At 34.4% G+C, this 288,358-nt stretch overlaps 2 protein-coding genes and 1 long non-coding RNA gene across 4 annotated transcripts in view; all 3 read left to right on the top strand.

Annotated features, from left to right (window-relative positions):
* LOC128999151 (uncharacterized) overlaps positions 1–703 on the top strand; it is a 7,862-nt gene extending 7,159 nt beyond the window's left edge. Inside the window, exon 2 of the long non-coding RNA XR_008491240.1 lies at positions 1–703. This exon is cut by the window's left edge and continues 132 nt beyond it. This is a non-coding gene — a long non-coding RNA (uncharacterized LOC128999151).
* A 5,762-nt stretch (positions 704–6,465) lies between these two features.
* Positions 6,466–63,425, top strand: LOC128997801 (peptidyl-prolyl cis-trans isomerase G). 2 transcript variants are annotated; one of them, XM_054423513.1, is made up of 11 exons: positions 6,466–6,637; positions 27,450–27,855; positions 30,953–30,982; positions 33,134–33,270; positions 37,213–37,318; positions 47,050–47,166; positions 48,258–48,390; positions 54,097–54,192; positions 54,660–54,781; positions 55,749–55,896; positions 58,315–63,425. In XM_054423513.1, the coding sequence occupies exons 2-11, from the start codon at positions 27,467–27,469 to the stop codon at positions 59,467–59,469; spliced, it is 2,433 nt and encodes an 810-aa protein (XP_054279488.1). In that variant the 5' UTR covers positions 6,466–6,637; positions 27,450–27,466; the 3' UTR covers positions 59,470–63,425. The 2 variants fall into 2 exon arrangements, with proteins under 2 accessions (XP_054279488.1, XP_054279489.1); XM_054423514.1 differs by having other exon boundaries at positions 6,619–6,637; positions 27,454–27,855.
* Positions 63,426–79,647: 16,222 nt separating this feature from the next.
* Positions 79,648–225,158, top strand: LOC128998127 (protogenin B-like). The gene is made up of 20 exons (XM_054424126.1): positions 79,648–79,974; positions 172,486–172,679; positions 175,071–175,182; positions 202,710–202,854; positions 204,569–204,637; positions 205,916–206,130; positions 207,025–207,164; positions 208,087–208,249; positions 208,830–209,087; positions 212,007–212,180; positions 212,842–213,033; positions 213,866–214,047; positions 215,401–215,533; positions 216,219–216,504; positions 218,382–218,512; positions 220,267–220,454; positions 220,946–221,126; positions 221,770–221,960; positions 222,773–222,889; positions 223,488–225,158. The coding sequence occupies exons 1-20, from the start codon at positions 79,908–79,910 to the stop codon at positions 223,695–223,697; spliced, it is 3,348 nt and encodes a 1,115-aa protein (XP_054280101.1). The 5' UTR covers positions 79,648–79,907; the 3' UTR covers positions 223,698–225,158.
* The last annotated feature ends 63,200 nt before the right edge of the window (positions 225,159–288,358 follow it).

The following is a 288,358-nucleotide window of genomic DNA, read 5'->3' as shown; positions in this document are numbered from 1 at the left end:
TTTTACAATCTCACTTATCAATCGACACGTACTCTAGACTTAGTGGTCCTAGATTAGCTTTCTTTATTCAGTAACGTATACAAAGATTTATTCTGTCCAGTAGACTAGAAAGGCGAGCTCATCTTTAGATCAAAATTCGCTTAGGGAAAGTCTATTGTCGAGAATAATTTTTTACGTATTTTTAACAAACTGTAAATTTATTTAGTGCCTCTGTAAAGCTTAGTGGATTGAGCACTTTTAAATTACCACTTTACCGTAGGAGAACGTAGCCGTAGGGCGTAGGGCGTAGAGCGCAGACGCAGGGTGGCGCTCGAGTGACCTGTCAGTTCCAGGGTCGGTCTCTCGAGTGCAGGGGTGGGGCTCAACCGGGAAAGTTAAGGGAAGACTTTCCCGGTTGGCAGTGGTCGGTCGCGTACCCGAGCTCAAGCCAAGCTGATCTGTGAGATATTATTTCTCGGCACGGTTTTACGGTAGTTTTGCTTCGTAGAAGTTCGTTTCGTGCCAATTTTCACATTTTAAAGTCTTCCTTCTTCAGTTTAGCACAAGAGGGTGTTAGTATCCGGCACATTAAAGTTAGAGATTGTAGTTTATTTATCATATTTAATCGTGTATTTCCGATTTTCGCTGTGTTCAGCGACATGTACCTATTGTACTTTAATTATTCTCCTACCAGCGTACTTGATTATAAAGTTTACCTTCTTTACTGAGAGTTTCATTTCCCTAAGTATTCCGAGAGTGAAGAGAATGATAAATTGAATTGCTTGCATCACTTGTGTTTATTTATTTCTCCTTTTATACCAAATTAGTTGATAATATTTTTGATAGAACATTGCAATATTCATTAAATATATATTTTTTTATATAATCAATAATCAAGTAGATCTGAAAATATATTCGAAGAGGTAAGAAATAAGGTTGAATGTTATCTAGTCCATTACGGTACCTCTAACTAGACATGGTCGCTGCTTTCTGTTCACTATGTCAAGATGAAACTGCAACACACGTAGATCATTTGTAGATATAAACCGCTTGAACAGAGGGAATAAGGTTTGTACAGTACCCCAGACATAAAGCCATCAAATTTCTCAAAATACTTCTTGAAATCGAAAATGGAAGATGGTATCAGCTAGTCATGTGATGGCAGCGGAGAAAGAGTGAAGTTATAAAATATGCAGATGGAAGCATGGGTGGTGTTAAAAAATGAAGATGTAAGGAAATCTTTATTTTCCAATAATAAAAAAAAAAACTGATAATGTTTAAAAATTATTAGTTGCCATATGGTGTTAAATTGATTTTAAAAAAGGTGGATCTAGACAACTATTTACCCTTAGGGAAATAGGAAATAACAGTACCCCTAGGAGAGGGCTATGAGAGCTCCAGCAGGCCTTTGGAGGGAGGGGGTAATGTAACAAAATAAAAACAGTATACATGGTGAAGATTGAATTTTACTCAACATTATGCCTTCAGATTTGCCCACAATACAAATTTAGGTCAGCAGGTCAGCAATTAACTTCCACTTGCTTCGTACCACGTGTAGTAATAGTGCGTTGTCCAAGGCGCATCCGTTGCCTTCGTCGCAGAGCGATGATCTCTGGGTGTCGATCACTTCAAGTCCTGTTGTTCCAAACACGTCTATTCAGATCAACAGTTGGTTGCTGACTGTGTTTAGTGATCTCATTATGAATGGGAAGAGCAAGTGTTGGAAATTCTGTGGCATATAGATGGAAGATGAGGAAATTCTGGTCCTAGTTATTGAACCTCTATTGTGTACGCATAGTGTTTTACCAAGAGAAGTGAGGAAAGGATATTTTTAAATACTTATCCAAACCTCTTGAACGCGGACGATAGGCTGTTAAGTGAATTTTCTAGACTTAGAAAAAACAGTTTCAGTTCGTTTGCGACTTGCTACAAGAGGATATTTCAAAACATCCATGCAATCGCACTCCATGTCCAATAACAAAAGAAGTAAAGTTAGGTATTACACTAAGGTACTGTATGGATTTTTTTTATATATTTAAAGGTGTGAACCTAAATAATTCTAATTAAAAAAAAAAACATATGTTTAAGTTTGTTTTAAAAAAAAAATTAATTTAAATTAAAGCCTCGTATGTAGTTTTCTCCAAACAGTGAAAATAACCTTGAAAGCACAGGAGAACACAAACACAACACTGCAATAATCGCTGACCATTATAGCGATCCTGTCTGCTCCCAAAGCAGTGCCCCATGTCAAACGTTCAGCGTCTCAAGCGTCAGACGCTTCTTGGACCATTGAAATCAAGCTTAGTAGTCACTGAGCGTCCATCGCCACTGTCTATTTCTCAGCGCTAGACGCAACAGACGCATTCTTGGACAACAGACCAATCTGGTTGACCAGTTTTTAAATGTTTGTTTTGTATGTGTTTCATCTCAATTTCCATTTTTTTTTTTTTTTTTTTTTTGTATTGTTTTATACTTCTGACAAACTCAATCATGCCAAATTTTTAAGCGCCATAGCTGACATTCTGACCAGATGATGTGCTTAATTTGCAGCACGAGATAGCTGTATTTGTTTAAAAACTACCTGGGATCGTTTCGATCGAGGTTTTGTTATGAGGTCCCAGTTGCGTAACCACCAACATGTGTGTGTGTCCACAACAACTAAAGTAAAGTATGAATGAAATTTCGTACAAACGCCTAAACGTCATGATCAGACTATGGGAACGTGATTTTATGTGTGGTAGGCCTTTTCTATTTTTACATACCGGTACAAAAAAACATTTAGCAAATTCTTTCCTAACCACAAATTATTTTAGTAGCTTCTACAAGAACACGGCCTCCCGACTTGGCTTCGGACGCTATTGTAAGTAACTGGTAGCATGTATGGTTCACCCCATACAAAAAATCCCTACCCTCTCCCTTCTACTGTTGGAGCCCAAGTAGCAAAAACTGTTGGCAAATTGTTGGCCCTCCCATTTCTGTGTATGGTTGGCCAACAGTGTTTTGGCACTAAGTCTTACGGTTGGTCAACCAACCAGTTTTTAACATAGAACAAACCATTGGGGCCAAAATATAAAAACACAAAATAATACAGATTTTGAATGAAAAGTAGATTTATCAAATGAGTTATCTTTTATAAACGGGCAGACTTTATATAACCACTGCCCGCCAGCACTAGGAAAAAAGGGGGGCGCTGCTCTTGGCCCAGGGCTCCACTGACCCTTAACACGGCCTTGAGTTGAGTAGGGCCTATATTGATTAAATGTTCATAAAAACAAATTTTGGATAAAATTAGAATAAAAATGTCTTGCCCAGCTGGGTCACGAACTTGATTACTTCGATTTATGAGACTCTTACCTTGCCTCTGAGCTATCTGTGATTGTAGATAATATGTGTTTTCGAGTGATTAAAGAGGAGCCGACAATTGCAATGGCCGCAATACTTTATATATATTTTTGATTCTATGATTCGGTTTATCAAGTAGTTGAATTGTTTTTCTAGGAATTGGAGAGGATACTGTTATTTGAATATAGATTATAAATTGTAATAATTAATTAGTCTTTTCGCTTAAACTGTTCAACTATAAAAAATTTTATCAAATAAGTTAAAGAATATTAATTTAAAAAAAATATTTGCATTATTATATGTTGAGTAGGTTTTCTACTAGTGTATCTACAGTGTTAGCAAAACGGGAGTGCCGATGGAGACCTGTGGGGGTGCGTGCGTTTGAAGGGACTTGACCTGGTCTCCATCGGCACTCCCGTTTTGCTAATACTATAGCATCACAACTATCACAATTTCATCTGACTATATTTATTATAGATCAAAATTTCTCCAAAATCGTCTTATATTCTGCTGACATAGCATTTTATTTTCTTATTAAATAAATCAATTTGTTTTAAAATGTGTTTTAGAATGTTCTATACTTAAATCCAACAATTCTCTCCTTTGTTGGGCCAACGAATACAAGATCCCGTTGGGCCAACTTTGGCAAGGCGTTAAAATTTCCACCCACCATTTTCAAACCGTGCCGACCATTTCCCAACGTTGGGACAATGTGTGCTACACTTGGCGAGGAAGTAGACCTTTAGAGAGAAACTCAACATCATCTCCAATTGCAGTGGAAAGAAGAGTGTATATGGCGTTTTTGTAGTGAACCAAATGTGTCACCAGCCCTACAGCGTCCAAGTCGGGATGTCATGTAAAAGTAGACATTCCATCTCCATGTTATAGTTGTAGCCAGGTTTTTAATCAAATTTGTCTTAGTTGATGTGAGCCACCTGCAGATTGCGCTGATCTAAATTACTGATTTCTGCCGATTACAGATGGGTAAACCAAGACAAACTGATGGAATGACTGATTATGAGCTATAGCAACTGTTGTGACCCAGCAACTATGTCAGTAACAAAAAATAAGGTACAAAATAGAGTTTTAGACACTAGCGCAATCTGTGACTGGCTCACACAATTACTTTCTTTTTTAGTAAAAGATTGACGACAGCTGATCCATATAGATGGGATGTCTTCTTCTGTAACCAATAGTAAATGCCATGATCCGAACCCACGACATAGCTGCTTTGGGCCCGAATGACGCTACCGACTCACCTAAACACATGACACTGTGAGAGATCAGAAGAAACAGAGCCTATTTAGGAAGCTGTCTAGACTTAAAATCACAAAATAATCAATTTAACTTTCAAACTTGTTATCTAAAGATAGTCAATATCAAAGTTCTATAGAAGAGAAATAAACAGTCTCCTAGATAGATTTATCTACCAATGGACAACCAGAGAGACCCAACCTCTAGAAATTCCCAATCCAAACTACGATGTGAGGGGGGGGGGTGACCAGATCCGAAAAGACTTTCAGGAGAAGATGGGGATATCAATTGACCAAGCAGCAGACAGGCAAAAGTGGAGGCAACTTGATGGCTGGCTAAAAACCTTTAAGTTGTGCTTTTAACCGTCCACAGCAGCAGTGTGTTTACCACATTTTTTACAGCAGAAACCAAAGTCCTTTCGATCCTTTTTCTCATTTTCTACCAGACGCATCATATTAATACAACTAATGTAATTTACCACAAGAAATTCAGAACTTCTTTTTTAAAACATTCCAACAACAAATAAGTAAAGAAAGCTAAGCTAGGTCTAATCAAACAGCTAAGTGAAGTGCTCTTGCTCTACAAAGTGGTTTAAAAAGAAATTGTATTATTTTTTACATTTTAGGGTCAATAGCCCCCCTCCCCCCATAACACCCCAGTTCCCAAATGTGTGCCAGTTCGTGAACTCGTTCAATAAATGTAGGCTTACACTTTTACAGAATTTGATCACTCTGGTAAATAGATGGCAGGTTGATTATATTTTGTAAGTGTAGCCTAAGATGAGTTTTACTTTTTTCTGACTTAATGTAATTGTTTTGTTATTTATTTAGCTGTACAATTCAATTTTTGCTTAATTTAACGTGGAAACAGACACATATACAAATATGCAGTAAGTTATGTATGAATTTGAATGGTTGGTGATTTTGGCCCCTTCCGCACCTCAAAATGGAAAAGTAAATCGGTCCCTGGTCCAGGTCTTACCATGAGCCCTACGGTAATTTAGCTTATTCCCTATGTTATGCAAAGTTGCTAAAAGGTAATCAAAAGAGTCGTAGCATCAGTTCTTCAATAAATCATGTAAAATAGCACATTACAAATACAGAACAAAAGGGGGGACCAATTAACTGTACAATACCGTTAAATGTTGAATAACTTCCTGCTAATGCACTATTGACTGTAAGTACACTGGTGCTCATGGTCATGGTACATAATACTACAAATAGACATCCCTTTGAAGTGAACCGGATTGACTACCATTTACTTTAGGTACTGCACTGCAAGTGCAAGTGGACATCCCGTTGACTTGAAGCAAATGTACCATTGGCCATTGACTGCAAGTAGATATATCATTTGCGTGAAACACATGAAGCATTGACTTTAGAAAAGTATTGGATTGCTTGCTCTGATCAATATTGCATCAGGACAACTGAATTGTACACCCAACGTATATAAACATATCGATAGTTTGTGACGAAAACTACCGTATGTCTAGACAGCTAAATGTTACTAATTTGGCCAACCCTTGTTGGATATCCCCCATTCCCATTATAACGAAGTTGACTACGGCTGTCAGTGGACTAGTGAAGTTAGTTGTAACAGAAAAAAAAAACGCATAGGATTATTTTAGAAATTTTGATTCTTATTTTACGAGTGCTGTCAGTGAAATTAAGTAATAGTGCGACTAAAGTTTAAAAAACAGATTAGAACTTGATGCATCGAATTCCCATCTCTCCTCCTCCTGCTATTTTGGTTGACTGGTCGCTGTAATTACGAACTTGACTTGTGTAGTATAGTGAAATTAAAGTGAAGTGAAGTTGTAACGGAACAACGGAACGGAACGAGAACGACAACGACAACGAAAAAACTGTGAGCCTCAGCCTACCTACCTACCTAGTGTGTGTACTGTGTAGTGATCAGCGAAGGAATGTTTTCGTCATTTTGATTGATTCTAATAATCTTACCACTTACCAGCCCAGTTCGTAAAATTAAGTAATAATGCGACTAAAATTTGTGGGAACCGATTAGAACTTGATACATCGAAGTTCGAAGTAACCTGAATAGGGTGAGTAGGCCTAGTCAACTATCTGTAAGTTAATGCTCTCTTTAGCTTAACTTGTTCGGAATGTTTAGGATCGCACATCCATAAATTGTGGCCGGGGAGTGGACTAGAGGTTACAATAAGTTTCACTCATCGTAAATGAGAATGTCTTGTAATTCATCTAATATAACAAACTTAGCGTACTCCATCTGATATCAGTAGCCTAAGTAAGCTTATGAAAGGACAATGTTAAAAGCTTCAGTCCTGAAGGTGGTAATTTTGTTTGCTTCAACTAGCCTAGGACTAAGACTAGGACATGCTGTGAAGTTACCGGTATTAGGTCTACCCCCCCCCCCCCCCCCACCCCATTACATATGTCATTTTACATTTAACTTAAATCAACAGTTAACTTCAAGAGATAGGCCTAGCTTAGCCTTAGAGTAATTTAGACTAGGCCTAGGCTCTGGAAAAACAATCAAGGCCTAAGCCTATAAATTTTTGGTTAAAATCTTGTGTTTACTTAGGCTGACCCCTGTGTTTCATAGGGCAAACCAGGAATGTGACCTTGAGAATCACAACCGACCGGACATAACCCTAGGACTGCCTTCCCCTGTACACACAGTGGTTTCTTGTGTGTGGTTGGGACATTTTTTTCAAACGCTTAAGTTAATATTCAACTTGCGCAATGAAAATCATCCAGAAGAGTAAAAACTTAATAATTTTGATACCGTTTGAAAAAGTAGATTCTCAACTTTTAACCCTCTCTCTGGGTCATAGAAAAGCTCCTTAAGTTAAATATCACACGAATTTCAGAAATTTTGCAGGGTTCATTTACTTACAATTTTTAAAACCTATTAACTTAGGCCTATTAGGAATAAATATGAACTAAAAAGGCCTAGGCCTATTGTATATCATTTTGTTTACCAAATTTAGGAGGCATAACTTATAAATTTATAATTATAATAACACTAACCTGGTAGGCCTACTAAAAATATTTCAGCATAGAAATCCTAAGTTGTGTATAGGCCTAAATGATTTTCATTTGTCACCACTTCAACCCACTTCACAAAGAAAAAGTGTCTAATATATAGCCAAACTTTAGAAAATAAAATAAAAACATACAATGTTTTATGGTCTAATTCTAAAAATATTAACACTAAGTTCCGGTTAGGCTATATGTACAAAAATCTTACGATACCGGTACGTTGATCACAGGCAACAACACAGAACTAAGATAACCTTACTAACCTACATTGCCGGTCTGACAGCTGAATACATAGCAAATCCACTGCTACCTAAATAATAAAAACATTCGCCAACATACGAAGTGGTACTATAAGAAAGCTTATGATTTCTACTTTAAAATAGTGAAAAATCATCCCGAAATTATTAAAATTATGCAAACGGTAAGCATTTGAGTGAGCGCTTGCTAAATGCGTTGGAAAACCGATGTGCAACAGAGGGTTAATTTAATGTCCAAACGAACCTCGTAGCACTAACAGATCAAAAAGTTATAATAACTGCTATTTATAATAAGAACAATATTTAGCGTGTGTAACATTTTCGAGTCATTCGGCGAAATCTCGTGAAACACGTTATCTTGAAAAAAATCTAAAAGTCTTAACTTAGTTTTGGCCTAAACAGGAAGTGGTTGGTATACCATTGGAATGAGCTTGATTTGTTCTTTATTTTTGTATAGAGAACTGTGTCATACGATGTAGGAAGTCTGAAAAATATTTTTTTGAAATCAGCTGTTTTGTCAATTGGCAATTTTGCCCAAAGCGCTGTTTAAATGGTAGCCTAGTTTCTAAATCACGAATAAATATGTCGATAATTGACATTCCTAGAGTAATGAGAGTCATACCTAAGTTATTTGAAGCTAAGAATACTGTACATTCTTCCTCATGTAATGGTGAAGTTCATTTATGAGATTCAGGTGGCATTTTTTGTAACTGGAAAAAACAAGCGTTGTTTCGACATTTATGTTCTGCTCGCCACCATTGAAGTACAGTTATTAGTGCGGCCAACATTATTATCTGTTAATTTATTATCAAAGGTTAGTGTTTTAGTTCAAACAAAGTGTATACCGTAGGCCTAATTTAGTCATGTGTTGTGTGAGTTACTAGTAGGCCTGCTATTTATCCATATCACGACGGATAGGCCTATTATTTATGTGCAAATTTTGTGTTATGGTATTGAAATAGTGATTGTTTACACGGTTAGGCCTAATCTACAATGGTAGCCTTTTGCAAAGGATTAGGCTACTAATTTGGGGGTCCCTTTCATTTGATATTTTTCTAAATCATCTTATTTTTCTGAACAAAAAGAGTATGCATTAGATAGGGTTATCATTATGGTTTGGACACATAAAACAGTTTAACACGTTCGCTACTGCAATAGTACGAAATTTTTCATTCACGTGGACCAGCGACGCACATATGCGTCGGCCGGGTTCCACCCATAGACTGCCGTCGCATATATGCATCGCAAATATGTGACATTACAAAAGGTTATTAATAATACAAAAAAACAAGAATATATTATTTACAAACACGATTGTAGCGTATTACAATGTACATGATCACTGTTTTACAGGTTTTCGCCCGTGGTCTGTGTGTACTGTTATCCAAGTGACAGCCGGTCTATGTGTAAGATTCAAATTGATACCTGGGTCTGTGGCAATGACCGCGGCGTCGCATAAAGTGTTAAAGTAACCTCTGCTCATGTTGCTCAACATGTAGCTAGGCCTAGTTTCAAATTTAGGTTGAAAAATCTGCAGGCCTAACTTAGGTGTGTCTCACGCTACAAATACTTCTGGAACCTTTATTTTATATATTTTCTTGTTCAGAAATAAACTTATATTCCATATACATGTGACAACATTTATCATAGTTCAGTAGGGTAAAGTATAAAAATAAGATCCAACTTTGAAAAAGTAATAAATAGGCCTAGGCTACTTGTTTTCAGTGAAACTCAAATATTGCTTTTCAAGTCATAAAACAGTCATTACTTTGTACAAATGGCATTATTCTTAATAAATGAAATGATTATTCTTAATGGTGAGTCGGTGGCTCAGTTGGTAGCGTCACGGACTTTGGGCCCAAGGCAGAAGTGTTGTGGGTTCGGATCCTGGTCACTGCCACAAACTTTTATCAGTACAGTTCATCTTTGTACTGTACCGGCTCACCCCTTGCTTTGCTGGATACGTTCCACGCACAGATCTGTAGTCTATGTGGACGGGCAAATGCAAGGTTAAAAGAGGCCGCCAACACCTCGACAAACTCTTGGAAAATCATTGTGGTGTGAGTAGCCTCCGGATTGCGAATAATAACTATGATAGTGGTTTAAATACCTTATTCTTGCAATCCGATTGTTGTCTTCACAACTAGTTTCAACCTGCTAGGAGGTCATCATCAGGTGAGTTCAAGGATGAAATTACTTCATATGAAGGTCGTCAGTAACAGTTTTTTTACATTCACACAAACACACGACGAATAAACACATAGTGCGCACACATATACGGCCGATAAAAACATCGAACTCGACAAGCGGACCCGTGTTGAGAATGCGGAAGTTGCGTCTAGACTGTAGAGTAAACAGCTGGTCAAGCATCACGCGCATTTTCTTATCTTGGAAAATAAAGATAAGGCATCATCCTAGGACCCCACAGCCTCCGTTACCCATCCACTGTTGAGCTCTGAAGTCAATGGGCATGGGGCCCAGATTTTTTAACTTTAACCACAGTTCCCAACAAAGGTCGGTCTGATACCAACTGCTTAAACCTTCTACAATCTTCTGTACAGACCCTGCAGCTATCATCCTAGAACCCCACGGCCTCCGTTACGCATCCACTGTTGAGCTTAGAAGTCAATGAAGGTAAAATCCTCTTATATTGTCACCTCCACAAACTCTTGGAAAATATGGATTAGGCATCATTCTAAGGTTACCCGTCTACTGTTGAGCTCTGAAGTCCATGGGCATGGGGCCCAGATTGTTTAACGTTAACCTCAGTTCCCAACAAAGGTCGGTCTGATACCAACTGCTTAAACCTTCTAAAATCTTCTGTACAGTCCCTGCAGCTATCATCCTAGAACCCCACAGCCTCCGTTACCCATCCACTGTTGAGCTTGGAAGTCAATGGGCATGGGGCCCAGATTGTTTAACGTTAACCTCAGTTCCCAAAAAAGGTCGGTCTGATACCAACTGCTTAAACCCTCTACAATCTTCTGTACAGTCCCTGCAGCTATTATCCCAGGACCCCACAGCCTCCGTTATGCATCCACTGTTGAGCTCTGAAGTCCATGGGCTTGGGGCCCAGATTTTTTAACGTTAACCACAGTTCCCAACAAAGGTCGGTCTGATACCAACTGCTTAAACCCTCTACAATCATCTGTACAGTCCCTGCGGCTATCATCCTAGAACCCCACAGCCTCCGTTACGCATCCACTGTTGAGCTCTGAAGTCCATGGGCATGGGGCCCAGATTTTTTAACGTTAACCACAGTTCCCAACAAAGGTCGGTCTGATACCAACTGCTTAAACCTTCTACAATCTTCTGTACAGTCCCTGCAGCTATTATCCCAGGACCCCACAGCCTCCGTTATGCATCCACTGTTGAGCTCTGAAGTCCATGGGCATGGGGCCCAGATTTTTTAACGTTAACCACAGTTCCCAACAAAGGTCGGTCTGATACTAACTGCTTAAACCCTCTACAATCTTCTGTACAGTCCCTGCGGCTATCATCCTAGAACCCCACAGCCTCGGTTACGCATCCACTGTTGAGCTCTGAAGTCCATGGGCATGGGGCCCAGATTTTTTAACGTTAACCACAGTTCCCAACAAAGGTCGTTCTGACACCAACTGCTTAAACCCTCTACAATCTTCTGTACAGTCCCTGCGGCTATCATCCTAGAACCCCACAGCCTCCGTTACGCATCCACTGTTGAGCTCTGAAGTCCATGGGCATGGGGCACAGATTTTTTAACGTTAACCACAGTTCCCAACAAAGGTCGGTCTGATACCAACTGCTTAAACCCTCTACAATCTTCTGTACAGTCCCTGCAGCTATTATCCCAGGACCCCACAGCCTCCGTTATGCATCCACTGTTGAGCTCTGAAGTCCATGGGCATGGGGCCCAGATTTTTTAACGTTAACCACAGTTCCCAACAAAGGTCGGTCTGACACCAACTGCTTAAACCCTCTACAATCTTCTGTACAGTCCCTGCGGCTATCATCCTAGAACCCCACAGCCTCCGTTACGCATCCACTGTTGAGCTCTGAAGTCCATGGGCATGGGGCCCAGATTTTTTAACGTTAACCACAGTTCCCAACAAAGGCCGGTCTGATACCAACTGCTTAAACCTTCTACAATCTTCTGTACAGTCCCTGCAGCTATTATCCCAGGACCTTACAGCCTCCGTTATGCATCCACTGTTGAGCTCTGAAGTCCATGGGCATGGGGCCCAGATTTTTTAACGTTAACCACAGTTCCCAACAATGGTCGGTCTGATACCAACTGCTTAAACCTTCTACAATCTTCTGTACAGTCCCTGCAGCTATTATCCCAGGACCCCACAGCCTCCGTTATGCATCCACTGTTGAGCTCTGAAGTCCATGGGCATGGGGCCCAGATTTTTGAACGTTAACCACAGTTCCCAACAAAGGTCGGTCTGACACCAACTGCTTAAACCCTCTACAATCTTCTGTACAGTCCCTGCGGTTATCATCCTAGAACCCCACAGCCTCCGTTACGCATCCACTGTTGAGCTCTGAAGTCCATGGGCATGGGGCCCAGATTTTTTAACGTTAACCACAGTTCCCAACAAAGGTCGGTCTGATACCAACTGCTTAAACCTTCTACAATCTTTTGTACAGTCCCTGTAGCTATTATCCCAGGACCCCACAGCCTCCGTTATGCATCCACTGTTGAGCTCTGAAGTCCATGGGCATGGGGCCCAGATTTTTTAACGTTAACCACAGTTCCCAACAAAGGTCGGTCTGATACCAACTGCTTAAACCTTCTACAATCTTCTGTACAGTCCCTGCAGCTATTATTCCAGGACCCCACAGCCTCCGTTATGCATCCACTGTTGAGCTCTAAAATCCATGGGCATGGGGCCCAGATTTTTTAACGTTAACCACAGTTCCCAACAATGGTCGGTCTGATACCAACTGCTTAAACCTTCTACAATCTTCTGTACAGTCCCTGCAGCTATTATCCCAGGACCCCACAGCCTCCGTTATGCATCCACTGTTGAGCTCTGAAGTCCATGGGCATGGGGCCCAGATTTTTTAACGTTAACCACAGTTCCCAACAAAGGTCGGTCTGATACCAACTGCTTAAACCCTCTACAATCTTCTGTACAGTCCCTGCAGCTATTATCCCAGGACCCCACAGCCTCCGTTATGCATCCACTGTTGAGCTCTGAAGTCCATGGGCATGGGGCCCAGATTTTTTAACGTTAACCACAGTTCCCAACAAAGGTCGGTCTGATACCAACTGCTTAAACCTTCTACAATCTTCTGTACAGTCCCTGCAGCTATTATCCCAGGACCCCACAGCCTCCGTTATGCATCCACTGTTGAGCTCTGAAGTCCATGGGCATGGGGCCCAGATTTTTTAACATTAACCACAGTTCCCAACAAAGGTCGGTCTGATACCAACTGCTTAAACCCTCTACAATCTTCTGTACAGTCCCTGCAGCTATTATCCCAGGACCCCACAGCCTCCCTTATGCATCCACTGTTGAGCTCTGAAGTCCATGGGCATGGGGCCCATATTTTGTAACGTTAACCACAGTTCCCAACAAAGGTCGGTCTGATACCAACTGCTTAAACCCTCTACAATCTTCTGTACAGTCCCTGCGGCTATCATCCTAGAACCCCACAGCCTCCGTTACGCATCCACTGTTGAGCTCTAAAGTCCATGGGCATGGGGCCCAGATTTTTTAACGTTAACCACAGTTCCCAACAATGGTCGGTCTGATACCAACTGCTTAAACCTTCTACAATCTTCTGTACAGTCCCTGCAGCTATTATCCCAGGACCCCACAGCCTCCGTTATGCATCCACTGTTGAGCTCTGAAGTCCATGGGCATGGGGCCCAGATTTTTGAACGTTAACCACAGTTCCCAACAAAGGTCGGTCTGACACCAACTGCTTAAACCCTCTACAATCTTCTGTACAGTCCCTGCGGTTATCATCCTAGAACCCCACAGCCTCCGTTACGCATCCACTGTTGAGCTCTGAAGTCCATGGGCATGGGGCCCAGATTTTTTAACATTAACCACAGTTCCCAACAAAGGTCGGTCTGATACCAACTGCTTAAACCTTCTACAATCTTTTGTACAGTCCCTGTAGCTATTATCCCAGGACCCCACAGCCTCCGTTATGCATCCACTGTTGAGCTCTGAAGTCCATGGGCATGGGGCCCAGATTTTTTAACGTTAACCACAGTTCCCAACAAAGGTCGGTCTGATACCAACTGCTTAAACCTTCTACAATCTTCTGTACAGTCCCTGCAGCTATTATTCCAGGACCCCACAGCCTCCGTTATGCATCCACTGTTGAGCTCTAAAATCCATGGGCATGGGGCCCAGATTTTTTAACGTTAACCACAGTTCCCAACAAAGGTCGGTCTGATACCAACTGCTTAAACCTTCTACAATCTTCTGTACAGTCCCTGCAGCTATTATCCCAGGACCCCACAGCCTCCGTTATGCATCCACTGTTGAGCTCTGAAGTCCATGGGCATGGGGTCCAGATTTTTTAACGTTAACCACAGTTCCCAACAAAGGTCGGTCTGATACCAACTGCTTAAACCCCCTACAATCTTCTGTACAGTCCCTGCGGCTATCATCCTAGAACCCCACAGCCTCGGTTACGCATCCACTGTTGAGCTCTGAAGTCCATGGGCATGGGGCCCAGATTTTTTAACGTTAACCACAGTTCCCAACAAAGGTCGGTCTGATACCAACTGCTTAAACCTTCTACAATCTTCTGTACAGTCCCTGCAGCTATTATCCCAGGACCCCACAGCCTCCGTTATGCATCCACTGTTGAGCTCTGAAGTCCATGGGCATGGGGCCCAGATTTTTTAACGTTAACCACAGTTCCCAACAAAGGTCGGTCTGATACCAACTGCTTAAACCCTCTACAATCTTCTGTACAGTCCCTGCGGCTATCATCCTAGAACCCCACAGCCTCCGTTACGCATCCACTGTTGAGCTCTGAAGTCCATGGGCATGGGGCCCAGATTTTTTAACGTTAACCACAGTTCCCAACAAAGGTCGGTCTGATACCAACTGCTTAAACCTTCTACAATCTTCTGTACAGTCCCTGCAGCTATTATCCCAGGACCCCACAGCCTCCGTTATGCATCCACTGTTGAGCTCTGAAGTCCATGGGCATGGGGCCCAGATTTTTTAACGTTAACCACAGTTCCCAACAAAGGTCGGTCTGATACTAACTGCTTAAACCCTCTACAATCTTCTGTACAGTCCCTGCGGCTATCATCCTAGAACCCCACAGCCTCGGTTACGCATCCACTGTTGAGCTCTGAAGTCCATGGGCATGGGGCCCAGATTTTTTAACGTTAACCACAGTTCCCAACAAAGGTCGTTCTGACACCAACTGCTTAAACCCTCTACAATCTTCTGTACAGTCCCTGCGGCTATCATCCTAGAACCCCACAGCCTCCGTTACGCATCCACTGTTGAGCTCTGAAGTCCATGGGCATGGGGCACAGATTTTTTAACGTTAACCACAGTTCCCAACAAAGGTCGGTCTGATACCAACTGCTTAAACCCTCTACAATCTTCTGTACAGTCCCTGCAGCTATTATCCCAGGACCCCACAGCCTCCGTTATGCATCCACTGTTGAGCTCTGAAGTCCATGGGCATGGGGCCCAGATTTTTTAACGTTAACCACAGTTCCCAACAAAGGTCGGTCTGACACCAACTGCTTAAACCCTCTACAATCTTCTGTACAGTCCCTGCGGCTATCATCCTAGAACCCCACAGCCTCCGTTACGCATCCACTGTTGAGCTCTGAAGTCCATGGGCATGGGGCCCAGATTTTTTAACGTTAACCACAGTTCCCAACAAAGGTCGGTCTGATACCAACTGCTTAAACCTTCTACAATCTTCTGTACAGTCCCTGCAGCTATTATCCCAGGACCTTACAGCCTCCGTTATGCATCCACTGTTGAGCTCTGAAGTCCATGGGCATGGGGCCCAGATTTTTTAACGTTAACCACAGTTCCCAACAATGGTCGGTCTGATACCAACTGCTTAAACCTTCTACAATCTTCTGTACAGTCCCTGCAGCTATTATCCCAGGACCCCACAGCCTCCGTTATGCATCCACTGTTGAGCTCTGAAGTCCATGGGCATGGGGCCCAGATTTTTGAACGTTAACCACAGTTCCCAACAAAGGTCGGTCTGACACCAACTGCTTAAACCCTCTACAATCTTCTGTACAGTCCCTGCGGTTATCATCCTAGAACCCCACAGCCTCCGTTACGCATCCACTGTTGAGCTCTGAAGTCCATGGGCATGGGGCCCAGATTTTTTAACGTTAACCACAGTTCCCAACAAAGGTCGGTCTGATACCAACTGCTTAAACCTTCTACAATCTTTTGTACAGTCCCTGTAGCTATTATCCCAGGACCCCACAGCCTCCGTTATGCATCCACTGTTGAGCTCTGAAGTCCATGGGCATGGGGCCCAGATTTTTTAACGTTAACCACAGTTCCCAACAAAGGTCGGTCTGATACCAACTGCTTAAACCTTCTACAATCTTCTGTACAGTCCCTGCAGCTATTATTCCAGGACCCCACAGCCTCCGTTATGCATCCACTGTTGAGCTCTAAAATCCATGGGCATGGGGCCCAGATTTTTTAACGTTAACCACAGTTCCCAACAAAGGTCGGTCTGATACCAACTGCTTAAACCTTCTACAATCTTCTGTACAGTCCCTGCAGCTATTATCCCAGGACCCCACAGCCTCCGTTATGCATCCACTGTTGAGCTCTGAAGTCCATGGGCATGGGGTCCAGATTTTTTAACGTTAACCACAGTTCCCAACAAAGGTCGGTCTGATACCAACTGCTTAAACCCCCTACAATCTTCTGTACAGTCCCTGCGGCTATCATCCTAAAACCCCACAGCCTCGGTTACGCATCCACTGTTGAGCTCTGAAGTCCATGGGCATGGGGCCCAGATTTTTTAACGTTAACCACAGTTCCCAACAAAGGTCGGTCTGATACCAACTGCTTAAACCTTCTACAATCTTCTGTACAGTCCCTGCAGCTATTATCCCAGGACCCCACAGCCTCCGTTATGCATCCACTGTTGAGCTCTGAAGTCCATGGGCATGGGGCCCAGATTTTTTAACGTTAACCACAGTTCCCAACAAAGGTCGGTCTGATACCAACTGCTTAAACCCTCTACAATCTTCTGTACAGTCCCTGCGGCTATCATCCTAGAACCCCACAGCCTCCGTTACGCATCCACTGTTGAGCTCTGAAGTCCATGGGCATGGGGCCCAGATTTTTTAACGTTAACCACAGTTCCCAACAAAGGTCGGTCTGATACCAACTGCTTAAACCTTCTACAATCTTCTGTACAGTCCCTGCAGCTATTATCCCAGGACCCCACAGCCTCCGTTATGCATACACTGTTGAGCTCTGAAGTCCATGGGCATGGGGCCCAGATTTTTTAACGTTAACCACAGTTCCCAACAAAGGTCGGTCTGATACTAACTGCTTAAACCCTCTACAATCTTCTGTACAGTCCCTGCGGCTATCATCCTAGAACCCCACAGCCTCGGTTACGCATCCACTGTTGAGCTCTGAAGTCCATGGGCATGGGGCCCAGATTTTTTAACGTTAACCACAGTTCCCAACAAAGGTCGTTCTGACACCAACTGCTTAAACCCTCTACAATCTTCTGTACAGTCCCTGCGGCTATCATCCTAGAACCCCACAGCCTCCGTTACGCATCCACTGTTGAGCTCTGAAGTCCATGGGCATGGGGCACAGATTTTTTAACGTTAACCACAGTTCCCAACAAAGGTCGGTCTGATACCAACTGCTTAAACCCTCTACAATCTTCTGTACAGTCCCTGCAGCTATTATCCCAGGACCCCACAGCCTCCGTTATGCATCCACTGTTGAGCTCTGAAGTCCATGGGCATGGGGCCCAGATTTTTTAACGTTAACCACAGTTCCCAACAAAGGTCGGTCTGACACCAACTGCTTAAACCCTCTACAATCTTCTGTACAGTCCCCTGCGGCTATCATCCTAGAACCCCACAGCCTCCGTTACGCATCCACTGTTGAGCTCTGAAGTCCATGGGCATGGGGCCCAGATTTTTTAACGTTAACCACAGTTCCCAACAAAGGTCGGTCTGATACCAACTGCTTAAACCTTCTACAATCTTCTGTACAGTCCCTGCAGCTATTATCCCAGGACCTTACAGCCTCCGTTATGCATCCACTGTTGAGCTCTGAAGTCCATGGGCATGGGGCCCAGATTTTTTAACGTTAACCACAGTTCCCAACAAAGGTCGGTCTGATACTAACTGCTTAAACCCTCTACAATCTTCTGTACAGTCCCTGCGGCTATCATCCTAGAACCCCACAGCCTCCGTTACGCATCCACTGTTGAGCTCTGAAGTCCATGGGCATGGGGCCCAGATTTTTTAACGTTAACCACAGTTCCCAACAAAGGTCGGTCTGACACCAACTGCTTAAACCCTCTACAATCTTCTGTACAGTCCCTGCGGCTATCATCCTAGAACCCCACAGCCTCCGTTACGCATCCACTGTTGAGCTCTGAAGTCCATGGGCATGGGGCACAGATTTTTTAACGTTAACCACAGTTCCCAACAAAGGTCGGTCTGATACCAACTACTTAAACCTTCTACAATCTTCTGTACAGTCCCTGCAGCTATTATCCCAGGACCCCACAGCCTCCGTTATGCATCCACTGTTGAGCTCTGAAGTCCATGGGCATGGGGCCCAGATTTTTTAACGTTAACCACAGTTCCCAACAAAGGTCGGTCTGATACCAACTGCTTAAACCTTCTACAATCTTCTGTACAGTCCCTGCAGCTATTATCCCAGGACCCCACAGCCTCCGTTATGCATCCACTGTTGAGCTCTGAAGTCCATGGGCATGGGGCCCAGATTTTTTAACGTTAACTACAGTTCCCAGCAAAGGTCGGTCTGATACCAACTGCTTAAACCCTCTACAATCTTCTGTACAGTCCCTGCAGCTATTATCCCAGGACCCCACAGCCTTCGTTATGCATCCACTGTTGAGCTCTGAAGTCCATGGGCATGGGGCCCAGATTTTTTAACGTTAACCACAGTTCCCAACAAAGGTCGGTCTGATACCAACTGCTTAAACCTTCTACAATCTTCTGTACAGTCCCTGCAGCTATTATCCCAGGACCCCACAGCCTCCGTTATTAATCCACTGTTGAGCTCTGAAGTCCATGGGCATGGGGCCCAGATTTTTTAACGTTAACCACAGTTCCCAACAAAGGTCGGTCTGATACCAACTGCTTATACCCTCTACAATCTTCTGTACAGTCCCTGCAGCTATTATCCCAAGACCCCACAGCCTCCGTTATGCATCCACTGTTGAGCTCTGAAGTCCATGGGCATGGGGCCCAGATTTTTTAACGTTAACCACAGTTCCCAACAAAGGTCGGTCTGACACCAACTGCTTAAACCCTCTACAATCTTCTGTACAGTCCCTGCGGCTATCATCCTAGAACCCCACAGCCTCCGTTACGCATCCACTGTTGAGCTCTGAAGTCCATGGGCATGGGGCCCAGATTTTTTAACGTTAACCACAGTTCCCAACAAAGGTCGGTCTGATACCAACTGCTTAAACCTTCTACAATCTTCTGTACAGTCCCTGCAGCTATTATCCCAGGACCCCACAGCCTCCGTTATGCATCCACTGTTGAGCTCTGAAGTCCATGGGCATGGGGCCCAGATTTTTTAACGTTAACCACAGTTCCCAACAAAGGTCGGTCTGATACCAACTGCTTATACCCTCTACAATCTTCTGTACAGTCCCTGCAGCTATTATCCCAAGACCCCACAGCCTCCGTTATGCATCCACTGTTGAGCTCTGAAGTCCATGGGCATGGGGCCCAGATTTTTTAACATTAACCACAGTTCCCAACAAAGGTCGGTCTGACACCAACTGCTTAAACCCTCTACAATCTTCTGTACAGTCCCTGCGGCTATCATCCTAGAACCCCACAGCTTCCGTTACGCATCCACTGTTGAGCTCTGAAGTCCATGGGCATGGGGCCCAGATTTTTTAACGTTAACCATAGTTCCCAACAAAGGTCGGTCTGATACCAACTGCTTAAACCTTCTACAATCTTCTGTACAGTCCCTGCAGCTATTATCCCAAGACCCCACAGCCTCCGTTATGCATCCACTGTTGAGCTCTGAAGTCCATGGGCATGGGGCCCAGATTTTTTAACGTTAACCACAGTTCCCAACAAAGGTCGGTCTGATACCAACTGCTTAAACCTTCTACAATCTTCTGTACAGTCCCTGCAGCTATTATCCCAGGACCCCACAGCCTCCGTTATGCATCCACTGTTGAGCTCTAAAATCCATGGGCATGGGGCCCAGATTTTTTAACGTTAACCACAGTTCCCAACAAAGGTCGGTCTGATACCAACTGCTTAAACCTTCTACAATCTTCTGTACAGTCCCTGCAGCTATTATCCCAGGACCCCACAGCCTCCGTTATGCATCCACTGTTGAGCTCTGAAGTCCATGGGCATGGGGTCCAGATTTTTTAACGTTAACCACAGTTCCCAACAAAGGTCGGTCTGATACCAACTGCTTAAACCCCCTACAATCTTCTGTACAGTCCCTGCGGCTATCATCCTAGAACCCCACAGCCTCGGTTACGCATCCACTGTTGAGCTCTGAAGTCCATGGGCATGGGGCCCAGATTTTTTAACGTTAACCACAGTTCCCAACAAAGGTCGGTCTGATACCAACTGCTTAAACCTTCTACAATCTTCTGTACAGTCCCTGCAGCTATTATCCCAGGACCCCACAGCCTCCGTTATGCATCCACTGTTGAGCTCTGAAGTCCATGGGCATGGGGCCCAGATTTTTTAACGTTAACCACAGTTCCCAACAAAGGTCGGTCTGATACCAACTGCTTAAACCCTCTACAATCTTCTGTACAGTCCCTGCGGCTATCATCCTAGAACCCCACAGCCTCCGTTACGCATCCACTGTTGAGCTCTGAAGTCCATGGGCATGGGGCCCAGATTTTTTAACGTTAACCACAGTTCCCAACAAAGGTCGGTCTGATACCAACTGCTTAAACCTTCTACAATCTTCTGTACAGTCCCTGCAGCTATTATCCCAGGACCCCACAGCCTCCGTTATGCATCCACTGTTGAGCTCTGAAGTCCATGGGCATGGGGCCCAGATTTTTTAACGTTAACCACAGTTCCCAACAAAGGTCGGTCTGATACTAACTGCTTAAACCCTCTACAATCTTCTGTACAGTCCCTGCGGCTATCATCCTAGAACCCCACAGCCTCGGTTACGCATCCACTGTTGAGCTCTGAAGTCCATGGGCATGGGGCCCAGATTTTTTAACGTTAACCACAGTTCCCAACAAAGGTCGTTCTGACACCAACTGCTTAAACCCTCTACAATCTTCTGTACAGTCCCTGCGGCTATCATCCTAGAACCCCACAGCCTCCGTTACGCATCCACTGTTGAGCTCTGAAGTCCATGGGCATGGGGCACAGATTTTTTAACGTAAACCACAGTTCCCAACAAAGGTCGGTCTGATACCAACTGCTTAAACCCTCTACAATCTTCTGTACAGTCCCTGCAGCTATTATCCCAGGACCCCACAGCCTCCGTTATGCATCCACTGTTGAGCTCTGAAGTCCATGGGCATGGGGCCCAGATTTTTTAACGTTAACCACAGTTCCCAACAAATTTCGGTCTGACACCAACTGCTTAAACCCTCTACAATCTTCTGTACAGTCCCTGCGGCTATCATCCTAGAACCCCACAGCCTCCGTTACGCATCCACTGTTGAGCTCTGAAGTCCATGGGCATGGGGCCCAGATTTTTTAACGTTAACCACAGTTCCCAACAAAGGTCGGTCTGATACCAACTGCTTAAACCTTCTACAATCTTCTGTACAGTCCCTGCAGCTATTATCCCAGGACCTTACAGCCTCCGTTATGCATCCACTGTTGAGCTCTGAAGTCCATGGGCATGGGGCCCAGATTTTTTAACGTTAACCACAGTTCCCAACAATGGTCGGTCTGATACCAACTGCTTAAACCTTCTACAATCTTCTGTACAGTCCCTGCAGCTATTATCCCAGGACCCCACAGCCTCCGTTATGCATCCACTGTTGAGCTCTGAAGTCCATGGGCATGGGGCCCAGATTTTTGAACGTTAACCACAGTTCCCAACAAAGGTCGGTCTGACACCAACTGCTTAAACCCTCTACAATCTTCTGTACAGTCCCTGCGGTTATCATCCTAGAACCCCACAGCCTCGGTTACGCATCCACTGTTGAGCTCTGAAGTCCATGGGCATGGGGCCCAGATTTTTTAACGTTAACCACAGTTCCCAACAAAGGTCGGTCTGATACCAACTGCTTAAACCTTCTACAATCTTCTGTACAGTCCCTGCAGCTATTATCCCAGGACCCCACAGCCTCCGTTATGCATCCACTGTTGAGCTCTGAAGTCCATGGGCATGGGGCCCAGATTTTTTAACGTTAACCACAGTTCCCAACAAAGGTCGGTCTGATACCAACTGCTTAAACCCTCTACAATCTTCTGTACAGTCCCTGCGGCTATCATCCTAGAACCCCACAGCCTCCGTTACGCATCCACTGTTGAGCTCTGAAGTCCATGGGCATGGGGCCCAGATTTTTTAACGTTAACCACAGTTCCCAACAAAGGTCGGTCTGATACCAACTGCTTAAACCTTCTACAATCTTCTGTACAGTCCCTGCAGCTATTATCCCAGGACCCCACAGCCTCCGTTATGCATACACTGTTGAGCTCTGAAGTCCATGGGCATGGGGCCCAGATTTTTTAACGTTAACCACAGTTCCCAACAAAGGTCGGTCTGATACTAACTGCTTAAACCCTCTACAATCTTCTGTACAGTCCCTGCGGCTATCATCCTAGAACCCCACAGCCTCGGTTACGCATCCACTGTTGAGCTCTGAAGTCCATGGGCATGGGGCCCAGATTTTTTAACGTTAACCACAGTTCCCAACAAAGGTCGTTCTGACACCAACTGCTTAAACCCTCTACAATCTTCTGTACAGTCCCTGCGGCTATCATCCTAGAACCCCACAGCCTCCGTTACGCATCCACTGTTGAGCTCTGAAGTCCATGGGCATGGGGCACAGATTTTTTAACGTTAACCACAGTTCCCAACAAAGGTCGGTCTGATACCAACTGCTTAAACCCTCTACAATCTTCTGTACAGTCCCTGCAGCTATTATCCCAGGACCCCACAGCCTCCGTTATGCATCCACTGTTGAGCTCTGAAGTCCATGGGCATGGGGCCCAGATTTTTTAACGTTAACCACAGTTCCCAACAAAGGTCGGTCTGACACCAACTGCTTAAACCCTCTACAATCTTCTGTACAGTCCCCTGCGGCTATCATCCTAGAACCCCACAGCCTCCGTTACGCATCCACTGTTGAGCTCTGAAGTCCATGGGCATGGGGCCCAGATTTTTTAACGTTAACCACAGTTCCCAACAAAGGTCGGTCTGATACCAACTGCTTAAACCTTCTACAATCTTCTGTACAGTCCCTGCAGCTATTATCCCAGGACCTTACAGCCTCCGTTATGCATCCACTGTTGAGCTCTGAAGTCCATGGGCATGGGGCCCAGATTTTTTAACGTTAACCACAGTTCCCAACAAAGGTCGGTCTGATACTAACTGCTTAAACCCTCTACAATCTTCTGTACAGTCCCTGCGGCTATCATCCTAAAACCCCACAGCCTCCGTTACGCATCCACTGTTGAGCTCTGAAGTCCATGGGCATGGGGCCCAGATTTTTTAACGTTAACCACAGTTCCCAACAAAGGTCGGTCTGACACCAACTGCTTAAACCCTCTACAATCTTCTTTACAGTCCCTGCGGCTATCATCCTAGAACCCCACAGCCTCCGTTACGCATCCACTGTTGAGCTCTGAAGTCCATGGGCATGGGGCACAGATTTTTTAACGTTAACCACAGTTCCCAACAAAGGTCGGTCTGATACCAACTACTTAAACCTTCTACAATCTTCTGTACAGTCCCTGCAGCTATTATCCCAGGACCCCACAGCCTCCGTTATGCATCCACTGTTGAGCTCTGAAGTCCATGGGCATGGGGCCCAGATTTTTTAACGTTAACCACAGTTCCCAACAAAGGTCGGTCTGATACCAACTGCTTAAACCTTCTACAATCTTCTGTACAGTCCCTGCAGCTATTATCCCAGGACCCCACAGCCTCCGTTATGCATCCACTGTTGAGCTCTGAAGTCCATGGGCATGGGGCCCAGATTTTTTAACGTTAACTACAGTTCCCAGCAAAGGTCGGTCTGATACCAACTGCTTAAACCCTCTACAATCTTCTGTACAGTCCCTGCAGCTATTATCCCAGGACCCCACAGCCTTCGTTATGCATCCACTGTTGAGCTCTGAAGTCCATGGGCATGGGGCCCAGATTTTTTAACGTTAACCACAGTTCCCAACAAAGGTCGGTCTGATACCAACTGCTTAAACCTTCTACAATCTTCTGTACAGTCCCTGCAGCTATTATCCCAGGACCCCACAGCCTCCGTTATTAATCCACTGTTGAGCTCTGAAGTCCATGGGCATGGGGCCCAGATTTTTTAACGTTAACCACAGTTCCCAACAAAGGTCGGTCTGATACCAACTGCTTATACCCTCTACAATCTTCTGTACAGTCCCTGCAGCTATTATCCCAAGACCCCACAGCCTCCGTTATGCATCCACTGTTGAGCTCTGAAGTCCATGGGCATGGGGCCCAGATTTTTTAACGTTAACCACAGTTCCCAACAAAGGTCGGTCTGACACCAACTGCTTAAACCCTCTACAATCTTCTGTACAGTTCCCTGCGGCTATCATCCTAGAACCCCACAGCCTCCGTTACGCATCCACTGTTGAGCTCTGAAGTCCATGGGCATGGGGCCCAGATTTTTTAACGTTAACCACAGTTCCCAACAAAGGTCGGTCTGATACCAACTGCTTAAACCTTCTACAATCTTCTGTACAGTCCCTGCAGCTATTATCCCAGGACCTTACAGCCTCCGTTATGCATCCACTGTTGAGCTCTGAAGTCCATGGGCATGGGGCCCAGATTTTTTAACGTTAACCACAGTTCCCAACAAAGGTCGGTCTGATACTAACTGCTTAAACCCTCTACAATCTTCTGTACAGTCCCTGCGGCTATCATCCTAGAACCCCACAGCCTCCGTTACGCATCCACTGTTGAGCTCTGAAGTCCATGGGCATGGGGCCCAGATTTTTTAACGTTAACCACAGTTCCCAACAAAGGTCGGTCTGACACCAACTGCTTAAACCCTCTACAATCTTCTGTACAGTCCCTGCGGCTATCATCCTAGAACCCCACAGCCTCCGTTACGCATCCACTGTTGAGCTCTGAAGTCCATGGGCATGGGGCACAGATTTTTTAACGTTAACCACAGTTCCCAACAAAGGTCGGTCTGACACCAACTGCTTAAACCCTCTACAATCTTCTGTACAGTCCCTGCGGCTATCATCCTAGAACCCCACAGCCTCCGTTACGCATCCACTGTTGAGCTCTGAAGTCCATGGGCATGGGGCCCAGATTTTTTAACGTTAACCACAGTTCCCAACAAAGGTCGGTCTGATACCAACTGCTTAAACCTTCTACAATCTTCTGTACAGTCCCTGCAGCTATTATCCCAGGACCCCACAGCCTCCGTTATGCATCCACTGTTGAGCTCTGAAGTCCATGGGCATGGGGCCCAGATTTTTTAACGTTAACCACAGTTCCCAACAAAGGTCGGTCTGATACCAACTGCTTATACCCTCTACAATCTTCTGTACAGTCCCTGCAGCTATTATCCCAAGACCCCACAGCCTCCGTTATGCATCCACTGTTGAGCTCTGAAGTCCATGGGCATGGGGCCCAGATTTTTTAACGTTAACCATAGTTCCCAACAAAGGTCGGTCTGATACCAACTGCTTAAACCTTCTACAATCTTCTGTACAGTCCCTGCAGCTATTATCCCAGGACCCCACAGCCTCCGTTATGCATCCACTGTTGAGCTCTGAAGTCCATGGGCATGGGGCCCAGATTTTTTAACGTTAACCACAGTTCCCAACAAAGGTCGGTCTGATACCAACTGCTTAAACCTTCTACAATCTTCTGTACAGTCCCTGCAGCTATTATCCCAGGACCCCACAGCCTCCGTTATGCATCCACTGTTGAGCTTAGAAGTCAATAGGCATGGGGCCCAGATTATAGTTGAAATTATTCAGGTAGTTTTGCAAAGGAGGGTGCATGCCTCTTCCTTGAGGGTAGAATCCTCTTATATTCCTTGGCCACCAATTTTGAATGATCACGAGCCTACTGAACGTCTTTTATCTTTAGAGGAGCTCAAGTCTCGGGGCAGAGAACTATATGTCTCGAGGCAGCAAACTTTTTGCGTCGAGGGGCTGTTTGTGGGGATTTCACACAACTCCTGTTTTGCCTCTTTTGACTAGTAGTGTTGAAATACATATGACATTAGTTAAAAGATATCAAATGAAATAACCTAATAAGATTTGGTAATGAAATCATAGAAAGAATTCTCACATCGAAGGTTTTAGTGGAATTTACCATTTGGCATTTGGTTTTTTTACATAGGACTGTAGTTATCTTGAGTACCCTAACTAATAGGGTTGCCATATGGTTATTTGCAAAAAATGGGAGATTTTAGCTGTCGGCCCCCCCCCCTCCAGTAAATAAAAGTGCACGGGCTAGCAAAATCGTATACCTACACAGCACAAATATAATAACAGAAACAGCATGGCTCATACAAAAAAAAAAAAAACAAAAAAAATGGAACCGTCAAAAACCGTCCAAACCAGTTGTTACGGCTATTAGTAGGCCTATTGACATTGGGGCCAGTGACGTCATTTGTTTCCGTTTATTAATCCATGCTTTTTATGTTCAATATTCGCGCTACAATGTCAATATACAAATATGGTACGCGAAAGCATAAAATTTGCATCTTGCTTGTCACATCCCACTAAAAATAACGAATAACATAAACAAAACTCTTTGTCTGCTTACTTGGTTCGGCTTTGGTAGTGAACACGGATACTTTCGGACTTCGGACTGGCCAGCAGACGCGATTTAAAGGACTGGGAGCAATGAAACAGACGATAAACTAAGGACGTTGCTGGCCAAAGTGAAACTAACAAGGAATAAAACAAAGTTAGTAGGGTACAAGAGTTGCATTTTTCAGTCATTGCATAACAATATTTGCAAACACAAATGTTTATTTTATTCCAAAAGTGCTGTTCAACAATGTTATTTTAATAGAGAGTAAAAAAGAGGAGATCTCACTATTTGCAGAAATCCCCCGGAGCTAAATTTTGATCGTCGAAGTCCGGTTATCTCCGGGGATATGGCAACCCTACTAACTAAGTGGTAGGCCTATTTATATTTTATCACTATGGATTAATTAGGTGGTAGCTATAAATTTAGTTATAATAACACCGCTATTTTATTTTCAGCTAGGCACACTTCAAACATGGGCGAAGGAAAAGAAATTAAGAATGTGCGTCCTCGCTGCTTCTTCGACATTGAAGTCGGAGAAATCCACATTGGAAGGATTATATTCGAGATGTATTCAGATTTATGCCCAAAAACTTGCGAAAACTTCATCTCGCTGTGTAACGGGGACAAAGGTTTGGGTAGCACAACCGGAAAACCTCTACATTACAAGGGAACTGTCTTCCATAGAGTGGTCAAGGACTTCATGATTCAGGGTGGTGACTTTACGGCAATGAACGGCTCAGGGGGTGAGTCCATCTACGGTGGAATGTTTGAAGATGAAAACCTCACCCTCAAACATGACAAACCCTTGTTGCTTTCAATGGCAAACAGGGGAAAAAACACGAATGGATCACAGTTTTTCATGTAAGTCATTTTACCATTAGTCTCATTATTGTAGCTTACTGCTTTTTAATAAATTTCAGTTAAACTGGTAGGATAAACAGAATACAACAATTATAAAAGTTGATGTATTTTATAAAAAAATCAAGGCAGATAATACTTGAAACAGTTGAAATATTCATAACTGCTCTAATGGTAGGCTACCCTACTGTAACTACTTCACTGATAAGTTTTATCATAGGCCAATTGTCATATAGAACATTTATTTTTATTTTACTGTTAGTTAACAATACATTTTTTATTTAATCGACTGAATAGAAAATAGTGCAGTGCTAATTAATTTAATTTAATCAGGAAGGACTAGCTGGTTACTGCTATTGTGCCTTATAGTTGCAAGTAAGTTTGTCTCTTGAAAGCAAGATCAGTAATTGAGTAACAAACTTGGTTCATAACATCATTCTCTTACATCCTTCAAAATTGTTATAGCGTGATGACATTTTGGAGTGAAGACAAACTATAATAATGTAGTGTTGATTGATAGTACAGCCCCTGGTCACTGGGTAGAGAACTACAGTCATCCCCTCCACCATGTCCAGCGCCAGCATAAGCACTATGCGAGATTGGGAGAGCAATGATATAATACTTGTTTCTTCAAATCTTGGCACAGCCTGTTTGCAATCTTTCTCCATAATATGGAGATGTTTCTTTGTTCAGATCAGCTTAAGATCACATTTTCTTATCTTACCGTTATCTCGCACAAGGTTATGGTATTGTAGGGCTTGTTTGCTTTATGTAGCACAGGAAATCGTTTCTCATCTTGTAGGTTAACTGTGAGGCTTGGGTTTTGGTAGGAATTTAGTATTTTACTATCCTCGAAATCCCCGTTTAAAAAATGTATCAAAGATATAGGTTCCGGATCGATTCTGCAGTCAGCTCTTTATGACCTAATTAAAAAGACGGTGTGTTTTTGTCAGGTTTTCATGCAATCAGTTCCTTGCATTGTCGAAGTAATGTTTCTTTTCGATGTTGAGTTTGTCATCCATATCCACCTGACCTGGTGCTTTGTTGGGATATAGCTTCCTGAATTCAACATTTGAAGGCCAATGCTTCAATGTTAACATTGTTTTGTTTTTGTATTTTTTTTTAAAGAGCAGTCATTCCTAACTGCTTTAATGGTAATGTAGGGTTTTGTAACTAGGCCTACTTAATGTATAAGTTTTTTACTAAAATCCTACTAGAACAAGGAGTACTAAAATTACCCAAATCTTTAGCTTTTCGACGTCCTTGTTTTATAAATATTCACTATATTTAGACTATTTTGAGTTTAGACGTTTCTATTGATTATGAAGAAATCATCCATCCATGTAATATTTTCAAATTGTTGGGTGGATATTACCTTCCTTTGTAATTGTCGACTGCTTTGTTTTTATTTATTGTATAAAATAACCTCTTGTACACCTACAAGAGTTGTTGTTTCTAAGCCTTTCAACACTCAACAAAACAAAAGTGTTTAATATATGTATGACCCACTGACCCCCTGAATTTTACTTTCAAGTTGAGTTGGGACCCTGTTATAATTTTAACTTCTATTTTACCTGTAACTGTTGCATCGTGTTTTAGGCATCGATTTGAAACATTTTGTCATATTTTGGAAATCTCTTTTTATACTAGAGGCTAAGTTAAAGGCCCTTAGGTTGGTTCATCTACTTTTAAATATTTAAGATCTAAAGTAGAATTCAAACAATCGGAGTTGCTTGAAGAACGAATTTTAAGAACTACAGTAATATGAATCGTTAAGGAAGGCAGAAGCCATTATCGCGGCAAAATCCTGAACATCTCCTGCGGTAGTGTAGTCATGACCATCGCTTCCCACAGTCATAGAAACATCATCCTCGTCTCCTAAAGCTCAAGGCAAACTTTAAATATGACCTGCGATTGTGTAGACATCATCGTCGTCTCCCACGATCTTGAACATATTCCACAGTCTACATCATAATCGTCTCCCGCGATCACAGAAAATCATAATCTTCTTCCGCTTTCGTGTCAAAAGTGTGAATTTTTTGTCATGAAATCTTTGCAAACTCGTTGTGATTGCTACGGTAAAAGCTCCACTTGGCTCTGCCTATTTTCTATGAAATACCCCACAGTCGGTAAAAATCCAACCACCCAAATTTTCAACTATCCGAATATGATTTGGTCCCAACCAATTCGGATAGTTAGAGTTCTCGTTCTCATATACAACAATAAATCCAACAATAGTTTTTTTGTGTATATGCAACAACAACAAAAATGTTAATGTATTTTATTGAGTTTATGCTCTAGGTGTTTTGAGACGAAAAAGGTTTGAATTCTCCAAACCTATGATTTACCTGTCCACATGGGCCCTAGGCCTGTGCATGGAACCTAACAAGCAAAGCCTGTGGTGAGCTAATACACAATGGACAGTAAATTCAGTGGCGACATTGAGGATTATTTATCTACTACATGAACATTTTGTTATTCTAATGATTTTTTTTATGGCCAGTTACTCTCCTTGAACAGAAACACAGAAAACTAATTGTTCCTTTTGACATTCTAATTTTTTTTTTTAGGAAATGATTATATTGTAACAGGGCAATTCCATACACACGTAAAAATCTAATAATCCAAATGTGATAGTATAGTTACTTAGCTAAAAAATGTTGAACAAAATTTTATAGTTTCTTAGCAAAAAAAATGTTGAACAAAATTTTATAGTTTCTTAGCTAAAAAATGTTGAACAAAATTTTACCATGGCCCATTTTACTAGTGCAAATAAGAGATCAATTAAAAGGATTCAGTAAGCATTTACCTGTCAAAACTAGGTTACGTATTCTCTGTTTAATACTATCTACAATTTAGATGATTCACAATTAACATTTGGATTGCACGTTTTCTGTGTCGGTTAATTTCAATTTACAATGAGATCATTCATGACACAAACTAACATTTGAATCTTCACAAATTTTAAACTACTTGGTGGACAATCTTTGTCCAAATAGAGGTTAAATCCGTCTGTTTTTTGCATAGTATCTGTGAGACAAGAGGGGCTGTGTTACGCCACTGCCGCTCGTTCTCTCACTTCACATGTTTTCTGTTGTAGAACTACGCAGCCCGCCCCCCATCTTGACGGGTAAGTGTTTCAAATAATTTTTATTTATGTTTTACAAAGAAAACAGGGTGTCTGTGTATTTTTTTATACAACCAAAATTACAAGTATGCGTAAGACATTTATGCCAAAAAAGCCCATATGTTGGTATCCCTGTTTTCTTTGCTTCATTATCAATCAGCTGATTTACATTGTTGCATCTATGAGGTTTAGTTTTAATGGGAATTTATTGTGAATAGACCCAACATGAGGTTTTCGCAACTCCAACGAGTATGCAAATACTCTCACTTTACTTTAATACTTTTCGATGAAATGGCAACCATACAAAGTAGGTATTTTAAGCCAAGTATAAATGGAGATGAGTGGCGCGATCTTGTAGTCTTGTTAGTAACTAAGGCCGACATTCCTTAGACACAGCTGTTAATTAATATCCCATACAACTAATGGCAACTAAGGGACCTACAGTTTATTGTGGAATCCGAACCACATTTTTGCCTCGTGGTGTATACGAATTGGTCTAATTATCAGGATAGTACTGCGGATAGTTGTAGTACTCACTAGTGCGGACTATGCCAAGATAGGTTAGAAATAATGTTTACATCATGTGATTTAAGTAGCCTTCCTAAAAAATCAACTATTCTTTTCACTGTCAAAAAAATGAGGAAATAAAAAAAACGTACAAACTAAGCGTAGACATACAATACATACTCTATTTGACCTTGCGAAAACACCGCGTTGAGTCTTATTTACAATAAATTCTCGATAACGCTAAGCCTCATAGATATCTATGCAACAATACATATAAGCTAATCGGTAATGAAGTGGAGGAAAAAAGGATACCAACATGGCTGGATTTGCGTTGAAAAGTGTCTCACAGTAGTTGTAATTATTAGTTTGGTGTTTAAAAAGAAACAGAACCTTTAAATAATAAGATTTAAAAAAATTCATTAAATTCAATATGTAGAGCTAAAATAACCATTTAGTATATCAGATTGAAAGATAGGGCATTTGCCAGGAATTATTAAGGAAATTGACAGGAAAGCAGGCTTGACTTTTTTAAGTTGAAAGAGACACATAAAGTTCACTCCAGTGAAAATTTCTACTTTTGTGTGGTCTATGTTATGTGTCTCTATCGGCTTATTTAAAGGTAAGCCTGCTTTCATGTCAATTTCCATTTAGTATATCAATTATTGAGATATTTAAGCGCTAAATATAGTACAGGGTGTTTCAAAAAGAATCTACCGATTTCGTAGGTTTATAATTTGAAAACTAATAAGCATACATGAGGTTAATTTTATATTACAGTAATGGGTAGCCTAAATAATAAAGTTTTTTTTAAATACCATTTACAGGTGCTCATATGGTCCCCTTTAGATGCACAGCATATGTGCAACTTGTAATAAAAATTTACTTAGGTAGAAAAATGTTGTCAAAACAATTGAAAATTTGAAAACAAATGCCAATTTTTGAAAGTAGGGAATTTTTCTGGGGTGAAGGGGTGCGATTTTCGGAAAACGCCTAAGAGTGTCTTGTAGAAAATTTAATTCATGATTGTGAAAATTCTTTCAAATCTTTGATAGCTCTTACCGTGTTTAAAAGTTAGTTGGCTCTAGTTATAGCCGTTTACAAAAACATGTTTTTCGTTTTCCCATTTCGGATTTTTGGGGGCTTAAAATTTAGAAATGGGACTTTTGGATATTTTCTGTGAAACTAAAGAACTTCCTCTTCCTAACAGTATATTGTTCGATAAAATCGAATTCATAGATGAGTAGCTATGATTTTTCAAAATCGGATGATTCTTTTTGAAACGCACTGTTATGTACATTGTATCCCACGGAGGATAAATTATTTTGTAGTTTTCCTGGATATATAAATATTTTGGCAACATTTTGCAAATTTGCATATTTACATATTGCAAAAATGTTATTCTTTCAACTTTTGAAAAACTTTTCCTGTGGGAGTAGGCCTAAACCTAATGTTTCTAGGTAAATTTGTAAGATGGTTAAGGAAATATTTGAGTACAAATCCAATCATGCAAGTTTAAACTAGCTGTCTGCAGGTTTGCTGTGGCAGGGGTATGTTTCTCTCTATTGATTAGCCTAAAAAATTCCACTGCTGTTTGGAAAAAATATATGTAAATAACCAAGTGAATCATGTTGAATTTTCTTTGTCCAGAGTTCATGTCGTGTTCGGGCACGTGGTGGACGGAGGTGCTGTGGTGAGTCATATAGAGAACTTACCAGTCGACCGAAACTCTCGACCTCTACAGGACGCCAAGGTCCTCAACTGCGGGCAACTGTTCCTGAAGAAAGGTAGGCTTCAGAATAGTGGTGGGCGCTATATAACGTACGGTAATAGGATAAATAACACTATTACTGAAGATTCACCTATTATATTGGTAACAGGTTACTGAGAATACCCTATTATTTTTTTACGTTTAGAACATGTCTGAACCGTTAGAACGAGCTAGTGAAATAACGCTGACCGTATAATCCTATTAAATAATAGCGAGCGCTTGGTAACAATTACTGAGAATTATATTATTTTTGTTACAGGTGTCTAAACTGGTAGGTCAGAACAAGTGAAATAACGCTGTATTACCTTGGTAACAGGTTACTGAGAATACCCTATTATTTTTGTAACGTTTAGAACAAGTCTGAACTGTTAGAACGAGCTAGTGAAATAACGCTGACCGTATAATCCTATTAAATAATAGCGAGCGCTTGGTAACAATTACTGAAAATTAGAGGTGTGCGATGCATCGAAAATGCATCGAAATTTCGATTCGATTCGATTCGATGCATCGAATCGCGATTCGATTCAGTGGTGGTCAAAAAACGATTCGATTCACGAGGGAGTCAGTATCCATATACGAAAAACGCCTGCAGAAAGTCAATGCAATACCCGCAATACAGGAGCGCGTTGCTGTTGCGTTTCCTTTACGAAGGCGTTCTTATTTAATACATTCTTTGCATTAAATATAGCTTTAATTGTTTTATATTTTTTTGTTTTGACATTGCAAATGATTAGAGGTTTTGTTTTTTGTCTTGATGTAAGCAGTGTGTGAAATATTTTACTACTGTGAACCTAGCCAAAACAAGGTAGGTTACTCCAAAATCATTTTAAAAATAAGTCTGAAAAATTGTTACTTAATACTTAACTAGTAAGATCAATGTTATAGACTGATACATTTGGTATTTTTGTTAGGTGTCTGCCGGTCCCCGTCCCCGAATTTTTGTTGGGGCAAAAGAAAAAAAAGAATAATTTATTTCCAAAGAAACACTCTTATATTATTATATCTATTACAGAGGAATTAAAATGTTCAAATGAGAATTAAAAATTAAGTTGGCTCACGACCTTTAAGAATAAAGACACAACAGAGCAATTGCCGCACTGCCACTAGCCAGAGCCAGGTCTAGTCGTCTACTGATAAGAGTAACAAGACAAAAGCCGTGACGCAACACTAACAGTGCAAAGAAAACAAAGTCAAAAGAATAGAAAGACTATTTATCCAGACATACTAGTATAATCATGTATTGTTCATTCAATACCTAATTAAAAATATATTTTAATATTTTACATAATAAATTATAAACAAAAGAAATATCTGATATAGTGAACAGATCTGTATCTTGGTTAGGTAGAGTTAAAAAAATATATTTCTAAGATCCAATACAATATTTACAACTCACAAATTACATTGAATTAATTTCTTTGAAAATAATCTCTAACAGTTTTGTGTTTTTGAATAAAGAAATATATTTCTTTGTCTCTACTTCCTTGTTTCATCAAATGCATTTTATCAGCAATTGAAGCAACTGGGTAGCAACCGGGTGGTGTAAGAGGGGAGGGGGAGGGTCTATGACCTTGAATTCACACATCGTTGCCCGGGCCTGGCTGGTGAGACTGATTCATTGTTTTTGTTGACATTACTACCCTTCCTTAAGAGAAAAAGGCCCTGCTGTTCCAAAAACATTGAGGGTAGTTTAAAAACATTGACCTGTGTTGCTAAGGGCACTAGAAGATAGGATTTAACTTTCTTGTCTCTTGATTTAATATTATTTTAATCTTCTATATATTATTTAAGAGTTACTTTTTGGGTACCTAATTAGTTGTGATATTGTTTAGCTTCATTTTATGGATTTTTAATTCTTTTCATTCATTAGCTATCAAAATCAGTTGTTTTAGGATTTTAATCTCTTGCAGTACCGGTAGGTCTATACTACTGTATGACATGATATGCATTTTTTAGTCCTTATTAATTATACCATAAACAATGTTTGTATGTTATTTACTGTTTTTGAGTTTTATAGGAAATTAGTTTACACAATATCTTTTCTTCAATGAGTTCTCCACTTGACATGTTGCTTCTAGCCTATTACTATTTTAGGCCCTATAAAAATAATGCCTATGTAAAGCTGTAGGCCTACTGATGCCAATAATAATTCTTTATTTATGATGATGTAACAAATAATGTAAGTGTGAGGTTATTATACTAAGGAGGTTAGGAGGCAGGGAATGAATGATACATATTGCATGGTGGAAACATATTATTTTTATTTTCTTCTTGCTTGCAGTCCTGAAGCCGGTCCACAGGCCCTAAACTTGTGATATGTAAATTTATTTCTTAATGGTCTTTTTATATTAAGTTCCATTCAAATTTGTTGTAATTTAGCTACCGGTACCTATTTAGTTATTTAAACAGTTATTAAAATGAGAATGAATGTCTTGATTAAAAAAATATTTTCTTCTTTCTTGCAGTTGAGCCAATTCCAAGTAAAAATTATGAAATAGGCAAGTAAAGCAGCTCACTGGTATTTCCAGCAGTTATTCTAATACATATGATTGAAAATAAATATTTTTTCACCTAAAATTCATATGTTAAGTATGAATAGGCCTAATACCACATCAACAAAAATTTGTATTACACAAATGTGATAAATTTTAATTATTGTTAATCCACTCAATTGACAATTATGAATAGAAAAATACCATATTGCTTCGAATCGAGTTGCATCGAATCGAATCGAAAATCTTTTGAATCGAATCGTTGCTTCGAATCGAAAATTTTTTGCTGCTTCGCACACCCCTACTGAAAATCATATTATTTTTGTAATGGTGTCTAAACTGGTAGGTCCGAACAAGTGAAATAATGCTGGAAGGGGAAATACTTGATGACAAAAATAATAGTGTTATTTCACCTAATACCAAAGAACGTTCCTGACAAATGAAAAGTAACGTTATTTCCCATCTCTACTTCATAAGACAAATTGTTCCATGTTTTCAACAGTTATCGATTTCCACAGCACAGACTCTCTCTTTTATACACCAAAAACAAGGTTATCAAAATGTTAAATGAATACTGTAGCCAAAAAGAACCACCAACACTGTAAAAAACTTGCTCTTTACAACTACTCGTTATTAATAAAAAAATGCATACATTAAATTTGAAGATTTTTATCCTGACGTTTAAACGGACAAGAAATATTTTGAAAGCTGACATCATCGTAGACCTAATGATGGTGTTCATTAATCTTATAATAATTTATTATCTTAGTTCTTGTTTTTTATAAGTGATAACTTTTACTATATGTAAACTGTAATTATCTTTATTGTGTATTTTATTAATTTTAGTTTACTTATTAAAATTACAACATTTCTATATTTGTACCTTTCAAAATATAATGAGCGAATAAAGTATTTGATTTTGAAAAGATTCATTGTAGAATGTAACAGGCGTTTAGAATAAAATAAAAAATCTATGTACATATTAAAAACCCCCTTCTTTTTCTATATTGCTACATAAAAACTAAATTTATTGTATAATTCCATGAATATCAAGCCCAAACACTAAATATTTATATCAAATGGAATTATATGGTTTATAGAATTGATATGAACATTTTTGTGACTGCTAGATTAGTTAAGCTAAATAAATATTGTCAGGTATAATTTTGAGACAAAGTCAAAAGCATCAATAGATTTTATCACATAAGGTAAATAACAAACAAATGATGGTCAAAGTTTTGTGTGACTCACGTGGCAGGTCAATGGTCCGTCCTAATCCCTACCGTCTGTGTGTGTGTGTGGGTGTGTAAGGTTTCGACCCTTAGACCAGCCACACTCGCTGAGCAAATAGAGTATAAAGTTTTAGTTATCTTACAAACCCATAAAACAATTTAAGATATGATATAATATCTGTTTTAAAACATCCAATGGACATTAAATCTTCAATAAATATTAAATGCTTTCAGCTAAGAAGTCCAAAAGGAGTGTATCTTCCTCTAGCGATGAGGAGAAGAAGAAAAAGAAGAAGCGAAAGAAGTCAAAGAAAAAGAAGACTGAGAAAAAAGACAAAAAGTATGTAATTTAAAAACCCATTCTGTTCTATACATTTTATATTTTAACTAGCAACAGAGCCCCTTGTGGTTAAATACAATGGTCTCTAGTAAAATAATGGTTATGAAATCCATACACCACTTTACTCGAACTTATATTAATGGTACAGATTAAGCACATAACATTAGTATCACACACCTAACATAAGGAACACTCTTTAAACACAGATCTAAATTGTTTACAACGTTTAATAAAAAAATCAATTAAATAACAATATAACAATTAGCTGTTAAATTATTAACACATGTTTCGTATGATTAGATTATGCATACTGGTAAACCAATTATTGCCATTATACAAATTATTCTTTTTTTTCGAGTTGGGTTAGTTCTTCTACCTGACCTATTTTCATAATTTTGGCCTTAAACTAAAGTTATGGACGTACCACAGATTTGCCATCAAGCATCGGCATTAGTTTTGACATTATTTCGAGTTATGCACAAACTGCCTCCCTGTACATTTCTTATGGGAGTTGAATTTGTTTTTTTTTAGTTAGTTTGGCTCTTCTACCCGACCAAATTTCATAATTTTGCTCTTAAAATAAAGCTATGCAAGCACATATTTGTCATCAAGCATCATCATTAATATTTATCTAATGTATTACTCGACAAAAAAATATAAATTTTATTTATTTTTATTTTTTACTTCAATTTAAGATGTATTACAGCAATTCCAATTACATTACCCTATAATTAATTAATTATATTATTTATATTAATTAATTAATTAATTATTTAATACTACTTACTACTATTTACTATTTTTACTATTTTTATTATTATTTACTATTTTTATTATTTATACTATATTTACTATTTACTATTAATTAATTATTTATATGTTTTGGTCTAAAAACCTTTAAGCTATGGTTCCACAGACTGCGGAATCTCCGCCATGCGGTGAGATTTTTTCCGCTGCGGAATTACAACGACACTGGTTTAATGGAGTTCCCATGTGTACGGTTCCACTGACGTGAGTTTCCGCATCCCAAATTTTCGGTTCCGCATGGCGGACAAATCATACTGGTCTGAGAGCAGTGGCAGTGCGGATTCCGCCAGCGGAGAAGAGCCATAAATTATTGTGACCGTGCAGTTTCATTATGTCTTGTGCTATTTCATTAAATAAATAACAAAAATACTAAATGTTGATACATACCTTAATGTTACCGCTAGTATAATCTCGGCATTCAAAAGATGTTCGTCTCGATTAGTAGCGTTGGTGGGTAAGTCATCTTTGATGAGATTAACCAAAAAGAAAAATTGGTCTTTTGACACACGGAATTACCGCTTAAACATTGTTTCATTGTCTACCAAATGTTTACGAACGAGTATGTTGTAAGCTCCTTCACTGTCCCGAATCTTAAATATATCACTTTAATCAGTAGCTATGACTTGACACCAATAAAAGATCGAAAACATCATCATGAATATCATCATACAGCATCAAAGCCACGAGGGCTTTCATCATCAATACTTGTTGTTTTTATCCATACTTGTTGCTAGATTGGACACAACTGAATTTCCGGAACGTTATTTCCGCAGTCAGTGGAACCACCCCTCCAGAACCTTGAGTTAAATGCCAGCTTCTATTTGAATTGTTGATTATTAAGATCGGACGTACCTACAGCTGGCTTAATCACCAACAACCTAAATTGTTAAAAAAATAGAGTTATTTATCATTGATTTATAGTCAAACGATCTTGCTTGACAACCTTAACAGTAACTGTTGACTTTGATGGGTTTCACCCAGTCAATCTTAAAAAAATCAAACTTTCATAATTATTTGCAAATTTACACGAATTAGGCTTTCCAATGATGATTATTAATAAAATTGGTTCAGTAAAACCGTAGATTTAATGGTACAAAGTTTAACAACATCTTTAATTCAGTATTTTCTCACCACTATAAATTGGGAGGTTGTTTAACGTTTTTGCAAGGTGATATTCTGATAGAGAATAAAATTGCCTACAAATTTGTGACGGTGCAATTTGGTCCTGGGACAAAATTGCACTGTCGGCCTCAGATAGCTAATCTAATTGAGTATGTCCAGGGTTAGTAGTAATAATCGTCGAAGTACTAGTCGTTTCGATCGGTTTGGTCGTTTTCGATATCTCACCAGTACTTGTAGCACTAATCGCGGTGCTCGATGTAGCTTTAAGAGATATTTTTACTCTTATCCGCAATAGTTTTACCCGGAGTAATTACGTAATATACGGGCCAAAGAAGGTAAGACCAAACGTTTAAGAATAATCGTAAAACTCACATTTTCGGTGTTTAATGTTCTTATTCACTGAAAACACTTCGTTCAGGCGCCAGCCAAAAATGGCAAAAATTAACGATCGATAACTATATAATTACCAAGTCCATGTTTGCAGCGCCATTTGTGACGGTGCAATTTCCTCCTGGGACAAAATTGTACTGTCGGCCTCGGATAGCTAATCTAATTGAGTATGTCCAGAGTTAGTGGTAATAATAATAGTATTTAGTTTTAAAATATGGGCTCAGATATGGTCGTTAAAGCATCAGCTTGCAGTAAATGATACATTCATCACAGCCCGGGTTAGGCCTTAATTTAAACAATTTAGTAATTTGGACTACTTGGCGTTAATTCCATGAGTGAAGCACTGGTCGTAACTAACTAAAATCTTAACTTCGAAAATAAGACAAATCTCTACTTAATGGATATACCGTGTTTCACTTTTGGAATTAAAACCAACGATGCTTACAATAAACCGAATTGATTGTCGCAGGTCTACGAGCTATTTCGCCCTGGCCTAACACATAATATTCGACGATGCCAGAGTTATTTCACCAGTGGCTAATTACCGGGCTATTCCGCCCTCGACCTACGGTTTCACGATGTATATGCGCGGATCCAAGAGCTATTCCGCCCTTGGCCTATCACCTAGTGTTCGACGTTACCAGAGTTGTTTCACCACTGGTTTATTTACCGGGCTATTCCGCCCTTGACCTATAGTCTCGCAATATACGCGGGTCCGAGAGCTATTCCGCCCCCGGCCTAGCCCTAGTATTCGACGCTACCAGGGTTATTCCACCACTGGCTTATTACCGGGCTATTCCGCCCTCGACCTAAGGTTTTGCGATGTACTCCACTCCACTTACCAGGGAGAGATGTTGCTAGCTATTTGTCCTGTGCTCAAGTGACTGTGCCCTGTCCTGCGCCGTATTTATAGGGGTCGTGATGCTAGCGCAGTACATGGCCGCTCGGAGAACTAATGACCTTGTGCGGGACATTTGAAATCGTCTGAACGCTCGTTTTCTGATCTCCAAAATATTTACCGTTACAAATTACTATTATGTATTTCTTGAAAATACTCAATAAAGGCAGCCTAAAATTGGCTACAAATATAAACTTGGGGAAAAGGCGTTTTAAATGTATTATTGTTTTTTTTCACCTCAAACATGTAATAAAATCAAAACTTTCATAATTATTTGCAAATATACACGACTTAGGCTTTCTAACTACCTATTAAGTAACAACATCGGTCTGGTAGAAGTCTAGATTTAGTTGTACAAAGTTAAAGAAAAATATATCTAATTCAATATTTTCTCACCACTATAAATTTGGAGGTCACTTAGCTCATTGCCAATTACTTTTAAATGGAGGGGAAATTGACCAAAGTGGATGTGATATTCTTAATACATTTACTACAAATAACTACGAAGAATTTCTTAAAAATACTTAATAAAGGCAGCCAATTATTATTTTCTACAATTAGAATCTTGGAATCAGAAACTTAAAAAAGCAGTTTTTAATTTATTTTTTTTATTTTTTATTTTTTTCACAACTATTTAATTAAATCACACTCATAATTATTTGCAAATCTACATAAATTAGACTTTCCAATGACCCATTAATTAACAAAATCGGTCTTTTATAAGTCTAGATTTAGTTTACAAAGTTTAACAAAAATATTCCTAACTCAGTATTTTCTCATTACTATAAATTCGGAGGCTACTTAGCTTTTTTGCAAATAACTTTTAAAATGTGAGGAAATCGATGAAAGAGGAAGGTGATATTCTGAAAGAGAATCAAATTTCCTACAAATTAATACCATGCACTTCTTTGAAATACTCAAAAAAGGCAACCAAAAGACGCACCCAAATAAAATGTGTGAAAAAAACCGTTTTCAATGTATTTCTTATGATAAACATGTTTTTTTACCATAATTCATAACAAAAACAAACTTTCATAATTATTTGCAAATCTACATGAATTAAGCTTTCCAACGACCCATTAATTAATGAATCGGTCCAGTAGAACTCTAGATTTAATTGTACAAAGGTTTTTAAAACTGAATTATGTATAAGTAGATAGGTATTGAAAGTAGAATAGCCTCATCTATTATTTTGTTGTTTGACTTGTGTTATTGAAGTTCAATTAATACACTGGTACGTATTCGGTCACGGGGTGTGGCGTCATCAGAGTTACACAAAAGCGATAAAGATACATTGTGTACTATTTACAATGTTTGTCAGTCAGTGTTGTTTTTTGATACCACTTATCTATAACTTATTCACGTGGGGCTGATAAGTCTAAAGTGATTGGTGATGTGAAAAGACATCAGTCACTGACAAACATCGTACATAGTAGGACGTACAGGTCTTTTTCTTAAGAGGGCCACCACTATTTAAACTGGATCAACCACAATTTAGGTTAGGTGATTTTTCAGTTTTTGTGATGATTTTTGTTCAGTAAACAAAAAAAGTGTGGGTAAAGCTAGAAAATAACCTAACTCAAATTGTGGTTAATCCACAGTTTAAAAAGTGGTGGCCCTCTTCTGGAATAGACCCTGAGTAGCTCTATAACTTTAGTGCAACTCTGAAGACGCCAATCCCTGTGGCGAAATACATAGCAGTGTATTAATTGAACTTCACTAACGCAAGGTAAACAACAAAATAAAGGTAACTTAACTATAAAACTCCTAAAATGGGGTAAAACTATTAACTTAGAACATCCTCTTAAATAACAAGATTTTATAGTGATTGTATGAAAAACTGCACAAATATTAACCTGTTTCCGGGTAATGCATTTGAAAATGGTTGATTGTTAGCTACGCCTACATTTATTTTTTACAAATAAGTAATTTACGGCCCAATACTTGTGGGAAATTCAATAAATTCACTTTTCTTTGTAAGTTGAACTGCATGGTATTAACATTTTCCTCTTTAGAAAATTGTATTGTTAATTTAAAGTTCTTTTAGCTCAACAGTATTTAAATACATTTAATTTTTTGTAATTTTAAAATCTACAGCCAAATGGTTGGGAATCTGAAAAATGTATACAGACCTTTTTTATGAGTTGATCACATTGGCAAAGTGAAATGTCTGTAAAAACTCACTTTGTATAGACATATTTAGCCTCTGGATCAAATTTTTTCAAATAAAAAGGCTGTATAGCGGTTGTACCTATTACCCTTAGGCCTATTAGTGACTTGTCATTTCTGCTGAATATATTACTTTGTCAATGCTTGTGTAGCCTGAAAGACAATACTGTATATTCATTATTCTTATTCTCGTACCATCTGTGATCCGGTTTTTTCAGTCAGCCAAGGTTTCCAGCCTAAGGGTTCAATTTTGAGGTTTCTACCAAGTTAAATACCCTCTTCATTAGGGGTGTGCAAAAAACTTTTGATTCGATTCAAAAGGTTTTCGATTTGAATCGATGCAACTTGATTCTAAGCAATACGGCATTTTTCTATTCATACTTGTCAATGGAGTGAAGTAACAATAGACTAATTAAAATTTACCACTTTTGTGTAATGACAATTTTTGTTGATGTGGTACTAGGCCTATTCATACATATGACATACATGAATATTAGGTGAAAAAAATATTTATTTTCAATCATATATTAGAAGAACTTGTATCGCTGGAAATGTCAGTGAGCTGCTTTACTTGCCTATTTCATAATTTTCATTTGCCGAATCATATTGTTAAGCATGTTACCTATTTTATAATATTTGTTTTACAAATAAAGATATGTTTTGGTATAAAAAAAACATTTGTAAGATATTGATAAAATAAGAGGATAGAATCAGACCTACAAACTATATACATAGCAGACAAAAAAAACCAATTTATCAGTCTAAAACATCAATTACTAGTTAAGTATCTAAATAATCTCAATAAAAAGTTTGCCATTTGTTAATTTACAGTGCAAGAAATTCACAAAATTATCCTTAATAATAAAATATGCAAATCATAAAGTAATACTGTAAATGAATACTAGCTCAAATTTTATCCGTATTTGCATCTTAGTTTTTCTTATTAAACGTAAACACACTACGGTAAACAACACACATTCAATAAATAGATTGACAAATTATAAGAATTTCAATAAAAAGTTTGCCATTTTTGTTAATTTACAATGCAAGAAATTCACATTACATTACATTACAAATCATAAAGAATAATACTTTAAATTAATACTAGCTCAAATTTTATCCGTATTTGCATCTTAGTTTTTCTTATTAAACGTAAACACACTACGGTAAACGACTCAAAGGAACCACTTAACTTAATTAAATATTAGCTCAAACCGTATAGCTCAGTCTACTGGATCTCCGAGTTTAGTGGTATATTTGTCACTGGAGGCTATTTGTTGCAACGCTTTTGGAGAGGATCTTAACATGGCATAAAAGTGCTGACAACTCAAATTCAAGTTGATTTTTGTCTGTAGAATCAATTTCAAAACACTGACTGAAAGCTGAGTTTTTTCAGATGTCCATACTTTTGTCATTGAGGAAAATACTCTTTCATATGACGCATTGCTTCCTGGGAGAGTGAACACATATTTTGCAATTTTACTTGCGTATTCACAGTTTATTGAGTTATCTTTAAAGTGCGTGAAGATTTTAGACCATCTTGAATCTGTTTCAACTTGTTCTTCGTTCCAATTAGCAACATTGCTTTCCACATATTTCAACACACACCCAATTTCATTGAATGCTTTAGTATCACAATCTGGTGGAAAATACTTATTCTTAATTAAAAAGTCAACTGACGGTTGGATGTCCTCCCACTTTGGAATGTTCTTCAACGACCCATTGAAATATCTCCAAGTTTTGAAAATGGACAGTCCATTGATCTAAATACTGTAGTGATGTCTCGTAAAACAAAACAAAGGTGTTAGTGATACTTTGTTTTTCTTCTTCTGAGCAACATTTTGTCATCAAATTACGAACTATGTGTGGAACAAATTTGTTCACGGCCTTCTGTTTGAGATTTTCCTTCAAGTTTTTTTACTTGAACAGGTCCCTCGATTGCTGATTGTCACCTTCTTCATTTGAAACAGTTTGTTGAAACGTAGCTGCTTGACTATGTATGAAATAAAGCCATACTTCTGAATGTGGGTTTCCAAAAAACTTCCTCAGGATCTCAGGACATTTCGGCTGGTTATGAAAGTACTCTTTGGCACAAAAAGCTTCAAAATTCTTTCAACTGCTGGGATTGAAGCAAGCCAGCGAGTCTTGCTGTATCGCTGTATCCCAACATTTTGTTGTACTCAATATCGACCGAATCACATATTTCTTTGAAAGCTTCCTCCCTTACTGTGCACAGATAGAAAAATGAATACACTTTAACGACAATAACCTCTACATCTACTGGCAAACAATCTGATTCACTTAGTATGGTGCTGTGCACTATATGTGCTGCACATCCAATGCCTACAATATCTCTGCTAAAAAACCTTTTAGTTTGAAATACACATTTTCTTTCCCCTTTCTAGCTGCACCACCAAAATTTGTATTAGTGTTATCTCCACTGAATGAAATTACTTTTTGTGTTAATTGATGTTCTTGCAGCACGTCCTTCAAATAATTGACAATATCTTATGTTTCTCCGGGGAGAGTTCACAAATCTAAAACCTTTACTTTGATGCCGCTAAATTTATCAAAATAGCGTACTACAACGGGAAACATTTTTTGTGAACCATGATTGGATGAGTAACTATAGCCTGCGTCTTGGTCTTAGCACAGTGGAACTTTGGTTCAAAACAAGTATTTATTACCTTGGAGGTGCAGTCGTTGGAGCGGAAGCTGTGGTTCTCACGCACGGTGTGGTAGGCCCGGCACCCTCAGCCGCTGAGACGTCCAGGTCTTTTTTTTTCGGGACGTTGCTTTTGAAAAATGAAGATATAGTTTTGCTCGAGCACGCAGCATTGTCAGAATCAACATGTTTGTTTGACTTAAAGTGTTTTAATATCATTAGCTCCTCCACGAGCAATGCTAAACTCAGTACGACACTTCTCACAGACTACACCACTTTTGTTTGTCTCAAACTTAAGTTTAATAAACATATATTTCGCTTGTAACTCACTATTAAATGTGCATTTCCGTTTGGGCATTATCTAATGCATAATTGAACAGTACAATAATAAACAAACTTTCTTCGCACCGAATGTTATCTAAAAGTTAGAGGTTAAGGTACTGTAAACAACTTAACAGTTTAGTTTACTGACAACCTGTGTCTTTAGAGGCCGTAGTAGCCTACAGCGCTTCAACACTCGCGTGGAAATAAATTGTACTAATGCCGATCATTGACGAGTACAGTATAGTTGTATAGTCGAGTTCACGCGATCGATGAACGATGACGTGCTCATTGTACAGTTAACCAAATAAGTTAATAGGTTGCTTTCCTTTATTTTTCATTAAAATTACTAACTAGTATTCTTACACGAACTAAACATTAGTGTGGAAAGGCTAAATTTCATATTCCATATAATATTTAAAACGCCTGACCTCCAAGGCGGGGCATTTAGGCATTCTCCGGCCGATTGTGGGGACAGAGGGACAACTTGCTGTAAAGCGGGACTGCCCCGCCGAAAGCGCTTGAAAAAGCGTATGGCCAACATGTTAGTCATAGGCTACTGCTGCGCTGTTTCAGGACATAAGAATGTCAATAAAAACATTAGATAACGCATGAAAAAGTATACAATTACAGTAGCCTACTTATAGCATAACAACAGTCATAAAAAAACACTAATAAAGATGACATAAGAACATCGCTTATTCTCTCTCTTTGTTCTTCTATTCTTTCTTGAGTTTCTCTTCATCCACCCATTCAACAAGTTGCCATGGTTACTAATCGCCCAATCACAGGCTACTTAAGTTGTCATGATTACCAAATACCCAATCACAAAATGTTGAGACACAGCAAGCGTACAGCAGATAGATGTGTCATGTGTAGGTCTAAGGAGCAGACGATTGTCATTGCAAACGGATAGCTTGACCTTGAAGCTTTGATCGACTTTACTTTGTTTTGCTTCCATTTCATTTTTGTCTAATGAACTGTGATTTTTCAAAAACAATAATGTGGGAGCCTACTTAATATTAATAATGGGCAGAAAAGGACCAAGCGAGGAGTCGGACCATTGGAGGTCGGATTAACGAGGTTCTACTGTAGTCACAGTTGGCAACTCTGAAGATCACCTAATTTAGGTTTTGACCTTTAACCCTGAAATTTCTCTTCAATCTACACATGGAAGAAGCTTTATATTAGGATTAAATATGAATGTTATGTTTTGCAACCTTTTATTGTGCATCTATGACCTGATATTATATCAGGTAATCTAGCTGAACTCTATTATCTATTTTCGATAAATTCTTAACTAGCTACTTGGCTTTTTTTAGAACTATACGATCATTACTCATTACTCAATGTTAACAGGAAAGCTTCATCGTCAGACGAATCCGAAGAAGATGAGAAACCTGATATTGAGTTACACCCTCTAGCGACTGTGTCTAAAATCAACCCTGAAGAAATACCAGATGTTCCACCCAATAGGCAAGTTGAATCATCATTAGATTATCGTTATTTATTATTTGTATTATTAAATTTATCCCTCGGAGTAGATGAGTTGTTGTAGTGCTCACCGGGAAATCAAATGTCACCTTTTTGATTCGGAGACAAGTTTTAAATTTAAATATTTTTCCATCCAACTAGAATATTTTTTAATGTCTTTGCAAATGTGGTTTGTTGTATCAATGAAACACATTTTTTTGACACCAAAATTCTAAATGTATGAACTGTGCCAGGTAAAGATCCATCCATTAAAGACTCTTTCTGCAGTCCCCAGGTGCAAATCCTGCCAATCACCATACTGTGCTTAACAGTTTTAAAAACATTGCCTCAAGCCTCTTAACTCTTTCACCTCTCCTGTTGGCTGTGAGCCGACATTGGCCGTTTTGCTACTCTTTCACATTACGGATAAAAAAAGATTTTTTTTTTTATTTTATTTTTTATTGTTATCATTAGTAGGCTTGGAGTTAAAATACAGGTAGGCTTAATGATCTGCATAATAAATTAAACCTGTGGTGGCGGAGCCCTAAAATGATAGGCGAAAGTGTTAAGGCTGATTTACATGATACCAGTTGGTGTTCCCGTTCCAGTCACTGAATGACAGTGACTAGCAACGTGTAAATGGGCCATTTAAGGCTATGCAGGATGTCTTCCGGGCATGGAGTTACAGACGTCTCTGAAAAATAACAGATTTTCATTTTAAGATTTCAAAAGTTACGGAAAATCGATCCTAACTAAAATATAGTTTCCCAAACCTGTCTTTTGTTTGCACCTTACTGCAGGGAATGATTAAATTATTCAGGATCAAAGAGCGAACATATTTTGGGAGGAGGCAACCAGCTCAAAATTGTTATGGCACAAAATATTGTATGCCTGATTATATCATGTTCAAGTCTCTGAAAAATACTGTTTTATCGCTAACAAAGATTGTGCATTTTAACATTATCCCTACTCATAGTCACTGAAATTTAATTTGAACAGAACAGGGTAGACACCCGCTATGGTATCTGAGGTTTAGCACATGAAATATGATTACATTACATTAAAATTGTAATAAATTTAATCTATTGTTACAGATTTCTTTTCCGAGGCGCTAAAGAGAATGATAATGATGCCAAGGGGAAAAGGGAGGAACTAAAGCGCAAGAAAAAGTCTAGGATTAGAGGAGTTACAAAGAGCGGACGAGTTATAAAAGGAAGAGGTGTCTTTGTATGTATTAAGGTTTTTTTAATTATCAATCACATACTTGTATGTTTAGCTGCTGTAAAAGGCAAGTGACTTAATCTTTTAATACCATAAAACACTGCCTGACTTATTTTAAGTTCTCAAGCAATCAAACTTTTATACTTTCCTTTCTTTAAGAACTCAATTGATTCACTTTTTTTTATTTAGTCTAAACATCATCCCTTCATTGTTTGGAATTGGCATCAAAGAGACAATTTATACCCACTCTAATAAAGTAACACCAGCAAAAGGAAAATAGTTTACTTTTATCCATTTTTGGCATGTTGCAATTACTTGTTGATAATTGAGAAAAGTTGTTAGTCCAGTTTAAAAAGGTTTAACCTCCGAAACAATCCAAAAGTTTTGAAATTTTGCACACTTATTTCTTCGATAGTTCAACACGGGCTGAGCTATTTTGTCAAGTTATATTTTATGGTTACTACAGTAGACTCTCTCTTATCCGGAGACCTTCCAACCGGACTACACTCGGCGGAAATGACATCTCTTTAACCAGACAATTTTTATCAGCACATTGGTTTAACTGGACTAGATCGGCAAGAAGTGGACGGTACTGAAACGACTGTTCTCGTGGGAAATATTTGAGACCAGTGTCTAAATACAATGCTCTTCTTAATTTAAGTCGAATATCACAGTAAACAGTACGTTTTAACGAGTTTTTGGGGACGTCGGTTTAACAGGAAAACCTGTTATCCGGACTGGCCTCGGTCCCGAGGAGTCCGGATCTACTGTATTGTGATGTAAGCTGACTTGAACATTAATTTATCATTTATTGTTGACTTGAGACTTAACTAATGAACCGTGAAATTGTTAAGCTTTTTAGTATTTACTAAATTTGGGTGATTTCTATTTAAGGCTTGTGTTTTTACTTTCCTGTATATTAATTAGCTTCATTTTCTCTCTATAGTTTGACATTTCGATAGTTCGGCATCCGTTAAGTCCACAAAGTGTTGACTATCGAGGTTCTACTGTACCAAAAGTCCCCATTGATATGAGACGAGCGCTAGCGGCAATTAGCGAAAACAGGGCACTGTTTTTGGTTTTTGGCTAAAATTTTGAGAACCGTTGATCGGAGTTAAAAGTGGCTGGATACCAAATACAAGATCATTAAATTTGCAACAAAAATGACATTTGCACTTTTATTTGATTCCTAATGGTTACCGAGTTATCGGGCTTTAAAATATGGTGTTTTTTCTCAAACTGTCGCATGTTGGATCAACCGTGGTTTTAAGTTATCCAATAAATATCACGAAGGAGGTAGCCCCATCGATTGAAATTTGGTTCTCTCAAGATACAAAAGATTTCATTGATTGGCACATTGTGCACATCGTCATTGATAGGCCACTTGAATTTGAGTTCATGGATTTTTTTTCTAAGAATTTGACGGTCACACTTTTCGCACTCTTCACTTGTCTTCGCACTGTCTTCACTTCTTCACTTGTCTTTATGGACAAAATTTGCCCACAAAATGTTTTGTTTCGTCGTTATTTGTATATGGGATGACTACCCACTGGCTTTGGCAGAGACTGTTCAAATCTAGTGGTAGAGGAGATGTTTTCATCAACGGGAGATTCTTCACCTTCTAGGGTTTGTACTCTTAAATCTTCTACGACGTCGTCGTCTTCTTCAGATGCGTTACGGGATCTTCTCTTTTTTTTCGCCTTCAATTCATTCTTTTCTTACTTTCTGTCTACCTTGCCGCAATCGTTTCCTTTCTTCCTTCTCCTTCTCGGTTCTTATCTACTTCTTTTTTCTAGTAAAAATTTTTCAACTCTTCTGATATCGCTGCACTGGGAAATGTGAGTTTTTTCTTTATTGTGGTCGATTTTGGGGGTTTCTGCTCTGGCCAGTAAAGCTCGTCTTTAAATGGTGTCGTAATTTTTGCCTTTATATTTTGCTGGGTCAAGGCCGGTGTTTTGGGTGAGAATTGATTCGGTGTTTCCAGGGGGATCATTATGGAGTTTTGGTCACACTGCGAGTTAGGGGTCCGTGGGAAATTGGCAGGTGGCGAGCTTAGGTTTAATAGAAATGATTGATTAGATATGTTGGATAGGTTTAATGATAGTGGAGAGGGATAATCAGTCGGGGAAGAGGTTGTGGGATCAAGGAGTGGCCATGATGGTTGGGGGCTTAGATACAAATCAGGGTTTGTTGATTGTCCTAAAAAAGTGGGTTTTTGGATGTAGGATTTATTTTTTCTGTGTACTTGCTTTGGACTGTAATTACTGGCACTTCCAGTTCGATAAGGAAGCTTATATCTTCATCCACAATAAAGTCAACAGCCACTTCCAACCCTTCGGCAATTACATATGCCTCTACCGCTTCTTCTTCTACAACTTCTACACCATGTGGATTCACCTCAGATCGTCTCTCTTCATTGGGCATCCTATCAAGTCCTTCTTTGTAGAGGGAGACTTCTTTTTTTATGTCCAGCCACACTCCCTGGAGAGATTTGTCTTCCACTTTGATGTCATTTTCTTGGAATGTCTTTAGTCTCTCCTTCCCAATTTTGCCCCCAATATATGTCAGGTGGCTACGCAACCTTAGCCATTGGCTTTGACTGTATGGTTTTGGTTGTATGCCACTATGGTTGTTCTTCACAAGCTTCTTGAAGTCGATTTCATCAGTATTAAGAGTTAAAAGGCCAGTAGTGGTGAAGCCACTGGTTATAGCTTCTTTAAGACATTTGTCTAATAGAGGAGCAAATTCTTTTTTGATCGTTGATGCGCCTGTCTCCAATCGCCATTGCTCTACAGTCTTTTTCCACGTCTTGAGTCGATGGAAGACAGACACGTCCATCGGCTGGAGAATATGAGTCGAGTTAGGGTAGAGAGAAATTAACTCAATCCTATTCTATGAGCAGAACTTGCTCAGATGAAGGGTAAGGTGGGAGGTGTGTCCATCTAAGAACAGGACGACAGGTCTGGGAATTTGATTTGCCAGCAACCAAGGGTGGAAGATATTGGTGACAAATTAAAAAAATGTCATTCAGCCATTTTCTGATTTACCGATTCCCCAGGTGCTTGGTACCTGCTGGACAATACTTGATGGGACTCTTTCGTATGAATATACGATCATTGGTGGTGCTAAAAGTCATTTGCTGTGAAAAGTACTGTGAGGCATACCTTTTCGTCATTTCCCGTGATTGTGTATACCAGCTTCTAATCTTTCCTGACATATACTTTTTTGCCTTTAGGGCATAGAAAGAAGTCAGTTTCATCTGTGAACACCCTCCTGGGGTCATCAAAGATAGTCATTAGATTCTTACCTTCTAGGTATTTTTTTATTTCGGAAAACCATTTCCTGATGTGTCCCTCTGTGACATTTGCCATGGTGGTTGTGAGGGCTTGTGACACTCTGGCTGAAATTTCAGGATGTCTTTGTGTGAATAGAGCCAACCATTTATCTCCAGGGGTGCTCTCGGAAAAGGGATTTTTGATTCAAATTTTCATCAATTTCTGGACGCTGGTGAGAAGCTGGTCTTTGCTGATAAGGAAACCAGCGTGTTCAATCGTGATCACCCAGTCGACGATAGTCTGCTCTTCTTCGGGAGTCAAAATAGACGGACGTCAAAAAGTGGCATACTTTCCACTGATCTTATCTTTCAAAGTCTGCCTGGGAATGCAGAACTGCTTTGAAGCAGCAGACTCTGTCATACCATCTTCCACTGCTGCGAAGCGGCTTCTAAAGTCTCCTGGGAGTAAGCTCTTCTGGACGCTTTCGGAGTAGGCATTCTATAAAAAAAGAAACACAACTTTAAAAACAGTGACATAATAAAGTGTTCATGATAGTCTTGAACACGCAGTTATATAGATTTGAATAAAAACCTATCAATAAACTCACTTACACATTTAAGACGTATTTTTAGCTCTAAACAACAATATTTAAATATATTCAAAGTTTAGTTACAAATCAACCGAACCACACAACACAATTAAGGTTTGTTAGGTGCACATTTGGTCGAATTCTAGTATTCGTGGTCAAATCAAAAACTCCGTAAAATCATCACGGAGTTTAGCAGAAGCATTGAACTATTAGTTCCCAGTTAAAAGATCTTATTGTGATTTTAAAAATGCTTGTAAAGAGGTAAATATTTTGGATATATATATTTGAGGGGTTTACTAAAGTCCGTACAAAGCAGAAAAGTACTTGGAATATAATATAGAGCCCTATAGGTGCCCATAAAAAATCTCAATGTCACAGCATTTTTAGCAGTTTTGCAGACACTTACAAAAATCGCTCTAACAAATTTATATAATAACCTACTCTTATAACACTATATATATAATGAAAATAGATCAAATAGACTATCTTTAAACATAAAAATTACTACCTTTCTGGTAGGTTCAGTAGGTGTAGGCTATATGTTAAAAAAACAACAAAAGAGCAGACAGTAAAGGTACATTGAATTCAAGCTTAGAATCTGCTTTTTCTGTTGACACAAAAATCAATCCAGTTCAGTACAACTGGAGTTCATTCAGAGCGAGTTGTGTAGCGTCTGCAACATCGTACACTAGCGGACCAGCTAAAGTCGTCGGAATTCCGACGATTGACACTCGAACGGTTTTAAAACATCTTTTTAGTAAGAAGTCTTCAACAGGTAGGCCTAGTTCTGTAAACCTACTATCTTGGAACGTTTTTTACCAAAGTTTAATTGAAAACTAGTGTACAGACTTAAGCCAACACATCAAGATGAATAATAAGTGTAGATTTCACTCCGACACTGTTAATATTTGTAAATTTAACTATTTCCAACACAATTAAAACATTTGTGTTAAAATATAAACTCTGTGAATTTGTACGTGAATTTTTCATGGAGTTTAGCAGAAGCATTGGTCAATTCATTCACGGACCCTAACATGATCAAAAACACTTGTAAAAATGTTAAATCTGTTGGAAAAATATATTTTGAAGGGGTTACTAAAGTCCATACTAAGCGAGAAAGTACTTGGAATAAAATTATAGGGCCGCGATTCAAACATTATTTTAGTATGAAGTCTTCATCACGTAGTTCCGGTAACATTGTTATTTTGGACCGGTTTTACCAAAATGTAATAGAAAACTTACTTACGGACTTTAGCCAACACATCTAGATGAATAATAAGTTTAGATTTCACTCCGACACTGTTAATATTTGTAAATTCAACTATTTCTAACACAATTGAAACACTCGTGTTAAAAGTTAAACTCTGGGAATTCGTCACAGAGTTTAGATTGATATTTCTGCTAAATAACGTGATCCTAATTTAACCTTTACTAAATTGAAAAATCAACTAATTGAATACAGAAGAACTAAATACTAATATAACTCTACGAAATAACACCAAAAATTATTCATACAGCTGTCTTACGTATTGAATTAAATCCTATTTTGCTTTCCTGAATCACTATCTTGAAACTTGAAACTCAACAGACGTTAAGAAATTGGTGACATTCAAAATGGTCACGATTTCAGACGCTACTGTCACAGACTACTTGGTGCCGGTTACGACCGAACCATAGAGTAACAAACTCAAAGACACATAGAGCAAGCTATCGTTTCTCTATGTCTTGAACCTTCAGTCGTCTGCTAATTTTATACGTTTAAAGCGGGGAATCACGGTATTTGAGCGAGTCACGACATTTGGCAATTTACCTTATGTGTAACAAGTAGTACAAGCCATTCTTTTTCAGCGCTACCGAACTCCGTCTAGAAGCAGAAGCAGGAGCGTCACTCCCCCACATTGGCGTCAAGCCCAAAAACGGACCATAAAACTGACAGAGTACGAGGTGTGTGCGAACATTTTCTCAAATTATGTTTAAAAGAACATTAGTTTAATCAACACCTGTTTTTTCTCCATCTCACCATTAAGCAGGTGATAGTATATATTACTATTTAAGCAAAAGGGATATTTAAATATCAGATATAATTAATTGTTTCCCGGCATTTCCTCTTCAGTTATTTCAAAAATTGCTGAAGTAATCTACCTGTCTATAGTAATATGATTTTTGGCAAGTCTTTATTTAAAATCCAGGTTTCAGCTCCAAATAATGAGTATTATTGTTTTTCGCAATTCTTCTACATTATTTATTTCAGACATATTTGTTATTTCCTTTTTTATTTCGTAATTATTTGTTGTTTTATTTTATTTTTTTTAATTTGTTGCCTAAGACACATATCTCAAATTAAAAGTTTATCAGAGTTCATGTTAAGTTAGAACAGTCACTTCTGTTTGCTAATAACTTGTGTGATTTAGAAAAAGGAGGGTGAAAAGAAGCAAAAGGATGAAGAAATCAAAAGACGCGAAGAAGCTAGAAAGGTGAGACATGGAGAGAAATTCAACTCAAGACCTCGTGAAAAAACACCAGAGCAAGAGAGGTAATAATCTTTATCATAATTTTTTGTGTATTGCGAACTTCAAATGAGTAAATAGCATCAGTTTTTAATTGTTAGTTAAGTCAGTACTTGTTCCGGGCCAAAAATGCACCAGGACCATCACTGCTAAAATAGTCATAATTCTTTAAAAATAAGTTGTAAACATTGCTATTTTTATATAACATTTATGACGTGTAAATAATTGGTTACATGCAAGGATCTGTCTAATTTTGGAATTGATGAGTGTATTTGTGATTGAAACCGACGATCATTTGGGAGTTAACAATTAAAAAGGAAATCGGTCCTAAGTTTTCTGTGGGGTCTAGTTTTACCATCAGGAGGTTTTGTCTGTTTAAGAACATTGTTACTTAAGTTGTAGATTACATTATTTCAGATTAGGCCTACCTACTCAACCGTAAATGAACGATGAATTTTGCGGGTAAACCTTAATAGGACCATACAAAGCCATTTAAGGATTCTGCAAAACTTGTTCATGATTGATTCATTACTGATTTTCAAATCTTTGATCATCGTGGTGAAATCGAGATCACCTACTTCAGGGGTCTCCAACCTTTTTTATACAAGGGCCGCATATGAAATTTTGGAGTAAAGGCAGGCCAGACTGTTAATATTTCAGTGCAGAAAGGTAGCCCCCTTTCAAATAACCAAAACGAGTTAGTTTTCTCATTAATAGCTCAGCAGTTACATTTTACATTTTCTTCCCAATAAAAACAAGTATTGACCTACCTCACATAATATATTTTATGGGTACATAGTGTTTCTCATATATTTATAGTTTGACAAACCTTAAGTATGCTCAGCATGATTATTCAAATTCTAAAAACAAAGTTAATATTTTGTTTACAGTATATTTTTATGATATTATATTTACGTAATGGTAGTTTTACTAGTTTTTAAGCAGGGCTGATGAGAACACCCTACATTACTACAATGTTTATGCTTTCCGCAGTGCTGGCCACACCCCGCAGCACACTCCCCCGGCCAGGCATGGTTCCGAGGATACTATCAGCCAACCCAACGGACAGTCATCCCCCGTACACCCCCTCGATCTCAACGCACTCGACTATGAGAGTGGTGGATCATCCCCTGTGTCTCCAGTAAGATTTACAATTATCTCATCAGAAAGTAAATTTCTATACAGGGTAGTTCAAAAATAATTGTGCAGAACTAAATAGATGGATTTTTTTGGGTTGTCTTCATTTAACACAGCTGTTAATGCTAACAATGGAATGAGGGAGTTCATAAATTTCTTGATTCGGTTCATCTCGGCAATTTGATTATTGTATCGGGCTTAGTTAGTAAATCCCTACTTTAAAGCAAGTAGTTGTAACTGCATATTGTACTTTGGGACTTGTCCAGTTCGTGCAATATCCAACTAGAAACACCTTATTTGCTTAGTTAGTAGTAGCACAGAAAACATACTACTATAACCCAGAATGCCAACCGCATGGTAAAAAGCATTAAGTGTTTTGAGAGAGCTTTGCCTGTCAATCGTAGGCAGCGCCACCAGTGTTGCCATGCACTCAGCATAGCAACGCTGGTGGCGCTGCCTACGATTGACAGGCAAAGCTCTCTCAAAACACTTAATGCTTTTTACCATGCGGTTGGCATTCTGCGTTATAGTAGTATGTTTTCTGTGGCAATTTGATGATCAAGTCTGTCAAAGATAGCCTAGTCTAGTTGCCAAGACAAAACATAACAAAAAAAAAAAATATATAAAAAATCTTACTAACCCTTTGAGTGCTAGGCCAATAATTTGTATTTTGTAAGACTTTTTTGTTTGCCTTTCAATTCCATTACCTGTTGTTGAATTGTAACTGTAATAATTCACTATTTTATTAATCAGGATAATTCAGAATAATAAGACAATAACAAATATATAACAAAGAGAAGTCTTGGTATTTGCAGTAAAGAATTAAATAAAACTCTGCTTTTGTTGTAAATTTCCAAGTTTCCTTATAAATTGTAATGTTTTGATAGCATATTTTGAAACCAAAATCTCATAAAATCAAAAGACATATAGTTTACAATGTAATATTGAATTTAGCCTTGATTTAGTTTGATAAAGTTATTATAATACAGCCTTTTTAGGAAAAAATAACTTGTTGCAGTAAAGCCTCAGTAACACCATTTATGACCACTGTTGTGGTTCAGCTGAAAAATATTGTCTAAATAGTCCGGGACTAACTAGTGCTTCTATCTAGTAACACATTGAATTACTAGCTGTAGCGCCATCTGTTAGCAATCGTTTACGTCAGCTTAAATACCGCTTTTTACTCCACAGTCTCGAAGCACAGATAGCCGAGGTGGCTAGGGCGGGTGTCACTTGGCCAGTGGCATTTGTCTGCTCGGGATCAAATCCTGTCCTGTGTGGCAAACAATTGGTGACCTGTGTGTTTGTAGCGATATACTCCAAACTACAACCACTGGGGCATAGTGAGGTGTTCATAATCCTTGGTTTAGACATACACCTCGAAGTCATCGGATTGGGCGAATCTTTTAGCTAAGTGGTTGTTAGTGTATCCTATGAACATGCAGGTCACCAATAACCGTTTTGCTACTTTTTGTTCAAATAACCTTCCTCTCTATTCCTTAGAGATTTTAGTAAACAACGCTATATCGTTGCATAGCACTCAAAGGATTAACATGCTTTCCCATTGTTGAACACCCTGTATTTAGAGGTGTGTTAGCCTGAGATTATGATAAACCTTTTTTCTACATTGAACTTGCTGAAAGTGATATAATAATTTGATTTGTCACAAAATATTCATTTGAAAATACAGTTAGAAATATCATGTAGAGTTCAATATAATTTGTTATTACTTGAAATGATGGTGAAGCCCTGATGAAGTTCAAAATGAAAATGTCACCTCACTTTGATTTTCAAAACATTATTTCTGATATAGGTGTGGCCATGATAGGCTAAAAATATATATAAACTTTCCAATTATTTATAGAGTCTTTATGATCTGACCTAAACCCGCTGCAGCAAAGTTAAATAAGTGAAAAGAATAACACGGACAATAATATAAAGTAAGCAAGTTTTAAAGTAAATAATAATGTTTGTCCGTGTTCAAATACATCCATTGGTTAAGTTTGTCATTAAGACACCGATTTTTTTGTGTTAAATGCATCATCACAAAAATAACCTACAATGATAAAATTCACCATAATTAAGAAACCTGCTATACAACGTGTGGTGACAGTAGGTAAGGGGAAAAGTAACAATGTTCATAGAATTTATATTCACAGACACTGATTGTAGGCTCTGTTCAGAAACTTGTTTTGATCATTAGTAGTGAGAAAGTTACTTAGCAACTCAATAGTGACAAAGGTTATCAGCATTTTTATATGGTTTGACACTTTTCATTATGATTTTACGATCAATTATTGCCTACACATTGCAGTTTCATTGTACCGATAAAAAACATAAATCAAAGGGGTGATGAGTTCCTTTCTAAAAAAATTTTAAAAATCCCATGAACAACTTATTTACTTACCTTCCCTTTTTTTAGGTTAAATCCCGAAATGAAGCAATAAGAAGTAGAGTTGAGATCCGACGCCGTCATGATGATACTCCTAAAAAAAAGTTGATGAACAATGGTGTAAGTAGTGATGAAACTCCTCAGAAAATTATCAAAAAGGATAGAGAGGAAGAAACAAAACCTCGCAAACAAAATGATGTGGAACCTTCTCCTCCCACAACAGAAGATGAGAGTGAAGAAGAAAGTGATGTTGGCAGTAGGCCTAAGGGTAAAAATATTGAGGAAAAGAAGGACAAGGTGTTAAAGGAGAAGAAAATAAATGAAATTAAAGATAAAATTAAACTCCTCGATTCAATAAAAGGTGAGCGAGAAAAAGAAAAGCAGAAATCCACTGATAAAGTCAAAGCTGACAAAGATCACTTGAAAGAAGACGAGAAGAAAGATAGAGATTTAAAAGATAAACGTAAAGATAAAAGATCCAGATCTCGACAGCGAGATAGTAGATCAAGAGATAGAAGAACACGGATCAAGTCCAGGTCTAGATCAAGGCAAAGGCGTGACTCTAGAAGTAGAAAGCGAAGATCTTCATCTGGTAGAAGAAATAGGACTTCTTCACGTAGGAGGGATGGATCTTCATCTCGCAGAAGAAATGGATCTTCATCTCGTAGGAGAGATAGATCTTCATCTCGTAGGAGAGATAGATCTTCATCTCGTAGGAGAGATAGATCTTCATCTGGTAGAGGATATCGTAGAAGGGATGGGTCTCGCTCAAGGAGGGGAAGATCTAGGTCCCGAGACAGACATGAAAGGTCCAAAGATAGACGTTCTCGTGAGCAACGTAAAGATTCCCGATCTTCTCGAGATAGAAAAGACACATCCGAAAGATCTTCACGTCGTGCTAATTCTAAAGAAAAGAGAAAACGCAGAGACTCTTCTTCCTCTTCTGACTCCTCAAGCCCAGAGAAAAAACCTGTTTCAAAAAAGTCGGAATCCAAGTCTCCTCAAAGAGATAGCCAATCAAACCGTGGCAACGAGGCTAAGAGAATTTTAACGGAAAAGTTAGATGAGTTGAGAAAAATTCGAGAAGCAAAGGGAAAAGAAAGAAGATCAAGTTCTTCGTCTTCGTCGAGCTCATTGAACTCAAGTAGTTCCAGTAAAAATAGCAAGAGGAAACACCGCCGATAACTTTGTGATGTATAAAACTAAAATTTAGTAACGTTTGTTTTTTGTTTATTTTCAATTTTTATAACTAGAATAATATGTATTAGTAGGTATGTATTTGTAAACCATCTCTTCTCTAAACTGTTTAATGTAATTGTCGATATTTTGATAAAACTTGTATGTTTAAGAACTTCAGGAGAAGAAAATAGGTGTATGTAAAACCCATTTTTTAGATATATATGCATTACAACTAATATACTAGTTACACCTTTAAAGGGGTTCTTTTACGTCTTTTTCCATATGCTTTTTATTTTGTATTAATGTAAACTTTTATATGGATTTCTATATACAAACAAAAATGTATTTTCAATATAAGTATTTCAATGTAAAATTCAGAATAAAACAGTTATTATATAAAACATTTGTTAACACTGTGTCTCTATTAACTATAGTTTATTTTCTTGTACTTTGTAAGTTGCCTATAAGCTTAAATTTATTTTAGTGGGACATGGATATTTGCAAAAACAAAGGTATAATAATACTGAGTTAATATTTAGTATATATGTATTTCCAGTAATTTTTGTCATTATCTTTCCATTCAGTTGTTTGTTCAAAAATGGTTCTTTTAGGTTAAATGCAATTTGTGTAATAAACTCTATTATAAAATGGAATTGATTTTGTATTTGTTTATTATTAATTTGATTTGATTTATTACCATTTCTTTCGCATAACTTAAGTTTAAATGTTTTTTATAGAACACAAGTTCAACATTAATTTCAACTTGTTAGTCCTACAAGGTAAATTACAAGTTTTAATCTGCTATGAACTGTTTGATTTAATCTGAATCCATGTGTTTTTAACGTAGTTATTATTGTGTATTTGTTCATTTTGCACGCTTTGATCGTCTTTCTACTCACTTAATTTGCTTTGCGACAGAGTATCTATTTGCTACATTATTAGTAAGAACGATAAGATCAGCTGTAGAGAGTCTAGCACTGATCAAGGGAATTGACATATGTCTGCGTTCTGTCATCAGGTATTTCGAACCATATTGTATCACTTATCACTTATCATGAACTTCGTCCCTCTATCAGCTTCTTGAAGGTATCAACATCAACTCCAACCTTCTTTTTGTTTCATAAACATACTCTTTCTAGACTCGTTTTTCACCGTTCAGTCGCCTATTCATTACAAAGAGTCGGTCAATGATTGCCAGGACTATTCCTTTTGTTCTGTGACATCACTTTCATCAGCTGGAAGTTAGATCGCATGTTGTCAGTTAGCCCAGTGGTGCAATCCCTTCCTCGGTTCTTTGATACCAACAACAGCTGGTTCTTCACCTATTTCAACATCGTACATCTTGTGGTAGTAGTTGTTTGCTCATACAAACTAGATTCTTGTTGTCTATTTTTGTCAAATGTAGTATCAAGCCCCTGATCCCAGTTGACATCTGTGATTGTGTATGTCTTGTTGTTATACCCTGTCAAGACTATCATACCCAAAACAACTCCAGTGAACTCTTGTGGGTTGTTCTGGACTATAGAACAATACACGTCCCAACAAGTTTCAGTCCTCATGACTTCTTGTTCATGGTGTATCGTTGTTATGTATCCTGGCCAGATTTCCAAGGCACACTTTGGCACGTTTGTCTTGGCAATTGGATTGTACAAATCCCTGTTGATTAGGTTCAGACTCAACATTGCATAACACAACACTTCCGTGCCAAAATGTTGAAGAACTTTAAGTAATCGGCATCTTTACTATGGAATTCTCCAACTAGTTTGATGACAACTGATTCTTGAGTACTATCTTTTTTTCTGGGGCAATATTTAATCTCGTCAGATTTTTATCAAGTACCCTACTGGAATACATTACTGTACCATAGAAAATGTCAACCGATATTCTATTGTTGCATCCTCTACCAAACTTTCTCTTTCAAATGTAAGGTCAATGTTGGGTTTTGAAACATCTTTGAATCTATGAACTGGTACAAACACAAGTTTGGCTTGTTGAAAAAGCTAAAATAATTAGTCTGCAACCTGATTGGTTGTTCAGTGAGGACTTTTTTACATCTCAAAGTTTCTGGGTGGGTTTTATAAAATGCAAACTTTTGGTTTTTTTATTAATTATCTACTTACCTAAAAATTGCCGTGCAAAAGTATTCTGGAATGAACAAATGCATAATAATAAATATTATGAAACACGCAACTAATTTTGGATTCAAATAAGGTGATTATCTGGAATGTCACATTGTTCAAGTCCAACAGTGCTCAAATCACACTGTTATAACCTAAAAGAACCTGTGAGGCACCAAATTTGTTTTATTCCAGAACAACCCACAAGACTACAGAGCCAAGTTCACTAGAACTGTCATGGGTATGATAGTCTTGACAGGATACAATAACAAGACGTACACAATCACGGATGTTAACTGGGATCAAGGACCTGAGTCTACACTTCACAAGAATGGGGTGCAAGTATCTTGTTTGTATGAGCTACTACTTCCGCGATATCTACAATGTTCAAACACGTGAAGAACTGAGGAAGGGATTGCACCACTGGACCAACTGACAACATGAGGTCCAACTCCCAGCTGATGAAAGTGATGTCACTCAACTCCATCCTGGCAACCATTCAAGAGTTGCAAGATTGGAATGTAAATCTTAGAGATCACTTCGTAGAGATTCCTTGCAGAGTTTTACCATTGGAAGACGTTGTAACAGTACCCTGAGGGGAAAAGTGGACCAAATCCTATGTTTATGATACAACAAGGAGGTTGGAGTCGTCATAGTTCCTTTTCATACCCTTCATGACGGCCAAACATTTGTTGATACCTTCAAGAAGCTGCAGAGGGATGAAGTTCATGATGACTGATGCAATATGGTTCGAAATACCTGATGACCGAACACAGACATATGTCAATTCCCTTGATCAGTGCTAGACTTTCCACAGCTGATCTTCCTGTTCTTACTAATGGTAGAGCAGATAATGGCAGACTCTGCCATAAAAAAAATCTTTGGTGGACAGCACAGTACCAAAAAACATCTTGAGGTGTGATGAGCATCGCGACCAATGTGGCAATTCAGATCAACTGGAAAATAGGAAGAAAGCATGTCAGATCCGTGATTGTGTTTTCCTTGTCTGAGATGATGCCAACTGATAAATAATTATGTTGATTTGTTATGTTTCTTGATGCAAACAATAAAGATTGGGGTTCATTAACACACCCTTTTTACCAGTTGATCTTTCACAATATTCTGACCTATATTTGATTTTTCAATTTAAATTCATTTCGGAATAAAAAAAAATTATAAAAACATTTGATCATACTGTATCTATATATTTTTAGTTTATTTTATTATACTTTGTAAGTTTTAAAGCTTAAATTTATTTTAGTGGGACATGATCTTTGCAAAATTGTAAACAAAAATATTATTTTGTTTATATTTCGAGTAATTTTTGTCACTTGTTATCCTTCCATTCAGTTTTATATAAAAAAAAATTGTTCTTTTAGGTTACATGCAATTTGTGTCATAAACCCAATTGTGGAATGGAGTTGTTTTTATGTTTGTTCAATAAAATGCTTTTTATACAATACCATTTCAATATGAATTTCTAACTCTTGAATTTGCAAATAATTCAATTAAATTCATCTTGATATTGTAACTAGGTATACAAGTTGTAATCTGTAATAGGCAGCGTGACTAATCCTCTTTTCTGAAACCAAAATATGTTATGTGTTGAATTGTAACATTTTTATTATTGTGCATTTGTTTATTTTGTTGTACTTGTTCCTTGTAACATTTTTAGAACAACAACAAAAATGCACAAGTTTACAACAACCAATTTTTAGTGATTTTGGTACTTGTTAGTTATATTTATTTAGTTTCCGCATTTAAATGGTTATTTTTAATTTTATTGATATTGAAATTGTGTCTCAAATTGTAGGAAAATAAAGTGTTGATATTAATTGAGGTGAATTACTTGTATTAATTTGTTGCCGACATGTTAACCTTGAAAATGTTTAGAGCTAATTTGTTTTTGCCACTGATCAATTTTCACAGAAAAAGACTTGTCACTAAAAACTATTTTCCACTAAAACTAAATATACTTATTTCAATTTGGATAGTTTTTAGAACAAATAAAGAATTAGCAAACTCTTCGTATAAATTTGTTGTAAGAAAAGATTTGACAGAGCCCTTCCTTTAATGAACATTTTAAATGACACATACTTTCTCTTATTAGCTTGTTAAAAATCAAAGATGGACAATATAATGGATAAGCGGTGAGGGTTGCTATTTTAAGGGTAAAACCACAAAAAATGCAAAGCTCCCGAACAGTATTTCCTACACAGTTGGGGGCTGTAACACTTTGCTAATCGTTAAAAAGACCATAAGATACTAAATTTTATTAAAAATTTAGCTGTTTATGTGAAGTCACTATTAAAAACAGCAAAAAAGTTTCCTGTGTGATGGTACAGCGAGCTTGTTATTGATTCAAGAGTTTTTGTTGGAATTTGAAAATAAGTGAGTTTGGTGAGTCGGTGGCTCAGTTGGTAGCGTCACGGACTTCGGGCCCAAGGCAGCGTCGTGGGTTCGGATCCTGGTCACTGCCACTAAAATTTATCAGTACAGTTCACCTTCGTACTATACCGAACCCCTTGCTTTGCTGGATACGTTCCACGCACAGATCTGTAGTCTATGTGGAGGGGCAAATGCCAGATTAAAAGAGGCCAAATTGAAAGATTTTATTTCGTGCAAATTCATAGCTTAAAAGTTAATGACTGTCATGATTTTTTTTTTTCTTCATAAAAAGTGGCCTAGTTCATATGTTTCACAAGGTCTACTCATAGTAATTGAGATTTTGTTTTGAATTTCAAGCACAGTACCGTAAAAACTTGAATCGAACAAAAAAAGTGCAACCTTAATAACCTCTTAAAGCATCCACATTGGCAAAGATGCCCTAAACTTTTTACATAATAATCCCAATAAAGTAAATGAAACAATTAAAATCCAAGAGGCTGTACATGTCAGGATAGCTTCCAAATGTCATGTTTGGTAAAATTTTCTTTTCATTCCAGAAGCATATCGGATAAAACAAATGTTAAAAACTGTGATTATCTTTTCTTTAACATTTGCATCAATACTTGATAGAACTGTAAACTCCATTTTGCTGGTCTACCACAGTTTTACATATTTTTGGTAGAAACTACAATTATTTATTTAAGGGTAAAAGGATTTTTTTGTCAGAAAAAATCTCATGAGGATTTGTATTTAAGGAAAGCGGTGAACATACATATTTTGATGTGCCATACGGTTTGTCTGTAGCCTAGTGGTTAGCGTCTCAGTCATCAGTGCAAGAGGGACTGGGTTCAATCGAGGTTGTAGCCTAAAAAATTTGAGGAAATCGCATTCCTTTAAAAACTTTTGTGATTTCTTGGTCAAAAATGCCAGTGGCATAGACACAATCAGAATATACTTAAGTTCCATGATTTCACAATATTTTGGGGTTCAAAACCTGACCATGTTAGGGCAAGACAGTGTTTGATCATGACAATTTTTACCACACAAAATTCAGAGATTAAAAAACAAATAACAACTATAAAACTATATAGCAGTACTATCAGTAAACAGTGAGTTCAATTTCCGTAATAAACAAACATGAAAAAAGTAGCGCTAATTATACATATTGTAGTAGGGAGCATGAATAAGAGCCCTCGAGATAACAATTAAAAACCAGCATCCAATCACTGGGGTAATAATGATCATTCCAAAGGTTGAAGTTGAATGTTATGAAATGCAGTTGTTTGTGATACACAATATTGCATACATAAATACCATAACCAACTCATCTTCAATTAATTGCCAATTAAATGTACAATTAATTAATATGACCTACCTAATACATTTTGATATACAAATTTTTTCCTCTAAATGTATTCAGTAAAAAATTTTATCTTTTAAAACCTCAACAGATGGAATCTTTTTTAAACTATTAAATTTTCCTTTAAGGAAGTAGTTATTGTCTGGGTAGCTGAGAGTTATAGTGCTCACCTCCATATCTGACAGTTGCTGGTTCGATCCCATCTGGGCAAAACATAAGATCAGCTAAAGTTCCTAAAGGAAAATTGAATAGTGTAAAAAACATCCAAAAATATATTATTCATCTGTAGTTTTAAAGTTGTACCGTATTATAACCCAAAATATCGGAAATTCATATTCTCTCCCCAAATATTTAAGATTACCAAATCAAAAAATCAATTTTCATTTTGTTTTGTTATCGGATTTTATTATTCTTTTCCTTCACGACACAAGTCTTTAGAGCTTTTTCACCAGCATAATAGCCACAGTTTAATCTCTCGACCTTTAGATATGACTTCAAAACAATTCAATGAATATTTCTAACATTAGTGAATTACTCATTTGAACTACTTGACCCATTTGCTGCAATTTCGTGATATGATTTATCTAAGTCTATAATTGCAGTCGCTACATTAGCTATTTTCTTTTTATCTTGCATTATTGTGAACATTTATCTTGCAAAAATCATGAGACAAGCAGTTTTCATAGAAAGATTTAGTATTGTCTATAGTGAGCTGGGGAAAGGGCCGTGAAAATTTGTTGTGATGAACACGCTTAAGTCTGTGACCAATTTAATCATTCGGATGGTTTTCATCAACAGCACAGTAGCTATTAACGCTACTTCAGGTAAATATTACTATTGGACTGTGCATGTTAGTAAACAATATTGGAGTAGAGTATACCTGGAGATGCAGACTTTGTTACCCACTATTGCTTTTAATTTAAAATAGTTTTTAAAGTTTTATGATATTTAACAGCATTTTGTATGAAAGGGACATTATTTTGTTCTTAATTTTCAACATATTTATACAGAAGTACATTATACACAATTTGAACAGTCATTAATTACTTAAATCCACTTAGTTAGATTCTATAAAACTCCTAAAAATGTTTTACAAATTTACTAATTCTATTATTAAAACTAATACATAAATCTTGGGTTTTACTACATTTAAAACCAGTTAGCTTTACACCCGTCTTCGATTAGCTATTTGCTTTGTATGTAATTACTGTTGAATTTAGCAAGTTCTCCCTTTGGATTTGTATTGCTAAATCATCTGCAAATAGATAAGGCTTAACATTGAGGAAAAACAATAGTGAAAACTAGATGTCTGTAACTCAACCGAGAATACAAAATGATGGTAGTGTATTTAACTTAAGAGGGTATTCAAACATTTTAAATTTTCGTAAATAGATTTTTGAAGAGTTTTCAAATTATCGCCATGTTGTAGGGAAGATTTTTGTATAGAAGCGCGAGTTCCATTTTTAATAGACGGACATGAATTTTTGTAATTTTGATAATTATTCTGCCATAAGCCAAATATATTTTTTTACTCCAGTTTTCACTGATATTTTTGTTTCGTAAAGAGCTTTGAGATACCCCATTTTGGGGTCCTAGACGAAATCGCCCTTAGAACCAAAAAGTGCATTTGTAGGCTATTTATAGTTGTGTAGAGTTAGGTTTTCTTAGTATAACCTGTAGACAAGTTAATAGGGACTGGGGTATCCATAATTTTGCCTAATCCTGTATATTTGAATTTGAAAGATTTTGTTTTTGGCCTTTGCGTACAAAACAATAAATTGGTCCAGGGTCTAACAGACTATATAGTCTGTGGTCTAGGTCTTACCTTGAAGACCTACAGTAATAGCTTACTTCCTGCACTGTATGGAAAATTTGCTATAAAGGGGATTATATATAACTATTTTAGTTGATTGCTATTATAGAAAGTTATGAAATGAAAGTAAATGGTTTATTTGCCATTGATCATTTACATGAGATAGACATTGTCGTAGAATTAAATTAATCAAAACAGGTTGTCATAAATCTATAAGTTACAGCTAGAACCTAATATAATAATTAGGGTATATTATTAGGGTTATAATTTGAATTAAAACAAATTTTTACAAGGAAATTAAATTCAAATTATGAAACAAAAATATGTGGAGTCTTAATTGTTCTACTGTAGTTTCTATTTAATTGAGTTGTTCAGCCTGTATATTTAAACAGACTTTTATCCTCAGTCTTAGAAAGTAAGATTTATGCAAATAAGTTTTTTACAAAACATTTTAATCACAAATTACAGCAAAATTCACACAGAAACTTGTCTCCTTAAAGCTGCATCACTGGTATTTGAAGAAATCTTGGTTTTACTCCCTATTTCAATCAAGCTAAGTATGTTAAACAGAATGGAAGTACAGTAGTTCCTCATTATCTGGTCTCCCATTATACACACTTTGTTTATTCCAAACCATTGGCCAAAAGTTCATAAGTATTTCATGCAGTTAAGCAGAATATTCACCTCTGTTAACTACAGTTGGACCTGAAATAGTTACAAAATTCCTTAATACAGGTTTGCTGCGGCGGGGGTGTTAAAAAACTACCCTGTTTGTCTCGACAATTTGATAGTAAAACTGAACTTGGTTAACGATTTGTTATTAAACAATTAAACTTAAAAAAATGAAATTGTAATTAATTTATGACTTCATAGAATAAACAAATGAATCATAGGTTCGAAAAATTATTGTTTATAATCTGAAACCCCCATAATAGGTTGCTATAAAAGTCAATTTTTAATTAAAAACTTAATAGTTCCTTCGAGTTAGTTGTGTGAAGTAAAATTATATAATTTTTTGTAATTTAGGTTTACTTGATAATATACCAAACTCCAGTAGGCCTGTTTGCATGGGCGCCCACAAGGGGGTGCACTTCCCCCCCCCCTGGATAAAAAAATAAGGAATAAATGTAATACCCATAAATTTTTAAATCACTTTTATGAATCAAAAGTGGGTTTTAAGAAATTTATAATAGTACGTTCATAATGGTCATTGCTAAAAAATATTTTAAATTTATATTTAATTAAAATAAGAAGTTGACTCAGAAAAGTGCCAGAAAAAGGGTTTACACACTATATTTTCAGAAACTTTCTTCAGACCCCCCCCCCCCCACCAGATGTTCGTTAGAACTATATATTGCACCCCCCTGTTTCAAATCCTGCGGTGCCCATGTCTGTTTGAATCAATAAGTTATATAAGTTGTTTTAAAAATCCCTCTTCAGTTTTTCCCAATAGTTCAACTATCTTAAAGTATCGAGAATTGCAAAAAGCTTTAGTCCGGCTTACGAACGTTAGGCCTAACTTCCATCTCACTTAAATACAACGCCAAATGATCAAAATTAAATAAAAAAATTCCATCTAACATAAGTAACTAAAACAGTTAATTTAGAGTTAACTAAAGCATAGTAAAAAAAAAGAAATAGATCCAAAGTTAATGAATTATTCTAGTTAACAGATTGCCCGAAACCCACTAATATGATCTTTAAATTACGATTCGGAAATATTACAGGACCGATCGATAGATAAAAAGCCGATAAGTTATAAAAACCTTCGCCCAAACTATGAACGGCGTTTTCACAGCAATGTAAATAATAAAGCTATAAAATGTTTTAATGAAAATAATATCTTTTGTGAATTAAAACTTACTGATTTCCCAATTACAAATTATTGATAAAACATATTCAATTATACAATGCATTTAATTTTAGAGAAATGTACGAATATTATATCAGAAACGGTACAGATAATGAACACAAACAAACTATTCTCCAAAAGTATACATGTTTCTATAATTATTTAAATGAAACTATTAAAAAACGTCAAAAAATATGTATTCGGGCCAGTGACGTAATTTGTTTATGTCTACGATCCATACTGTTCCTGTTCTATTATCCGTGAGGATACAGTATGGTTTGTTATATCACAACAGTGCAGTGAAGTTACCATCTGTGGTTGAAAGTTAATAAATTTACAGCTGATGGGGCCAAAAGTAGTGAATTTTTGGTCCTGCTTGAACAACAATACTTTTTTTATCGTATGACTTTACTAAATAACTCAAAACATCTGAATCAAAATTCATAAGTGGTTAAAACTTAATAAATTAACAGCTGATCGAGTGGTATAAAATAATACAGTACTGATTTTACCCTGTAAAAAACTTGGTTTGATTAAATCACGTGTTTGAGACAACTGAAAATATCGTAGTTAGGTAAAATTTGTTTTAACTTATTTACCGATTCACCATGTTTACATAAATCATAATACGTTATTGTTGAATATGCTAAGGGTAAAAATAGGCATATGCACAAAACAACAAGAATATGGAATTATAAACAAGATAATACAACAAAAATTACACTTTACTGTAATTTTAATTTGGAAAATTGGTTTTTATTGAATATACATACTATAATTTGAATTACATTTTTCTGATTTTCAAATTTAGCTTGGACGTATAAAACGACTTTAGAAAATTTAATATTTTTTGTATATAATTTAAAATTGGTATTGTAACAAAATATAACAATATAACAACATATGAGAAACTGAACAATGACATACTTGACTTAATAAATAATTTAATAATTTAACAATAAACAATGAAACACTTAACAATAATATATATGATCTTGAATAAACATTAAATATCCTTAAGAATCAATTGAGCTTATATACAGAATCCAAAATTTACACTTTAATACAGCCGTTAGGTCACAACGAAAACGTCTATTAGAATTTGTTTTACCTGTATCATAAGTACCCTTTATAAACGTCTTTTCCCTTTTCAGTCTAAGATATATCCCTAAATCTCAAATTGACCTCTTGCAAAATCCCCAAAATAGCTTTGGGTGGCCTTCGTAGTATAAAGCGCATTGATTTGATTCAGAAAACAAACCAATAAAGTGAAAAGTCACAACAGGATGTTGTGCGTCAGGTTTGCCAAAACTCAAACAATCAGCTGTTGTTTGACACTCTGGTCAAAATGACATCACTTCCTTGATATCAGGGGTCTGGGAAGAAATATGGATTGCTTCGAGGAATAATTAAAATCAAACAATTTGAGAGTTCATTGTGTTAGCGGAAGAAACAACTCAGAATAAAAAAAAAACGTCGAGCGCTCGATAAATTATGTTTTATTGGCCTTCGAATTCGAGCAGTTACTACATCTTCAGGTTCAAATTTCAATTAGAGCAGATACAGGGTGTTTCTAAATTGTCTGGCCATATTTTATGGACTTGTTTGCTTTTTTTTGAGCTAAGACAAACATAAAATGCCGTATATGGGTCTAGAATGCCTAGGTTTCTGTTTGTGAATTATTATATATCATGGGTGTTTTAAAAGATTTAATGTTCAAAATTAGTATATAGGCCTAAGTGTAGTTTGAAAGGTACAAAGAGCTAAACTAAAATTCGTTCCAATATCTTAAGCCGCTTTAATTATGATTAAGTTAAGTATTGCTATTTTACAGAAGAGTATGGTAGTCCTATTAAATTGCTTAACCGAATGTAGAAATGAACTGACCACTCGGTTGTTTGTCATCGGATTTTAACAAACAAGGTCTCATTTTATTTGGATTTAAATTCTCCATAGTTTTGATCGTGAAAATAATTCTCGAATATTTGCGGTTTTCGTTAAATTTGGCATTAAAGATTTTAAATGACTCTAGGCGGTCATTTAAAATCTTTAATGCCAAATTTAACGAAAACCATAAATATTAGAGAATTATTTTCAGGATCAAAACTATAGAGAATTTAAATCCAAATAAAATGAGACCTTGTTTGTTAAAATCCGATGACAAACAACCGAGTGGTCAGTTTATTTCTACATTCGGTTAAGCAATTTAATAGGACTACCATACTCTTCTGTAAAATAGCAATACTAAACTTAATTAAGAGCAGTTATGTAGTCCTATTAAATTGAATGTAAAATTAAATGAATGTTAAATTGAATGTAGAGATAAACTGATAACTCGGTTGTTTGTTATCCGATTTAAACAAATGGAATTAAAGTATATTTTTTCTATATTTTTTTATACTAAAACAGTTTTCATGATATTTGCAGTTTTCATGAAATTTGGCATAAAAGATTTAAATGACCCCCATATTGAAATGGCTTAAGATTATTGGAACGAAATTTGTTTAAGCTCTTTTTACCTTCTAAACTACACATTTATACCAATTTAGAAAATTATATCTTGAAAAATTTCCAAGATAAAAATCACAAACAGACCGACAAACAGAAATCTATACATTTTAGACCCATACTTATATGGCATTTTATGTTTGTTAGCCCAAGGAACAAGGCCACTAAATATGACCAGACAACTTGGAAACACCCTGTATATATTGCCTATTGTATTTATTTTATGCTTGTAGTAGAACATAGCTTCTTAATTAGCGTCTATACACTTAACCTCATAGATAACTATGCAACAATGCATATCAGCTGATCGGCAAAGGGATACCAACATAAGCTTGTTTAACCATTAAAATGTGCCTGACAGTACTTTTAACTTGGGTTGTGTAAAAACACCCTCCCTATATATGCAATCATTAAAATGTTATAGCACAATTGTAGGTTAAATCGAATCAATTTATTTCAGGAATAAAACAATACAACAATACATCAACACCCTCTGAAAATAGTCCCTTCAAATCAAAGCTTTGAGTCGAGATCAATCGAAAATTGTTGAATGAAAAAGGTATTTCGAAATATTTACTCGCCTTTAATAGCACCATCATGTACAAAGATAATCTTGCAGTTATTGAAAGGAAGTATATTAAATTGCAGTGCGTACAGCGTAATAATAATGGTTTCCCCGTTTCATCCCTTTTCCAGTCGTGCCACTTTGACAGATGTTTACAATCGAAGTGTCATTTTAATGCTTATGTTTTATTTTAGCTCAAGCGAACTGACGAATGTTGGCTAAAAAGGTAATATAATCATTTAGCACGTTGTCACTTAACATTTGATTTATTCTGAGTGCTTTCAATGATTCAGTGGTGCTGACCAAATTCATTTATAACGGTTTAAATGTTAGTTGTAATAAAACAGCTGATACCTCAGTTGGTGTTTAACCAGAATTACAGCTGATACTTGAGTTGAATGTTTAACAACAGTCAGATTGTAAAAAAGTGACGAAACAGTTTTTTTCCTACAGTTACCTGACAAAGCAGGTTTCCTTGCACTGATAGGACGCAAAGTAGACAATTGCTGCTTTTATTTACTTTTTGCCGCACTCATTTTACTTTGCCGCACTCCAGTATTCCAAACACAAAACAGCGTGCTTTTAAGGCACGTACGTAGTCCGTGTACGCTTGAAAATAGTTGGCAACACTTAAAAAAACTACTACTACGATCAGCTGATGTAGCGTTTCACAGCCTTTGAGTATTGATACTAAACCTGTTGTTTAGTGTTAACATTCTCTTTTCTTTCAACACTTGGCCATAAAGTAACCTAAAATGTGTTGTTTAGTGTTTGAAAGACTAATTGTTCATATGTTTTTTATTAAATGTAGGAAAAATATAATGTGTAACGAGTGCGCAAAGTGCCACTTCGCGCACACGTTACACAAATAACTATTGAAAACTGTTTTCAAATAGGCTAGACTGTTTATAATTTGTGACCTGATTGAGATAAAAAGATCACTATTTATGCTGTGAACCTAAAATTAACAAATTATATTTCTAAATTAGAGTTTTTTCACATAATAACCGTCTTAAACAAATGTAATCTATAAAAAGTAAAATCGTATTGCATTCGGTTCCCCTTGGAATCAAGTTTTGACCCTATTTAAATGCGTAATTTTGCGCACACGTCTTCTCCTTCTTATTCTTTAGAATATTGCGATTTTTAATTACAGTTACTTTATTTGGTATGTGTGTTTGTTAATAATACAGTTTTTAATATTTAATTAATGGTTGTGTTGTGGGTTCGATCCCCGGCATATCTAAAAAATGGGAAAGGGTTTGAACCGCTTCGCTTAGATACGTTTGTTGTCATTTCTTACCGAGTTTAATGGGTAACTCAGAAATTTTCATTTAAACCGGGCACGATAGTTTTTACCTATAAAAATTACCATAAAGGCACGATCTCATTTGCAGAGCTAACATTTAATTTCGAGTCTTGCTAAAACCAAAAGTTTGGAACATTGTACAAAATTTACTAACCGTATGTGCTGAAAGTGTGTTTATGTGGAGGGTGCGGGATTGTACGTAAAAAAGACGTAAATGTAGCTAAGTAAGATGCAACATGGAATTTTACTGCTCAAGTTGGCAAGCCAGGATTTTATGTGACTACCAATACCCTTTAACCTAACCATGACGCACCTTCGGAAATCAATAACAATGTTATTGAAACTGTGCAAATCTGTTAAATGTTGAATCTTTAATTGGTTAAGTGTTGCTTACTTCCCAATAGCTTACCCTATATTAATTAACATTACTACACTAATTAATATAATACACAATTACTTAACAATAACGTAATTGCGTTCATTTTCCTTGTATTAAAATCCAAAATATTGGGAAAATGATTTCCTTTAACAAAGATAATTTCTAAGCACTTATTCGATGAAGATTTGGACAATGTACTAGAAGGGCCATCAAGGTGCAATAATTTATTTGCGTTATGTTTATAACCTTTGAGATTACTGTCACACCTTTAAAGATTCCTAAAACTTCCACTGGTTATTTATTGAAATTCTCCCAAAATATTATTCTTGAAATCAGTAAGCAGTTGGCTGTTTAATATCAAGTACAGTGCAAACATTATTTCAGATTTGGAGAAAAGCTCCATTTTTCTACAGTTACAGATTTCAAAACAAAATTTAGGTTAGGTAAGCATTAGGGGCTCCATAATTTAAAAATGTAATAAATGAAGAAATAACAAATTACACAATAAAATATTTCTATATCTCAATTTTCTACTTGTACTATATAGGTACTCTATATAGTTGGTATTATGTTTTTATTTGACAAGGTTATCGTAATTGATGAAATTTAATGGTAATTAATGTACTTGACTTGATTACTTGGTTGTTCCTTAAAAAATCAAATTCTGAAAAACTACGACAGTAAAAAATCCAATATATTTTACTTAATTTCTTTAGAGGAAAAATAGCACTCAGTAGCCATTGTAATATGCGTAATACTCTACAGGGTGTTCCAAAGAAGACTTAACAACTTGACAGCTGGTAAAGTTATCACCATCCAACTTACAGACAGGATTTTGGCAACTAAACGTACTATAATACTATTTTCCATTCTTTATTTATGTAACGGAAATTGTATATTGTTTAACTTTACAAATTATCCATCAAATGGTCCACACCTTGCTTTGCTATTGTGTATTGTCGAACAGCTGTTTTCTAGATTTAAATAGTAGTTTATTTGACTGTTTCTTCTATCATAATTTCGCAATGTTAAACAATTAAACAAATTACTAACCTAACTACAACAATGCAACAATCGACAACTTTATAAATGAAACTAAATGAGTTTGTCATAAACAGCTGATGTACTTGACAACAGCTGATTTATTTTGCTCTAAAGATGCAAAGGACTTTAGCACCGCAACGCATCGATTAAAAACAGCCATTTTCACTGCAGCATGACGAAATAGTACATTTCATCACAAGAGCTTATGTGATCCTTTTCGAAACGATCTCAAGTTTAAGCGAAGCCGATGCTGGAAATGAGTGAGGGTTGAAAATACACATTTTGCCAGTGTGCGGAACAAAATTTTACGTCATACTGCGCCATTATGCTAACTAAATCACTAAACGATAATTAATTGTGTTATTGTGTATATTGTTAACCTTTACCAAGTACCTTCCAAAGTCGTTTCCTTCTTTTTCTGCTATTGTATACAAACAGATGTTTCTATTGTTGAGAAGCACGTATTACTCCACCTACAGCATACTAAATTAACATTTGAAAAGTTTGTCGGAATATCGAAAAAATGTGAATGTCGATATTATTGTATAGAAACATACAATGCGTCACTAATGAGCACAAAAATAATTTGACAACGACACAAAAGTATTTTTACCAATCAGAACAATTTTTATAATCATCGGACGAATTGTAAGTGGAAACTGTACCTTTTCTGGTTCAATGCTTTTAAACGGAGATTCTCTACAAGTTCAAGTACATATAGCACGACAACCACTAAACATACCATACCGATTTTTTGCACATTCAATTATCTTTATGTTTAACCACTTTTTAAAGAAATATATCAACATGAAAATTATTTTCAACCATTTAAAAAAATACAAATTTTTATGCGATATAAAAAAAATACTTTTTAATTAAAAATGTATTACTAATCAATATATGATTGGTTCAATGTACTCACCAAGTACCCAGACTAATGCATGCAAAATTTTAAGTCTCTGTATTACAGTTTTTAAACTATGTGTACCTAAAGGTAAAAAAACTTTCGGAAAAGCACACTTATAGCTTTGCAGCACACACTTAAATCCATAAAAATAGTGCGGCTGAAACCTCGGTAGAGTTAGCTTTGTTTATTTATTGTTATCATAAGAAGCTTTCCAATATTATAAGTATTATATATTTTCTTAATCAGGAAGAAACGTAGATTAATTTTAGATGAAAAACAATAATTGCATTTTTTTAGGCATAAAAGGTTGAGCATTATTGAGTTTTTGAGCATAAAAGGTAAAGTCAGAAAATGTATAGCTGATTCCCCAGCTGATTCTTTTTCACTCTAGAAATAAAAATAAACCACTTTTGTTCCATTGTATTGAAAATTGAATAAAGTTTATGATGTAATGTGACTAAAATACATTTTATTGCCAGTTTCCAAGCTAGGCTGTGAAATATGGAATCCCTTTCATAATTACACACTGCTAAATATCAAGTCCTACACTGGTAAGACTGTAGAGCAACAAAGAACAATGCATTGTTTGTTGCACCTTGCCTGTGACCAATCGGCGCGCGTTTTAATGCCGTCACAGCTGATTATTTAAATGTTTGCGCCGTTAGTGTCCAGCTGTTAATGTGTAATAACTACTTAATGTTTTAACCGAAGATTCTATGAAAACTATGTTTGTGGAATGGACCACAGCTAGACTAGTGATTAGAGAGACTTCGGTCTTGGGGGTGAAGGTTCGAATCCTGCCATTGACAAATTGATTTGTGATAATACCATGGAGGTTTGGATCTCACCTTAAGTAGTTACTATATTTATCAGGTGAAACCTTTCTTTGTCGATAAAACTCCCATAAAAACCACACGACTGCAAAAATAGCTTCAAAACATATGTTCTGTATGTTTTAAACTCTAGGGGATGTATGGGTTCAAATCCTGTCTTTCACCAATTACTTTCATAAATAATGCAATGACCTAATGGTTCAGAACCCAATTGAACCTGTGGTACTTTAAATTTAAAACGCGAAGTCCAATAAAACAGCTTTATTTTGCTAATTAATTAATTGCATTAAAACATATTTAAATGATAATTTTCAAAATTATAGTATAATATATTTTAAAATTGTATTAATGAGAAATACTTTACAAATTTGCATATAAAGTTATTGAAAACCATGGTGTAAAAACGTTGGACCTTTAAGAAACCCCTAAAATGTTACGTACAATAAATAAATAGCAATAAAATAATAATAACGGTTTATTAATAGTAATTCATATTTGCAGTTAGAACCAATTTCATCCATAGATATAAACTTACCAAAATTAAATATAAATAAAATATTTTATAAATATATATTATATAATTTAAAACACTACAATTTTATTAAAATTATTTTGACCGTGGTCACTCATTCACAATATAATTTACCCGTATGCCAACACACATAATTTTGATTTTGGATCTAGGAAAATGGGGAATACAGAAATTGATTCAGGATATACCTAGAAATATATATACGTGAGGTACGGGGACAATGAATAAGTCATACACAAGTTAACTATTGTACAAGTTTTACTATAAAAAGTGAACCCCCAAACCCTCTTACCTTTACCATACTATAGGATCGGGTTGGTTCCCAAACCCATTCAAATACGTGTCGATTAACACGTTTTATGCAAATTTAATGAAAACCAGAGCTTTTGTACAGTAATGGTTTTGAAATATATTTTACCAATATCTTCTCAAATGCAACTGTCAGAGATTAAAACCTATATCCAACATGAATGATCATTATACAGGGTGTTTCGAAACTGTCCCCCGAAATTCCGTGGGCATGATCTTTAAGTCGAAACAAACCAAAAATATCATATAAACATATGTCCTATCTCGCTTCGTTTTCAGTCTGTCAGTGTGTTTGTATTTTTGACGTAGCATCCCATTAATTTGAAACGACTTAAAGATCGAACTTCAGGGAATTTAAATGTTTCAAAACTTAATAACTCAAGAACCATATGATTTATAAAATACCCCCGCCGCAGCAAACCTGCCGTCTAAGCGAATTTCCATTTGGCCGAATTGATTTTCAATTGATCTATTTAAATAACATTAGGTTTAACGAGTACCTAGGTTTGCTGCTACAAGGAAACTAATAAAGTAGTGTGTTTTTAGTAAAATATTGATAGCTTACTATAAAATAAATAAATTGGCCAAGTTTGATCAAAATATATCCATAAACAAGCAAACTACAACATTTTACAATATTCTCCATAAGAATAACATGGGAATTTTAAATTTACAATTTTTTTAGTTTTCTCCGTAACCAATAACCGTACAAAAACACTTTGATATACTGAATTGTTTGTTTTTTTAAGCTCTTTAAGAAGGTTCAGAGAAAAATTGGGAAATTTTGTGTTTTGAGGGTAAAAAGTGAGAAAAACCAATTTTTACCCAATAAAACCCCCCATAAAACCCTGTTCCCATGGTCCGATCTAGCTGGATCGCGAACTCATTCAAGTTTATCCCGCCTTACACCTTCAAACCAAATTTCATCAAAATCGGATAAAAATTACTCAAGTTATCGTGTTCACGGACACATATATATATAAATCTATATATATATATACCTATATATATATATATATATACATATATAAAAATTTGAACGAATGGTGTTTTTGGCCTCTGGGGACATTAAAATGAAAAAGTAGATCGGTCCCGGGCCTAAGTCTTACCATGAGACCTACGGTAATAGCTACTTCCCTATAGGGAAATTCGCTAAAAGGTTGCAAAAAAACAAAAAGAATGGAAATGTAATTCCCTTTACAGTAATATACAATTTGTATAGGGTCATAACAAAAATAACGGGGAAATTTCATTTTCAAAATGGTAATACCTGCTAATTGATTGAATTTGCCTAAATCTTTTGCTTTAACTTCAGACAATTTAATTTTTCTCCCTTATTTGTGTTATGACCCTATACAAATCGTACATTTATATAAAAGGAATTAAATTTTCATCCTTTTTGCCACTTGTAACCTTTTTATGTATCATATGGTTTTTTAGTTATTGGAAAAATGAAAATTACCACCATTTTGAGATTATACAAAGTAGAAACTTGATGCTTTGGAATAGTTCCTATTAGTCATCATACACGTACCAAGCTTGAAGCTGGTACCTAAAGTAGTTCCAAAGTAATGGGAAGTCATGTAAAAAATACACACACAGTGACAGACGGAAAACGAAGCGAGATAGGGCATATGTTTATATGATATTTTTTGTTAGTTTTGACCTAAGGAACACGACAACGGAGTTTTGGGAAAGAGTTTCTAAACACCCTTATATTTTCGTACTGTATCAGGAGTCTGCTGCTAAGGTCTGGGTTAGAATCCTGCTAATTACCAATCCTAATTTACCATATGGCAATACCGTAAACCAATGATTTATATCCCTCCAACCTAAAGGAAAAAAATGTGTTAGGAAAGATCTGTCTCTTTATAGGAGATCTCTCTCCATGAAAGATCTATATTTTTACCCATTAATAATTTAAAGCAAATATTAGTTCAGTTTTGCTCCATTACGTAAAATAATTAACCACATATGGGTACGTGTATTATTAATTTGGGTAGTTATATTGTTTGTTCAATAAATCACAACTAATCGTAAACTTAGTAACTATTTTTGATTGCTTAAGTGCCACAGCAACGACCTTTACACAATCATTAAAGAACTGCAATGGCAATGAATGACCTTTTCACAATCATTCGAGATAACTTTGATTTCATTAGTGTATTGCTGGTAAATTTCCTCATCAATGAAGGAGTTCCAACTCGTTGACAGTTGACGATAAAGTTGTCAATGGAATGACTAAGCACTGGTACTTCGTAGCGGTAGAGTAGTACGTACGCTGTGCTGCCAATTTACCGTCAACGCGCCGTGTGTTGTTAACTTAACTTTGATATGTTGCGAACGTTCAAACTTGGCGCGCCAGCTGTGAGGAGGAGGGGGAATGAATGAGATGTCTGCTAGCGCTCCCAGCGGCCTGCGCTGCAGTCGTGCGCGGCAACTTCTAGTGGCAGTGGTGGAGTGTTCATTTTATGTGGCGTATTTCGACCGTGTTCCTATCATAATTGTGTCCAAATGTGTGTGAATTTATGGCGGCGCGAGTGTTACTGCTCAGCGTTTGGTTTGCAGTAGTTCTGTTGACCGGAAGCAGCAAAGGTAAGTGACGATAATTATTTTAATAGTTCCTAGATTAATAAACACCATGTTAAGAAATGTGCTTTTCCACATTCAATCAATATGGCCGCGCGATTCTTATAGTTCTTCGAACGTTTGACGTTGTTTTTTTCCTAGTTTGCGCTTCGCCTGTGGTTTTGAAGATGGATTTTGAATTATAAATTCGAGAATAAGTATTTTGTAAGTCGGTTTTATCCATCCGGTCGTTCGTAAAGGCTGTCAGAGCCGAAACACGACACTTTAAAAGTTGAAGGTTTTGTTGACAGTTGACAATAATACGTCGCCACCTTGGCCTAGGTCTAACAATGTACATTGTTTTGTTTACGTTGTAACGTAGTGAACGAGTATAACCTATAATAGTTACGGTGGTCCACAGGGGTCGCTTCTGGGAGTAAAACTTTTGTTTTCGTACACGACTGCCGTGGAATGTGACAAGCCAAACAAAATAACAGGTCTACTTAGTCCTTGACCCTCGCTTATGAAAGTTTGAGAAAAGGAGCCTCGTTCCAACGAGCTCGTGATATTTCACTTCCCAATGAAATCGTTTATTGTTGGGAAGTAAGTGTTGTGTTTGTTTATTTGTTATATTTGACATTACAAACATAAAAACAACAATGTTAAGTTAGTCTTCTTTCCAATAAGCTAGATAGCTCATTTAGTTAGTTTAAAAGTAGTTTTTAACATAATTATAGCATTCATTAAAACTCATTAAGTTATTGGAACGAATTAACGTTTTCTTTAATAGCCTATTAAATACCGGTAGTCTTATTTATGTTAAATGAACATTAAAATAGTTATTCACCCATTTAAACAGGTAATCAAAGTTAGTTGACAAGTTTTTGTAACTTCAACTTACAGTAGTTATTGATCATAATAATGACAGTAGGGTCATGCTTATCACTTAGTCGTTAGTTAGTTGTACACATGCTTGCTTAACTTAGTCATGTTTGCTAAGCTCAAAGATAACAGCTTATTTTCAGTTGTGATGAAGTTTAACTAAAGTCTACCAACATAATATACCTTAAAACTAAATAATGAATTGTCAGTAAGTAATCTTGGTAGGATCTTTACTTACTTAATTAATTTATTTAATCCAGCCACAGAGTATGCCTATATTCAAATTCAATTAAATTGTAACTAAGAATCTCTCTGTTTTACTTCACTGTGTTCTATGTATAAACTATGTAGTCTGTATGTAGTTTACAAAAACCCTATAGGCTACTTAAATCACAAATAATAATAAACATAAATTTCTTTAGTAAAGAAGGATTACATTAGAATGTGAAAGCGTTACAAAACTAGGAGTGTAGGTTGAATTCAACTAAACTTTTCCTTATGTACCTTAAATTACAAGGCTTATTGCTTACAACGTTAGGCCTAATGACACAGTAGGATAAAATTATATATTATTTAGGCTAGTCCATAGTTTTTACAGGGTCTGCCTGGAGTTTTAGTTAGTGGTGGTAAATATCGTTCGTGAATCACCATAAAAGCTTTGGGCTTGTTTAGGACCTTGAAATAAATAACCACAATAGTTTGTCTTTAATATACCGTAGTTGTAGATTTGGTGAAACCTCAATAACAAGTCACCCTTGATAACAATATGTAATTTTCAAACTAAACCCTTTCTTGTTACTGAAAACCTCGATAAGAAGTCTACCTTGATAGCAAGTCTTTTGACAATCCCCGCTAGTTACTTGTTATTGAGGTTATGTAATTATGGTTTTTATTGATAGTATGCACTTTTATCGATTACAGCAGTTATTAACTTTTAAGCTTAACAGATTTTATGGTACCAAAACCGGAAGTAAATGTAACTTAAAGTATTTCTTAAACACCCTCTCAGTACCGGTAACGATTTTATAAAAAAGAACGGCGAATGTTTTAGTGTAACCATGTTAGGTAATTTTTTACATTTTTGAAGTTCGTATTTTGAAACTTTGAAGCATTTAAATACGTCACATTGATCACATGTTACTTTTTGCTGTCATTCAAACCCCAGCTGTTATTGAAGGGGGGGAGCGGTTTACGGTCGACTATTTACTCATGAATCTCTTGCATTTGTTGCACGTTGTAGTACCGAGCTCTCGACTTAGTACTTTTGTTATTTGAATTATTAAACGTTCAGCGAATTTCGTACGGAGTGAATTTAACGATGGTACGGTAAGAATGAACAACCGGGCCCGTCAAAGGTTTAATGACCTGTTTTCGATTTTGAGCTGTCGTTAAAAAACTTTGCTCGCACAGTAACTGATGGAATTTGCTTTTTTGTAAGAGTACTTTAAATTTAGTGTTTATGTCATCGCTTGAATAAACAATTTTTGTTTTGTCTGTTACCTACTATTATATCGGTTTACTTTCGTAATTATAGATAGTGTTTTATGGTCCGAGCTCTTAAAATAAACTATGAGTCCATATACATATCAAAGTATACATTTTTTTACAAGATTTAAGTGTGTAAAAAGTCGTGTTTGGGATTTACCAAAACACTTATATCGTGTAGCTAAAGACTATTTCGTATTAGATCAAATAACAAAAAAATAATTCATTTAGCTTATTCTAAACGTAATACTACATAAGCCAAACTAGCTTGTTTGTGTGGAATCAGTATAGATTTTCTAGTTAATAGTTATAATAACTATTGCAATTAGCATAGTTAAAATACACGAAAGATAAATAGGACGAATGGAGAGTACAGAGGAGTTTTGTGTCACAAGCCTAGGAAATATAAAAATTCACACTTAAAATGATCTAATAGGTACCTTTATTTACTTACTTGAATCTAGATGTTGTACTCAGCTTCAATAGGAATTATGCTTTTGAAAAAAACTGTAGGGTTAAATTTAAATGGAATTTGTTTGCTTCGACATATTTTATGCATGTAAATCATTGTTAAAATATCGATTTTACCGTAAATAAATAGTTAAGTCAAAATCATCAGATTATTGCAGAACTATTTTGTCACATAATATTGTTACACTTACATTCACAAAAATATCATATTCGATTAACATCATATGGATATTTAGTAATCTATTTGAAATACGATCATAATATGATGTTGAAAACCTGCTTGAACCCAATACAGTTTCTGTAATGCAACCCGGAGTAGTGACACACTGTTTACGACAAAACGAGCTTATGTTGGTATCCCTGTTTTCTTTACTTCATTGCCGATCAGCTGATGCATTGTTGTATAGCTATCTTAGTGTTACTATTGGGAATTTATTGTAAATAAGACTCAACGTGGTGTTAACGCAAACTAAATATGTTTTTGACAAGTCTATAAATAGTTGATTAGGTACTGGAAACACACCTTGAAACGTAATTTCAAACCTTACTTGGCATAAAATTACTGTATTTACGTTTAACCTATTTTCTACAATACATACTCTTTGAGCTTGGGAAATCACTAAGAAAATTCCATATAACTGAAAAATTTTAAATCCCCATTTACCTAGGCTGCTAATTCTTATGGAGGATAAGTAAACTGTTGTAGTTTGCTTGTTTATGAATTTATCCAGATCAAATTTGGCTAATATTATAATTTCATCCTTAGCTAATAACATGCCACTAAACAAACATAATATTACTTTCACTGTATCTGCAAGCCTTAGGTACTAGTTTATCCTTACGTTAAAATATGAAATGAATATCTCTACTTAATGAATTATCTAAGTCAAAATCCAATCAGGCAAATTGAAAATCGTTTAGTCTCAAGGTTTGCTGCGGTGAGGGTATTGTTTTACGGTTTTGAAAGTGCATTATTGGATAGCTGAGTAATCAGTATGTCGCCGGTTCGATCCTGGGAAAAGTCAAAAAATTAAAATAGTTCAAAACTGGACCCAGCTGTTCTTATTTCATGATCCTGACTAATAAAGTCAGCTAATCTTAGTCAGTGAGAAAGCTTCAATTTCATTAAATTCTCTTCACCAACTCATATTCTAAAACAAACACCTCTGCGGTGTAAAAATATCTCTAAATTTACCTTCGTATAACAGCAAATACAAATTGTTTATTGATAAACAACAATTTGGATAGTATTGTAAATAGTCAAAACAGAATATTGTATTTGAACAGCAAATGGTTACGCAACTAATGTAGGCTGTTCAAATAACATACGCCTTTATACTCAATGCATTACGTAATAGATGCAACTCCAAAAAATCCTTTCATCTCCAAATGGGTTCCAAAATAAAGTGGTTGGTTTTTACAAGGGTATAATTAAACCTTCTTGCTTACCTTTCTTTGATCTTATGTTAAAATAGCGTTAGTCTAAATTTGTACATTTTTATTCGTTTCGATTTGTGAATTTTTTAGAAGATATATGTAGATTTTAGAATTTTCAATCGTGACTGTTTGATAAATAAATTTTAGATGGATAAAGGTAACTTATCAACTTATTGTAATGTTAACCCCATGTTATTCATTTTTCTGCAGCCAATATTATCAATTTACGTACTTTTCTGGTATTTTCGTAGCATACGGGATGTGATTGGTTATATTATTTTAACATCGAAGCACGTAAGTGCTATTTTGTTATTTGTTTTGAAAATGTTATTCAAACCGCTGATTAAAAAATAACTGAAAAAACATGTGCATCTATAAAGCTAATAAGGCTCACGAACTTTTGAGAAAACCGTAAGTAAGTCGTACACCTATCAAGAACCGCATACTTGAATGAAAGGTGATGTGTTAATTCCCTGAAAAATATCATTAAAATATCATGAATGTCAATTAAAAGGCTGTATCCTCATTTAAAATATTATATAAATACACAATATATTTATTATATTTTATATAATATATTTATGATTACGTAATAATGTAAAGGAATATAAATTCAAATTGTATGAATATGTTAGTTAGTCATTCAGTGCATATAAGTAATTAATGCATCCTAATAATTCAATTCAAATTAAATTAAAAAAACTCTTTTGATGATTGTGTAATGTTACGCAAAGATAAATAATTAAACGTATAATCTTGTATAAACTGGTATAAAATATGTTTTTTTTTGTATATTATTACGTAAATAATAAAATAAAACAAGTCATTTAACATATTGGTCACATTATTCTAATTTTTAGCATTTTCTATGTTAGGTCTATATACTTTACATGTACAATCCCATAGCAATGAATAATGATTTAAATGAATTACTCAAAACTAATTACCCTGCACTGAACTTGTATTGTAGTTAGATAATACAATCCAACTATGATCTATATAAATTTCATTATATAACGTTGTATATTATTATGTAATGCATAATATTTTGAGTAAATTGTTAGAAACGAATTAACATATTTAAATTTTTGGGATTAATCCTTTAAGGACAAAATCATCTTGTAAATCACGTTAAAATAAATTAAATAAATCTAAAACTTAAGAACATAAAACATAAAAACAAGCGATTCATGGATTCATATCATGGAATTATTGTTGTCTTTTTAATAGAATAAGTTGAATAGGTTAGTTTTAGTTTTAGAAAGGGTGTAATTGATATAATGAAATAATGACTTTATTCCCCAAATACAAGTTTTTTACATCACAAATCAAATTCACCTTGGAACTATGTTGTCACAGTCTCCAGTATTTGTGACAACATGTAATTGTATAATAATTTTGCCTGTACCATGCACTGCATAAAAGAAGAAACATTACAACTATTTTAAATAATAAAATTTAAAATTTTTCGTTCAATATTTACACTTTTACAATAAACTTAAAAATACGCCGATTTATGCCAATTTAGAGAAGAAAATTATTTTTATTGAATTTTTTGTGATAAACATTCATTGGAAACATCGAAACGATTGCTTAACAATCGAATGAATACAGAATATTTTGATAGTTAAATTACATGGTTTAAAACACTTAAACAGATTGTTAAAGTTTGACCCTAAAAGTACTTAACTTTTTAACATCATCTGAATATAACCCATTAATTGTTTTCATAAACTGTTAATTAAAAGACGAACCTTCAATAATAATACACTAGTTTCATTTCAGAAAACCTTTCTGAATTATTTTCTGCCTCTTATTATTAATTCACACTTATCGATTCATTCTTGTTTCAACGTTTGCATAACTTAGTAGCCACTATGGTCTATTCTTTGACAGGTGACAAAGAAAGTTAAAGTAAGTTTTCTATCTAGTTATCATGTGCCGTGTAAAAGGATTTAGAAAACCCCAACTGCTTTAAAAGCTGTACTAGGCTTTACTGCATTGCATTTAAAAAATTTTTTGAAGGTTTCGAATATAGTTGTGAATAAATTTGTTCACTCTTTTCAGTGTTTCCAACTTATTTAGCTAAGATTTATTTCGTTTTACACTCAAAGATATTCATTTTCTGAGTGTTTCCCTCGCCTGATGTCATTCATCTCAGGTTTCGGTGTAGAGGTTGACGGGCTCGATCCTTGGCATTGACAAAAAATGTATTTCGACTGATTTCCCATTAGTTTTATCTTTCCAGGCTATGTGTCATTCCTCTAGTGAAGGGATTAAAGGATATATACCGCGTCTACTCCTAAAAACGGCTAATTTAGCTTTTGTGACCAGATCTATTAAAATTGTAGAATTTCTACCGTCTTAAGATACAATTTTAACATCGCCTCTTCAAGAACAAAACATGGAAAATAACCAAATTCTTGAACGACTCTTCCCACTCATGTTAAAGATTACACCTAAAATAGTATTTTCAACTTGAATTTCCTAATTGACTTAGGTTTCAACTGGCGTACTTTGCGCAATGATTAAGTTATGTTTGAAAGTAGATCCGTAGTTTTGCAATGCCTAGGTGAGGTTGCGAGTTTCTAGGCGTTATTGAGAACTACTTTCTCCCGTGCGTGGGGTCGGTCGCACCTTCATACTAGACCACCTTAGCACCACTGGGCTAGTGGTTCGGAATCCACGTATTCGTATTTTGATAAATAATTACAGGAAAAGCATTGTATGATCATTTAAGTGAAATTCCTTTCATGCGTGTGTCCGTGAGCGCGATAGCTCGAGTAATTTTGGTCAGATTTTGATGAAATTTGGTATGAATGTGTAGAGCTGGATAAACTTCAATGAGCTCGCGGACCAACAAGAGTGATTATAATGTTTGATGTTTCAAAACTTTTTTTTTCATATTTCTTAAAACTCGGAAGTGCCAAATTTTCATTACAGCCATCGTGTAGAGCTTAAAAACAGTTTTGTATATCAAAGCATTGTCGTACAGTGAAATGTTACGGAGAAAATTAAAAATAAACTGTAAATTTAAATTCCCATGCTAATCTAGTGGATAAAAATAAACTGTTGTAAATTGCTTGATTATGGATAAAATTTGATCAAATTTGACAAATTTATTTATTTCTCCGTACAAGTTACTACTGTATTGCACTTTTATAAAAAATTCATATTTTTTCTTCCTCGTAGCAGCAAACCTAAGTACTTGTTGAATCTAATGTGTTATATGAATAAGAATAAACATGTTTTGTTTATGGAAATATTTAAACAAATATTCAATCAGACAAATTGAAATTCGCTTAGTCTACAGGTTAGCTGCGTCAGGGGTATTTCATCTTACAAAAGATATTGAGTGCGGCTTATCTAGTAGTTAGAGCTCGGAACCTCCTTAAGGACTTAGCTCAAATCCCCCAATTAGGAATTACATTTGGCTTTCAGAAAATTCCGTGACCAGCAGGTTCGGTTCTCCCATCGAGAAAACTATTAAAATATACTTAGTTAAGGTGGTAACTTATATCCTTCCAAGCGAGGATAAATTTCTCTCTCTTCTGTGTATGAGAACTCTATCCATTACAAGCCATAATATGTAAATACAACAAAATAAAACGCTAGTAGAAATCATAACCTAAAAAACTACATAACAATTATATTAAACATGATACGTTTTAAATTCCTGTTTATATTGTTTTAATGTTTTGAGTTGTCTTAAGTTTAGTCTTTTCTAAGTTAAGTTAAATTTTGTAAACACTAAACTAAATAAAAAATAAATAATAAAAAGTATATAGCATAGGAAGAGAAAAATAAAGTGGAGAGAGAAATTTCCAGCTATGGGGACATAGGAGGCTGGGTTTTCTTTTTTCCTTCCTTTTTTTAATACCATATTTTTGCAAAATTGATTAGGTACTCCATTGTTATCTGTAAATGCATATTTCAATATTTTATGTGAAATAACTTGTCTAGGCAGTATTATTCGTGTGTGTATGTTATATTATAATTTCTGAGTTCATGTGTCATGGAAATCAATGGTAAATTGTCATGGATAGTCATGGAAAGTAATGACAAATTTTCTCTGGACACCCTGTATTGTTACTTAAAATGATTTGCTATAAATATAGTCACGTAAAGTATACATACTGATTGTAAATGTTTTAGTAGTATTTCCTACGATCATATGGAACAAAGTTTAGCCAAACTTGAAATATCAATGTAAAATTAATTTAAAATTTTGATTAAAAGTTTAATATTGCTTAACATTAAGCCTATCCATACTACACACTTTTAAACTATATCAAATGCAAAGGTTACTATTAAGAGAATTGTGTCAATTTAGTTAAATTAAATTTTAATCATTACACAATGAGAATACATACCTTTCTACTCTACCGCAATAAATAAGGGAAAACTAATATGTAGTCTATAAATGCAGTAGTAATATCAGTATTTATAGTTAATACCCATACCGAACTACCAATCCGTTTTCATCCAAAGTATATTTTATCGCTAGATTTTATGTGGTTCTCTATGTTTACTTCGATATCGTCGTACGATAACTTTATTTTCCTTAGCTGTGCATTTCCATTACTATCATATTTTACTGTGTTGCATTTATTGCAATGTACCGGTTAGCGATATATAAACTATTTACTCACAAGTTACATATATGATCGGGTACAAAATCATTAGTGATGCAGAACGACATTAAGAACACACAGGGTGATTGGTACTCAGTGTGACAAAATTTTTTTGGTGTAAGTACAAAGTAAATGCAGTGTGATGATGCATATAAAAGGTTCCAAGTCTAAAAAATTAGCTTCCCAAAGAATTATCTTTTTTTTTCAAAAATAACTATGTTTTTAAACTTAATACAGCTATTTCTCAATTACCTGTGTATGGATTTGAGTAGATAATGTCATTTTCGTGTTCTACATTAAATTTTGAATAAGGATAATGGAATAAGGATGAATTACGGGGATCAGTTGTAATAACTCCATTGTAAATAGATTCAAAGATAAAAATTAAGATGTTTGATAAAAATTTGGAAAACATTGGTCTATTGCATTTGTTCACACCCTGTATACAAGAAAGTGTCGGAATATGTTAAAAACTGCGCCATTTTATAAGCTTACCAACGATATGCTACACCATTGAGCTTTGTGTCTGCTTATGTACGCTTTAGTGGTTTGAAGACTACAAAGCATGGTGTCTTTAACATTTACAACATAGAAAGTCGGCATGTATTAAGCAAAAGTTGTGTTTTTGTTTCAGCTTGAACAGTAAAAACAGTAAAAAAGTTCCCTGTTTTCTGGTATTCAAACCACTAAAACAAAAATATATATATATAAACCTCAATAGTGTAGCATATGGTTGGAAAGCTTATAAAATGGCGCAGTTTTTAACATATTCCGACACTTTCTTGTATACAGAGTGTGAAAACTGCAATAGACCATTTTTTTTTATCAAACATCTTAATTTTTATCTTTGAATGTATTTACAATGGTGTTTTTACAACTGATCCTCTGTCATATTATATTATTCTTATTCAAAATTTAATGTAGAACACGAAAATGACATTATCTACTCAAATCCATATACAGGTATTTGAGAAATCGCTGAATTTTGGGAAGCTAATTTTTAGAGTTGGACCTTTTATATTCATCATCACACTTCATTTACTTTGTGCTTACACGACAAAAACTTTGTCACACTGAGTACCAATCACCCTGTATACGGCAAGTTTATGCTGTTCTTATGATTATTTGCAGCATTGTACTTTAGTGATTAATAATAAACCATAAATCATCTGAAGACGGTCAAATCCCATCTGTCGATGTCGGAAACCCTGTTTATGTATCAATGATCATTGAAACATTACCGCAACAATGCATTTAACAACTTAAAAAATCGTACGCTACCAACCAATACAGCTACCGAAATAGAAATTAAGTGGTATTAAATCAACTTATAACTTTACGTTTTCCCTTGAATTGTTGTAAAATTTAGTTGAAGTGCTGAAACTTTTTTTACGGTGCTTAGGTAAATTCGGGTAACTTAATTCAATTTGTCACATCTTTTGGTGACTTAAATGGTGACAGTAGCAGGTGTTCCTCCATTCAACTGTGTGTGGTCATATTTCCCGGAATCTTATCAGCTGTTACTTCCGAACACCCGGGAAAGTGATGTCGCGCCAAATCTGTAGTGGCACGTGTGTTTAAACGGCTCATTGTACAGCTATATCGCACTGAGCTCATCAAACAGCTGTCAAACACCTGTAAAACACCTGTTAAACACCTGTTCCAAGTCTGACACCAGTGGAACAGAACTAGCTTCTGGGAACGGTGTTCTGCGAAATACATCGACAGCTGTTTTAAGGGTTGTTGCGAAAAATATATGGTTATTTTAACTAATTGAAGCAAATTAAATTGTTAATAGAATCTGAGACTGTCTTAGATAATTTTGGTTAGGTGCGAATAAGTTGAAAAATAAGTGCTTAAAGCTGTTTTCTGTTAAATTTGGGTCAATAGTTTTGCTCAATTTTGGTGTAACGTTTAGTTATTTTACTTTACATATTATAATAATTGGTTGTAGGGTGTGAAACGGGGTTTCTTCATATTAAATGCGTTTTGTTTAAATTGGTACAATAATAATAATACGTTAATTTATATTATGTGAATAGCAAAATTGTGTGGAAATGCTTCCATCCAGCTGTTTATAGTTAAATTTTGGTCCTGTATCAATAAATTTATGTCAATAGTTTCACTCAATGTTGGTGTAACGTTAAATAGTTTTTACTCTCCCTACTTATTATAATGTAATTGGTTGTAGGAAAGTGAATCCCTATTCATAAATGGATTGGTTTAGTTTAAATTGGTATAATATAATAAACATTATAATATTAAGTACGGTAATTAATATTATTTGAGTAGAAAATTTGTTGGGAACGATTCCATCTAAACTACTGAAAATGGCTTCTTTCTTCGTTAGAAGACGACGAATTTCCTAAATTAATTTTTACGTTGAAGATCAGTTTAGCTGTCAAACTTTTTTACAATGTTACGTTAAACATAGATATTATTTTCTTCTTTCTTTTACTAACTATTCTGTCTTATTGCTCTAGTAAGCGATCTACATTTTTTTCGACTTAATGAAAATATTTAACTATCAACGTATTAATAAAAAAAAGTTATATCAACGAAATTTAATGAAGGATTCAAAAGAATGATGATTTTTAGTACAGAACCGATCAATTTTAAAATAAATGTATTTTGTAAAACTTAATCTCTATATGTGTTATTGTTTCCCCTGAATCAAAGTTAAAGTATTTTTTTTTTTATATTCTTCAAGAACCGATCCCGTACCTTAAAAGTACGCATAAACAAAATTTGAATACTTCTGCAGAAATATTAACATAATTACTTACACGTACTTTCTAAGTAATATTTGTAATTTAGATTGTTTAAAAACATAACTTTAGAGCTTTGCTCTCCATGTTCACAGAAAATACTGTTTATTTGCACCGATTTATTCACATATTCTGTCTACACAAACGCTGTTGAATCAAATTTAAATATAGTCATCTGGCAAACATTTAATTACAAAGTTAAATATACTTGCAAGTCGAAAGCTTCGCTAACACGATATTCACACACATCTTTGTGTTATAATTAAATTCACGGCCACTAATTAAAATATAATTAGTTTGTCTCTGTCGTTGTCAAGTTTCAGTCATTTGTAAGTTACTTTGTAATTTATTTATTACATTTTCATGATATCCAGGACTTTGGTTGGGTAGGGGTGAGTTTTCAAGTAAATATTAGTTGGTAATGTTTGAAATTGTGGTGATTCAAATGTTTAGCTATTAAATTAATTGTTTGCAAATCAGTTCTTTAGTGAGAAGTCGTATGGCTATGGTGGAGGGAGATCTTAATTTCAGGGAAACTTCTCCTTGCGTTGGTCCCCACTTATTAACGAAGTCCCATATAGGGGAAAACTGTTACGGTAGGTAATGGCAAGACCCGGACCCGGGACCGATTTACTTTTTTGTTTTGATGTCCACAGAGGCCAAATACACCATCCGTTTCAAATTTCATATTTATTAGCAAGATAACTCGAGTATTAATGGTCCGATTTCGATTAAATTTGGTACAAATGGTTAAACTTAAGTTCATTCGAACGAATATAATCGAACCATGGTAACGGGGTTTCATGGGATAACAAAAGGTTTTCTAATTTTAGTATCTCGAAACATAACATTTTTATTTTTCTTTATATACGATTTTGTAGAGTTAAATAATTTAGTATATTGAAGCGGCATTATATTTTGGAAAAATCCAAAAACCTGTTAAATATAAAATTCTCACGTCAATATTTACGAATGTATTTAGATAAAATTTGACTAATTTATTTATTTCATATTTAACATCAAAATCTTAATAAAAACACAGCTCTGTGTGTACTCATTCGGCCTATTGTTTTTTTTAAATAGGAAATAAATCTGTCATTTTAAGGATATATTTTAGTGAAAACTCAGATACATCAGACAAATAGAAATTCGCTTAGTACACAGGTTTGCTGCGGTGGGTGTATTTAAGATGTTAACGTACAGTATTTTGTGGGATCCGATCCACGGGGGTACGGCACTACTGTCTCACATAGCTAAACTTAATTGACGTTTGGTGAGATTTGTACCCGGGACTCCATGACAGAAGCCATGCGCTTTCACTATTTGAGCCAAAGGATTATGAAACACGTTTTGCACGTCTTAAAGCTGAATGGTATATTTTGTCGCGTAAACTTTCGATTTGTCACACCGTTTAGTAGAAATTCTGTATAGGTTATATTTAAGATTTATGAAAAAATAGAACTTTCAAAACAAATCCTTGAACAACCTTAGGCCTATATATGTGATTGTAGGCCTAAGTACATTAAAATATCCATTAAAACTCTTCATTTTTTAGAGAATTACCCTATAGTGAAGTAGCTATTTCCGTGGTTATCATGGTAAGACCTGGACCCGGGATGGATTTACTTTTTCGTCTTGAGGTCCCCAGAGGCCAAAAACGCCATTCGTTGAAAATTGTTGTTGTTGTTCGTTGAAATTTTTGTTGTTGTTGTTCTTTGTTCATCAAATTTGGAAAATATATTCATATCTTACTAAAAACTATTAACATTTTACAACAAACACTTTTTTACCCTCTTTGTTGCAGCAAACCTAAGTACTCGTTATTATTAATTCGTAATTAATTCTATTTACATAGGTAATAAACGTAATATTTTTAAGGAGACATTTTTTGTGTACATCCAATCAGGCAAATGGAAATTCGCTCTGCAGGTTTGCTGCGGCGGGGGTATTTACAATATGTATTTATCATCACTGTAGGATTCCAAGTTCAAATCGAGTTAATGTATATTACACAATCAGCTACAGTTTCGTGACACACCCTGTTTAATGTTCTACGTAGGTTTGCTGCAGCGAGTGTTTGTTATAAAGGGGAGATTTTCCCGGTTCAGTTTATGTATCAGTTTAATTGGAATTCTCTTCGTCGTCAAAGGCGCTACTGCTTGTGCACCTACCGCACGAGAAATTGCCATTCCAATATTATCTTACGATCCTTTACAGTCTGGTGCGTCTAAAAATACTTTGACATTTTGTATCGAGATTTCTTAGCTTTGATCAACAAGGTATATTTAATAACTTCCGCAGCAAATCTGTAGACTAAGAGAATTTCCATCTTCTATTTTAATTTTTACTAAAATATTTACCTACGACCGTTTTTTAAAGTAGCCATTTCACTTCAGTTCTTAGAATTGAAAAGTTTCACTTAACATCTGTTTACTTTCATAACAGCATGGTTTCATTTCATAACAGCATAGTTTTTCTCATAACAACACGGGTAACGGACCAATGAGGTTCAAGGATTCAGAGAAAAGAAGTAAAATTGTAATGCTTCGAACGTCAACTTATCAGCTGATCAGCTGATCAGTTGACAATTTTAATTGTTGATCCGACTTGTTCCTGTTGATACTCGCGTATTCTTAACCTAAGTTGGTGGAAGTTAAAGGAAGTTAGATTAATCTGATTTAAACATGTCAGTTAGTGAAAGTGAAGTTGACGAGATGGAAATGAGAGCACAAACTGTTTGTGCTAATCTTTTGCCACCAAAATCGAAACAAAGGTATGAAACTACATACCAGCAACTAATTGTTTCACTATATTATTCAGTTGTCCAAACAAATATACAATATTTCCGTAATTGTACCTGATACAGCATTTATGGTAAGAATGCTACTAGCAGAAACTATTCCCTGAAAAAGTAACGTATTAATGGTATTATTTAACGAAGTTTTACAAACACGCAATTACATGAAATCAGCTGATTATACAATAATTCGTTGCATTAATTTCATTGGCAATGACAATAAACGAAAACATAACCTCTCTCAGAAGTTATGAGTAGTGATTGTTAGTAATTAAAAACTAGATTGTTAGTAATTAAAAAACGGCGTAGGTAAAGTAGTGTACACAACTCGCGTTAATAGTCTTTACAACACTCGTATGCTACTATTTCTTTATTTATGTTAGATTTATTATTAATTTAAATAACATTAGGTGCAGCAAGTACTTAGGTTTGCTGCTAAAGAGAAGGAAATTTGAAACTGTAACTATTAGACGTACAAAAACAATGTACTAAACTATTTAGTTTTTAAGCACAAAATGGGTTGGAAAGAAAATACAAATTTAATTTTATGATGGTAAAAAAGAAACACTATTTCCAGCCCAGAAAATCCCGCTCACATAATCTAAACTACCGGGTACCATAAGTACAAAATATATTGGAGAGATATTGCAAAATATTTTGGTTGTAAAAATGGGAAAACCCTATTTTTACCCCATTAAACCTCCCCCCAAAACCCCCTTTCCATAGTCCGATTATGCTGGTTTGTGAATTCGTGACGGACACGTACATTTGGCACAACGTGTACCAACGTACAATTTGGTATAAACGTAGGTTTACACGTTTAGTTATATTATTGGTCAAAATCCGTTACTACCACAACTCTTTTTTTCAAGTTATACTTTTATAACTTATTGAAACCTTTATATTATAACCTACCTAATAATAAAAAATACAATATTTAGAAAAAGTTTTTGAGTTCGAGAACTTTGGTTGTGTTAGGTTAGATGGCATTATTTTATTTTCTATTCTAATCCTACACCAAACCAAACTTCTCGGACAACTTAAAGCTTGTAGTTATTCTACTATTTTGTATTTTCTACAAATTTATATACTGTAGCATGTGATCAAAAACATTTCTAAATATCGTATTTTTTATTATTACCTGTAAACGGTTTCAATAAAATATAAAAGTGTAGGCCTAATTAGAAAAAATTGAGTTGTGGGCACGTAACGGATTCTGGCCGAATTTTGACTGTTGACAACGTTAATCTTTTTTTAAATCTGTATTTTGTGAAAATTGTCAACATTTCATACGTTATAGTACAAAATCGATGCAAAATTCACTCTCTAGAACACTAACACGCAGTAACCAAAATCAAAGATCTTAAAAAAGTTATTTAACTTTGTAGTATGTTCAGATAATACATTTTACACAATATGACAGAACATGGTATAATAATACGGTCAGAAACCAATAGAACTAATAACATTTTAAGGTCGAAACCTCTCAGTCTCACTGTCCATTCCGATAAATAGATCCCGAGGCTAATTCACATTGATTCGATGACCTTCTTGCAATTGCTCTATTTAGAGTTGACTTTCGATGGGCGAAATTGACTGACTCATAAGAGAATTGAAAATGCGGAGATTTTAATTGACATACCCTTTTCTAGATACCAATTATGTATATGAATGATTTTAGGCCTGATTATGTCAAAATTTAACTTTTTATTTGGATCACGGTTTTTAATAAAATAAAAAACCACTATGTCAACATTAGTTTTAAAATCAATCGAATGGACTCTTCTAGTAATAAAAAATAATAAAAGCTTTAAACTATCCTTGCATATCTTTCATCTATAGTAATATCTACTAAATGGCAAATCTTCCTTAAATTCCACTCGAACTCGTCTGTGGAAATAACCCCACAGAGCATGAATAAATTATAATAATAAGTTAACAAAATTAAATTTGCTGATTTCTTAAACAATTTGAAACATGAATAACTGATTTGCAAAAAGAAAGGTTTTGCAAAAGTGATTAACATGATTTCATATATAATACGATTCATGACGATATACATTTAGTTTAAGACTAGTTTTACAAATGAACCTTTTGGCTTGGAATTTATACATAAAACAATAAAAATCGAATAAAGATACTTACATTATCTACGAGAAGTTATCGTTTCGGAAGGTGCCAAGAAAGGGTTTATTCGAATCAAGCTAGGTAAAGTTGGCGTTGTCAATGCCTTCTCAATATACTAATCATAACCTGTTACATACAGTACAAAATGACTATCGATTGCATACATAGTTTCATATTTCTGTGACTATCCACTTCACCGTGGATACTTCTTAACGATCTGGATTTTTATAATTGACCATAATTGTGTCGGTTATATTCCATTTCGTCATTTGCTTGACAGGGTGGTGAAATAACCATTACTTGTGTACTATGCTGTTTCGCCTGTACCAAGTTGGTAAACATTTATAAAACGTGTACAAAGTGTTTTCCCGTTGTGTATGTGGAAAACGACGTGTATGCCGAATTGTGTAAATAATTAGTCCCGTACACGTGTATAGTTTCATAATTGCTTACGTCTGGTAAAATTCACACGCAACTTTTGATAATATCGCTTAATTTTAACCGTCTAAAAATTTTTCAACAAAGTTTAAAAGTTACAGCTGATCAAAAAAGATAATAACTCTGTATAGGGAGTGTGTTTAAAACCGGGTGTTGGAAAATAATACGAAACTAAACTGGTGTTGTTTTCTGTTTGTCTCAATTAACACAGCTGTTAATCTCAACAATAGAGATCATGTTTGTATATCCACACCAAATTTCGACAAGGTAATTTCTGAATTGTTTTCAGTAATTTTGTTTTACACAACGGCTCAAGTTTGAACAATCTTTGACAAACAAAACGAACGTTCTTGCCGTGTATATACAAAAATATCTGTCACTGTAAGTAGCCAGCAATCACCTAAAACACGGTCTTTTCTTTGTTGGAATTAACAGCTGTTTTGATTAAGGCAGAACGAATAATTATCCTGATAGACTTTTGCACCCTTATGTTTTAAACACTATACAAACTTACAGACTGAAATACAAACTTTTTATTGTCCTGGATTAAATGTTAACTAAATTCTAAATTTCTATAATCAGTTAGCGTCTACAAATCTCAAGAATTATGGATTCTTCAGTCGAATCATTCATTATCATTATTAATGCCTTATCAAATGCGATTTCCAGAAATCTCCAAACATCCCAATCTTACCCAGAACTTCCAGTATATCCAGTTGATTTATTGGAATACAAACACTGACTGATGATTGCAATCAACAACATAATTAGTATCAAAGGTCACTGATGACCTAATTAAACTCGCCAATTAACTAATTAATTAGTCCAAATGTGCCAATTATGGTGACCCAGCTTGTATGCAGTTTTGCGAACGGAGAGTACAGTTGAGCTGCTAATGGAATTTAATTGAACTAAATTTGAATTGACAGCTGTTAATGGTGTGAGTTTCGATAATCTGACGGTCTTGGAAATGGAAAAGTCTCGAAAGGTTTTTGGTTAAAAACGGATTACAGTATATAAAAAATATTAGCCTTATTTATGATATCTTTCATAATATGTACTTGGATGACTTTGACTACTAGGATTTAAATTCATATGAGTGTTAGCAATATTGTATGGAATGCTAATTCAGAAATAAAATACAGGCTTTGGTCGATTCATTTAGTACGTCCGATTACCAAGTGTTGAATTTTTGAGTGCGAATTATAAAAAAAAAATCTTTTGTTCTCTGAATATGGTAAGCAAAATCATGTTTTACATTGAAACTACAGGGTGTTATTTTTACGAGCAAGCTAAGTTAAAAGTAATGTTAGACACATTTTAATGACAAAACAACCAATGTTGGTATCCCTCCCTTCATTGCCGATCAGCTGATATGCGTTGCTGCATAGTTATGAGGTTTAGTGTTATTGGGAGTTCATTTTACAACATAAAACCTAAAAACGTGTTGTATAGTGTTGAAAGAATAATTATTTTTATGCTTTATAGTAACTGTAGGAAACATATAATTTGTAATGCGTGCGCAAAGTGTCTTTGCTGTACTCCAGAAACTTTCCACACTCGCCTGCTGTGCGTAAACATTTCTCTCATGTGCAGCAAAGTGCCACTACGCACACTAGTTTCTTAAATAACTATTTCCTGGTGCGTCAAATAAAAAAAAACTTAAACAATTTTCAATAAATATGAGGAACTCGCTTAAAAACAATGACAATTTTTCCCACTGTGTTTAAACAATTCATTATCATAAGTCAACGTAAGAGTTACAGTACGTTACGAAATGTTTGGCGCAGACCAAAATATTTAATTACACTTTCCCACACATTAACTCGATAATCCAAATTATGTACTTTTAAAATTAATTTCGTCCAAACCAGGTAATGTGTAAAGTAATTGTTGAAGATTTTTTTGTAGGTTACAGTTCTCAGTTTACAAATCAACATCTGTTCCTATAGGAAATGACGTTGCGAAATCTTACACCGAACACACGCACGTAGTTGTACTCAGCATGCCAAACTTGTTCTCTCATTCTGTGATCGGTGCATTTGTAGATTCTCCGAAACGACACAGCATTGACATCATTTGCTGAATGGGTCTTGTACATTGAATAGGAAGTGACTTGTGTTTATCAATAATTCTACCGTCAACTCAGCCTACACGCGGGTTCATTAATTTTTACATTACAACCGATATATCTTCATTTTGCTGTAAAATAAATTCTACGATTCCATAAATTAAGTTAAATATAAGGAATTGCGTTGTCAAACAAGTAACTTAATTAAGCGTCAGTCACATGTTGTTTTGCCTATAAGGATTTTCATAGAGTTTTTAATTTTATTAGGCCTACTTTGTACTTACTATGTTATAATTTTGTACAAGAGTAGTAAATTTAATCTAATTCGTCCAAAAATTCGTCTAAAAATTGGGTTTTCTCATTTTTGACTCTCAAAACATAAATATTCCCACTTTTTCTCTAAACCTTTTTCAAGAGCTTAAAAACAAATAATTTAGTATGTCAAAGTGTTTTGTACAATTATTGGTAACGGAGAAAATTCAAAAAATTTAAATTTTAAATTTCCGTGTTATTTTTATGGAGAAAATTGTAAAATGTCGTATTGTTTATGGATACATTTTGATCAAACTTGGAATTTTTTTTCATACTATACTATCAATAAAAAAAACCACACTATTAGATTCCTTATAGTAGCAAACCTAGGTATTCGTTAAACCTAATGTTATTTAAATATATTTAATTGAAAATTAATCCAGACAAGTGGAAATTCGCTTAGTCGGTAGGTTTGCTGCGGCGAGGGTATTTCGTTACCATTCGCCCCTCTAGATCAGAAGCTTTAAAACGACACCTCAATCGTAAACGTCGGTTCTGTAGAGCAGCGTAAAAATGGATACTGCAGAGAAAGCTAAACTAAACTTAGTATTATAAGTATGTAGATAGATAAAAATATAAATTCATAGCTTTTATATGTATGAAAACCAAAATCATTCGGAAATAAATCTTAAATTTAAATATCTTTGTGCAGTGTCAACGTATAGACAGAGCCTATACGTACTCATTGTAGGCTAAACATTGTTTAATGCATCAGCTGATCAGCTGTTGATGACGTGTTTTATTGCTCTCAGATTGGTCGCGGCAGCAATGCATTGTTGGGCATTTCATTGCACTCAGGTTGTCCTGTTAGTGCACGTTTGACTTCTGTTTTGTTTACTTGTGAATGTTGTCATGTAAAAGTGTTTAGGTTATTTCTTGTGATAATTTGTAAAAAATTAACATAGGTATGTTAACATTATGTTAATAGTTTTATTGTAGTTGAATTGTATATTTTATCATACGTAAGTAAATAAGTTATAAGAAACATTTTAAGCTACAATTACTATCAATGCATAACCTATAGTTTTTTGAACTGATATATCGCTAAAATTAGAAACAATATACCAAACTCATCACAACTATACAAGTAAACTGTTACGAAATATAAATTTAAAGCAAATAGAAATTCATAGATTTTGGAATGTATGTTTTATGTTGTGGATTAATTAAGTTACACCTTTCTAGAGCGAAATATAGTCGTTTCGTTTGTTATATAACTTGGATTAGTATAAAATTTATATGATTTTTAATGGATCTACTTTCCTAAATAGCTCTTCAAGTTTTTTACTTTTTTTTTGCTTATCCACAATAGGCTATTTGCAATAATATATGGGTAGCCGAGTTGTTATTGTGCTTACCTATGGAGGTCGCTGGTTCGATTCCGAACGAAGCCCACCCTGGGTCGATATGCCATTTGTCATTTTGCTTCAAATTAATAATGCTTTCTAATGAGAAAAATTGGTAAATACTATTAAACCACCTGTTTTAGTCGTCTTCTTACAAAAAACGTAGAAAATACCTTGGGCGAACTGATTTAGAGAAATGAAAGTATAAGAATCTGTAAGTATTCAATGTATTTTTCGTCAAATACTTCACAATAAGTAAACAATTTGTTCTAATTCTGCTCCAGTCTTCGATCTAAATTCCAGTATTTATCTGGAAAATTTTAATTAACTTTAACTTTTATACAGTATAGTATAGCAGACCTGTTGTTTGTGGTTGATCCGCAATCTAGTGGTAGAACTCAGAACTTCGGTCCAGATTTCCCAGGTTCAAATCCCACCAATCACCAATAAATTTTATCCAAGAGAAAATGCCAAAACTTCCATGCTTTAAAGGTTTAAGTTATGCGAAAAACAATCCAAAGCTAGAAAAAAGTAGTATGTTATTTATCAGCTTAGCAATATAGTAGCAACGTTCTGCGCGACTGAAATGATCTCTTTCGCTCTGTCTGGGTGTCTAGTATCTAGTTTATCAGAATAGTCTAGAAACGTGCGTAGTTTCTGACTAATATCGTCGGTTTCCAGAAAAGCGCGGTTTTCTGCTACGCTGACACGTTTTCCCGCGAGAATCTAGTCAGCTGTCACGACAACTGTATTTCACCACAGAGGAATAAGGAATATGTACCTTACTTCTCTGTGGTTACTCAGTTTCAACGAGTTGTCGGTGTAAATACTCGTTTTAAATAACCTGTTGTTCGAAATCAAATATATATATATTTTGGAACTAAATTGACACACTCTTATCTAATAAATGATGAGCTAATCTCCCTTTTAAACACTGTAAAGTATTGAAACTCAGCTGTTTATAGTGAACAGTTTTATAATTCAAATATGTGATACCTACTCAAAATGTCTTGGAGAATAGTGTAAATTTTGTCACCAATTTTGCACACTTTTAATTAGGAATAGCTGTAACTGATTTTTTTTTATCGGGTTTTTTCTCCAATACAAATAAATAAAAATAATTAACTATCTTGGAACTACGTTGCCACATTACCCAGTTGTGGCAAACTTAAAACAGATTATAAAACAAACAAGTTTCACCAGGACAATAACAGTTGCTGCTCTATTTGCACTCTTAAACACTTATAGTAACACTCTTTAAACGTGAATGTTTGGACTTTGGCCTATGAACAGTAAAATTAATATGGTTTGCACTTGGTTTAGTTCTGTTAAAAAACTATTGAAACTTTCTCTTAAAGATCTAGTATTGGCGTACAGTTAAATTTAATAAACCCCCTTAGGTACTAATATTGTTGCGAAATCCCTCTTACTCAAGACTATGGAATTGGTTTGCTAAAAACGTCGAATGAAATCCCAAAAGAAAACCCTTACCTTATAAAATAAAAATGTATCTAATTTCAATCTTTACCTCGAAGAATACATTGAACGAAATGGGAAACGCTGCACCAGCTGATCGTAGTCGTAATATCTTTTAAGTGTTGCCAACCTATTTCCAAGCGTACACGGATTACGTGCATAATAAAACCACGCTGTTTTGTGTTGTTTGGTTGCAATCCTGGTGTGCGCCAAAGTATAAACCGTGCGACAAAGTATAAACGGTGCGACAAAGTATAAACGGTGCGACAAAGTAAGCAAATTCAGCATTTAGCAGCTTTCTGTACTATAATCAGTCCAAGGAAGCCAACTTTGTCGGGTGACTGTAGGGAAAAATTTTTTTGAGAAATTCACCCCTCCGTATTAAAAATTCCCTATATGTACTATTCCCTCATGTAAAATTATATTGGCTAGGTTTGAGTTGTATGCTGAAATTTTGTATGGCCATATGTTGTATCGTTGTAAATTGTTTCCAAAAATATTGTGCAACTGTTTAAAAGTCGGAAGAATCGATGAACGAAATATTTTCATACACTTTTTCACACCGAAATACGCCTCGCTAACCACTAATACCATAGACAAAAATAATTAAATATAGACCATCAGCTGTGCTGTGGTTACCATCGGTTCTGGCGCACACCGCTGGGAGCGCCATGTATAAGTTATAGTTACGGCGTAAGCGCTACGTAAACTACACGGCTCTCCCAGTGGTGTGCGCCAAAACCTATGGTAACCATGGTAACCGCAGCAAGACTGATAGACTATATTTAATTCTTTTTGTCTATGCCAATACTACCAATTAAATTTATACAAAGTGGAATTTATAACCAATATACTCCAAAGTGCAATCACAATATTAATCAATGTTTAATTTTGCACTAAATTCTCTGAATTTGCCAGGTTATTCAATCAAGAAATGTAAACCCTAGGGCTAAAATAACATTCTATTAAACGAGGGACATTGACATTCAATTAAATATTTAATAGACTCGCCATTAAAAATAGATTAACCGAAATAGGTTAGTTGTTATTGGCAGATTCAATTATCGACGCACGAATTAGTACGTAGTTTTTTTAGATATGGTAACATGTGTACCACATTCTGACACTTTGGTTATAATTGCATTATTTAACTACTGATGGGTTATATATCAGTTTTGTTCGTTTCAATAAGTTTAAAAAATATATTTATTTAGATTATTCAATGCTTATATACGAATACGGTAAATTGTATATAAGTTATAGATAAAAACGGATTATTTTAGACTTGTGATAAAAAAAATTCGGAGGCTGTGGAATTTCTGCTATGTGTTAACGTGTGTTTAAAAAAAGTATTATGACAAAAAAGTGCTAAGTGATTAACAAATCCCTATGGGCTAATAATCTACTATACCAATAACCTATTGAAAGAATTTTTCACAAAGAGTACAATTTGACAACAATTATGTTGGTCACAAATGGTGTATAGCTTAGTAACATAGCTTATATAAAAGAAATACAATTAACCACTTATATTGGTTAAAAATAGGCCGTTTGTAAGAAACAAATTCTTTAACAATGAAATAAAGATGTTCACAGTGTTCTATTGCTTAAAAATCGTCAAATTGAGTACCTAACAGAACTTTAAAAAATAATTTTAGTTGACCACTTCCTATTGGCTAAATCGGCGAATATTGACTAATAAGCTTTTACAAGTAATTAAAGCCGATGATATCTTGTGGGTTACAAATCTTGTATAATTGAGTAACAGATTTGTTATGAAGGAAATTAACATTTGTCTTATAATTATTGGAGGTTAAAAAGCTGCAATTACTGAGTAGTATAAAAATATAATGTAAATCAGTATCCACTGTCTGTGGGTTACAAACATCGATGTATATTTACAAATAGAGATAACAAAAGTAACAGCTTTTACAAAAGAATGTAAGTAAATAACAGCCCAATGGCTACAAATAGAAAATAACTATGTAACAGAGCTGTTAACATAGAATGTAAGTCGGTAACAGCTGTCTGTTGGTTACAAATAGGCGATAACCGAGTAACAGGTGGTCGAGTCTTTGCAGACTCTCATGATCAAGTCAGCGTTGCGATGCACTTTTCCATTGTTGCATCCTGTTTAAAGTCTGAATTCTAGACAGTTCCTTACGCAACATCCGGTTGGTGATTCGTTTAAAAATCATTGCTCCCTTTGTGTTTAATGTACGTAATTACTATATAGAGAGTTTGACAAAATTTGGTTTTTGTGTGTTTGTTCATATGTCTGGAGTTTTGAACTCTTTCGAATGACAATGGGTAAACATTTTTTCTTCGGTGGATTATGAGGTTAATTTGTTATAAACTTAATTGGGAATCCCCGCACAAAATAAAGTTGTGCTTTTAAAGTACCATAATCTCAACCAAATTCATTTAATTTCAAGATATAAGCATAATTGATGGAACTCAATTGATAACTGATTTATGCAAAAGTTAATTGGTCTATAATTTTATATATCATATAAGAGTCACAGTTATTAACAATATCTTCTATTTAGCAAGTCAGTTTATATCACATATATCTGAGTGACTAACAGGTCTTTTACAGTGTTGAAGACTTTCTTAAACATAAATTTTGACTTTCGCCTGATTGTACCAAGATCCCACATAATGTAAATGTGTATGGTACTTAATTGATTTTTAGTAATTTTCCTCCTTGATTTTTGATCAGTCTGCTCACCCTTTAAAGCTTTTATCTTCAAAAATTAATCTCGAAAGTCTTCATTGGATCTGCTCATTATATAAAAACTCTTAAACCAGAAAAGAAATGTAAATACAAAAAAACAATTTTAATCCTACTCGGAAGAAGAAAATCTCGGTCGGAATTTGACCCGGGCCAAAACGCCACAACATTGTATGATAGTTTAGCTAATTTCAACCATTACCTCTGGCTTCTAAGCGAAATTTAAATTTATGAATCCAAATTATAGATGGTTTGGTGCTTTATATGCAAATCCCCGACGAAGGAAGCGGCACACAGCATTCTCTTAAAATGTTATCCACATTTTTGGACCATCAGATTTTCCAGTGAAATGTTTTTGTGTTGATACTATATCAACAGTCCAATTTTACCGTTATCAAACAGAATTATAAATTACAGTAATACCTCTAATCACTTAATGAATGTTAGTGGTAATAGTTTATTATCTGATACAAAGTATAAAAATCGCTTGATTTACGGTCAAACCTCGTTAGTACGAACCTCGGTAAAACGAATTCCTCGATAAGAAGAATTTTTAAAAATCTCCTTGAAACTTTCATTAAGGTCAATGCTAAAAACACCTCTATACAACGTAGTAATTAGGTTAAAAACCTCCATTTGTTTGTGACATGGGCTATGACTGATTAACGTCTACAACGAATATTCTTAGCACAAAACCTCTACAAGGCAAATGCAACCTCTATTAGACGAATTTCTCATGATCTGAACCTCCATAGTACGTCCATCCCTCTTCCTTCCTCAGTCCTTTATAGAGATTATCTCAGAGCGAGGAGAAACCTCTATAAGACGAATAACCATTATTAAACCTCGATAAAACAAACCTCTTTATAACCTCGGCAGTACGAATTTTACTGTATCTAGTTACGAATTTTACGAATTACTGTATCTAGTTATGAAAGTTTTTACTTGTCGCTGTCACCAATTCAAAATGACAATGTATTTTACCAAATACCTATAAACCATTGTGTAAAATATAACTACAGCTTCTATAAAGCATTTTACACTAAATTAAATAAAACTAAAACCCCTATTTTTTCGGTTTTTTTTTCTATTTTGTACCTTATAGGCCTAATGAATTTCGTACCAGCTCATAATGATGGTCTTTGTATGATTATACTTTAGGAATCCTATTCCTGTATATCTTGGTAAAATGTGCAATTGTTCCAAACAAAGGTTTTAGGAAGAACCACTTTTAAACGTTTAGAACTCTGACTTCTGTGCACAAATTAATTATGCTTCATTGAGTAAATTTTTATTGAACTGTTGAACATCTGATTGACAGTAACTAAATAAAAAACAGCTGATTGATTGGACTAAAAGCAGCTGTTTCAGGCCTGTGAGCCGAAAATTGCTATCCTGTGCATCAGCAGTTAATTTATCAAGTTAACCCACACACTGTTAACACATAACCATAACTAATAGGTTTCAACCAACGATTAGTGGTAACTGCATGATATGTTTCGTCCCCAAGCAACTATGATCTCATGTATCGATATATTATTTATTGGCAGACAGTGATTTTTGGGAAATGGCATTTTAATTTTTGAAGTGTATCACGTAATATTTAGTGAAAAATAAAATTTAGGCCTAAACCTTGGACAGAAACGTTTTTCAGGTTGCAGAATTTTTTTGGGACGTACTCAAGAAATTGAAACTACTTGGACCTGCAAAATCTTCATACGGTCTTTAGTTCCAAAAATACAATTTCAACTTAAGTACAGCCTTGTACCAAGAATTGACTTCAGTAACAAAACATTTTGAGAAATATATTAAATTCGTGTGAACAGTACGGTGGAACTGACCAAACATACGGGTAACTTTGAACAGAAGTAAAGCAATTAAATGTTGGGTATATGGACACGATATTCTATGATGAGACCTATTAGGTATATAGACTATAGGACGTGGCTACGTGGATAATCTTAGGTAGTGCAACTTCGTGTGAAAATAATGTAGTGCTGTTTTGGGTTCGAGTCTTGGCGCTGTCACTTAAATTTAGTAACGTCCATTTTTGCACCACTAGCTAACCCCTTTTTGCCTCATACGACTTACGCATAGCCTTTAGACGCTCAAGAGATCGGGTAAGTGAAAGGTTGAAAGAAGTCGAAAACCTTTTGCGAAGCAAAAAACACTATAATATAGGTACTTTGTAAGACATGTGGACGCTATATAGGGATACTATTCCATATGGAAACATTAGGTTAGGTGATATGAGAACACTGTGATACCTACCAACACTATATGGTACATATGGACACTTTTTGTTGTACCTAGGAACACTGTATGGTAAACAGGAACACTTCAGGTTTACTAGGTTAGGTCATTCGACACGGGGTTACTAGGCGACATGGGACACCCTGTACCCGGACCTAGCGCAAGTATGGTGCAACTACCGTCCCGACCGATTTGTTACCATTTATATTGTAATGGGACTCATTGAGATGATAATCCAACCAGTTTCTACATAAAGGTCACGTGAAAAATGCACTAACGTTTCGCAACGTTGCGCTGCGCTTCAACAGGGCCTAGGGCAGGAGGGATGGGACGCGATGCATTTAGAACGGAAAGTGCATTCAGGATTAAGACAGGTCTTGCTGTATGTAAATTAAAACCCGAGTTCGTTCATATTGATGTTGAGCAAATATTAGTATTATAGGCAAAGAAGACTGGTATGAATAGATTTTTAATACACATTCAATTGTGTAAATCAATCTTGTACCTATAGATTTTACAAACTGCTCTTTGAATTATTACTTCCGATTAAACCATTGTTAAATTGTGTTTATACAGTATATACAACGTTAGTTAAACACAAAACATAATTTTACAAAAAATAATAATAATAATTTAAATGTCAAGTCTTAACACAGTTATAAAGTGCATTTGAGGATTTGTGCAGGCTCTTGGCTTTATTCGTACTTGGGATTATATAGTAGAGTACGAAGTCAGATGTTTGATACATCTTGGAAATTTCAATGTCTACATTAATTTAACTAACTAAATTAGTGTTGTAAAATATTTCTCAATAACTTACAATCTTTTGTCTTTGAATTTTGTTCTTAATTACCATAGGCAAAAAGAATTAAATATAGACTGTCAGCCGTTCTGCGGTTACCATGGTGCCCATAGGTTCTGGCGCACACCGCTGGAAGCGCCGTGTAGATACGTAGCTCATATGCCGTAGTTACTTGGCGCTCCCTGCGGTGTACGCCAGATCCTATGGCAACCATGGTAACCGCAGAACGGCTGACTATATTTAATTATTTTTGCCTATGTTATTACTAAGTCTGGATATGCATAGTTTACCTTAAAGACTTTATAAGTTCCAAACCGTCGAAATTTGTCTAAAAGCCAAACAGTACTGCCAACACTTACTATTCTTGCTGTAACTACCTTATGAGCAATGAACTACGTACTAAATGCAAGATATGTCATTTATCGTTATATGTATCGTTTATATCTCAATTCATGATTGTTTCTGTAAAAAAAACCCTCTCCAAAAAAATCTTTTGGTAGTTAAGACTTTTGAATATATTTCATCATAGTGTTAATTTAAAGTATTTTTATGAATGTTTGGTTTCCAAATGATGTGTATTAAATTTGTAAAATAAATACATTATCAAAATTTACATTTTATGATTTTATTTTTTTAGGTTTTACAGTTTTTAAATGTGTTTCTAATCTAGTTTCTTTTTCAGGTTGGTTTGGCATGTTTGGTTTAGCGTGAGTAATATATTTTCAAAATTTATATTTTCATCTCCTTTCACCAAGACTTCTATTCTCTTACGTATCAATTGATTTATTGTAGTTAAATCCATGTGTTATGTAATTTAATTTTTATGTTTCTATACCTATACATTTCCATTCAACCAATTTCCAACTCTGCTTTAATTATCTTTAGGATATTTTTTCCATCACAAATTTAATTTTTAGGCCTATTTAAACTTTCCGGGCTTTCTGTGTACCTTTACGAATAACCTTATTTGAATCTCAATTTCAACCCTTGAAAGACACTGGAATATGTTTAAATATTTATTATTGTCACAAAACACAATGTATTGTATTGACATGTGTTTTTTATCATACACATTTTGCAATTAGTCTATTACCTTTTTTATATTTTTATAAAATTATTCCACGAAATGTTTCACTGAAGAAGCACTTTCGTTGTTGATTAAGTTATGTTGTTTTTGAATCTGCTTGAACCAGTTGAGTTTGGCCGTGATTGTTTTTATTTGTCCAACAAATACAATCTTCATGACTCATTGTCTCAATGAGTCCAAGTTTGGTCGAGTTCAGTTGAACCACAGACAAGAGAGTAATAATTTGTTGGTCAAGTTTTATCTAAACCGCGTTAGTTTAACTTTTAATCTTGGAATATATTTCAAATATACTCACGAGTAGTTGTCGTCGTCATTAAATAATACCCCCGGTGCCGCAAACCTGCAACTAAAGCGAATTCGCAATCTTATGAATGCATTTTCACTAATTTTCTTTGACGTGGCAATGTTATCCCATATGTAAATATCATTAGGTAAAATGTGTACTAACGGTTTCAATTTGTATTTACTTGATACTTGAAGTAAGCCCGTTGGAAGTGCATTCGCACCATAATTGTGTCATAATTTTGTGTTCCAGATGCTCTTTGATGTAATATTGTTTTCCCATCAGATGCTTCTTAAATTATTGCTTAGATCTGTTTAAGTCTTGAATATCTTATGTCTTCTGGTACTTTTTTATATATTTCAGTTGTAGTAGGTACTAGAGTTTACTTGTGGAATATGGCTATATTTTTTCTCAAATGAGGACATTTGTTTCAAATTTTCCTTTTGCATAAAACCGCCTTTTGGAATAGAAATACGCATCAATCAATAAAGAGTATAACAGCTTTAAGTCAAAAACCGCAAAAAGTACTGAAATTTCAGATATTTTAAATCATACTATTTTTTTCAGTGAGCTATTTCAACAGTGACACAGTTGAAGGATTTGGAAAGTAATCAAAGTGTTTTGTATAATTTTCGACTAAAGAAATCTCGTTACTAATTTTTCCCTTTAAAAATCCGTTGTTTTACCGATCTTCTAAAATGACAAACAACATTCCACGACCAACCCGTGCCGAAATTCAAACAAAGAAATTCGGCGACAGGTTTGCTGCAGGGTGGCACAAGATGGCCGCCCTACCCTGGTCGTTAGTCCTGACTGGGGCGGTAGCCACGACCCCTGAGCGCCTGTTTATGTGTTTTGATACACAGTAACATTCACTTTCTTGTGTCACTTTCATTTCCCTGGGATACTAACAGTGTTCTAAAACCACGGGTGTCTTTACTGAAGATGCCAAATGTCGGGATAATTTCGGAATATTGTCATTTTTAGAGGATGTCGTTTTATGGAGAATTGGGGTGCTAAATAGAAACCATTCTGGGTGGGATAATGTTTTGCGTAAAACATGTTTGGTGTCTGTTTTGAATATACTATGGAACTGGCGTATTTGTGCGCCAAAGTTTTAGCTTAAGAGATGACAATACTGAAAAATTGTTATATTTCCTTCCATTTTTCAATACCAAAAAGTATTTCAGTTGGTTTTGTAGCTTAAAAAATCTATCAACTTCAGTACTGAATTATATTATGTAGTGATTTTATGATTATGAAATTTCTTTGATTCCCTTAGTGCAGCAATATACGATTAAATTTAAATTCTGTATCTTAGAATTCGTCCCCTTAAATAAATCAGTACTGTAAAATGTTTGATTTGTTTGATTGAATTTACTAGTGAATATATTACCGTATGTCTCATAGCAAGAGCTAAACCCGGGGCCGATTTACTTAATCGTTTTGAGATCCCCAGCAAAAAACACCATCCATCACTTTCATATACATATACATTTTGAAAATTCATAATATATATGAATTTGACAAATTCAATAGGAAACATTCCCATAGTCTGCAAGTTTGCTGCAGCGGGGGTATTTTAATTGATGATTCTGTGGCTCATAATCCACCTAAAATTGAAAGGAATTGTGATTTACGAGTTATTTGACATGAATCCATCCACTATTAACTCTACGATAATATGCAATATGAATAAAATATTCGGCAGAGTATTTTTAAACGGATTGGCGAAGTGACATTTTTTTCAATTTGGAGTGTTTACAGAACCGGAAGAAAATTTAGTCGATTTCGGTAATAGCTGACAACAGCTTTCGCCTTAATTTGGAAAATCTATTACAGACCTGTCTGCTCTAATGGGTGTTGGGAATTGGGGATGAGTTCGTCCTATGTCCATCCCTACTGATCCAGAAGGAATCTGTAGTAACACTTTTAGTAATTGTTTTTCATCCGGTTACATTGGGTTTATTTTAGGGTTCCTTTTTTGATGGTAATGCGCACTGACCGAATTGATTAAGTGTTAAGTTGGTTTAGGCGATGAAAGAGAGTGACGGGGAATAGAAACTCCATTTTAAATGTAAATAGCTTACAACACAATAAATAAACACAGTTTTTTTGCTCATACTTTTATGAGATTTGTTTTGATGATTTTTTTTATGTAATCAACGTTCCGAGTCTATATATAAGAATGGTAAACATTCCTGGTAGAAGTGATATGGGTCGTGCATTAATTGTGCCAAAGAGTTCCTTAATTGCGCCAAGCCCTCAAAGGGTCCCACAAAATGTCCGCGCCAAGCCCAGTGGTAGGGGTGTGTTGCCTGCAGAAGGGATGTCCTTGTTTATGTGTCATTCTAACCTATCCTAACCTAACCTATCCTATCCTAACCTTCCTAACCTAACCTAACATAACCTAACCTAACTTAACCCAACCCAACCCAACCTAACCTAACCTACTCAATTATACAGTCAAAGAGGGCCGCCACTTGGTGCAGATAATGAACTTATCGGGTGGCTCCCTGGAGTTGGCGCAATTCAGGAATACCCGAGTACCTGACTCAGGTCAGTTGGCGCAATTAATTCCCGCCCGCACTAAGTTGGTTTAAGGAAATGGTGATGATGTTGAAATAGAATATAAACCTTTTTCTAAATTGTGTGAACACCTCATACAACTAAAAATCGTAATGTTTGAATAGCTGTATAACACAGTTTTTCAGCGTTCACAGTTTGTGCGGTTAATTTTGATTACTTGGTATTACAATTGTTGACCACATAGGCTACCTACTTGAAGACGACAATTGATAAACAATACTTCGAATATTGGTCAACATTCGGGTTCTGGCGTGTGCCGCTCACAAAAAGTGAAAGGTTTTAATTTTTTTCGGCTTTTTTTTTAAGCTTGTCGATGACCGGTGAAAACCATAAAATCCCCAATAACATTGGTATGTTTCACGTCAACAAGTCTACGGCTAATTTGAAACAAAAATTATAATTTTAATGTTGAACGAAACCGCGAAATAGTCTGCAGTTATCTGATCCATTTTGAGAGTTCTTTTTTGCAATCGGTGAGGTGAAAAATGCTTGGTCCAAACATTGCTTTAGATTCGCTTGAAATTCGTTGTAAAACGTGATGCTATGTTGGAATCGTAGTAGGGTTTGTATTGAAGTGTTTTGTACGAAGTTAATTGGAACAGAGCAATGTTCCTTTGCCATTGTTAAATTTAGACAATTGTTTACATAATCCTTCGGAATCATTGGTTTTGGAAATCGCTATTGGTGTTTTGGACTTGGCCGTTGTAGGGTTTTGTTCGTAAGTAAAGTTTCAAGCTTTGAGACATAACTGTACATTATTTCAATACGTTGACTGTTAGTTTATTGAACTTTTGTTCAATTGTAGGAATTTTGTTTAGGTCGAGAATTTTTAATTTTCGAAATATGTAAGCGACATGAGATTGTTTTTGTGGTGAGTTTATTGTAACATTCTGTATTTATTGTTTATTATGTATTGCTTAGTAGATAATACAGGTATTTAGGTGAAAAAGTACCTAAACACGATAAGATTATTACATAAACCCAAAGATGAAAACACAAAAAAACCTTAGGTACTTTCGCACTTGATGACGATATTAGATTATAAACCTCGAAACGTCGTAAACACTTTGTTTTTAATAATCGGTATGAATCATTTTCGCTCCCGGAACAATGAAACTCTCACTTATACATATCGCAAGTACAAACTTGGATAAACATATTTTATAGCTAAAGGAATGTGTCTCTTTGTAGTTACATTTTATTCAAAAACTACTGTTTGTATTCCTAAATTCAGAAAATATTATTCGATATTTTCTGCAAAACTGTTTAACCATACACAAGATACCTAACAGTACCTTTGTTCATGTAAACATTTTGAACTTTGGACTTCAAGGTAGCACAATTAGTCGGAATGTGTATTGGATGTTTTTATTGTTTCCCCGATTGTACTATTACAAACTCTACGCACACTACAGACCGTGTACTCCGCAGGAGCAAGTACTCTACGCGCGTCTCAGAGAGGAAATTCGCTAACTCGTGTGAAAGCTCTTGGCTCCTTGCTGCGGAATGTAACGGGGAATGTTTTCAGCTCCGAGTGTACACTGGCGCTAACAGACCGATGTTTTCAGAACAGGTAGTCGCTCCACGGTCAAGGCCCTGTGGTGATCCCAATCTTTCTTCGACCTATTACAACTATTTTACTCGTCCATTCAGTCCTGGTAGCAGCTGCCTGCGTATTCTATATCGCCGCAGCTCTGGCATAGAGCACAATAGGAAAGTTTATCCTACCTGCTCTGAACCCTTATTGGATTTCCGAGCAGAAATGCTGTTTTTTGCCCACGCGAATTCCCCGGTCGCCTTCCTTTTGCGATTTGGTTCCAGGTAAAAATCGAAGTTTCGGAAATATCTGGAAACATTTTCTGTTTAGTTTGGTTATAAGATTGATTATATGCTCAAATGTGGGGGGATCGGACTAGCAAGAAACTTATTTGAATAGTAAATTACCACAATATAGCTTTAGTCTATTTCGATGGAATGCTTAAACCCAAAATTTTACATACCAACAAATTCTTGACACTTAAGATGAATATGAATAAGGAAAACATAAGGAAGTAAGAAAATTGTATAGGAAATTACCAAGATAGGTTCCTAAGGTTCACCATTTGGTGTTCCTACATTATTTTTCCGCAAATTTGAAAATTACTGACATATATATATATATATATATATATATAAACAATAGTTTGTGTGAAATTCAAAAATTTGGATCACCAGGTAGCATTATATCACCGACAATCCTTTGTAGTGAATTGTATACTAGACAAAATGTTATTTTTTGAAAATATAATACGTATTTTAAATAAACGGTATCAGCAATCTGATATGTACTTTCACCCATTGCTTGTCAACAACCATTATAATGGGTAAGCGGTGTTAAACCATGGTATTTTATCTGTAAACCCACAGAAATTACAATAACTTTTTAACCGCAATTGTAACACATCTTTTACGACCTGTGAATGTATTTCTCTCTAAATTGCATTGAGTAACTTTACACTTGGCCAAGCGTAATTCAATAGAAGATAATTGATATTTACTGTAATTGTAACACCATCCAGTACATTATATTAACAAACTACCAATAAACCAGTAAATTTACCGCCGTGACGATTATATCCCATAATATTTTGTCACTTGAAACTCCCATGGTTTCTCATTAAACCCATCTCAATTAATTAACCCCCTAATTATCATTTTTTTAAATTATGATAAGCATTATCTCGATTTGTAAATGGACGAGAAGTGAAATGGGCCGAAATTTATATTTTTCGCAGCGTTGTATTTTCTTAAATAGCTTTCAAACACTTTTCTTGGTAAATGTAATTTATTCTAACATATTAGCCCATTTTTAAACAGAGGTAGGCCTATACAGGGTGTCCCGGAACTCTCTACCAATATTTTAGGGCATTGCTCCTGGGTAAGAAACATACCTAAATATCATATTTAAATTGTCCGGAAGTCCTTAGTTACTCACACAGCCGCCATTTTGTTTTTTTTTAGTTATTAATTTTTTTCTAAAGAATGGTTAAACATACGAAATGGAAACTTTGCACAAACATTAATGACAACTAGACAAAGCTACAAAAAAATTATGACGATTTTTCAAATTCATAAAACAAAATGGCGGCCATTTAAAATTTTTATAAAATCAATGGTTTTTGAGCTATTTAAGAAACAACATTTTAAATGGTCGCCATTTTGTTTTATGAATTTGAAAAATCTTCATAATTTTTTTGTAGCTTTGTCTAGTTGTCATTAATGTTTGTGCAAAGTTTCCATTTCGTATGTTTAACCATTCTTTAGAAAATAATTAATAACTGGAAAAAACAAAATGGCGGCTGTGTGAGTAACTAAGGACTTCCGGACAATTTAAATATGATATTTAGGTATGTTTCTTACCCAGGAGCAATGCCCTAAAATATTGGTAGAGAGTTCCGGGACACCCTGTATACTCTAAAGCTGGTTAGGACAATTCAAAAAATATACAATATGTTTCTATAACCTGTGTTTCTAGATTTACGTTATCCACAGGACAATTAGATTCGGAGGTCTCTGGAATAAATGAATGTATTTTTTACTTATTACGTTTTATACCGTAATTTTAACGAAAAATAAATACATACATTAAACTATGCGCACTTTTGGCCTTGTTAACATGACTTGTGTACCTTGCGCCCTCAATTGTTTCTTTGTTTACGTTTGTACAATCGAATTATATTGATAGCTTTTACATAACGATGAATATAAAAAAATACTTTATTCAATCTGATGTAATAATAGAACTTCGAATTACCGATACTGCAGCTATCCTGTGGATAATATTAAACGAAAGACATTCGTTAATAATTTATATTTATCTTAATTTATTCAAGATCCCGTTGAAGAAATTCAATTCAGAAACAGTCTTAACCACCTACGGCAACGAAAGGAATACGGTATTAATTCATTTAGGTATACTTAATAACGTTAAATTATTCAACCTTAAAGGTTCGAAGGCTGTTAAAACGTTGTTTGTTTTTTTGCAGTTACTGAAACCCCCGAACTTCAAACTTAGAACAAGCTAATTATGCTCGAGCAAACTCAATGAAAATATAGAATAATCATCTGTTTTACTTCTCGAATTTCCAAATTCGCTATTTGTGAATGTTTGGATTAATGTTTTTCTAGAATTTTCAACTTAAGTAGATAGTTATTTAAAAATATTAAATATTTTGCCCTATATTATTTAAATATTAAATATTAAATAAATATTAAATATTAATAAATATTAAATATTAAATTATTGCCCTATATTAAATATTTTGCATACTTTTTTGTCTTTCAGAAGGTGCCTCAGGTTATTTTAAACGTATAGGGTCAAAGTTTATGAGCTGATGAGTTTTTAAAAGATTTTCAACTTTGTATTTGGCCTCAGTGCGTAAAGGTTAAAAAGCATTTTAAGGGATGAACCGTAAAGTACAAAAATAAACTATGATATTTTCTAGTGGTGGGAACGGGTCACGAACCCACAACTTGCTGTTACGGTTTAGATGACCCTCGCTCTGCAGACTGAGGCAATATATAACCTTTTTTTTTAATTATTTTAAAGGTTTTGTTTACGCAGAGTATAATCACACCACATATCTAACGGATCCTGGGGTAGCGAGCTGGTCTGGTAGAGCGTAGGCATCGTTGCCTGAGGTCCCGGGTTCGAATCCCGACAATCACCAATATATTTTATCCATTTGATGATTCGGCAACGCTTTAGGACTAGCTTGAAGTAATGTGTAAAACAGTTCCGGACTAGGACTAGTGTTTCAGTATGTGAAGGTGGGACATGTAAAAAAAATAGATATATCGGATACATGGTTTTTCAATTCTGCCATATTTTCCGATCCAGGCTTCGCCTCTTTCGTTTATCACGAGCTAATATAGATAGGCGTTCTTGTAGTCCTAGTGATGAAATGGTTCATTATTTACTTCAATAGAAATCGTGGTGCAAATATTTAATTAAAATGTAATTTTGATCTTTTTAACTAAAAATACTTTTCAAGGGTAAAGTGCACATGTAAATGCACATGTTTTAATATAGTTTATAATATAGTTAGTGTTTTAATATAGTTTTTTTATAGTTAATATAGTAATATAGTTGGTTTTATATAGTTTCCCAACTATATCAAACCTACGATAGCCTTTTCCCTATAGGGAGATTTTCTAAAATTATTTTTTTGTAAACAACAAGGAGGAAAACTGACTTGAAATGAGAACTTGATTCTTCTGACAGCGCTACACGAAACGTTCGCGTGCTGAAATATGGTTTTGGTTTAGTTATATTTATTTGGCGTTTTTAGTTGATTACTAAGGGAAGCTACAAACTTTAATTGTCCTCTGAGAAGTAATCAGTTTACAGAATCAGAGTTCTTTCTGTTTTTTTTTTTCAACGCCAGTGGCATTTTACGAGAGAGTCACGAGAGAAATGTTTAGTGGATGTGCCGGGAATTGAACCCGTCCCTCCCGCACCGAAGTCCGAGACGCTAACCACTAGGCTAGCAACACAACCAAAATGTTAATGAAAGTACGTTAATCTAAACCTTTGTAAGCACACTCACATAAAGTAGTGATCGTCAATTAGGTGTACGGCATACTAAATTAATACAAACACTAACTGCAATGGGTGTTCTATAATTGCACGAAAATCAATAAAATTAATAAAATTCGGAGCAAAGTCGGCCAAATACGATTTTATATAGTAATTTAAAGTAAGTAAGTAAGTTTACATTCTGTAAACTTTAACGTGATATTTATTCAATTGATAAAAGGTAATTTCAACAAAGCATATCTATCACAATGCTTAACACCTGTTTAAGTGGGGGAATGTGAAATTCCTCTGAATACATTCTCGGAACAGATTTTCTCCCTGAATTTAATAAACTGGATGACAATATTTGCTTAACTTTTTCACTCTACCGTGTAAATTTGTAAAGATTTGCTTAGATACATTATATAGATTAGTCTAGTAAGCTTTTAAAACAAAAAAAATAATAATTAGTTTGCCTATTTTATTCAATAAAAATATACACAAATAAATGTGATTAATAAGACTATTCAATTTACAGTATTTGTAGCACCTTGGGCTACAAATTCATATACAAAATATACATTAAGAGAACGTACATTGTACCTTTGTAAAGTAGTTGTTTATTTACATTACATGTTTCGAAAGTAAGGTGTAATTTCAAACAACATATAGGTACGACTACATATGGACTAAGGTTGTTAACATGCTGGGAAACCGTTTATGCATAATGTATATTTCTATTATGTGTGTTTTGATGGCTTAATACCGTACTGTGAAAGACAGCTGTGGAGGTATGAAAATGTTAGATTCTGTATACTACTGCAAGGTACGTTTTCGATTTGGTATTAAAAATTCAACCTTAAAATTATTTGAACATGTTAAAAATACAAAACGTCTCTTATTTTAATCTTAAACTTATTAACGACGATAAAAAATACTTAATTCTTGTTTTATTTTATAGTTTATGTTTTGCTAGACAGCTTTTTGCTTTTAGTATTTTCTCATATGGGGAATACGTAGTACGTAGGTCTCATGGTAAGACCCGGGACCGGTTAAATTTTCGTTAAGTCCTCAAATGCAAAAATACCATCCGTTCAAATTTATAGTTATGTTTTTATTAATGTGTCCGTTAACACAATTTTTTGAGTAAAAGTCATCCGATTTTGAAGATTATTTAGTATACTGAATGTTGTATGTCTAATGGTTACGGAGAACTTTCAAACTCATATGTCATATGAAGAATGGATGATCTGGCGTAGCTTGCTTGTTTATGGATATTTTCATAAAATTTTGCCAATTTTATTAGCTTTTACATTTTCATAAAAAAACACATTTCATTTCCTTCCTTGCTGCAAAAAATCTAATGTTCATTGAATAAAGAATAAATTTGACAAGTTTAAAAGAATATTTTAGTCAAAATCTAGTGAGAAATAGAAATTAGCTTAGTTTGCAGGTTTGCTGTGGGGAGGGTCATTTGATAATGTCGTTATTTTGCAGCCTTTAGTCTACTTGGTTTGAAGGTCATCATGAAATAAAACACTACATGATTAGAGGGTTCTCGATATTATAGGTGCCCAAATAAAATAACCATTCAACCATTTAATATTAATCGTTACCAACCCTTAAACCAGGGGAAGTTCTACCCTATTCAATCAATCTAGTGGATCAGAAGCCATATAGTGGAAGTTTTAAGGTTGGAGAGTTTGCTACCGACAATCGACTAAAGGCTTTTATTCAATAGAGGGATACCGTACAAAGCCTGTAGCTATTATGAGATAGGAATCTGTCAGTCGTTATATCTTACATAAGGACAGACTGTATCAAATGTTAAAGTGAAGGAGTTCAGTTTCGAAACCCCCAAGTTTCAAAGCGATAGATTCGAATGGTTACGCTCCAATCCACTATTGAACTAGTAAATCATTGGGTTTATTATAGCCTTTGTAATTGGTGGTGAATTTCCCGTATATGGAATAAGCTATTACCGTAGTACTCAAGACCAGGACCCGGGACCGATTTACTTTTTCGTTTTGAGATCCATAGAGGCCAGAAACGCCATCTGTTCACATTCATATTGTGTGTAGTTTTAGCACGATAACTCGAGCAACAATTTTTAGATTTTGATGAAATTTGGTATAAACATGTAAACCTACATTTATTACGACTATCAGTGGGAACAGGCTTTTAAAGGGGTTTTTTATGGGGTAAACACTTCCCCCCCATATTGACCAAAAAACATAAATTTTACCAATTAAAACTATTTTGTAGAGCTTAAAAACAAATAATTTAGTTTGTTGAAGCGTTATCATGCGCCTAACGGTTACGGAGAAAATTTGATTTTACCCTTTTATTGCAGAAAACCTAAGTACTCGTTAAACTAATGCCATTTAAATAAGGAATAAGTGTGATATTTTTAAGGAGACATTTTAGTGTAAATGCAATCAGGCAAAATGGAAATTCGCTTCTGCAGGTTTGCTGTGCCGGGGGTATATAACTAACTAAAGCTATATAAGATAAAGTATTCTAGAAATGCATTTTACAAAAGTTGTTCATATTCGTAAACAAATGTATTAAACGTTAAAGCTGAAATTCGTTATTAATTTGAAGTGTTTGCGTTGTAAACTAAATCGCCTTATGTGAAGCAGCCAATTAAGTCACGTTTTATTTTACATATTGTTTATTTAAGGTCCCTAGACTTTTGATGGTTCTATTCTAGATACGAAAGAAATAACCTGAAATTCCTTAATCTTAAATAGTGGAAACGCTCGAGGGTAATTTAAATTTTGCATTTGTACGATTACAATAGAGATATATTTTTTTATTGTACAGAAACCGCAAGCTAGCTGAAAGCTGAAATGTAGCCTAATAACTTGTGTTTAACCAAAAGACAAATGAAAAATGTTAAAGATATGTTGGAACATTGGTTCGGTTGTAAAAAGTAAATCTAGCTCTGTGATCCAAGTAGTACTTTTTCTTCTGGATTGTGTAAAGATAAACTAATTTGGTTAAAGCGCTTAAAGACTAATCGTTCACTACATAATATTTTCAGAATTCTAGGCTTACAGTCATAAAATGCCTATATCAACAATTCCTTCTTGAATTTCCAGAAGATGTACTTACCCTTCGATTTCATCCCTTGCACAAGAAGGGGATATTGAATCATTCAGGAAACAAGTTGTTTAAAAGTTTTAAAAGAGTAGTATTCTATAAAAAGATTTGGCACACACTTCTTCAAGCAAGTTATTGTAAACGCCCAAACTTCTCAATATTGAACTAGTGAGTACAATATTGAACACACAACACACAATATTGAGTGTGTTTGGGGGTACATGAAATGGAACTTGACATCAGTGTCAATAAAATGCGGTTTAACTTGAGATATTGTTGATTTTAAACTTGCGTTCCAATATTACGTAGTACCATTCAGTGTTAGGACACCGAACATAATTATTCAGTTTTTCATCTAGGGAAACTTCCTTATTTTAGGACCTTCAGATTTTTCTCATTTTATTTATTTTGGATCTTTAAAAAAAATTACAACCCCATCGCTTGGTGTTTTGTAAAATCTCTTCGTAAAGATTGACTCGATTGTGATTATTTTAAGCAAAAGAGTTTTCTAAATGCTAAATATTGTTTAATAGTTATTTGTGTAACTAGTGGACAAAGGCAGTTTTGCACTCGTGTTACACATCATATTTTTCCTACAATTACTATAAATTATATAAATAATAAGTTTTTCAAACACTACAACACGTTTTTAGGTTAGGTAAAATCCAAACTTTGAACGAAATAGGAAACGCTGCACCAGCTGATCGCAGTCGTAACATCTTGTTGCCAACTTATTTTCAAGCGTACACGGATTACGTGCATAATAAAAACACGCTGTTTTGTAGTAAAACTGTGCGCCAAAGTAAGGCTTTCTGTACTATAATCTGTGCAAGGAAGCCCACTTTGTCGGGTGACTGTAGGAAAAAGTTTGTATTATAACCCTTTTAACTTTTCTACTCTCACCAAGATGTAAGGCTGTAAAATAATTAGATAAATTCCCTGTATATACAAAACCATCCTATAAAATCGTTAAGTTGTAGGTTATCTTCTTAATTAGTTGTTTATGGATGTTCGTATTGTTTTATTAACCAATAATTTATCACAAGTATGTTTTATTGATGCTATCATCCATGCAACAATTATATTGACGTTAGTTATGTCCATAATAGATATTTTAATACCTCCATAAAATCGAATTTAGTTCCCATAGTACGTATTGCATTACAAAGAGGAGATAAATGTTAGTGGAAAGTAGCTTAACGTAGCTTACGTTTGGGGAACAGTTTGACATTGTTACAACAGAAAACACGATGGAATTGTGCAAATTTTATTTTATAACTTGAATAGCAAAGATTAGGTTCTTCTATGTTTACAAAAGTGATTAAACACTACGATCTCCGATGTCCGATAATTTAATTTATTGTATATATTATTGTAGTGTTATTGCTCTAATTAAGATGGAGACGCAAATTTCTAAACCCAAAGAAGGATTAATGTAAAATGAAACCAGGTCTTATATTTTTTTACTGATTAAGATTAGCTCTTTTATTAGACAGGACCACTTATGAAAAACCTATTGATGGAACGCGGTCCAATTTAGAACAATCGAGTATCCACGTATTTTCTCAGTATTAAACCAGTGTCCTGACTTAATGGCAAGCAGATTTAACCACTCAGATATTTGTATAAGGGTAAAACCATAGACTAAAAGGATTACAGTAAATATAGACCGTCAGCCGTACTGCGGTTAGCATAGGTTCTGGCGTCCACCGCTGGGAGTACCGTGTAGTTACGGCGTACGAGCTATGTAACTACCCAGCGATGGACGCCAGAACCTGTGCTAATCGAAGCACGGCTGACGGTCGATATTTAATTATTTTTGTATGGTATAACTTAAGGTAAAGGCATCTACTGTATAGGTATAGTATCATAAATTAATTTCAAAACCCAATTATTTAATTACATTTCCAAAATGTTAACATATCTAAATACTGTAATTTGTTACTCTACAGGGCTAAACTATTGTTTTAGTAATTATTTGATTAGTCGAAATGAAAATAATACTTTGGTTTTCAATAACTTTAAATCAATTCATCTTTATTTTTGATTATAATGTATATGGATGGGAATGTGAGAATATTGTGTTCCAGTGTGACGGGATATTCTTAATTCACTGATACTGTTCACAATATTCGTGGTGAATCCGGCTCGAAGGACCATGTTGCAGCTCGTGAATGCGCCAATGTTATCAACATTTTCAATGTAAAAAAAACGACACTGTTATGTTTGCCAAATAACTGTTTGTTGTAACTGTTAAATTTATTCGATAGTGGACTGTAGGCTCTGAGGGATTTTTTTTCTGAGGATGGAAGACAAACTTTGTTCAAACACTCTCACAGCCCCAGACTACCACTAAATTCAACAAATATGGACGAATCAGTCCATAAAGGACACTAAAAATCACACGAGAATTGGTAAACTTTGAAAGATCTCTATGAAAATTGCTCGTTTTGATATGTTCAGCTACTTCGCCCAGTGTTCCGACCTAACACATCATTAGCAAGTCAGTTTCGTTTTCACTTTTAAGTTTTTGTACAATGGATATTTTCCACGCTATTTGCCCGCCACGTAGCAATTAATTAGTGTAATCACTTAACGCCCGAACACACATTCAGACATACAGACTCCTGCTACAACATACAACATGCATGTAGCATGTAGCCCATCCTCTAAGCGTTGATTTTTTTTTTACATGTTAAGCGGAGCAGTTAAATAATTTTTTGAGGGGGCGGGGGTTGAATTGGAAAATGTTGACTTACGTAAGAGAAGAAGGAAATTTAGAATTACTAATCTATTTTGGTGAGCGTTTAAATTTAAAAAATGTTCATATCCAAAAATCATATCAAAAAATTTGGAAAAAAGTCCATAAAAATTTCAAGAGAACTTGGTCGAAACATGTATACCCGAGTGAAATGCTTTAATCCTTTATTAAACTGTGGAATTCATTGGGAATTACATTTTACATTTTAGGAGTTCAGATACAATTAAAGATGCAGGGGCTGGACGTAAAAATTGCATTATTGCGTTTAATATATAGTATAAAATATTGATCATTCGAAAAAATCTAATTATAAAGTAGAGTCAAATATTGAAACGTGAATACAAATAGAAAACTACCGAGTCTAAATCGGTAAAGAGCATCGATATATAACTACAAAGAGACTCCTGTAAATGGATTTTTCGGGATGGAGTAAAATTATGAATATTTTGTTAGTTGGAAACATTTCAAGTTTTACCCCTAGATTAGTAATATTAGTATTTTTGACTCTAAAACAAACAAATTAGCAAAATCTTACCAAACCATATTGTAGACCTTAAAAAACAAATAATTTAGTATATTGAAGCGTTACTATGCGCCTAATGGTAACGGAGAAAATTCCAAAATATTGTAAATTTAAAATTCCCTTGCTATTCATATGGAGAGTAAGTAAAATGTTGTAGGTAGTTTGCTTGTTTATGAACATATTTTGATCAATTTTGGAAGATGTATTTATTTCATAGTAAACTTTCACACAAAAATGACACTTTTTACCCTCCGTGTTGCAGCAAACCTAAGTTCTCGTTAAACCAATGCTATTTAAATAGGAAGTGTGGTATTTTTAAAGAGATATCTTAGAGTAAATCCAATCAGGCAAATAAAAATTCGCCTAGTCTGTAGGTTTGCTGCGGCGGGGGTATTTAAAAATTTAAATGTCTAGTCTCGTGTGTGTTGTTTGTTTTATGTACTTTTTGTTTTTTTTAAATCTTCTGACAAACATGAGGAATCAGCATGACATTGGAACCTGAAGATGTGCTATATATTTGACAGCACGAAACAGCTGTTATACTACAAAGTCAGCCTCTTTGACAGACAACAGTTAAACTTAAGCCTTTATTAGGTAAAACGATCCGGAGCCCATCCATCATGAAATTAATAAATAGTTTATTGACAGGACTGCATCAAAAGGAGCCTTCTTTGGCTTTGACAACGCGGGAAGGCGATAGGAAATTAGTAGGCAATACTGTATAATGTTCTTCCTCAGTTGTGCCCATGAGGTGGAGCGTGTTTTATGTTTATAACGGTGAGGTCCCAGGTGATGATCCAGAGATAACATTATACCTCCACCTGCAAAGTCCAAATTAACAAAATCGACCAAATGCTACATTTACAAACGAACCATCCCCAAATTGGCATCGTTGTTGGTGTATATTGCAAGTTTTATTATACAATCGGTTTTAATTAGGCTAATATATACAGACCACCGACTGTTATGGCCAAAATGAGCGTGTTGTCTTTAATTGTGGGCGGTAATTAAGAAAAACTCTAGCCATAATTTTAAGGAATTTGAGGGTTTTCTTTGAGATAAGTCATTACAGTCGATCGTTTGTAAGTTCACGATGTATTTAATATCAGTTACCAGACTGTTTCGCTATTTTCGATTAGCAGAATAAAACTGACGATTATCTAAATTGTATTATTTAATTAAATCAACAACTTTAAGTTTATCGCACGTATTGAAAAGAAATGGGAAATATATCAAATGTCTCTTTATAACACGAACGTTTTTCTTTCCTTTGAAATTCATTGTTGGTGATGGTGAGTTAATGTTGTTCTAAGGTTTATTACGGACATTAGGTATTAGGTTGGGCGTTTGTGTATTGTTAGTTGTAATGTGTTAGTTAAGTTTTTTCACCTGAGGACGGGATCAGATTCCAGATCCCGAAACGTTGTGTATTGTTTTTTACCATCGTGATGGAAAATGTAACAAACCTTTGAACAACGAACGTTTTTGCTACGTAGCGTTATCTTATACTTGTATCTTGGAATACATAGGTTTGGGAAAGATTTTTCAAGGTGGAATATCTTTCTACAAGGCCTTTTTTATAGTCTTAGAGAGTGAACGTAGTTCAAACGCTTTCAGCATCCGGTCTGAAGGACCAAAATTTGATCGATGTGTATCAATGTTTGTTGTTGTTGGACGTTTATAGTTGAATTATATCGTCATAACGATACACACGATATAATATTCATAAAAAGTAGCTTCCGTTAGTAAACAAACGATCAGCTGTGTGTTTACACAAGATACTTCAATGACGTATACATTCCAAGATAGTCTGTGGTGTAGGAGGATTTCTAAAACCAAATGTTGTTTACAGAACAGATTTTTCGCCCGGAGCAACTGACAGTACCGCGACCATGTCGGTACTGGCGGAGGGAGGGAGTGTGCAAATCGAGAGATGTTTTCGGCGACGGAGTAGCCGGGTCAGTGACAGCGACATTGGAGGTGTCTGGAACTAGGTCTAGACGGAATTTTAAACAATGTCATTGTCATAATACATGGACCATCCCGTCTGGTCACATTTAAATGCCGCCGCGATCACTTTCAGCCTCCCGCAAATGGCCTCAAGAGGCCCTTGTGGTTTATGGGTAAAGGTCTATCCCTCAAGGTTGTTGTGGGGGTATCAGTAAACACGTGAAAGGGGTTGTAGTGAAAATCCCTTAGTCGTCTTTTAACACAGTTTCTGTCGAAGTATTTATTTACTATGCTGTAAATACATATGATTACAAAGGTAATAAATCTCAGCAGCTGTTGTGTGCCATCTTCAGACTCACTGAAGATGTGTTAATCTGTTGCCAACCTCAACTTCTGCAGTGATAGCCAAAGATTTTTAGTCTTTCAAGGTTATTTGGGTGCCGATTTTAAAAGCCCTGAAGAGGCAGAGTCCACTTATCCCCTTTTTGTCTCAAATGTCTACTCCGGCGTTGTGCCATGTTTAGCATATTCGTGGACGTTAGGGTAGGTTCAAGCACAGACAAGGGAATAAGTAAATTCTCCGCTTGTATGTGGTTTAGGTCACTCGTAAAAAGTTCTTCCGAGTGAAATTAAACTTACAACAAAAGCACCTGGGGTGACTAGCCTTGTAGATTGTCGTGTCCAAGAAAAACCTAAACCGGGACTATCTCACCCTCCAAAAGGGGTTACAATTTTACGACGTAAAACTATCCTTGCCATGGTGTGTCATGATAAAAAGCTATGTTTAGGTGACAATCTAACCTTTCTGATGTGTCAAACCATTATTTGAAAACTCTAACCGATAGGATATCCTTGGTTTAGTCATCCAATGATAGTCTAAAGAAATGAAGCTGTAAAGGACGCCGGTCACACCATTATACTCTTGAGGAGACTATCCTCAGAAGATTGCTTTAGGATAGCAATCCAATCTTCAGAAGACTATCCTCAGAGGATTGCTTTAGGATAGCAATCCAATCTTCAGGAGACTATCCTCAGAGGATTGCTTATGGATAGCAATCCCAATCTTCAGGAGACTATCCTCAGAGGATTGCTTATGGATAGCAATCCAAATCTTCAGGAGACTATCCTCAGAGGATTGCTTATGGATAGCAATCCCAATCTTCAGGAGACTATCCTCAGAGGATTGCTTATGGATAGCAATCCCAATCTTCAGGAGACTATCCTCAGAGGATGACAATATAAACCTTTGAGGTGTCTTTATCTAAAATGTGAAAGAGGGCTCTAAATTCCTGCTACGACTCATCCAAAAAACATGGAGTAAAAAATTCTAGCATAATCTACCCTCATCTAACTTTCATTAATCAGTAAATTTTGTGTTGGAATCAAAAATAAAATCCTAAACATGGTTACTTTTCAGTGTATAGTGTATTTTATATGTGGTTTAAACAATAGATTATAGCGTTATTTCCTCATTCCAAATGCAAACTGGCCACAATTGGCACATTTGGACTAATTAATTAGTTAATTGGCGAGTTTAATTAGGTCATCAGTGACCTTTGATACTAATTATGTTGTTGATATTCCAACAACAGCAACCATCAGTCAGTGTTTGTATTCCAATAAATCAACAATGATAGAGTTCTGGGTTAGATTGGGATGTTTTGGGATTTCTAGAAATCACATTCAATAGGGCGTTAATAATAATGAACGGTTAAATTTAGGAATTCGGTGTTCCTGTAGTTGGTAGAAAGAATCTTATGTGTAGAAATGTCTTTATTAGTTTAATATTGAATTGTGATATCGAGGACAAAGGTTCGTTGTAGTCAATACTAAACATACTCTTAAAAATCTCATCCTTGTAGATTAGCTGAAGACAATTTTAACGATATTTATATAGCTGTTTTTTTAACTGGTATTACCTAAGAGCATAGTACACACTGTGAAATTAAGATGTTACCTTTGTTATGTCCCACATTCATATTGGTTAGTTTCGTGATCTTTTAATCCATTGAGCCAAAACCCACCGGACTGAGACTGTTTTAAGACCATGAACTCTTCTCAAATGCTAGTTCTAGCCCGGAACCGTTTAATGCATTACTTCAGACTAGGCCTAGGGTGCGGCATTTTCACTAAGCTTAGCTCCTTGGTGATTGGTGGGATTTGAACCTGGAGCCTCGTGGACCGAAGTTCTGCGCTCTACCACTAGACCAGCTTCCTCCTTCGGCGGGCTGTTCCTTATAATAAAAAATTCAATTTTGCAAGAACTTAGTCCCTATTTAAGTACCGGTACGAGAACATTTTTCTTTTTTACAAACAATAACATCCTCTATGAAATAAAAATTATATTTATTTGTATAAGTATTGAACACATTGTCTGAGACTGTGCAGGCTGTAACATTACATCATGATTAGAAGAGAAACCAATTAAATCAGCTCATTTAAGCGTTATTTCACTTCAAACATGGCCAAAAGTAACATCAGAATTTACAACAGGACTAGTAAAAAGAAAATTAAACATTTTACTGCAAACAGTTACAACCAATACAAATATTCAACACTGTATCCAACTCAACGATTTTACATTGAAAAAGGAAAAATCATTTCGCGTTATGAAATTCAAGTTCATTGTCAGATAAATAAATACTGTTGAATACGGAGAACTGATAAACAATGTATTCGTGTTTACTCACTTAGTGTTTACCTGTTAAATATTTCTCGACGTTAATATAGAGATCCAGCGTCAACAAATGAACAAATTTAAACTTGGAAATAGATTTTGGTAAATATTCAACTTTATCTATTTTGTTTTTATATATGAAAATTTATTTGAATAAAAATTATGATGTTTGTGGATGTAAAACTAATCCTTATTATGTTTGACTTATTAATAATTACAAAGTAAACCATAATAAAATACGTAATTAATATTACAATACAATTTAAAATAATATCCTGGTTTTAAAATATTTTCTGAAAACACAAAATGATTCGTATATAGAGATATTTGCTAGTGTATTTATTTAACTCCAACTACGTGTGTCGTTAAGACTATTTACGCGAGTTTCGTACACTACTTTGCCTACGACCGTTTCTTAATTACTAAATTCACTACTCCCAACTTCCAAGAGAGGTTGTTTTCGTTTATAACCTCTCATAGCCACTGTTTGTGATGCAACGACTTATTGTCCCAACCACTAACTCATTGTTTATTCAATTAAACTGGTCTTAACAGCTGATAAGTTGACGTTCGAAGTATTACAATTTTACTTCTTTTCTCTCAATCCTTGAACCCATTAGTCCATTTCTCGTGTTGTTAAGTAAAAAAACAACAATGCTGTTTTAAGTAAGAAAACAATGCAATGTTCTTTAGTGAATCTTTTCAATTATAAGAACTGAACTGAAACGGCTAGTTTAAAAAACTGCATTAGGTATAATACACTACTTTTACTGGTTTCAATACTAATATAATTACTATTGCGTTAATTCCAATCGCCAATCTCGTTGCAAGCTGGTTATAGCTTTTGAATCGGTTCGCAAAAAGTTGATGTGATGTTTAAAGGTTCACACAGCTGTTATGGTGTTCGGTTGGCGAGAGGGGGGGAGGTAGCAAAAACTGACTTTTTGTACGTCCGGTCCCGCAGTAAGGAGATCGCGAATAAAAAACTGTTGGGGACATAAAAACCTAGTTAAGCGTGTACTACTTAATTTACAACCGTGAATAATTAAACTCCAGTTAAATTATGGACGAAACGTGGACATTATGGTGAAATTCCAAAATTGTAAAAGTTAAATCACAGGATCTGCTCGTGTAAAAGTTAAATACATTGCCTTTGTTTTACACAACAGTGGATAAATACCGTTGGAAAACTATTGGGGCATAAACACCTAGTTAAGTGTTTACTAATTTATAACCTTTATTAATTAAACTCCAGTTGAATTTTGGGGACGAAACGTTCAAATTATGATGAAATCGTCAAAACTATTTTACATTTTACGACTTTAAAGCGCAATTTCTTTGTATCTAAGAACAGTACAGAAGATTTGCATATACAGGGCGAACTTGTAAGGTGTCCACTATTGATATTAGACAAACTGTTGGTTAGCTTGTTCGTGAGCATATTTTGATCATATTTGGGAAATGCATTCATTTCATACTAAACTATTAACATTTTACAACAGAAAACACTTTTTTACCCTCCCTGTTGCTGCAAACCTAAGTACTCATTATCTAATTCTATTTGAATAGGGACATAAATGTGATATTTTTAAGAAGGCATTTTAGTGAAAATTCAATCAGGCAAATGGAAATTCGTTTAGTCTGCAGGTTTGCTGCGGCGGGGGTATTTGATAAACTTATAGTCGATGCATACCGTTGGGAAAATCATTGTTGAGGTATACAATCCTTTATAAACTATTTATAGCCAAACCACTTTATTCGTGTTGAATTGTACTTATGATTTTAAGCATTTTTTTTTTTTTACACAAGTGGAGAGGCTTATTATAAGATGGTTCACTTGCATGAATAGCCAAATTAAATTCCAATGAAACATGTTATAGATATGAATGAAACAAAATAATTACACAATCTACCCAATTATTACATAGTCATATGCACCAACCATCTGCTAGTAGGCACAGGCTTAAAACTCACGTATCATAAATTACATCTTAGTACAATCAGTTGTGGAATCAGCCGAAAGTTAACACAACTTTCTACATCTTCAGACACTTCTCTCGTGTTTACGTGGTTCACTACACTATGTTTTTAATATGCTGACTAAAATATTGAATTTCCTAGACAATACTTCAGTAAAGAATTATACTGTAGTGATAGTTGCAAATCGTTTACTTATGTACCTTACACGACTATCCCTGTGAATTTGACACACAGTAATACTGAAGATATAATTTTGCCATTGATATCGTAAGTTGCCTCTGTTCAAGTTTATGTTTCAATGGGAAGAAGTTTCCTATTGTTGTTTTTAGCGAATTTCCCTTATAGGGAATAAGCTATTACCGTAGGTCTCATGGCAAGACCTGGACCCGGGAGCAATTTACCTTTTCGTTTTGAGGTCCACAAAGGCCAAAAACACCATCCGTTCAAATTCATATATATGTGTGTTGTGTCCGTTAGCACGATAACTTGAGCAAAAAATATCAGATTTTTTTTATTTGGTATATAAACGTGTAAACCTACATTTATTCGAACGAGTTCGCGATCCAGCAGGATTGGACTATGGGAAAGGGGGTTTATGGGGTAAAAATGGGCTTTTCTTATTTTTCACCCTAAAAGCATAAAATGTTGCAATCTCTTTCTAAACCATTTTGTAGAACTTGTAAAAACAAATTATTTAGTATATTGAAGCGTCGTTGTATGCCTAACGGTTACGGAGAAAATTCCAAAAAAGTGTAAATGTAAGTGTGTGTAAGTTATTGTTATAGAAAATACTGTTATAGCTTGCTTGTCTATGCACATATTTTATTGAAATTTGGAAAATTTGTATACTTCATACGAAGCTATCAATATTTCAATAAAATACCCCCGCCGCAGCAAACCTGCCGACTAAGCGAATTTCCATTTGTCTGAATTTATTTTCAGTTAAATATATTTTAATAACATAAGGTTTAACGAGTACCTAGGTTTGCTGCTACAAGGAAACTAATAAAGTTTGTTTTTGAGTAAAATATTGATAGCTTAGTACAAAATAAATAAATTTGCCAAGTTTGATCAAAATATATCCATAAACAAGCAAACTACAACATTTGACAATATTTTCCATAAGAATAACATGGGAATTTTTAATTTACAATTTTTTAAATTTTCTCCGTTACTAATAATCGAACAAAAATACTTTTATATACTAAATTATTTGTTTTTTTAAGCTCTTTAAAAAGGTCTAAAGAGAAATTGGGAAATTTTGTGTTTTGACGGTCAAAAGTGAGAAAAACCAATTTTTACCCCATAAAACCCCCCGTAAAGCCCCGTTCCCATGGTCCGATCGTGCTGGTTTGCGAACTCATTCAAGTTTATCCCGCTTTACAACTTTAAACCAAATTTCATCAAAATCGGACAAAAATTACTCAAGTTATCGCGTTCACGGACGTATATATATATATATATATATATATATATATATATACATATATAAAAATTTGAACGAATGGTGTTTTTGGCCTCTGGGGACATCAAAATAAAAAAGTAAATCGGTCCCGGGTCTAGGTCTTACCATGCCACCTACGGTAATAGCTACTTCCCTATAGGGAAATTCGCTAAAACACACCTTACTGTCTTCCCTGTAGCAGCAAACCTAAGTACTCATTATAATTAATGATATTCACATAGGAAATAAATCTGAAAGTTTTAAGGGAATCATTTCGTTAAATTCTAGCCAAGTAGAAGTAAATTCGCTTAGTCTGCAGGTTTGCTGCGGCGGGGGTATTTAATAGTGCCAATGTTATTTTGGGAAAAAAAATATATAGGTACCTCAGCTATGTCCATAGTTCGAATTTTCCTGAGTTTAATTTTTGTCCACTCACACATGTTTAATAACACTAACCAATCCGGATTTTGTTATAAGGCCTTATTCTCGATAGCTAAAATTACACTAAGTTACTAATAAAGGAGTAAGGAAGGGGTTGCAAAGAAATACATGTGATTGAGGGGAACCAAATCGATTTTACGACTTGAGGTGGGGGTTATCTACTCTGTTTACATAGTACAAGCCTTTTCTGAAACAGTTTGTACGTTCTTAAGCGTATACGCCAGTGGCATTACGGTTAAATGAATCTTGAACTTTTTCAAGTTAAAGCGTTACAAACTCTTAAAATGTTCATGGATATACGGGGATAGAACCACTCTCGCAGCGAAGTCAAAGATGCTAACTACTAAACTAGCAACACACTAACAGGTTATATTTTGTTGAACTGAGATAACCTAACCTTACTGTTCAAAACCCCAGAAATGATTACTATTGGACACTGTTTACATTGCAGTATAGTTCATTTTGGTACATCACTTCTATAGTTCAGGTGTAATCTACAGTATATACCTTATTATGACTGAGATAACCAAACCGAATCCTCAGGTTCACAACTTTAGTTTTCACATAAAAATAGTTTACAATGTCCTCAGTATAGCAATACCTTTCTTAAAACACTAAATTCAGAAAAGTACATATTATATTGAGTATAATCTGAGATAGTTAACCCAATAGTTCACAAAATATTCATTGGGTTGCAAATTTCCTCTGATTACATCGTTGCGGTCCTCTTCCTAAACCACTTTATTTTGTCGTCGAACCTAAGGTTAAAATCCACGTTTTTACGTATAACCATTGGCTATTGGATACTGAAGTAAACATCCTATCTATATGGACAAGCTGTAACAAATCTTTTACAGTACTAAGAAAGAACTTAGTTGTGTGATCCAGTCACAGAATGTTCTAGTGTTAAAAATTATATTTTCTTCCTTGTTTTTTGTTCCTGACGTAGTTGGCGGGCCATAACAGGTTGCTATAGCTCACAATAAGTCGTTCCATTTGCTTAACTTGGTAAAAAAAGTTCGTGTGCTCCCGCTATCTCCGCGTTCCGCCACCTCCGAACCCAATTCTGTCCCGCCACCTCCGAATTCTTGAGTGACCCTTATAATCCCGTCACTGCCTGCGTTGGTAGCTGTCATTGCATCCACGGCTGCGAAACCCCGTGGATGGGAGATTTAATGAAAATTTAACCCGTGGGTTAGGTTAGGTTAGGTTGGGTTAGGTTAGGTTAGGTTAGGTTAGGACGGAAAGTCTTAACGCAGGAAGTAACCGAGGATTATAGGGGTCACTCTGAAATTCGGAGGTGGCGGGTCACGGAGGTGGCGGGACGCGGAGATAGCGGGAAGTAACCAAAAAGTTGTATTTAACTGAAACTAGTAATTTAGATCAGCACAATCTGTCGGTGGCTCACATTAACTATGACGATTTTGATTAAAAAACTGGCGACAACTTGGGGATGGAATGTCTAGGTGTACAATAGTCAAAGGTATTACCCAACTTTACGGTTCAAAATCTAAATTTACATTTATGGTTTACTACTATTCTCTATTAGCAATCCAATCAGGCTGAAACCGTTGCACAATTCAGAGAGTCTGAACAATGTTTTGTTACAATGTTGTACGGAGTAGCTCAGATTGCTGGCGTTAAATGGTGGATTCGCTTTGGTTCCGAGGCACCAGGACGGCCAGGACCCGTGTACTGGAGAGAGAGAGAGAGAGAGAGAGAGTGTGGGGGGGTGGAAGGGGGGCTCGCGAGATGACGTCGCAGTTGCATGCACTATTGACTAAGGTCAGTTTGAGCGTTTCTACCTCCACTGTTGTGAGTCAGAGGTGTACTTGAACTGTTGAGAAGGTCAGTAAAGACCCAAACAAATCTGCAGACAAAAGCGTTTAACTCATTCAACAAAACTCCCATCTTTTGTTTCAATGTGGGTTGTGGGTAAAACAGTAAAACTATGCTCCCAGATAGATTTTCCATAGGGGGTTCTCAATTAGAAATCAAGTTTTAGATATAGTGACTGTAACAGTCTTGTAAAGAGTCCATTGACATACCGCAATGTATTAGCATTTATGATATTGTGTTTGCATACAAAATGACCTGTCGAAGTTCTAAGGAACGAAACTAGACGTCATACCAATTGTGGACGGATAAGGTACTATTTTATTTTATGAATTAAATTATTTTATGTTTGGGTGGAGTATATGAAACATAATAATTTATACAAATTTACAAAATATAGGCTAATATGTCGAAATATAGCGAAATAAAAGAGTTTGTTGGGTAAAGCTTGCGCAGGATGGCGTGTAGTGTGGGTAGTGCGAGAGCAAATGCTGCGAGAGACATAACGCGTCCCCAACCACTTTTTCCCTATTGAAATTATAGATAAAAAGACGTATTATTTTCTATATTTGTAGAAATAAGTTGAATTTGTTAAGTAATCGTCGTGTCTATTTGGATGCTGTGTTAGCTAGTGCGAGAGTCAACTAACACACTACTTTTCTCTACTGTATATGTATATTAAATGAGATCCAACAGGAATTTTTTTTAGATGATTGTACTAAATAAATTAAGTAATAATGTTTAGGGAAGGGAATGTGTATATTCATCCCTTTCACGTTAAATCATATCTTTACGATCAGACCATTTCCGATAATTACAGGGCTTTAATTTTTAGGTTGAAATGTGTGTGTGTTGGTTTTACACATCTAGTTTATGGTTAGTTTAGGTTGTGTTAGGTTAGGTTAAGTGAGAATCGAGACATAGTTAAAACCATTGATTACGTGTACATACAAATTACATAGTGGTAGTGAATTATCCGAAAAGGTAGGCATAATCGTTTCGTAACTTAAGTCTCGTACATAACAGAAATGCTACTCTAACTATCATTTACCCATCCCGTAACTCTAAATTACTTAAATACATAACATATTAACACAAACATAATGAACCTGCAAACTCACAACAAATTCTCCCAATCCACAAGTGATACCTTACGAAAGAATCCCGTTCAACTAGTGGTTGGTGGTTGAGCGCTGAACGTTATGAAGGTTCGGGTGGAAGGGGGTGTTGGTAGTATCGGTTGTAAGCGAGAGGGAAATCTAGGCTAGATATGTAGGTCGCTAGGTCCTGGGGAGTATTGAATGGGTGTAAATGAGAGTGTCGGGGTGAGGGGGAGGGGGAGGCCTCTGTGACGTCACAGAGGAGTGTGGGAGGGGGGGGGGTTGAATCGTAATGTGATATCTTCAGTGAGTCCTCCTGCCTCCCTCGTACCAGCTGTAAACATTGTTGGCTCCGATACCACGTGTTGAGTTTGGAGGTTAAAAGGAGGACAAAGGAAATAATTATATATGTAACACTAATTATACAGCATCCCAGAGTGAGTAGCATGAGAAATGAACAAATTGTCAATATTGGATTTGTTGAAAAAACGGTGTAGATAACGTACCCTAAAACGAATTTGTAAAAAGAATTACAGTGAATATTATGCTCTGTTTGATAAAACAACAGAAAGTATCATATTCAAGCATTACTTGGAGGTAAAAAACAGAGTATTTATAATAGGGTTGTTCAAATGTTTTAGTAAATTAATTATACAGTATTTTAGCTTGAATAAGATTAGGATTGAAATAATTGCAATAAACTTTGATTTGTTAAAAAATGTGTAGATATTACAAAATTAATATGTCAAAATAAAAAAATAAAAAATTACATAGAATATTATGATTAGTTTGAAAAACAACACAAAATATCAAACCCTATTCAGCTATTACTTGGAGATAAAAACAGGACTACTTAAAATAATGGGTGTAATAAAAAATAATAGGTTAATTACAAATGTTTAGTAAAACTAATTAATTATACAGTATCTCGATTAATTTGTTAATTTGTTCGGTGTAAATTTGTTTAGAGTGTCTCTTATTTCGTCTATAAAAAACTGTTCGCCATTTGAAATAAATCATAGAATCAAGAATCAAGAATACTAAATACTAAAGATTAAACGAGTTTAAAATGCATATGTAAACTAGAGTAAAATGTATCTTCGTTACAGTCCTTAATACTCACTATAAACTTCATGATAAGTACATAAACAAAACACGAATACAATTTTACTTTTTACAAAGTAAAGTATGAATACTGTTTGAAAAGTAATTGAAATTGTTAAATGCATTGAAAAAGTGTAATTAAAAATCAAACTTTTTCTAATGGTGGAATATGTCATTAAAACAGTTCTTACATATCTTATATTTGTGTGGACAGGCGGGAAATTTAACTTTAATTGACAACTGTGATAAAAATTCAACCATGATGTTAAAAAATTAACATTTATACGTTACAGTGCTTGCTACAGCGTAATATTGTTTGCAATGGAATGGAAATCACTTACTTGTTAGCTGTTTTCATTTGAAAACCAACATTGGAAACGACAAATGGTTAACGAGTTTCAGTAGCCTATATTTATAATCCATAAATATATGTTTGTTTAAATATGAAATAAATTTGTAATTATACATAAATAAAGAAGGAAAATATATCAATCATATCAAAATATTATTTTAAAAATGAAGATTTAATTTCTTAATGACCTTTAATTGATATAAAGGTTACTTACAGTCTTCGCAATCCTGTTAATTGAGCACTAGCCTACGGCCGTTTCGGAGATAACTCCATCGTCGGGTGCGTAGTCATCATACACTAATCTGAGCTATTTACATATTTACATTTTTTACGTGGTTTCTTCATTTTCATTGCGTCAAAGTTTAATAAATAGTACGTACAACACAAAACACGGACACGACACGAAAACATTAAGGCACGTGCACGGCTAAAAACTGACGACCGACTGATCGAACTTTATCACTGCAAAGGTTTGGTGGACGACTGGAACAACTGATAACACGTGTACCAACATAGCTGCTCAAATTATACCTTGTCCTGTTTGATTTGTATTATTTTCTCAAAAATTGGATTGGCTGCTGAATTAGTCTGGAAATTAATTATGAAGTTCGGTTCTTTAGCTGTACTGGTGTAAATGTGGAACCTTTAATTGGTTTCCACCCTAATTTTATACAATCTAAGAATTTAATATTATTGGTCTAGTATCATCCCTTTGATTTTGTTTAACGTTGATTTCTTTTTTTCAGGTTAGTTGATGGTGTTTTTGTCAGTCTACGCAATATTCTAGATAAGTATTACTTTTAATTATTTTTCATCATAAAACCAAACTGTTACTTCATTGATTCCTCAGTTATATCAATCTTGTTTGTATTGTACAATTCTCTCTTTATACCTAGTTCTTAATTATTCTGGGTTAAGCTACTTACTTTATTTGTTTATTTGTCTCTTCATCAGTAGATTCTGGTACCATTTATTATGCTGTATTTGATTTTGTTGACACTTTTCTTACAGGTGATCGTCCGTTGACCAAGTATAATAATTCTGACTTTCCTATAATAATCGCAGAAAAATCAACTTAGTATTGGAGCGCACCAAATACATTATGTTTCATCACTGCCTAAAGTGACTCTTTTGGACACAAGTGAACGGATGCGATGCCAATGTTTGAAAATGAACCTGGGTCGAAACTTTTTGACCCATCTGATGAAATTTTTTTATATATCGTACCGCTCTAAGCTAACAAAATCGCAAAACTGTTTTGTTCATTGTTTATCTTTTCAAATGTTGTAAACAAACAGTTTTTGCCACTGTATTCCAATCGACCTATTTGTTTTGGCCAGCATTTCTGTTGCTACTGTATATTTGGCCTAACATATATGCATCAGATATTAACCCAATGCAATAAGAGATGCAATTTCAAACTACAAACATGTTTTATACATTTTAATCACAGTGAATCAATTAAGGGTTAGTCATAGCTATACAATGCAACACGATTGGAAACTCAAATAAGTTTAATCAATGGTAATATGACTCCTGACTTATTTAAACAATAACCACGGATACTTTTTGTGTTGATTTAAATTATAGTAGAGTCGATACCGAGTTAAATATATAGCAAATTACATTGAATTAAATTAAATTTGTCGATGATAGTTAAATTTGTTACTTCAGGCATAACTTTTATAAACATGGAGAAAGCCAAGTATATTTTTCACGCAAATATTTTCACTTAGCGAACTGAAGGTAACTAAGATAAAATATCAAGATGTTGTCTTCTCCACGATTTGCCCTAGGGGTGAAAAGAACATTAGCCCTGTATTGTAAACAGTCGAGCTGGTGTTGTAGTTTGTGTTTATTTTCATAGTCAGCATTAAGCTAATGCACCTCTCCAGGTCTTCGTCCAGGATAGCTGGAATGCTGTGTTGGGCCATCGACCTCGAATTATAGGTGAAGCAAATTTTATAGTCGGTCACTTCATCAAAATGGACCCGCCTGGGGGCAATTCTTCGACCCGACCCTCCGCCGCGCGCGTACAGATTGGCCAATGGTTTAAGGGTCTTTTCTAACATACAGATTGACCAAAGGTCCTAATGAGCAGGGGCAAAAAATGGGGGAGGAGCTTACAGCAGTGATGTGTCTGGGGGAGGAGCTAGTCTATTCAAGTAAACTGTTTGTTAACGTTTTCTTATCTTACCAGATACAGAGGTGGTCTCTTTAATGCTATTGAATATCGTAGAACCAACTTGTGTAGTTGAAAAAGCTGACTACATTTTTTAATTCATTTTATTTATAAATACTCATTAGGTTAACATTGGAATCTATGGAGCCATTGGGGCATAGCCCGAAATGATTTTTGGTATAAGAATACGACTAGATATGTTAATCGGGAATGTGAGCTATCTTCTTACCAAATTTCAACCCGATCCGACCAGTACCTAGTTAATGCGTGATTGGATATCAAACAAACGAACAGACTCACAAAATTTCACAATATTAGTACTACGATATATTGTAGTTTTTAAGGGTGAAAACATGATGTCTCATTATTTCTCTATTATTTTCATTGCGTGAGCGATCTCTTCAAGGAAACTTCAGAAAGATTAATACTAATGACACATACTATGAACACAAAAAATCTAACGTGAACCATTTTCTTCTTTACATTTTATACAAAACTAGCTGTTGTACCCGTGCCTTGCAACGGGAATAGGACACAAAATAGAAACATTTTAATCTTTACATCTGTTGCATATAATAGTTACACATCCGCAAACGATTTTAGAAACAAAATTCAACTTTTATGGCCTAAATAGACCTCCCAAAAAATGTAATTTGTGTACTTGAAAAGAAATTGATAGTGAGTTAATAAGCAATTAGTTCGATTTTATAGCCTATTATTTGTATTAGATTACCGCACTGTTTAGTTTAAGCTACAGTTGAATGTAAAAACCTTATTTGTTTACTTAACAGTTTACATAAAACTTGGTGTTTTAAAAAGTAAAATTCGTCTCTTGAGCTTGGCCACCTCTGTGACTGGTAAGATTAGAAAACGTTAACAAACAGTTTACTTGAATAGACTAGCTCCTCCCCCAGACACATCACTGCTGTAAGCTCCTCCCCCATTTTTTCCCCCAGCTCATTAGGACCTTTGGTCAATCTGTATGTTAGAAACGACCCTTAAACCATTGGCCAATCTGTATGTGGCCCCTCCGCCCCTCCCGCCGGGGCAAGTCGTTCAATGCTCAGCTTCCGTTTTCAAAATATTTCCATTCGATTTCTTAAGATGGCTTTCAAATTGAATTTCCACTAAGCAAATGCCTGTTTCCGGTTTAATTGAGGTTAAAATTAGTGTTGAGTAGACTATATGTCTCCCACTCCTATTTTGTTTGTGCTTTTGTTTTTTGAAATGTTTTAATTACATTTCTTGTGTCTTTCAAATACCTTTTGCTTTTTAATAAACTTCAAAATCAGGGATACACTTTAGGTTGTAAATTGACATGAGACAAATTTTGGGCTCTTTTCCGTTAATTCACTAGCACTAATTTTTTTTTAATGCAAATCTGATATTTTTAACAGTTAGTGTAGTCTATGAATATGTAAATTATAAAATGAAACTATTCTAAACCAACCTAACCAACCAAACTTGCTGATTATGACAAAATTCTGTAGTGAATAAAAAAGTGGTAGGGAATTAACGGGGAAAGGACCAAATTTAGTGTTCCCCTGTATTTTGTTTACTCCGTCCCCTAAATAGTGCAATTTCTTAGGTTGAATTTTACATGCCTATTATGTTTTAATTGACAATTCAAGAATTATTGTTTGGACAACTATCAATTTTGGTTGTTGATAGACTTGTATGAAGTAGTGTTTCCCTAATTTGGGGTTCGTTTGCAGATATTTCGATTCAGTTAATGGCTTCCAAACGCCTATTGCTATTTTAATTAAAGAATTAAAGGTTAGTGTTAATGTGTTGATCTTGGACCGGTGGATAGCCAATATGTTTCCTCTAGAATTTTGAAAGCTTCGAAATGATTTATTGCAATGTCTTAAGTTGGATGTTGCTTAGTAGCTTACAGTTTACATTTATTTTAACCAGAAATTAATGCTTAAATAAACACAATTTAGGAATATTTTATGCCCAACCCTTAATTACATGTTGCAAACCTCGATAAGGAGTCGACCTTGATAACAAGTCTTATTTGGTCATCCACATAAGAGACTTGCTATTGTACTACTATCGTACAAAGGCAATGTAAAACGTATATAAATTTATCCACTCAACAAACGAAACAAATAATAGAGAAGATAGTGAGTTTCATACTATTTGTCGTATACTATTTTGTACTACATTGTTCCTACAGGACAAACGCTACAAACTCAACTCCACTCTAATAGAACACGCGTATTGATTTTCTAAACGGTTTGCAAATTTACCAATTCCCCTGATTGCTATCCACCATTGACGATGCACCCCTAAGCCTAACCCACCCTAAGCTATTATTATCTCTACTGGCGGATTTCTTTTTGCGATCTTGTGCTTATTAGAAAGGCACGCGTCAGTCCCTTTAATAAACAAGGGGTGGGTCGATCGGGGGGGGGGGGGGTTGAATTAAAAAGCTCTTTGAACACCGTGTGTGCAGCTGGGGGATACTGTGACGTAATTTGACAACCCCTGTCGCAGCACACCTGCGTCGTGATTTGCAACAATGTTTCAATGCATTTATCGTTTAGTTGTAATGTTGTTTTATTTTGGTACGAGTAAAAAAACGGGTTTCTTGATTTTAGTTTAATTCGTTAAAACTATTTCTTAATGTTTTGTACTTTATTATGGGACACCCTGTATATGGTGATGTACCAAAAAATTTTTCGGAAATAACCAAAATCATTTGTAAACCTAAATCAGATAAATCCAATCTAAAATATTAACGAACTTGATTTTACGCACCAAAAAGAACACACATTTCTTCTTGTTGCGTAAACAAGAAAGTTTAAAAGAACAATCAGAAAACGTATTGTTTGTAACTGAAGGACAAATGTAATATGTAATTCGATTACTAAGTATCTTTGCTGCACTAAAGCTTTACCACACTCGTCAGTGGCTTGTGCGTAAACGTATTGAATCAAAGAGCCACTTAATTAGGGTAGTTAATTCTAGTTATGTAACTATGGTCCTAAACTGTTTAATTTATTGGGAACTTAGAGGTAGAAGGGCCAATTTAATCAAAGCATATTCAAACACACTCCTTTGTATATGGCATTCCTACAGATTAGTTGAAAACAATGCTTCCGGCTATTTCACTTTACACAGTATGATTGATATTGGGCGATAACTTTCCGGAGAGTCCTTTTTACCTTTTTTTAAATTTTACTAACGGAACATATTAGGTTCATATAATTAAAATTATAATTCACGATGAATATTGTACGCGAGCTATTCGTTCTACTGTAAAATTTGAAGCCCGTTTATGTTATGCTAACGTATAACATATTAAACACATTGTTGTGTTTTATGTTATGCTTGGAATATTAATATGTCAGTAGCTCAATCGGTAGGTTAAAAGAAGCCAACAATCCTTTTTTCTGAAAAAAAAAACATTTTAAATAAATTAAATATCTAGATAATGTATTCCAACAATAATAAAAGAGGCATGACTGCTTTTGGAGAAATCCTAAATACCCTTATAGGGCGGCTAATAGGTTTCAATTCTATCCCCTCCCTTAATCCAAAAGGACTTGGTTTTGTGTTGACAATTACGTAATGAAAACAATCAGCTGATAACTCTATTTTTTTCTCCCCCTTTATAGCCTAAGGCCTAAGGGATTAACCGATTTGAGCAAAGCTCATTTTACTATGCATGTCTCGTTCGTAATATATGAAGAGCATTACCTAGAATAGTAGAATTGTGATTCTCAAAGTTTGTTTGGGATAAACTCTCCATTTACAGAAAGCTTCTGGACAATGTTAATTCACAATACTCTGAAACTAGTAGGAAAATTGTTCTTTTATTTCGTTACGACAAATTTTAATTTTGTTTTGTAACAAAATTTGGTTATTCTTGGCAATGGTATTACGTCCCGTAATTAACAATAGATATCTAAAATGATGTGATTGCCTAATTGCAATTTCTTAAATCATACTTTGCAACTAACTTTTTTCAGTTCCGTACTGTTGCCATCTTCAGACGTTATTTAAAATAAACGGTATCTGCAATCTGACACATACTTTCTCCCATTGGCTCGTCAAAACATGATCAAACCCCCTTATAAAGGGTAAGCGGCGAGAGGAACTATGGTATTTTATGTTTTCTACCATTGTAAACATCAATACTCTACAAAAGTAAAATTGCTGTTTCATAAAAAATCTATACAATCAACGTTTAAATTACAACAGAGAATTGAACTACCATCTCACTACAAATTAAACTTTCCAAAATGTTTCAATATAAACCTTTTAATCTTGGTATGAATACAAATTGTTAAAATATATTTTAATAGAAACTTCAATCTAAGTCAACAAAATTACTTAAATATTTCACAAATACGAATTTAAATTTTTGTATGAATATAGTAGTTTACACAACGATTGCGTAAAGATAGTGTTAACGACACGAGTAGAAAATTAAGGTACGAGCATTGGCGAGTGCCTTAAAAACTTCTACGAGTTTCGTTAACACTATTTACGCGAGTTGTGTACACTTCTTTACCTATGACGGTGTTTTAATTACTAAAAATCAGTACTCTTAACTTCTAAGAGGTTATGTTTTTGTTTATAACCTCTAATTGCCATTGACATTGATGCAACGAAACTTGCATCAAATACTAATTTCACCAATCAACAATTAAATTGGCCTGAACAGCTGATTAGTTGAATTTCGAATCATTACAATTTTGCTTCTCCTCTCTCAATCCTTGAACCTCATTGGTCCGTTACCCGTGTTGTTATGAGTAAAACTATGCTGTTATGAATGTTAACAATGCTGTTATGAGAAACTTTTCAATTCTAAGAACTGTACTAAAATGGCTACTTTAAAAAACGGTCGTAGGTAAAATACTTTCCTTGATACTAATTCAAATTTCTTAATGTTTCAGTATTCCTGTCTTAAAATCAAAATTTTCCATTTTCAAATAATCTAAAATCCTTACTTTGAGTGACGGAATGTTCCAGTGTATTTATAGCATCGGTGGAAGAAGCATTGGGAGTGTTATGATGCAATAAAAGCGTTAACACTGCTGTTGAGTGAAGACAGTTCCGAGAAATATCAGTTTGTTTACTTCCTCCCTTCACTCGCTATATTGTTGTGTTATTTCTAACTAAGTCGTTTAAGTACGGGGACAGTTTCCCTTTCGTTTTAGCTAATTTCCCATATAGGGAATAAGTACCGTAGTACTCATAAGACCTGGAGACAGGACCGATTAACTTTTTCGTTTTGAGGTCCCTAGAGGCCAAAAACACCATCTGCTCAAATATGTGTCCGTTAGCACGATATCTCAAGCAAAAATAATTCGATTTTCATTAAATCTTTCGTAAACGTGTAAACTTACATTTATTCGAACGAGTTTGCGAACCAGTATGATCGGACTATAGGAACGGGGGTTTAGCTGGGTTTTATGGGGGTAAAAATGAGTTTTCCCCAATTTTGGCCCTAAAAACGTAAAATTTAGCAATTCCTTTCCATACCATTTTGAAGAGCTTAAAAACACAAATAATTTAACATAAGCGGTACTATGTGCCTGATGGTTACTAAGAAAAAAAAACTGTAAATTTAAAATTCCCATGTTATTCTTATGGAGAATAAGTAAACTGTTCATGTTTGCTTGTTTGTGGACATATTTTGATCAAATTTGGAAAATGCTTTAGTTCATACTAAACTATTAATATTCTACTAAAACCCCTTTTTTACCCTCCTTGTTGCAGCAAACCTAAGTACTCGTTAAACTAATGCTATTTAAATAGGGAATAAATGTTATATTTTTAAGGAGATATTTGAGTGTAAATCCAATCAGACAAATGGATATTCGCTTAATAAGCAGGTTTGCTGCGGCGGGGGTATTTAATTCTGTAGTGGTCGAATGATGTTTGAAAGTTTTTTTTGTCTAAATATTTCTTCTTTTTATTACTAAAAAGTGGAGAAACGTACGTACAGGTCTTAGTGCAAATGAATCAAATAAATATGTGCAAATAATAAATACCTGTTTTCTTATTAATGTCTCTATTGAATTTGTATCCAAGCAGGTTTATTAGAGAAGATGCAACGTTTGACCGTAATATAAATTCAAATTAAAATTAAAATAAATTCAATTTAAAACATTATGCTTTTGAATACTTAATACATAATAATGGTGTCAGGTCTAGGCCTAGCCGTGCCACATACGGTAATAGATTCTTCCCTGTGGGGAAATTGGCTAAACGTGTTTTTGTCATTCAATTCCCCAATCCCCCAATTCCCCTTTAAATGATTGGATAGGGCTTTGAAAGATGTAATGTGTGTAGGCATTTAAAACAAATTACATTCATACTATGTGGTAATATATGACAATTTTACTGAAGTTTTTTTTTCTCTATCCAGTATCGGACCTTGGTCTTACCATTAGGACTGTATACTCTACTATTCTCATCTCTAAATACTTTATTTTATCTAAATTTTCCAAAACAATTATATTATATTTTAGTGAGGGTTTCCGAAAAGTGGCTATTTTAAACCAATTATCGCACGGAAATAACTGCATTCCGCCAAATATATTCCTGCACACTTTGAATTTGCTTTTAATCGTACTTTCCCACACTCTATTATTTCCACACTCTAAATACACATAGCCAGGTGAAGTAGTGTACGCGAAAACAATTTGACAACACTGTAAATAAGCAGCTGCTTCACGGTAATGATTTACGTTTTGTTTACAAAGTTGAATATTTTTCGTCATACTGCAGCGAAAACAGCTGTTTTATGCATGCGTTGCGGGGTTAAAGTAGCCCCTTTTCTCCCTAAGCAGAAACAGAATCATCTTGAATCTAGGACATCAGCTGTTCATTTTATAGCTGAGAGAATTGTCCACTGATTTTACCACAAACATTTTTCAGATTAGCAAAAATTTCAAAGTTTGATTTTGTTTAATTTCGTGTTATATTATACTACAAATTATACATAAATATACATGGTGTTTCCAAATTGTCTGGACATATTTTGTGGACTTGTTCCTTGGGCTAAGACAAACATAAAATGCCATATAAGTATGGGTTTATAAAATGCCTGGATTTCTGTTTGTAAAAAATATAGAGAATTTAAATCCAAATAAAATGAGACCTTGTTTGTTAAAATCGGATGACAAAACAACGGAGTTATCAGTTTTCTCCGGCTTTCGGTTACACAATTTTACAGGACTTCCATAGTGTTATTTTACAGAGCAGTATGGTAGTCCTTTTCATATAAAATAATTCTTAAAAATCATAAACAGACCGACGAACAGAAATCTAGGCATTTTAGACCCATACTTATATGGCATTTTATGTTTGTCTTAGCCCAAGGAACAATTTCACAAAATATTTCCAGACAATTTGGAAACACCCTGTATAGCCTATAGTGTTAGTAAAAAAAAATACCAAGAAGAAGCCACAAAAGCTAGCGAAATGCATAGGGTGGTACAATTATACCTACATGTACTCAAGAACTACAAGCAATAACAACAAAGGCAATATAATATTAAATATACCCTTTATTTCCATTTAGACGAATCGAAATGCAAATAAATTTCAGTAATATATTATTCACGTTGGTGGAGTTATGTATATTGCATCCAAATAACAGATGTTCGCGCGTAATAGCAAACAAAGAAGAAAGTATTTTGAGAGTTAAGAAATTTATCTTTTAGGAATTATTTGGCTTAATGAATAGTACAGTTTGACGAAAAAATATCTCATCACATTTGCAAAAAGTGCTTGTAGAATGATAACTAATTTCAATCCGGGGGAGCGAGCTAGTCTAGTGGTTAGAGCGCGGGACTTCGGTGCCCTAAGTCCCGGGTTCAAATCCAGCCTAATCACCAATGGATTTTATCCAAGTGATAATGCCGCAACCCCTAGGTCTATGTGAAAAACAATCCCGGGCTCGTTACAAGCGTCCTAGGACAAAAAAAAAACTAATTTCAATCCTCTCTTTTTGTTGAAAGCGTACAACGCAACCTAAACACTGTTTAACACTATCAGCACCACTTGTAGTTCCGGATTCGTAAAACAATGATAACAGATAGCCCAGTTACGTATCTAACAGGCTATCGCTGTGTGATACTACGCAAAAACTACACTAGTATTCAACCGATTCATTACACTTTTTACACGCTAGTAGTGGTGAACCCACAATATGACCTCACTTTCGGCGTTTTAGAGGCACTTTTAGGGCACTTTTTATAGGGGAAAAATGAGAAAAATGAGTGGCTCATTTTTTTGGCCACTTTTTTAAAGACCCAGCTCTCGACCTATACACCCCTATATAAATTTTCTACTTTTTTAATACTGAAAAATACTTCTGGAATATGGCTCATTTTTTTGACCACTTTTTTAAAAATCCAGCTCTTGGCCTATACAAGCCTATATAAATGTTCAATACCATTGTATAACTCTATTCCACATCCATTCGAACATGTATATCTCAAAATCATGCAAGGTTTGTACGCGAACTCGGGGGCGCTCTATGGCTATGTGTAAATTATGCCTGACTCTAACGAATGACTGTGAGTGTACCTAATGACCCTAATTAAAACCAATTGTCAACATTTTCTGCCTGTCTTGTGCCAATCTGTCTGGCATCAATCTGGTTTAACCCTTTCAGTGCTATGAAACGATATATTGTTGTTTTTAAAAATCTCTAAGGGATATAGAGAGGAAGGTTATTTTTAATAAAAAGTAGCAAAACGGCCATTGGTGACCTGCATGTTCATAGGATACACTAACAACCACTTAGCTAAAAGATTCGCCCAATCCGATGATTTCGAGGTGTATGTCTAAACCCAAGGATTATGAACACCTCACTATGCCCCAGCGGTTGTAGTATATCGCTACAAACACACAGGTCACCAATTATTTGCCACACAGGACGGGGATGGAACCCCGAGCAGACGAATGCCACTGGCCAAGTGACACACGCCTTAGCCCTCTCGGCTATCTGTGCTTGAAGACTGAGGAGTCAAAAACTGGTATTTAAGCTAACACCACTGATCGCGAACAGATAGCGCTACAGATGGTTGTTCAATGCATTACTAAGTAGCAGCACTAGTTAGTCATGGACTATTTAGATGATATTTTTCAGTTGAAACACAACAGTGATCATAAATGTGTTCCAGAGACTTTGCTGCAAAATATTATTTTTCTTAAAATAGCTATAAGTTATTAAGATAACCTTGTCTAACTAAATCAAAGTTAAATTCAATATTACGTTGTAAACTATATGTATTTTGATTTTATATGAGATTTTGGTTTCAAAGAATGCTATCAGAACATACAAAATTATAGGAAAACTGGGAAAATTATTACAAAAACTAAGTTTTATTTAATGTTTACTACAAATACTGGGATTTATCTTTGTTCTATATTTTCTTATTGTCTTATTATTCAAAATTAGCATAATTATTAAAATAGTGACAACATTACAGTTAAAATTTAACAACATGTAATGGAATTAAAAGTCTTACAAAATATGAACTATTGGCCTAGCACTGAAAGGGTTAAACTGGTCTGTCTAGGGTAGGTTTAGACAATTACCAAATATGTTTGATTGATTGACCTTAATTATTCAAATTGTTAAGTTTTAAATTAATTTAGACAATTTTGTGATATAAAAAAAGGGAGATTCTATAGTATCATCACTCACTCTTCCACCTGGATCTTCTTGTTTTGGTAAGTCTTTGATATGTAAGCCTAGTAGAAATAAGTTGTCGTGTGTCGGGTCATGGGATCAATTGGTTGCATAATTGATGTTTGTACTCATACTCTGTATTTCTTTTAACTTAGGAGTGTAGCTAATATTCCATTTCTTAAACACTTGGCTGATTTTGGTCACTAAGGAACTTGTAAAAAATATATACAAGTTATTTCTTAAAAACTTAGCCGAATTATACTCACTGGGGAAGTTTGAGTGACTTATTATTTAAAAACTTAGCCGAATTATACTCACTGGGGAAGTTTGAGTGACTTATTATTTAAAAACTTAGCCGAATTATACTCACTAGGGAAGTTTGAGTGACTTATTATTTAAAAACTTAGCCGAATTATACTCACTGGGGGACTTTGAGTCACTTATTTTTTTTAAACTTAGCCGAATCTCAATCACTGGGGACTTTGAGTCACTTATTTTTTTAAAACTTAGCCGAATTATACTCACTGGGGAAGTTTGAGTGACTTATTATTTAAAAACTTAGCCGAATCTCAATCACTGGGGACTTTGAGTCACTTATTTTTTTTTAAACTTAGCTGAATCTCAATCACTTGGGACTTTGAGTCACTTATTTTTTTAAAACTTAGCCGAATCTCAATCACTGGGGACTTTGAGTCACTTATTTTTTTTAAACTTAGCCGAATCTCAATTACTGGGGACTTTGATTCAAAAATATATACAAGTTATTTTTTAAAACTTAGCCGAATCTCAATCACTATATAATTTTTTCATAGGTAGTCTTCTCTATATAACTAACACTAACTCTGTATAAATGTAGACTCAGCATTCTGCTAAAAAGAGTTTTTATTTAAGATTTAGAATTTAGTTTTGATTTAGAAAATTTTAATTGCCATATATTATTGTATAAAATTGTTTTGAATATTAAAATTTAGAATTATGATTTGAATTATTACTTCTCATTAATTTAAATTGTAAAAATGTAATTTCTACTATATAGAAGATGCCAACCTATTTTTTAATTTCATATATAAAAATGAAGACCACATGTCAACATTGTTTTGCATCGCTCTCCAAAAAAAGCAACCTTATTCGCCATTACAAATTGATACATCAAATGAAGGTATGTAAACTATGTGATTTAATCTGTGATAGTAACATAGCTCTAAAATCTCATATATTACAAAGTCACAAGACTTGTAATTTCTGTAAAAGAAATGTTGTTGGTCATTTTAAAAGACATGTAAATTCTTGTAACAAATGTCCATATACAATGATTAAATTTGTCGGTGAATCGATTAAAACTGAACTTAAAAGTACTCTTCAGTCTTGTCCTCTACCGATAAAATGGACTTTAGTAAGGAGAATCAAATTTATAAAATATTCAATGGATCAAAACGGAAAATTAGTTAATGAGAAAGAATGTATTGCAGATTTTAGAAGCCTTACTATCCTAACCATTGAGAAGAGAGATTTAAAGCCTCAAATTGAAAATGCTCTTTTAAAGATTGACGCTTCCATGCACAAATACCAAGCTGAAGGTAGTGGATGGATATATGACCACACTAAATATTGGCAGTTGCACGTTTACAAGTATAAGCCCCTAACTCCAAAGTCATACATTCCCACACCAGAAAGCATTAAATTAACAAGAGCAGTTTTAAATATAAAAAATTCGGACAATAAATGCTTCCTTTGGTCAATTTTAGCAGCTTTATATCCATGGAATACTAAAAATGCTGAAAGGGTATCGAAATATGCACCCTATGAAAATCAGTTAAATATGACAAACATAAAGTATCCTGTTAAAATATCTGATATAGATAAATTTGAAAGACAAAATAATATAAGTGTTAATGTATTTGGAGTTGAAGACCGAAAATTTATATATCCATTAAGAAGAACCAAACTGAATAGTAATACTCATATAGATCTATTATTATTACAACAAGGTCGTAAATCACATTACTGTTTAATTCGTGATTTTAATAGGTTAATGCTGCGGTCTACAAAAGATGACCATAAGAAGTATTTTTGTAAGCTGTGTTTACAACATTTTTACACTAATGATATACTAGAACGTCATACAACATATTGTAAAAACTTTGATGCCCAACGAGTGGAAATGTCTAAACAAGATACATTACAATTTAAAAACTATAAATATCAACTTAAAGCCCCATTTGTGATTTATGCAGATTTTGAATGCTTTATAAACTCTAACAAGCATACTCCATCTGGATTTGCATTTGTCGTAGTAAAAGATTCTAAGATTATTTCTGAAGAGTTATATAGTGGTGCAAATGTTATGGATGTGTTTTTCGAAAGATTATTTGAGACTTATGACTTCATTAAAAGTCAAATGGCGATATATATATTCCCCTTGTAAAGACTCCTGAGCAAGAGGCATCTTTCCAAAACTCAACACATTGTCATATTTGCGAAAAGCCTCTATATTTTGATAGGGTACGTGATCATTGTCATTCATCTGGCCGTTACCGTGGAGCTGCCCACAATGATTGTAATTTAAACTATAAAGTAACAAAGAAAATCCCAGTATTCTTCCATAACTTGAAAAATTACGATGGACATTTAATTATGCAACACTTGGGAAAGTTTAATCGTAAATTAAATTGCATAGCCAAGGATATGGAAAAGTATATTTCATTCTCTGTTGATGATTTAGTATTTTTAGATTCCTATAATTTTCTGTCCCTTCCATTATACAAATTAGCTTCCAATTTAAATACATTTAGATTCATAGACAATCCACTACTACAACGCAAAGGCGTATTTCCCTATGAATATATGACAGGACCAGATAAGTTTGCAGAGTCTCTACCTCCAATTGAAAAATTTTACAGTACTTTAACTAAAGAACATATCTCTCCCATCGAATATGAACATGCTAAAAATGTCTGGACCCATTTTAATATACATAATTTACAAGAATATCATGATTTATATCTTAAAACAGATGTATTGCTACTGGCTGATGTGTTTGAGACATTTAGAGACCTGTGTTTAAAGGATTACAAACTTGACCCCGTACATATGTATTCACTTCCAGGACTAACATGGGAAGCTTGTCTTAGAATGACTGGTATAAAATTACAATTATTTCAAGATATTGACATGCATTTGTTCATAGAAAGTGCAATCAGAGGAGGAGTCAGTATGATTTCTACACGTTACGCTAAAGCCAATAATAGATATATGGGCAAACATTATGATCCCAATCAAGAAAGTGTGTATTTAATATATTTAGATTGTAACTCGCTATACTCCACAGCTATGTGTGAGACACTACCCGTGGATGGATTTCGTTGGACGAATGAGATAGACTACAAAATATACAAAAACAATCAAAATGATGAGTTTGGATACATTTTAGAAGTTGATTTAAAATATGATAAAAACTTACATGATTTACATAATGACTATCCATTAGCACCTGAGAAAATGAATGGCAAATTAATACCTAATTTAAATGACAAAACTAAATATATTTTACATTATAAAGCATTACAAAAATATGAGGAATTAGGTTTGGTTGCTACAAAATACTATAGAATTTTAAAATTTAGACAATCAAAATGGCTTGCACCCTATATTAATTTTAATATTGAAAAACGCAAATGTGCTAAAAATGATTTTGAAAAAGACTTTTACAAATTGTTAAATAATAGTCTCTTTGGTCGAACAATTATGAACCAACGCAAGTTTCATGATATATATCTCAAGGATGAGTCACTATTAACTAAATATGTCACTAATCCAAGGTTCGACTGTAGCAAAAAGTTCGATAACAATTTACATGCTATACATTTAAATAAATTAGTTGTAAAGTTTAATAAGCCGATATATTTGGGAATGACCATTTTAGATATTAGTAAAGTAATAATGTACGATTTCCACTATAATTATATGTCAAAATTTAAGAACAAAAGATTTCTTATGACAGATACAGATTCTTTAATGTATTCTATAGTTACAGAGGACTTTTACAAGGAAATAGAATGTGACTTGCACTATTTTGATACCTCTGGATATAGTAAAGACCATTTCTTATACTCTGATAAAAATAAAAAAGTCACTGGCAAGTTTAAAGACGAATTAGATGGTCATATTATGTATGAATATTGTGGTTTAAGACCAAAGTTATATTCTTATATTCCTCTAAAATGGTTATATGAAGAGGACAAACAAGCTTTAGAGGTGAAGAAAGCTAAAGGAGCTGATGGTGCTACAGTTAAACATCTCCTTAGACATCAACATTATTTGAACTGTCTTGCCACTGGGCAAGATTACTATGAGAATGTGACAAGAATTAAATCTACAAATCATCATCTTCAAACCTTAACTATGAATAAGAAAGTACTATCATTTGACGATGACAAGAGGTTTATTCTGGAAGATGGCATCAATACTCTTGCGCTTGGTCATTATAAAATTGATCAAACATAAATCTATATTTGCCATTATTCTTTGACCTTTCTTTGTCTATTACAAAAAAGCCATATTTAGTTTTATCCCAACATTGATGACAGAGATTTCTAAATTGGTTAAATGAAAAGTCATTACCAACATGATTGTTATATACATGTTTTAAATTTAAATCATCTTGTTTAAATAATATTAGGAAATTTACATTATCACGTAAATGTTTATGTACTTTGCTGTAAGATTGACACAAGTAAAAACAGTTAATATTTTTATGTCGACCCATTGAAAAAAATTGTGTAATATTTTGACTATTTATGTCATCAAATACAACAACTGACTGTGATTTTACATCATTTGGTGTGATTTCACAGTCAGTAAACGTGTGTAATTTCACTTCGTCACACAAACTAAATATTTCAATTATTTTTTTATATTTTTCTTGTTCTAAAGATTTAGATATTAAATATAAGTTTGTAAATTTTAATCCTTCCTTTTTCACAATTAAATTGTAAATTACAACCGTCTTCCCACTTCCACTTGGACCACAAATAACACATCGAATATTGGTAGGAAATAGACCCAACTTCTTTGGTATATTTTCCTTAGTATGTACTATTTTAAATTTATGTTTTTGTTGAATAAAAGACATTTTTTATATAATAAAAATGGTGAAAAATAATAAGAAAACATGTAAAAAGGGCAAAGGTTTATTCTTAAAGCCTTACAGGGGTCGAGGGTTATTGAATACTCTTATAAATAACCTTCCATTTCCACTTCACATACCATCATATCGGTACTGTGGACCTGGAACGAATATACATGAGAATTTAGCTAAAAATGTACCTCCAAAAAATAAACTAGACTCTTATTGTAAAGAGCATGACATATTCTACATGAATAATCCCGATACCGCTGCTCGGAACAAAGCAGACATGAGATTAGCAGACTTAGCTTGGACTAGAGTAACGGCAAATGACGCAAATCTTGCTGAAAGAGCTGCAGCTTATGCGGTGACAAATTTGATGAAGGCAAAAGCAAAAATGGGAATGGGATTAAAATTTAATAAAAAAGATGGACAACTACCAGCTGTTAGAGGCCGCAAAAGACGTGCCTCACTTCCGGGGGGTGTACCTAAAAAACGAGCTAAAAAATCTAACACCAAAAGTAAAAGAGTGCGGAATAGTTAATTTAGACAGTTCATCCGGCACACATTGGACAGCATATCGTAAAAATAAAGATATTGTAATTTATTTTGACCCATTTGGAATCCAACCTCCAAAAGAAGTAATTAAATATTTTGAGGGATATAAAATATTCTATACAACCGATCAAATACAAGATTTAAATAGTTCTATTTGTGGAATTTTATGTTTATCATTCATAAAAAATTTTTGTTTATAAAAATGGATTCATTTACTATAACATTTTCGGGTACAGAGCCAGAGCTAAAGTCAGTGTTCTTTCCTCCCATAGAATTAAATGATGATTATGTAATTGGATTAGTAGATTTTCAAAGTTATAATTCTATATTTAATGTAAAAAAACCACTTAATACTTTAACATATTACAAAGTAGAGAAAAAAACATTACCAAAGGGAGAGATCTTAGTTGATGATTTAAACCAGTTATTAGATGGTAAACTTAAAGTTATAATACATAAGAATGGAGAAGCATTAATTAATACTAAAGTCAAACTTTTATTCAAAGGGCTTATTCCAAAATTAAATCAACTTAAAGGCAACAAATTAACCATTGGAGAAGGTGATGATGTTTTCTATTATGACCACAATGCTCCAGTTACAATAGAAATTTCTGAAGGAACATATGAGGTGGTTGAGCTTGCAAAGGAAATTCAAAAGCAAATTCCAAACTTTTTCCTTACAGCTAATAATAAAACTATGAAAGCGACATTACTTTCTAGCCACGTGTTTGATTTTACAAAACCATGTTTAGGGTCTGTTTTATTGGGATTTAAAGGTGTTTCTACTCCTGGTGTTCAGTTTGAATCTACAAATAAAATAAACATTAATAATGTAAATGTGATTAGAGTAAAATGTAATATTGCAAACGGGTCCTATTTAAACGGAAACAAATCACACACCATACATAGCTTTTATCCAGAAGCTCCTCCTGGCTACAAAATTATTGAAGTTCCAAGAAATATTATATATTTTCCTGTAAATAAGAGAAGTTTAGATGTTGTCAGTATTACATTTGCCAATCAGCATGACAAGGCAATTGACTTTAATGGAGAAGAAACTACAATTACTTGTCATATAAAAAAGATATGAGAATTTATAAGAATTTATCTATAAGTGTACAAAATGCTAGGTTCCTACGATCAATAGGACTAAAGTTAAAATTTTCTATTAATAAAAATGGAAGATTTTCTAGACGTTACAGGGAAATCCCAATTCGACGATAGTGTGGTTAAAATTACAAATCACTCCTATGTTCCCCATAACACTTTGGCAATAAATAATTCTGATGAAATTCGAATATGTATTAATAATCAAGATTTGCTAACCCTCCCATGTAGGAGTTATCTGTATATTAAGGGAGAAATTGAAAATCATGATAAAGGTCATTTTATAAATAATGCATTTGCATTCTTATTTGATGAAATTAGATATGAAGTCGCAGGTAAAGAAATAGACATTGTAAGAAACCCAGGAATTTCTAGTCTTATGAAAATATTGAGCTCTTACAATAAAACAACTAAATTGTCAAATGTGGCATTTGATTCTGACACGAATTTAAAAGAGTTCCATAAAAGTGGCAAGTTTAGTACTTGTTTGCCATTAGAACTGTTAATGGGTGTATTTGAGGATTTTAATAAGGTATTAGTAAATGTCAAACAAGAATTGGTGTTGAAAAGATCCAAAAATGATTTGAATTGTATATTAACAACCACTAGTGCTCCAGCCAGTGGTACTGCTGATGCAATTCCCAAAATTATACTTAACTCAATTCAATGGGTGATGCCACATGTAATACCATCAGATGGGGAGAAGTTACAATTACAAAATATGTTATTGCAAAATAAAAATTTGCAAATTGCATTTAGAAGCTTAGAGTTGCATGAACTTCCATCATATCCCAATACTACAAGACATACATGGTCAGTAAAGACATCTTCAAGTTTGGAGAAGCCTAGGTATATTATATTTGGTTTCCAAACAGCTAGGGATAATAGTGCACGAAAAAGAACTGATGAATTTGATCACTGTAAGTTAAAAAATCTCAAAGTATTTCTAAACTCTGAATATTATCCTTATAGTGATTTAAATCTCGACTTTGAAAATGGAGATGTCTCTAAAGCTTATGAGATGTTTATGAGGTTTAGAGAGACTTACTATAATACTATCCCAGATCCTATGATTAGTAGGGCTGAGTTTATGAAGAAATATCCACTAATTGTAATAGACTGTTCTAGACAGAACGAAACAGTGAAGGAAGGAATTGTTGATATTAAATTAGAGATTGAAACTGCAGAAAATGTACCAGCAAATACATCTGCATATTGTTTAATAATACATGATAAAGTGTTTGAGTACAATCCTTTGTCAAATGAGATAAATAAAATGTAAATAAAAGATGAAAAACATTCAACAAGAATTGGTTGACTCTGCAAATCAAATACGAGAGAAATATAGAGCTTTAAAACGTGGCAAGTTTCTAGAGGCTGAAGAGAGGTTTCAAACATTCCAACCTTTAATAGAGCCATTACAAGAATTAAAAAAAATCGCCAAAACAGAGAGGCCTCGAATGGAGATTCTCCCAATGACTCCATCTAGAATACCAATAATACCAAGATTACAACCATTACAGCAATCCACCCCACAGAAATTAGATTTTGGTCTTTTAGCATCAGACTATTTAGGAAATTACCTCAGTAAAAGTAGTATGACAGACACTACATATGGTATTAGACGAGAAGCAAATAAATTTTTTATTGGAAATAAGGAAGTTGACATTGCCAATGATGATGTTACAATTGCAAATAAAACCTACAAGGGGACAAAAGGTTTGTGGCAATTGTTAACTTTAAAAGAACCTGAGGATTATACTCCGGCTGATTTGCAAAATTATAAAGAAATTTTGGAAGCTACAAATGGACATTTAAAGAGTTACAAAGATGGTGCACCAATTTCAAGTAATAGACATACTAAATATCTTAATATAATTAAACCTCTATTTAAGTCTGTTGGTGAAGGTTTGAGACAAGTGACTGGTAATAAAATAGACTATATTTATTGGGATGATCCTAATGAGCTTGTAGATAGGTTAAGACTTCTTTGGCTAAGTCGCCAAGCCGGTAACTCAGGAGTGGATAATGAAATAGATTCCATTATTGAGGAATTGAGAGAAAGTGGAATTATTTACTAAATAAAAATATGTTTATAGATAAATTTTATCGTTTATATAATCCATATAATAAGCCTGCAGAACCCAGGGCTAGTAGTGAACCTACTTTAAATTTACAAGACGATAGTTGGAATGGTTTAAACCGTAAAATTGGTAACGTTAAAGATGGGGAGTTTGTAGATGATGTATCAACTTTGGGACAGACATTAACTAGAAAAGGTGATGTCTTCTTACAAGGTAGAACTAAATATGAGTTTTTAGAATCTAAGAATAAAAATTGGAATGCTAAAAAACAGAAAATTACTAATGTGGAAAAGGGTGAAAGTTTAGATGATGTGCCCACTTTACAACAGACTTTAATACGAACAGATGGTGGTACATTTGTACAAGACAATAATAATTATGAATTTTTAGAATCAGAGAATGGTATTTGGAATGCTAAGAAACGGAAAATTACTAATGTAGAAAAGGGTGAAAGTTTAGATGATGTGCCCACTTTACAACAGACTTTAATACGAAAAGAAGATGGTAAATTTGTACAAGACGATAATAATTATGAATTTTTAGAATCAGAGAATGGTGTTTGGAATGCAAAGAAACAGAAAATTAGTAATTTGATGGAAGGTACAGATAGTAAAGATGCTGTGAATGTTTCACAAGTTCCAAAAATGGAAGCAGGCTATTGGAGTTTTAATAGTAAAAGGTTAGTACGTGTTAAACCTGCCATTGATGACACTGACTGTGTTATAAAAGAACAGACTATAACTTTTGATAAAAAAGAAAAATGTTGGGATGCCAAAAAACAATTTATAAGAAATCTACCAGAGGGGGAACATTTGGATGATATTTGTCTAATGTCACAATCTATGCATTACGATGGATCAAAATTTGTATATGGAGAAAAAAATTTTAATTTGATGGAATATAATCCTGATTTATTAGTTGCTGACCCCACATCTTTGAGTGGATTTAAGTATATAGATAATAGACCATATATACCAGAAAACTATGTATTTAAAAGAATGGAAGATAATCTATTGATTGGGGCTAATGGTGATGTATTTAGAGTTACAGGAAAGGATGATGTTATAAAAAATGAATGAAATTGCATACGAGCTTCATAAGCCTGCAAGAAAGAATTTCATTAGAAGGTCTTTTAAAGTATTGGGTATAAACGAAACCATACAAATAGATTTAGTTGATATGCAAAACTATGCTAGAGAAAATTCTGGCAATAAATATATTTTAACTTTAATAGATACATTTTCTAAAAAAGCTTATGCTGCTCCACTAAAGAATAAGACAGGGTTAGTGGTTACAGAAGCCATTAAAACCATTCTACCAAAGGGGGTTAAAAACATTCAATCTGACAATGGAAAAGAATTTTTTAATCAATATTTTAGCAAACTAATGAAAAAATTAAATATTAATCACTATCACACATTTTCTACAACTAAGGCTGCAATTGTGGAGAGGTTTCAGAGAACTTTAAAGAATTGGTTATATAGGGAATTTAGTGCTCAGGGGAGTTATAAATGGTTGGATTTACTTCCAAAGTTAATTCGAAAATATAATAATAAAGTGCATAGATCTATAGGAATGAAGCCTAACCAAGTAAATGTTAAGAATAGTAAATATGTACATGAGAGGTTGACTTCTAAAGTAGAGCAAGTTAAAAAGCCAAGATATAAGGTAGGTGATAGCGTAAGGATTTCCAAGTATAAACATGTTTTTAGTAAAGGTTATACTCCAAATTGGACAGGGGAACTATTTACAATAGCAGAAGTTAAGAATACAAAGCCTGTGACTTATATCTTGAAAGATGAAAATGGCAATATAATCAGGGGAGGCTTCTATACAGAGGAGTTGTTAAAGACCAAGTATAAGGACATGTATTTGGTAGAGAAGATAATTAGGAAAAAAGGTGATTCGTTGTATGTCAAATGGCTTGGGTTCCCAAGTAGCCAGAACTCATGGATTTCCACTAAGGATGTCCAAGGGAGCACGTCATAAGCCAAACGCACAAACCTCACATGATTTTGAAAATATACATGGGAATGGATGTGGATTTGAAATTTTAATAGAGTTTGAACATTTATATAGGCTTGTATTGGACGAGATCCAGGTCTTTTAAAAAAGTGGCCAAAAAATGAGCCATATTCCAGACGTAATTTTTAGTATTAACAAAAGTAGAAAATTTATATAGGGGTGTATAGGTCGAGAGCTGGGTCTTTGAAAAAAGTGGCCAAAAAAAGCTCTTCCATTTTTTTCTCATTTTTCCCCTATAAAAAGTGCCCTAAAAGTGCCTCTAAAACGCCGAAAGTGGGGTCATATTGTCCTATTATATCTACTCACGCTGTTGAATTCTACCCGTTGTGAAATAATTGACATAACATGCATTTTTTGACCCTTGAAAAATATGCAAGTTAGATGTGCCTTTATATTATCCCTGGTAAAATTAATTTTTGTTCATCCAACGCGTACTATTGAGGTAGTTTTTTTTAAATTTTTGTACAACATATTAAGCTAAGTTTAATAAACTAACTTATAACAACAAAGGCGCGTTGTGAATAATATGTTGATGTCACTATTATTGACGTCAACGTTGAAGCCTAGGTTAACGAAAGATTTTCCGGGTAGCTCTTGCGAAGAAGCTCAACACCAACCGCGCGAACGCGTGCTGTGTGGTGGAGTGAGTGTGAGGACCTACAGCTGCTCTAGTGTCATACACCCTGAGGCTCAGCTGGGTAACCACACACAACTACGCACCTCACTACTCACTCGTACCTCCGTCACTGTCATAGTCACACACATTGTGTCAGTGTGAGGACCTACAGCTGCTCTAGTGTCATACACCCTGAGGCTCAGCTGGGTAACCACACACAACTACGCACCTCACTACTCACTCGTACCTCCGTCACTGTCATAGTCACACACATTGTGTCAGTGTGAGGACCTACAGCTGCTCTAGTGTCATACACCCTGAGGCTCAGCTGGGTAACCACACACAACTACGCACCTCACTACTCACTCGTACCTCCGTCACTGTCATAGTCACACACATTGTGTCAGTGTGAGGACCTACAGCTGCTCTAGTGTCATACACCCTGAGGCTCAGCTGGGTAACCACACACAACTACGCACCTCACTACTCACTCGTACCTCCGTCACTGTCATAGTCACACACATTGTGTCAGTGTGAGGACCTACAGCTGCTCTAGTGTCATACACCCTGAGGCTCAGCTGGGTAACCACACACAACTACGCACCTCACTACTCACTCGTACCTCCGTCACTGTCACAGTCACACACATTGTGTCAGTGTGAGGACCTACAGCTGCTCTAGTGTCATACACCCTGAGGCTCAGCTGGGTAACCACACACAACTACGCACCTCACTACTCACTCGTACCTCCGTCACTGTCACAGTCACACACATTGTGTCAGTGTGAGGACCTACAGCTGCTCTAGTGTCATACACCCTGAGGCTCAGCTGGGTAACCATACACAACTACGCACTTCACTACTCACTCGTACCTCCGTCACTGTCACAGTCACACACATTGTGTCAGTGTGAGGACCTACAGCTGCTCTAGTGTCATACACCCTGAGGCTCAGCTGGGTAACCACACACAACTACGCACCTCACTACTCACTCGTACCTCCGTCACTGTCACAGTCACACACTGTGTGTCAGTGTGAGGACCTACAGCTGCTCTAGTGTCATACACCCTGAGGCTCAGCTGGGTAACCACACACAACTACGCACCTCACTACTCACTCGTACCTCCGTCACTGTCACAGTCACACACATTGTGTCAGTGTGAGGACCTACAGCTGCTCTAGTGTCATACACCCTGAGGCTCAGCTGGGTAACCACACACAACTACGCACCTCACTACTCACTCGTACCTCCGTCACTGTCACAGTCACACACATTGTGTCAGTGTGAGGACCTACAGCTGCTCTAGTGTCATACACCCTGAGGCTCAGCTGGGTAACCACACACAACTACGCACCTCACTACTCACTCGTACCTCCGTCACTGTCACAGTCACACACTGTGTGTCAGTGTGAGGACCTACAGCTGCTCTAGTGTCATACACCCTGAGGCTCAGCTGGGTAACCACTCACAACTACGCACCTCACTACTCACTCGTACCTCCGTCACTGTCACAGTCACACACTGTGTGTCAGTGTGAGGACCTACAGCTGCTTTAATGTTATACTCCTTGAGGCTCAGCCGGTAGTGTCAACACTTCATGCCCAAAGCAGCGATGTCGTGGGTTTGGATCCTGACCTGTCGTTACTTTTTATCAGTACACTCAACCATTGAACTTTGCAGGCTTACCCCTTGCTTTGTTGGATACGTTCGAGGCACAGGTGCATAGCTTATATGGTCGGGAAAATGCAAGGATAACAGAGGCCTTCATTTTTGAGGTGTTGCCTTCCGGATTACTTTTAACAGTACTTTTCTAGAGGTTAAATACCTTTTTTGCCATCGTAATCCTACGTTGGCAGCAAAAAGGTGTTAACCTCTAGCAGGCCTTTAGTATTAAAAGAGGCCGCCCACCTCTTTCATCAATAAAATTACATACAAACTAACCGAACCCACAGAGAAGTAATATAAATCTTATAATTTATATTACTTCTCTGTGCCTAACCTAACCTAACTAGCGCAGCACACTGTAAATGAGCGAGGGACCTCTTCTTGAAAATACCCCAAGGTCAAAATTGGACGCTGATTGGCTTCTAGACCATCGAAGTATATTAACACAACGGTTTAGACACGTTATACATGCCGAAGAAGACTCCTACCTTATTAATCATAGTGTCATTGGATTCTTTGCTTGTTAACCACGCTTAGAATACTTTGTGTTTACGTCCGTGTTTTATGGCTAATAAAATCCGGACGCTGTGGACGCCACGTACTGAATCGGTTTCCTCCGTTTCCTCTGGCCCCAATGCTGCACCTGCAAGCTATAAACCTACACCGTATTCAAATGTAACATCTTCGCTTCGACAACAACCTAAACATCTGTCACCTACATTGCAATGGTATCGCATAGGTAGTGGGTATCTTTACTTTTCTTTCTTACTTCTTCTTCTTACTTTCTTATTAAATGGCGACCATACAATGCAGGTATTTTAAGCCAAGTATGAATGGAGATGAGTGTAGGATGAGTGGCGCGATCTTGTAGTCTTGTTAGTGACTAAGGGCGACATTCCTTAGACACAGCTGTTAATTAATAGCCCATACAGCCAATGGCAACTAAGGGACCTACTGTTTATAGTGGAATCCGAACCATATTCTTGACTTGGTATATACGAATTGGTCTAATTATCAGGATAGTACTGCGGATAGTCGTAGTACCCACTCGTGCGGACGTTAATCCACACCAGGGAGTATCGTATCCACAGTCCATGCCTATGAATATCCACAATTCGTGACCTCCTAGTAGCTGGATTACAGGACGACGCCACCCGTCTCAGTCTTTTATCACATAGGTAGTGCTTGTGCATTACGAATTTCTAATACATTCCTTTCTTGGATTTATTTTTACGTCCATATGTCAAACGTTAGCTGCGAAGTAAGAGTATACTTTTATAAACGATATGCAATAATGATAGTATTAAATTCAAAAACCTTTTTTATCTTTCGTAGAAAGACATGGGAAAATACAAAATAGGGTTGTATCCCTTTATTCTGGGGTACAATAAAGGGTCAACAGTAGAACTTTCAAAACAATGGACAACAGACATTCTACTTAATTCATGCCTCTGGTGAAGCATATTTAAAATCATCACCACTCAAAGCCTTTTTCGGTTGAATTGTCATTACCTAAATCATTACATAAATGGAGTCCTTAGGTTCGCCCTCTACGTTTCGATAGTTAAGTGTAGGTATTATAAGCTTTATTGGTCGTTTTCATGTTTACAATTAATTTAATGCAGCCAATCTCAATCTGTGATAATTTATAGCTACTGTGATATTATTCTGTATATTAGTTTAAGAAGTCTGGAAAATTTTATTTAGATCCTCAGAACTAAATTAGAATATTATAGCATGCCATGTCTATTGTCAACTACAATGTAGCCAAAATTAGGATGTAGTTATTTTTTGACGAAATCAATCACAATATTGTATTGTTTAAAGATGGAATAAATGACTATTCATTGACTATTCATATTCATATATGAGAAAATTCTAAAATGTTGTCTTAATTTTTCAAACATTTCCCAAACTTCAATCCAAACTTTGTTGCTAATAGATAAAATAATAATGTTGAGTTCAGAAGTTAATTTAAGTAATAATATTCAGAAAATGCAGGTTTCGCATTGTACATGGTTATTGTTCATAAAAATCTGAATTCTTTAACATCAATTGTTTCGGATACGATCTTGGGGGTTAGTTTCGGTTTATTTATGGGTAACCATTGACGTTGATGGCAATTTTAAATAATGATGTAATTCCAAACATTTTTTATCAACCTTATTTATATATCTGGCGATATTGTGGCATCCGTGGTCATCTCTTGGAATCATGTAAATAGATACCCGCGATCATGCCCTGGGCCATGTCTACAACCCGGATCATGTCGTGATCATCTCCTTTGATTATGTCAGCATCCGCGAGCATGCTCTCATCATGTCACCTTCCGGTTTGATCATGTTAATATCCGTGATCATTTCCAGCGATCATGTCAACTTCCGTGACCATCTCTTGATCATGTCATCTCCCGTGATCATTTCTTGATCATTTCAACATCCGTGATCATCTCTTGATTATTTTAACATCCATGATCATCTCTTGATCATGTCAACTTCCGTGACCATAATCTCTTGATTATTTTAACATCCATGATCATCTCTTGATCATGTCAACTTCCGTGACCATCATCTCTTGATTATTTTAACATCCATGATCATCTCTTGATCATGTCAACTTCCGTGACCATCATCTCTTGATTATTTTAACATCCATGATCATCTCTTGATCATGTCAACTTCCGTGACCATCATCTCTTGATCATGCCTTCTCCTGTGATCATATCCACGATCACGGAAAATGGCGATTATACCAAGCTATCGGGATTTTCTTTCTTGACGCGACGACATGAAAAAACGAACGTAGTTCATTGGGGGAATGTTATTGGCGATTGTAAAAAAAAAATTGTTTTCGTGTAATAGTACAATTCCCGGGTTTTCCGCACAGCACAGTTTTTGTCACAACATTGTGTAGGTCAGCGACTGTGTGCCTCTCGTCACATGCAGAACAGCTGCGCACATTACTCTCAGGTTTATTGTTCTCACTTTTACACTCATAATCTGCAATGTTACGTCTTGAGCCAATAAAAGACAAGTTAATCTCTGCCCGGTAGTTAGTTCAGCCCATTAGTAGTCAGTTAACGTCCCGTTTACGCCAACAATAGTTTTCTTATTAAACTGCACGTGTTTCCAAGGAGATTGTGTTAGGTATCATCATCTGTTCTACCGGTGCTACCAGAAATACATCAAGTTTCCGGGCGATTTTAACCTGTTTTCTCCGAGTGCACCGGTATTGTACGTAAAAGTAAAACGGTCTCAAACTTTTGATTATGATTTACATAAGCTTATAAACTCGTGTCACTGTTTTTCGGGACTTTTCACGACGTTCTACTATTGTAGCATCATCAGGGCCTCGTTGAGAAAATATAAACTTTCTTGTTCAAATAGTTTCACAATCTGTAAAATTTTTACAAATTACACGTATTAATGGGACATGGACTAATTAATTAATATATTCACAATATTTGTTACTTAACACTAAACATTTGAAAACATTATTGTTTCATTTTTTGTATTAAATAGTTATAATCTTTCCAAAGATCTTCAAAAAAGAGGCAAATATTTTGAAATAACAAACCCCATTTAAGTTAAAAAGTGAGAAATCGTTCATTAAATGCTAACGTTTCTTGGAATCTCTCTAATATCATTCCAGGAAGGCTTTTCCAAGTATTATTACTTACTGTAACATGCTGAAATGGTACTCAATTTATTCGATTTGGTTAAATGTTATGGATTGAGGGGTTGTTTAAATTTAGAGCTTACATCAGTTCTTGAAAAACAGATTAATACAGTAATTGTCTTTAGACCATTGATAGATACAGGTAAGTAGCTAGATGCATCTAAAAATAAAATAAATGCTTGTATCTATATTTATCCGGTATGAATGGGTTTTACTCAACCTGAAATTAACAAAAAAGTTAATATGGAAACAGTAAAACACATATTGTCGTTCGGACGTTTTAGGATCCGGAATCTGATACCTTCTTCAGGTTAAAAGGAACCTTTAACAATGCCTGGAATTTCAATTTACCACTTCAAATTTTTCGATCACTAATACGAAGAAGGAAAACAAAGAAAACAACAAAGGAGTTGTTTTCAAAGTAGTGTTTATGTCAAACCTTTTTGTAACGTACCATGTTTATTATTATTATTTTTTTTAAAGAATACATTAACATTCATGTGCAAAACTCTTAATACATATAACAATTATTTCCGGGTATAGACTTACACAGAGGCAAACTAAACCGTTCCTCCCTTAAAAAATACGTACAGTGGAACCTCGATAACAAGTCGCCCTTGAAATTATCTGACCCCTAATCACAAGTTGCAAACCTCAATAAGAAGTAAACCTTGATAACAAGTCTTCCTTAATAATCCCCATGAGAGTTTTGTTATTGATTCTACAAGGTTTAAGACGGAATTTAAATCTTGACTAAGCTGTTACCGTAAATATACATATTAAAAATAATTTTCAAGGTTTTTAGCTAAACACAATTTATTAGTTTGTGCAATGAATGATCTGTTTTATTTTCTTAAAAAATGTTTAGAACTTTTTGGTTTTAACGTAGTTTTCAGTTTTTAACACAGATTATTTGTACATTATAGAAATTGTATATAGTTATTAACTAATCAATAAGTTTATTTATGTATTCAGTTAATTTATTGTGTTTCGATATTAATTTATTAATTTTTTAAGAAAACCTTTCAAAACCTTTAAATACTATTTATTTGTATTATTTACACATATAATCAGAAAAATCGGAAAATCTTTATTGTTTTATATATTGATTTACAAAGCTTACTCACAGAGTAAACTAAGAATAACTAAGATTAACTAACTTAAACACTTGTGAATTATTGGTCAAAGACCTGTTAGGGATGTTCTATTACGTACATATACATATAATACAGATATATTATTTGATTAATTAATAATACTCATCCTCCGTAGTGTGTTTTGTGGGTTACAAAAATCCACCTTTTACTTAACCACATTGGCTTAGAAACGTCCTATGTTATTGTGACCTAATGGACTTTCCTTTGTATTAAATCTTCTGATTGTTTGTTAATCGAATTGCCAAATACTTCTTCCAAATAAATATAAAAAGGGTTTTGTTTATTTGACTAATACATGAACAGGAGTGAAGTCGTTCTCTTTCCCTTTGTCTGTACATTCCAAAATTGAAGTCGTAAAAAGTAAACAAATCAAAAGAATTCCGGAATGGCATCTCAAGTCACATGTTAAATTTTCAAAAGTTTGTACGGTACTCATATTATGGCGAAAATAGATTTGTCCTGGCTATAGGCCCTACCATTGGTCTAGAACTTTTTTACACAGAACTTAGTTATACCGTATTAGTTATACCGTATTAATGTGTTTCTAGGTACAGATTCCCAGCTCGAAGTAACAAGTATTCAACTTTATTCATATTATATAGGATTTTGTTTGGACTTAAATTTGTTATATGTATTCTATTATATTTCATTGACCTTAGCAATCTGATATTTATATTAATATCGATTTCAAAGTCGAAAATTTATTGTCGCCTAGGTGGAACGTACCAATTTTCCATCTAGAAAATTTCATCTTGACATACAATTTTTACATGCATAAATGAATGCATTTGACAATTAGCTTTTCATCAGGTAAGCAACTTGTAGTTCTATTGTATTTTCTAAATAGTAATGACAAGAGGTTGTTCAAATACAGAGTTTTTTTGTCAGTGTCAGTATTTTGTATTAGTTTATTGTGTTTCTATAATGTTCAATGTCACAACGAAATCCCCGCATAGACAATTTTATGTTTTACATTTTACTGTACTAATAGCTCTGATGAAAACGTTTCGACTTCGAAATTCAAAAAAGGGTGATAAATACAATTTTTTCGGTAAGTATATGGAATGTTTATTTTTACAATGATGACTATTTGCTCTATTATCAAAATGGCATACAACTAATGTATAGTTGAAATTGCTATCCTATCTATATTACATTACTACAACTATTCTTGTATAGTGTGTTCACCACCGATTATTGAAAAAGAATTTGTAGTGTATGTAGATAATGTTACGTAATGAGTTTATTTTAAAATGAAACACGAATGATTGTTGTTTAAAGGGTCAATACGGACATTTAACTTAACTGATTCAGTGAACTTTTACTATTGTCCACGGATAACTACAAGAATAAACTGAATATTCAAACTGACACACATTTTTTTATAATGTAAGTGGATGTCGTTGGGAGGACTTACGAGTTTTTTATGGGGAAAAACAAAAATTGCGGAACTTTTGAACCATAAAACGAGAGTTGCGCCTTTTGGTTAACCGTTTATAGGACTATAACATACTACATTTTAATCCAAATTGTTACTGAAGAGTTTGTGAGAATCAGGTTATTCCGTTATTTTATGGGGTTTTATGAGAAAATTAGACTACAATTAAAACCCCGAATTAAAATTTACTCTCCTAAATATACCATAGTGACCATAACGAAATGTTTCTATAAATCGGACAACATGTATAGTCTGTAGCACTGTACGCATACATACGTATACATACACACATACATACCCTCGAGGACCACGTTTTTTGGTTCATAAATCAAAAGGACCCAAAATTTATATTTCCACCAAAAAATCTAATCGGAAAAGTTTGACGAAAACAATACTTTCTGTAAATAATGTTTCGGCTACCCTAGAGAAAGTACTTAAATTATTTGTTTATATACAAGTCTCATAATGTTTCCCGTACTTCTAACATCCGCAAACTTGTATTGGTGGTTTACCAATTGTTCGCAATTATTTCCCATACGTTAATTGCATAGTGAAATGTAATACTTGATGTATGTTATCAAGTATTACATTTCACTATGCAATTAACAGTTCTGACAACGGGATATTCGATTCTCGCTCGAAACTCGCAGAATCAAATGTACAGGGAAAAGAATTTAAAGTTGGTGCGTGTTCGGGGGATGATTGTGAGGGGGAGGGGTGGTGAGGTCCGCAACACCACACCCCTACATGCGCGCGCACCCTGTATGTATTGATCCTACATCAACTTACTACGTTGTACGTATTTGTATCAAAGTTACTATTGCCAGTGCATCCGTGCACTTTACATGCGCTGCACTGACGAATGTTACAATCCGTAACAATTTGATTACGTCAATGAAGTTTTGTTACAAAGTCTTCCAAGTTTTCCATTTACAATAATTGTATTAGTTTGAGTTGTAAAATATTCTAATTCAGGAACTGCCACAACTTGAACGCGTTCATTCTAAGTATTTTGCCACGTAAAGTTTTTCTTTACATAAATTTACATAACTTTTCTACTATTTGCAATGGTTGAATTGTAGTTAAGATTGAAAGTCAAATATTTTATTGTGAGAAATTCAACAGATTTTTAGTGAAATTCCCACTGTTTGCAATAATTTTAATTAGTATTGTTGCACTGAATTCTTGGTCTTCGTGAGAGTAGCTTCAAATTGGTCTTATGTACCATCAGTCTCAATATTATCTTTGCTAAATCATAGTGTGATGCGTATGGTTTTGTACATAGTGTAAATACCGATTTGGCGCGCCCCTCAACAAGAAAACACCAGCCGCTTATTGCAAGATTATTGTACTAGTTTGAGCATAACGTTGAACCATGTAACTACAAATCAAACAGTTTCATTGATTATAAAATGTTTTGGTTGTATTGTAGTTTGAGGCAAAATATCATACTTTGATCAATTCAACAAATAAGAAAACTTCGAATAAACGTCTTTCTTTAAGGATTACTTTGAGATGTTTGTGCGCTTTTATACCCCAAAGCAACGCGCTGCTATTGTAGCGACGATTTTCTATATTATATCTGCTAAAGTGTTGCTGGTTAAATTATTGTGTAAAATACTTATAGCGACGACTTGGAAGATGTATACCTCACTAAAATGTATTTTATTATGAAACAGTAATATTTTTCTGTTTAAATTTTGTTAATGCATTATTGATGGGTACAAAAATATTACATAACATTTCTAAACAAATATTGTATACATTATGAACATTGTGCAATCCAACAGAAGAGCCATCAAAATGCTATTGACTATGCAATTTATAGTTTGGACAGCTATGATACATCACTTGTCATTCCGATTTTCAACCTCCAATATTGACAACGACCAACCTCAATGCGAATGTGATTGACCAGTGTATTGCCAACAAAGGTTTGATATAGTCTGTATAATGGAACTTGACTGCTGATTCTCGTTGTACCTGGGGACTGGTCAATGATTTAAGGCCTGGGATACAGGTTCCATCCTTCAGACTATATGTCAGGTATCAGGAAGCCAGTTTGATCTTGGAAATAATCCTAAGGGGTACTGATAGTTTTTAGACAAAAATGTAGTCTAAAGCCGAGAAACCATTCGCGCAATGGTGGTTTTAAAGGTATACCAACTACCTGGCAATTTTGGTTGGTAATTATGTTAAAGACACGGGTCAAAACATTGTTCACTATACAAAACCTTCAAAAGAAAGTTAAAAATAGTTTGAAGATACAAAACTTTTCAAAACTGTTTTACATCTAGCATAGAGTACCATTGTTCATCCATGGTACATTGTGGGAAGAAATCCATGTGTAGAACAAATCATTAACAAATATTGATTATCCACTGATTTGTTGTAGTAGGAGTTATCTTTATTTGTATATCTCTAACATAACAGTCAATAATAGCAACAGGAAACCGATACACTGACTTGGTTCCTTGGTTCTAGAGAAGAACTGTTTGTTAAGATAACTGTCCATAAAATGAACTGTTCATGAAACGGTTAGTCAATAGTTTATCAAGTGTCTGTTATATGTTCAAATGATTCTTTAGATAACCCTTCATCAAGCCAATTCTTCATGATGAGCAAAGGTTAATCTTAACGGTTAGGGATGAAAATCTGAACAAGGTGAATGATCATGGCATGTTTAACATTTAATATTCTCAAGATAAAGCGTTCATTTAGGAAGAAACTCTTTGATCATGGGAGGGGCTGTTGGTTAGTTAACTGTTTATGGTGTGAAAAGTTTAGGGAAACCATTTTTTTATGAAATGACGATGAGCTGTAAAGTTGAAGGGTTTTAACGTATCATGTAGTAGATTGTTCATGAGGTAATTTTAGCCACAAGTTTTCAACTTTTCAAGTCAAATTTGTATCAGAGTATGAGTTTAATTCTTGAGCTGAACTATCTGTAAGAAGAATTGTTCTTTGTCTAAAGAGAGGTTGATGGAGTTTGTACTTCCAAAATTGTTGCTGAGGTAGCTCTAGCTAAAAACTTGTAATTAATTTCCTTTTAATTATCATTGCCGATGACCAGATGATCTGGATAGTCTGTGTCAAATGCATACAAGCTATCTTGGATTGCGGATGACTCCTCTCCAAGGTTCCTTCATAAACTAATCCACACCCCACACCAAATAGAGGGTTTGCCAGTAGTCTCTCGTATTAATGTTTTGAACTGGGCATTGTTCGCTCGCTTGACTACAAGTCCTACAAGAAGCTTGCCTTGCTGCAATGTTCCTTGAAATGAGTTGTTGCTTGACATAGATAGAAATCATAATTACCAATGTTATTGCTGTTGCAGGTCTAGAACTGGGGCTGCAGTTCGGAGTGGAGCCTGAAGGCGGTAAATTCGTCCCCGGACGGATGAAATGATTCGGATGGATGCTACGCGCCCCCTTCACATTGCGAGCTACGTTTCAAACGTCCACTCATTCGCGCATGCGCATATGGAGTTGGCCATTCCTACTACAATCATAGATTAAACATACTTCCTCTTACAACTCAGTGAAGGTGTGCAAAATGTCTGAGCCTTCTTTCCCATGGTGTCAACCCGGATTTTCTGTTCTGTGGATTGATTCAAGTAGTGATGATAGTGACGACGAGGTTGTAGGCCCTACTTTTGTACTCATTATCAAAAAGGAGAAAGTGGGTTCATCCAATTAACAGTAAGCGGCAGCGATTTGGTGAATCATTGTAATAATGCAAATAATCAAAGTACAAATCTAATAATGATTTACTGTACAGTAATTCGTATAATATACATGGTTATTGGTTAGGATACTTTATTCTCTTTGTAATCTCTGTGGAGTGTAGTCGCAATTTCCAACCAAATTTTATCTTTCTCTTGTTGATCTCTATAAATTTCTATAGTTGTATCCCAGATAACTGGGTAGGCACGGACAGCCTCAATTAATTCAGCCATAACAAACAACAAGGGAGGACACAAAACAACAACTAGATGAACACTATGACTGTAAACACAAACTACTGAACACTGTGATGCGAGTGACACATGCCTCGCTGAGAGCTACTGCTCTGTCTGCGCATGCGCGAGGGCGTGATCGTCCGCGGACGTTTTAGAAAAATCGCTCCCAGAGCGATTCCACCAAATCGTCCACGGACGAATTTCTGCATCCGCGGATGGACGCTACGTTTCAATGGGCGGTGTGAACGGTCCCATCTGATAACATGGGCAGCGATTTATTTTCGCATCCGTCCGCGGACGAAGAAATCGTCCGCGTATGCCAGTGTGAAACCGCCTTGAGGACCTTGTGGCGAGCTGCAACAAGCCTGCGCTGCTACAACGTTCCTTGATTTGAACTTTTGCTAGACATTGGTAGATGGAGATATGTTACCAACATTGTTGCTTTTGCAGGTCTAGAACTGGGGCTGCAGTTCGGAGTGGAGCCTGAGGACCTTGTGGCGAGCCGCAACAAGCCTGCGCTGCTACAATGTTCCTCTCCCTCTCCCAATGTCACCTTCCAATGGACCCTGGACGACAAACTGCTTCCTCTCGTCAACAACTCTCGCATCCAACTTTCCTCCAACGGATCACTCATATTCAAGAAGGTAAGTTAGATAGCCATCATGTTACTAGAAATACTTTGATGGTTTTATGTGGGTCTTGGCCAATGGCTCAGTCAGTATTACTGCCTCGGTAGTGCAATAAAAATTGTTATTCCCTATTGGATCACCACTTGCTTTGCTTGGCACCACATTCCAGAGGACTATAGGTAGACAAATACAAGGTTGAAAGTAGCTGCAAACCTCTAGCTTATTTTTAATATACAAAGTGTAATCCTACAAAAATTGTCAAAATAATCTGAACTCTTTTAATACGAAAAACTAGTGTGAGACTTTTACCATACAAACGTAGACACACCTTATTTGATAGCTAGTCTTGTGGTGTACTAGCTTTAAATATTGTAATTCTAGATGTTTGCTGAAATGCATTTTAATCAATCACCTATTGGAGATACTATACAATGAGATATATTCTTTTATGCGTACAGTATCTCTTTTCTATCTTTTCTTATAGAAATTGAGTCGTAAGCAGTCTAACAAAGTCTTTAATTTTGATTGTGACAGACAAAGATTGAAGTCTAAATCCATCCTAGTACCAAACACTTTCCTTAGAACTAACTTCTTTCATTAATCATTTTACTTTTTTTACAGAAAATACCAAAAAGTAACATTTTTTAAGTAGTGTCAATAGATTTTGGATTTTTAAGGTTTTCTATCAGCTGATTTTTCTTGCTACACATTTTATGTTATTTTTCTACCTTTTGACAACAATCCTTGGACTTAAATGTCCTGAATGATACAGGTTCTACACATTTCCACACTCATCATAAAGACCAAAAATTACATTTACATCTACTCTAAGTTGACAAAATTAATTGGCAAGTAACATTTTATAATTTTTGTAACTTTTAAAAATTTTAAGGCGATTCCATAAACTAAGGCTTTTTTAATTGTGAATCGATGATTTTGTATTGTGTTATGTTTTTGAAACCGGTAAACTCCAGTTTTGATGGTCCAGAATGTTTGAGTCCGGTTTAAATTTCACAAGTTAGAAGAGAAGGATGATTTAGTCCCTTCCTTATCTCCTTACAATCCTTTCTGCCTTATGAGTTTCCTCTTCCCAAAGTATTGTAATTAGACACATCCCTCCCGACTGCAGATCAACTTTAAATTAAACTTTAGCTGTGTAAATTGCCTCCAATTCTCCCGGCAACTGTTTCAATTCTTCCTCTATTAGCGCTTACAGGTCTTAAACTGTGTATCAAGTATTAGATTTGGTGTAATCAGAAAATGTATGTATTAGATTACAATGTTGCGTTGTTAGATGTTGAGTAGGTGTTACATTGAATATATTTGTGTAAGCAAACTACATGAAAAACAGTTTTATTTGATTTACACATTGAAAAATAAATAGTACACAAGAAGGAGCGCACTACAGATTGGCCACATATATAAAAGGAATACAATTTAAGCAATAACAATAGTCCCAGTTTCCCTCGACCAAAAACAGATAGATTGTTGTACACTCTTTCTGTGCGGAAATGGCATTTTATTTTTCAAAACCCAAAGGGTTCAAGGGAGAGCAAAATGTATTTTCAGCTAAAAACTTCATTTAATTTTTGTTTTGTTTTTTTAATATTACAGTGAACCTTGACAACCAGATTCTTAAAAATGATAGAAATTTTAAATTTATTGAATCATAGGTAGTGTTAAATATATGTTTTTAAGTATTTTATGGCAACAATTAAAGTGTGTCTTAATAATATGATCATAATATGTCCTCAAGTCTTACTAACAAGGTTCTACTTCTGCTCCACAAACTCTGCATGTTTGGAAAACAAATTAACTGACTTTGGATAATTCTGTTTTGAAGAAGCTATATTAACATGTTTTAGGTTTTGGCTAGTTTTATATTAAAAAATGACCATAGCTGAGTTGAGCCAGTGATAAAAGGTGCTGCTGTTAAGTAGGTATTGTTTCTGCGCTTGAAATGTATGCAACTGATTATAATCTATAGCTTCATTATGGTACATCATGTATTCCTATCTCATAAAAATATCATAGAATAGAGTTGTAACAGTAGCAGGTCTCTTTGGAGAAGAAATTAAGCTTGATAGAAGGGAACTGTAAAGCTAACCTTTTTTATACTTTTAATGCTGGGCTGTCTTTTTAGCCTATGTCACTGGTAAAAATTATTAACATTTCAACACATCAATATTTCATTTTTGACTTTCAATAGTGGGCTGTCTTCTTCAATATCTAAAATCAATTAGTGATAAGTGATACCAAAATTGCTCAATATGAACTTTAAGTCTCAATGGTGGGCTGATTCCGTATTGAATGTCAGTGGTACAAGTTGTAGATAAACAACTCATCAAATAGACTTATTTAACTGTAGTTTTGAGATGAACCACTAACAGAAGATTTTACTTACAGTTATTCCACAAGAAGGCAGGACATGGAGTTTCTGATCAGGGAGTTTATCGCTGCATCGTCAGGTCCAATGTTGGTGCGATCATCTCCAGGCCTGCAGTGCTGCGGTTTGCCTGTAAGTGACAACATCTTTACTTTAAGAGATTGGTAGATTGATAACCAAATAGTGTAGCACAGAGTTTCAAATCGAACAGCCTTGACACACTTAATATTCAGTAAGATTAAAATCTACTTACTTAGTAGTTGGCATGCAAATGTTGACCGGTCTTGATGGACCCACAAGTGCATACGCAAATGTAAATACCCGCAATAGTGCAAAATAACTTTTCCGTGTGTGAATGTGTGTACATATGCGACAAAAGCAGTTTAATAAGATTTATTTTAGGTTTTTCATTTGCTGCTGAAGATGAGCTGTCATAGCTAACATGTACAGTAACCCTACTAGACATTCATTCATTTAGTTTGGTAATTCATTTTCAAGAGATAATCTATTATTTACATGTCTGCCAACTATAAGTAGATTAAAATAAGTAGCACCCAGTCTTTAGACTATTTGTATAATTCGTAGAGAGTTCAATCATAGACAACTTTTTAACTGTGGAGTTAAGTTAGGTTTAGGGATTTGAGAACTGAAATCTTTGCCTCTGTATAAAAATAAACGTGCCAAAACTGGCGTATATTTTACACAAAATACTTAGAATAACACTTATGAAAGCAACAAATTCCCAAAACATTTAACAGATTATTTTTTCCATCGCTCAGTTTTTTTTTTTGAAAATAAAAGTTTTCTTATCAATTTACAATAATTAACATATACCTACAGACCACATTTAGATATACTATACGACACATAGAACACGTACAAGTTTGTATTGTTATACATTTTAAACTGGCAGTGTATACTTTTATATCTCTGGTTGTTCAATTGTTAACAGCTAATATTACCAAGTAATTCCATTTTAGAGACCAAACCAAGCTGTAACTATGTAAAGGACAAAATAATATCTGAATTTGTAAACATTACCAGTCTTTCCACCCAGACTCAGATGCATTTTAGATTCTCTAAAATTAAAAAGATAGAAAAAGCTAGTTGTGAGTTCATTTTGAAACAAACACCACAGAGAAATAGTTTTTGTTTGTCTGTACATTAACAACCATGTTAATTGTAATATTTAAACACTAACATTTAAACATGTAAGGTAAAATATTTATTCAAGTACATTTGTTACATGTTCACATTTATTTAGGTTTGTTTGTTAGTTTCGCTTTTGGAAAGGTTGTGGATGTCAAAATAAACAAAGTTTACCAAACAATAGTTTCTTGCTATTTTACTAGCTAAACGCAAAGGTCAAACATTTCAGGTTTTATTTAAACTTTGCTCTCATTATACATAAATTTGTTAAAATTTTAAATAGTTTTTCATCTATCTACAATGACTCATTTTGATACTGAAGTTTTTTAGAAAATATGAAGTTGTTGATAACGATCATAATTTGTATTTAATGTAAAGTAGTTAGTAATGCTCGGGAAGTGATTCAGTAAGTGGTTTAAATACCTGTGATTGGTAATCCAATTGGTTGCTGTGGCAACTAGTTCACTTAGGAGCCATCGTCAGGCTACAACTACAAGGATAATGTCGGTTCTTCTGCAGTTCATCATAAAATCAGTAAATGGTACAGTACAGATTCCCTGACTCATCAAAAACAATATAAGCATATTTAGTGACTTAATTTATTTTAGTTTTTCAAATATCTGTTAAGAAGGAAAAGTTAGTTTTTAATACAAAAAATAAAAAGAGGACACCCAATTATTAGCGAATTACCCATATGAATAAGCTATTACCGTAGTACTCATGGTAAGACCTGGACCTGGGACAGATTAACTTTTTCGTTTTGAGGTCCCTAGAGGCAAAAAAAAACCACCATCTGTTCCAATTCATATATATATATGTGTGTGTGTCTGTTAGCACGATAACTCGAGCAAAAATGATCCGATTTTGATGACATTTGGTATAAACGTGTAAACCTACATTTATTTAAACGAGTTCGCGAACCAGCATGATCGGACTTGGGAACGGGGTTTTATGGGGTAGAAATAGGTTTTTCTCATTTTTGTCCCTAAAAACACAAAATTTCACAATTTATTTCCAAACCATTTTGTAGAGCTTTAAAAAACAAATAATTTAGTATATTGAAGCGTTTTGTGCGCCTAATGGTTACAGATAAAATTCCAAAAAATTGTAAATTTTAAATTCCCACGTTATTCTTATGGAGAATAAGTCAACTCTTGCAGTTTGCTTGTTTATGAACACATTTAGATCAAATTTGGAAAATGCATTTTCTTATTACTAAACTATTATTATAAAAATACCACTTTTACCCTTTCTGTTGCAGCAAACCTAAGTACTCGTTAAACTAATTATATTTAAATAGTGGATAAATGTGATATTTTTAAGGAGGCATTTTAGTTTAAATCCAATCAGGGAAATGTAAATTTGTTTAGTCTGCAGGTTTACTGCAGGGGGGGTATTATTATTATTATTTTTTTTTTCTTAAACCATAAAACCACACTAAAAATAAATAATGCAAAGTGAATGCATCAAATCACATTTGATCTCATCAGATTTCAGTCTTAGTTTCATGGCATTGCACCCAACTGCATGAGGGAGTTAAAAAGCAACAAATATCCATTGCCTTGGACAGAGTACTTGGCTGTTGTTTTGACCTTGTTTAATCATCTTGGTACATGTTGACATGTAGTCATAGTTGTCTTGGTGGCTCATACGACCAATAACAGGGTCTGCGATCACTCAAGTGAAGAATTATTAGATTTTAGAAGAGGGGAACGGAAATAAATTTGCGGAATGAAAAGTACGGATTGAAAAGTAGCAAATTTTACTTGGGGTTTCTGAAAAGACGGATTTTACTGTTATTAAGCAGAGCAGAAGTTAGATTAGGAATTTAGGTGAGAAATTTAGATGTTTAGTATTATTTAGTTCACAAAAATTAGAAGGGTATAATGGAAATCACTGAAAAGTCACACATTTTCCTGAAAATACATTTTAATTGGGACTAATGGTAAGCACTGAAAAAGTGCTTTTACTGGGGTCGAGGGAAGTGCCAGAAAAATCATATAGATTTGTTTGGGGGTTAGGGGTATTATTACAAAATCGCAAGTCTTACTAGAGGGGTTACGGAAATAACTTAATAATCAACAATTTTACAAGAGGGCAGTACAAATTACTAAAAATCTGATTTTACTAGGGGTGACGTAGCTAAAGTCACATATTTTACTGTGGAATAGTGAAAAAGCACTGAAAAGTCAGGTATTTTTGTAGGTAGTAACTGAAGCTACTGAAAAATCGCAGATTCGGTATGGGAGTAAATGAAGTTATTGTAAAGTCATACTATTTACTATTGGTAGTTTTAATTAGTAAAATGCCTCTGATGTTTGTTGGAGGTTAGAGAAACTACTGAAAATTAACAAAGTTTAGTGGGTGATAATGGAAGGAAAGCAGAATAGGTCTCTAAGACAAAGAAAGCTTTTTAAGCATTGAAGAATTCTGTAATAAAAATGCTAAAAGTTCTTAGAAGTTTGTCAAATTTTAATTCCCTTGTTATAGATATTGATTGTAATAGGTCATTATTTGTGTGGATCAGTGTGCACAGCAAATAGACTTTCAATCTTTGTTTTTTGAAAAATAAATTTGTAAGTGGGTCTGGTTCAGCTAGTAAAGTAAATTTTTTTTTATTTTTAAATGTTTTTCCCTGTATCAAATCCCCTAAAAATAACGGTATCAGCAATCTGACATATACTTTCTCCCATTAGCTTGTTGACAACTCTTATTGAAAGGTCAGCGATGGGAGTAATCATGATATTTTAAAGGAAAAATCACAAAAGATGCAGCAACTTTAGAACCGTAATCTTAAAGCAATAGGGGTTGTACTGTTTCGTTTAGAGTTAAAGAGACAAAACTTTAATCAAAATTGTTTAAGGTGTTTTTCTAAAAATCTGAATTTTCTATTTTACGGGGTTTCATGGGAAAAAATTGTCATTAAAAACTCAAATTAAAGAAAAAAATTAAAAAAAAACTGCCTGGGATACCAAAGATTAGCACCACCATACAGAAATTGGGTGTGGTTTATAGTCTGTATACAAATCCACACACATATCACTTCATAAACAACTTTTTTTCTTCATGGGGCGTAAAAAAAGCCCCATTGAGCGATTGCTGCTCAAAACTCCAATTAAAAAAAGGTTAATGAAAACAATAGGCCTACTTTCTCCATAATACTATGTAGGTAGAAAAAGTAAACAAACAAATTAACAATTACCATTCTTGACAAAAATTACCTAGAAATTTGGAATAGCAAAACCTAACAATGCAACTGCAAGTGACAGATGAAATGTCACCTTAATTAGAATGAACTCAATGAACTTAATTAGAATGCCACTCAAAACTCCAATTAAAAAACGTTAATGAAAACAATACTTTCTCCATAATACTATGTAGGTGGAAAAAGTCAACAAACAAATTATCAATTACTATTCTTGACAACAAATAACCTAGAAATTTGGAATAGCAAAACTTTACAATGCAACTGCAAGTGACAGATGAAATGCCACCTTAATTAGAATGAACTCAATGAACTTAATTAGAATGCTACTCATAACTCCAATTAAAAAATGTTAATGAAAACAATACTTTCTCCATAATACTATGTAGGTGGAAAAAGTAAACAAACAAATTATCAATTACGATTCTTGACAAAAATTACCTAGAAATTCGGAACCTTACAATGCAACTGCAAGTTACAGATGAAATGCCACCTTAATTAGAATGAACTCAATGAACTTAATTAGAATGCCACTCAAAACTCCAATTAAAAAACGTTAATGAAAACAATACTTTCTCCATAGTACTATGTAGGTGGAAAAAGTAAACAAATTATCAATTACCATTCTTGACAAAAGTTACCTAGAAATTTGGAATAGCAAAACCTAACAATGCAACTGCAAGTGACAAATGAATTGCCACCTTAATTAGAATGGATTCAATGAACTTAATTAGAATGCCACTCAAAACTCCAATTAAAAAACGTTAATGAAAACAATACTTTCTACATAATACTATGTAGGTGGAAAAAGTAAACAAACAAATTAACAATTACCATTCTTGACAATAATTACCTAGAAATTTAGAATAGCTATAAAAACTTACAATGCAACTGTAAGTGACAGATGAAATGCCACCTTAATTAGAATGAACTCAATGAACTTAATTAGAATGCCACTCAAAACTCCAATTAAAAAATGTAATGAAAACAGTACTTTCTCCATAATACTATGTAGGTGGAAAAAGTAAACAAACAAATTATCAATTACCATTCTTGACAACAAATTACCTAGAAATTTGGAATAGCAAAACTTAACAATGCAACTGCAAGTGACAGATGAAATGCCACCTTAATTAGAATGAACTTAATTAGAATGCCACTCAAAACTCCAATTAAAAAACAATAATGAAAACAATACTTTCTCCATAATACTATGTAGGTGGAAAAAGTAGACAAACAAATTATCAATCACATTCTTGACAACAAATTACCTAGAAATTCGGACTACCGATAAAACCTAACAATTCAACTGCAAGTGACAGATGGTGAAATGTCACCTTAATTAGAATGAGCTCAATGAACTTAATTAGAATGCCACTCAAAACTCCAATTAAAAAATGTAATGAAAACAGTACTTTCTCCATAATACTATGTAGGTGGAAAAAGTAAACAAACAAATTATCAATTACCATTCTTGACAACAAATTACCTAGAAATTTGGAATAGCAAAACCTAACTAATGCAACTGCAAGTGACAGATGAAATGCCACCTTAATTAGAATGCCACTCAAACTCCAATTAAAAAACGTCAATGAAAACAATACTTTCTCCATAATACTATGTAGTGGAAAAAGTAAATAAACAAATTATCAATTACCATTCTTGACAACAAATTACCTAGAAATTTGGAATAGCAAAACCTAACAATGCAACTGCAAGTGACAGATGAAATGCCACCTTAATTAGAATGAACTCAATGAACTTAATTAGAATGCCACTCAAAACTCCAATTAAAAAACGTTAATGGAAACAATACTTTCTCCATAACACTATGTAGGTGGAAAAAGTAAACAAATTATCAATTACCATTCTTGACAACAAATTACCTAGAAATTTGGAATAGCAAAACCTAACAATGCAACTGCAAGTGACAGATGAAATGCCACCTTAATTAGAATGAACATGTCAAAAATGCTAACATCAACTTGAGCCAAAAGAGGTAAGCTATGATGTTGCTGAGCTTTCATGACAGTTTTAATTAGTTTCGTATCACATATGAAGAGCCCTTTGCCAGAACAACATGGCTGGCTAATTAATCTAATCTAGACCATTGCCCTACCCTATGCAATCCTGATATCACTATTTGCTACATTGTTATTGTGCTGCATTGATATTGAAACTGCTCTGGTATTGCACAATATTTTGTCTGCCAAAAGATGATTTGTGTTGTTATGAGTAGTAGGTTTGCTTATGCTTTTTATGGGGTTTTTTAGGGGAAAATGTGTACCTATATGATACAAAAATATTGTACAGTATGTGTTTTCAGCACTTTGACTAATATTCTTATTAACAACAGTTTAGTATGACGTGGATCATTTTATGCTAGTTATGGTTTTTATCAAGAACATAATTTCGTTACTGGAGGCCTGGGTTCAAATCCCCCAAATCACCAATGTTTAGCATAGTGATTGTGCGTTGACCCTGTGGTTCGAATCCCTCTTTAAGCTGAAGGTCGGCATATTTAGTTAAAAAAAATGATTAGGTGATGAGATCTTTTTAGAGCACTTCATTTAGATTAACTAAATGATAATGTTTTACTGCTAAACATTGTATGGCTATGATACAATATTATATGTATGATATTACTATGCTAGTTTATGCATTTAACCAAATGTTCATTCGTGGAATTATTTAAAAAAATGCAATTGGATTTTAAAATTATTTTTTGCTTATCACATATTTCATGCTTTCTTGTCATATTGTGAAAAACACCATGGTAAAACGGCAAAAAAGGAATTAACGAACAAAAAATACCTCTGTGTATCTAATGTATGTTTTATATCACATATTGTAAACAACAATTAGATTAAAACACTTAGAAATGGAAGTTGACAAACACACACAGAAAACACAAACCACAATATATTTTGGGCCAAAAAAAAAATATTTGTGGTGCACGTGCGAAGTAGGGCCTTATCAAACCATCAGACTAAGTGCCTTACCAGATTTTGACTTAAATATTTCCTTAAACATGTTCGATTTATGTCCTATTTAAATAACATTAGGTTAAATGAGTACTTTTTGCTGCTACAGTATATTTAGCTTTTAGCTGCTATTGTATATTTTGACCCTGACAAAATATTAATTTGACAAATTTTTAGCAAACAAGTTTAAATTGAAACATGATACACATAGGAAAATATCAACTAGACTGCACAACATGAGACTTAACAACACATATCAAAAAAGTATTCCCCACACCACACGGTGGAATTTTAGGTGTCAGAACTGGACATTTAATTAAGGATAGAAAATTTCAGAATTGCGTCGATATAAAACTGCGCGGTTTCCGCAACTTGGTATCTCCATCGCTTCTGATATTGGTTTTGAAGGACAACGGTCATTTTATTAAATTCCCCGATAAACATTTAATATTGTTCACTTCAGCAGCAAAAAATCAATGTCTAGATATTATTTCATTCGGGATTTGAATATGACTGATTGGAATATAATTTTTATTCTACAAAGAAATAAAGCTTGGTCTCATGGCATGACAACTGAATGTGAAAACCCTCACTGCAGCAAACCTGTAGACTAAGCGAATTTCCAATTGGATAGTTGGATTTTCACTATAGTATTACCTTATAATTTTGTAAGACATTCCCCATTTAAATAACATGGAGCTTTGAGTACAGCACATATTGTTGTAAAGGTTTTTTTTTCAAGATTTTATACCTCGGTTCAATTAAATTTTCCAACTTTTATCAAAATACATTTAGAAACAAGCAAACTTCAATGCTCAAAAACACAAGAATTAGCTAAAACTCTAACAAAAACATACAGTGGTTGTTTAAAATTATACTTTAGTTTTCAAAAACTTGTTTAAGTAATGATCACAAAATGTATGTATCTGTCTTAATGTGTTTCTCTTTGTACCATTTTAGCGAATTTTCCATATAGGGAATAAGCTATTACCGTAGGACCTAGACCCGGGACCGATTTACCTTTTCGTTTTGAGGTCCCCATTGACCAAAAACACCCTCCGTTCAAATTCATATTTATATATATATATGTCCGTTAGCGCGATAACTCAAACAAAAATGATCCGATTTTGATTAAATTTGATACAAACGTGTAAACCTACGTTTATTCGAACGTGTTCGCGAACCAGCATGATCGGACTATGGGAACGGGGGATTTTGGGGGGTTTTATGCGGTAAAAATTTGTTTTCCCATTTTGACCCTAAAAACACAAAATTTCACAATTTCTTCTTTGTACCAATTTGTATAACTTAAAAAAAAAAATAATTATGTATGATGAAGTGTTGTTGTAGCCTTACGGTTACGGAGATAATTCAAAAAGATTTAAATTAATTATGTGTGTGTGCTTATGGAGAATAAATAAACTGTTGTAGTTTGCTTGTTTATGTTTGGATTTTAATCAAATGAGACAATTTTGTTTACATCATACTAAGCTATCAACATTTCAATAAAAAAACACCACAATACCTTCCCTGTAGCAGCAAACCTAAGTACAAATTAAAATTAATGTTATTTAAATAGGAAATAAATCTGAAAATGTTAAGGGAATATTTTAGTAGAAATCCAGTCAGGAAAATGAAAATTCGCCTAGTCTGCAGGTTTGCTGAGGCGGGGGTATTTATTATGAGTATTGGATAACTCCTTAAAAACAAATATACCTAAAGGAATAAAAACACTACAAGAATTGTGTAAACAATTTAAACAAAAATGTACATTGAAGATTTTGTGAATAGTCATATTTTGTATCTGTTCATGAATGATCATCAGTTATGTATCTGACTGAAGTTTCTCACGGTATCATTGATATGATTGGCAGTCAGACACAAAATTACGTCTTGTAACACTAGTTACTGACACCGACCACAAACTTATCTATCCGACATCGATACTTGAATGGTTTCTCTTGTCTTGCAAAACCTTCACTCATCCCAAACGTTCTGTTCAAATGTCTAGAGAAACAAAACTGAAGAAATAATACTCTTGAGAAAATTGTAAAACTAATATTCCAAACATAAATATTCGCATATTACAGGGTTAGTATTATTGTTATATTTCACGCTTTAAACAAGTACATTGTATAGGTTTTTATGTATTATAATATCAAACATTATATTTATATTGTATATTTTTATTTTATGTATTTCTTTCGTTTTCAAACTGTAAAACAAAAATACTATATTTACTGCTATTTTGGTATCATAATTTTATTAAAATAAAAATAATAATTGATTTTGTATAAATTAGGGAATAAAACTAATTTTTATATAAGCCCACTCTATAGCCCAGTATTTCGTAATCCCTTTAAATTTAGTTTCGTGCATGTTCCATTTCATAAATCTATTTCAAGTTGTTAAAATATTCAGTCAATAGATGTAATGAGCAATCAATTATATTTTTGTTAATAATTATAATTCATAACCATCGTAATTATTAAAATTCACGGCTTGCAATTAACTAAACCGTGGTTAAATCAATTATAATATTATCGGTAACAGTTAATTGATATTAATTAGCATATGAAATATTTTGCGAGCAATTAAACTACAATCCATTAAAAATTGAAAAAAATATAGAATTTGTAATGAAGTGTTTCAGAAAACCTGAGGTAAACACCAGGAAAGGTACTCGGTGACATGAGGGAAAAGTACTGAGGGAAAGACCTGAGGGAAAGTACCAGGAAAAGGTGCTCAGTAACCCGAGGGAAAAGTTCTGAGGGAAAGTGCTGAGGAAAAAGTGCGCAGGACTTTCGCTGGGTACTGGGTACCTTCCCTCACTCTCGAAGCACTTCCTGGCCCTATATAAGGAGCATCCTTGGGGGACTTCGTCAGTTGGGCCTCCGGGCCTGCCCCCGCCGGTAGGCGCCACCGGTGGGTCCCTTCCCCGCACTAGAGGCGTGTTGAGCTCGGTGCTTCCCGTCCCCCAGCACTAGAGGCGTGTTGAGCTCGGTGCTTCCCGTTCCTCCGCACTAGAGGCGTGTTGAGCTCGGTGCTTCCCGTTCCTCCGCACTAGAGGCGTGTTGAGCTCGGTGCATCCCGTCCCCCAGCACTAGAGGCGTGTTGAGCTCGGTGCTTCCCGTCCCCCAGCACTAGAGGCGTGTTGAGCTCGGTGCTTTCCGTTCCCCAGCACTAGAGGCGTGTTGAGCTCGGTGCATTCCGTCCCCGCACTAGAGGCGTGTTGAGCTCGGTGCATTCCGTTCCCGTACTAGAGGCGTGTTGAGCCCGGTACATTCCGTTACTGTACTAGAGGCGTGTTGAGCCCGGTACATTCCGTCCCCGCACTAGAGGCGTGTTGAGCTCGGTGCATTCCGTCCCCCAGCACTAGAGGCGTGTTGAGCTCGGTGCTTTCCGTTCCCCAGCACTAGAGGCGTGTTGAGCTCGGTGCATTCCGTCCCCGCACTAGAGGCGTGTTGAGCTCGGTGCATTCCGTTCCCGTACTAGAGGCGTGTTGAGCCCGGTACATTCCGTTCCGGCACTAGAGGCGTGTTGAGCCCGGTGCAGCTGGTTGGCGTGTTGAGCCCCAGCATCCGTTTATTTCAGTTTAAGTCCCCGGTGGCCAATGGAGCTGCCTCCCGGGACCATGAATCCGTATGGAGGGGGATTAAGAGGCCCACCTCCACTATGTAAGAAGAGTGCCGTCTAGGAGAGATGGCAGTCGACATCCGTCAGCGTTGCTGGCGACATCGCGAGGAGCTGCTGCGCTTGGGACAGCGATCCGCCCAGCACTTCTCGGGCAGTCCGCATCCGACAGTGGGACAGGCGACCTTGTAAGGAGCTGCTGCGTTTGGGCTCTGGTTGGTGAGCCGCCCAGCACTTCTCGAGACAGAGGAGCCGACGTCCGACAGCGAGACTGGTGGCATCGTGTGGAGCTGCTGCGTTTGGGCTCTGGTTGGTGAGCCGCCCAGCACTTCCCGAGACGGAGCCAGTTAGAGGACTGCAGGAGCTGAGAGAAGAGGACTGCAGGAGCCGAGAGGAGAGGACTGCAGGAGCCGAGAGGAGAGGACTGCAGGAGCCGAAAGGAGAGAACTGCAGGAGCCGAGGAGAGGACTACAGGAGCCAAGGAGAGGACTGCAGGAGCCGTGAGAAAAGGTCTGCCTGAACCGAGAGGAGAAGGGTAGAGCCGTGCTGTTAGGACTCCTGAGAGCCGTGGAGCAAGTGGGAGAAGCCACAGGTTGGGCTTCACGAACAGAAGAGATTTGTATATATTGTGTATAGTTTTTGTGTAAATAGTCCTGAAATAATAAATGTGTTGTAATCCATGCAAGTGTTCAGTCAATCTGAGTCCTAAAATCCCCGAAAAGGTCTGAATGCTGTACAAAGGTAAAAACCTGAGAAAGTACGTTACAAATTAAATATACAGGGTGGCTGGTCATCAGTGTGACAAAATTTTTTGGCGTAAGTACAAAGTAAATGCAGTGTAATGATGCATATAAAAGATTCCAAGTCCAAAAATTAGCTTCCCAAAGAATTATTTTATGTTTTTCAAAAATAACTATGTTTTTAAACTGAATACAGCTATTTCTCAATTACCTGTAAATGGATTTGAGTAGACAATGTCAGTTTCGTGTTCTACATTAAATTTTGAATAAGAATAATATAAAATGACGGAGGATAAGTTGTAAAAACCCCATTGTAAATATATTCAAAGATAAAAATTAAGAGGTTTGATAACAATTTAAAAAAACATTGGTCTATTTTATTTGTTCACACCCTGTATGCAAGAAAGTGTCCGAATATGTTAAAAACTGCGCCATTTTATAAGCTTTCTAACCATATGCTACACTATTGAGGTTTAGATATTCTGAAGTTTGTTTTAGTGGTTTGAATACCAGAAAACAGGGAACTTTTTTACTGTTTTTACTGTTCAAGCTGAAACAAAAATACAACTTTTGCTTAATACATGCCGGCTTTCTATGTTTTAAATGTTAAAGACACCATGCTTTGTAGTCTTCAAACCATTAAAGCGTACATAAGCAGACATAAAGCTCAATAGTGTAGCATATGGTTGGAAAGCTTATAAAATGGCGCAGTTTTTAACATATTCCGACACTTTCTTGTATACAGGGTGTGAAAAATGCAATAGACCATTGTTTTAAAAATTTTTATCAAACATCTTAATTTTTATCTTTGAATCTATTTACAATGGAGTTTTTACAACTGATCCTCCGTCATTTTCTATCATTCTTATTCAAAATTTAATGTAGAACACGAAAATGACATTTTATACTCAAATTTATTTACAGGTAATTGAGAAATAGTTGTATTAAGTTTGAAAACATAGCTATTTTTGAAAAACATAAAATAATTCTTTGGGAAGCTAATTTTTGGACTTGGAACCTTTTCTATGCATCAAACACTGCATTTACTTTGTAATTACGCCAAAAAAATGTTGTCACACTGATACAACCAGCCACCCAGTATATTTTAATCCGAATATATACGTAGAGTGCATTATGATTACTATGGCTTTAAATTAAAAAAATAATTAACCCATGGCAACAATAGAATTAAACGTATCGCCTGCAATGTAGATTCCACTAACCGCCATTCAGCAATGCTCTGCTGTTGTCGCTTCATTTATGAAGGCGTGCACAAATCTATAGGAAGCCGTCGGATATTACTGATGGAAGCCCCAGTCAATCAAAATCCGTTAATATGTTTATCTGTGGCATATTCAGCTCGATTTTCACATATTTTCTACATGGTTTGTTTAACTGTTCGAATTTACAGTATGTCTTATAATTGGTGAATTATTAATAATGTTAAAACTTTGTTTTCGAATATAATGTAAACGATTATTTGGTAATTAAATTGTGTAAGTATTTAATTGAATGTAAAGGCAATGTGTTATTTATGAATGTTTAATTGTATAAAACGATACAACATGGCAACGTATACATTGTTTGTTAAAAAAATAACGTGTAATAATAATAATATTATTATTATTGTTTAAAGACGAAGTATGGTTTGTTTTGTAGAATAAAAATATATAAAATGTGAGAACTTATGTATATTCGTGCAATACTAGACAATGACTTCAAACAAATCATTATTAGTGTTGTGAGAAGTTAGTGGGAAAGTTAAGCTAACTAACTTATGGTGCCAATAAATTCTTGCAAAAAAATGTTATTTGTTTGAAGAAAAATCTTATATTTTTAACTCACTGTTTACTCCAAATATTTTTACAAATAGATTCAATCACAATCTCGAGTCATTGGACTATTTCACTATTTGAAACGGATTAGAGTAAATTATGGGTCTTAGGTTTATAATATGTTTGGATGACGAATGTGTTTAGTGTACTAGATTTGTTAAAACAAAAATTTGAGTTTTTTTTTTTTAATACAACATTTGACAATTATTAATTGAATTATATAAACTAAGATAAAAATCGACTGTGATTTTTCTTATATAATTGACATGTATACAAAAAGATTTAGCTTTAAGCGAATTTCCCCTATAGGGAATAAGCTATTACCGTAGTACTCATGGTAAGACCTGGACCCGGGACCGATTTACTTTTTCGTTTTGAGGCCCCTAGAGGCCAAAAACACCATCCGTTCAAATTCATATATATATATGTGTGTCCGTTAGCGCGATAACTCGAGCAAAAATCGACCGATTTTGATTAAATTTCGTACAAACGTGTAAACCTACGTTTATTCGAACGAGTTCGCGAACCACTATGATCGGACTATGGGAACAGGGGTTTATGGGGGTTTTATGGGGTAAAAATTGGTTTTTCCCATTTTGACCCTAAAAACTTGAAATTCAGCCATTTCTTTCCAAACCATTTTGTAGAGCTTAAAAAACAAATAATTTTGTATATTGAAGCGTTATTATGCGCCTAACGGTTACAGAGAAAATTCCAAAAATTTGTAAATTTAAAATCCCCATGTTATTCTTATGGAGGATAAGTAGACTGTTGTAGGTTGTTTGTTTATGAACATATTTTGTTCAAATTTAGAAAATTCATTCATTTTATACTATACTAAACTATTAACATTTAAAAAAAACACCTTTTTACCCTCCTTGTTGCAGCAAAACCAAGTACTCGTTAAACTAATGTTATTTAAATAGGGAATAAATGTGATATTTTTAGACATTTTAGTGTAAACCCAATCAGTCAAATGGAAATTCGTTTAGTCTGCAGATTTGCTGCGGCGGGGGTATTTTTCTTTGTTGAATACAAATTAATTTTCAATCAGTACTATTTTGCCTCGTATGAAATCATATCTAGACGTCGAACTGTTTGCGTAGGGCAACCGCTGAAGTGGCAACAATATTAAAGGTTTATCACGGAATTTAATAAAACGACTGTTATCCTTCAAAACCAATATCAGAAGCGATGAAGATACCAAGTTGCGACAACCGCACAGTTTTATATCGATGCAATTCTGAAATTTGCTATCCTTAATTAAATATCCAGTTCTGACACCTACAATTTCATCGTGTGGGGAACACGTTTTTGCGATGTGTGGATGAAATTTAGTTGACCAGTCAGCAATGATATTTTTCAATATTTGTCATGTTTCAATTAGTATTTTGATTGAAAAAATGAGTTCCAGGTAATTGATAATAATTTGTATAGCAAAACACTTAACAACCCAAGACAATTTTTTTTCGAGTACAGATTTTTAAATTGTGGTGCTCCTGTCCAGTTTTCCATTTTTTTTCTCTCTAGCAGTACACGTATTTCCAAAACCAAACCTGACCTTAAATTATACATAATATATTCTAGACTGATGGTAACGATTCATTGTTGTCTATTGTGAATTAAAGAGTGTTACCATAGTTGCATTCATTATTAAATAGAAACCGATGTAAATCGTTCGTTTATAGAACTTCTCTGTAGATTTCTGTAAAGGAGCATTTTGAAAAATAATTTTGGGAGCATTTTTAAAAATAATTTTGGTACAATTTTAATGACGTGACTGATATAGCTAGTTCAGAGATTGGGACTTCTGTTTTGGGGGTACTGGGTTAAAATCCCGCTAGTTATGGGGAATTTGATATGGGATAATTTCGTCACCCGATAGTTTAGAACCTACCTTAAACCTAAAACCTATGGTCGATTAATCTAGAAAACAAAATAGATCAGATCTCTCAGACTTGGAGAAAACTCGTTGTAAGTAGAACTCGGTTCACTAAAGTGCACTTTCATAGTTAATGATCAATTACTCCAGCCATCTTTATTGGAAAAACGATTAAATGATATATTTTTCCATAGGTTTACATTATACCAGTGACATTAATTGTTGGAAAATCTTCTATACCCACTATAACCAGTTGTGTTGTGTGGACAGAGGGAAAATATTTGAAATTTGCTATCACTATTACTCAGTCAACCTTAAAAAAACCGCTCTATGTCGATGTTGTGTCACTAGAATTAATATACAGTACATGAAAGTACTGTACTATGAATTGAATAAAAATTAAATTACAGTTAGGGATATTCTTGTGTATTAATATAAAGAAAAAAAACATTACTGTATTGAGTGAAATCCGTCTTGCATAAAATATACCAAACTTCAAACTAAGGATTTATTATTTGTTAAATAATATACTGTACTAGTGCACCTGTCGCTCGAATTCGAGCAATGGCAAAGTATTACAGGAGTTATTTCAAAACTAATAACAGTAATTATTTCCGATTACAAGAGTCAACTCAAAGATAATGTAATCAATCACTCCAGTAGTCATCGAAACTGAAAACGAACTCACTCTGAAAACGTGTGTGTATCATGTGTTTGCTATGAACAGCTGTAATTAATTTAAATTATTCGTCTGTTTAAGTAAACAAAATCTTTTCTTCATAACAAATACATTGAGATTTTGATGGCCTTTGGGGCAAAGCCCGAGAACTTTTATCACAGGAATTGGTGAAAGTTGGCGTATACACAAAAAATACTTAATTTTGACACATCGTTTGTAAAAATCCGTCCATTATTAACGAAGGAGTAGTTTTTCGTAGTAACGCCTTCATGTATGGTTGGAAAGCTTATAAAACTGCGCAGTTTTTAACATATTCCGACACTTTCTTGTATACAGGGTGTGAACAAATGCAATAGACCAAAGTTTTATAAATTGTTATCAATCATCTTAATTTTTATCTTTGAATCTATTTACAATGGAGTTTTTACAACTGATCCCCGTCATTTTCCATTATTCTTATTCAAAATTTAATGTAGAACACGAAAATGACATTATCTACTCAAATCCATTTACAGGTAATTGACAAATTGTTGTATTAAGTTTAAAAACATATTTATTTTTGAAAAAATAAGATAATTCTTTGGGAAGATAATTTTTAGACTTGGTACCTTTTATATGCATCATCATACTGCATTTACTTTGTACTTACACCAAAAATTTGTGTCACTCTGAGTACCAATCACCATGTATAAGGATTTGTTTGTATTTTTAAATGCGTTCTTAGTTCGAATAAAAAAAATATTTACTGTAAAGTAAAAAAAGATTGAAAATAAATTCTGAATCCGGTTGAAATTTTGCCAATGATTCATTTACACGTCATTTTTTTACCTGACAACTAGAAAAAACTTTTACCACTCATTATATTAAACCATTTTAAACTAGACATTTGCTTATTACAAAATATAATGTATTTAACCTTAGCAGTGAACAGGCAAAACAAAAAAAGTAAATAGAGCCAAGATATTTACAAGTCGAAATGCAAGAGTATTAGAACCGAGCCCTGGTAGCTGCATTGTAACGGTAATTGTGGCGTTTTAAAACACGGTAAGCGATTACAGTCTTGGGGTAGGTCGGGGCATCGTCCTCTGTTGGGAGGGTGGGGGGTAAAACTACCCCTACCACTGCAACGTGCACCAGTAGACTTATCGGCGTTGTCGACGATTTTGTATTTCATTAGTGGTCTGGGATTGCACTTTGGGGTGGGATCGATTGAATTTGATTGTAATGGTTAATGGAATAGAAAATTTTGTATTTGAAAATAAACTGGCCTTTTGTTTTCAAATTCGAACGTAAATATGTTGTCAAAGTTCGTAGATTGGGATAGTGCAGGTGTTGAATTTAATTTGTAATTAATAGAATACATATTTCTTTTTTGGCAATGTTTACAAATTTTTAGAGCAATGATTTTCGTCGTCCCTTAAAGACTGCTCAATGGAGTAGAAGAAGGACCATAATTAGAATTTTATTGTAACATTTGTAATACAAAATAACATTATATTGTTTTTGGAAAAATAAATATTGTTGATAATGTTTACAACGTTGACAAAATTTACTTGCGTTGATTCTCTAAGAGTGCAAAATACGTTGAGGGTGGGAATGGGTTCGAAATTGGATTTTACTACAATAAATTTGTGAAATTTATTTGTGACATTAGGAATACCAAATCACTTGTGTATTTTGATAGTGAACTGAGACGGCTATTTGGAGGTTAAAATATTTACCTACAACCCTTTTATTTTGTTTACAAATGGAGGTTAAAATATTTACCTACAACCCTTTTATTTTGTTTACAAAAGTGTTGTTACAAATTATTTTTTTTATTTTCTTTCGACAAATTTGATTTTTGGTTCCATTAATGAATCAACACTTCACTTTGTGGGTGTTTTAGGAAAATGGGGGCTAGTTAAGTCAATGATTTATAAAAATATGTTTTAATTTACAGCCATAACCCTTGATGGGTATTATACAATATAAATACTACAGCTATGTAGTTATAACGTATATTCAGCGGTTAAGAAAATTTATAATTTATTTCGGCACCACGTAAATAAAGTTTCGAGGATAGCTGAAAAATTCAATGCCTTAAGCCAAAATGGCGGATTTCATATATATGATGTACAGTATACACCATTTTATTTAAAAAATATTCCTTGATGTTTAATTCTTTGACACCGAACAAATACATGCAAAACAATATGTATGCAATGCCGAAATGGATATGGCGCTGTCCAGTTATTTGACAGTACATCATAACCATATTTAAGATACATTTCGTTGAAATGGTTTATTCAAATTCTCTCCCCGGTGTAGACACATAAAATGATGTAGAATAATATAAATTGCATGGATAGGAAATATATATTATCAGATTCTTTTCATTCAAAATTATCACTGTCTACTGTCATTAAAACACTATACAATTCTACTAAACTAAGGAAGGTCACATCTTTATTTTGAAACTCAACTTAAGAATTATTAATTTGTGTAATACTATAAAGCGTTTAAGGTTAAATTTTTTTCAACAGTCCTATCCATATTCCTTATACTCGTTGTAAGAATAATATGTACAGTATATTTTTATGAATGTTAACACAGTGTTTGGGTGTAATCTATATTGAGATAAAGTGTTTTGTTTTATACTGGTAAATTTAATTTTTTTCAAAGCGCTCAACATAGCTTTGGAAAAGTATAGGTCTGTTTAAAGATTATTATACAGTAATAGCCCACTGATATTAAAACAGATTACTATGAATCATTTATCAACTAAGTTTAGTCTAATACTAAAATCTAATTAATAGGACCTAACTAAAGAACAGTATGGAAGTCCTTTTAAAAATTGCGTAACCGAATGTAGAAAAAAACTGACAACTCGGTTGTTTGTCATCCAATATTAACAAACAAGGTCTCATTTGATTTGAATTTGAATTCTCGATCATTTTTATCATGAAAACAATATTCTCAATCTTTACGGTTTTCATGAAATTTGGCATTAAATCATTTAAATGGCTGCCGTATTGAAATGGCTTGAGATATTGGAACGAAATTTGTTAAGCTCTTTTTACCTTCCAAACTACACATTTATACCAATTTTGAAAATTATGTTTTGAATAATTCCCAAGATATAAAATAGTTTTAAAAAATCACAAACAGATCGACAGACAGAAATTTAGGCATTTTAGAGCCATACTTGTATGGCATTTTATGTTTGTCTTATCCTAAGGAACAAGTCTACAAAATATGTTCAGACAATTTCAAAACACCCTGTATATTGTACACATCAGTTGGTTAGGAATACGAGTGATTTTGGCTAGTTCTTTTGTCATCGGCTCGTACCTTTTTACCAACCGCACAAAATGACAATGCATTTTAATTTTTTCCACAACGTAAAAACCCCTTTCGTTGTTACTTAAGTATTTTTTTTTGTATTTTTATTTTATTGTTATTGTATTTTTTAGTACTTTAGTTATTTTATACGTTTTTAACTCTCTTCCATACAAATCGATAAGTTACCTAAAATAACAATATGATGTTTTATATAACTTTAAATTGTCTTCATTCAAGATTTAATTACTTTCTCAAACTCTTAATTTATTTTACTTCATTTAAATAAAAACAAACGCACAAACTCGTTGGATTGAGCTATAAAATTAATTAATGGTTTTCTGTAACAATAATTAACTATTATGATACTTTACGGTGTTTTTTTAGTCTTTTTGCTTACATTGATAGTTTTTTTTCACCGTTTTTAACATGAAACATATGACTCATACAATACTAGTCTAAAACTAAATGACACAGCAAACATAATAATTCAAAGAAGACAGGTGTGAACAATTGATTTACAGTACTGTGAAAAAGTAAGGTGGTAAAGTAGAATGGAACAAAAATATATGTAAATAGTTTAACTCATTTCCTTACACAAATTCTCCAAACATTTTCTATCAAACTCTTGTAATACCTAAAATACCTAAATATATGCTGTAGATTATACATGTATTTGAAAATTGACAGCCATTTTCCTGGGATCCAAATTTATTCCAAACACGGTGTGATATGTGATATTAGGTTCGGGACAATGTATGCATCACAAACCGCATGTAGGGCTGGATGCACTAGATAGTAACAACCGTGGGGGTCATGATTGTGGGGGGGGGGTACGAAGGGCAACGTTCGAGCTGTGGGATAGGTCGGGGCAACGTCCAAACCCCCCCCCCCCCCCACCCTCCGTTGACTCTTGGGGCCATATCTGATTCTGCGATTTTGTATTTGACGCATTGCGACTTGAAATTTTAAGTAGGCAAATTAGCAGAACTACTTGGTGTAACAAAACCATGCCACAGTGGATAGGCGTACAATGTGTATATGCATAAAGGGTGTCCCATAAGTAAGAGACGCATTTGAGTAATTGAACTTGGTCCAATAGAAATTTAAAAATTGTGTCCATTCAAATTCGTTGTAGTTAAAATCCATTAAAAGTTAAAATTTTTCTTATCTATTACTCTATCCATAAATGCCGAATTTAATCAAGATCGGTGGAAGACATTCATTATGCTGTAGAAGATACAATATAACAGATTGGCGTCATCAGATAAGCGGTTTTGGTGAAAAATCATTGGAGATTTTTCTCTTTATTTTGACCCATAGAACCCTGCCCCAGCTAACAGGGGCCTAAGCACTTTTATTATGGATATTGGAATTGAGCATTAAATTCGTATAGAATTTTTGTATATATACTTGCTCAATCAATAGCAGCACAACACGAAATTAAATAACTTCTTGATCAGCATCGTAACAGTTATTAAATTACCTGAAAGTACAAAAATACGTCAAATAACACTTGTAATAATATATTTACACTTATACTGTTTACAAGGTGGTAAATATATAATAGATGGTAAGTGGTGATTGATTTCGATTAGACATGAATTGGTAACACGAAATTCGCTTCGTGTTAACATACTCAGTTGCAATCGATAAAACATAAAATTGTCATACAAGTTTACTTACTGATTCCAAAGACCGCGAAAATCACACCCAATACATGATCTCGTGCTGATGCTAAGGAAATGAAACATCATACTGCCTTACATGCTTAAGGTGTACATACTCAAACATACAATGTATATCAAATTCACATCGAATACATGTTTATATGAGGATAAGGCTACTCAATCGTACTATTGGACCAACACAGCGTTAGCATACTTACGATCAGCTGATAGATAAAAGAATATCACTCTGATGTTATAACATTGGGTTTTACTGGATATGGTTATTTAAGCGTAACATTATATTTTCGCAATTTTCAGTTTAACACTGTGTTTAACTACTGACCAATGATAATTCTTAAACACCTCTTTTATTTTAACTGTCATAAAACCATCGGATCTTAACTAGACATCCAAATAGGCTTGCTAGGATTCAGAGCTCTTATGACATCTTGCTCCTCATATCTGCAACAAACACCTTGCTTCAATCAATGTATTCTTCGTCACTAGGGCCAAAAGTTGTTTCGGCCTGAGCCCAGTTACTAAGCCAACAAAATATTTTATCTCCGAAACTATTTTACTATATTTTTCTGAATGTCGATTATCTGTTGTATTTGTGGTGAAATGTACATTGCAACACGATGATAAACACGATCAAATCGTTATAATGATGCGATAATATATATTTGTTAATCGGGACGATTTTCTTTCGAAAAATCAGCTGACAAATTTTATAGCAATTAATGTTCAGATGATGTCCTCGTCTTAGGGACCTTTTACTTCTTCTTTCTTCGCCACAATCCTCAGATCGGGGAGTCATCAAAATTTCTCCTTCTTCATCCTCTTGGCAGCCTTTCAGCTAGCCCAATGTAAGTGTGTTCTTGTATGTATTCCTTCGTTGAGTATTATGGTCTGTTTATAAGGTGATTTTTTAGTGTTTCTACAAATGTGTTATGATTTGAAATATTTTTAATTTCGTCTGGTCGGAGATTTATGTATTTAGATCCTGTATATGTTGGGGTGTTGCTGAACTTGTTCAGTCTGTGTTTAGGCAGGTTTATATTGTTTTTGTGTCTGGTGTTGTGATTATGATATTGTGACCGGAGTGCTGGATTGGATGTTTTTGCTAGGATAATGGTTTCTAGGAGGTATTGTGAGAAAACAGTGGGGATGTTCTACATAGTGTTCTAGGTGGTGTGTCCTGCATATTGTTTGTATCACTTTCTTTTGAAGGATGAGTAATTTGTCCATATTATCAGGGAGCTCCTTTAGACCCTCAGCATGTATTAAAACAACCGTTTACGATGCTACATTACGAAAAATCATGCTGGAGTATTTTTAACGGACAATCCATTACTTCATCGATTTCTTTAGGCAGATCGATATAATTACAAATAAAATACCGAACGCCATTTTCAGCCTGTTAGAAACGACGAGGGTAGTAGTTCCATTAAAGTCAAACTATTCACTTTGCAAGCAAAATTTTCATTGATTTTAAACTAATAGATCTTGTCTATCGCCTTAGTGACGTAATATTATTAAACTATGAGAACCCTCTTCTTTCCAGATACAAAGTTTCAAACGATGTAATGTAATGTTTGATTCACAACTATAGGATGAAATTTGATTTGCTCTAAAGATATTTCTTTTCCCGTCTAAGAACGAATATTATTAAAAGATCGTATAAAAATGCAATGAAATACGTCTTCGAACATTGATGTACCTGTATTGGCTGTAATAATTCGGAAATAAATTTAAAAAGTCGTTGGTTACAAATTTAAATCAGTACCTGCCATCATCATTAATAAAAGAAAACTAGGTATATTTTGTATATAAAGAGAGAAATCGTCCGGTTTAAAAATACGAGTGAATATAGGCCTACATGCACACTTGATTGTTTAAAAAATCATATTCTATTCTGTGATGGTTCTCATTGTGAAGAACGAAAGTGCAACTATTTACTACTAATAAAATTACTCTCAGGCAGGAAACAATCTACAATGCGAATATTTGAAACTACAGTAGGCCCTACTTTACCGACCATTTGGAGTATTTCTTTCTCTTATCACCTGACGAAGAAGTCCAACTTACGGGGATCCTGATACGTGAAATCTGTCTAAACAAAAAAATTTGTTTCCCTCTTTCGTGTGATCTAAAAATGTCCGTCGCAGCGAAAACTTGTGTTTAGCTGATTGATTGTTGACGTTAAAGTTAATATTTAGTCCAGTAAACTCATTCAGACCACAGACTGACCTAAGATACAGACGAGCATCTTTTTTACGCGTTCAGCTACTGTACTTCCCTATCGCTAGCAATAGTGTAAAGACAATTATTTTTGATCTGTTTTCCAGAACCGATGTAAGCTCAATTAGATTTATAGAACCCGTCAGTACGAAATATTTATTCGAATTAAACAATTCGGGTATAGACTCCCCGTAATAATATTTTTATCTGAAATTAATTATACGATTTTTTTAGCTTCCAAGAAAAGTTAGAATTCCATGAAACTTGTCTTTTTTTCATTAACCGTTTCCTTGTTTTAAAAACTTAAATGTGTTATGAGTTAAGTAGGCCTAGTGGATGGATTTTCTTTCAATAATTTGAGCTCATGCTCCAGTTCGTGATTTCAAAATATTTGCCTCTATTTAGAAGATTTTTGAAAAGGTTAAAACAATGTCGTAATAGTAACAAGAATGTTATCAAAATGTTTAGAATGTAGTTACACATATTGTATTTGTATTAGTCTACTTCCCTTTAATACGTGTAATTAGTAAAAATTGTATAGATTGTGAAACTATTTGAACGAGAAAGATTATATTTTCTCAACGAGGCTCTGATGATGCTACAATAGTAGAACGTCGTGAAAAGTCCCGACAAACAGTGACACGAGTTTATAAGCTTATGTAAATCACAATCCAAAGTTTGTGACCGTTGTACTTTTACGTACAATACCGTAGTACTCGGAGAAAACAGGTTAACACCAGCAGGAAACTTGACTTATTTCTGGTAGCACAGATGATACCTAACACAATCTCCTTGGAAACACGTGCAGTTTAATAAGAAAACTATTGTTGACGTAAACGGGACGTTAACTGACTACTAATGGGCTGAACTAACTACCGGGCAGAGATTAACTTGTCTTTTATTGGCTCAAGACGTAACATTGCAGATTAGGAGTGTAAAAGTGAGAACAATAAACCTGAGAGTAATGTGCGCAGCTGTTCTGCATGTGACGAGGCACGCAGTCGCTGACCTACACAATGTTGTGACAACAACTGTGGTGTGCGGAAAACCCGGGAATCGTACGCGAATGTAGATATTCAGGAGTAAGCCCGTGAATTATTTTATGACTTTGGAATTGATCGAGGAATCTTTTGGTTTTGTATTTGTATAACAATTCCCGAATGATCAACAATTGTGAAAATGATTGCTAGAGACGATCACAGATTTTGACATGATTGCAGGAGATGATCATAAATGTTGACATGATCATGGTTGAATATGATACGTGTTAATTTGAACATTTTTGCAATTTAATTCATTACAGTTTTTATTCGACCATTAACAAGGTTAGAACATCGTTCTTAGCCAACTTCTCATGAATCAGCCAAACCGAATGCAACAATTCCTTAGGTATCTTCCGTAAACATTATGACATGAAAGTTTAACTATGCAATATTCCATTCTACACGGCCTAATTTGGATGAAAATTTAATGAAAACAGACAGAATTTGAAATCAGAAGAAGTCCTACATTGTCGGATGTGTAGACGGGTTAGCATTAGTGCGTTACTGTAGCGACCCCCCATTCTCTCTCTCTCTCTCTCTCTCTCTCTCTCTCTCCCTCTCTCTCTCTCTCTCTCTCGGCGAATGTTTTGATTGCGTTGTTTTGAAAGCCCCCTCCCCACTTATTGGATTTCGAAGGCCCCTACACCGGAGTTAGCATTGGGCTCTTTGGTCTCTATTCTGCACATTATAATTCGTTCCTTGTCCCTGTACAGTACTTGGGATTATGTTCCGATTCTACACACTCAAAAAATCTAATAATTTATACAGGTTAATGTAGTATATTTTTATTCACTTTGTGGTGATTGATTACTGGTGACAAGGTTTTCACAATACCAGGCCTAGTTGTATTCTTGCTTTTTCGATCATATATTTTGGACTTTGGTGGACTTTCATGGTGATACCTCTTTGTTCAGCACTTGCATGCCTATAGTGCAAATGAGGGCAAATAAACCTATAGTTATAGTTCACGTTATCAATGCCTTTTACAATTGGTGATTGGCAGGTTTTGAACCCCGATCTTCAGGAAAGAAGTCCTGCTCTATAACCAACAGACATGTCTTTTACATTTTTACTAAATTACTAAACACAAGTGCTATTATATTGACATAATTTTCATAGCTTAAACATCCTTAATGAAAACGCTACTTTTTGAATCATACATTTAACTTACCATGAAAATATCGAAGGCTCATGTTTGTGAACATTATAACAGCCTTCAGTTCACCATCAAGAGTTCAAGAACTGTCCCACTATTTAATTCGTAACGTTCTAAAAATGAGTTTTAACTTTGAAGTATCCCTCAAAATTAAGGTTGGATTAGGGCTTCCAAAAACCATACCTACGATGAAATTGCATACCCCAACCATCTATATAACATATAATTAAAGAAATATTTCTTAACAAAAGTTGATTCCTTACTAACCTACTGTTGTGTCCTGATCTTTGCTGGATAATGGATGATTTTTGTTGCAGCAATTGATTTAGGGCAAACTACTATCCACAAAGGCCATGATTGAGGAAGCCTATTATCAAAACGGTTTGATGTAGTGTCAGTTTAATTGAATTTCCCAAATTGGGAATAAGCTATCCTAGGTTTAGATACTAGGTAAGCCTTAAATGAGCAAAATAATCTTTGAAAATCTGATCAGACAAATGGACATTTTTGCTTAGTATGTAGGTTTGCTGCGGTGGGGTTAATTATATTATGATTACAGGTCAATATAAACCGTGTATAAAAATACCAAAACCAAGTCAATAAAACATCTCTTTTATATTTTAAATGCTCTAACTGAATTATTGTAGTATTGAAAAACTACTGAAACAATTGAGGATTTGTCTGTAACCAGTTTAACAAAAGCCTTTTCTTGTAAAGAGTGATAAGACTCTTGGCCTGATAATAGAATTATAACTTAAGAAACTTTATGCAACATTTATAATTTTTAAGCCTCTTCAATCTTTAAAACTTTTTAATTTTGGCTGGATATTTTTTCATAAAATTTTATCCACATTTTGTCTTAATTATATCTTAAACTTGATTCATAAACACCTTTTGCATCAACGTGAGCTGGTCTAGTGGTAGAGCGCAGGGCTTTGGAGCCCAAGGTCCCGGGTTTGAATCCCGCCAAACACCAATGGATTTTATCTATGATAATGATGCAAATTTCTAGGACTAGCCTGAAGTTATGTGTAAAACAGTTCCGAGTTAGAATCTAGCGTAATGTGAAGGTGGGACATAAAAAAAACTCTCGAATTTTAAGTTTACATGTTAAATTTTCTATTCTAATAATTCTATAAGTCTTTCATATTTTCAATTTGATTCATGTTCAACATAAAAAATCCATTTGTATTCTATTCTTCAATATGGAAGAGTTATGGGGTTTTGCATTAGAAGTTAGAGCTTAAAAAGTTTTACTTTTTAACCTAAAATTTTTAAGGTTGCTGTGTAGTAAGAAGAAGACAATTAATTGTTGGAGACTACGGGTGTTTTGCTGTGATTGCAATGTATAATCATTAATATTTCCGTGATCGCTTAAGGCAATCAAGGTGTTTATGTGATCGCAAGAGAAATAGAGTATTTTTGATCGTGAGAGCATTATATAATCATTTACATCCATAAAAATACGTTGTTTGAATTTGAATCCATTTTTACTGCATTCTCCAGCTGCTCTGAAAAAATTAATAATCCAAACAGCGTCCCTATTAGTTGATATTGAAGGGACTCTGGTTTTTAAGCCTCGTTCACACGGGGCGAGTTTACAAGCTACTCGCCAGTGTGTTAGAAGCCGGCGAGTCGGCGAGTGTGCTAGTATTTGTTCACACGGAGCTTGTCCACTTGCCAACTCGCAGAGGTGTAGAAAGACGTCGGCGAGTGCGCTTGTAGTCTTTTACACGATGCTTTTTCCACACACTCAGTAGCTAGTTTGAACCAAATCCTCAGACATCTTTGAATAACATGCGCACAAGCACAAGCAACTGTGTTCACACTGGGCTACTTTTCGGCAGGAGGACTGGGTAAAGTAGCGGCAGCGTCAACTTTTTCCAGAGCTTTTTTACAAGCAGCTTTTGAGCGAGTTCGTCGTTCACACTGAGCTATTTTACTAGCTGCGTGTAAAAAAGCCGGCGAGTAGCTTGTAAACTCGCACCGTGTGAACGAGGCTTTACATTTGCTTATTTTGACAATTTCACCAGTCAAAATACCACATGTAGTTTGGTCAAGTTGTAGTTGGTTGCTTGATTAGCCGCGCTATGTTTATAAATATTTATTTATCTGTTGCAGCAATGTCTCACGAGTTTGCGGACACCGGCCGCAACACTACGTTGTCCCAAGGAGACCCATTGTTGCTGCCTTGTACCATAGACTCTGTACCTGCCGCTGACGTTTCTTGGCTGAAGGACTCACAGCCTCTTCCCAAAGATCCCAGGTATACGTCTTTAAAGTTCGTAATTCCCTGTATCAGCTTGGTGTCTAAATTTGATTAAGTAATGCGACAGCAATAAAATCACAAACACAAGTAGGCATAAGCATGACTCATCTGAGCTTTGCTATAGAGTGTCTCATTTTTCCCTCGACCATCTTTGTATTTGGTTGCAATAGCGGCACAATGAAGAGATGCCCCATTAGCTCTTTCTTATATTTTGTGCCGTGATTAGTGTTACTATTGACTTTTGTACACTGAAGTAAATCTTCATCGACCAGCTTTTACGGGACGGTTTTTACTCAGGTTATCGTGCTAACAGACATATATTAAACAAATATACATATAACGTGTTTAATGGTATGGATGTAGATATGCGGAATGAAAAAAAAGTCCCGGGACAGTTAAATATTTCACAATCTATGCTTAAATTTAAGATTTTCTTCTGACTCCTAGGTGATCGTCCCCCTGAGGAGTTAGCGTATCACTAAATAATGTGTTAAAATGGTTTTAGTCCTCAGTAACTTTGTACCAAGTTTGACAGTATATAGCATTGATATATTGATAACATTTTGAAATATTTAACTGTCCCGGGACATTTTTCCACCCTGTATACATACGGTATATTCAGTGGAACCACGTTAACAAGACACTCAAAAACAAGTTGTCCTTGAAGAGCAATTTTCAAATACCCTAGAATTTATTTTACCCCTAATCACATTGCCTACCTCGATAAGAAGTCAACCTTGATAACAAGTCTTATTTAATCATGGTGAAGCCTTACCATGAGACCTACGTACGGTAATAGCTTAAATTCGCTCAAACAAGAACTGTCATATGTACAGTGTCTAATAATGTTACTATCACTCTTATATAAGTCTTAAAAAACAAGTAGGCCTATATGTTAAATATAAATGCATTTAACGATGTAAGATTAAAAAGACAAGCAAAATCAAAAATAACTGTAGTCTATAGTTAGGATTCTTAATTATTTCCCTAGTAAATGTTTATCTTTTAATGGCCTTTCAAGTTGACACAAATCCAACCTAAAGAAAGCAAGCTTAGCTTTTAAGATTATTAAGATAATCTCTTGATGGTTCAACTTTAAAACTATTTTTGTTTGGATTGTCAATTTTCAGATTTTTTACCAAAGTTTTGTATTAACCTGCCAAATCAACTTTAGTGTAGTTTTAATGCTCAGGACAATTTTTTTTTACAAAATAGTACTAAGAATTGCTTAGCTTATCCTGTGAAAAGTTTCAATTTTATGAAAGTTTAAAATTAACAGTTTTAATACGGTTTTATTGAAGTCACCTTTTAGTTTCTCGTTTTATATCCAAACACACTTTTAAATTTTTTCATTCTAGTTCAACATGAGCTACAGGATAGCTTAGGTTGTGAAATATATTTCAATTAAGTTTAACCGCTTGCAATTGAGATCTTGGATATAATTTCTAAAACCCACTTGAATTTGCAGTAATAACCAGACATACCTGAATCTTGCAGAGTTATTCAACTGTTATTCAAATCTTTCATGTTTTGACCTATGCCTTAAATGCTCAACGAAGAGCAAAGGGAGCATCTTTAAAATCCACCAAATAATGAGAGCATTAAGTTTATGTGATGGTAAAATGCAGCTTTGGTGTTATATCAAAGGTTTACAAAACTAAAATAACACATAGGGTCATATGGGTTATTAATGTTACCTAAATTTTTTCAGGCACCTAATACTCAACAATGGAACGCTCATAATAAACCAACTACGGAATGAAGACGAAGGAAACTATAGGTCAGTATTCAAAACAAATTTACCTAACTACCGCTACCAGGTTTGAAATTTATTGATTTAATCAACATTTAGATGTTATAGTATGAGTTATTTGTTTTTAGTGTGATAAATTTATGTTTTGATTTATTATATTGTTGTAAAATAACATTTACAATATGTTTATAATCTTGCTTGTTCCCTACCTTACAGAAAAACCACAAAAACAATTCTGTAGTCCTAAACGTAGTATTTGTCTGTTTAAGAATGTATAGGCTGTTTGTGTTTCCATATATAGATATAATCTGATGGAAGTAAGACTTCTAAATCATCCATTGGGGCAACTTTAAATGCTAGTGCAATAAATTATGGTCCTCAAGGACAACATGAACTCGTTTTTGATGCACCATCAAAAAACTGATATTAACATTTTTCTCCAGAGTTTTAGTCCTGGAATAACTAACTTACTTAATCTGAAATCCCTTGGACTTGTATAACCAGTTTCACATTTTTATTCCTAAAACAAATTCTCAATTTTGTTTGAACAAAGGGGTTTAGATGGAAAATTGTCATGTTTTTTTAGATATTTATGTCCAATACCAATAAAACCTATGAATTGTCAAGTCCTTAGCACACTTACACTTCGGACACCTTGTGTTTTTTCTCCTTTATCTTTTAAGAGTGGATTCAAAGGTTTGAGTTTATGTTCAACCAATTTAACCCCTGATTTATGCTCAATACCAACATTCCTATGAACAATCAAGTCACATACACACACACACATTCTTTCTCCACCTTGACACAAGGGATGTTTTAATTATTAGAAAGTCTAAACTTAGAAGGATTTTCCAGAGCAATTAAACGTCTTGGCAAGTTATTTAAGATTTTCGGACCAATATATTGTGATAACTGGAACATTTTTAAATTGTGAGCTACAGGTTTGACAATATTCTCATTTCTGGTATTGTAATTACGCTTAGTTTGGGTCTCGCTAAAAGTGCGCAGATTTTATGAACCCAGCATGTTATTTAAAAAATATAGTGATCATAAAAAGTTAGAAAAAAGTTTAGTTGACAATTTTGAAAAAGTTGTTTACTAGGAGTTCTAGGAGGATCATTGCCAATCATTCGTAATACTTTTTTTGTAATTTAGAAATCTTTTTTGAATAAGGAGAGTTACCCCAGATCTTAATCACTAATTTAAATTACTAAACATTTTAATATTTTTATAAGGTTTAGAATTTTGTGTTCTAATGTGATGTATATACTCCATGTTTTGAGTGTGATTTATGTATTTCTGTAGCTGTGTGGCCGTCAACACCCTACTAGGCAAGTCCCGTCCCAGCAGCTCTGTCAGCGTAAAGGTTGTTCCTCGGCTAGACCCGGCCCCTCTGGAGATCCTACGACCCGCCGCGCAACAGACCTACGTCAACTGGACCCAGGGAGCTAATGTTTCTCTGGTGTGTGTTGCCCAGGGGACTCCTCCCCCTTTGGTCAAATGGACCAAGCAGCTTCTAGGTGGGTCAAGTTTTATATGTTCAATGACTTTTTTACCACACTACACAGTGAGCAGATAGGATCGGTAAAATCAGTTTAAGTCCAGTAAAAACTATTTCAGTGCGATAAATAATTGACTATTGGATACTAAAGTAGACATCCCATTTATATGGACCAGTTGTCGTCAATTTTTTACTTAAAAAGACCTTAGTTGTGTGAGTCGGTCTCAGAATGTGCTAGTGTCTAAAATTCTATTTTCTACCTTATTATTTTTTTGCTGACCAAGTTGATGGGCCATAACAGCTGCTATAGTACAATAAGTTATTCCACCACTTTGACTTGGTATAAAGGTTTGTCAAATCGACAGGAAATAGTAATTTAGACCAGCACAATCTGTCGGTGGCTCACATTAACTAGGGCGATTTTTATAGAAACACTTTAAAAACTTTAACATGGGGATGGAACATCTAAATGTATAAATAGTCAACAGGTAAATTTACCAAACACTCAAAAAAACATTGTATGTGAGTTTCTTTAACAAACAGGCTTTCAACAAAGATGCATAATAAATATAGACCGGTTTGAACAGGCATATTGCACTCAATGTCGGAGGTTGAGAAAGTTTCCTTTTAGAACAAGTTATAAATTCTGGTTAGTTGTTGTTGAAAACATTTATATAACAAACAATCTTGGAATTGTTTGTGTATTTTTTTACTTTCAACATGTTTCCAAATGTTCTATTAATATTTTCCAAGTCATCTAACCTCTCCACTAATCTGAATTTTGGGTTTGGATCATGTAACAGATACTGTTTTGTATTTATTATGACTTTGTAGCCGGTTTAGACCATGTAATGGATACTGTATTTACTATCAAAATTTTGCAAGGAAACTAAATGTTAACTGAATGTTGCAGATCAGAGCAGTGTGATGGTGTCCAACGTATCAGAAGGAGTCAGCATCCTGAAGATAGAAGGGGTTACTGCCTCTCATGCTGGGGTCTATTTGTGTGTGGCCTCTCATGACAAGAAGCTCACTACGGTCTCTGTCACCAAGGTAAGGGAAATGTAAATAGTACAAGAGTTAACGAAAAACAAACATCTCTAATCAAGAGTTAGGGTAAAATTGGTAAAGGAGAATGTGTGATGACGTCATGTATCATGTGACGTGTATTCGCAGTTTTAAAATATATGTCTGACGCAGCAGACACAAATGTATTTTTACCATGAAAATTACATAAGATACTACGGTTAAAAAGTTAGTTCACTTCAGCAAAAGTACTGTACTTTCAAATTGTAATCTTAGGTATCATACTATTAGAAACAATATTTTGGTTACCGGTATTTATACAGATGGACAGGTCCTGAAATTTCTAGAAATTTGGAAAAAATATATTTCCGATCTTTAGGTGTTCTCAGGACAGGATTTTTTCCAACTCAGTGATTTAGGTAAGGGACTTGGTCCGCCCTGATTCAATCAAACGGTGATCTTGCTGTGATTGCGAGTGACCATATCTCCGTGAACGCGGGAGACAATCAAAATTTCATGGCTATTGCGGGAGACGATGACGATGTCTCAACAATTGCGGAACATGTTTAGGATTTCACCCATATAGTAGCATACTATGATTATGTCTCTGAACTACAGGAGGTAAAAGCGATATTGCTAGGATAAGGGATTTTATTTGTGATAGCATAGAACAGTTTAGCCTAATAAAGACTAAAATTTTCATATGTCTCTGAACTGCAGGAGATAACAGGGATAGTGCTAGAATAAGGAATTTTATTTGTGATGGCATAGAACAGTTTAGCCTAATAATGTGCAACAATTTTCAAACAAATAAATGATTCCCTTGATGAATGGGAAGAAAAAAACCGTCCCAAAAACAAAGAGGGAAATAAATCTGTATCAGCCCTGTTCTTACTGTATGACCCCGTCCATTCCTAGTTGGGTTGGTAACCGTTGTTTGTTCCCGCAGCAAGTGACGGTGGAGCAGGTGTTGCGGCCGCCAGTTATAACCAAGAGACCAAAGTCGCAGGAGTTCCCCACTGCCAAGACAGTGAGATTCCAATGCGAGGCAGACGGCAACCCTCCCCCAGACATCATGTGGTATAGAGACGGGCAGAAACTGCACATCAATGGTAGGAGTCTGGTCACATAGCATCACACTAACAGTTAAGAATTGTTGAAGTTGTTAATCCAATGCATCAGGGCCAAATTTGTGTTCCTAGTTGTGAAAACGTCATGTACAGATTGTGTGAACAAATGTCTTGTACTGTTATTTCAACAGTTATTTACTGTTGGATTAATTCAAGAATTTTTTGTCATGGATGAATACCAGTGTTTCTGAGTACTAAAAGAGTAAGAGTGGTTTTTTGTTTTAGTTGTAAGATTATATCATTAGTTGTTAGATTGGTGAAGTTGTAGTTTATATAATTTATTTCATTATTTTTTCATTGTTCTAAAATTTTTGTTTAGTATTATTGTCTGGACGTTTGTCAATGCTATGTAAACTAGTTAGTTTGCTGTGGCAATAAAGTCATGAGTTATGATTTCTAACGTGCTCTTAGCAACAAATATATCCATCCTGGGTTAAATCTAACGAATAATCTTTTACTTAACATTCATACCCTGGTTAGGATGTACAAACCTAATCTAATTTCCTAACCCTTTTATCCCCAAGTTTACGAACTATACATCTGAATCTGTTTGTCTGTTTAGGCCGTATCAAGCTGAGGAAGGAGCTAGTAGTGAGCAACACAGTCAGCAACGACAGCGGAGTTTATCAGTGTGTAGCCTCAAACAGCGAGGGAGTGGCGTGGGCCGCAGCGAGGCTACTGGTGAATGTGTCACGCGACCAGCCGAGGCCGCCCACGCGAGTGTCGTGCGTGCCTGTGTCTACGACAGCTGTGCAGCTTTCGTGGGAACAACCGTCGAATGCTGGCCTCAAGGCTTTCACCATCCATTATCTGCCCACAGGTAGGGTAGAGAACATGAATTTAATTGTTTAAAGAATTGTTGCAGACACTTTCCATCAATAGTACTGAAGAGTTATTGTTTAACCAATTCAAACCAACCAAGGAAAGATCAAATAAGCAGAAAGTTTAGCTCCATAAAACAGTCTAAAAATCTTTAAACATGTATTAAATACTCAAATTACATTTGTTTGTTTTCCACTATACAATCATCACAAAAATTATACAATAAACACAATTACTCTAACTATCAAATTTGAGATAGTGCTACTCATTCACAGTTTTTATGTTTGCAACACAATTTGAGACCTGAAGAGTAGCATAGCGATTTGCAGGTATAAAGAGTTCACAAACTGTGTGTTACGCAGAGTGCAAAAATCTGAAAGTACATTTGAATTCAGATCTCTTAAACCTGACTCGTATCTTCTGAATACAGGTAATGATTGCAAAAGACATTGTCTTGACGTATCTGCTCCCATGTACAGTCATATTACACGGAACTAGCGGGCGACTTCATGGTACCAAGTCGGAGAATTCAATTTGGAGATCGGATTATCAAGACTGTACTTTAAAACAAAATAACTAGTGATGTAAAATGTCCATAGCAATCCTTTAAACATCATGATTGAACATTACATGATTAAATGTAATAGTGAGGAAAGTTATAATGGAAAACTACTTTTTATTTACTCAGAAATGATGCAATCATTTCGGCAGTGTGAGCTTGTTGAATTACTAATCCGATCTGTAAAAATTTGTTGTTGACAAATTATATTTTACTATAGACACCCATTCAAACATTGTAAGACAAAACTGTTGTCATGTTGTCAAAACTAAAAAAGTCAGAACCATCATAGATAAAAACTACACTAAAACCACCTAAAACCAAACCACACACATGATGTGTGCAAGATAAATAAACTAAAGTATTAAACAGTAAAGAAATTTAGTTACAACATCTCTATATATTGAAGAGCGCTAGACAATCATTTAGAGATTTGTTTGTTTACGTTTGAATATCGGCCATGGACGTAGTGGTTCAAGTCCATGAGTCATACTTAAGTGGCTCTCCAAACCATCTCAAGTCTGAACCAAAATTATTTAACAAAAGGGAATTGAATACTCTATTGCTAGTGTTAAATAACACATTGTTGTTAGACTAATGGTTTATTGATACATTACATTATGATGAATGTGAAATTGTATAAATGTTGATAAATAATAATACATATATACACACCGGGTGTCCCATAATACTCCCCCCTGGTTAATTTTTAAACGGTTACATGTATTCAAACGAGCTTCGATACACTTTACTATGGCAATGTAAAGTACTTTTTGGGGGTATTTTGAAATTCACCCCCTACCCCCAAATATGGGTTGCTGGGAATAACTTAAAATTTTTAAATAGTAACCCCTATCAAGTATCACATAATTTTAAACAATAATTTTGAAGGTCATTGGTTAAAAAAATATCGTCGAAAACCAGAGGTCTCTATCTCAACCCATTACAGAATGGCGGACATTTTTTATTTTTCATCAGCCTGAGAGAGCAAATGTAAACATATACAACAATATCCCCTATTAGAGTTTTTATGGGTTGTACCAGGGAAACTAAACTCATTATTATTTTAACAACACTCTGAATACTCAAAGATTTGGTTTTTTTGTTGTAGGCTATAATGTAGTTTCAAGGGCTGAATTTGGGTTTATGAGACAAAAAATGTCACAGCCTTTACTTTATGCTATTGAGTCTATAGCATATTTATTTGAGTGTGAAGAGGTTAGTTTTTATACTGAATTACATTTAAACTATGTCTAAATCAAACGAACATGTTAAAATTAAAATAACTATTCATTTAGAACTAGAGTTAACCTACTAAAACATTATACCTTATTTGTTTACCGTGTAGATCATCTCCATTTTCAATTTGCCACGTTTAATTACATTTTTAAGCCAATTTCTCTTCAGTAGACGTCCCCTCTTTATTCTTAATTTAATTAACAATAATTTCTAAACAGACGAACAATCAATATTGAAAATATCTACAATTTAATTATGTTCAATAACAAACTCATGATAATGTTTAACATATCAGCTGCTGACCAGCATTGTTGCGAGTTGCGAATATTCTGGTGCCACATTGGTAAAGTATTCCACGGTTTTGAACAGTTGTAATTATCGCATTGTTTGATAAAAAAATACCCCATACATAACCAATATTAACTGGTATTTAGGGGAATGTCATCGTCTTTTGTACTGTATTTAGTAATTTGCCACTATACTGTAGATAGTTTGTTACAAGCATATGTTTCAATTAATTTATTTACATTTGCGTAAAACTGTCATGGCTACCTAGCTTTCCATAAGACCAATGTTGAATATATCTAAATTTCATTTAAAGTTTTGTGACAAAAAACAATTTTTTTCAGAGCAGTGTTTAGCATGGATTGGATATTGTTTTTAGCCTGAAAATAAGATATCCTTAACAATTTACATGAAATCATAGGATTAAAATTCATTGTGTAGCCCCTGAACTGTTGAATAGACTAAAAATTAAGGTACATACCTTCACGTCCACAGTTCATATATGTATGGTTAAACCCACTACATGTTTCGCCTATACATAGGCATTGTCAAGTGGTCCTTCAAGAACGTTTCGTCCATTGTAGACTCGTCAAAAAACATTTAAATAGATACACAAAACACGATACATTGTACGAAACATTTAACACTTAGTAGGCCTACTATTTACCGGTCGCGGTACGGAGGCAGACTGGCTGGAATTATGTAAATCATAGGAGCCGTTTTTGAAACTATTGTGCGCAAACATTACTCGTATTATAGTATGGATTGTAATATTTTTCCAAAATATTATTGGCTGACTAAACATCGTTGTACTATATTGTGACCATTCCCCAGATGGAGGGGAGGAGCGGATGATGGTAGTTGAGATGATCAAAGGGAAAGTTAACCAGAGTCTAACTGTGGACAAGTTGCCTCCGTACACCAACTACACCTTCTACGTCAGGTCCTACAACAGCAACGCTGCTTCCGACAACAGTGAGGAGGTTGTCTGTCAGACGGGTCAAAGTGGTGAGTCTGACATTCTCCACACTTACCTTTTAGGATCATGTTATAAAAAATCATTTAGTACCTGCTTGAGTAGAAATGTTTTTTTTTATTTCTTCCAGTTTTAAGGTTGATGAGTTGTATAACAATTCACGCAAAACTGGTTCTACAACGTCTGTGAACTTTATAAGATTAAAAAATAATTTATAAAATAAACAATCATAAATTAAAATTAAAGATCTTTTAGGGCTTTAAGCTCTATAATTTTATTTCACTACTGCGACATTTGACGTTTAATGTTTAAGTTCTCACTAAATTCTTCAAATGTAAGGTTTTTCTTCTACTTAAAGACGATGATGATGTCTCTGTGACTGCAGAAAATCTTCCTGGTTGTACTGTGATTGCAGGAGTTGTTCATGGTTTTCTGTGATCAGCGAAGACATAACATTGTTACAGCCATCATAGAAGATGATGCATAATTTTTTTTTACTGATTGTAGGATAACAAATCAATACTTTCCAAATCAACCTTGTTTTGTCATGATGCGATTTCAGGCTAGAGAGTCTGGCCCACAGATCCTATTCAGGTAAATGTACTATCCTAAAAAAAATTCTTCAAACCATTGTACTCTGTTACACCCTTTTGCACCAAATGGTTGGAGTAACCTCAAACATGAATGTTGCAGTGCCGCAATCTATTCCCGTGACGAGAGTGACGGCGCAAGGACCCATGACAGTCCAAGTGGAGTGGGATCCACTGTCTCCTCACGTGGCTCAGGGTCAGGTGACCCAGTACAAGGTGCAGTGGAGGCGCAAACACCATCCAACCATCCACGTGGATCAGGTGCCAGGAGATATCAACACCTACGTCATCACAGGTAACAATAGACAATCATCTTTATTCACATAGTGCACAAGTTATTTCTTTTGATTATTGTAGTTTTTGTTACGTATGAGGTTACCGTAGATGTGCCAGAGTACACAACCACTTCATTTTGTGTTGGCAAATATTTTGTGTGTAAAAATCAAAACAACAAACTTCAAAGGTAGAAGTAAAATATTTCCACATAAAGAATGATAAAAAAAAATTGATATTCCTATTCATAACTGTATTGTATTAGGGTACTGTAGTTTTACTGGAGTACGCAATTTTGACAGCATATGTTTGATGTATGTATGGTTTGAGATTGCCTGATCCATATAAAGCTCTTCGATTTGTGGAGAAATTTCCACCCACACTGAAAAATTTTACAACTGTCAGTTTGCTTCCTACGCTCTTTACTGATGTTACTGCGTTCTGCCTATCAGAAGACTTCATTTGAATCAAGATGTCTCCAACTGCAACATTACATCAAAAATTGTTTATTGAAACGTCAAAAACTAAAAAAAAATGTGGGTGTGTCCTCCAGTACTTCTACAGTATCCAAATTCATTACAGCTGGGAGAAAGTGTGTGTATCAAAATGTTAAAATAATCTTGTCTTGCGAGAAAAGATCTCACTTCAAATCTTTTAGTCTGTAGATTATTTTTCTTTGGAAATTTTGGGGAAAATAAAATGGTCCAGTCAGGAAAATAATACGTATTGACTTCAGTTATGGTAAGCAGGGCTAAGTTGTTCCCTTTGTATTTCAAATAATTTATAAAAATTAGAGTATTGAAGCTAAATAGATTGCTTTTCCAAGAAAGTGCTGACGTTTTTCATGGTTGTAGGGCTGATACCAAATACGGAGTATGAAGTGAGAGTGCAAGCCGCCACAGTGAAGGGATGGCCAAGCCTGACTGAACACGAGATGCCTTGGACCTCGGTAGTGACTCCGCCACAACCCTCCATATCTCCCCTGCTGCCCCCACCTACAGTACAGCTGACTGTCATCAACTCTACCACAATACAGGTATAGTCAAGGATTTAGTTAACTCAGAAAGCCCTTTAGGATGCAAATTAACTTGTTCGCTACCGACAATTATTTTGAGCTTTTGAGTATCATTACGTCACACGTGTATAACACTTGTGTTGCTTGTGTACATTGTATCAACATATGTTCTGGCCTATGGCATATGGCATATGGTTCGTCTATTGGGTCTGATGATGATTGGAGTGTCCAATTGAAATCGATCACCATTTAACAACTATCATATGTATTTACCATCTTGTGAATCAACAGTTTAAGTGTAAATATATTATTACTACAGTAGACCCCCTCTTAACCGACCCTAATGGGACCGGACCTAGGTCGGATAACTCAAGAGGTCGGATAAAACGGACAATCCCTATAAAATCATAACATAAGGAAGTGCTATTCATTTGGAATTATATAATCATTATTTTGGAATCATAATTGCATTATTTTTTAAATAAACTACTCTTATCTCCTTTTTCCTATTGATAGAAAAGTCACAAATAAACACAAAACACGGTTAAGTCAAATAGGCCTACTTTCAGTGGAATATATTATAATGCTAGGCAAGAGTCAATAAAATTCCTATTTTAATAACTTTAGTACTGTAATTTATTAATTGATGCTTTACAAATCCATCGTAATGAGGTACAGAACCTTTTGTCAAAATTAAAGATACAAGCAAACCATTTTGTTACAAGACAGGACGTTTATTTATAGCTTCTCACTGGAGGCTCGAGGCACAAAAACTATCTTGACCTTGGAGTTGTTAACCACCCTTCCCTGCCCTCCCAACAAGTTGCGTTGTTTGTTTACTCCAGCGATAAGATAATCAGTTCTCAAAATCGTAACACACTTTATGATGTTATAAAATTGCCGCACAGATAACGAACAGATCAGATGCGCTCGAGCTACGAACGATGATGACAAACTGACGATAGGCTGTGCTATATTTTTTGTGATCAACACAAAATAACTTATTCTTAGTCATATCCTGTGGAGATAAGCGTATGGTTCGGTTCTCATCGCTCAGCGTAGGAGCGGAAATGCCGAGATTCCTAGAAAGCGGCGGTTAAAACGAGCTGCTCTCAAAGCAAGGTCGGTTAAAACAAACTGTATTATTTTACGATCGAAGGCGGATAATCCGATTATCGGTTAATACGAGGTCGGTTAAGAGGGGGTCTACTGTAGTGATATTAGATGTATAACTTTTTTTCAGATATGTTCTGACTGCCTCTATTCAAGTCAGGGTTAACGTGAAGATGATTGATGAAATTTTATAATTAATACAGCAGAACTATTGTACTTTAAACCTTCCTTAAACAATTTTATCACTAATTGTCTTTCCAGGTGCGATGGACCATGCTGGCAGAGTCTGTGGAAGTGGAAGGCTACCGACTGTCGTATCGCAAGCACAATTCTGCCCCGTCCAGTCCCATCCAACTGCCTTCAAACAGCAGTGATTACATGCTGCTTGGACTAGGTAAATATGTTACAGTGTGTAGTGTTAATAATTCCTATCTTGTTGGGAAGACAGAAAAAATAATTTTGTATTTATATCAGGGGATGGGATGCAATAGGATTTTATCTCATTTCTCATTTCTGATTTGCGGGACATGAACGAGACAGAATTTTTCTTCACATATACTGAAGGGAACTATTGTTTGTTTTAAAAATCTTGAGTAAAAATTCTTGCAAACAGCAATAATTAATCTTGGACCTCACAAACTAAAGTCCCCCGCTCTACCACTAGACCGCCGTGCCCCCCCCCCCCCCCCCCCCCGACGGTGGCACTAGCTTTACTAACTATCTCCCACAATTGCAGGGCCATCATCGTCAACTAGGATCGTCGAGTCATTACCATCGTCTCCTGCAATAGCTGTGAAATCATAATCATGTCTCGTTATCACAGCGAAAGTACTGACATTTGGAATATTCTCAGTCCTGAGAAAATAGTTAACTAAATGCAACCCAGGCCAAAAAATCGAGATTTCTTTGAAAATTTCCTAAAACTTCAGGTCTTGTCCATCCATACATAAAATATAGGGGAAAACCTTAACAAAATCTGGCATGCAATAGGTTAAGGTAGAGCTAACACAAATTGATGTCTTTTGCAAAGGTATAGCTATCCTTCTATAAAGTGTGAAAGCAGCTGTTGTCATTCACAGATCCGCAGACCTGGTACGAAGTGCAAGTGCAAGGGTTTGTAGGAGAAACAGCAGGAGAGGCGGGGGTGAGAGCTATCCACACATTGCCTCCACTACACAACGCCACCCCCGCACCTGCTCTTGCCCCGCCTACCAATCTAGAGGCTAGCCCCGCTTCAGCATCCGCTATCAACCTTACCTGGGACATTCCCCCTGCGTCTCACAACAATCACAGCTACTACACTGTCAGCTACCTCATCGTCTCCTCCTCCCCCAGCGAGGAAAACAATACCAGCTTTCTACACAGGTAAGTAAAATCAAACTATTAATGAAACACCAATCTTGATAATCCAAATGTTATGGAACCCACAGGTTCAGATAAACAAGAATTCCTTATTGCTAAGGGTATATTGCTGAATACCCATGATTAGAAGGAAATTATTTTAAAAACAATTATTTTATGAAGATATGAGACATAATTACATCGATTTACGATATTTACCATATTTAAAAAATATATATTTACAGTTTTGACTTGCGTACTTCCATGTAGACTTGTTATGAAAGAAAAAAATAACTCGAACAATACATAAAATAACACTATACATTTTTTGTCCTAGGACACAGGGCTCTAGCCTGGGATAGTTTTTTATGCTACTTCAGGCTTGGCCTAGGGGTTGCGCTATAATCACTTAGATGAAATTCATTGCTAATCGAGCAGGATTTGAACCTGGGCTTGAAGTCACACATTCTACCACCAGACCAGCTTGCTCCCCAAAAAGCACTAAACGTAAAACAAAACTGAAAGCTTTTTTCAACTGAACTTTACAGTAAATATTTTCCTGCCTAGCAACAGGTCCAATGTCTACGTTGTTGAATTTGAAATGTAACCTTCACGAGGTTGTCAGACTACTAAACTTTTTGGACTGGTAAATGTCAGATTATCAAGATCAAACTGTAATATCAGATGTTTGTACGGTAGTCTTGATTATCTGACCTAAACCAATAGCAGAAAGGTCGAATAAGCAGAAAGTTTGGTTAACAACAAACTCAATAAAATACCATTGTAATAGTAGCTTATGCAACAATTGCGTAAAGATAGTGTTAAAGACACTAGAAAATGTAAGGAACGAGCCTTGGCGAGTGCCTTTAAAACTTCTACAAGTGTCGTTAACAGTAACACTAATTACGCGAGTTGCGCACACTACTTTGCCTACGACAGTGTTTTAACTACTAAAAATCACTACTCTAAACTTCAAAGAGAGGTTATGTTTTCGTTTATAACCTCTCATTGCCACTGACAGTGACACAACGAAACATTGTACCAAACACTAATTGCACCAATCAACAATTAAATTGGCCTGAATGTCTGATTGGTTGAAGATCAAACTATTACAATTTTACTTCTTCTCTCTCAATCCTTGAACCTCATTGGTCCGTTACCTGTGTTGTTATGAGTAAAACTATGCTGTTATGAAAGTAAACAATGCTGTTATGTGAAATTTTTCAATTCTAAGAACTAAACTGAAAAAGTTACTTAAAAAAAACAGTCGTAGGTAAAATCAATAAAGTTGTTACACCTTCTTTCATACTTTATTCAAGGCTTTGTCTTCCATTGAAATCTACAAAATTTACAAAGTAAAAACACAGCACACACCACTGCTGTAGGGCCTAACTTTAAAATGTAAAGTAAAGGGATACTCCTCCCCTCAGGGTCTCTGTTTTCAATGTGAGTAAGACTTTAGCAGAAGCAGAAAGGTATGCGGGTATGAAAAATTTACAAACTGTGCATCAGGCTAAACTGATCAGTACAACACCCTAAACCCTGGCACATTTTTTGAGTAGTCGGTGAAAAAATGGTTGCCTAGACGTACCCACTAAGGTAAACACTAAACAGTCATCCCAAACAGAAACAACATGCAATTTCACAGTACTTGTTGTCTGCAGAGAGGATTGATAACATGGGAGGTCAGTTAATCGAAGATCAGATAATAAGGAATACTGTATTACTATATAGAACAGATTGTTCAGGCTACTTTGTAGTTGTTCATGGAAAATTATGTAGATGGAACACCAAAAATATTTTTGTAAAGAATATGTTTTTTGTTAGTTTAGCTCCAGAAAAATTTACTTATTTGACACTTGTTTATATTGTGTGACACTTATTTTTCCTTTGTGTGACAGTACAAGCAACGGAGTACGAGTGAGTGGACTGAGACCGTACACTCTTTACCAGTTCAAGGTTCGATCCCACGATCACAACAATCGACACAGCGAGTACAGCCAGATAGTCGAGTGCCAGACCTTAGAAGATGGTGGGTGATAGTTCAGTTGATACATCTTTCTTGTTATGTGATAGATTGCCTAAACCACTTTTATGATCCACTACACAACTTAGAGTGCATTTAGAGTGCATCGAGTTATTTAGAGTGTTGAACTGGTTACATGTGCAATAGAAACCTTCTCCCACCACGATCGTTTTTGTTTTGTACAGTCACCTCAATAACTGCCGTTAGATCTCATTACTATAATATAATGTAATCAATCAGTAATGAAAGAGTGGTAGTGTTTGTTTTTTGTCTCTCTTGCACCATCCTCCCTATTGGGAGGGATGTATACGTGTATACACCATCTTAATTGACATGATTTAGTTCCATCTAATTTTGGATCATCACAAACTAGTGGGATTGTATAAAAGTATAAGACATGTTTTGTTCCTTTACACAAAGATAAACACACATGAAAACTTTTTCTGTTATACAAATATACCCTTTCTTAAAGAAATATAATGAAATTAAAATACTTTTAATATTGAGGCGAACATTAGGACCACATGGTCCTTTCTTACAGTTAACCTCTTATGTACTAAATATAAACTAAACAATGCATTTTTATAAAACTTTTAAAACTATAATCAAAATAATAAGTAAAAACTAAAGTTATAAATCTTTGTCCCTAATATATATACCATAATTACTGTCTTTTTTAACAGCAAAAGTACAAAATAATCTATACAGTAAACACAGTTATAGTAGAAACACCAATTAATAGTTTATGTAACAAGTTAGTTTTGGCAACAAAGACCACTCGGCTTATTATTGCATGAAGGAGAAATGGATGGATACACATTTGACTTTCCCAGAAAAGAGTTTTAGGCAGTTAACAGCACGTTTTATTCACAAAACAATTAATTGATATTTCGTCCCTTCAAGGGTTTTCTTCAAAAGGAAGTAACACCAGGAAAAGAAGTTGACTCAATACTTTATAGTTAGAAACCAAAGAGTAAAATATTCGTACTAGTAATATATATGTTAGGGATGGACGAGATTGGATTTTTAGTTCGAGACGAGACAAGACGAGATTTTTTATTTCTCATAAAATTTCGAGACGAGATCGAGACGGGATTTCCCTTCTCATACACAACGGGAAATGCACGTTCAAAATTTTTACCTGATTTTGTAACATTGTTAGATGACTGTTTAAATACAAAAATAATGATAATAGGCAAGAATATTTACAATCTTTTATTAAAAAACATCAGCATAACATTTTTTTATTAATTACGCCTAACTTATTAAAAATGCCTACGATTAGGAAACATAGTGATATCAGTTAGGATAGAGTTCAACTTATCCTAAAATAAAATAAATCATAAAATAAAAGCAATATTAATTTGTTATAAAATAGTTAGGTACTTGTTTTGACTTTTTATAGTAATAAAACATTCCTCGCACTGCTTACACTTAACAAAACTTCTCAAATGTTATTAAAGTAATATTATTAAAATAATTAAAGTAATATTTACATTTAAGGAATTAATTAAATAAGAACGCCTTCGCAAAGGAAACGCAACTACAACACGCTCCTGTATTGCGGGTATTGCATTGACTTTCTGCAGGCGTTTTTAATTTTTTTTTTTTTTTTTTATTCTCGTCTCGATAAAAATCTCGGCCAAAAAGAAATCTCGTCTCGTGTAACAAGATTTAAAATTTCCCGAAAATTTCCCGAAATTTCGAGACTTGACCATCCCTAATATATGTATTTAAATACATAACCTTCTATATTACAGTGCCGGAGAAGGTGCTGGAAGTCCAGTACAAGCCTCTGAATACGAGCAGTGTGAAAGTTATGTGGAAGGAACCGAATGTTACCAATGGGAACATTGTTGGTTACGAAGTGAGCTACGCACGACAGCTGATGTTGCCCCCGGAAAAGTGGAAGAACGTTACGGTTCACGACACCAAGACCTGGACTGAGGTAAGTAGATTATGCAATTAAAACTAAATATATTCTGATCTCAAGTGTCTTAATCACTTACATTCGCGCCTCACCCCTCTGTATTCAGTGACTAGTAGATTATTTATTTCCTTGCTACGTTGAAAGATGATAAAATATTTAAGTGTTTTATTGAATTTTTAGGCCTCCATCTGTTTGTCTATACTATAAATATACTATTTTACTTTTAATTTAATATGAAAACAACAAATGTTGTAAACATTCTTTAAAAGTTAAAAAGGAATGAAGAAAATGTAATACACATCAACTAACATAGTTTCGATGCCATTTTAATTATATTAAGAATACATTCATAGTACTTGTTAAAACTAAAACTAATGTATATAAAAGGAAGTCAATGTGACATGTTTATGAATTATTTGGTAAAAAAATCCAACAACAAAATGGGAATTCACTTAGTTTGCAGGTTCAACAATTGCATTAATTCAGCAACTCGTCTGTTGATTTCACAGGTGTCTGGCCTTTCCCCCAACACCAAGTATTACATGGTAGTACGTGGGGCCACGTCAGCTGGGCTAGGAGCCCCTTCAGACCCTAGGGAGGTGTTCATCCCTGCTAGGGAACGCCCTCACACCAGTCCAGCCCCTACCCCCACCCCTGTCAATACTACCCAGCCCAATGATCAGTTCCTTGGTGAGTATTTAGCTTTGAGCTATAGGAGTTAGCTCTTCTCATTGGATATTGTGCCACTGTCAGGCATTTTGTAGTATACTTGGGATGGTTTGAACCTATTTTGAGTCTAGATTTGGGTGTCGTCCATTAATGCCCACTGGCTCAGAGTTACAAGTTCTTGAAATTACTTTTGAATTTGAGCAGAGCGTCCAAATGATACTTTACCCTCTGGACTTGTACTTACCAAAATTACAAACCAACCAGGCTGAAGTAGTAAAACTCTAAACTAGTGCTACCTTAATATCAAACCCAGTGGTAGCTTCTGATTGATTATAATGCTGCCAACGATACTTAGAGTAGTTATAAAGAGTAGAAGACAATGTGTAACTAGGTGTCTTTGGTAATCCCAAAAATTGGAATGTGACGGGAAAGAAGTCGTTTCCTACCTATTAAATAAATCTAAGATAAAGGGTGGAAGTTAGGAAATGACAGAATCATTTCTTCGTAATCGTAAGAGATTATGATCAGAATCAATATTATTATCTTCCTAGAGAATGAACGCTGTTTCTAAAATATGTAGATTTTTGTGTTAAGTCAAATAATTTTACTTTCACAAACTTTAATTGGTGTGACTTGCAACCTAACCTAAAATGTGATTTTACAGGTGTACTGCTGGGCTGTGTGATAGGAGGTTGTTGTGTAATTCTGTGCATGGCCACGCTCATCTACAGGCGCAAGTGCTCGACGCACGCTCAGTGCCGCACCACCCAACGTGCCTCTAATGGCGCTCAGTGCTTCCATTCTACTCCAGAACACCATGAAATGCAGTGCCTACCCCATCACCTCGACACAAAGGTACGGTCTTATAACAGGATGGAAATACTGTGGAATTGTTGGATAGAATTGTTATTTATAGCAACCTCATCTTTGGTAGTGTATTAACTATTCAACTACATGCTCCATGGCGGACAATTCTCATTGCCTAGCTAATTCTAAAATTTATTCAAATATTTTTACTATGGTTTTGGTGAACTCAAGTTTTATAAAGGAGTACTGTTAAAAAGGGGTTAACTATAAGAATAGGTAAGATCTTATTAGACTATCGCTAAGTAAAAGTATTTCTTCATATTTGTTTAAGACCTGCCTTAATAGTGCTAAAAACTGACTTAAGCTAAAAATAGCTTGTTTTGAGTCATGTTCAGCGGACGGTTACTTGACCAGTGCTGAATGTGCTTAAGGGAGTAAATTATTGTATTCCATAATATTTATTCAATAAAGAATTTTCCTATTTCTATCTAACTTAAGTAATTTTCTTCATAATATAATTGTTTAACACAATTACTTGTTGTGTTCTATTTAAATGTTCCTGGTTGATGCACACGTAGTATGTAAATGTAAATTACCTAAACATCTTGTTTACTCACAAGAAATTGAGGACATTTTCTGTAGGCCATAAATCGAGCTAGTTAGTTTGTAGTTTTAGCTCTATGTTCCATAAGTAAAGAGATTCAAGACATGGTTACCATTGTACTCAATATTGTTTAAAACCATTCCTGAAGTCTGTATTTTCATCATTTAATTTGATAAACATTTTCTCTATAGTTTCTTTTAGATTTTAAAACAAAAATATAAAGTTTTTTTACACGTTTTGCTTTATTTTGCAACAGGGTGGTCATGCCAATGGCGAAGTGAATGGTTTGAAGCTGCCTTTACTGAGTAACGGACGATTGCCAAACGGACTGGTGACAAGAGAGAGAAGTGTAAGAATCACAGAAAACCCACAGGTAAATACTTGCAAGGTTCATACTTATAATCAATCCATCTACCTTTCAATATAAACAATAAACGTTGTCGCAATTTTTGAATTTTTATATAACAAAGTACATTAACTGAACTGTAAAGGCTCATGGAAAAACTTATTGATGCCTGTGAAAAATTTTTGCAGGAACACAGGATCAAACCTCTGTCTTGTGACTATAAAGTTATTTATTTATTTATTAAAATACATCACATAACGCCTAAGGTGTGCTTCTGCACGCAGGCAGGTAAATTGTCAAAAGATACTTAGAATGCATAAAATTATCAATTATTCTAGAAAAAGTTTACTTGAACCCAATGTAAGTTATTAGAATTATATTTTTGATACTTATATTTTGCAACAGTTTGTTACAGTTTGAGTGCAGTGTAACAGTTTCTTGTGAGGAACTGCGCCAGCCCAGCTATGAGGGAGACAGCCTGCTGAGTGGCCACAGCATCAATGACACTTTGTTGTTACAGTTTGAGTGCAGTGTAACAGTTTCTTGTGAGGAACTGTGCCAGCCCAGCTATGAGAGAGACAGCCTGCTGAGTGGCCACAGCCTCAATGACACTTTGTTGTTACAGTTTGAGTGCAGTGTAACAGTTTCTTGTGAGGAACTGCGCCAGCCCAGCGACGAGGGAGACAGCCTGCTGAGTGGCCACAGTCTCAATGACACTCAACTGACCACAATCAATTCACACACACTGACACAGTCTCCGTGCGCGCAGGACAAGCATGAGCCTGATGACGGGTTCCATGAGAGTCACCAGCCGATGGTGGGGCCTAACGGCTGAGTGCCTCACCTCGCTCCACCCCGCTCCCTCCGCCAATGCCCCACCTCGCAACAGTGCTACATCGCAGCCAACAATCTATCCACTATTATTATCATATAGGCCCTAACATAAATTTTATACAGTATATGAGATGGTTTATGTTTAGAATTTCGAAGTAGTTGAACTAAGCAATATAGGAAGTGACCTAAACATATGGGATTAGCATTCCGTAATCTTAGAGATTTTTTTTCAATTTTATCATTGTGGATTTAGTTAATGTTAAATCGAGTTTTTTTCACATAATCTAACACGAAGCACCGAAATTAACAATGTTTCCGCGACGAGGTTGCTTGGTGGTCGGCCGTCTCATAGCAACCCTTTAGCCAATCTTGCAATACATAACATATAACCGTTACCAAATATAAGCTAGGGTCCCGGGTGTGAGCCCTTGTTCCTACGTACAACGACACTTGTCGCGACAAGGCTACGCGAGCAGCTTTTAATGTAGATTTATTTTAGATTAAGTCAAATAGTGGATTTTAAGAGATAATAGCTTAGACTATATTTTTTTTAGATTTAATTGTTAATAAACTTAACGGTGTGAAAGTGAGTGGTGGTCGCGCGTGTGTTGTTTTTATGTTCGCTGATACAACATCGTAAAGTTCAATTTATGAAACAGGGAATTTTTGTAAGACACTCGTCGCAGCTGTTCCGAAAGTTCTACGTGTTCCCTCGATCGTTCATAACCTTTTTTTATATATATTACATAGATATTAATAAACTGGTACCTGATTTTATTTTTTTTACATTGTTTTTGTATGATAGATGTATAGTCGTGTAAGCGTTGTTTCTTCTACGTGTGTATTCTAGACATAGTACAAAGGGCGAGTCGGACTCGTCCGCTTTTCTTTATCTCGGTGCTTTATCGGATGTTTTGCTTTTCACTATTTTCAAAGTTAGATTCGTCTTTGGTGCCTTTCACAAACGAGTAGTATGAAGGTGACTACAAAATTATTGATCTATCTACGTTTTTCTTAGTTGTCCGTCCATTTTGTCGGCCCGGCCCTCATCGGACTAATCCGATACGTCAACATTCCTTCAGTTGAGATTCAATATTCCATACAGAGTACCTTGCACCAAACGTTCCTCACATTGCCACATACAAAATACCTCACAACGGTCATGTTCCACATTATTATTTTAGTCTGCTGTTTATTGCAGTTTGCCTTTTGTCGTCGATTTCCATTCTGTTAATTCGAAGAAGGTAGATATGAAATTATCATGAAGCGACATTATTCTCTCTTTTTTAATTAACTATTGATACATAATAGTTTTACGAATTAATTATTTTAAACTAAATATATATTTTCTATATTTCTTTTCTCCTACCACATAACTTTTCAAAGTGGAGTAACTTCATTTTGAAATAAACTGACTACTGTGGTTTTTTATTATTTTTTCTGCAAAAAAATTTTATGGGCACATAATATTTGTTTACCAACATATTTGCTTAAATGCTACATAATTTATGTTTTTGAATAACTTTAAAAAATACAATAATGTGGATTATAGTATCAATATGCAAGATTTGTTTACGTTAAATAAAAAATGGGAATCTACCCTGGTAATTTTTGTACTGTTTTACGTTGTATGTTTAAATAAACATTCTTTGTTGCATGATTTAGTTGTTAAATAATGTATATCTCATATTTCAATTATTTATGTAAAATTTACCAAATTTCTTTTTCTCTTATTATGTATATCCTTTGTTAAATTGTTTCTGAATCATTCATAAAACTAATATAAACCCAGTTTTAAGAAACCTAGTTAGTCAGTTAAAATTCATACCAGACTACATAATAGTTACATAATATAAACATTTTGTGTTGAAAGACTTTTGATTGTGTTTGCTACGAATTAATTGAACGATTACATAATTTGTAAACATAATAATTTGTGTTGATAGTTTTACTCTCCAATTACTTTATGCAGTGTCATCTTTCAGACATACTTGATAGACATAATATCGAACATAAGACAAAATGCAATAAACCTTTTGCCATATTATTTAAGTTTATTCCAGAACTGTACAAACTCGATTTAGGTTAAGTCCACCTCCTAGGTTTACCCTTCCAACCTATCCTACATAGGCTATAGTGGGTTCATTTCCATTATGTTCCTCCCACTCCAAGTCAACGATGGTGCCTAGTAGGTTTTCCCATGTATCTAAATGTACTTACGGCTTTTCTGCGTTCTTGTTTATTGTACTTTGTGTATTTTTACCGTAAAATAGATCTACAATATTTTCCATAGCGTTGTTTAAGATTACTAGTTAGATAGAACACTGTATAATATTGCAACTACATACCTCGAATATCCGCTCGCAAAAGCGCTGTGAGTTTCTCTCCACCTTTCTCCAGTACAAACTAACGGCCTAGATGTCCGTGCAAGCTGGGTCCCGTTGTCGTCATGTCGTAAACTCCTCATTTCTCTCGTTCTTTTCTCCAATTCCGTCTGTTCGCAATCCTTCCTCTTAACGTTTCAGTTAAAAGATCACTTGTTAGTTTGACTCTACAAGTGGCTTTTCTTAGTATGAGTTCTAAAACATTATTTCACATTTTTTTGCAATGCAACAAAGATTTATTACTGATCACAAACTAAATTACAATAAAAAAAATTCAGAGTTCAAACCTCTGGTAAGTTAATAAGTAAACATAATATTTTCATTGAAGATTTAGCCTCCAGATTGCTCAGTAATATTGAGAAAACGTTTAAACTTTGAGTGTAGGCTCAAAGTACAATCCTTTGTTTGTTTGATGGCTTCAGGACTTAAAAGAGGCCTTGGGGCTATTAAACATTCCATCTGATATAGTTACAAACTTAAGACTAGTCGGTGGCGTATTAATCTAATATTGCTGTGTAACTGTAAAGACTAAAATTTATATATGTTTTAATTCCTTGTTGAAATTTTTTTCTTCCTCTAGCCTTTCTTAACAACATCATAAGTTTCCAAAAGATTTAGGATTGATTGGATATTTTTTGTGAACCAGTAGTCAGCCTCGGGCCTTAGTCTTTTTCATTGTATTGGTTTGATCTTGCCTTCCTAGTTTTCCATCTATTTATTTATCAACTATAAAAAGAATTTTAAATTTTAAAGAGACAAAGAATTTAATCTTTTTCTCAAACATAGATTGGTTAAAATATGTAAATAGAAAATATGATAACATTAACACAAATACTTTATAGGTACGAGTGAGCAACAGTAGAAGTTTTAAAATGCATTCTTATTCTTAGTAATTACTTGTAGGTAAAGTTGTCATAAAATATTATTATTTGTACAAGTTTATTGGAGACTTTTGAGTCTAAAGTCACTTTTTCCCCTCCTTATGCCCTCTTCCTACTGCGTACAGCGTATTGTGTATTATGTATTGTAGGGTTACGACAAGACAACGGTGTGTAGGGCCTGTGAATGCCTTTGCCTTTACCGTTTGCTCACTGCAGTTTACTATGCAATACTTTTATACGACATCGCGCTGTGCACACGACACGCACGACTGACACAGTCATAACCATTCCTACTGTCTTCACAGGGTCGCCTCTTTCTTTGTACTTTTGTAAGTTAAGCTTCTTCCCCTATAATATAGTCACTGTACTTATCGATTTCACTTGAATCTTAAGTCAGTGCGGAACAGAAGTTTCAGTAAAGACCGATATTAAAAAATATCGAAGCGGATATAAAAGCAGATCTTTTGGAAGCTAGTTTTGTGTTTACACGATTAATACATTTTATTCGACTTTACATGAGAATCTCCTGTTTTGCACTTAACAACGGAGACATCGTAACTCGATACGATCGTTAGGGATCGATTATCGAATGTCGAAAGTTTTAGAACCGTTGTCGCCTTACTGTAGATAGGCCAGGATGAGTTTAGAGTAGTCTTTGTACGCAAAGTTCCTCGGATGTTTCACGAGATTTGTTCGACACAGTGACTTTTTTACGCCGTTTTATATGTTTACCATATTTTGTATGACCGATTTTGTAAGCGAGCGTACAAACGGGTTTTTTACTATGAAACACAGTGTACAATAGCGACGTGAGTACAAATATGTATTTAACGATATCGGATAAGTTTTGTATGCAGTAGATTTTATACGATAGTGTGTGGTGTTGTTATCGGGTGATCCTGTGTTGACAATCTTGGTGTCTGCACAAAGATCTAAATGTTTCTGTTACGTTGGAGTTTAGTTTCTAATGCACATGTTGTACTTAAGAGGTGCGGTCGGTGTGCTCAACAGCCTGAGTCAGTCGTGCGTGTTGCAAGTGTCGCGTCGCAACTATCGCAGAACGCGAGTATCTGAGAGAACCTCACAGCCCTGCGATGCGACGTCGGGGCGTAAAGCCCGGCGTCTACTTATTTTTGTAATATATTCGTGTAAACTCATTGTAATTTGTGGTGTCTTTGCTATTGTCGGTTGACATTCAAATACCAAAAAGAAAAAAAAAATTAGGTCACTTTTGGACAGCACTTTTGAAAATGCCCCTAATCTCTTAACAGGTACGAATAGTCGAATCGCTTGATAGTATTATAATTATGGTTTGCGGCACATGTCAGTGGTTTTCTGTTTTTCTAGTATCGATCTATGCACAATGTATACGCATAATACAGTAGTATGTAAGAGTGAAATTCGTCTTACGAAAGTATCTTCGATTCGTATAAAGGTCATTTGAATCAGTGCCGAGAGTCATGTTAAATATAAATTTGTAGAAAGGGTTCGATCGACTTTTGTTTTTAAGTATGTGTCTATAAATTCGATATGTTTTGTTATCCTAAAGCGAGTATAACTGGCATAGAACATTTATTATTGTAACCTTTGTGTTTATGTCAGTTATTGCATAGTCGTCCGCTTTGAAAGCCGGAATTGGCCATAATAGAGTTGCAAGAGGTGTCCTCTCTAATGCAAATCGATTGCGTTATATTATCACTGTTTATTCGATCGATAAAATTAGTTTACGAAAAATTAATTTTCTGACATATCTCGTTTGATTCAGTGAAGGTAACTCTAGCACCGAGGAAGGCCAAATCCGGTGTTCATTAACCATAATCCATGTGTGAATGTTTAATCATGTGCGAATGGTCGCTTGTTAGTTTCTCGTTTATGCTAGAACTCTGCTCATTTACTTAGAACTTGTTGCTCAGTTGTTCAACACGTCCATTACGGGACGTTTCATCTACCTCATACTGGCAATATGGTATTACCTTTGTGTATGTTTCTATTATTTAATATACTGTACATTACGATTGCATTACTACCGTAGTCACTAACGGTAACTCTTGTTTCAAGACTGTGAGCATTACATCGCTCAGCTCTGTACACTTAACTTATTTATCCAGCCAAGTACTCTTATGTCTGCTGTTTACGAATTATTTGCAGATTATATACTCAGTATTATAAGAACAAATTTTCAGGTACAGATGTGAAATAAACCAAAACTCCTGTTATTTGTGTTTGTTCATTTTACCACTGTGTTCCGTAATTAAGTGCTCTATGGGATTTTAACCTTGTGGCTATCAAGGTGTAAAATTGTTGTGTTTGTATTCCAACCATAACTATGTATTCTTGTTAGAGATGAGGACAGGTTGTATAAATTTCATTTTCTCAAACAACCTCATTTTTGAGTACTTAGTTACTTTTAATTGTTTTGAAAGTAAATTCTTACAGTGGATTGCAAGTGAAATACTTCTGTTATAGTTCATTTGATTTGGAATTTACTAAACAAATATGGTAGTTTTGTGACTTCATAAATAATAATTATTGTTACAAATGCAGTTTGATTACATAAGCAATATCAGCAGTGAACTTATAATCATTGCCTGATGTGATTAATTTAACTATGAAATTATCAATTAGAGAAGAATAGCAAGTGTGATGTGCTATTGCGCAAGTCCTGGAGAACCATTCCCAACACTTAAGTTATTTGGTAATCATAAAAAAAATTAATTACCTTTAAATTGGTATCACTCTCAGTGTTGTTGGGAGCCTTTCTCGACATCCTAATTTACACAATATCTTTACCCTGCAATAATAATACAACTATTGAGTAAAACATTTTTATAAACTTAAATATTCATATACTTTAATTGTTGAGAGCATTATTATTGTAGTTATATGTATAAACTTCAGAGATTAGTTACAAGTTACGAACTTGAAGGTGAACTTGGATCTGAATTACTTTCTATCACCTATAACTCTTTTTAAAATTATGTCAAGATTCACACAATATAATATATGTACAACAATAGTTGATTGTCGATCAGCTGTTTCTACAAATTGAATATCTAAGTTACATGTTAAAATTTGCAATTCAGTCATTTCCAACTTTCATACTTGCATAAACAATAACTCCAGTAAAGGTTATGTCAACATTCAAACAATTGTAATTCATATAAGTCCTACAGCTGTAAGTAATACAGCTGATTGTTGGCCAGCTGATTCTTTGAATTTGATATGGTTTTTCTTATCTTACATTTTAAGGGCATTTTAACATGTTGTCAACATTTATGACTAATTAAGAACTATTATGTTTGTTAAATTAATAGGAATTTCTATCTACAATGAGTAGTTACTGTGTATCGCTTAGCAACCAGAAAGCTGCTGGTTCGATCCTGAGTAACTAAATACTCAACATGGAATGTTGGAGTAGCTTCAATTAGGACCAGCCATAATTGGTCCTGACAAATGAAACAGCTGATCTTAGTCAGTAACAATGCTACACGGATCATCTCACCCTATTCTACACTCATCTTCCATTCAAACTGAGCTTAAAATACTCACCTAAATAGTGTTGTCTCATAAATAGTAATAATTATTATAACAGGAATACAAGTTACAATTAGTCCTTACAATTATTCCTGTAGGAGAAATAAGGGACAGAGGAAACGAGCTTATCGGTCAACCGTGCGGTTTCAGCTATAGCGAAAATATACTTGTGTTGGTGGGTACTGTAAGGAAATTCCTATCGTACAGGGCATAGGGTCTTCTTCCATTGTAAGCGTTTTAGTACAGGAGGGGGGTGCGGGACTTGGTCCTAGACACCAGCACTAGTGCTATACACCACTTAAGTACCATGAATGTATCCTCTGTTCCTTATATCTCTGTTTGTAGGACCATGTTTAATCTAGAGAAATTTCAAAGCAAGCTTGGGACCTGAACAGGTTTTTACAACGAACATTTTTGTAACATTCATATCAGACCTCAATACATAAGTTCCAATTCCATATAATCTTTGGACAGATGTAGAGATGACCACAAAAAGTTAAGAGATCCTTTCCAATATTTAAATTTAAATGTAGTAGGGATGTACGAGACGGGATTTTAAGTTTGAGGCTAGATTCTTTTTTCTCATCACATTTCGAGACGAGACTTTAGATTTCATTACTACCGGGAATTATTCGTTTGCACAGTTATACAATGGTTAATAAACTAAGTACTATTCAAACAAAAACTAAACTGCAATAACCAAATTGTTTATTACAAAGGTTGATATAAAAAGAGTGTACAAAATAACAAAAGCTTACAGGAACTTAAATAGTTATGAAAATCTTGAATAAGAAGAAATAAAAATTAAATAAGACAACTGTAACATGCACATCCAATATTAACTCACAACAACAATCTATTAGAGACGAGAGAAAATCGTGGCTTGTACGGTGTTACTTCTGATCTCAGTGATAGTAAAATATACAGTAAAACCCAGTATATCAGGTATATTAAGGACCTAGGTCATAATGGATAAACAAATTACCGGATAAACCAATTTTACTGATTTTTGAGATGTACACAGTTAAAAACGCCTTCAGAAAGCAATGCAATACTCGCAATACAGGAACGTGTTGTTGTTGCGTTTTCTTTTGCGAAGGCTTTCTTATTATTAATATTATTTATTTTTATAATCTTGTCTCTAAAAAGTCTTGGAACAAAGTCGATCTCGCTCGAACTAACAAGATGTTTTTAATCTCGCAAATTTCTCAAAAACTCGAGACCCGTCCATGCCTAAAATGTAGTCAATCCTTTCAAATTTGTAACTGCAATCACCAAAAAGCAAAAAGGATTTGCTTAATAAAATAGAATAGGCTGTAGTATTCAATGTGTAGACCATCAAATATGACACTTCACATGTTTATCCATCAAAATCAAGCCATGTGATTTGCAACATCACATTTTAATGTACTAACTGTGGTATCTTGACTATACAATATTTTACATGTGTACAAAACAATACTCATAAAAAATATCAATAATCGTCTAAACTGTCAATCGGTATTGATTGTGCAATCACATTGAGCCTCTATTAAGTTAATGATGATTGGACGTCAAATAGAGTGTTTCATCAACATTTTGTAATTACTAAAATCTGTTGATCAAAGAGTGACTAAAAATACTATGGCTCACCTTTTTAATGTCTAATATCTCTTAAAAATGACTCGTACGTGAGTCGAAACTAGTTTCCATACAGCAGTGCAACAGATCGCATAAATCAATGTATTTTACACCAATTTATAAAAGGTATATATTGCCTGATTCATGGAGTGATCTAAGATAGTTTCATACTTTTAGAGTCCATATTCAGCTGGTTCTAGATTATGTTACACTTATGAAACACACTGAAAAAATTAAACCAATACAAACTGGCTGAGATTAACATTTGCAGAATCATGTAGAACCACTTTGTATCAAATTAAAATTCCTTATTGACTCGTGACATCTTTGAAAAGTACAGTACAATGATAGGAGTGTCGTCATAACAAAACTATAATTTATAAAACTGCTAAGCCAAATGTTGTTAAATGTTATCTAATTTTTTTTTCGCCTCCGGATTACGTTGAATATATAAAATGGTGTAAATTCGTGCTTCTAAGTAATCCAAATTGTTGCAAAGACGCAACTAGTTTGGACTTAACGAGGACATCATCAGGTGTCCAGGGAATGTCAAAATCACTTCATCAGAGGGTCTTCGATACATATCACATATATTTTGATCCATCAGGCTGTAACGCATCATCTTTAAACTGTTGTTACCATTTTTATTAGTCTTTCACTCGGTTTAAATGTACCTTTTTTTGTATCTATGTTCGTGTGGGTGTTTGTGTTTAAATGTACAATATGGGTATCGATGACCTTCTAATGGAGGGATTTTGACATCCCCTGGACGCCTGGTGATGACTTTGTGAAGTCGAAACTAGTTGAGTTTTGGCAACAATTTGGATTACTTGGAAGCAGGTATTTATACCAATTTTTTAAAGTTATCACTTATCACAACAAAAAATAACAAATAAAATAGCAATAATGATAAAATTAATGAACACAGATGTCTGTGTCTACAAATAATTTTATTTTGAAAATTGTGCAATTAATGCACCAATGGCAATTTTTGGCAATGAATAATACCAAACAATGGGAAAACACTTTACCTTGGTTCATAATACAACCATAGATAAAACCTCGTGATTTTTGAAAATGATAATACAATGTTTTCCTAATATCATGACAAGTTGTAACAATCAATCAATGTTTAGCTGTAAATTAAATCTAGGTTCTGCTTGACAATCAGCTAAAGGTAAAACAGTTAAAAGTAAACTAGACCTCTGTGTGTTGTGCAGAAAATTGGTTTCTCAGATATTTTCAGACCAGTGTAAATGTTAATGGTAAAAGTTATTGCTACTGTAAATGTTATTGTAGCCCTTTTCAACCCCAAACATCTAGAGTAGACATGGGAAAACAAAGTTCTTTTTAGGTTTTATTATAAATATTTTTCTTCTTGAACAAAGGACTTACAATTTTCCGATATGTAAATTTTTAATTTTCAATTGTTTATGTTCATCAATGTTAGTAAGTAAGGTAAAGTAACATTTCTAAATTATATATGGAAGAAAATTCCATGAAACTTTTAGTACTAACATGTATTTTACTTTACTTTTATATCAACTAGCCATCCACTTAGAATTTTGATAGATACAACATTTGATCACTATGTTAATTTAATTACTTAGAACAATGAAAAAGTCACAGGTTCGTTACTAACAAAAGCCCCCAGGTGGATACAAGATTCCAATTGTCCTTCATTATTGTTCTTAAATGATCCTGGCTGAAGAAAGAGCTTGCCTGAGTTAGTAACAAAGCTACATAAATTGTCTTACTCTATTTTACACTCACCCTTCACTCAAGTTCAACTTAAAACTAACTATTGCTAATATTCAGCTCACTGTCACCTATTTGTATTTTTTAAAGCAAAGATAACAAACCAAACATACCTTTACTTTTACTTTTTTAGGTCATGCTTAATTTTTGTTCTCTTAAATGATAAAGTAATAGAAGAGTACATTAATTTAAACATTGCAAAAATAAACATATTTAATGACAAACATATACATATACTATTTCAATTTTACTATAAACACCGGACTTATTCTCGGTTATTTTTCAGGTAAACAATTTCTCATAAATGTTCTCTGATCCTACAACCGAAAGTTTGTTTCATGGAAACCAAGAAAAATGCTGCACAGATAATATAAGAAAGAATAAAAGTTCAAAGGATGGATTGTGTACTCATCGTCAAAAGGGGCTCCTATAAGAAGGATATCTATATGGGAAGTTCCAATTTTCATGCAGAAGAGCCACATTCTGCCATGTGTTTGTAATACTTATATTCCTCAGGCTAACAACTAACTATGATATGTTTACTATATTACCCAATTATATCTGAGATATTAGCATAAAAATACTGAAAAACTTGCATACATCAGATTTTCAGAGTTCAAGTAGTAGAAAGCCCTTTGAATTTGGAAATAGTAAACATTGTAATTTATGAGCCTGCCATGTTGACTCATGTCCAACAACTAAATGAGATACAGTCTAATACTATTAATTATATGTGGGAATTATTATTGCTGGCAAGGCAAATCCGATTACAGTATTGTGTTATTTAAAGATGGAATTAATGACTATTCATATCTGGCTATTGTGATAGCATATGATCAATATAATATTATTTAATCCCACAAATTAATTAAAAACTCATTTAATCAAACCACAATGGTTAGATTATATGTTTAGTTTTCTCCGTAGTTAACTTAAATGTAATTTTTTTCTTTCGTAGACTTCAATGTACAATCCGTAACAAACTTTATAATTTGATAATTACTCTGCAAGAAAAATATTTACTCTTTCAATAACCCCCTGAATACGAACCCCATATTCGTTTTACCCTGTGAATACGAATATGGCTATTGAAAATAAATATATATTTATTATTTTATGGGAGCTTTTGACTGAAAAGTTCTATAATATGATTTGACTTCTCATACCAGCTGTATTATCTTAAAAATGTGAATGATTTAAATTCTAATCCTGATGACATGGTTTAATTGTCGAGAGGATGACTATTAGGAAGAATAAATACTGTGATAATTATTTTATATTAGTAATTTTTTATTTTGAACAAAAAACCTGTGGTTTTTGTATATTGTTTAACAATCAAAAGACTAAATAATGTCAAAATATAATGTCACATCATTTTAAATTTATGTGGTAGTGTTTAAGAATATTTTTAAAATATCTAAAAGTATGTTTTTTTAAACATAAATCTATAAACTTTATAGCAATTATTTTATTTGTTAAGCAAACATGCTGAGCTATACTGTATGGTACTGTATGATATAAGTTAAGATTAATTTAAAATCCAAAAAAAAACTTAAAACTTCTTAGATTGTAGTTTTCAGTCTGGATATAGTTTGCTCCTTTGAGCAAAACTAATACTTCCCATCCCACACAGAATGGTGAAGAATTCAACTTTAATTTCCTTTGAAGGTTCATCAAAATACCTTTCTTGCGATCTTCATGATGGATTTTTTCATCAGGGATTTAAAAAGTGATGTGATTTCGTTGAATTCCTCGCAAATCCAGTCATTTAAAGTATTTTCATCATGATTTACTTTTTAGAAAGTGTTGCCGACTATTTGCATTTTTAAACCAAATAAAGTTATTGTTGAAAATAAATAACAGAAACATATTTTCAACAATTATACACACATAAATAATTGTAATTAGAAGATTAGTTGTATTTTTTCATCCTTTTGGAGCTTAAAATGTCAAGAATATGAGTTCTGGTACATTTCGAACTATTGAATTAGAATAATATTACTCAACGTAATAATTGTGTTAAAATAATGTATCTGTCAGTGTTTTGTACAAAATCACCTTGAGAGAGAACTTCATTTTATTCTAGAGGTATTTGGCTTTCTCTCGGCAAATCAACGTCAGTCTGAAGTAGATTAGATTAGTCAGCTTAGAGCCAATCCTTGTGCTTTAATTGTTACATTCTTTAAGTCTCAGTTTCTCAAGACAATCAATTGTATGTTCATTAATTTAATTCAACTTTTACAGATAATTAAACAACTGTTTTTATAAATAAATTGTATTGTTGATTTTAATATACAATTTGTGTTTGTCATGTTATAGTGCCAATTGACAGCTATTTTCAAACATTGTTACATATTTCACTTATTTTACATTGAAAATTTTGTATAAGATCATACAAATATTGAATTTATCTTATTGCCATTGGGAGGACAAAACTGAGATCTCTGGACCACTTGATAATACTATTTTCTCCTGAGAAAATTTGATTGATAATTGGATGGATTTGAACCTAGACATCAAATTCAGAAAACCAAATCTTAAAAAAATAAGCCTAAATGTTCCAAAGTTTATATTTGAATGTTTTTGTATGGCTTTTTAGTGGAGACAGTTCTTACAAAGATGGATAGATAATTTAGCTAAACTAAAATACCTATCTATTTTATTTTCTAGATAAGTCTACCTGAAAATATAGGTAGGCTTAGAACCACTGGGTATGGTAGTGAACATTGGTTATTGGAGGGATTCGAACCCATGGCCTCCAGTATAGAAGGACAGCACACAAAATGCAAGCATAGAAGTGTTAATGTTTATATGGTAGTTTGTATTATCATTACCACAGAGTTAAAGAACCCAGTTACATTAGTATTGGTATCTTACATTAAATTTATAGTAAAAATAATTTAAAGTTTACAACACAATAAAACATATTTTGCTTGACAATATCGATATTTACCATGCTGAAATAAAGAAATTCATTTTAAAGAAAGAGAATATTAGTGTTGTCAAGTATATTACCAAGACAGTTCTGCAGTTTCCACTAAGAAATTTAAACTGTCTTTCTTAATAACATTCATTTTAAAAGAGAGGAATTCAAACTGTCTTTTGTAACAAACAATTTTTATATAGATAACAGTTATAGTTTTTGTAACAGTGGGTAGTTTTATTTAGGTTTCAATTTGTATATTTAGCAGAATGTATATAAAATGTAAATCCACATTTGTTAGCTCAAAGGCTCTTTTTCTGTGGGAAAAAATCTATTATAGAACCAAAAGTGAATGGGTTTAGGTAGGCTTTATATCAATTTAATCCACCTGTTAAAAGGGTTCTAATAAGAATTGTATCCCTCCTTTCATTAGTAATTCTATTTAAGAAAAATATTTAAAAATAGTGATATTTCGTAATAAAATACAAGTCTCCTCATAGCTTAGCTGCCACATAACCAAGTTTAGGTGTTTTGTGGCGAAGGACCACATGACAAGTTTGTGCAAACGTGGTGAAAAGCAATCAGGGCTCTTGTGCAGAGGTTAGTGTTTTGGAATAGTCAGTGAAAATTGCCTTGCTTTTGGCGGCCTTATAGTGGCTGAAAAGTTGCACCCCCAAATAAAATAAACGGTATCAGCAATCTGACACATACTTTCTCCCATTAGCTTGACAACAACCTTTATCATGGGTAGGCAGTGGGAGTAACTATGATATTTTATAGGAAAAAATCACAAAAGTCGCAATAACTTTTAAACTGTAAATTTTACAGCAATGGTGGATTGCACTTTACCTGTTTAGAACTATAAGGACCATAACATACTAATAAAAAAACCGGCACTTTTTTCAAAAATTTGATTTTCCGTTATTTTATGGGTTTTTTTAAATGGGATATAACATAAGTTACAATAACTTTTGAACCGTAATTTTTACAGCAATAGGAGTTATACCATTTTGTTCAGAATTTGAAGCGCTGTAACTTGCTAAGGTTTTATCAAAATCGTTTGGGTAGTTTTGAGAAAATCTGACTTTTCCGTTATTTTATGGGGTTTTATGGAAAAATCACAATTAAAAATCAAAATTTTAAAAAAGTGAAAAAATGCCTGGAGATACCTTGGATTAGTACCTACATACCAAATTTGATCAAAATCGAACCACAGCTCTGTAGCTCTGTACACATCTACGCACACACACACAGACTTCACTTCGAAAACCAGTTTTTGGGTTCAGAGGGACCCAAAACAGATATATCCACTCAAAACTCAAACCCGAAAATTTTGATGAAAACAATACATTCTCCATATACTATGGTATAGGGGAGAAAGTAATTAAAGAAAATAAAAATCACAGCACTTAAACAAAATGGTTATTAAAATATTACTTACAATAACTGCCTTGACAGCATTTTATTGTGGTAGTAAAAAAAAAAATTAAGTTACTTTACAAGTTTGTATAAAGACAACATTATTTCTAGCTCACATAATTGCTTATAACATCTGAGATTAGAAAATAGTGCCTGGAAATTCCTAACTCCCCATCATTGCGTAATTCTCTTTCCAAGAATGAATCATTTTAGGGTACCATTTTGTTATTTGTGGTCCAATTATTATTTTGTTTGTGTCAATTGTTTGATTTTATTAGGACCTGTAAAATTATATGAAAGTCGACTATACTTCCCATTTGAAAATTATGAGGTATGTACCCCTATTCTCAACCCCTTAGGGTAGAATTTAAACAATACGGTAGCCATAATTATTGTATCCCCTCACATTCAAGAATGTTGCCACAAACTGATTCCAAATATCTCAAATAGTTTAAAAGTTATGGGGAGGAGAGGGGGTTTAAGTTACATTTCAGCTACTCTATATGGCCAAAGCACTGATAAAGTTTTAATCTTCCCTATAAGCCCATTGTCGTGTTTATTTCATTTATCCTTATTGTTATTGTTGCTTTAATATTTATTGCCGTTATATTACAAAATCTTTGTTGATTTCACACTATTACTGTTGTATATTGTTATTGATGTTCTTATTTACATTTAATTTTGTTTGATAGATTACATGTACAGGGTGTCACTAGATATTTAAATGTTTGATTTTATATTACTTGCCCATTTATAGACCGAACATTTTGGAAATTTACGCAATTTATAAAGTAGGGTTTGCAAATATTCTGGGAAATTTTCAGCTCCCTAACCCTTGTAGAAACAGAATCGTGCATATTGAAAATTTTACCAATTTGCTTCCTATAGAAATCACATTCTTGAGTTACAATCTGATTTGTTTGCAGTTCTTACGCTCATTGTTGAATCACAGCTGTTTGATTAAAAACTCTCGCTTGAGCCATAAAAACACCTAACCTAACTTTTTCCGGTACAGTTTTACTGAAACTGAAGTTGAGAAATGTCTTTTAACGTTCAACAAAACACCATTTCAGGTTTTTATAGTATCATTTTTCAAGAGAATCACGAAAGTTTGAGAAACCCGTAAGTATGACATCATCACCCGATACTTGAATGACAGTCCTTGATGAGAAATTCCCAGCAAAAATATTAGTTTTTAATAAACCCTCTCCTAAAGTGATGAACCCTAACTAAATTATTGTATTTAATGGTAAAACAATAAATATGCATCAGCTGTTACATTTGTTTTTATTAATAATACATGTAATCAGTTTGCAATTTGATTAGGTTATTTTTTACTGTGCTACACAGCTGGTTGAAATAAAAATATTCAGTTCATAAAAATAAGTGGTACAATTGAGTTTTTTCTGTACCGTAATCAATTAATTGTGGGTGTAACTATTTTCTGTAGATTTGAGGAACCGCATCTGACTCTTCTGAATCCTCACCCCTTTCCGAAGCACGTAAAAAGCAACTAGTTATTACTAATACAATACCATTTGGTTCACTAAATGTTGGATTACACAATAAACTTGTAAAATGTAGCTTTTTTTCGAAATAAATGAACCAAAACTTTGATGTATTGAGTCTAAAGAAATTCACAAAATGACGTTAAAACATTGTAAAATGTTATAATTATTCCAAACAAGAGACTATTGTTTCCAAGGCTTTGGTAAAGTTTGTTTTATCGTACAAAGGGAAAGCTCATTAAGAAAATCGGTTGAACCAACATCTGAATCTGCTTGTCGACGGACAAAAAGACCAATTAACTAGCCTTTCTGAAGTTTGTGATTTATTCAAAGAGATAATATTGTCACTAGGGACGAGTCTTCCTTGCCTTTATGTTCTTTCAATTAAAAAATAAATTCCATAATCGCTTACTGTATAAAAGAGGTGATTTCATAACGGAATGTAAACATTGTCAGTATAGTTGGTAAACAACAGCTGTTCAATTATTAATAATTACTTTTTATTTACTACACGATTAAGTTTACTTGAAAAGGTAAAAATAACTCAATTATAACTTATTAACCTGTCAAATTAAGAATTTGGTTTTCAGAGACTGAAAATTGAGTAGGCCTATGTATTTTGGATTTACCTCAAAGATTTATATACAAATAAACATAACTTGTTTAACCATTAGACCTCACGACGTCCTCTGAAAAATTACACATATTATGTTTTCTAATCCAATTAAAAGTTGAGCTAACCACTGCAGTTGTGCAAACATATTAGAAGATTTTGGGGGTTTAATTACACCACAACTAAATATATAGATAAAACTTTAACTTGTGGAATGACGTTCAACTGACTACTCAGAAAACACATTAACACTTATATAGCCTTAACGTCTTATTCACTGAGATTAACTTTGGACGCATTGAGCTAGTAGCCCTCGCAAAGTGTAGTTATTTTTGTTACTGTTGTTATTGTCTTTTCAGCCATTTAAGTGGATATAAAATATGATAGACTATAGTGATTAGCTACATTACATCCTTGAATGTGTTCATTCCAAATAGGAATGTTTAGAAAAAACACATTTAGTTTACAACATTTAGATTTACTAACACATACAAGCACCAGTAACAGAATCCAATGAGTTATGGCTTGGTCTATAACATTAATGTACAGGATAACATAGCATAAGCGCAAGAAAGTGTAATAACATAATTTTAATATTACGTTAATAGTCCGGAAAATAGGTGTTCACCGGAAGAATATGGTAGTATGAGTATTACCATACGAGTATGGTGAACACATTTTGGACAAGTGACGTACGATATTTTTTTCTCCATACAAAGCTAACACCGACTAAAGTACTTAACAATCACTACTCATAACTTCTAAGAGAGGATATGGTTTACTTTATTGATTCGTTGACTTAACTCAGCTGGTGTCCGGGAAAAAATCATTACAGAACAGTAGCACGTAATTAAACCCCATTTGATAAAGCAGGTGACAAACAGCTGTTTTCCGGGATAATTCCATGCGTGTAAAGTCTATTAAAGCAGTATAGTGTGGCGAAATAGTAGTTTACGCAACGATTGCGTTAAGTGAGTCTTTACGACACGAGTAGAAAATTTAAGGCACGAGCCTTGGCGAGTGCCTTAAAAACTTCTACGAGTGTCGTAAAGACTATTAACGCGAGTTGCGTACACTACTTTACCTACGACCGTTTTTTAATTACTATCAATCTGGATTTAATTACTAACAATCACTACTGATAACTTTTTAGAGAGGTTATGTTTTCGTGTATTGTCATTGCCACTGAAAGTGATGCAACGACTTGTTGTATAATCAGCTGATTTCCTGTAATTACGTGTTTGTTAAACTTCGTTAAAAATTACATTGCTAGCAGCATTCTTACCATAAATAATATTGTATCAGGTACAATTCGGCAAGTATTTAATTTATTTTTGGACTTCCACCAACTTAATTAAGAATACGCGAGTATCAACATGAACAAGTCGGATCAACAATTAAATTGGTCAACTGATCAGCTGATCAGCTGATTAGTTGACGTTCGAAGCATTACAATTTTATTTCTTTTCTCTCAATACTTGAACCTCATTGGTCCGTTACATGTGTGGATATGAGAAAACTATGCGGATATGAAATGAAACTATGCGGATATGAAAGTAAACAGCTGTAAAGTGAAACTTTTCAATTCTAAGAATTGGACTGAAATGGCTACTTTAAAAAACGGTCGTAGGTAAAACATTTCACTTAACAGCTGTTTACTTTCATATCAGCATAGTTTCATTTCATATCAGCATAGTTTTTCTCATATCAACACAGGTAACGGACCAATGAGGTTCAAGTATTGAGAGAAAATAATTAAAATTGTAATGCTTCGATCGTCAAGTAATCAGCTGATCAGTTGATCATTTGACCAATTTAATTGTTGATCCGACTTGTTCCTGTTGATACTCGCGTATTCTTAACCTAAGTTTGTGGAAGTTAAAGGAAGGTAGATTAAACTGATTTAATAATGTCAGTTAGTGAAAGTGAAGTTGACGAGATGGAAATGAGAGAACAAACTGTTTATAATATTCTATAATATTCGATGCTGAGATCTAACTGTAAATTAACTGTTTGACTATAATCATTCAGCTGTCAAAAGCAAAATGAAAAATTTTCCTAATTGTACCTGATGCAGTAGTTATGGTAAGGATGCTGCTAGCAGAACACATTCCCTGAAAAAGGTAACGTATTTTTTTAACGAAGTTTTACAAACACGTAATTACAGGAAATCAGCTGATTATACAATAAGTCATTGCATCACTTTCCTTTCATTGGCACTGACAATAAACGAAAACATAACCTCTCTAAAAAGTTATGAGTAGTGATTTTTAGTAATTAAAAACCAGATTGTTAGTAATTAAAAAACTGTCGTAGGTAAAGTAGTGTACGCAACTCGCGTTAATAGTCTTTACGACACGAGTAGGAGTTTTTAAGGCACTCGCCAAGGCTCGTGCCTTAAATTTTCTACTCGTGTCGTAAAGACTAACTTAACGCAATCGTTGCGTAAACTACTATTTCAATCTAGTAATTACATGTAACATTTAAAAAATAACTTCATATTAAATATTTTTGTTCAACACAATAAACCTGAAATACGAGTAAACATGAACTAATCGATAAAACATTTATTCAAAATTCAAATCATAATATTCTGAGAGAGAAATAGAAATGGTTTATTAATTTCCTTACATTTAGATTCCAAAGCCTTCTCCCAAGGATATCAGCCGTGGGGAATTTTAATTTAAAAACTCTGCCCAACCTGAACTTTGCAATACTCCAATATCATATAATATTCATCGATTTTAAATTTACTAAGACATTGGTGTGGGGAAAAATTAAATTTTCCTGGATTGATGTGTGTAAAATAGAGTAAGATTTTTTAGTAGCATTGTAGTTGACTAAAACAACATCTTTCTGAAGCCAGAATAATTTTCTGAAAGTTGATAATTATCAGCGCGGTCGGTCGAAATTTACGTTCACTGTAACTCTTTTAAATAACCTCACAGTTTTGTAAAACACTATAGTCTAAATGTAAATATGTGGAGAGATATCTATTACCATATTCGTATAATGATACAAATACGTTTAATGCTAATGAAGTTATTTCATCATTGTTAAAGTATTTCTTGGAACCACGAGATGAACGTTTCAGGCGAAAAACAATCAGATGCAGTTTCTTTAACGAAGCTAAAAAGTTATTTTTAACAGTTTATCAGACTTTTATCATGTTTTATTGTCATAACTAACATAAATAAAACTCTAATAACTCTTGGTAACGTATAATAACGTCTTTATGTCATGAGTAAAAACCTCGAATGAACGTTCTAAAATATACAAGAATTTCTCGCACGAATACTAGAACAGACCCGGTATGGATCATAAACATAAACAGATTATGTTACTGGTACAAAAGTAAACATTTCTTAACATAGCTTTAATGGGACTGTCCAAACCGTTAATGTTATTAGTATAGAATTTGGGCCAGTTACGTCTTTGATTATGTTTATGATCCATATCACTTTCTGTTCTAATATTCGTGGTTTCTCGTCATTTAGGTTTTCCGTACCAATTTTTAAGTACTATTACTATCCGTACAATAGCACAGTATAAGTGTAAATATTACTATAAGCTAGACAATAAGACTTGCTTACTTTACAATGAATTCGTAAAGTAAGAAAAACATATGTGCTCGCTTCTTCCATTCCCTATTTCTAAAACTTTATTCAGGAAAACAAATTTTCATTTCTGGTAAATAAAATAATATTCCAGTTACTATCAAAAATAGCTTACGGAATAGTTTCCTAGTTTAAGAGTAGTTGCTATCGGTACTCAAAGGGAGAAAAATAAAACGACTCATTTAAAATGTGAGAATCTTTACCGAATATTACATAATTGCAGTTATTACTTTATCAAATGGGTATTTAGTAGATTAAAAGTAAGACAGCTGTTACGCCTCACTTAAATGTACATGTACTTTTTTTCTACCACCCCTCGAATGGACGGATCTAATTTCTTCAGCGCAGCTTTGGAACACTCCTGGGTCCACTCTTCCTTGGTAAAGTACATCCTTTCGTCGTCTGTGTACTGCTTACACGCCTGAAATTGGCTGAAAACACAAGAAAACGAGGTGAGATTTATTTTGGCTCCTTAGAATTTCAGTTTCAATTTTAAAACACACACTCCTTACGATTTCCTTCTCCTGAAATTATATAAACTTAGTAAGTTTGTAAAGGATCTGTAGGAAATATAATATGAAATTTAAATTCTGCCATAATTGCTACAGCCACCTATATAATATTTTTGTATGCAAGGTTAACACAAAATATATTTCTATGAATTAATAAAAGGTAAAAATTTACTCAGTTAAAAGATGTCTAATTTACCTTGCTTCTTATTTCTGTGAAACCAAATCACTATCTTTATAGTGCACCCACCCACCCTTCTTGCCCAACTCTGTACTTAACAATCATCTACTATGGTTTATTTTAATGCCCTGGACACAATCCATGCTCCAGACATAATGCCTTTACTAATTCCATCATGACTCTCTTCATGGTGCACCCATCTACTCTTCCTGACCACCTCTGTACTTAACAATAATCTACTATGGTTTATTTTAATGTACTGGACACATTAAATGCTCCAAACATAATGCCTTTACTAATTCCATCATGACTCTCTTCATGGTGCACCCATAAACCCTTCCTGACCACCTCTGTACTTAACAATCATCTACTATGGTTTATTTTAATGTCCTAGACACATTACATGCTCCGGACATAATGCCTTTACTAATTCCATCATGACTCTCTTCATAGTGCACCCACCCACCCTTCCTGACCACCTATGTACTTACCAATCATCTACTAAGGTTTATTTTAATGCCCTGGACACAATCCATGCTCCAGACATAATGCCTTTACTAATTCCATCATGACTCTCTTCATGGTGCACCCATCTACTCTTCCTGTCCACCTCTGTACTTAACAATCATCTACTATGGTTTATTTTAATGTCCTGGGCACATTTCATGCTCCAGACATAACGCCTTTACTAATTCCATAACGACTCTATTAATCATAGACCCAATTTTACGTAGAAGTCACTTGTTTACTATTAGATGGTTCACAATGGTTTATTATCTTCGATACATTTCGTGCTCAAAAGCTATAGTACAGTACTTTTCTTACTGAACACTTCTTAAAAGATTCTCATCAACGTAGACAGTATTTTATTCTTACTCTCATTGCTTGTAAGCATTGGTTATATTTTTATAAATTTGTCATAATGTCTTGTTTACATTATTCATCCTCCTGGCATTTATTTAGTACTTCCATAACACCTTTCAAACAATCAAGATGGCATTAATTATACCGTAGTAAGTGAATTTATCATGTTATAAATCAGCTCACTTCCCGTATTATTAATATAACCGTAGATTAAAGAAAGAGTATATTCTCTTTAATGTATGATATAACAATAAAAATCATTTTAATTCATGTAATTTTTATATACTTAAACCTAGAATAATTAATTCAAAAGTGAATTTTATTTGAATGACAGTCAGTACGAGTACAGTAATACAATAATCAAAATGCTATAATAGTAACCACAAAATTATAAACTGAGTAAAATTATACATTGAATAAAGATAATGTAAGTGAAAATAATATTTAATTGTCCTGGGGACTGTTTCATAATAAACTACAAACAATATTATTAGTAAATCAGCTGATCGCCCAATGCAAATATAATGGAAATTAAAAGTTACAAGTTATAACTTGTAAGGCCCCTGTTAATTATTTTCGTAATTTCGTGATACAGAAAATTGTTTTCCCTTATGAATTATTTACTTATTATAATATTATATTTACAGTACATAATACAACAATCAATTGTATACAGTATGTTTTAGCGTATTCAAATGCTGGTTAGTAACTAACCAAAATCTTTTTCCCGAACAGCTGATTAGCGAGTCATCTACACGCATGATGTGCCAGTTTCTGATTGGTTCATTGTTGTCCTGTACATGACATTGAACTGTAAGATGTATTTTCAAGTTATTACCTGTAGTCGTTGTCTTCTATGTCGTGAGTGTTCGCGAGTGTACGCGAGTGTGTTTTAGTGGACATTTACTTGAAATAGTTAGTGTCAAGTGACTCATTTGGGCTGATTTTCCTGTCTACATGAATCATCTACAGTAATAATACTAGTTGGTTAGTATTTTCAATTATTTTGTTCTATTTATCAAGTAATACGTATTTGCAGAAGCAAAAGTTGATTGTGCAATACTCTAATTGATCCTATTTTAGTCTACACTATTATTACCAAACTATGCCGTTCTATAATTCTTAGCTTATTTCGCCTCATAAAATAATTGTTGGGCTATCACAAACTGAAAATTTGTTGTCGTTTCATGATTAATTACTCAATAATAGTATAATGGTTATTATTTGTAACCTAATAAAGAAAAGTATTTGAAAAGTGTTGAGAATTTGGATTGGGTTTAGGCTTTGAAGTAACCAAGCTTAAACGTAGGATTAATGGAATTTCAAATTGAGTAAGATTATATGCCGAATATTAAACATACAAAGAAAGTTACAAATCAAAAATTACTCTGAAAGCTTTGTTTTTATTTTTGATTTAGCCTTAATAACCGTATAGTTTATGGAACTATTGATGAATATAAATTAATTTAAGCTACTAAAATGGAAGATTAGGGTACTAATAAAATCATGAATATAATAATATTGTATAGCATATTTCAATGTCCCCAAAAATGTGATGCTTGTGCTTGTGCCAGGTAAAGTAAAATTTACATTAAATCTGTGCTATTTAATCTTCATTTAAATCCAAAGATAAATCAATTATAGCCAGCCAATAGCTTTTGTGGTTCTATTAGTATTTGATAGCCTACAGCATTATTATTTTTGTTATAATTTCCATAATTTAAAACAAAATATAGCCTAAATTTAATTAAATGTTTGGTATACAAAATACCTCATGTATACTAAATGCTGTATCGACCACCTGTTAATGTAGAGCTTTCATAGCTCATCGAAACTCCTAAGCGTTTTAAAGGTTTTATTTTACGAGGTCTATTGTAATTTATTATTATTTAATGACCAATGAAGTACTTGATTCTTGAATGATAAAAACTATTTTGTTTGCAGGTTAGTGGTTGCAGTCGTACCAAAGGTAAGGTTTTGTGTGTGCATGCCTTGTAGATTTGGACCTTCGCATCGTTGGACTTGGAAAGGAAGAGGTTAGGGCATAGGGTTTAGTTAGGAATTGTAGGGAAATTCGTTATTTTTTATGTGCCACCACTTGGCTTGTGCAATATGATATAATAGTAGGGCATTCAATTCGTATTTCCTAACATTTTATTAATTATATTTTCTTGTAGGATAGTGTAATATATACTTAGCAAAACGATCGGAATTTAAAGTTAAAAACTAAGGGAACTGTTTATTTGTAGATTAACCAAGATATTTAAAATCCCCCAAACTAAGAAACCCATTTTCAGCAGACCTGGGAATAATTTTTGGCAATACATTAGGTTAGACAACATAACTTTCGTACTTTTTTTTTAGCTAAAATTGTAATTTTTCGTAGTTTTTAGCTAAAATAATTTTGCTATCGGAGTTTTACCAGTGTATTTACTTGGTTGAAGTCAAGAGTACGGTAGTAAATTTTATATAACAAATCAGCAGCTATGCTTCTATCAGAACTATGACGAATCCTTACTTTTCACTTTACACATATAGGGACCTTCTATAAAATACTGACTTTGTCGTATTTTTGTTCGAACACTCATCTCGGCTGACGAAGCAAAAGGCTGGGACAGTTGCGGCCGGACTGTCACAGCTGATTGTTACGTCAGACCCGAAACTTTCAAAATTTTTACATTTTAGTAATAATACCCTTTTTTTAACTTTGACAGTACACTATATTTTTTCCACAAAAATCTTAAATTCCTACTAACAATTTATACTAACATACTAACATTTGTAAGTACCTGTAAATATTTTTTGTGATGTTCTTCTCTATGCGCATTCGAAATAGTTTAATTAGAAAAAAATTGAAGTTATCATAACAGATGCTATATTTAGTTATATCAGGAAAGTTTATCGTACTTTTAACATTTAGATTTTGCTAGGTAAAAAACATAACTTTTCCATAATACAACTTCTAGCCTAGGTCTGCTGTAAAAGGGTGTCATGTTTCTTAATCCAAAAAGGCAAATAAGATAATACTATTTTACTTTACTTTTGAGTTTTAAAAATCAACATCCTTTTTACATGCATATAACAAAAAAACCAAAATGTTAGGGGATTGGTATTCTTCATTATCACAGAAAATGAGTTTAATTCTTTAGTATATTCATTTAGACCAGTATATTTTCCAAATAATGTAATATATATTAGGGTTTATCGTTAACAAAACTAAATATCTAGCTAAAACTAGTGTAAATGAAGTTTTTTGTCAAATCATTCATAGGACTTTCAACTTTTCACTACATAATATTAAAACTATTTAGTAGGAAGTCAGGAATAACTTAATAGGTTAGTGATAGTCAGGCTTTACAACATCAAGACTTTGGATCTTCTCACCTCAAGATGCAGATTGATGTTTAGTGCATGATGTTTTAGTTGTTAAGACATTCCTTGTATCCAGGCTTCGGGTAGGTTTGTTTTCTGTCGATATACAGCACCACGTGAAGGGTACAAGTGTTGGACAGTTGCCGTTGTTGGTCAGATCAGACAGAAGACTATCAACAACCACCAATAACACGTCGGGGGTTTGAACCGTCGATAGACATACTGTATATTGTTTAGATAAATACTGACGACGTAACAGTTAAGTTTTAATAAATCAAGTCGTCGAATTTTACATATCTTGTGTCTACGTAGTTTTAAGCAATGTTATATTCTCTTGTGATATTTTGTGTCATGTTTACTTGTATTATGAAATAATGTGTTATATGTTATTGTATTGTTTGTATATCATGTCTTGTTGATAAAAATCCAATATGATGTGAACAACAACCATGAAGCCCCATTAGGGGTAATTTCTGATTAGTCATAACCTAAAGTTAATTTACTCTTTTATAGCACAAACTTATTTTATCATTATCAGTTAATGTTAAAGTCTAACTCTTGCAAATGTAAAAGTCTTACTGTTTTGAAAAATAGATTTTTGGATAACATCTTTAGATTCATATTTAAAAATAATTTGTTCACATCATAGCGGAGTTTCAGCTGAAGCCAACCAAAGGTAGGAAGTACTCAAATTTGTTCATCTTAGATTTGTGTGTTGTAGTTTAGCTTGGATACAAGGAAACATATCTGCCAACATATATTCTATAAGTTATGCTTACCAATAAAATTAGCATAAATGCTTATGATCATGGATTAAAATGAACTTAGAATGAAATTTAAATCAATATATGTTGTGCAGATATCGTAATGTTATAATTATATTAACTTTAAAACCGTGATTAATGGAGTGAAAGAGTTCAATGTTGCAAAGTTTAGTTGATACCCTACTGAAGTATTAAACCTACTGTGACTTCTGCCTCGTTCTTAAAAAATGGTAGGCTTGATTATCACACAGTTTATTTTTAGTTTTAATTAATATTTAACTAGTTATTTGTACAGTCTGGAACATGGCCTTAGTATTAATTGTTATTTCTATTATTAACTTGTTTAATCAAATCTTTGATAGGCCCAGTAGTGCTTGTGTAGTTGATCTTGAGTTTTTGATACATGTTACCTCTTTGCATTTAATTTCAAGTCAAAGATACGTCAGTTTTGGGTGTTCACTAAACCTCAATCAATCAATCAATTAAGTTTTAACTTGCTTAAATTGCTTTAAAGTATTTTTAAACATTTTAGGACTTTTAAACATTTTTATATCATGTTATTTAATTGCGTTTCCTTAAAACTGGGCCTTCGCTTGATAGTTTAGTCAAAACTTTATTGAGAGGTGCCCCTATAGAGATTGAACTAACTTTTGTATTCGTGGGAATATTGCATTACAGAGTAAACGACGTTGAAGGGAAAACAATCTTTTAATCAGAAATAAATGAGTTGGCATTTAAAATTTAACGAATTCCGATATATTGTTAAATATGAATAACTAACATACCACTGTGGTTTTTCCAACTTTTCGTATTATAAGGTTTTCAATGTTTGTCTCTCATAAAATATACGCAAGGACATAAATAGTCCCGTACTGTAAAATACAATTCAATTGTTGTTCGACTGAAAATATCAGTATATTTCCCGGCAGTTGATTTCATTTTTTTTTTCCCCAGTTAAAGCATTTAAAAACTATTTAGTAGTTACAATTCATCTCTATGGCTGCACCTTCATAGGTTAGTTAGGTTAGTGTAAGGCTAAGTACTGGAGGTGGCCGGAGTTATAAGATAAACTGTATCAGGTGGGGAGTGGATAATTTATTAGAGTGTCTACTTCGTTGACATTCTTTTACGGCAACTGTTTCGGAAAGGTTCTTAAAATGGTAAATATTTATATATTATATTTTGTTCAAAAACACAAAATGTAATATATTTCGAGAGTAATTTTATTTTTGGAAGTACCTAACTCTTGTCGAATCTCTCGGCAAGCAGCAGAAAAATTGTAACCGGGATATGCTTTTTAGTGGTAAATGTTAATTATTTTGAGCTACTGAAAGTAGTAAACATTATGTAGTATCCCTAAATGGTCAGGAAGTTTTTGAACTATGCTTTCTTTAAGGTCTAACAACACCTTACAGGGTAGGTATCTTTTTGGTGAATTTACGAAATTTATTTTGGGTTCATAATCCCATTTATTTGTGCTACATGGGTTCGTGTACTTAATTTTAAACTGATGATATGACTCCGCCCGCCTCTACCATATTTTTCCCGTGTGGAGTTGCTAGTCTCCCATCGGGCGCCTCCCCAGGTGGCGGATAGGGGAAGACCCGTCACATGGCGGGTACTGGGAATATACAGGGTGGTTATAAAGTCACTTGTCCTATGTTTTTCTTCAATCAATACATTATTCAGTTTTCATTGCATAAGTACATACTTTAACTTGTGTAGGAGTTTAAATTTAAGGGAATTACCTGAGGTCTTAGATGTAAGAGATGACTTCAAAATTACTTAAGATAAGATAGTCTTACAACCTGTCTAGTGGTGCAATCTAAATTCAACCGGGTTGCACCGTTTTCAAGATATCTGTAGGGCTAATATTTAGGATTTAACTAAAACATTTTAATTAGAAGGTAAGTCGATGTGTAACGTCAAACGGCACTCTCCTTCACCTCTGTAAACAGTGGGGCCATCGAACCATAAAAGGTTTCAAGGAGTTCAAAGAAATAAACTCATGGTTTAAAATACAATTTGACAATACTGACACATTAGCGTTTTTTCGGTGAAAACTATTCGAAGAACTTCAAACCAAGCAATAGGTCAATTTTTATGAGGAAACTTTAATGGTGTTAGTCTGGATATTGTTTGCTAACAGAATGGGCTTATTTATTTGAAAGGTTACCTAATTAGCTATGCAACTCCTATGTTGACTCGTAGATCTTAAACCCACCCATATCTTGAAAGCGCTACAATCCTTTTGAATCACGATTGAAACAATGTTTCCTCGAGGAAGGTGGGTGATATTTGATGACACATGACTAGATTCTCATTAAAATGTTAAAGTTGACTTTTACATCCTAAATCGAACATCTTTAAATGTGTACAGCCCTTTGGAGTTTAGGCTGCATAGTGTTTCAGTATGGAAAGAGTTTTATTAGACCTGTCATTTAAATACCCTCCAACAAGAAGTTTTGAAGTTGACTCCTGTATCTTAGACCTCATAACATTTAAATGGTAAAAAAAAATTAAAATATGTACACGTCCAATGAATTTCATGGTTGAAAATCACTTGATATATGATTTTTTCTATACATAAATAGGGATAAGGGACTTTGCAGCCACCCTGTACTCCCAGGGTGGACCAAAACTAGCATAGTATTGATATAATTTTGATAATATAATATTAATATAATAGCAGCTGAATAGATATAATTTTCCTTCAAAATTAGGATATTTCTAACCTTGAGGTACCAACATAACTAAACATTTGGGTTTTAAATGTAGGTTATAAAAAGCTTGGGGCTGTAAATAATTATTGTAAAATATTGGATCACGAATTATTCTTTAAGTTTAAAGACCTTGATGATTTAGGTTTTACAAAAGTTTCATCAAAGTTCTATTACAATGTGTTGTTGTATATTTAAGCAAACTTATCATTTATAATTCAGTGTAATCTTTTTTAAACATATTGGTAACAATAGAACTGTTCCTCATGCTTAATTTGAACTTAGCATTTAATGATCTGTACGTTTTGAATTTTTTATTTGGATCGGTTGAATACTTTTGTACTTGTATCTTAGTGACTTTGTAAAATATTTATTCAAACAAATTGTGTTAAGATAATTATTCTGGCAAATTTTCCATTACAACATGTTTAAATACATGTTGTAATCATATCAAACATTAGATACAATAAAATTAGTTAAGCAATAAAGGTCAGTTGTTATTTTTAGATTAGTCTTACGAGAATCTATATTGTTAAAATCATTGAAATATAGGTTATCTAAACCGCCTGAACAATTCCGGTTGAAAATATAGCGTCAAACCTTTAGCTTAAAATCAAACCGAAAAACGATTATTACTAACATAAATAAGAATACAAATAAAATAGTAATGCTTTAATATTACATGGGGATTTTAGTTTTGGAGGGTGAGAGTGACATTTCTGGGGGTAATATTATGGGACACGTATCCTATCGTGTTTTAGCTCACAATGTCTACAAGGGAGAATGATTTATAAACAAATAATTTATACTTCCAAGAAACAAAATTTTTAAACGCATTTAATACCTATGTTAATTATATTAAACGTTTATTGTACTGTGTTCGAACTACTGCATCATAATGTCTAACATTATAAAGGATCACTCTGTTCGTAGACAGTTCTACAAATATGTTCAATGACTATAAACAATACTGGATACTCTAGTAGTAACTATCATGTAATAATTAGACAAATTCGTTAATATCAAAGCAAAAATGTGGTTCGTATTCCACTATAAATTGTAGGTCCCTTCATTGCCATTAGCTGTATGGGCTATTAATTAACAGCTGTGTCTAAGGAATATGTCGGACTTAGTCACTAACAAGACTACAAGATCGCGCCACTCGTCCTACACTCATCTCCATTCACACTTGGCTTAAAATACCTACTTTGTATGGTCGCAATTTCAATGAAAAGTATTAAAGTAGTAACTAGGTTTTACCTCAAGCTCTCCAGATACCGCTTGTTGTTTTCCCTTGCTCTCAGTATGCGCTTCTCGTTGTCCTCCAACCGCTTCATGTAGCGCATGAACTTCTGAGTTACTCTCTCAAGTCCCCTGATACCCGAGGAGGGATGAGGGTGTCTTGTTAACCTATCGGGCCACGTGACCATGTGCACATGATGCTCGGGGTCTGGACTAGCCTTGGACGCAAATACAAAATGATTGAAAAATAATGCAAAAATGAAATGGGCGGATTTTGTCTTGATTACACAGCTGTTAATGTCAACAATGGAAATAGCATGTTTATACATGTTTTAGCGGATTTCCAAATAGGGAATACGCTAGTACCGTAGGTCTCATGGTAAGATCTCATAACCGGGACCCCTTTACTTTTTCGTTTTGAAGTCCCACATATATTTGTATATATATTTGTACAGGTTAAGTGTGAGAAAGGGCCATGTGGTCCTAACTTTTGCCTGTCTGAATAAATATTTTTTTCATTTTTTTTCATATTTACCTTTATGTAATATGTGTCCGTTAGCACGGCAACTCGAAAAAATGATGTTTATTCGAACGAGTTCACGAACCATCATGATCGGACAATGGGTGACGGGGGTTTTAGTGGGATTTATGGGGTAAAAATTGGTTCTTCCGATTTTTGGCCAGACCAACATAATATTTCTTATTTAACTATATTGTAGATCTAAAAAAGATTTAGTATATTGAAAAGTTGTTGTTAGACTTAGGTTAAGGAGAAAATTAAAAAGTAAAACTAAAAATTTACATGTTACTCTTATGGAGAATACAGAAACTGTTGTACTTGTTTATGGATATTTTTTAATCAAATTTGACTACTTTGTTTATTTTATACTAAGTTATGAACGTTTCAATAGAAACATACCTCATAACCTTCCCTGTTGCAGCAAACCTAAATACTGATTAAACAATTATGTTACAGTATTTAAATGGGCAATAAATCTGAAAGACAATATAAAGGAAATATTTAAGCAGAAATTTAGCCAGGTAAATAAAAATTTGCCTAGTCTGCAGGTTTGTTTCGGCATGCGGGGGTATTATGTTTATGGTATGAATTGGCTACTTATTAACAGTGAAAAACTTGTGTACGCAATGGCTAATTTAAAGTAAGAAAAGGCTTTTTAGGTGTCGTAGATAGCTCGAACTGCAGCTGTTGTCACTGTTGGAAGAAACTTCCTTAAGTATGCAGTTACGACGAGAATCGTACTTCTTGATTGACGGATACTTTAACAGCTCTAGTTTTGAATGTCAACATAACTTCCGAAAGATATTCAGAAAGGATTCTTCTCGTCATTACTGTATACTTTGTGGGAAAAAGTCTCGTTGAATTAAAACAACACAATCAGTTCCATTAAATTTCCTAGTAATAATAGATAATTAAACAATTATGTCACAGTTAACCAAGTAAAAAGACAAATCATATCAACACAAACTTATAAACATGCTGTTTACACCGTTATTAACAAAAGTTTAATCAAGGCAGAAAGAAAATCCATCTGTTTAGTTTTAACATCCCTTATAACTTAATAACTAGCCGAGGCAAAAATTAAGGGATTTTTCAATTAGCTTTGGTAATTGCTTGGTTCCATGTTCCCTCATAAGATATAAGATACGTCGAGAGGGGACACTATAAAGTAAAATGAACCCGCTTTCCGTTCTACCGTTGAAGGACTTCTCGCCGGAAAAATTGTCCTGTGTCGGGTCATTCATTCTTGGAAACTGCTCGCCAATTGGAAAATCGACCAGAGCAATACGACCTGGGATGCTTCTTTGAAATGTTTGTAATAAGACTCTTCACGAGTTGACTTGATTAAGTTTAGTGTTATTGAAAGAAATCATGGAAAAATAGCTGGTTTAAACAGTAAATATATACTAATAGTCTAGAATAGATAACCCACCCTCTTGTTCAAATGTAAGCATATTTTAGTTTGATAACTTTTTTTATAGTTTTAAGATTCCCCTAGGAAATGTTGTGTTACTCTGTTCAGTTCAATTCAATCGCACATATTTCAAAAAGAGGACTGGACTGTTCTTTTCTTTTGTATCATATTAGTCATACGTTAAATTCATTTACTAATTACGCACTCTCTGCAAAACATTATAAGCCTATACCAATATCACCTAAGAACCGACAAGTGATTAGAATTGATAAATTAGTCAAAAAAAATGTGAACCGTATTCTACAATGCCTTTAAATTATTTTGACAAAATATTATTGGAGTATTTTGTATTGGTTTTACTGTATCTACCTATTTTCTGGGGATTTATATTTCACAAATATGTCAGGGTCATAAGTAATTTTTGTAGTACACCGGTTGCTACACAGTACACAGGTTGCTTAAAATGATTATTTTTAAGTACATTCATAATATACTATACTCATAAAATTACTTACCGCCAAACATTTTTCAGCTGTTTTCAAACTCATTACAACGAACAAACTAAAGATTTTGCTTGATTCAAAAACAGAATTGATTTTATACCTAATCACTTATCGGTAAATACAGCAAGGTTGCAATTGATAATGTTTGTTTTGATGATTAATCATTAAACAGCCAAATAGAATGCGGAAGTAACAAGTTGTGGTTTCTGTACAATGTTATCATTAGAGCATATAATTAACTGTTTGATTATTAAAATTGAATCATCGTTCGCGTTCATTCAACGATTCTAATCAATAGTTCTCATATTACTGATTCGTAGTTGTGTATACCTTGCATATTAGAATAGTTGTTTAATTTGACAGTGTTGCTGTCATACATTTTATAACATAACTTTCCATTTTATAATAAATATATCTGTAACTTAATTTCTTCGCACAGGCCCTTGTCTATGTTAATATTTTCCTCTTAGTTTTAGAAAGAATTTAAAACATATTTTATACAGGGTGTCCGGTCATAAGTGTTAAATAAAATTTTGCCTCAAACTACATGGTAATGGCGACCTAATGACGCACATTTGAGGTTCCCAACCTCAACCGTTATGGAATAACAAATAAATTAAGGTTTTCCAAAAACTATTGTAGTTGTCATGAAAAAGGTTATATTACTCTGTTAAAAATGCACTAATTGTTAATTTAAATGTCATTTTCAGAATCCTCACAAAATTTTAAATAGATATAACACATAATCGTTAGGGTACGGAAAAATATTCTGCTTAAATTTCTTCGTTAAACAATTATTTTTAATACCGACGAAAATTTAATTAACATTCAGCAATTTATTTCTCGGTTACCAAGATCCGCTGAGTTTAACAAATATTACTAAAAACTTCCTTATTTAAAGGGCTTTACAATGGTGTATAATAGTTTTTACCAAGTTTCAAATTTCCTAATGTAATTCAATCATTGTTGTGAAAAAACATGGTAGGGCAAAGAAAAGCTATTGTGAAGAATAATACATTTAAGTGCAGGCAACGAATAATTTGTATTTTTTTCTCGCATGCAACGCTTTTTTTATAACTATTAAGCTAAGAAAAGAAACATATAGTAGTAAAATGTGTTTGTGGTAAAGTTACGGTTATCTTATATTTTTCATATTTCAGATAAGATTTCAATTAACTCGCGGAAGTTCGGTTGTGGCTATCCCAAAACTTCCTGACATGGATTGGACGTGGAGGAAGTGTGACATAGCCTCCTCGATCTCCAGACTTGAGCCCGTTAGATTTTCTTGTTTGGGGTTACATGAAAAGTCTAGTTTACTCGACTGTTGTAAACTCTGAGGTTGAGTTACGGGAGAGAATCTTTGAGGCTGCTGGAAAAGTAAGGGAAAAATTGACGTATGAGGTCACAGTTATCGCAATTCACAAGCGAGCTATGGCCTGCTTGCGGGGAAACGGAGCACTTTACACCCAAACTGTGATTCCACCTTAATAAAAGTTGTGCTTCGGACAAAGTATGTCAATGATTTGATTTGTATTGTGTGTTTTTACTAATGTATTGTGTTTTTTTTATAAAAAAAATTCAAAGTCTAAACAAAAACACTTTAGTATGATGAAAGTGTAGTCAGGTCAATCATAAATTACACAAACCCTCATCATCAGTGGTCAGCTCATAAAATAGTAAGTAAAACTCATTATTTTTTACAATGTCTGTTTTGGATTAACCGTGATTTTTCACAATAGTGCGTAAAATTCACCATAGATTTGACGGTAGATAAATGTAGTTATACATCATTGTAAAGCTCTTTAAATAAGGAAGTTTTTAGTAATATTTGTTCAACTCAGCTGAACTCGGTAACCGAGAAATAAATTGCTGAATGTTAATTACATTTTCGTCGGTATTAAAAATAATTGTTTAACGAAGAAATTTAAGCAGAATATTTTTCCGTACCCTAACGATTATGTGTTATATCTATTTACAATTTTGTGAGTATTCTGAAAATGACATTTAAATTAAAAATTAGTGCATTTTTAACAGAGTAATATAACCTTTTTCATGACAACTACAATAATTTTTGGAAAACCTTAATTTATTTGTTATTCCCTAACGGTTAAAGTTGGGAACCTCAAATGTGCGTCATTAGGTCGCCATTACCATGTAGTTTGAGGCAAAATTTTATTTAACACTTATGACCGGACACCCTGTATAATTATTTAGTATACATATTTGTACATTTTAAATTGGTAATAACTTATTTTTTATTTACACTAGTAGACACATCATTATCACTTATAAAAATAACAATTATAACATATAGTTTTTACTAGCATTTGAGATAATTCATTTTATTGTTCTGTCTGGTAGGTGTAAAAGATTGTTAATTTTTTAAAGTTTTTTTTCCAAGTAAGTGATTTTAACACATCATTGCAACAGTAGAAAGTATCAAGTTATTGGTTACAAACTCGTATTAAATCCAGGGGATTGGCGGTGAAATGGCGACCTTTTCATGAAATTTACCTTAAAAGAAAAATGATCTTCTCGTATTCCGTATCAAAACTTGTTTCGATGAAAAATACTTTATTTTTTGAATAATAGTTGTTTGTCCATTAAACACTATCGAAGTAACTGAGACAGGGCCTTCTTTCAGTCTTCTTAAATGGATCGAGGATAGTTTTGAATAACAGTTAATTAAATAAATCCTATCATATTAGAAAATTAAATTTTCTTAAGATAATTAGATGGCCTCCAAACTACTACTATCGGATGAAAATGATTAGGACCGATAAAAAAGTACCCGCAAATTAAAAAAAACCACGGTTTTCTAGTAAAATGTACGATCTAGCAACAAACGTTTTTTTATGAAATATTGTTTTAGTTAAACATTTCCACGTTTTCACCTCTAGTTTACTAACGTCTCCAGATTTTAATGAAAATGCACGGCGTGAAGTTAGACAGTTTTTACTTAGTTAGAATCCTCGTTAATTTCATATTCTTCACAGAAATCCCAAGCAAAACAAATTTTAATTAAGAGAAATAATTTTCAAGCTCTTCCCGTCTCCTAAGTCGCGGTTAGGAACTTTTCATCCCATCGTCAGCATTCAAGTTCTGTTACTTTTCAAAGTTAAACACTTAATCCCCTACTTTTTCAAATTAAAGTAATATCTTTCAAGCTTTCCTCAAAGACTTGATAAGTTTAATTTGAGATTCGAATTTGAGCAAGTTACTTTTTAAGATTTAATTTATGGTTGGTGATATAATGTTTGAAACTATAGTTGGTTTATATTTTTATTTTGAAATGAACAGGTTAAACATATGATGAAACCCCCACCTTTTGTTTTTTCCTTTACAAAAAGCTTCTCAAAACATAATAAGTTAATTGAAAGAGTAGGTTTTGCGTATATTGTATTCTATAATCAATTACAAATATTCACTGTTGTCCTTAAAAATTTGCTTTTGGTTTCTTTTGAGGACAAATCATGAATAGAATAAGGTACCTAGAAATCTACATGGCGGAGAGTGTACGTACACTGCAAGTCAGTTCTTCGTTGTTATAAGACGCTGCAACTCCTAAATGAGTGTAGCTTTAGAGAAAAAAGTGCCAGGAATAAAAACGTTTTTAAATTGCATTTACTTTGTAACAAAATCATAAAATATAAAGTCTTCTATAAGAAAAATCCAAGTTGGTGGCCATATTGGGAAAATGGAGGCTAAAATTATTTAGACCAAAATGTTTTAAATAAAAAATTCAAGGCAGTTACAATTAAACATTTCTTTTATATCTCTTTATAACTCTAATAAAACAGCTGGCACACTGAAATTTAACAGTTAAATTTAACAGGCACTGTTGTTAATTTTAACAGCAGGCGGATAAAATATTTGTCATCTGATGCTAGGCTCAACAATTCATTATTTATTATGTATGATTAACCTTGTAACTGGTCACACTACTTGGAAAAGTTACCAGTTTACATTTCTCAACAATTAGTATGATTGTAAAGTGTTATATGGGAAATAAATTTATCTATTCATTTGTTCAAATCAATCACCCTGTATATTATGAGAAAGTTAAACGTAACTAAGTATCTTGTCAGAAATGTACAAGTTTTTTGTATGTACGCTGATCACATCGGATATATATGTTAAAAAACCGAACACCAAAACGTAAAAAATAAGAAAAATAGTATTGTCACATACGGCTAAATAAATAGTAATTTGATCACAGGTCAATAGCAGTTAAGTTTTAAAACTGCTTTTAAAACTAACCAACTCGTTTTTAAATTTACCTCTATACAGAATTTCAAATCATAAAAAATGTGTAGTTCTGAATGAAATGTGCTAAACATTTTATAATTTGATCTTTTTGTTCATAATCATATAAAAAAACTTTAATTTAAGTTAAAAACGTCCCATTTTGTGATGTTTGGTTCGAATTTAAAAACCTTGGTTCATTCGAACGAGCTCGAGAACCATTACGTAAAACTAATGAATATGTGAATGTGAAATATTTAAACTAAAACACAACTTCTAGTTTTACCTTCTGCAGATTTAATTAATCTTATTTTAAAGTTGTAACTTTGGCTTCAAACTTGGGCACTTTAAAATGGCCTCTAGTGGTTTTGAAACTTTCAAACTTGTTTTCATATCCTTCCGCTCTCTTGACGACTCACATAGCGTAAATCAATTGTTGGTGGAATTTAAACCAGGGGTTCTTTCAAGGGGGGGGGGCTTCTGGAAGTAAATGTTGGGTTCTGTGTGACGACCTTGGGGACCGGAACCCTTGGTAAGCGTTAAGCTAAAAAAGATGTTTCCACGGAAAACATTAGATCAAGTTCTTAAGTAAGGGTAACCATCTCTAAGTAACCAGGTTAAGTAACTATCTCTTTGCTGAGGTCCTCCTTCCAAGAAAAGTAAAAAAAAATAATAAACTTGTTACCAATGATTGCAATTTAAAACCTTGTGGTAATATTAACTATACAATAGATAGCTATATTTGAAAATACACACTTTGCTGTGTTTTCTTAAACACAGTTGAACCTGGGTAAAATGAATTCCTCGATAGACGATTTCTTTTTTAATCTCCTTGAAACTTGTATAAAGGTCAATGCTAAAAACACCTCTATACAACGTAGTAATTAGGTTAAAAACCTCCATAAGACGAATTTGTTTGGGACATGGGCTAGGACTGATTGGTTTATCTCTATACCTCTCTACAAGACTAATCCGACCTCTGTAAGACGAATTTCTCATTATTTTAACCTCCATAGTACGTAGTTTTCAAAACATGCAGGAGCTTGTCTCAACATGATACCCAAACCCAAACCCACCCTTCTTCCTTTCGCAGTCATGGTCTCAGAGTGAGGTGAAACCTCTAAGACGAATAACGTACAAGGACAAATACTCCTTTAGTATAGTACACCCCAATAAAAATTACATATTTTACTCTAATTATAACACAAATAATTGTCATATGCCCAAATATAAATAATCAACTATACTTAACTCTGAGTTTTTTATGACATTCATTCAGTTATCATGTATTACAGTTGACAATTTTAAAATTAATTTGTAAAATATACTCAATTAGCGTACTACCTTACAAATGAAAAAATTGAAATTTCAAGGATTTGGAACGTTATTTCAGACAACATTTGTAGTTTGTTGAAGCGAGTAAAGCTAATTCAGATAAGAGAACAAAGTTGTTAATCTGATCGAATTAGGTGACGTGTGTCAACCGAGTACAAAGCTATCTGTGTGTGACACACGAACAATGCCTTGTTATCCGCAGGACGCAATTCTGGTGTCATATTGTGTCGACAAATCGTCATGTTCCTCATAACTTCAGTTGATGTATATTGGCTGTTGATTTGAGTGTTTAAATCGAAGCTACTCAACTTAGAATGTAAATGATTTATCAATACAATAGTGATAAAGAATTACTTTGGAGATTTAGTCGTGAGTGTATAGAATGTGCCGTAACCTGGTCCATTTTTACCTCCTTTCAAGCCCAATCAGAAAGATACGACACATACTGTAGGGAGCGAGCTGGTCAAGGGTATAGCACGAGTCTTCGGTCCCTGTGGTCCCGGGTACAAATCCCGACAAACACCAATGGATTATCTAAGTGATAATGTCGGGGTCCTCTTTAGACCTAGCCTAAAGTAACGTTAGACAACTAATAGACTCTTAAGGTTACTTTTTGGATCAACATATTCTTACTTAGGTTGGTAACATTATTTAGAAAATTCAATCCGACTATATAGGGTTTGTTTGGTTGGTGAATATATCATAAGAAAATCTTGTGAAAGTATTTTTCTCTAGAGAAATTATCAAGAAGAATTGAGGACGTCTATTTAGGGTGTTATTAAAACTACGGGTGCTCTACGGGTATGTCTAATCGCATTTATGGGCCCTTGGAATCCTAGCGATATTGTAGCTAGTCTAGGTTATAGCACGTTACTTTTGACCTAAACCCGAATTAAAGCATGCATTTAAGCCATTTATGCGGAAACCCGTTGGTTCGAATCGCACCTTGAAATATACGTCCTCCCGTCTAGAAAACCCAAAAGATAAGATTACCATGCAATACCTATGAGACGGGTTCTTTCAATTAAATAAATACGAAATCGAAACAATGAGGTTGTTCCAAAGCTGAATCATTTATATGCTTTACTGTCTAGCATTGTTATTGCTATACAAAATAAGGTTTAATGCAACGTAGGATAGTAGATGAAAAAGGAGAGGAGATTGGTGTTTTCTTTTATTTAATTATGCAGGCCACCTTACATGCTTGGTATTTCAAGGACATAGAAAGTGTCCATAGAAAATTGTAAATGTTTTCGAAATGTATTTTAAGACCAAATATTACTGACGTTTTTTTAAAACAGACTTAATATAAGTTTAAAATACTACTTTTATATTCAAACAGGCTGTTCACGACTTGGCATTGATAAGTTGATATTTGTCTGGATGATCCAAATTGTGTATTCATTAATAATAACATGAATTATAACATAACATGAATTATAATAACATGATTATAATTTGAAAATAAATCGGTACTACTGTTGTGGAAAAGTGTAAACGTAGTGGCATTTGGCTAGTCATCTGATTAACTCTGCGTCTAGTGCCAAACACCCCGGAAAATGAAGTTCTCAGTTCGTCCTTGAGAGCTTCCAAAAATGAAAGTCGCACTTCAGGTACATATGGGAGGAGTAGGTTTTGGGGGTTGGTAAGCATCGTGAGCTAAATTTATATTCAACACGAATATTCAGCAATTTAACTATCAAATCAACTGAAAAGACAAAATTGTCAAGATTGAACAGTTGTTAGTGTAATATGCTGATCAGTCAGTATATGCCTCGAATAGTAAGTAATGTATTGATTATCATGTAAACAACACTTTTTCACATAAATATAACATCACACATGTGGCTAAATCAATCTAACATTGTTTTATAAATATTTCACCCTTCAATTATATTCATATTTTATTCCTATTCATTAAATAAATAAAACTATGATGAAATAATATGTGGATGATAATTTAGGTAAATCCTGATAAAAAATACATAGATGAGTGTATCATCATATCAAAAATTATTCACGTTGGTACATTGACAAAAAAACAACTATGGGGGTAACGCTTACATTGATTATTATCAGATATCATATGAGAGAGTTTAGACTCTATGGAAAATATTTAAGTTTATTTATTTGCCTAAAGCGACTGCCATTTTAAAATTCCGTCCTACCTTTTAATCAAAACGACATAAGATGTGCTTTTGTTCCTGACTAAAGCCTGAGAAATGTTTTAGAAGTAATGCAAGCACACACGTTATGAAGGGTCGACAATATTTTTAAATAAAAATAAATTATTTCTTTTAGCGAATTTCCCATATAGGGAATAAGCTATTACCGTAGGTCTCGTGGTAAGACCTAGACCCGGGACCGATTTACTTTTTCGTTTTGAGGTCCCCAGAGGCCAAAAACACCATCCGTTCAAATTCATATACATATTTATTTATATATGTGTCCGTTAGCGCGATAACTCGAGCAAAATTGATCCGATTTTGATGAAATTTGGTACAAACGTGAAAACCTACATTTATTCGAACGAGTTCGCGAACCAGCATAATCGGACAATGGTAACAGGGGTTTATGGAGGGTTTTATGGGGTAAAAATGGGGGTTTCTCATTTTTGACCTTAATAACAAAAAATGTTGCAATTTCTTTCTAAGCCATTTTGTACCTAAGCACCTAAGCACTTGTTAAATCTAATTTGTTATTAAAATTGGGAATAAATATGTCTTATTTAAGGAAATATTTTAGTAAAAATGTTATCAGACAAGTTAAAAATTCGCTTAGTCTGCAGGTTTGCTGCGGCGGGGGTATTTTTAAATAATACGGAACCATTTGTTTGATCAATTAACAATTAAGAGTTGTTATTTCCCCATTTGAAGCTCTTTCACACTGAAAAAGATCATATTCAGGTAGAAAATCTTCAATTAAAAAAGCTATAAAATCGTAGTATTATATCAAAACCATGGTGAAAGGTAAATCTCAATTTCATATTAGTTACACCAAAGTCGACTTGATCCAAGGATAGCTATGTTTAACTTGTCTTATTAATAGCCTCAGGTGGCATAACGATAGATCACCAGCAAAGTTAACAAAACTCGCAGAGAACTCTGTCATAGTTGGTTGGATTTGCAGCTTTACTCCGTGGTCCGAAAAGCCTTTATTAAAAAATATGTGACGTAGATTAATCTATTTCCGTTTTTGTAGTTGTATTTGTATCGTATAAGAGACCAATAAACTCTACACTTAACTGAAATATGATGAAAATTTCTTACGAATTAAAATTTGAGAAACTGTTAGTTAATTAGTTAATATTATTCTGAAATATTGTAAAGTATAGTACAATTACCTATTACTCAGGAAATATTCTGTTTTCGCTCACATTGTCATACATTGGATTAATCTATTTCTGTTTTTGAATTATATGTTTATCAGTTTAAGAGACTAAACAATAAACTCTAGGCATAACTCAAATATGATGAAAATTTCTTACGAATTAAAATTTGATAAATTATTAGTTGGGATAAAATTATTCTTTAATATTTTTAAGTATAGTAAAATTACCTATTTGAACTCAGAAATATTCATTTTCTGCTCACATTGTCATACATTTTTTAATATATTTTTTTATTATATGAAACTAATTTCATTGCCTCTTACGTAGTTAAAAGTTAGACATACTCAATTTGGATATTCTGAAGACAGTTGTAAAGAAAATATCAGTCCAGTATGATTAGAATTGTTTATATACTAGCTACCTATTTCTTTTCAACTTCCCCAAGGTAAAAACCCTTTTAACCAAATAATACCCACGCCACAGTAAACCTGCTGACTCAGCAGATTCACATTTGCCTTATTGGATTTTATTTACAAAATAATTTCCTTAACATTTCAATTTTATTCCCTATTACGAGTAGGCCTACGTACGTTCGGAGTACCAACGTACGCCTTTACAAATATTTCCATATCCTAGCAATGTACAACTGTTAGATTATCATACCATAACATTAGTATGGGACACAATGTCCCTTGGATATCTTATTTACGAAATGTTGTAGATAATCATGAAATGAACCATTTCTTTTGTCTTCATGCATTACATCATGTTTTCTACTTTATGGCTAATGAAAGTTGGGAATTTTACATTTTAAGTCCGAATTTTAAGTCTTATCAAAGTTTAAACCCCCTTTTGCATTCTTTGCCTGATTTTGCTGTTTTAAAACAAACGTACAACTCGTTACGGTAAACTTGTTATGCTATACACACTCATCAGGAATAGCTGGAGCCTTTCTCAACGTACCCGGACAAAACTGATGTTTTAACCAAGGGATGATTATAGTGGCTTGATAAGTTTGTGTGAAAGGTTATGTGTTACAGTACACTGCAGGCCAAGATATTTATCAGTGTAGCTAAACGTTTTTGTAGCAAATATATAAAAACATAGTTAAAATAATACTATAATTGGACGGTAAAAAAGGTTTGGTTTCGTCTTAAACGTCTTCATATTGGTTATTTTTAATCTAGGTTTACAAATTTTCAATACAAAACCGATAAAGATATCACACTTATGGTTGGTGTTGGATGCTTAGTAATATATTGAAGTAAATTGAAGCATGTATTATTTAATAAATTAAATAAATTACTAGTGCGTTTACATTAGTCAACGCGAAAATGCTATTATCGTAAGGGGGATTAATTGACTATTCGGATAGTCATCAAGTTTTTAAAATATTGAAAAGAGAAGGAAAATGAGGGAAGAATGAAATATAAGAACTAAAATAATTGCTGGTCGGCCTTAACTAATCCTACAGCTGATGAGGTTCAGGGAAAACATATTTTTACAGATCAGTTTAAGATTTATTTTTTGCACATTTCTTTTACATGTGATGTGTATATCATGAAACTTTTTAACTCTCCAACAATCCTCTCTAGAACCACCCTAAAAATAAAATCTTGTTTGTTTTTAACGAAAATGATTTGAAAATACAATTAAATACTTTATTTAGAAATAAATAAGCAGTCAGAAATTCAGAAATAGCAAACTATTTTAATACATTTCACTACTTCAAACTAACCACATAAGTGTCAAAGCAATGTTTGTCTAAAGCAAGCGAGATTAAATTACAAATAGTTTGCCTCAGTGACTAAAAAGTACTTTGGTATGTAGATAAGTTCAAACTTCTACATTGAGCCATGTTATGATGTGTTTAATGAAAATATATTTTTTGAAAATGTTTAAAACGGATTTGGTAAGAAACCATTTGGTTAGCCTTATGAATATGGGTTTAAGATAGTGAATACGGAGGCATTAAACGTACATTAACTGAATAGTGAAACGATTTTATTATTATTAAGAATTTACTCTAAAAACTTCATCAGGATATCCGTGTATTAAAAGAAAGGTTCCTTTAATACATTAATTTTATTTATTCACTCTGTTGAATATTTTGAATGTGTTTCAACTTAATAAGACTCTCCTAACATTCCTTGTTGTAAACCAAGTTGAATTTGAAGAAGCTCAATATCGTCCAATTTACTCAGTTCATGCTACGCTTGTCTCTTACATTTCCGCACCTGTATTTGTCTCGATTTTCAAATAACATTCTTTATGTTCGGCAAACCTGCTTTACTAGTTTCGGTAAAAAACCCCCAAATAAATGTATGAGAAACTTTATAGGTTACACTGTTTATCATACAATAACGGAGCATCTAAAGAAAAGTAATAGTAATTATATACAGTTGGATGATTCAAATATTTTTCCTTTTCATTGTAGGCCCTACTAATCTACAAATGCCAATTAATATATTGTCATGTATACATTTTTGCATCAAAGGGTTTGAAAGTAATAGGATCATAAATATAAACACTCCAATGATGTTTTCCGGAGAGCGATTCAATCTTTTTGATTAAATGTGGCTTTAACAAGAGTGACTGGAGACTCGAGAGCTTTTAAAATAATCACTCATGTCGCAGCGAGGGATACTGCGATATGTCATGAGGGAAAATATAACCTGAATGGTGGAAGTATTTTGTACTCGATCTCATTTACAAAATTATGTGTGGTAATTTTTCCATAGCATTTTAAATTTCCCATATGGGCAATAAGCTATTACCGTAGGTAAGACCTGGACTCGGGACCGAATGAGTTCGCGAACCAGCATGATCGGACCATGGGAACGGGGTATTATGGGGAAAAAGGGGTTTTTTTCAATTTTGACCCTAAACACAAAATTCCCCTATTTCTCTCTATACCATTTAAAGAGCTTAGAAATACAATTCAGCATATTAAAGTATTTTGTACCATTATCATTACATTATCGGCTACGAAGAAAATGAAAAAAAAAATTAATTCATAATTTCCATGTTATTCTTATGGAAAATACTGTTAACTGTCGTGATTTGCTTGTTTATGGAAATATTTTTATCAAACTTTGCATATATTTTGATTTAATACTAATATTTTAATATTTTACTAATAGCACACTTAATTAACCTCCCTAAAGAAGCAAACCTAGGTACTCGATTAACTTAACGTTATTTAAATAAATTTAATTGAAAATCAAATCAGGCAAATGAAAATACGTTAAGTCTGCAGGTTTGCTGCGGCGGTGGTAGTTTATGTGTGTATAGCATTTTTAAGTATGACGTTGTAATTCATTCCGTATGTAAGATAAAAGCTGTTTATCTTGTTATGGAAATTGCCTGCGTACAGTTTCCGATATTGCAAGCAATAACAAACACCGATAACACCATGAAGCCACGCTTGGTCGTTTGTTATCCCTAGCAGCCAATTACAAACATTGCAGTTACTATCCAATTCCATCACACGGGCTTGGTTGATTACATGTCCTTTATACAAAATTACAACCTTAGAGCAACAAGCAATAACAAACACCGATATCACCATGAAGCCACGCTTGGTCGTTTGTTATCCCTAGCAGCCAATTACAAACATTGCAGTTACTATCCAATTCCATCACACGGGCTTGGTTGATTACATGTCCTTTATACAAAATTACAACCTTAGAGCAACAAGCAATAACAAACACCGATATCACCATGAAGCCACGCTTGGTCGTTTGTTATCCCTAGCAGCCAATTACAAACATTGCAGTTACTATCCAATTCCATCACACGGGATTGGTTGATTACATGTTCTTTATACAAAATTACAACCTTAGAGCAACAAGAGTAGTGGTAAACCCAGAATATGACCCCACTTTCGGCGTTTTTGGACCCAGGACTTTTGAAATTTTTTGGCGAAAAACACCCCAAATAGCTATAATATGATGGTTTTACCCCATTTTTGGTGTTTTAGAGGCTATATGGGGGCACTTTTTTGGTAAAAAAATGTTATTAATACTGAAAAACATGTCTGGAAATGAAGAGCTTTTTTTGACCACTTTTTTTAAAGACCCGGCTCTCGGCACGCGAACTCGTGTGCGCTCCCGACCCATAGGCACACTTCTGATCCACAGCGATGACAAACTAAAAGTCTTATGAAAAAATGTTTGAAACAAAAATTGAGTAACATCTAATCATCTGTACTTATTCCACTGAAAGTTTTTTTCTGATTGAAAAATAAAAAAAATCCTCGCTTACTCACTTTTTCATGTTTACTCAAAGTAACCTTTTTATATTTTCCATAATTAATAATTACACATTGGCACAAATTAAATTATATTTATATTGTATTAAACAGTATTTCATGTAGAATTTTAATATATAAATTTCATGCTATAAATATTTTTATTAGAAGCTAGACAAACATGTAAGTGATAGGAGGCGCATCACTTTGAACATCGTCATGCCTCTGACAGTGCCATGCTGGTAACACCTGGAGTTTGAAACCATTGCTATTGCTGAAATTATATTATAACACATTTACATACAAAAGAAACTGGTAAATGGTTTTAAATTTTTAAACTTTTTTATGCTTTATGTAGAAGGCCATGTAGTATGTAGGCTGGAATTTTAGCTGTTTTGTTGTATATCAAGCCTTTTTGAGATATGAATATTTGTAAACAATAAAGCAGACCTTTATTTACTAATGCTGATATTATATTACAATGTATTGGCATACAAATGAAAACGGTTTGATTTATTTGTACTCATATAAAATAATATAATTCTTTTGAGTTATAGGGATGTCTGGTGATTAAATCACAAATTTAGAACATTTATAATGGACTTTTAAAATAATGGAATTAAGTATAGACTTATAACATTTTCATGATAACTGTTTGATTTATTTGTACTCATTTAAAATAATGTTAAAATAGTATTTGATTTTTATGTTGTATTATTGTTTTTTATCAAAAGTTGAAACCTATGTAGTGTGCTTAAATGTTTATTTATTGTTTTTCTGTATCTCAAGCCAATAGATAGAATAGGACAAAGAGGTGTTTTTGGTGTTTTACCTATGAGAATAACATGGGGAGATTTTAAGCCACATTTAAAAATCGTGCTTACTCTCTATACATTTCTATGCAAATGTCCATCTCCAAAAATATTTCCAATCCCCATTAATCTTTGTATCATGTGAGATTTGCACCAGTTGGTTTGAAATATTTATAAATATAACGTGTTGCTGGAATTGCCTTAAATGGCAATAAACATGTAGTCTTGGGACCTCTGGTAAAATATTGGATTTTTCCTAGTTTGGACTAAATATTTGTGAAAAATTGAAAAAAATATGTTTTATACTCAACTATTTTAGGGTCTTGAAACATGTATTACCGAGGAATCAGGCAAATATTTCGTGCCGAAATTATATTTTTACCTTATGTGAGGACTTGGATTTACTATTTAAACTTAGTCCTGCTCCACAGTATTATTGCAGGCTTGCTTCTCGTCCCAAGTGGTGAATTGTGTACAGTTTATGCGTGGTGCAAAGACTGGGTTTTCTTTTTAGTTGTGACCAGCTCATTCCTAAGATGCTAGATGGTATCCACTTTGCCTCTGAACATAAGCAAATTGTAATCTTCAGTTTAGGACTTAAAATTAATGTCGGATGCGATGCCTCTTTAATCGGAAGTTTGGGTTGTGATGAGCTCAACCCCTATCACCAATATCAGCATAGATCCATTGAACTATTATGTGTTATTGTACTTTGTGCTGATTAATATGTGTTTGGCACAACACACAATCCCAGTTGGTAGTTTAGGTGGTCAAAGTAGAAGTAGGGAGCATTGACTTTCTATAATCATGATGAGATATCCAGCCAAAGCCTCAGACTGCAATAAAAAAATATATGAAAATGCAAACTCTAAAGGCCCTGACCGTGTTTTATACTTCTAGGCTGGAACAACCTTCACTTGGAATATCGTATATAAATTCTTTGTATACATAAGACTCTTGTAGTGAATGTACTCTTCGATGAAAAGACAAAATAAAGATGAAAACTACTTTATGCAAAGAAGAGAAAGTAATTGTGAAGGGTAGCTACAAACAATTGCATTTTAGTGAGCAATGAAAGTTGCTATAATTATTGGGATTGTTTTGGGTAAGTTTATAGATATGCATTGTGTTTACAGGAATTAATCATAGTGGGGATGCCATTTACATCGAGACATATCGATTTAGTTAAAGTGATAAAACGAAGACCATGATAGTGGTGGATAAAGATTTTATTTGTTGAGCAATCGATATGAGAAGGAGTTTCTTGTTAAACAATAACCTGGAAAACCAATACAACATAATGCACTGTCATCCCTCATTGGTATTGTAACTTACAAGCTCTGTAGTTCTTTACTCATTTTCAAAAACATATAAATTATAAAATAAGCCATTTTGTTGTTTATTTTACTGTTATGTATTGTAAGTGTATATATTGAAATAAATGGTTAAATAAATGTAAGTTGAAAAATGAGCCTTATTTTGTCACTAGTTTATTTACATTGATTTGAATCACATTTTTGAACTAACAGATGATTAAATTATTAATTGCATAACATTTGAAACATAGAGATACAACATTTACATTATTAACTAGAAACTATAGATCTATATTATTGTATGAACATAATTTCTGTATTTCATATATGTAAAAGCAATGAGACCATGCTAAATTACAGGATTCAATAACAAAGGAAGCTGATATTGTGCTATATACCTGAGGGTGTAAATATAGAGGTGGGCATTTCCATAGAGACCTAATGACGAATTAGAATGTGAAAGTTCTATGGTAGAAATATCAAGTATGCAAGAGTGATCATCAGAGGTAACATGGTCATCAAGGAATTCATAGAGAGGGGTCAGTCAGGTTGAACTAGTATATTGCAGTGATTTATCCAATATAGAAACAATAGTTACAAATAACCAGAACCAATTACTGAATATTGTAGTTAGTTTTCCTATCTTACTGTTAAAATATGAACCTCATTTTAATATGAGTTGGTGAGTTCATGCCCGGTAACATGAATGTAATAATGGTTCTAAATGTATTTATCTTATTTTATGGTAGATTTCACTATGTGTGCTTACTCTATGGTAAAATTCTTTGAGATCATTTACTATTTAACACACTTAGATTAGTGAATAAATCATCAAAGTGTGATATAAATATGCTAGGTGAAACGTATTAAAACTTGCTTCCAGTTTATCTATTAAAGGATTGTCAAACGTCTCGGTTTTGCTAACTATGACCTGGTGTCCCGGAAAGGGCTCTTAAGACCATAAGATGACAATACATAAAGTTTGGACTATTGACTGTGATGTGAATTTATGCATACTTTGTCATACAAATTTTACACTATAGTATTTTTACGAGTTCTGACTGTGACTGTGATGTGAATTTGTGTGTATTTCATCACATAAATTTCACACTATTTTCACTCATTTCACACCACTATTATGATGTGCTGTGCCTGCATGAGTGTGTTGAGCCATGAATATCATAGACCACCAAGCTATAAGGACGTATGCTAGAACTGATCTAACCTCTGCCAAACCCTGAATACGAGCCTGGAGGCACAGACTTTGGACCTAGGATCAATAATTGTAAATAGACAAACCTGTGTGATAGGATATAGAACACTGAAAAATACAAATGTTAGAAACTTTAGTCTTTTACTTATTTACCCTTATCACCCTCTGTTTTGGAGGAAACTGCCTTACAACCAACATTATGAAGATTGCATTAATACTCATGATCTTGGTCATTATAAAATTTATCAAACATAAATCCGTATTTGCCATTATTCATAGACCTTTCCTTGTCTATTATGAAAAAGCTATCCAACACTGGTGGTAAAGACTTTTATATTGATGAAATGAAAAGTCATTATTAATATGATTGTTAAATATAAGGTTTAAAATTTATATTGCCTTGTTTGGATAATATTAGAAAATGTACGTTATTGCATAAATGTTTGCGTGCTTTCTAAGTAAAAGCAGTTAATATTTTTATGTTGACCCATTGAGAGAAATTGTATACTATTTGTACTATAAAAAGTCTATTCATGCATATCAGTCCAGTAAAAGTTCTGTTACAATCCAGTCATAGGTCAGTCTCAATTGCATCCATAGTTTCTCAGTCAACCTGTCAGTCATTTGGTTACAGTCTGTTTTCTAACTCTTCATTAACCGATGTTATATAACATTTTTTATTGGAAACACAATATTCTATAAAATTTTCATTGGCCAGTTGTTGTTGATTGTTATAAACAGTACTTGATATACAAACACATACGTTGTCATCAGTCAGGCGTCCAAACAATTAAAAAATATCGTTGAGAAGAAATCGGTTGTTGTATTTAACAACATAAAGGTCGATTCACAAACGGTATGTAATAGTTTAATCACGTCACAGTGTATACAGCAACTGACTGTGACTGTGATGTGAATTTGATTAGTTGTGTGAAATGTGTGAAAATAGTGTGACATTTTGAAATTGCTTCCAGTTTATACGTTGTCATCAAGCAGGCGTTTGAAAAATCCAAAAATATCGTTGAGAAGAAACCAGCTGTTGTATTTGACGACATAAAAATCAATTCACACATAACACGTCACAGTTCAATCACATCAGTTACGACACAGTGTATACAACAACTGACTGTGACTGTGATTTGAATTTGTGTGTACTTCGTCACAAAAAGTTTACATAAACTTCACACATATTTCACACATTTCACTCAACTATTATGATAGTTGAGTGAAATGTGTGAAATATGTGTGAAGTTTATGTAAACTTTTTGTGACGAAGTACACACAAATTCAAATCACAGTCACAGTCAGTTGTTGTATACACTGTGTCGTAACTGATGTGATTGAACTGTGACGTGTTATGTGTGAATTGATTTTTATGTCGTCAAATACAACAGCTGGTTTCTTCTCAACGATATTTTTGGATTTTTCAAACGCCTGCTTGATGACAACGTATAAACTGGAAGCAATTTCAAAATGTCACACTATTTTCACACATTTCACACAACTAATCAAATTCACATCACAGTCACAGTCAGTTGCTGTATACACTGTGACGTGATTAAACTATTACATACCGTTTGTGAATCGACCTTTATGTTGTTAAATACAACAACCGATTTCTTCTCAACGATATTTTTTAATTGTTTGGACGCCTGACTGATGACAACGTATGTGTTTGTATATCAAGTACTGTTTATAACAATCAACAACAACTGGCCAATGAAAATTTTATAGAATATTGTGTTTCCAATAAAAAATGTTATATAACATCGGTTAATGAAGAGTTAGAAAACAGACTGTAACCAAATGACTGACAGGTTGACTGAGAAACTATGGATGCAATTGAGACTGACCTATGACTGGATTGTAACAGAACTTTTACTGGACTAATGTGCATGAATAGACTTTTTATAGTACAAATAGTATACAATTTCTCTCAATGGGTCAACATAAAAATATTAACTGCTTTTACTTAGAAAGTACGCAAACATTTATGCGATAACGTACATTTTCTAATATTATCCAAACAAGGCAATATAAATTTTAAACCTTATATTTAACAATCATATTAATAATGACTTTTCATTTCATCAATATAAAAGTCTTTACCACCAGTGTTGGATAGCTTTTTCATAATAGACAAGGAAAGGTCTATGAATAATGGCAAATACGGATTTATGTTTGATAAGTTTTATAATGACCAAGATCATGAGTATTAATGCAATCTTCATAATGTTGGTTGTAATGCAGTTTCCTCCAAAACAGAGGGTGGTAAGGGTAAATAAGTAAAAGACTAAAGTTTCTAACATTTGTATTTTTCAGTGTTCTATATCCTATCACACAGGTTTGTCTATTTACAATTATTGATCCTTGGTCCAAAGTCTGTGCCTCCAGGCTCGTATTCAGGGTTTGGCAGAGGTTAGATCAGTTCTAGCATACGTCCTTATAGCTTGGTGGTCTATGATATTCATGGCTCAACACACTCATGCAGGCACAACACATCATAATAGTGGTGTGAAATGAGTGAAAATAGTGTGAAATTTATGTGATGAAATACACACAAATTCACATCACAGTCACAGTCAGAACTCGTAAAAATACTATAGTGTAAAATTTGTATGACAAAGTATGCATAAATTCACATCACAGTCAATAGTCCAAACTTTATGTATTGTCATCTTATGGTCTTAAGAGCCCTTTCCGGGACACCAGGTCATAGTTAGCAAAACCGAGACGTTTGACAATCCTTTAATAGATAAACTGGAAGCAAGTTTTAATACGTTTCACCCAGCATATTTATATCGCACTTTGATGATTTATTCACTAATCTAAGTGTGTTAAATATTAAATGATCTCAAAGAATTTTACCATAGAGTAAGCACACATAGTGAAATCTACCATAAAATAAGATAAATACATGTAGAACCATTATTACATTCATGTTACCGGGCATGAACTCACCAACTCATATTAAAATGAGGTTCATATTTTAACAGTAGGATAGGAAAACTAACTACAATATTCAGTAATTGGTTCTGGTTATTTGTAACTATTGTTTCTATATTGGATGAATCACTGCAATATACTAGTTCAACCTGACTGACCCCTCTCTATGAATTCCTTGATGACCATGTTACCTCTGATGATCACTCTTGCATACTTGATATTTCTACCATAGAACTTTCACATTCTAATTCGTCATTAGGTCTCTATGGAAATGCCCACCTCTATATTTACACCCTCAGGTATATAGCACAATATCAGCTTCCTTTGTTATTGAATCCTGTAATTTAGCATGGTCTCATTGCTTTTACATATATGAAATACAGAAATTATGTTCATACAATAATATAGATCTATAGTTTCTAGTTAATAATGTAAATGTTGTATCTCTATGTTTCAAATGTTATGCAATTAATAATTTAATCATCTGTTAGTTCAAAAATGTGATTCAAATCAATGTAAATAAACTAGTGACAAAATAAGGCTCATTTTTCAACTTACATTTATTTAACCATTTATTTCAATATATACACTTACAATACATAACAGTAAAATAAACAACAAAATGGCTTATTTTATAATTTATATGTTTTTGAAAATGAGTAAAGAACTACAGAGCTTGTAAGTTACAATACCAATGAGGGATGACAGTGCATTATGTTGTATTGGTTTTCCAGGTTATTGTTTAACAAGAAACTCCTTCTCATATCGATTGCTCAACAAATAAAATCTTTATCCACCACTATCATGGTCTTCGTTTTATCACTTTAACTAAATCGATATGTCTCGATGTAAATGGCATCCCCACTATGATTAATTCCTGTAAACACAATGCATATCTATAAACTTACCCAAAACAATCCCAATAATTATAGCAACTTTCATTGCTCACTAAAATGCAATTGTTTGTAGCTACCCTTCACAATTACTTTCTCTTCTTTGCATAAAGTAGTTTTCATCTTTATTTTGTCTTTTCATCGAAGAGTACATTCACTACAAGAGTCTTATGTATACAAAGAATTTATATACGATATTCCAAGTGAAGGTTGTTCCAGCCTAGAAGTATAAAACACGGTCAGGGCCTTTAGAGTTTGCATTTTCATATATTTTTTTATTGCAGTCTGAGGCTTTGGCTGGATATCTCATCATGATTATAGAAAGTCAATGCTCCCTACTTCTACTTTGACCACCTAAACTACCAACTGGGATTGTGTGTTGTGCCAAACACATATTAATCAGCACAAAGTACAATAACACATAATAGTTCAATGGATCTATGCTGATATTGGTGATAGGGGTTGAGCTCATCACAACCCAAACTTCCGATTAAAGAGGCATCGCATCCGACATTAATTTTAAGTCCTAAACTGAAGATTACAATTTGCTTATGTTCAGAGGCAAAGTGGATACCATCTAGCATCTTAGGAATGAGCTGGTCACAACTAAAAAGAAAACCCAGTCTTTGCACCACGCATAAACTGTACACAATTCACCACTTGGGACGAGAAGCAAGCCTGCAATAATACTGTGGAGCAGGACTAAGTTTAAATAGTAAATCCAAGTCCTCACATAAGGTAAAAATATAATTTCGGCACGAAATATTTGCCTGATTCCTCGGTAATACATGTTTCAAGACCCTAAAATAGTTGAGTATAAAACATATTTTTTTCAATTTTTCACAAATATTTAGTCCAAACTAGGAAAAATCCAATATTTTACCAGAGGTCCCAAGACTACATGTTTATTGCCATTTAAGGCAATTCCAGCAACACGTTATATTTATAAATATTTCAAACCAACTGGTGCAAATCTCACATGATACAAAGATTAATGGGGATTGGAAATATTTTTGGAGATGGACATTTGCATAGAAATGTATAGAGAGTAAGCACGATTTTTAAATGTGGCTTAAAATCTCCCCATGTTATTCTCATAGGTAAAACACCAAAAACACCTCTTTGTCCTATTCTATCTATTGGCTTGAGATACAGAAAAACAATAAATAAACATTTAAGCACACTACATAGGTTTCAACTTTTGATAAAAAACAATAATACAACATAAAAATCAAATACTATTTTAACATTATTTTAAATGAGTACAAATAAATCAAACAGTTATCATGAAAATGTTATAAGTCTATACTTAATTCCATTATTTTAAAAGTCCATTATAAATGTTCTAAATTTGTGATTTAATCACCAGACATCCCTATAACTCAAAAGAATTATATTATTTTATATGAGTACAAATAAATCAAACCGTTTTCATTTGTATGCCAATACATTGTAATATAATATCAGCATTAGTAAATAAAGGTCTGCTTTATTGTTTACAAATATTCATATCTCAAAAAGGCTTGATATACAACAAAACAGCTAAAATTCCAGCCTACATACTACATGGCCTTCTACATAAAGCATAAAAAAGTTTAAAAATTTAAAACCATTTACCAGTTTCTTTTGTATGTAAATGTGTTATAATATAATTTCAGCAATAGCAATGGTTTCAAACTCCAGGTGTTACCAGCATGGCACTGTCAGAGGCATGACGATGTTCAAAGTGATGCGCCTCCTATCACTTACATGTTTGTCTAGCTTCTAATAAAAATATTTATAGCATGAAATTTATATATTAAAATTCTACATGAAATACTGTTTAATACAATATAAATATAATTTAATTTGTGCCAATGTGTAATTATTAATTATGGAAAATATAAAAAGGTTACTTTGAGTAAACATGAAAAAGTGAGTAAGCGAGGATTTTTTTTATTTTTCAATCAGAAAAAAACTTTCAGTGGAATAAGTACAGATGATTAGATGTTACTCAATTTTTGTTTCAAACATTTTTTCATAAGACTTTTAGTTTGTCATCGCTGTGGATCAGAAGTGTGCCTATGGGTCGGGAGCGCACACGAGTTCGCGTGCCGAGAGCCGGGTCTTTAAAAAAAGTGGTCAAAAAAAGCTCTTCATTTCCAGACATGTTTTTCAGTATTAATAACATTTTTTTACCAAAAAAGTGCCCCCATATAGCCTCTAAAACACCAAAAATGGGGTAAAACCATCATATTATAGCTATTTGGGGTGTTTTTCGCCAAAAAATTTCAAAAGTCCTGGGTCCAAAAACGCCGAAAGTGGGGTCATATTCTGGGTTTACCACTACTAACAAGCAATAACAAACACCGATATCACCATGAAGCCACGCTTGGTCGTTTGTTATCCCTAGCAGCCAATTACAAACATTGCAGTTACTATCCAATTCCATCACACGGGATTGTTTGATTACATGTTCTTTATACAAAATTACAACCTTAGAGCAACAAGCAATAACAAACACCGATATCACCATGAAGCCACGCTTGGTCGTTTGTTATCCCTAGCAGCCAATTACAAACATTGCAGTTACTATCCAATTCCATCACACGGGATTGTTTGATTACATGTTCTTTATACAAAATTACAACCTTAGAGCAACAAGCAATAACAAACACCGATATCACCATGAAGCCACGCTTGGTCGTTTGTTATCCCTAGCAGCCAATTACAAACATTGCTGTTACTATCCAATTCCATCACACGGGCTTGGTTGATTACATGTCCTTTATACAAAATTACAACCTAGAGCAACAAGCAATAACAAATATATATAATAGAACTACAAAATACTTGATCGACAACGGGATTCCGCAGACTGCTTATGATTTTAGGGTTTCATTATTTATTTTCGAGAAATATTTTTTTTAATACGTAAGGGCAAGGATTCTCTTCTGGTTGAACCTCCTAAAATTTTCAACCGAACAACAGTCTAACCATCTTTCTTAATAATATTTATAGATCACCCAACCCTTAGTAAGACATCCCCTATATTATTTACATTTGGCTATAAGTTTCAAATTTGAATGAAAATGGAATTAAATGTATATTTTATTATATTTTGAGAAGTGTAGTATATTGCAGAAACTTTTGGGCAACTCTAACCTCAATTTAGTCAGATCAAGGACTAGTCAAATTTTGTAAAACAATATTTACAAAGGAACGCGGAGAATATTTAGTATATTATTGATTATATTCCTTAATGGTTTAATTTAGTTGTTTTATATTGAATTATGAATCTAAGGGCTTGAAATACTCAGCAAGGATTGTTTGCTATAATTGACAATAGTTTTTTTTTAAATAAAATATCTTGTTTTTGTAACGGCTGATTTCTTGTTAGGGAAAATAATGAGATTTACAGTTTTAACTCATCGCAGTTATCACAATGTTTAATTATTTTATAATGTGATCAAACGTTATATTATTGTTGCAACTTTAGTAAAATCCATTTTATTGTATACAAGTAAAAGAATAATAAATTAGCTTTTAAGATTATCCTACTAGTTTCATAAGTCTAAATGTTTGCTTGAATATGTGTGATAAATATGCTAAACATGCTAAGTTGGTTGAAAGTTTAGATGTCCTTGAAGGGCTTTGCCTTAAATACCCTAAAGGTACAATGATTGCCAAAAGTATTTTATTGTTTGGTTCTCATGGCAACAGCACAATTTACAGCTTTGCATATTTAAGACCCAATAAATAAAATGCTCATACATTCGCTGAAAATTGTATCGAAAGGTTTCGTAGAGGGATCTTTTGCAATGAGACAACTCTCTTTACCTATATTTATTTACTGGACAATTGATTGGCCTATGGCTTAAGATAAACTTTGAATAAGCTCAATTATGTACGTGCACGAAATCAATTATATGCAACACCTTAGCTTAAACCCAGTTATTATATCGATAGAATACAGTTGAAAATACAATTTACAGTTTTGTATTTACACACGTTAAACAGAGAAAACACCTCTAAACACACAACCTTTGTTGTGTTCTTTGGGGATAATACCCCATTAGAGTGCAGGGATTAGCCCCTGAGGTGAGTTCCACTATATGAGTTTCTGTTAGTTTAACTTTGTTATATGTTATTTTGTAATGCCCAAAATTAGTAAAAGTTTGCATACATGTAAAATCTATCATGGTATTGTCTGGTTAATGAATCAAATGTAGGATGTAATTATAATTCATTTTAATGCAACCATGTGGCATTTTTAATAGATAAAAATTCACTACCAGAATGTAAAACACATTTAGTAGAATATGTATTGTTTTTACAGCAGATATTAAGTGCATTTTGAATCCAACAGTGTAAACGTAACAACATCTGTAGAATATTGTAGAATATGGATGGACTCGTTCTCCAGGCACAGGCTTTGCCTATGTAGGGAAGTTCCAATACTATTTAGAATACGGTTTCGTAATTTTTGTTTTTCATGGAATAAATTATGTTTGATTGGATTTGATTTTGATTTGATCTTTAGAAATACTCTGTTCACATAGAAATTTCAAAAAACTTCAAAATACACACTTTCAAAATATATACATTTTAGTTAATTTAGTACTCCAGTATCGACTTGTGATGTAATAATCATTGACCAAAACTCGTGATACCATTAGTAAGGATATTTAGGTGTATATTTAGGTGTACATACAATTCTTCTCCAACCGTAATAATATGAGATCTCAAACTTTGTTAAGTAATAAAAGATTTACTGAGCCAAGTTAAACTTACTGATTAGCCAAATCTCCTAAAATTAATCCGACTTGTGTTAGGTTGAGTATTCATAATAACTCTAATAAAAGCCATGTACCGTTAGAGGCTTTGTATAATAGCTCACAACATGGTCTCCTTCTTGTGTTGCTTTACGTACGAACAGCTGTGATAGTTATTTACATGCTATAATATGTATTAATCCGCAAATAAACTCACAACAATAAATACATATAATATATTATTACAGACAATCTTTGTCATAAAGTTCGTCAAATATTCGATTAAGGGATATATTTCGTAGTGAAACGTACAAGAATAATCTAAATAATGTTACAATAATGTCCTTTTAGCGAATTTCCCTATAGGGAAGTAGCTATTACCGTAGGTGGCACCGTAGGTGGTAAGACCTAGACCCGGGACCGATTTACTTTTTCATTTTGATGTCCCCAGAGGCCAAAAACACTATTCGTTCAAATTTTTATATATGTATATATATATATAGACTTATATATATATATATATATAGACTTATATATATATATATATATATATATATATACGTCCGTGAACGCGATAACTTGAGTAATTTTTGTCCGATTTTGATGAAATTTGGTTTAAAGGTGTAAAGCGTGATAAACTTGAATGAGTTCGCGAACCAGCACGATCGGACCATGGGAACGGGGCTTGACGGGGGGTTTTATGGGGTAAAAATTGGGTTTTCTCACTTTTGACCCTCAAAACACAAAATTTCCCAATTTTTCTTTAGACCTTTTTAAAGAACTTAAAAAAACAAATAATTTAGTATATAAAAGTATTTTTGTTCGATTATTAGTAACGGAGAAAATTAAAAAAAACTTTAAATTTAAAATTCCCATGTTATTCTTATGAAGAATATTGTCAAATGTTGTAGTTTGCTTGTTTATGAATATATTTTGATCAAACTTGGCAAATTTATTTATTTTGTACTAAGCTATCAATATTTTACTCAAAAACACACTTTATTAGTTTCCTTGTAGCAGCAAACCTAGGTACTCGTTAAACCTAATGTTATTAAAATATATTTAACTGAAAATCAATTCAGACAAATGGAAATTCGCTTAGTCGGCAGGTTTGCTGCGGCGGGGGTATTATCATATTTGTTGGGACTATTTTCTTCGGCAAGTCAGCGGAAGAATTTCACAACTATAGAAATACACAATTAATGTCCCAGACCAGCTGATTAATTTCATCCCTAGGGAGAGTTACTAGGGATGATTAAGCCTCGCAAGGCATGTACTGAAAACAGCAGTATGATGTTTTATGCTGCAGTTTGATGAAAAATATTGTAAAAATTTTAATATTACATGTCATTCATTCATCATTAACATTAATTTCTCTATTATTTTGTATATTTTCTCTCATAATGTCTGTTAATGCCCCTGATAATGTATTATCAGTTATTTAATATGTTCCTCCTTGTTAATGTGTTAGTTTATCCAATTTTGTTCAATGTTATATAATATCCCATCACCCCACAGAAACATCATCCTATTTTATGTTACAATATAATATTTATGCAAATTCTCTCCATACCTATCCAGTACTTTTCAAAAACCAACAATAATTATTTACTTAGAATAATATATAATTGTATGAAAATTGCAATATAGTAATAACTCTTAAATATAGTATTATTTTTCAAAATTATCCCAAGAAAATCAAAATTACTGTGGCAAGTGTCATTTATGTGAATTAACCAGCTGTACATCATTTCAACAATGGACATGGACTTCCTGAGCTTCTATCATTGCCTCTCCCCAGATCCTGCCAACTCTTCACAGTGTGAACATCATTTATTGGACATTGTGTTTGATTTAAACTAAATTCATAATCCCAAAGTATAAACTTAATCTAAATTTTAAATTTCTTATCATCTAAAAGTATTCAGTACAAGTGCCTTGAAGAGTACCAAATTTTAAGAAGATAGACACTACAAATTTGATAAGCATCATCCATCTTGTTTAACTAAGGACAAATTTAATCTTCATTGGACATTTAATCAGCATAGCCTAATAGGCCCAATTAACTTAACTCATCAAGATATACATATTTCAAACTGATATTTTATTTAAAATTTAATCTTCAAATTTTATTTTATTTCATTAAATTCAGTTAAACCATTTGGAATCTTTCTTTGGACATTAACATTATTATATTAATAGCATCACGAACCTAGTATTTCAGAATAATAACTAAATTAAATTATTTGCATTTTAAAGAAGCCTAATATATCATTCGAACCGGCACGACCACCCCTCCCTGAGATTAAGAGCTCATATTTAAATATTGATTAGTACTTCAGAAGAAACCAACCCAATATAAGCCTAGAAACTTATCATCCACTTTGGAAGCCCCACCATTTTGAAAATTTACCATTGTTAACTTACCCTGTAGCTAATCCAACCAATAACTTATCTTATATTTGTATTTCATTAATAAATTTTATATTGTAACTTACCAAATCTATTTATTCTTAAAATAATTCTTATAGGCCTATTATAAGATTAAGATAAAGACTTACCTCATTAGACAGAAATAAAACACAAATTAGGAATTATCTTTATTAGAAAGAAATGACTTTGAGTTCAATGTGGGCTAACTTAGTAGCCAAAGGAATTTTGTTGGCCTAAGTTAATGAAAGTCTATAGAAAGCTTTATGGTACGTAGCAAAATGTACTTCTGACTTATCGCTCTCTTTAATATGTTTATCAATTGGCCTATAAATTGAACTCAAGGTCTTGTTCCTTAGACTGGCTTATAATGAACTATAACAGGTGCATTGAAACTCTCTAGAAATCTTTTGTATACATCTTTTATACTTGTCTTTAGGTCTAAACAAGGAAAAAACAGAATAGAAATTAATGTATGTCTGTATGTTATTTTCACAAATGTATCCATTACTTTTGAATCTTTAAGTGATTGACTTCAAACTAAGTGCATAAGTAGAGATAGATCAAATGAATAACTTCTTGATCAGTATCGTACGTGTTATTAAATTACCTGAAAAGAATAATAAGATATACGTCTAATAACACTTGCAATAATATATTTACACTTATACTGTTGACTCACAAGTCGGTAAATACATATAAAAGATGGAAAGTGGGGATCGATTTCGATTGAATACTCCAATCATCATCAGACCCAATAGGTATATGACCAACTGTTGTTAAACCAACGCAGCGGTCTGGGCCATGCATGGTCTCACAAACAATGTTATATCCTAGTTCTTAAGTAACCGATTTTTACCAATGAAGATATCGTTGGGTTGGTCATAACATTTTATTTCTTTTATAGTCGTTTTTATAGTTGCTAATTTTTAATTCGTCTAAGTTAGAGCATTTTAAATTGCTTTCATTTTAAATTGGTAGAAGTTGGAACTCTGTTTTTAATACAACAGTTATTCATATGTGTCCCTAATTATGCACTAAATTTCAATTCAATCACTTAACGAGGTTAAAAAGGTGTATTTGTATATATTGTATATATATTTGTATATATTGTAAACCAGGCATTTTAGAACTATATTTATATGATTTTTTTCATCGTGTTGACCTACAGAACATACTTTAACAAGTTTGTATGCACCTTGTACAGTCAAAACCTAATTGAATGTTGTTGAAATGTGTCAGCGGTTAGCGTGTTACATGCTGTGGAAGATGGATCTATTTAATCTTGGACGTTGCTGAATGGAAGATGGAAAGAGGGATTGTATGTACACTTTAACACCGTGTATACTTTGTATACTTTTTTCTTACAATAAATCCACTATTGGTAAAGGATTCATTTTACAAAAAGCAGAGCTAAGATTCATAACAGTGTAGAGCTGGATAGAGCGTCATTAAAGGTTATGGCACCGAAATATGTAATCTTTTTCTTACACGTTTTATATTATATACAAGAGTGAAATTGTTGGAGTATATTAATACCAAGGTGAAAAATCTCATAGCTCAAAGTAGACCACTTAGCTTTATCCTAAATAACTTCTTTATCACCAATCCTACGTGTTATTAAACTACCTGAAAGCACAAAAAATACGTCAAATAACAATTGTAATAACATATTTACACTTATACTGTTTACTCACAAGACGGTAAAATTCATTCGCTTATTGGGTTTGATGATGATTGGAGTGTCCAATCGAAATCGATCACCACTTACCATCTTTTATATGTATTTAGCGTCTTGTGAGAAAACAGTATAAGTGTAAATATATTATTGTAAGTGTTATTTGACGTATTTTTGTGTTTTTAATTAAATTATTCCCAATGGTAAGTTTTGAAATTAAAGCTTAAATAATGATGTTGCCCTGTAATTAGCGCCAAGTGAGGAATATCGGGAATAAATAACTGAAAACCTTACATCTGCAATTTCTCAACAAAGATCTGTATACAATGCAGTAAAATATTTTCCGGTGTATTGTAAACACAAGTTGTTTTGTTTCACATTACACTACTTTGCTGCAGCAAGATACGTGAACGGTTCAGCATCGTTCTACGTGATTCGGTTACAAATATAAATCGACAAAGCTACACTTTAGTACTTCTACAGCGTCCGTGTACTGTTATTCCTGTATTTGATTTAGCCTATGCAACAGAAATATCATCGGAGATTTGTGTGATTAAATATGATTAAAAAAATATCACACTAATGTGTATGTGTGTTATAAATACCGTCGGTAAGGTATATTCTTCTGAGTTTACTAAGAATTATACTACACTTAAGGGTTTGATGACTAACTTGGTAATGCATTTTAGTAAAATTTAGAGTAAAAAACATTTACTCAAACGCCTTCGGTTATTACCTATTTGTGATAAAGACAGTAAGATTTAAATTTTATCATAAAATACTCATGGTATAAAATGGTGTGATAAAAATAATATTGTGAGCAAAAAGAGCCTTGGCTGAGCGGTTAGATTTATTGCTTTCTTAGGCTGCTTAAATACTTAGGATCCTAAGTACAATCCAGTTTGGACCATGTAGCCATCTGCGACTAAGCTAGAATTATGAATCAAGTGTTAGCTACTGTTAATAGTTCTCTAGTAATTGTAAGGTTGCAGATTTGAAACCAGAGCAATGTCTGTAGCTTTATGTTTATGAATTTTACACATCATCATTGAGCATTGGACAAATACAGCACGCTGCGGTGGTTAGGTTAGTTTGGGTTATCACAATTCTTTATGACTCATCTGGTATTGTTCGATTCATAACGAAACGAAGAAAGTCCTACAAACATATTTATGATAACTCAACCAAACCTAACCACCGCAGCGCGCTGTAAAATAAGTGGCCTCCGTATAATACAAATGGTCTTATCCACCTATGTCACTTTCAAGAAATTTCATCTATCCCACACTCATGTTTCATTTCTACTTGGGTTATCCTAGTTAAATGATTATCTTTAATGTTGGAGACCAGCATCTTACGACAAAAACTGTACGCTTGGCCTTACACTAAAATGTCATTACTGATGCATCATAAACGAACTTAAACTGTAATTAGTGTTACATTATTACCACCTTTTCCCTTACATTATCAAAATTTTTTTAACACTTTCAATACACACTATAAACACTATAAATAATAGCTGCAAACTACAGGAATTATTAATTATTGTATTAAGTATTGTGTTATTGTAAAACATATGATTCAAATTATACTTTTAAATATTTGGTTTGATTTAGATAAATTAAAACCCCCTCATTAAAGACATGAGTATCTGCAATTGTTATAACCAGCCTACACACACATGACGTCAATATCTATAAAAAACTTCTATTGTTATAAGAAATTTATTCCTTTAAGTCTATGAATGATATTAGGCAATTTTTCATCAATAAAAATACTCTTTCACGTGTGTATATCTATTGTGTATATATATTAATAAATGTTGGCGTTTAGAAAGGGGCACAATTCGTCTGTGAAACTGCAGAAGTGTGTAAAAGACTAATACCAAAACAAAGTTTGCTTCAGGATGATAACAAGATCATAATGTATACCTTTCAAGATATTTATTTCAATTGAAGATCAGTGACAGTTTTTTTTTCAAATCTTTAATGATATCATTAGTAAGTAGATGTGAGGTGTGTTTTTCCAGACACTGTATTGTTTCAGGGTGTAACAAGGCAGAAATAAATAACAATGTTGTTAGTGTAACTCTTCTAACCCTTGTGCAATAAACAACCCCCCTCCCCCCCCCTGGACCCCCGCGATGGGTAATTGTATCTTCTATAGAGTAGCGAGAGTCGTAACTCATTCTGTAGATTAAAGAGTTTATTGGACGATGTTGAATAGGAAATAATATTAGGTCGGAAAGAATACGAAGTTGAAATTAGATTGGGTTTAGTGTATAACCCAAATACCCTCCTTAAGAAGTATAGTCCTTAAAGATAGATTAAAAATACCCAGGCACGGAAACTGAAGTCGAACATCATTCTCCTTTAAAATGTATTCAAGATTAAATAAAGTGGAATTTTAAGAAGAGTAATAGGCTACTGTGCTATGTTCAGTATCACATTTGGCTATTTTATCTTTTTTTTTTTTGTTAACTTTTCTGCACCTTTTAGCGAATTTCCAATATAGGGAATAAACTATTACCGTAGGTCTCATGGTAAGACCTAGACCCGGGACCGATTTACTTTTTTAATTTGAAGTCCCCAGGGGCCAAAAAAAAACATCTGTTCAATTTCATATATATATGTGTGTCCGTTAGCGCGATAACTCGAGCAAAAATGATCCGATTTTGATGAAATTTGGTACAAAGGTGTAAACCTACGTTTATTCGAACGAAATCGCGAACAAGCATAATCTGACAATTCGAACGGGGTTTTATGGGTTAAAAATTTCTCTTTCCCATTTCTTAACCTATAAACACAAAATTTCATAATTTTTCTCCCAACCATTTTGTAGAGCTTAAAAAAGAAATGATTTTGTATATTGAAGCGTTGTTGTATGCCTAATGGCTACGGAGATAATAAAAAATATAAAAACTGTTGTAGTTTGCTTGTTTACGGATATAATAAAAATATGTTATTCAAATTTAGAAATTTTGTTTTATTTCATACTAAGCTATTCACATTTCAATAAAAAAACACAACTCGATATCTTCCTCGTAGCAGCAAACCTTAATACTCACTAAAATTAATAAATTAATAACTATAGGAAATAAATCTGACAATG

This window comes from Macrosteles quadrilineatus, unplaced genomic scaffold (genome assembly GCF_028750875.1).
Source record: "Macrosteles quadrilineatus isolate MER2022 unplaced genomic scaffold, UCM_ALF_1.0 Scaffold_7__1_contigs__length_78375512, whole genome shotgun sequence".
NCBI lineage: Eukaryota > Metazoa > Arthropoda > Insecta > Hemiptera > Cicadellidae > Macrosteles > Macrosteles quadrilineatus.
The sequence above is the reverse complement of the archived record's forward strand: the minus strand, read 5'-3'. Positions and strand labels throughout refer to the sequence as shown.

Bases quoted from the DNA above. Each gene is read 5' to 3' on its own strand.
- LOC128997801 (XM_054423513.1), top strand. From the start codon at position 27,467: ATGGGCGAAGGAAAAGAAATTAAGAATGTGCGTCCTCGCTGCTTCTTC. The intron at 37,319-47,049 runs GTATGTAATTTA...CAATGTTAACAG, and splicing joins ACTGAGAAAAAAGACAAAAA to GAAAGCTTCATCGTCAGACG. The intron at 47,167-48,257 runs GCAAGTTGAATC...CTATTGTTACAG, and splicing joins CCAGATGTTCCACCCAATAG to ATTTCTTTTCCGAGGCGCTA.
- LOC128998127 (XM_054424126.1), top strand. From the start codon at position 79,908: ATGGCGGCGCGAGTGTTACTGCTCAGCGTTTGGTTTGCAGTAGTTCTG. The intron at 79,975-172,485 runs GTAAGTGACGAT...TTGCTTTTGCAG, and splicing joins GTTGACCGGAAGCAGCAAAG to GTCTAGAACTGGGGCTGCAG. The intron at 220,455-220,945 runs GTAAGTAGATTA...TTGATTTCACAG, and splicing joins ACACCAAGACCTGGACTGAG to GTGTCTGGCCTTTCCCCCAA.